The sequence below is a fragment of the Chiloscyllium plagiosum genome, unplaced genomic scaffold (assembly GCF_037043375.1).
Source record: "Chiloscyllium plagiosum isolate Xiang-an unplaced genomic scaffold, Cpla_swu_hap1 HiC_scaffold_35, whole genome shotgun sequence".
Taxonomy (NCBI): Eukaryota; Metazoa; Chordata; class Chondrichthyes; order Orectolobiformes; family Hemiscylliidae; genus Chiloscyllium; species Chiloscyllium plagiosum.
The window spans coordinates 58,060,654-58,349,011 of NW_028270173.1; the positions used below are offsets into that span (position 1 = coordinate 58,060,654).

Sequence of the window (288,358 nt, forward strand, 5' to 3'; positions counted from 1 at the left end):
ATATTCATACTTGGGGACCTATTCTTTGCAAACAGAAAGACTATATTCACACACCATATCTCATTCAATGAAACAAGGAAAATGACAAACATTCTTTGGTTCATTTCTCAAGACAATCTCCTGACCAGAGTCAAGCTTATCTGAGGTGAAATTTAAAATTAAAATTAAACTTGGCAATTAACTGTCAGTCATCGTTACTGGTGCATTCACCATGGCAATGCCTGTACTAATGATTCCATTTGCCAATCAGTCAACACATTCTCCTCTCAGAATACAGATGTTATTTTCGCTTTACTTTGGTATTGATGACAAATTGTCCGGAGGAAGGTGAGACAAAAGGTATTGCCAAAATGCTTACTTTATCAGCAATAATCAATGCAATGTGTGGTGCAAATATTATTTGCCACTTGTCAGCCCAAGGCTGGATATTGTCCAAGACTTGCTGCAAATGAACACAGACTGCTTCCATATCTGAGAAGTCATCTGAACATGTATAATCCTTAGCAAACAATCCCATTTTGTTTTTGTACAAATTAAATGCAGGACTAGGCCACTCAATTCCTCAAGCCAAGTCTGCCAATCAAGAAGATCACAATTGATCTGGTTACTCCACAGTCCTGCCTACCTTTCACCTCCTTATTTATCAAGAATCTAAAAATCTTTGACTTAAAAATAATTGTGAGGCATGACCTACCCTTCACAAAGCCAACTTAAAAATAATCAAAGAAAATGCTTCTACCACCTTTTGATGAAGAGCGTTCCAAAGATTTAAGAAAGTAAAACTTTCTGCTATCTTTGTTTTAAATTGGCAACCTTTTATTTTTAAACAGTGACACTTAGGTCGAGATTTTCCCATAACAGGAAATATTCTGTCCACAATCAATCTCTCAAGACTCCTCAGGATCTTACATGTTTCATTCATGTCACCTCTTATTTTTCTAAACTTCAATGGACACAGGCCTAACCTTTTCATATTTCCTTAGGACAACACACCAATTTCTGTTAGGCTCGTAAACCTTTGCTGCACTACTTCCAACATATTTATACCTTAAATAATGAGACTGATTCTGCGCACAATACTCCAGATGTGATCTCACCAAAGCCCTGTCTAACTGACGCATTATCTCCCTACTTTTATATTCAGAGAACATTACAGCACACTACAGGTCCTTCGGCCCTCAATGTTGCACGACCTGTGGAACCAATCTGAATCCCATCTATCCTACACTATTCCAGTTTCACCCACATGTTTATCCAATGACCATTTAAATGCCCTTAAAGCTGGTGAGTCTACTCCTGTTGCAGGCAGTGCATTCTGCGCCCCTACTACTCCCTGAATAAAGAAACTACTTCTGACATCTGTCCTATATCTATCACCCCCTCAATTTCAAGCTACATCTTCTCATGCTAGCCATCACCATCTGAGGAAAAAGGATCTCACTATCCACCCTGTCTAACTCTCTGATTATCTCATATGTCTCAATTAAGTCACCTCTCAACCTCCCTCCCTCTAACGAAAACAGCCTCAAGACCCTCAGCCTTTCCTCATAAGACCTTCCCTCCAAACCAGGCAACATCCTAGTAAGTCTCCTCTGAACCCTTTCCAGAGTTTCCACATCCTTCCTATAATGCAGTATTCAGAACTGCACACAATACTCCAAGTGCGGCCACACCAGAGTTTTGTACAGCTGCAGCATGATCTTGTGGCTCGAAAACTCAATCCCTCCACCAATAAAAGCTGACACACCGTATGCCTTCTTAACAATCCTAACAACCTGGGTGGCAACTTTCAGGGATCTATGTAGATGTCTCTGCTCATCTACACTATCAAGAATCTTACCATTAGCCCAGTACTCTTTATTCCTGTTGCTCATTCCAAAGTGAATCACCTCCAACTTTTCCGTATTAAACTCCATTTGCTGCCTCGCAGTCCAGCTCTGCAGCTTATCTATGTCCCTCTGTAACCTGCAACATCCTTCTGCACTATCCACAACTCCACCAACCTTAGTGTCATCCGCAAATTTACTAACCCATCCTTCTATACCCTCATCTTTTATAAAAATGACACATTGCAGTTTGTCATAAACAATGGGCAACACAGTGGCTCAGTGGTTAGCACTGCTGCCTCAAAGTACAGGGTCCCAGGTTCAATTCCAGCCTCAGGCGACTGTCTGTGTGGAGTTTGCACATTCTCCCCGTGTCTGCATGGGTTTCCTCTGGGTGCTCCGGTTTCCTCCCACTGTCCAAAGATGTGCAGTTCAAGTGAATTGGCCATGCTAAATTGATTAGATTACATTACAGTGTGGAAACAGGCCCTTCGGCCCAACAAGTCCACACCGACCCGCCAAAGCGCAACCCACCCATACCCCTACATTTACCCCTTACCTAACACTACGGGCAATTTAGCATGGCCAATTGCTCATAGTGTTAGCTGCATTAGTCAGAGGGAAATGGGTTAGTGTGGACTTGTTGGGCCGAAGGGCCTGATTCCACCCTGTAGGGAATCTAACCAGTGGTCCCAAAACATAGCCTTGTGGTACACCACTAACTGAACTCCATCAACCACCACCCTGTCTTCTTTCAGCTCGCCAATTTCTGATCCAAACCTCTAAATCACCCTCAATCCCATGCCTCCATATTTTGTGCAATCGTCTGCCATGTGGAACCTTATCAAACGCTTTCTTGAAATCCATATACACCACATCAACTACTTTACTCTCATCCACCTGTTTGGTCACCATCTCAAAGAACTCAATGAGGTTTGTGAGGCATGACCTACCTTTCACAAAGTCATGTTGACTATCCCTAATCAACTTATTCCTATAAATCCTCTCTCGTATAATCTTTTCCAACACTTTACCCAGAACCGAAGTAAGTCTGACTGGTCTATAATTACCAGGGTGGACTCTACTCCCCTTCTTGAACAAGAGGACAACATTTGCTTCCTCTAGTCTTCTGGCACTATTCCTGTAGACAATGATGACATAATGAACAAAGTCAAAGGCTCTGCAATTCTCATCCCTGGCTTCCCAGAGAATCCTAGGAGAAATAGCATCTGGCCCAGGGGACTTATCTATTTTTACACATTGCACAATTGCTAACACCTCCTCCTTGTGTACCTCAATCCCGTCTAATCTAGTCGACAGTATCTTAATATTCTCCTCAACAACAAAATCTTTTGCCAGTGTGAATACTGACGAAAAATATTCATTTAGTGCTTCCCCTATCTGCTCGGACTCCACGCACATCTTCCCAATACTATTCTTGACTGGCCCTAATCTTTCTCTAGTCATTCTTTTATTCCTGATATACCTAAAGAAATCTTTAAGGTTTTCCTTGATCCTACCTACCAACGTCTTCTCATGTCCCCTCGTGGCTCTTCTGAGCCCTCTCTTTAGGTCTTTCCTGGCTAACTTGTAATTCTCAAGCGCTCTAACTGAGCCTTCACGTTTCATCCTAACACAAGCCTTCTTCTTCTTGACAAGAGATTCAACTTCTTTAGTAAACCACTGATCCCTCTCTCAACCACTTCCTCCCTGGCTGACAGGTACATACTAATCAAAGACATGCAGTAGCTGTTCCTTGAATAAGCTCCACATTTCAATTGTGCCCATACCCTGCAGTTTCCTTCCCCATCCTATGCATCCTAAATCTTGCCTAATTGCATCATAATTGCCTCCCCCCCCCACCCCCCAGCAATAACTCTTGCCCTGCATATACCTATTCCTTTCCATTGCTAAAGTAAACATAACCGAATTGTGGTCTCTATCATCAAAGTGCTCATCTACTTCCAAATCTAACACCTGGCCAGGTTCATAATCCAATGCCAAATCCAATGTGGCTTCACCCCTTGTTGGCTTGTCTACATATTGTGACAGGAAACCATCCTGCACACACTGGACAAAAACTGACCCATCTAAAGTATTGAACTATAGTATTTCCAGGCAATATTTGGAAAATTAAAGATGCCCATAATAACTACCCTGTTACTCTCGCTCCTATCCAGAATTATCTTTGCTATCCTTTCCTCTACATCTTTGGAACTATTCGGAGGCCTATAGAAAACTCCCAACAGGATGACCTCTTCTTTCCTGTTTCTAACCTCAGCCTATACTAACTCAGTAGACGAGTCCTCAAATGTTCTTTCTGCTACCATAATATTGCCCTTGACTAACAATGACACACACACCTTCCCCTCTTTTACCATCTTCTCTGTTCTTACTGAGACATCTAAATCCCAGAATGTGCAACAACCATTCCTGACCCTGCTCTATCCATGTCTTCAAAATGGCCACAACATCAAAGTTCCAGGTCCCAACCAATGCTGCAAGTTCACACATCTTATTCCGGATGCTCCTGCTGTTGAAGTAGACACACTTCAAACAACCTTTGTGCTTGCCGGTGAACTCATGCGACCTTGAAACCATATTTCTGACCTCACTATTCTCAACCTCCTGGACACTGGAGCTACAATTTAGGCTCCCATTTCCCTGCTGAATTAGTTTAAACCCTCCCTAATAGCATTAGTAAATTTCCCCCCAGGATATTGGTACCCCTGTGGTTCAGGTGCAGACCATCCTGTTTGTAGAGATTCGACATACCCCAGAATGAGCCCAGTGTCCGAAACCCTCCCTCATACACCATCCCTACAGCGACATGTTCAACTCCTCTCTCTCCCTATTCCTGGCCTCGCTAGTAAGTGGCACGGGCAACAAACCAGAGATAACAACTCTGGATAAAAGCAAATTACTGCGGATGCTGGAATCTGAAACCAAAAGAGAAAATGCTGGAAAATCTCAGCAGGTCTGGCAGCATCTGTAAGGAGAGAAAAGAGCTGACGTTTCGAGTCTAACTGACCCTTTGTCAAAGCTCTGTTTGTTCTAGCACTAAGTTTCCACCCTAGCTTCCAGATTTTCTGCCTTATATCCTGATCCCTTTTCCTATCTATGTGGACCACAACTTGGGTCTGCTCCCCCTCCCCCTCAAGGATCCCAAAAACACGATCCAAGACATCATGAACCCTGGCACCTGGAAGGCAACAGACCAACCGTGAGTCTCTCTCGTTTCCACAAAGCCTCCTATCTGTCCTGCTAACTATGGAGTCCTGTATGACTAATGCTCTGCACTTCTCCCACCTTCCCTTCTGAGCAACAGGGACAGACTGTGCCAGAGTCATGGCTTACCCCTGGTAAGTCATCCCCTCCCCAACAGCATCCAAAACTGCCGGTTCCTTTTCTGTCCCCTGACTGTAACCCATCTGCCTCTTTCTTGTACCTGAGGTGTGACTACCTCCCTGTAACTCCTCTCAATAACCCCCTCCGCCTCTTGAATGATCCAAACTTCATTCAACTCCAGCTCCAGTTCCCTAACGCGGTTTTCAAGGATCTGGAGTTGGGTACACTCCCCACAGAAGATGTCAGCAGGGACACTGGTGGTGATGTTTACCTCCCACATTCTGCAGGAGGAACATTCAACTGCCCTAACTGCCATTCCTACTGTTCTAAATTCCCAAAGAGACTGTAGAAAAATAAAGAATTTTTTAAAAACTAGTTACCTTACCAATCTGGCACACCTTACTTTTTGATTAGAGGAGGATGGGTGGGAGACATTAGTGAAGTAATGTTTCGGTTAACGCAACCACCCAAATATATTACTTCACTTACTCAGCAGTCCCGTGTCCGCTCCTCTTGCAATAAATGAGACCATTCTATTAGCTTTTCTAAGTACTTGCTGTATCTGCAGAGAAAGTGAGGACCGCAGATGCTGGAGAGTCAGAGTCAAAATGTGTGGTGATGAAATAAAGCACAGCAGGTCAGGCAGTATCCAAGGAGCAGGACAGTTCACGTTTCGGGCATAAGCCCTTCATCAGGCTCATGCCTGAAATATCAACTCTCCTGCTCCTCGGATGCTGCTTGACCTGCTGTGCTTTCCTAGCACTGTACTTCTTGACTGTACTTACATACTAAGGTGAGATATGGTTATTGATGAAATAGTTGAAGTTGGCCGGACCAAGGACATTAACCTGAGGGACTCTTGCAGTTGACTGAATCCAATAACTACAGTCTCTTCCTTTCTAAAAACAGGAAGTTTTGGAGAAGTTCAACAGGTCTGACAGCATCCTTGGATAGGGAAACTGAAATAACATTTTGAATTTAATATCCTTTTCAGTACAGTTCCAAAGAGGAGTCAATATTGGATGTGAAACATCCACTCTGTTTCTTTCTCCACAGATGATACCAGACCAGTTAAGTTTCTCCAGCACTTTCATAGAATCCCCCAGTGTGGAAATAGGCCATTCAGCCAACAAGTCCTCACTGACCCTCTGAAAAGCATCCCACCCTATTCCTGCAATCCTGCACCTTCCATGGCCAATCCACTTAACCTGCACATTTTTGGAATGTGGGAGGAAACCGGAGCACCTGAAGGAAACTCATGCAGATACAGGGAGAATGTGCAAACTCCACACAGACAGTCACCCGAGGCTGGAATTGAACCTAGCTCCCTGGCGATGTGAGGCAGCAGTTCTAAACACTGAGCTATTGTGCCATCCTTTTCACTTTGTATTTCAGATTTCCAGCATCCATAGGATTTTATTCCTACCATTTCCCTTCTGTTAGGTATGACTCCAACAAGTGGAGAATCCTCGCCCAATTTCTATTTACTTCAGTTTTGCTACTGCCATTTTTAATGCTACAGTGTCAAATGTCATTTACAGAGCACCATTCTCAGATCACCACTGGAGTTAAGCTCTTCTATCCATGTTCAGACAAGAAGACTAAAGAGACTATCCCACAGTGAATGCCAGTCTGCTATTCTCCTGACTGTGGAATCAGATCCAGATTCTTCCTTTTTCTTCACTTGACTATTATGCTACCATTCCCCTCCCAACTCGTGAATGAAAACTTCACCATATTCAGCATCACTATGGAAGTAAACTAAGGACAGATCCCAAAACTGGGTGTGAATGAAGTGCAGTGAGCCATCAGCAGCAGCAGGATTGTATTCCATTACAATAGCACAGCCCAGCACAGTACAGCCCTCATCCATGATTATCATCGAGCTTGTATATAAATTGGTCAGGAGCAGCACTGGGAATACTTTAGAGTCAAGGTTTGAACGTAGTATATATCTTACAGGGGGCTACATGCAGAGTAAATACCAGTGGAACAGGTAATAAGCAAAGCTAAACAGCCCCACGACCAGCAATTCGGAGCAAAGCTCCGTCATCCTACCATATCTTATTGTACACCTGTCAAATTAACAGGAGAAGTGGGCAGCCAAAAACATTAAGTGGATGATCAAACCTAGACTCTTCTTGAGGAGTTGGGAAAACTTCTGCCCAGCCCAGTCTAATTCTCCGGACTGTCAAAAAGGCTCAAGTCAGAAGTATGTTGAGTTTGTAAGGTTAGGTTTAAACCAGCTTGGTAATTTAAGCTGAAATAGAATCATCTTTCAAAACCTACTAACTCTGCAATGGAGTCCACAGTTTGGAAGATAACCCCACTGTTTAAGGAGAGGCAACAGAGAAATACAGTCTATTAGTCTGACTTCAGAAGTAGGGATAATACTAGAATCTAATGTAAACGGTGTGACTCTTGGATAATTAGAAAAATAATTGATTTATTGGGCTGAGTCAACATTAATTCACGAAACTGAAATCATGCTTGACAAACCTGATTAAGGTTTTTGAGGATATTACTGGCGGATAACTATCGGGGTAACTCAAAGTTTGGGAGAAGATTTGTAGCTCGGGTGCTCGTTGTTGTGGTTCTGTTCGCCGAACTGGGAATTTGTGTTGCAAACGTTTCGTCCCCTGTCTAGGTGACATCCTCAGTGCTTGGGAGCCTCCTGTGAAACGCTTCTGTGATGTTTCCTCCGGCATTTATAGTGGCCTGTCTCTGCCGCTTCCGGTTGTCAGTTCCAGCTGTCCGCTGTAGTGGCCGGTATATTGGGTCCAGGTCGATGTGCTTGTTGATAGAGTCTGTGGATGAGTGCCATGCCTCTAGGAATTCCCTGGCTGTTCTCTATTTATTATAGGACAAGCCAAACTGAGATGGTCCAGCAGGACTATGGCAACTCTACCTCTTTTTAAAATATATTTACAAAGGTTGAGGATTGATTAACAGCCAGAAAGTAGACAGCAGGAATACATGGATTATTTTCAGCTCAGCATGCTGTGACCGAACTGCGATAATCAATGCTTCGGTCTCAGCTATTCACAATCTATATCAATGATTTAGATGTGGGATCCAAATACAAGTTTGCAAGTTATCCAAAACTTGTTGAAAATATGAGTTGAGAGGGGGATGCAAAGAAACGGAGGAAATTTGCACAGGCTGATTGACTGAGCAAAAGCATGACAGATGGAATATAATGTGAATCAATGTAAGAGAATCTACTCGGAGGAATGGAGGTACAGATTATTTTTTTAAATGACGAGAGATTGGAAAGTATTGATGTCATAAGTCATTGAAAGCTGGCATGTAGGTACACAAGCAATTCAGAAGGCAAGAAAATGCATTCGCTGTTATCAAAAGAGGATTTGAATAAAGGAACAAAGAAGTTTTGCTTCAATTGTATGGAATATTGATGAAACCACATTTGGAGCATTGTGTGTATTTCTGGCCTTCTTGCCTACAGAGGGATATACTTGCCACAGAGGGAATGCAATGGAGGTTCACCAGACTGATACTTATGACAGTGGTATTGTCCTATAAGGAGGATTGAGGAAACTACCCTGTATTCTCTGAAGTTCAGAAGAATGAGAGGCAATCTCAGACAGTTACAAAATTTTAAAGGGTAGACACAGCAGAAAGGATGTTTCCCTTGGTTGTGTGGCTAGAGCTGGGAGACATAGTCTCAGTATAAAATGACAAGCCATTTAGGACAGAGATTATGAGAAACTTCTTCAAGCAAAGGATGGTGAGTGTTTGAAATTCTGTCACAGAGGGCTGTGGAAGCTCCTTAATTGAGAATGTTTAAGACACAGATTGGTAGATTTTTAGTTACTAATAATATTATTGGATGTGGGGGTGGTGCAGACATTTGGAATTGAGGTTAACGATAAGCCATCATCAAAAATGGCAGAGCAGGGGCTGAATGGTCAACTGTTACTCCAGTGTTCCTATGTTCTTAGTCTAGAACATGAGTTGATATGAGTTGTTAAATCTCTGTCTGGCAAATACCCAATGGCCTGGTTACTGTGGCAGTAGGTTGGGACTTGGTGAGCAGAATGCAAAGTTAATAAACCTGAGAACAAGACAAGAGCAGCTGGGTCTGATTGGACAGACTTTCTGTCTCCAAGTTAACAGAAAAAGGGAGAGAAAGAGAGACAGGTTTGAGAGAGAGAGAGAGAGAGAGACACCAAGGACTACAGCCATTAGGGTCAGCAGAGAGGAGAGGATGTCATTTCTGCAGGCTGTCAGGGAGAATATGGGAGGGATCAACAGCCTCCGGTTGAAGAGGCACATCCTGTGATAATGTAAAGACTCCAGAAGATTACCCCGGCAAGGCTAAGGAAGGGATCACTGGACTGAGATTCGGTATTGGCAGTCCATTCAGAACTCTGGAAATTCAGAAAAACAGCTGGATGTAAGTTTGCTCACTGAGCTGGAAGGTCCGTTTTCAGACGTTTGGTCACCATACTCGGTAACATCATCAACGAGCCTCAATGATGATGTTGCCTAGTATGGTGGTGAAACATCTGAAAATTAACCTTCCAGCTCATCAAGCAAACTTGCTGAATCTCAACCTAAGCTACAAATCTTCTCAAATCTCACTATCAGAAAAACAGCTTTTGACAGCCATTCAAAGTAATGACCCAGTAACAGGGAGAAATGAACCCGATGGAAACTGAGGGTATTGAATGGATTCTTGTAAAAACTGTGATTCAGCAGATAGTGGGACATTTGCAATATAACTGCAGCAAGGTGTGTTCTGTCATTTATTTTTTTTTCTCTAGTCAGTATATTAGTTGTCGACGTGTTCAGTCAATATTACTTTTAGTTCATCTGTTAGAGTAAAAGTCTTAACATTTTAAATGTTGTCATGTGATCTTTTAATTTGGTCACTACAAATTTAACAATACTAAAAATTATTTGATTTCATTGCACTTTTGGGGACCTGCTATGTACACATTGGCTATAAAAGTCACAGCTTTAGAAATTCTTAGTTGACTGTAAAGCACTTTGGAACTTCTGCAACTCTTTGCAAATTAAAGGCTGTATATAAATTATGTGTCCTTGTTTTTCAATTGGTGTGTGTGTGTGTGCGTGTTGGGGGACGATTCACAGAGGTAACGTGGAGGGAGTTCTAGGGGAATTTTTCTTTAAAAGCAGGCATGTACAGATCCAAATAAGGGAGACCTGACCATTCACAGTCCACAGAATAGTAACCAGCTCTAAACACACACACAACTCAAAAACAGAAAATCAGTAAAAGTCTTCAGACACTCTGCACCTTCGCATATTCAGGAATGAGCCGTTAATAAAACTTAGCCTGTCACTCAGAAGGGAAATGCTTCCAATAAACACAATATTCAACACAATGTTCGAAACAAGCAGTTCAGCACAAGGCACCGAGTAAACAGCTCTCTCAGCTGGATCTTCTCACACAGTATAAGGGACTTTTCCACCCCTGACTGCCCACAGGATAGTCAGACTGCCTGAAGATTGGTGTGGATATTATGGGATACAATTTGTATAAAAGCTGCTCCTTCACTCACCATCTCCTCACTTGGTTTTCAGTCCCTATAGGAAGTGAACCAGCTCTGGAAGAGGAAGCGGAGACAATGGGCAGAGTGGGTGGGCTCTCTGATTGACGTCTCTCACAGTCAATCCAAATATTTCTGGAGCAACATGAGTTTCCTGAAACTTGGGAAACTGACCGAGGAGTTTGGTGTGCATTTAAATTCTTCTTGGCTTATCTGAATAAGACCTCTATGGCTGATAACTTATTTACTTGATATTTTTAGCATATGAAATCTAAGCAACTGCAGTGTATCTAATTTCCTAGCATAAACCAGAACCTTTCACATCACTACACTTCAGCAATATTTTCCTTAGCATCTGGTACTTTCTGCGCAATGCTTTTGCTTCAAATAATCTGGGTCTAAGGGGAAGACATAAAATCGCCATCAGATTATCATTTCTCCTGAATAAAGTTGGGGGCTCATTTGGTGGAGGAATCATTCCTAATCACTATCCAGTGCCACTGCTGGAAACAAGTGTGCATGACGGTCCAGTGAGGAAAAAGATTCCAATTACAGAATCATACATAAGAGCTAGGAGAAGGAGTAGGACATCTGGCCCTTAGAACCTCCTCCACCATTCAATAAAAGTATGGCTGATCTCTTTACGGACTAAGCTCCTACACCTGCGCTCTCACCATTTCTCTTAATTACTTCATTGTTCAAAAAAAATCTATCTGAGCTTAAAAAGCATCTACTGAAGTAATGTCAACTACTTCACTGGGCAAGGAATTTCATAGATATACAACCTTCTGGGTGAAGATGTTCCTTCTCAATTCAGTCCTAAATCTGCTCTCCCTGATTTTGAAGCTTTGCCTTCTTGTCCTAGTTTCACCTGCCAGTGGAAACATTCTACTTTTATCTATTCTACTCTTCTCTCCAAGGCCCCAAGGGAAACTTCCATATCCGCCACAGATTCACCTGCACCTCCACCCACATCATCTACTGCATCCGCTGCAGCCGGTGTGGCCTCCTCTATATTGGGGAGACAGGCCGCCTACTTGCGGAGCGATTCAGAGAGCACCTCTGGGCCACCCGGACGAACCAACCCAACCAACCTGTGGCACAGCATTTCAACTCCCCCTCCCACTCCACCGAGGATATGCAGGTCATTGGACTCATCCACCGCCAAACCACAACAACCCGACGGTCGGAGGAGGAGCGTCTTATCTTCCGACTGGGAACCCTCCAACCGCAGGGGATGAACTTGGACTTCACCAGTTTCTTCATCCCCCCTCCCCCCACCTTGTCTCAGCCGGATCCTTCCAGCCCGGCACCGCCTTCCTGACCTGCAGTCTTCTTCTTGACCTCTCCGCCTCCATCCTACTCCGACCTATCACCCTCACCTTGACCTCTTTCCACCTATCACATTTCCAACTCCCCTCCTCCAAGTCCCTCCTCCCTACCTTTTATCTTCTCCTGCTGAACACTCTCTGCTCATTCCTGAAGAAGGGCCTGTGCCCGAAACGTCGAATCTCCTGTTCCCTGGATGCTGCCTGACCTGCTGTGCTGTTCCAGCAATAAAGTTTCTACTTTTATCTATTACCTTCATAATTTTATGTGTTTCTATAAGATCCCCCTGATTGTTCCAAATTCCAATGAATATCATCCCGGTCTACCCAGTCACTTCCTCACAGAATCCCGACAGTGAAGAAACAAGCCATTTTGCCGAACATGTCCACACCGACCTTCTGAAGCATAACCGTCCCAGACTCATTCCCCTACACTATTACACTACATTAACCCCTGACTACACCTAACCTACACATCCTTGAACACTATGGGTAATTAGCATAGCCAATTCATCTAACCTGCTTTGTGAGGGGCAGGTCATAAACCTCACAAACCTTATCGAGTTCTTTGAGGATGTGATTAGAAACGTTGATGAGGTTCGAGCTGTAGATGTGGTGTATATGGACTTCAGCAAGGCATTTGATAAGGTTCCCCATGGTAGGCTCATTCAGAAGGTCAGGAGGAATGGGATACAGGGGAACTTAGCTGTCTGGATACAGAATTGGCTGACCAACAGAAGACAGCGAGTGGTAGTAGAAGGAAAATATTCTGCCTGGAAGTCTGTGGTGAGTGGTGTTCCACAGGGCTCTGTTCTTGGGCCTCTACTGTTTGTAATTTTTATCAATAACTTGGATGAGGGGATTGAAGGATGGGTCAGCAAGTTTGCAGACGACACAAAGGTTGGAGGTGTCTTTGACAGTATAGAGGGCTGTTGTAGGCTGCAGCGGGACATTGACAGGATGCAGAGATGGGCTGAGAGGTGGCAGATGGAGTTCAACCTGGATAAATGCGAGGTGATGCATCTTGGAAGGTCGAATTTGAAAGCTGAGTACAGGATTAAGGAGAGGATTTTTGGCAGTGTGGAGGAACAGAGGGATCTTGGTGTGCAGGTACATAGATCCCTTAAAATGGCCACCCAAGTGGACAGTGTTGTTAAGAAAGCATATGGTGTTTTGGCTTTCATTAACGGGGGATTGAGTTTAAGAGTCATGAGATCTTGTTGCAGCTCTATAAAACTTTGGTTAGACGGCACTTGGAATACTGCGTCCAGTTCTGGTCGCCTTATTATAGGAAAGATGTGGATGCTTTGGAGAGGGTTCAGAGGAGGTTTACCAGGATGCTGCCTGAACTGGAGGGCTTATCTTTTGAAGAGAGGTTGACTGAGCTCTGACTGTTTTCATTGGAGAAAAGGAGGAGGAGAGGGGGCCTAATTGAGGTATACAGGATAATGAGAGGCATAGAGTTGATAGCCAGAGACTATTTCCCAGGGCAGAAATGGCTAACACGAGGGGTCATAGTTTTAAGCTGGTTGGAGGAAAGTATAGAGGGAATGTCAGAGGCGGGTTCTTTACACAGAGAGTTGTGAGAACATGGAATGCATTGCCAGCAGCAGTTGTGGAAGCAAGGTCACTGGGGACATTTAAGAGCCTGCTGGACATGCATATGGTCACAGAAATTTGATGGTGCATACATGAAGATCAATGGTCGGCACAACATCGTGGGCTGAAGGGCCTATTGTGTGCTGTACTGTTCTATGTTCTATCTTTGGATTGTGGGAAGAAACTGGAACACGCGGAGGAAACCCACGTGGATACGGGGAGAATGTACAAACTCCATACAGATAGTCACCCGAGGCTGGAATCGAACCCAGGTCCCTGGCGCTGTGAGGCAGCAGTGCTTACCACTGAGCCACCATGCCACCCCAATTAATGGACCACACTGCGGAATAGCAGACTGGCACTCACAGTGGAGCACTCTATAACTGAGGATTCAGCTCCTTCAGATGAGTACAGAGAGTTGGAGGAAATCATGTTTCCTTTTCCTGTTTTACAGAAGGATTGCACCAGACCACACCAGAGAACACCATGAGGATAGACAGTGCAGATAGATCCTGACCATCACCTAAGGACCAACTCCACAACTGTGAGAAGACATCCAGTCCCTTCACAACATTGCTTAACACAGAGAGGGCTGGACCATGCAACTATCATTTGGAAATCAGTTAGGTCATGGGAGCTTTGACATATTGTCAGATCTAAAACTGGCCAGTAATGATGTGGACCCTTCCATCTTTCTGAAGGTTCGGCTGTGAATGATCAGTCAGGGTGATGTTGGAAAGAATTGTGAGTGGCTCCAATCATTGATCGAGCCTCATGAACCACTGATACATTCCAACAGGTGAAAGAGTGTTCAAGTGTGAGGAGGATTGGCTCATTTAAAAGAAAAATTGTGTTTCTCCAATCATCCTGTTCAGGGATGTTATCGCACACTTTTGGAGCAGGTGGGACTTGAACTCGGGCCTCTCTGTCCACTGTGTCGGAGAGGATCCAAGACAGGCACGTAAAATCTCTTGACAGTCTATTTGCACCTGTTGTAATTCAGCTGATTAGTCACATGGAAGAGAAACCATACACGTTTGAGGGATGTGACAGAACCATTGCAAATTCATCAAAGCTCATGAAGCACTAAGGCATTCACACAGGGGAGGAACCATTTGAATGTGAGGTCTGTCAGAAAGGCTTTGCAGAATCATGGGACCTGGGTGAACCACTGACATGTTCACACAGGAGAGAAACTATTCATGTGCGATTTGTGCAACAAAATCATTCTCAGACTCATCTAAACTCCATGCACACCAATGGATTCACACAGAGGAGAAACAGGAGAAACCATTCACTTGTGAAGTTTTTGATAAAGGTTTTGTGACATCTTCGAATCTCCTCATGCACCAGAGGATTCACACTCAAGAGAAACCCTTCAGGTGTGAGGTTTGTGAGAGCATTTTTACCTTCTCCTCTGAACTGGTGACACACCAGAGGGTTCACACACCGGAGAAACCATTCAATTGTGAGCTGTGTGACAAATCATTCACATGTTCATCAGCCCTCCACTCACATCAATCCATTCACACAGGGGAGAAATGGTTCACACGCAGCTCGTGCAACAAATCATTCTCAGACTCATCAAACCTGCACAGGCATCAATGCTTACACACAGAGAAAAGCAGTTTATATAAAGTGTACATCAAATAGTTTTACTCATGAAAACACTTAGAGTCACAGAGATGTACAGCACGGAAACAGACACTTCAGACTAACTCGTCCATGCTGACTAGATATCCCAACCCAATCTAGTCCCATCACTCAGCCCATATCCCTCCAAATCCTTCCTATTCAAATCCCCATCCAGATGCCTTTTAAATGTTGCAATTGTACTAGCTTCCATTGGCAGCTCATTCCATACACATATCACCTCTGCATGAAAATGGTGCCCCCTAGGTCTCTTTTATACCTTTCCCCTCTCCTCCTAAACCTATGCTCTCTAGTTCTGGACTCCCCCGCCATAGGGAAGAGACTTTGTCTATTTATCCGATCCATGCCCCTCATGATTTTATAAACCTCTATGAGGTCACCCCTCAGCCTCCAACGTTCCAGGGAAACAGTCCTAGCCTATTCAATCTCTCCCAAAGTTCAAATCCTCCAACCCTGGCAACATCCTTGTAAATCTTTCCTGAACCCTTTCAAGTTCCACAACATCCTTCCGATAAGAAGGAGACCAGAATTACACTCAATATTCCAAAGTGACATAACCTGTACAGCCACAACATGACCTCCCAACTCCTGTACTCAGTACTATGACCAATAAAGGAAGGTATACCAAACACTTTCTTCACAATCCATTGTACCTGCGACTCTACTTTCAAGGAGCTATGAACTTGCACTACAAGGTTTCTTTATTCAACAACACTCCCTAGGACCTTACCATTAACTGTATAAGTCCTGCTAACATTTGCTTTCCAAAAATGCAGCACTTCACATTTATCTAAATTAAACTCCATCTGCCACTCCTCAGTCCATTGGCCCATCTGATCAAGACCCCGTTCTAATCTGAGGTAACCTTCATCGCTGTCCAGTACACCTCAAATTTTGGTGTAGTCATCTGCAAACTTACTAACTACACTTCTTATGCTCACATCCAAATCATTTGTATAAATGATCAAAGGTATTGGACCCAGCACCGATCTTTGTGCACTCCACTGGTCACAGGCCTCCAGTCTGAAAAACAACCCTCCACCACCACCCTCTGTCTTCTGCCTTTGAGCCAGTTTTGTATCCAACTGACTAGTTCTCCCTGTATTCCATATGATCTAACCTTGCTAACTAGTCTTCCATAGGGAATCTTGTTGAACGCCTTGCTGAAGTCCATATAGATCACATCTACCACTCTGCCCTCATCAATCCTCTTTGTTACTTCTTCAAAAAACTCAATCAAGTTTGTGAGACATGATTTGCCACACCCAAAGCCATGTTGACTATCCCTAATCAGTTCTTGCCTTTCCAAACACTTGTACATCCTGTCCCTCAGGATTCCCTCCAACAACTTGCCCACCACCAACATCAGGCTCATTGGTCTATAGTTCCCTGGCTTGTCCTTACCATCTTTCTGGCACCTCACCTGTGACTATTGACAATACAAATATCTCAGCAAGGGCCCAGCAATCACTTCCCTAGCTTCCCACAGAGTTCTAGGATACACCTGATCAGGTCTAGCGGATTTATCCACTTTTATGCGTTTCAAGACATCCAGCATTTCCTCCTCTGTAATATGGACATTTTTCAAGATGTCACCATCTATTTCCCTACATTCTATACCTTCCATGTCCTTTTTCACAGTAAACACTGATGCAAAATACTTGCTTAGTATCTCCCCCATCTCCTGCAGCTCCACACAAAGGCCACCTTACTGATCTTTTAGGGACCCTACCCTCTCCCTAGTTACCCTTTTGACCTTAATGTATTTGTAAAAATTCTTTGGATTCCCCTTAACTGTATTTGCCAAAAACATGTCCCTGTTTTGCCCTCCTGATTTCCCTCTTCAGTACACTCCTGCTGCCTTTATACATTTCTAAGGATTCACTTGATCTATCCTGTCTATATCTGACATATGCTTCCTTCTTTTTCTTAACCAAACCCTCAACTTCTCAACCCATCCAGGATTCCCTACACTAGATTAGATTAGATTCCCTAGTGTGGAAACAGGCCCTTCGGCCCAAGAAGTCCACACCAACCCTCCGAAATGTAACCCACCCCCGACTAATGCTCCTAACAACTATGGACAATTTAGCATGGCCAATTTACCTGACCTGCACATCTTTGGATTGTGGGAGGAAACCGGAGCACCCGGAGGGAACCCATGCAGACACGGGGAAAATGTGCAATCTCCACACAGACAGTTCACCTGAGGCTGGAATCGAACCTGGGACCCTGGCGCTGTGAGGCAGCAGTGCTAGCCACTGAGCCACTGTGCTACTAGCCTTTCCTTTCACCCTGACAGGAATATACTGTCTCTGGACTCTTCTTATCTCATTTCTGAAGGCTTCCCATTTTCCAGCTATCTCTTTACCTGCGAACATCTGCCCCAATCAGCTTTTGAAAGTTCTTGCCTAATACCATCAAAATTAGCCTTCCTCCAATTTAGAACTTCAACGTTTAGATTTGATCTATCCTTTTCCATCACTATTTTAAAACTAATAGAGTCATGGTCGCTGGCCCCAAAGTGCTTCCCCACTGACACCTTAGTCACTTGCCCTGCCTTATTTCCCAAGAGTAGGTCAAGTTTTGCAACTTCTCCAATCAGTCCATCCACATACTAACTCAGAAAATGTTCTTGTACACACTTAACAAATTCCTCTCCATCTAAACCCTTAACACTATGTCAGTCCGTGTCTATGTTTGGAAAGTTAAAATCTCCTACCATAACCACCCTATTATTCTTACAGAAAACTGAGGTCTCTTTACAAATTTATTTCTCAATTTGCTCTATCAGACAGTTCAACAGAAATAAAGCTTCAAATGTAATATTTGTGACAAAGCTTTCATGTCACCATCAACGTTCCTGGGACAGCAGAGGATTCACACAGGGGAAATACTCTTCAGGTGCAATGTTTTTGAGGCAAGGCATTCACACAGTCAGCACAATTCTTGGTGAATCAACACACTCACCCAAGGGGAAATCCCAGTTGCTGACAATTCTAAACTAAAGCTTTCACACTGATCTTAGACCTCCCAGAACATAAGTGGGCGGCACGGTGGTACAGTGGTTAGCACTGCTGCCTCGCAGCGTCAGAGACCCGGGTTCAATTCCCGCCTCAGGCGACTGACTGTGTGGAGTTTGCACGTTCTCCCCGTGTCTGCGTGGGTTTCCTCCGGGTGCTCCGGTTTCCTCCCACAAGTCCAAAAATGTGCAGGTCAGGTGAATTGGCCATGCTAAATTGCCCGTAGTGTTAGGTAAGGGGTAAATGTAGGGGTATGGGTGGGTTGCGCTTCGGCGGGGCGGTGTGGACTTGTTGGGCCGAAGGGCCTGTTTCCACACTGTAAGTAATCTAATCTAATCTAATCTAATCTAATCTAATAAGTGAACCCACATGGGAGACAAACCTTCCAGTGTGATGTGTGTCAGGTTGTTTCTCCTCCTCCCTCACCAGAAGTTACCACATGGACTTGGAGCCAGGTGATCTGCTTCTATGTCACTCCGATCCGTGTGTGTTGTTTACCCTGCAGTGCTCACACAGGGGAGCTGTTGTTCCCAAGCACTGTCTTGGGAGAGCAGGGTCTGTCTCTTCACTTCTACCATCAGTTTAATTATTTTACGATGGACAATTTAACCTTTGACATAGTCACTGAATACCACCAAATGAAGACATCAATATATATAAAATCTCCTTATCGTGGACAGATGATTCTGTCATTCTGGGAGGATTTCTTTAGCTACAGTAAGTAACTGATTCCGGAGAATGTGTGGTAGGGTTGTCCCTGCTGAGGACAGGTGGGAAATACCTCAATAGTTTCTGCAGCATGATTTATCTCCTTCTTAAAGATAGTTACAATTGTCACATTTCTAAAGTCAGGGAAGTTCTTTTTTTCCTCCTAGATATGTTGAATGAGTACAGTCTTGGTTTGGGCAAAAGTGTTGAAGGTTTCAACTGGAACACCATCAGGAGGCTTTGTTCGATTGCTGGTTGCAGCTCTCCCATCAATGGTACTCACTGCTGGATTTTACTACATGACACTGGAGATAAACTGGAGGGTGTCAGCTGCCCCTGTGGATTCATAATTGAGAAGTTGTTCAAAATATTCTTTACAGTGTTAGTAAATTGAATTGTCATCCTTAATAAATTTAACATTGTTCTATAAACAAAAGAGGATTTATTCACTTGACCTTGACCTATTGCTGACCCTGGTGATTTCAAAAGAACTTAGCTTTATTAGGATTATTGTTAGATCACTGGACTCTCTCTTCTCACCAATCATCCAGATTTGTCTTTGGGTATTAGCCTGACCTTTTAAAATACTGCTTTGTTGTGACCTTGGGTTGTTCATCCCAGCAATAGAGTCTGATCGTTTTTGTTCCAGGAGATCACATATTTGAGTGTCATGTTCACTGAACTAGTCCTGGTGATGTTAATACTCGAACATGTTATGACTCTGATGAAGGAGTGCCCTAGTAACCAAGCCCACTACCACATAAGTCATACCAAATGCGTCAATGTTTTATTTAATTACCAGAATGATCTGCTGTTTTTCAGTACAAGTGAGACTTTCACCAGATTGATTTAATAAACTCAAAAATGTTTAATATAAACAAATATATTCTTTAAACAAGGGGTAACTGATTTTCAATTAAATGGCAGTAAGAATTAAGCCATGTCCTCTTAATCTCAAACATGCGCATTCATACATGGACAAAACATGAAACGTGGCTTTGAAGACAAGTCATGGGTTTGAAAATATGGAAGACAAAGAACAACACCTCTATTGGTCAAGGGTGTGATTCAAAAGATATAATACATTGCTCAGCTCCTTCAGTTTCCTATGGACAATATCAAAGACAGGGCAGTCTCAGAATGATGGGAGATCGTCAAAACAGATTTCAGACTCAGATGAGAATCAGTTAAGAACATGATATTTGAAACTTTATCATAGTTTACAATTGTATTCAGAGAGAAAGAGTTTGTTTTTATTTAGGTTTGTTTATTATTGAGAGAAAGATGCTTTCAGCTACCTGTTTCTCTTTAACAACTCACATCTAGATCTGTGCACTGAAAAAACAGTTAAAAAGCAACTTTAGTTCAAAGTTTACTAGGCAACGAACAGCAGAGGTTCTAAGGTTTTTACAAATCTATTTGTCTAACAATTAAGAATCCCTACAATGTGGAAACAGTCCCTTCGGCCCAACAAGTCCATACTGACCCAGCAAAGAGTAACCCACCCAGACTCATTCCCCTACCCCATAATCCTCCATTTACCACTAATTAATGCACCTAACCTATACATCCCTGAACACAATGGTCAATTCAGCATGACCAATTTACTTAACCTGCACATCTTTCCTCTGTGGGAGGAAACCAGAGCACCCGGAGGAAACCCACGCAGGCACAAGGAGAATGTGCAAACTCCACACAGGCAGTTGCCCGAGGCTGGAATCAAACCCAGGTCCCTGGTGCTGTGACAAAGTCATAACATCCATACCATATCTGCTTAAAAAGCATTATTTGGACCCTCCCAAAATTATTTGCTTTTCCAATACTAGATAGGTCATCCATAATTCTGTTTAACCTTCTGATGATAAATCCTCTTCAACCCAGAAATGTCCAACAGATCCATATTCCATTTGATCACAGTCCACACATATATGTATCTCTAACAACCCAATGGTTTGGACACAGACATTTTATACAGCTGACTATTTGATGCCACTGTTTGGGAACAGAGTTGGATCTATGTTGATTTCTCAGATTAGAGTCAATTTCAACTGGAGTACTCTAATAAAATCTACACCATCAAGTCTAAATTCCCAAACACAACCTCTGCACTTGTGACTGTTGCATATTTGATAAGGAGTTGTATTAAAGAAAGCTTTAATAAAACTAGGTTTGACCGAATGAAGCAACTTTATTTAAGGATGATACATTGTGATCTGATTGGCTTCAATGCAGTGAGTAAACACTGACTGGATCAGCTATGCTCTTATTAAATGGAGTAGGCTTGAGGGCTGAATGATCTATTCCTATTCCTAACTCGTATAGAGTCATAGAGATGTATAGCACAAAACAGACCCTTCAGTCCAACTCGTCCATGCCGACCAGATATCCTAACCTAATCTAGACCCATTTGCCAGCATTTGACCCATATCCCTCTAAACTCTTCCTATTCATATACCCATTGAGATGCAATTACAATTGTATCACCACTTCCTCTGGCAACTCACAATCCATCCACTGCATGAAACAGTTGCCCCTTAGGTCCCTCTTAAATTTTTCTCCTCTCACCCTAAACCTATGCCCTCTAGTTCTGGACTCCTCACCCCAGGGAAATGACTTTGTCTATTTACCCTAGCCATGCCCCTCATGAATTTATAAACCTCTATAAGGTCACCCCTCAGCCTTCAATGCTCCAGGGAAAACAGCCCCAGCCTATTAAGCCTCTCTCTGCAGTTCAAATCCTCCAACCCGAGCAACATTCTTGTAAATCTTTTCTGAAGCCTTTCAAGTTTCACAACATCCTTCCAATAGGAGGGAGACCAGAATTGCACACAATACACTGTATTCCAAAAGTGGCCTGACCAATGACCTCCCAACTCTTATACTCAATACTCTGAAAAATAAAGGAAAGCCTACTAAACACCATTTCACTATACTATCTACCTGCGACTCCACTTTCAAGGAACTATATCCCATTGTACTCTGAGATAACCTTCTTCACTGTCCACTGCACCTCCAATTTTGGTGTCATTTGCAAACTTACTAACTGTACCTCTTATGTTCACATCCAAATCATTTATATAAATGATGAAAAGTCATGGGCCCAGCAGTGATCCTTGTGGCACACTACTGGTCACAGGTCTCCAGTCTGAAAAGTAACCTCCACCACCACCCTCTGTCTTCTACCTACAAGCCAGTTTTGTATCCAAATGAACTGCAACAAAACACTTCCTTTATTCAACCCCTTTGAAATGAATGCCAACATACAATTTGCCTTTCTAAATCAAAAACAGAAATTGCTGGAAAAGCTCATGAGATCTGGCAGCATCTGCAGAGAGAAAGCAGAGTTAACACTTTGGGTCCAATCTCACTTCTTCAAAATGGATGGCAGCTCAGAAAAGGATGATATTTATGCAGAAGATGGAATGGGGGAATGGAGAGGAGTAAACAATAGGTGGAGCTAGGCACAAAGGAGAGAGAAAAACAGCTGAACAAAGGACTGGGTAAAAGTCAGCCTGGATGAATAAATAGCTGCTAACAGGGCTAATAGTAGCTGGGGTTATGTGTAATAGCAGACCATGTGATGACAAGGCCTGGTGTGTGTGAGGTAGTGGGAAAGACATGAGGGAAGGTACTCAAGCTCTAAAACTGTTGAACTCAATATTGAGACCAGAAGGCTGTAGAATTCCTGAGAGGAAAATGAGGTGCTGAACTTCCAGCTTGCACTGAGCTTCACTGCAGAAAGCCTGAGAAAGGGATGTTAGCCAGGGAACAGTCCCTGTGGAAGGCTGACAAAGAAGTGGAGGGGAAGAGAATATGTGTCTGGTTCTAATGATGCCAACTTTGGCAAGGTGACCTCCAAAATGTCCATCTTTTTTCTCAACTAAGGATTTCCTAGCACCATGGATGACAGGACCCTCAGCCACGTCTGACTCATCTCCTGCACTTTGGCCCTCATTCCCTCTCTTCCTTGCCACAATAACCATAGACTCCGCCTTGTCCTCACCTAACATCCCACCAACATGCATATCTATAGGATCATTAGCCACTACTTCTGCCATCTCCAGCAGGATGCCACCACCAAACATGTATTGCCCTCCCCTCCCTTGTCAGCCTAGCTACCACCAATTCTGAAGAAGGATCACTGAACCCAAAACATTTACGCTTGATTTCTCTCCACAGATGCTGCCAGACTTGTTGAATTTTTCCAGAAATCTCAGTTTATGTTTCTGATTTCCAGCATCCTCAATCTTTCAGGCTTTTTTTGCCTTTCTAATTGATTGCTGCACCTGCATGTTACATTTCACAATTCATGGAAAAGGGCACCCAGATTCCTTTGAATACCAACTCTTCACAATCGCTCACTATTTTAAAAATATTCTGTCTTTTGTTTCTCCCAAACTGAATAATTTTGTACCCTTTTCCATCTAAACCCAACTGTCATATTAGCCCATTCAGTTAGCCTGTCCAAGTCCTCTTGAAGCTTGCTTGTAATGTGTTCACAAACTTGTGTCTTCACCCAGTTTGGTGTCATGAGCAAATATATAAATATTACAACGAGGTAATATAAATATTACCTCGAAGCCAGCGGTCTTTTTGCAGCAGAGAGTGGCGGGAGCTGGGTGGCAGTGAAGTCGGAGCGCAGAGGCTGTTGGGAAGGTGGGTGAGTGTTATTTAAGTAGGTGTGTTCTAGGCCCCAGGTCCTACACAGTAGGGCCTCCTCTAACTTAAATTAAAAGTCCACAGACTTGCAATAAAACACAGGGGTCGAGGGAAGTTTCTGTTGAGAAAAGAGCGAGTGTTTGGCTCAGGAGTCTTCAACAAAGAAGTTGAGAGAAGTGATTACGCCACAGTTGAAGAGGGTGAAGACATGCCAAGCTGATTCAGTGTACTGCTTGCATGATGTGGGAGGTCAGGGACTCTGGTGTAGCTGGCTCGTATAACTGTGGAAAGTGTGTACACGTTCAGCTTCTGACAGAGCATATTGCAGCACTGAAAAAAGAACTAGATGACCTCAGGCTCATCCGAGAGAATGAGATCTTTCTGGACAGGACCTTCAGCGTTGTTATTACACCGAGCATTCCAGAAGAGAATAGAAGGGAAAAGACAATGAGGAAGGCAGAGATGAGAAAAGTGCAAGAAACCCCGGGGGAAGTACCTGTCAGGATCAGGTTGAATCTCTTGGAAACCGTAGAGACAGATGTCACTGCCAGTCCGAGAGGCGGTCAGGCCTGCCAATCAGAAATTGGTGTGGAGGCAGAGCTGAGGAGTCAGACATCACACAGAGCTGTGGTAATAGGGGACTCCATAGTGAGAGGGACTGAAAGGGGTTTCTGTGGCAACAGGCGGGATTTGAGGATGATGTGTTACCTTCCTGGTGCCAGGATTAAGGACATCGCAGACAGAGTGCAGGAAATCCTCAAGGGCGAAGGTGAAGTGTCAGAAGTGGTGGTGCATGTCGGCACAAATGACGTCGGGAAGAAGAGGAGGGACATTCTACAGCGGGACTTCAGAGAACTTGGAAGAAGGCTGAAAAGCTGGACATCCAGGGTGGTTATCTCCAGTTTTCTTCCAGTTCCTTGGGCTGGAGAGGACCAGGAACAGGGAGATAATGGACTTGAATGTGTGGCTGGGGAACTGGTGCAGGAAGCAAGGATTTAAATTCTTGGATCACTGGTGTATGTTTCGCAGTAAGGATAAATTATACAAGAGGGACGGGTTGCACCTTAATAGGTGGGGTCCAGCATTTTGGCAGGTAGGTTTGCCACTGCAATACAGCTGCGTTTAAACTAAATAGCGGGGGGGAGGGGACAAACTGGAAGTTTAAGAAGGAAGTTAAAGGGAATGTTAGAACAAGAGAAGTCAAGAAAGACAACGGAATCAATGGAGCAGAAAACTCAAAAAAGGATCATGCCGTAAGGTCAAGTAAAATAGGGATTGATAGGAAGGGTAAGGGGAGTAACAACTTTAAAATATTATATATGAATGCACGAAGCATTAGAAATCAAGTGGATGAGCTTGAGGCTCATTTGGAAATTGATAGTTACGATGTTGTGGGGATAACTGAGACGTGGCTTCAAGTGGACAGGGCCTGGGAAATGAATATTCAAGGCTATGCGTGCTATCGTAAGGACAGACTGACGGGCAGAGGGGGTGGGGTGGCCTTGTTGGTAAGGAATGATATTCAGTCCCTTGTGTGGGGCACCTAGAATAAGGGGATGTAGAGTCAGTATGGATAGAGCTGAGAAATTCTAAGGGTAGAAAGACCCTAATGGGAGTTATCTACAGGCCCCCAAATAGTAGCCTGGATGTAGTGTGTCAGTTGAATAAGGAGCTGAAATTGGCCTGTCGCAAAGATGTTACTACAGTTGTTATGGGGGATTTCAACATGCAGGTAGACTGGGAGAATCAGGATGGTACTGGACCCCAAGGAAGGGAGATTGTGGAGTGCCTCCGAGACGGATTCTTAGAACAGCTGGTGCTGGAGCCTACCAGGGAGAAAGCAATTCTGGATCTGGTGTTGTGCAACGAACCGGATTTGATCAGGGACCTCGAAGTAAAGGAGCCATTAGGAGGTAGTGACCACAATACAATAAGCTTTAATCTGCATTTTGAAAGGGAAAGGGTACAATCGGAAGTGACAATATTTCAGTTGAATAAGGGGACCTATGGAGCTATGAGGGAGGAGCTGGCCAAAGTTCAATGGTGCAATACCCTAGCAGGGATAGCAGTGGAACAACAATGGCAGGTATTTCTGGGTATATTGCAGAACATGCAGGATCAGTTCATTCCAAAAAGGAAGAAAGATCCTAAGGGAGGCAGGGGTGGCCGTGGCTGACGAGGGAAGTTAAGGACCATATAAAGACAAAAGGGAAAAGGTATAAACTCGCAAAGGTGAGTGGGAAATCTGAGGACTGGGAAGCTTTTAAAGAACAGCAGAGGATAACTAAAAAGGAAATACGCAAAGAAAAAATAAGGTATGAAGGTAAACTGGCCAAAAATATAAAGGAGGATAGTAAAGGCTTTTTTAGGTATGTGAAAAGAAAAAAAATGGTTAAGACTAAAATTGGGCCCTTGAAGACAGAAACAGGTAAATGTATTACGGGGTACAAAGAAATGGCAGAAGAGTTGAATTGGTACTTTAGATCTGTCTTCACTGGGGAAGACACGAGCAATCTCCCAGATGTAACAGTGGTTGAAGAACCTGAACTGAAGGGAATTTATATTAGGCAGGAAATGGTGTTGGAGAGACTGTTAGGTCTGAAGGCTGATAAGCCCCTGGGACCTGATGGTCTGCATCCCAGGGTACTGAAGGAGGTGGCTCTAGAAATCGTGGACGCATTGGTGATAATTTTCCAATGTTCTATAGATGCAGGATCAGTTCCTGCGAATTCAAGGGTGGCTAATGTTGTCCCACTTTTTAAGAAAGGAGGGAGAGAGAAAACAGAATTATGGACCAGTTAGTCTGACCTCAGTGGTGGGAAAAATGCTGGAGTCAATTATAAAGGACGAAATTACGACACATCTGGATAGCAGTAACAGGATAGGTCAGAGTCAGTATGGATTTATGAAGGGGAAATCATGCTTGACTAATCTGGAATTTTTTGAGGATGTAAGTCTGAAGATGGACAAGGAAGCTCCAGTGGATATAGTATACCTGGACTTTCAGAAAGCCTTTGATAAAGTCCCACATATGAGGTTAGTGAGCAAAATTAGGGCACATAGTATTAGAGGCAAAATACTGACATGGATTGAAAATTGGTTGGCTAACAGGAAACAAAGAGTAGTGATAAACGGCTCCCTTTCGGAATGGCAGGCGGTGATCAGTGGTGTGCCGCAGGGACCACAGCTTTTTACAATCTACATTAATGATATTGATGATGGTATTAAAAGTAATATTAGCAAATTTGCTGATGACACAAAGCTGAATGGCAGGGTGAAATATGAGGAGGATGTTAGGAGAATACAGAGTGACCTGGCTAGGTGAGTGGATGGATGCATGACAGATGCAGTTTAATGTGGATGAATGTGTGGTTATCCACTTTGGTGGCAAGAACAGGAAGGCAGATTACTACCTAAATGGAGTCAAGTTAGGTAAAGGGGCACTACAATGAGATCTAGGTGTTTTTGTACATCAGGCAATGAAAGCAAGCATGCAGGTACAGCAGGCAGTGAAGAAAGCTAATAGTATGCTGGCCTTCATAACAAGAGGAATTGAGTATAGAAGCAAAGAGGTCCTTCTGCAGCTGTACAGGGCCCTGGTGAGACCGCACCTGGAGTACTGTGTGCAGTCCTGGTCTCCAAATTTGAGGCAAGACATTCTGGCTATTGAGGGAGTGCAGCGTAGGTTCACAAGGTCAATTCCCGGAATGGTGGGACTATTTTACGCTGAAAGATTGGAGCGACTGGGCTTGTATACCCTTGAGTTTAGAAGGCTGAGAGGGGATCTGATTGAGACTTATAAAATTATTAAAGGATTGGACATTCTGGAGGCAGGAAGCATGTTTCCGCTGATGGGTGAGTCCCGAACCAGAGGACACAGTTTAAAAATAAGGGGTAGGCCACTTAGAACAGAGTTGAGGAGAAACTTCTTCACCCAGAGAGTGGTGGGTGTATGGAATGCTCTGCCCCAGGAGGCTGTGGAGGCCAAGTCTCTGGATACTTTCAAGAAAGTGTTGGATAGAGCTCTTAAGGATAGTGGAATCAAGGGTTATGGGGATAAGGCAGGAACAGGATACTGATTGAGGGTGATCAGCCATGATCATAATGAATGGTGATGCTGGCTTGAAAGGCAGAATGGCCTACTCCTGCACCTATTGTCTATTGTCTACAACAAAGATGCCCACTTCCAAATCATTGACATAAATTGTGAACAGTTGTGGACAGAATACTGACCTTTGCTGTACTTCATTCATAACAGCCTGCCATCCTTAGAATCACCTGTTTATTTCCTGCTCTCTGCTTTTTGTCTCTTAACCTATCCATTAATATACTAACATAGTCCCCTCAATGTCACGTTCTTAATTTTATTCACTAATTTCCTAAATGGGGCATTATTAAAAACTTTCTTAAAATCCAAATATACCACCCACTGGTTCTCATTTGTCTTTACAAGTAACATCCTTAAAACTAGTTTATCTAACATTTCCCTTCATAAAATCATGTTGATTTATCCTAATTTTGCTATTCCTTTCTCAATGTCCATGTACAACATTATCTATAATAGATCCTCCATGTTTCCTCCTATAGATGTCAAGTTAACCAGTTAACATTCCATCTGTAATGTGTCCACATACATCCTTCTGGATGTAGGTTTGCTCGCTGAGCTGGAAGGTTCATTTCCAGATGTTTCTTCACCCGAATAGATAACATCTTCAATGGGCCTCAGGCCAAACTACAGCTGATAATTCTGCTTTCTATTTATATGTTTGGGTTTCTTTGGGTTGGTGATGTCATTTCCCATGGTGATGTCATTCCCTGTAGTGAAATCACTTCCTGTTCTTTTTCTCAGGGGGTGGTAGATGGGGTCTAAATCGATGTGTTTGTTGATAGAGTTCCGGTTGGAATACCATGCTTCTATTCATGTACCCATCCAAGTGCCTCTTAAATGTTGCAATTGTACCAGCCTCCACCACATCCTCTGGCAGCTCATTCCATACATGTACCACCCGCTGTGTGGAAAAAGTTGCCCCTGAGGTCTCTTTTATTTCTTTCCCCTCTCACCCTAAACCTATTCCCTCTAGTTCTGGACTCCCAGACCCCGGGAAAAGACTTTGTTTATTTATCCTATCCATGCCCCTCATAATTTTGTAAAACTCTATAAGGTCACCCCTCAGCCTCCGATGCTCCAGGAAAAACAGCCCCAGCCTGTTCAGCCTCTCCCTGTAGCTCAGATCCACCAACCCTGGCAACATCCTTGTAAATCTTTTCCGAACCCTTTCAAGTTTCACAACATCTTTCCAATAGGAAGGAGACCAGAATTGCACACAATATTCCAACAGTGGTCTAACCAATGTCCTGTACAAACGCAACATGACCTCCCAACTCCTGTACTCAATATTCTGACCAATAAAGGAAAGCATACCAAACGCCTTTTTCACTATTCTATCTACCTGCGACTCCACTTTCAAGGAACTGTGAACCTGCACACCAAGGTCTCTTTGTACAGCAACACTCCCTAGGACCTTACCATTAAGTGTAAAAGTCCTGCTAAGAATTGCTTTCCCAAAATGCAGCACCTCGCATTTATCTGAATTAAACTCCATCTGCTACTTCTCAGCCCATTGGCCCATCTGGTCCAGGTCCTGTTGTAATCTGAGGTAACCCTCTTTGCTGTCCACTACACCTCCAATTTTGGTGTCATCTGCAAACTTACTAACTGTGCCACTTATGCTTGCATCCAAATTATTTATGTAAATGACAAAGAGTAGAGGACCCAGCACCGATCCTTGTGGCACTCCACTGGTCACAAGCCTCTAGTCTGAAAAACAACCTTCCACCACCACCATCTGTCTTCTACCTATGAGCTAGTTCTGTATCTAAATGGTTAGCTCTCCCTGTATTCCATGAGATCTAACCTTGCTAATCAGTCTCCCATGGGAAACCTTGTCGAACGCCTTATAGACTACATCTACTGCTCTGCCCTCATCAATCTTCTTTGTTACTTCTTCAAAAAACTCAATCATGTTTGTGAGACATGATTTCCCATGCACAAAACCATGTTCACTATCCTGAATCAGTCCTTGCCTTTCTAAATACATGTACGTCCTGTCCCTCAGGATTCCCTACAACAACTTGCCCACCACCGAGGTCAGGCTCACCGGTCTATAGTTCCCTGGCTTGTCTTTACCACCCTTCTTAAACAATGGCACCACGTTTGCCAACCTCCAGTCTTCCGGCACCTCACCTGTGACTATCAATCGAAGTGGTGTCCTTCCTCATCCGTAGTGGGGGGGGGAGGAATGGGGGGTGGCGGGGGTGGGGGGGGGTTTGGTGAGGTGAATCATGTCTTTTAGTGGCTAGTTGGTGTTCATATATCCTGGTGGCTAGTTTTCTGCCTGTTTGTCCAATGTAGTGTTTGTTACAGTCCTTGCACGGTATTTTGTAAATGACATTAGTCTTTCAAGTTCATTAGCTGCTGTTTTAAGAGCCTATACAGCCAACAAACAAAGCTAATGTCATTTACAAAATACTGTACAAGGACTATGACAAACACTACATTGAACAAACGGGCAGAAAACTAGTCACCAGGATACATGAACACCAACTAGCCACTAAAAGACATAATCCCCCCAACATTATCCTTACATACAGATGAGGAAGGACACTACTTCGACTCGGACAACACATCCATCCTAGGACAAGCCAAACAAAGACTTGCACGAGAATTCCTAGAAGCATGGATTTCCAACTGGAACTCTAACAACAAAAACATTGAGTTAGACCCCATCTGCCACCCACTGAGAAAAAGAACAGGAAGTGACTTCACCACAGGGAATGAAGTCACCACAGGAAATGACATCACCAACCCAAAGAAACCCAAACATGTTAATAGAAAGCAGGAATTATCAGCAGTGCTTCGCCTGAGACCCACTGAAGATGGTCCGGTGAATTGGCCACGCTAAATTGCCTGTAGTGTTCGGTAAGGGGTAAATGTAGGGGTATGGGTGGGTTACGCTTCGGCGGGTCGGTGTGGACTTGTTGGGCCGAAGGGCCTGTTTCCACACTGTAAAGTAAGTTTCTATTAGATCTCCCCTTAACCTTCTAAACTCCAATGAATACAATCCTAGGATCCTTAGCTGTTCCTTGTATGTTAGACCTACCATTCCAGGGAAGTCTAGAACCATAAGACAGAATTTAAAAGTAAGATGCCATTTACTTCCAAGATGAGTGCTTGGAATTCTCTACCACAGAGGGCCGAGTAAGCTTAATCCTTGATTATTTTTAAGATAGAGATTGATAGATTATTGACTACCAATGGTGTGCAGAGTTAAAGGGATAGGATAGGTAAAAAGCATGAAGTGTCCAACTAGCAATGATCGTATTGAAAAGTAAGGCCGGCTCGTTTGGTTGAATGACCTACTCTTCCTTCCTATGTTCCTAAGACTATAGTCTATTGGATAAGAATTTCTACCAATATTTTCTTGGCCTTGTTGCATCTAAGCTCGATGCAAACTGATTCTACATCTTGATCCTTTGACCTAAAACCCTCTGACTAATGTACTGATGTCATCCATTACTATGAATGGTATCCCACATTCTTTTCCATTTTGCCTATTCCTCCTAAATGTAAATTATCCTCGGATATTTAGTTCCCAATCTCAGTCATACCCGCAACCATGTCAGTAATTGCAATTAAGTCATATATATTTACCTCAATTCATGTATTCAAATCATCAACCTCTTTTCAAATGCTACTACATGCATTCAGACAGAAAGCCCTAAATTCAGTCTTTCTCACATTATTTGCCTTTTTGATTTCAATGATGCCATTGCATCATCTGTCTTTCAATTTTGTTTACAGGTCCTTTTCCTTTCACTAGTTTTATTTTCCTTGAGTCTAAGCTCTCCCTCAGCTTCCAATCCCCCTTTTAATCTAAACCCTCTGCAATAACATGAATAAGTCTCCTTGTATGTTAGTACCAAATCTGAAAAGATGGAAACTATCCATCTTGTACACATCCCAACTAAGACATAAAACATAGAAGCAGAAAGTAGGCCATTTAGTCCATCAAGTCTGCTCCACCATTCAATCATGGCTGATAAGTTTCTCAACCCCATTCTCCTGCTTTTTCCCTGTAACCCTGATCTCCTTGATATTCAAGAGGCTATCTATCTCAGTCTTAAATATATTCAATGACCTGGCCTCCTCAGCCTGCAGTGGCAATGAATTCCATAGATTCGCCACTCTCTGGTTGAAGAAGTTTTTCCTTATCTCTGTTCTAAAACATCTTCCCTTTACTCTCGGACTACGTCCTCGTGTCCTAGTATCTCCTACCAATGAAAACATCTTCCCAACATCTACTCTGTCCAGGCCATTCAGTATTCTGTATGTTTCAATTAGATCCTCCCTCATCCTTCTAAACTCCATCAAGGATAAACCCAAAGTCCTCAAACATTCCTCATATGTTAAGCTTTTCATTTCTGCGACCATTCTCGTGAACCTCCCTCAGTACGCTCCAGGGTCAGTACATCCTTCCTGAGATGTGAGGCCAAAACTGCATACAATACTCCAAATCTAGTCTGGCCACAGCCTTGTGGAGCCCCAGAAGTAGATCCCTACTTTTTTTCCCAAGTCCTCTCAAAATAAATGCCATCATTGCATTTGCCTTCCTAACTACCGACTCAACCTGCAAATTTACCTTGAGAATCCTGGATTAGGATTCCCAAGTCTCTTTGCACTTCAGACTTCTGAATTTTCTCCCCATTTCAAAAATAGTCCATGCCTCTATTCTTCCTACCAAAGTACATGACCTCACATTTTTCCACATTATATTCCACCTGCCACTTCTTTGATCATTCTCCTAACCTGTCCAAATCCTTCTGCAATCTCCCTGCCTCCTCAATCTATCTATCCCTCTACTGATCTTTGTATTGTCTGCAAACCTAGCCAGAATGCCCTCAGTTTCTTCATCTAGATAATTAATGTATAAAGTGAAAAGTTGTGGTCCTAATACTGAACCTTATGGAACACCACTTATCACCGGTTGCCATCCTGAGAAGAACCCTTTTATCCCCACTCTCCACTTTCTGCCTGACAGCCAAGCTTCTGTCCATGCCAGCACCTTGTCTCAGTCCGTAAGACAGAGGAGCAGTCAGCTCCACCATTCAATAAGATCATTACTGGTAGCTAAGCTGGATAACAATTTAATTAAGCACAATGCTGAGGTAAAGCTATATGTAACCAAATTGTTTAACTAGGGCTTGGGATGTCATGTTGTGGCTGTACAGGACATTGGTTCAGCCACTTTTAGAATACTGTATTCAATTCTGATTTCCCTGCTATGGGATGTCATGAAACATGAAAGGGTTCAGAAAAGATTTACAAGGACGTTGCTGAGGCTGGGACTATTTTCACTGGAGTGTCAGAGGCGGAAGGGTCACCTTATAGAGGTTTATAAAATCATGAGGGAGATGCATAGGGTGAATATGTCTTCTTCCCAAACTAGGGGGAGTCCAAAACTAGATTGCATAGGTTAAAAGTGAAAGGGGAAAGAGTTAAAAGGGACCGAGTAGGCATCATTTTTGCACAGAGGGTGGTGTGTATGTGTGGAAAGAGCTGCCACAGTTAAGTGGTAGAGGCGGGTATAATTACAACATTTAGAAGACATCTGGATGTGTACGTGAATAGGAAGGATTAAGAGGGAAAAGAGCCGTATACTGGCAAATGGGATTAGATTAATTTAGGTTATTTGAATGAGTTGGACTGAAGAGTGTTTCCATTCTGTATATCTCTATAACTCTATGGCTGACCTAAGTCGAAGAGTATGGTGCTGGAAAAGCACAGCCGGTTAGGCAGCATCCAAGAAGCAGGAGAGTCGATATTTAGAGCATAAGCTCTTCATCAGGAATTTTCTTCATAACCCTTTTCTGATGAAGAGCTTATGCTTGAAACGTCGACTCTCCCACTCCGCAGATGCTGCCTGACTGGCTATGCTTTTCCAGCACCGCACTCTTCAACTCTGATCTCCAGCATCCGCAGTCCTCACTTTCTCCTCTATGGCTGACCTGATAATCCTTCATTCCATTTTTCTGCTCATAACCTTGATTTACATACTGATTAGTAATCCATCTCAGCCTTGAAAATACTTAACAGCCCAGCCTCTAAAGTAGTCTGTGGGGGTTAGTTAGCTCAGTTGGCTGGTTTGTAATGCATTGATGCCAACAGCCCAGGTCAATTCCCACACATGCTGAAGTCACTTTGATGATTTCTTCCTTCTGAATCTTAACTCTCCACTGAGGCATGATGGCCCTCAATTTAAATTCACCACTAGCTGTTTCTAATAAGATAGCAGCTCTCTGGGACTATTGTGACTTTTCTTACTTTACAGCTTTCTGTGGTAAAGAATTCCACACATTCGCTGCCTTCTGCCAGAAGAAATTCCTCACCTCTGCCCTAACTGGGCAAACTCTTTCTCTGAGATTATGCCCTCTGGTCCTAGACACTCCCATAAGGGGAAGCAACTTCTTCAAATCTATCCTGTCAAGCCCCATGAGAATCTTGGATCTCCAATAAGTACAAGCAAAACTTTTTCAATCTCGCATAAGACAGTCCCTCTGCACTCGGGATAAATCAAGTGAACTTTCTCTGGTTTGCTTTCAATGCCATTTTATCTTACAGTCAATAAGGTCACCAAAATATTTCACAGTATTTCATATGTGGTCTGACCAGTGCCTTATATAGTTTAACGAGACTTTCCTATTTTATATTCCATTCCCTTTGAAATAAATGTCAATATTACATTTGTCTTCCCTATTATGTGTTGAACTTGTATGCTTGCTTTTTGTGACTTTTGAATGAGTACTTACAAATCCTGTGTTGTAGTTTTCTGCAGACTTTCTCCACTTAAATAACATTCAGCTTCTTGATTCTTCTGCCAAAGTGTATAACCTCATATTTTCCCACATTACAGCCTGTCAAATGTTTTGCTTATTTGCTTAATCTGTCTATATCTCTTTGCAGACTCTTTGTGTCAATATCATTACTTGTTTTTCAACTTGTCCTGTGCTATCTGCAAAACTGGCAATAGTATAGTCATTTGCCTCATCCACTGATTAATATATGCAGGTAGTCTCTAGGTTGCAAATGCATTCAGTCCTTGAGTTGTTTACAAGTCAGTTTGTATGTAAGTCAAAAAGTGTGGTGCTGGAAAAGCACAGCAAGTCAAGCAGCATCCGAGAAGTAGGAGAGTCGACATTTCAAGCCAAAGCTCTTCATCAGGAATCAGGAGTTTCGGCTCGAAATGTCAACTCTCCTGCTCCTCGGATGCTGCCTGACTGGCTGTGCTTTTCCAGCACTACCCTTTTTGACTCTGATCTCCAGCATTTGCAGTCCTCACTTTTTCCCATTTGTATGATGCATAAGTTACAGGAAATGTTTGTCTGTCAGATCTTTAAAATTACACCCCTGTACTGGATTTCATTTGTGAGAAGAGCAGTCATAAGTCAGATGTTTGTAAATTGGGGACCTCCAGTATTGTAAATAATTGTGGTACCAGACATAATCCCTGCAGTACTTCATTAGTTACAGGTTGCCATCCTGAAATGGCTCCCTTATCTCAAATCTCTTTTATATTAGTTAGTCAATCCTCTGTCTATACTAATGTACCATCTCCAGCACTATGGGCTCTTATCTCAAACACGTAGTACCTTATTAAATGTCTTCAGGAAATCCAAATACATTATATTCATTGCTTCACCTTTACTTATCCTGCTTTTACCTCCTCAAAGAATTATAATAAATTTGTCAGGTACAATCTTTCCTTCATTAAACAATGCTGACTTTGCTTGGTTATACTATATAGATCTAAGTTCTCATCATTTTCCCAATAACAGATATTAAGCTAACTGGCAGGTGATGGTCTTGTGGCATTATCGCTAGACTGCTAATCCAGGGACACAGACAATATTCTGAGGACCTGGCTTTGAATCTTGCCATAGTAGATGGTAGAATTTGAACTAGATGAAAATCTGGAATTAAGAGTATAATGATGATCATGAATTATTGTTGGATAAACCCATTTGGTTCACTGATGTCCTCTTAGGAAGGAAACTGGCCTACATATGACTCCAGACCCACAGCAGATTGTTAGACTCTTAACTGCCCTCTGGTTAATAAATACTCAACTAGTCAGCAATTACCCCATCCTATGAATGAATTAGAAGTTTTATTTTGTTTCATTGCTTTTCTGAATAAAGATGTCACATTTGCAGATCTCGATTCCTCCAGCTGTTTTCCAGAATGTAAGAATTTTTCAAAGCTATTACCAGCTCATCCATCCTATATTAGCTACTTCTTTCAATATTCTACGATGCATCCATTAGGTCCAGAGGTCGTATTGGTCTTTAGTTCCATTAGTTTTGGTAGTATATTTTTCTCTAGTGGTAGTTAGTGCATTTATTTCCTCTCCACCTTTCACCCCTTGATTATTTAGTACTTACAGAATGCTTTCGGTGTTTCCTACTGTGAAGACTGATGGAAAGTATTTATTCAGCTCCTCTGCCAATTCCTGATTCCTATTATTATTTCCACAGTTTCATTCTCTAAGGTGTCGATGTTCACTTTATCTATTTCTTCTTATACACTTAAAGAGGCTTTTAATGTCCCTCTTGATGTTACTTGTAAGTATACCCACAAAATTTATTTTCTTCCTTTTGGCTTGGTTATCTTTGTTGCTTTTTTTTTAGAACTTTCCCAATCCTCTGGCTTACCACTAATATCTGTATGCTTTTCTTTAGATTTTATGCTATCTTTAAATTCCCAGGTTAACCAAAGTTGGCTTCTCCCTTTCCTCGGTTCCTTCTTCTTCTTTGTCGGGAGCCATTAATTATTTTCTTAAAGATCAGTCATTATTCCTCAACTGTCTTTGCTGCTAAACTCCCTTCCCAGTCTACTCCAACTAACTCTGCCCTCATTTCTTTGTTTTTACTTTTAGTTAAGTTTAGCACAGTTGTTTCTGACCCATGTTACTCACTCTCAAACTTCAGAGATGCCGGTGTTGGACTGGTGTGTACAAAGTTAAAAATCACATAACACCAGGTTATAGTCCAACAGGTTTAATTGGAAGCACACTAGCTTTCGGAGCGACGCCCCATCACAATCACCTGATGAAGGAGCGTCGCTCCGAAAGCTAGTGTGCTTCCAATTAAACCTGTTGGACTATAACCTGGTGTTGTGTGATTTTTAACTTTGAACACTCTCAAACTGTATGCTAAATTCTTCCATTTTCTGGTCAATGTTTTCTAGAGAATCTTTTATTCTGAGGTCATTTACCAAACCGGTCTCATAACACATTACCAGATCCAAAACAGCTTGATCACTTGTTAGATCCATAACACATTTTGTAAGCAACTATCCCAAATACACACTATGAATTCTTCCTAGGTGGCTAACTCTGCCAATCTGAATTTCCTAATCTACATGAAGATTAAAGTCACTAATAATTAATGTACTGCCTTTGTTAGATACCTTTGTTATTTGCTAGTTTATTCTCTATCCCATTGTATAGCTACTGTAGCAGCTTATAGATAACCCCTTCCAGTATATTCTTATCCTTATTACTTACCTCCATCCAAATGGATTCTATGTCTTTTGATTCATCGTCATTTCTGGCCTTCTTATTTATTCCATCCGTATTAACAATGCTACCTCTTACAATCTGAATATATAGTTCTGAACTTTGAAATGCTTGTAATGGCTAGAAATTCATATTCATTAACCTCTATTTGTGCATTATGTGTGGGCGGCACAGTGGCAAGCACAGCTGCCTCACAGCACCAGAGGCCCGGGTTCAATTCCTGCCTCAGGCGACTGACTGTGTGGAGTTTGCACATTCTCCCCATGTCTGCGTGGGTTTCCTCTGGGTGCTCTGGTTTCCTCTCACAGTCCAAAGATGTGCAGGTCAGGTGAATTGCCCATAGTGTTAGGTAAAGGGTAAATGTAGGGGTATGGGTGGGTTGCGCTTCGGCGGGTCGGTGTGGACTTGTTGGGCCGAAGGGCCTGTTTCCACACTGTAAGTAATCTAATTAGCTAATTTATAGTTATATCACCCTGGAACAATTATAGGATTGTGATGGAGGTACTTGAACATTAAAATAATTAGACCGCAATCTACTAAGCTTCATGATTTACTGAGACAATTGCTTTGGACAAATCTGTTGTAGAATGGTTAAAACACAGCAGTTACCTAAAAACTGGAGGTATTAATGTATATATGATATCAGTTTAGTCTTCTCACTGAGGCAACCAATGTGAACAATTTTCTGATTGAGATGGTATTAAATACTGACACCATAAAGTCAGTCATACAGCACAGAAACAGACCCTTCAGTCCAACCAGTCCATGCTGAACATAATCCCAAATTAAACTAGTCCCACTCACCTGCTCCTCGCCCATATCCCTCCAAACCTTTCCTGTTCATGTATCAATCCAAACGTCTTTTGAATGTTGTAATTGTACCTGCATCCATCACTTTCTCAGAAAATTCATTCCAGACATGAAACACCCTCTGTATAAAAGATTTACAATTCATATCTCTGGATTTTAAACTTCTCGTTTTTTTTTAAGACACTCCATACCCCATCTCTCCTTCCCTTTAATCTCCTTCAGGCCTTACAAACCTCAGACATATTTACACTTCTCTAATGTTGGATTCTGAGCATCCCAGATTTAAAATTGCTCCATTGAAGTTGCGTCTTCAACTGTCAACACCCAAAAGTTTGGAATTCCTTTCCAAAATTTCTTTGTCTGGTTTTTCCTCTTTGTAGATGCTCCTTAAAACCTACATCTTTGATCAACGTTTGGTCAACTGTTCTAATATCCAGTGCAGGTCGTTCTTCTGTAACGTGCGTTTAGTGAGCACGAGTTGGCTATACCAGAGGGCAGCTGGTTTTTGTGCCTATGAATGCTATTTCAGTCTGGTTCGGGACCATTGCCGTTTAATATAAATCCCAATACGTTATTGTAACTAATAAAACTATACAAAGGATCATTTGGTAATACAGAATCTGAGCATTGCTCATAAAAACTACATTTTGTTGAAGTTTTTCAACCAGCATTAATTAGGACAATTTATAAAAATACTTATGTAAAAAGACAACATCTTATACCGTATAGAGAATGCTGACTAGTTGGCAATTGGATTACGATTGATAGAGTCAATGCAATGGAGAATGCATCAATTATAAATGACTGATAATAAACTGCCAGGCTTTGTTTAAATTCTAAATCATGCTAGTAGCCTCTGATCAGTCAAGGTGTTGCCCTGAGAAATGAACCAGAGAATGCCTGCCATTTATTTTGTTGAGTTTGAAATAAGCATAGTGTATGTACATCCTTTTTTTCTCTCTGCAAAGAACAGGGCTCTGTGTATTAAAACATGTACCTTGTAGTGTGCACAAGTGTGCTATATTACAAGCCTGACTGACAACCTTAAATTGGTTACCAGCTTAATTCTTAACACATTCAAACCTATTTAGCAAATGCTGTCCAATCACAGAATCATGTAAAAGTTCGAACATTATGTTTTGAGTTTTGCAGGCACAGGCTAGTTGAGAACAGGCAATACCTTGCCTACTGCAAACAAATGTGCTGTTTGATGTCATCAGCCAGTCTTTGGGACAGACAGTCAATGCATCAAACATCACACTGTCTTTAGATTGGTATTTGTTGTGAATTGTCCTGATGAGTGCAAGACAGATAGCTTCGAGAAGAGTGTGTCTTTTCACAGCAATATTCAACAGAACTATGCCATAAGATTTCATTTATTAAAAAACAAAACTTTATTGTATACAAAAGAATTATACAACCAAGACACTAAGGCCCACTGTATATTGTCCCACTGGCTTCAAACTAGGCAATAAATATCAAGTCCAATGTAACAGAGCATAGTATGTGGTCAAATATAATGGTCATTCTAACAATATATAAGGAGTATAACATAAAGTAAAGACAACACGGTGGTGCGTGTATGGAATGAGCTGCCAGAGGAAGTGGTGGAGGCTGGTACAATTATAGCATTTAAGAGGTATCTGGATGGCTTTACGAATAGGAAGGGTTTAGAGGGATATGGGCCCAGTGTTGGCAAATGGGACTAGATATCTGGTCGGCATGGACGAGCTGGACCGAAGGATCTGTTTCCATGCTGTATATCTCTATGACTCTAAAACCCTCATGATGAAACGGGTGAGGGGTTATAATTGGGTAGAATCGTCAGTGTTGAAGGGAGGGACACTAATTTCTTTTCTGTCTCGCATGTCCCTGTGATGTGACCTCTCTTGTGCCTGGGCCATGTCCTGCAGCAGATGTCCCTATAGTGGGTTCCTGCTTGCCAGAAGATGCAGCCATGACAATTTGAGCCAGAATTTTCCTCATTTCATTCAAGTCTCATTGCTACGTTGCAGAAGCTGACAAAGTATCTCATTCTGCTGCTGAAATATCTCATTGTTCCTTTGCAGGTGCTGTCTTAAAATCTCATTCTGCTGATGAGATTTTATCATTCTGCTGCTGCAGAAACTCACAGTTTGTTTGCATATGTTGGCTGACATCCGTCTTAAATTCAGTCAACGTTTGCTGAAGCAGGTTAGTTGTGGCCTGATGACTCTTAGTACTTTTAACCTGCTCTTGCTACAAGCTTTCTGGGAGCATTAGATCATCTTCATTTTCTTTTACAGCAGCACGAGCCTGATGTTGTTCATGCATTCACAGCACCTCAGCTCCCGAAGCCACAGGTTCCTCACCTTCAGAAGGTCCTGAGCTTCCTCTTTCTGCTATAGCAGCCATTGCTTCATGGGCCTCCCCATCCTCAAGAACCATAACTTTTAACTTTACCATGGAAGTGTCACCAACACTGCTGTCCACATCAGACATCTCACGGTCCTGACACTCCTCTCCGTCCTCTGCAACTACAATGCCACATTGGTGTGAAGTATTCACCTCCATCCCTTCCTCATGCCCCCTCTCAGGAATCTCAGAGGCAGCTGCCAATTCACCGCCAACGTGCTCTGATATGTCCATGGATTTAGATTTAGATTAGATTACAGTGTGGAAACAGGCCCTTCGGCCCAACAAGTCCACACCGACCCGCCGAAGCGAAACCCACCCCTACCCCTACATTTACCCCTTACCTAACACTACAGGCAATTTAGCATGGCCAATTCACCTGACCCTGCACATCTTTGGATGGTGGGAGGAAACCGGAGCACCTGGAGGAAACCCACGCAGACACGGGGAGAACGTGCAAACTCCACACAGTCAGTCGCCTGAGGCGGGAATTGAACCCGGGTCTCTGGCGCTGTGAGGCAGCAGTGCTAACCACTGTGCCACCGTGCCGCCCATAGACATCTGTTAGAAAAAAAATCATAATTTTTACAACATATACTAAGACCCTGCCATCTATCCAGCAATGTGGAAAATTGTCCAGGTATGTGCTTTTCACAAAAATGCAAGAAAATCCAACCAGGCCAATTACCACCTCATCAATGAATTCTCAGACATCAGTAAAGTGACCGAAAGTGCTATGAACACCACCTGCTCAGTAATAATCTGCTCAGTGCTCATTTACACTTGGCTTCTAGACTCATTACACCTTGGTCCAAACATGGACAAATGTGCCAAATTCCAGGGGTGAGATAAGAGTGACTGCCCTTAACACTAAGGCAGGATTTGACCTCCTGTGACATCAAGGAATCTGAGAAAACCCAAGACAATGGGATTCTGGAGAAGAGCTCTCCACTGGTTGGAGTCATACCTGGCACAAAGGAAGGTTGTTGGAGATCAGGAGCTCCTCAGGTTAGTGTCCAAAGTCCAACCATCTTCAACTGCTTTATCAGTGACCCTCTGTCCATCATAAGGTTGCAACTGGAGATATTCACAAAAGATTGCACATTGTCAGCACCATTTGCAATTTCTCAGATAATAAGCAGTCTATCTCCAAACGTAGCAAGACAACATCCAGGACTGGACTGATGAATGGCAAGTAACATTTGCGCTAAACAAGTATCAGGTAATGACTATCTCCAACAAGAGACAATCCACCCACTACCCCTTGATATTCACTGGCATTACCATCATTGGATCCCCCACTGTCAACATCCTGTGGACTTGCCATTGACCCAGAAACTGAGTTGGACTAGCCATATAAATACTATGACTACAACAGCAGGTCAGTGGATGGAAGTTCAGCTTCAAGAAACTCATCCCACAATTCTACAAAGCTTTCCTAATATTCATGAACACAAGTTGTAAGTGTGGTGGAATATTCTCTACTTGTCTGGAGGAGTGCAGCTCTACCATGACTCAAGATGCTTGACATTATTTAGGATGAAGCAGCTTGCTTGATTAGTGATACATCCACTACCGTCAACATTTCTTTTATAACCAAGAGACAGTTGCAACAGTGTGTACCATCTATGAGATACACTGCAGAAACTCAAATAGGCTCTTTCAATAGTACCCTTGAAACCCATGGCCTTTACCAATCTAGATGGGTTGGCAACAGATACATGAGTACGTCACTATACACAGGGCCACACAGCACCCATATACTGCCATTCCTGTACTGTTGCTTGGTCAAAGTTCTGGAACTCCAATCCTAACAGCATTATGGATATACCTACACCCCAAGGACTGCAGTAGTTCAAGAAAGCAACTCACTATCTTCTCCAGGGGAACTGGCAATGGGCAATAAATTCAGGCTCAGCCAGCAACACACTCATCCCAAAAACAAACAAATAATATAATTACTTTTTGTTTCATAACGTAATTTTCTCTTGATGATTTAAGCACTGAATTGATGACAGCACCGTCATTCATCCCCATATCTGCTGCACCACTGGTATTCATGGCGTCGGAGAGGCCGAGTAGCTGCCGAGTAAATTCCTCCTGTTCTGTCAGCTCCTTGATGTATGGCGCTTCCCATCCACTCAACGAGCGTTCCCGGGTATTATGGGTGAGCTTTACCTAAAGGGAGAAATTACATTTTAAAGCATCATGGTCTTGACTTTACCATGTGACACATTTTATAACTGCTATTTACAGTTTTTTTAATGCCTTCATTTGGAGTGGGCAGTGGATAAATGGCCTGCTGCCTGCCTCCAGGGGGTCTTCTGATTAGAGATAATATTTATGACCAAGACAGAGACACCTTCAAGCCAACTGCATCTTATGAAACATCTTAAATTAGTAAACAAAAACCTCTCATATGACTTTTCAGTGGGGATTTCAACTGTCATGCATCAACTTACACACATGTACCTACCCTGGCAGCGCGCATCAAATCGTGAAGTTTCTTCCTGCATTGGTCCTCTGTCCATCGGACAGTGCTATTCACACTAACCACAGTCGCTACTTCCTTCCAGGCAATGGACTGTACTTTCCTAGGTGGTTTCCTCTTTCCACCGCCAAGGATGCAATTGCGTCTTGCTTCCACTTCGGCGAGAAGAATGTTCATCTCTTCATCTGAAAAATTCTGACTTCTCCTCTTCCCCACAATATGCTGCACTGACATCTACAAGAAAATATAAGTACTTCACAGTTGCTTATACTGAGCCTTATTAAATGCCAACATGTTTGAAATAAAGTTAATTTCAGTGAGAATCACTGCATCATGACATTAAATTGTGTAAAAGAAAGAGAAATTTAAAATGAAATACATGAAAAATAGTGTAGAATCTTTAATCACCTTGTTGCTTAAAATATGTTGGTCCACTCTTTTTTCACTCCCAAAAAGCCCCCACAGCCCTGCAATCGCCGAAAATCCATTTATCTCCTCCCTCCCAGTATCCAAGGGCCAAAACATATCTTCTGGGTGAAGTAGCACTTTACCTGCACTTCTCACAATCTAGTCTACTGCATTCACTGCTCACAATGTGGTCTCCTCCACAGTGGGGAAACAAAACTTAGACTGAGTGACTGCTTCGCAGAAGATCTACGTTCTGCCTGTAAAAAAGAACTGACCTTCCAGTTGTCTGCCACTTTAACACACCACCCTGATCCCTGGCCAACATCTCTGACTCAGGCTTGCTCATTTTCTGCTTGGGGACCCTACAGCCCTCCAGGCTCAATATTGAGTTCAATAATTTTAGGGCCTGAACGCCCCTATGTCCTGGCCCCAACCACACTTACCAGACCTTCTTACCACAGTTTGCCATTACACACTACCTATTGTTAGCCACTAACAGTCTCCATTAACAGCTATTCACACTCCCAGCCAGATCTTTAATGACTCCTTTGTCATTCCAACTGTTCTTCTCTCTCTGGGTTCTATCCCTACCTATTGTTTATTCCTTACCCTCATCACCCCCACCCTACCTACTGCATATAAATCGACATTTTCCTAGCTCTCATCAGTTCTGAGGAAGGGTCACTGGACCTGAAACATTAACTTTGATTTCTGTTCACAGATGCTCCAGACCTGCTGAGCTTTTCCAGCAACTTCTGATTTTGATTTTGAACAATACCTCTACTACAAATCCACAGGGACAGCTGACAACCTCCAGTCTGTCCTCAGTGTCCTATGGTAGAATCCATGGGTGAGAAGAGCTACAGCAAGCAATTAAACAGATGAGAAACAAAAAAGCCTGCGGCCCTAATGGTATTCCAGCTGAGGCCTCCAAAGCTGGTCACAATAAAACTCCTATGGGTTTGGAGCAAAAACAATACAAAGGAAATAAATTATTCAGTATAAATCATCGAAGTATTTCACCTCTATTCAGATCAAGGAATACTGTGCATATTGATGTCTTCATTTGGTGATGTTTGTTGATCTTATCAAATATTAAATTGACCTAATTGAAACATTTGGACTGTTGGAGGGAGGAGTTTGAGACAGATAGTGTTTTGGAACAACAGTTCTCCTATGTGAGCACTGAAGGGTAAACAACACAGACAAATCATAGTGCAACTGAAGCATGTAACCTGGCTCCATGTCTGTGTGAAAACGTTGGTGTCTGGTGAGAGAGGAGATGCAGGAGGTGAAATAATCCTGGCATACATCGCAGTGGAAGGTTTTATCTCCCATGTGCGTTCACTAATGTCACAGGAGGTCAGATAACCATGTGTGAAGATTTTATTACAGAACTCACATCGATGGAATTTCTTTCCTGTGTGAGTGCCTTGACATTTGTGAGGCTTCAATGCTTTCATGCTTTCAAGATTGATTTATTCTATACATTGCATTTGAATGGTTTCTAAATACTTTGGTATGTATGGAGATATAAGAATTGCAAAAACTATTTGTTATAGATCTCGCAGGTGAATAGTTTCTCTCGTGTGAATGTGTTAACATTGAAGGAGGTTGGATGAAAGTAAGAATGATTTTTGCACATTTCATTCATGAATAGTTGTGAACATCTTGATGTTCATGCAGCTTCCACAACATCAAAAAGATTTGTTATTTGCCCCATGGCTGAATAGATTCTACCTGTCAGAATGCCTTGGTGTATGCAAAGAGCATCAGAATGATTTGTTGCACACTTTGCACATGAACAGATTCTTACCGGTGTGCCTGCTTTGAAACATGAGCAGTTCCATTGAACTGAAGAAGCCACAGGGGAACAGTTTCTTCTCTGTTTGAATGCATTGTTATGCTCAGTAGCTTACTGAGACCAAGACTATGAATGGTTTCCCCCACCCCCGCTGTGGCAATCTGCCAGTAATTCATAGTGACAAGTGTGTAAAATTCCTGATATAAACCTCACACAGAAATGGCTTTTCCACAGGGTGCACGATGTTTCACAAAGGTTGACGATAGTGCAAAGGCTCGGGCACACACACCACACCTGAAAGGTTTTTCCTCTGCGTGAATTCTCAGGTGCCTCACAAGATCAGAGGATTGAGTGAAAGCCATCTCACAAACATCACAGAGACAAGGCTTCTCTTCCATGTAGCTGTCCTTGTTTTAACTATCAACAAAAGGTACACCTTGCATGTTGGGAGATCTAATGATCCTGTGGAGGCTTTCTCACACTTGTACAGCCTCCCCCCTTCGGAATAAGTCAGTGGCTCATGAGGCTCGATGAAAACAATTGAAGCTTGCACTACACTTGGGGCCATTCATACTTCTTCCCAGCTTCACCCTGACCGATCACCCACAGCCAAACCTTCAGAAAGGTTGGTTCTGATGGCAGGCTCCACACCACTGACCAGTTTCAGACCTGATGATATGTCAAAGCTCCCCTGACCTGACCAATTTCCAGATGATGGTTTTACTGCTCAATCTTCTCTGTATTGAGCAATGCTGTGAAAGGACTGGATGTGTTCCCACAGTTGTACACTTGTTCCTTGGGTGATGGTCAGGATCGACGATGTCTATCCTCTCTGTGTTCTCTGGTATAGTACGCTGCACTCCTTCTGTAAAACAGGGAAAGAAACATTATAGTATTTCCTCTAACTCCCTCTCCTCTCTTGCTGAAGGGGCTGACTTCTAAGTGAGAGACCATTCCACAATAACTCCTAACATTCCTGATTTGTGCCTTGTAATGGACAGACTCTGGGAAGTCCAGAAGTGAATTAATTACTGCAGGAATCCCCGTCTCTGACCTACACATTTAACCAATAGTATTTGTATTGCTAGTCCAATTCAATTTAAGGTCAATGGTAACCCCTTGTATATTAATAGTGAGGGATTCAGTGATAGCAACATCATTGAATTCCAAAGGGGCAATGGTTAGATTCTCCTTTGTTGGAGACTTTTTAAAAAAATATTCATCCATGGGATGAGGGTGTCATTGGCTAAGCCAGCCTTCTGTTAAAAGACATGGCCTGGCACTTGTGCGGTGTGAACTTGCCATTGGTCAACCAAATCTGAATTTTGTCCAGGACTTGCTGCATTTGGGCATGAGTCAAAAGTGTGGTGCTGGAAAAGCACAGCAAGTCAGGCAGCATCTGACAATCAACAGAATCGACGTTTCGGGCATAAGCCCTTCATCAGGAATCATTTGGGCAGTAATCTAATTGATGAAGCCATTGAAGATATTAGACTTGCAACCAGAACCATCTTCCTTGTGCCAAGTATAGTCTGACCAGCAGAGAGCCTTTTCCCAATGCACACTGATTTCAGTTTTCCGACGACTCTCTGAGAACTTCTCAGCAGCATTTAATCAAGAATTCCAAAGACAGCTAGTTTTCAATATTTTAGAGGGAAGGTGTAGGATAACTGGAGATAAACTGGAATTATAAAGTATGGAAAAAATGAAACTGCAGAAACATATGTATAATTTGTAACTATGGGTGACGTGCCCAGATGACTGGAGAGTGGCTAATGTTGTGCCTTTGTTCAAGAACATATGTCAGGAGAAGCCTGGGAACTGTAGACCTGTGAGTCTAACTTCGGTGGTGGCTCAGGTCCTGGAGGTGATTCTGAAAAGTAGGATTTATAAGAATTTGGAGAGGTGGACATTGTTCACTGGGACTTTAGTAAAGTCTTTGATAAGGTTTCACATGGTAGACTAAATCATAAAGTTAGATCATATGATATTCAGGGTGAGCTTGCTAATTGGATACAAAATTGGCTTAATGGCAGAAGACAGAGAGTAGGCGGTTATTTTTCGGACTGGAGACCTGTTACCAGCAGAGTTCCACAGAGATTGGTGCTGTGCCTACTTCTGTTTGTCATTTACATAAATGGTATAGTTGAGAATACAGAAGACATGGTTAGTAAGTTTATGGATTACACCAAATTGGTGATATAGTGGACAATGAAGAAGGTTATCTAAGATTAGAAAGAGTTCATGATCAATTGGCTCAATGCACTGGAGAGCGGCAGATGGAGTTTAGCGAGTTTTGAGAAGATTTGTAGCTCAGGTTGAGGTTCTGGATGTAAGTTTGCTCGCTGAGTGAGGTTTGTTTTCAGATGTTTTGTAACCATACTAGGTAACATCATCAATGAGCCTCCAGTGAAGCACTGGTGTTAGTGACCCACTTTCTATTTATGTGTTTAGGTTTCCTTGGGTTGGTGATGTCATTTCCTGTGGTGATGTCATTTCCGGTCCTTTTTCTCAGAGGGTGGTAAATGGGGTCCAAGTCGATGTGTTTATTGGTAGATTTCCGGTTGGGATGCCATGCTTCTAGGAATTCCCGTGCGGGTCTCTGTTTGGCTTGTCCTAGGATGGATGTGTTGCCCCAGTTGAAATGAAATCTTCATCTGTATGTAAGGATATTAGTGAGAGTGGGTCATGTCTTTTTGTGACTAGTTGATGTTCATGTATCCTGGTGGCTAGTTTTCTGCCTGTTTGCCCAATGTAGTGTTTATTACAGTTCTTGCAAGGTATTTTGTAAATTACATTAGTTTTTATTGTTGTCTGTATTGGGTCTTTCAAGTTAACTAGCTGCTGTTTTAGTGTGCTACCATGATGCCAAGAGGTCTGAGTATTCTGGCAGTCATTTCTGAGATGTCTTTGATGTAGGGGAGAGTGGTTTCTGGATGCGTTTCTGGACAGAGACATGCACGTGAATTTCTAGAAGCATGGCATTCCAACCGGAACTCTATCAACAAACACATTGACTTGGACCTCACTTATCACTCTCTGACAAAAAGAACAGAAAATGACATTAACACAGCAAATGACATCACCACAAGATATGACATCACCAACCCAAGGAAACAGAAAGTGGGTCACTTACACCAGTGCTTCACTGGAGACTCACTGTATGGTGATGAAACATCTGAAAACGAGCAAACTTACATCCAGATAGAGTTTAATTTGGATAAATGTGAGGTATTGCATTTTGGTAAAACAATGGCAGGGCTTATACAGTTAAAAGTAGGCCTTGCGTGATGTTGTAAAACAGAGAGACCGAGGAGTTCAAGTTCATAATTCTTTGAAATTTGCATCACATGTAGACAAGGTGGTTTAGCTCAGATCTTTGAGTATAGGAGCTAGGAAATCATGTTGAGTTGTACAGGACGTTGATAAGGCTTCTTCTGGAGTACTGTGTCCAGTTCTGGTAGTCCTGTTATAGGAGAAAGTGAGGACTGCAGATGCTGGAGATCAGAGCTGAAAATGTGTTGCTGGAAAAGTGCAGCAGGTCAGGCAGCATCCAAGGAACAGGAGAATCAGGGAATAAGTCTGAAGAAGGGCTTATGCCCGAAACGTCGATTCTCCTGTTCCTTGGATGCTGCCTGACCTGCTGCGCTTTTCCAGCAACACAATTTTAGTCCTGTTATAGGAAAGATATTATTAAGCTGGAGAGGGGTCAGAAAAGATTTACCAGGATGTTGCCGGGAATGGAGGGTTGGAGTTATAAGGAGGCTGGATATACTGGAATGTTTTTCACTGGCATTTAGGAGGTTGAGCGATGATCTTATACAGGTTTACAAATTCACGAGGGGTACAGATAGGGTGAATGGCAGAAGTCGTTTCCACAGGGTGGGGGATTTCAAGACTAGGGAACATATTCTTAGGGTGAGAGGAGAAAGATTTAAACAAAGTCATGACAGGTAACTTTTCTACACAGACAGTGGTTAGCATATGGAAGGAACTTCCAGAGGAAGTAGTGGATGCAGGTACAGTTACAAGGTTTAAAAGACATTTGGATAAGTACTGCACGTGTAGAAGAAATGTTTGGAAGGATATGCCTCACAAATCTTATCATGCCTCACAAATCTTGTTGAATTCTTTGAGGATGTGACAAAACACTTGGATGAAGGTACAGCAGTGGATGTGGTTTACATGGATTTTAGCAAGGCATTTGATAAGGTTCTCCATGGTAGGCTCATTCAGAAAGTAAGGACACATGGGATACAGGGAAATCTGTCTAGACAAAATCGGCTGCCCCACAGAAGACAGAGGGTGGTGGTAGATGGAATATATTCAACCAGGAGCTTGGTGACCCAGGAGTGTTCTGCAGGGATCAGTTCTGGGACCTCTGCTCTTTGTGATTGTTATAAATGACTTGGATGAGGAAGACAAAGGGTGGGTTAGTAAGTTTGCCAATGACACCAAGGTTGGTGGAGTGGTAGATAGTGTGGAGGACTGTTGTAGGTTGCAACGAAACATTGACAGGATGCAGAACTGGGCTGATAAGTGGCAGATGGCGATCAACTTGGAAAAATATGAAGTGATTCACTTTGGAAGGTCAAATTTGAATGCAGGATATAGGGTTTAAGGCAGGATTCTTGGCAGTATGGAGGAACGGCGGGCTCTTGGGGTCCATGTCCATAGATTCCCCCAAAGTTGCCACCTAGTTGATAGGGTTGTTAAGTAGGCGTATGGTGTGTTGGTTTTCATTTGCAGGGGGAATTGAGTTTGAGGTTATGCTGCAGTCTATAGACCCCTGGTTACACCACACTTGGAATATTATGTTCAATTCTGGTCGCCTCATTATAGGAAGGATGTGGATGCTTTAGAGGGTGCAGAGGAGATTTACCAGGATTCTGCCTGGACTGGAGGGTATGTCTTATGAAAAGTTGAAGGAGCTAGGGCTTTTCTCATTGGAGCGAGGAAAGATGAGAGGTGACTTCATAGAGGTGTACAAGATGATGACGGGCGTAGAGTGAATAGCCAGAGACTTTTTCCCAGGGCGGAAATGCCTGTCATGAGGTAATTTTAAGGTGACTGAGGAAGGTTCAGGGGAGATGTCAGAGGTTGGTTCTTTACACAGAGAATGGTGTGTGGTGGAATGCCCTGTCAGCCGTTGTAGTAGAGTTAGATACATTAAGCACATTTAAGCAATTCTTGGATAGGCACATGGAAGACAGTACAATGAAGAGTATGTAGGTTAGTCTGATCTTAGAGTGGGATAAAAGGTCGCCACAACATTGAGGGCTGAAGGGCCTGTCCTGTGCTATACTGTTCTATATTCAATGTGCTAACATGGGTAAAGCGGAGGCAGATGGGACTAGTTTAATTTGGGATTATAGTTGGCATGGACTGGTTGCACTGAAGGGTCTGTTTCCATATTGTATGGCTCTATAACTAGGATCATCATTTAAAAATTAGAACTAGACCATTCAGGAGTGAAATTACAAATAAAATGTAATATACTTCAATACATAGAGTGGGAGAATTTTGTTTAGAACTCAGTGAACAAAGGTCAGTATCAGATACTGATATTAAATCTGTTGTTTTAGTTCACCAAAAATTTGAAGGTATGTGGGGTAAGGGCAGGAATATGCAATTCCATCACAGATACACTGAATAGTGAGGCATATTTGAGACATAGGTATGCTCCTATTCTTCTTTATAAATCCCCCACCTGCAAGGAACACTCCCTCAACACTGCCCCTCTGATAGGGCAATAATCACCCCCCCCCCTCAGGAAATGTATGTCATATGTCCACTCCCAGAAGCTAAAGAAATTTCAAGGCAAGCAAGTTGAGTATCAACCTTATAAATCCTTGCCACCCATGGCAGGTGGCAAGAGCAGGAGACATTTCTAGTTAGCCATGTGATGGAGAGGAACTGAGAGCCTCTGGCATCACAATCCAGAGCTCAAAACTGCAATGTACAGTTAAGAAGGGCACATTGCTGCCTTTGCCATCATAGGAGGCTGGGAGGATTTCATAATTAAATTTTAAAAAAATATGAACAGAAAGTGACAGAGAAATTAGCAATGAGTTGACATTTCAAGACCAATATAGCTCTTCTTTAGAATTGTCTTTAAAATGTTTTGCAAGACTGTTCATAATAATTGAGACTTTGGCATAAAAATTTAAAGAACTATATTTTAAGGAGCAGAGAAGCTCAGGAAAATTGGAGGTGCATAGGAGCTTTAAAGGATTGTACTGATTGACAATAGACCCCTCAAAGGTCAGCAAGGCGGCCTTTGTGTGGAGCCATAGGAGATGGGGAGAGATACTAAATGAGTATTTTGCATCAGTGTTACTATGGAAAAGGACATAGAAGATATAGAATATAGGGAAATAGATGGTGACATCTTGAAAAATGTCCATATTACAGAGGAGGAAGTGCTGGAAGTTTTGAAATGCACAAAAGTGGATAAATCCCCAGGACTTGATCAGATGCATCCTAAAACTCTGTAGGAAGCTCCAGAAGTGATTGCTGGGCCTCTTACTGAGCTATTTGTATCATTGATAGTCACAGGTGAGGTGCCGGAAGACTGGAGGTTGGCTAATGTGGCGCCATTGTTTAAGAAAGCTGATAAGGACAAGCCAGGGAACTACAGACCATTGAGCCTGACATCGGTTGTGGGCATGTTGTTGGAGGGCTCCTGAGGGACAGGATTTACATGTATTTGGAAAGGCAAGGACTGATTAGGGATAGTCAACATGGCTTTGTGCGTGGCACATCATGTCTCACAAACTTGATTGAGTTTTTTGAAGAAGTAACAAAGAACATTGATGAGGGCAGAGCGGTAGAGGTGATCTATATGGACTTCAGTAAAGCATTCAACAAGGGTCCCCATGGGAGATTGATTAGCAAGTTTAGATCTCATGGAATACAGGGAGAACTAGCCATTTGGATACAGAACTGGCTCAAAGTTAGAAGACAGAAAGTGGTATTGGAGGGTTGTTTTTCAGACTGTGACCAGTGGTGTGCCACAAGGATCGGTGCTGGGTCCACTACATTTTATCTGTTATATAAATGATTTGGATGTGAATAAAAGAGGTATAGTTAGTATGTTTGCAGATGACACCAAAATTGGAGGTGTAGTGGACATCGATGAAGGTTTCATCAGATTACATCAGGATTTTGATCAGATGGGCCAATGGGCTGAGAAGTGTCAGATGGAGTTTAATTTAGATAAATGCGAGGTGCTGCATTTTGGGAAAGCAAATCTTAGCAGGACTTATACACTTAATGGTAAGGTCCTCGGGAGTGCAGGTTCACAGCTCCTTGAAAGTGGAGTTGCAGGTAGATAGGATAGTGAAGAAGGCGTTAGGTATGCTTTTCTTTATTGGTCAGAGTACTGAGTACAGGGGTTGGGAGGTTATGTTGCAGCTGTACAGGACATTGGTTCGTCCACTGTTGGAATATTGCGTGCAATTCTGGTCTCCTTTCTATCGGAAAGATGTTGTGAAACTTGAAAGGGTTCAGAAAAGACATACAAGGATGTTGTCAGGGTTGGAGGATTTGAGCTGCAGGGAGAGGCTGAACAGGCTGGGGCTGTTTTCCCTGGAACGTTGGAGGATGAGGTGACCAGAGGTTTATAAAATCATGAGGGGCATTGATAGGATAAATAGACAAAGTCTTTTCCCTGGGATGGGGATGTCCAGAACTAGAGGGCACAGGTTTAGGGTGAGAGGGGAAAGATATAAAAGAGACCTAAGGGGCAACGTTTTCACGCAGAGGGTGGAGTACGTGTATGGAATGAGTTGCCACAGGATGTGGTGGCGGCTAGTACAATTGCAACATTTAAAAGGCATCTGGATGGGTATATGAATAGGAAGGGTTTGGAAAAGTATGGGCTGGGTGCTGGCAGGTGGGACTAGATTGGGCTAGGATATCTGGTCGGCATGGACCGAAGGGTCTGTTTCCATGCTGTACATCTCCATGACTCTATGACAACCTCAGCTCATGAGGTATCATTCTTGTCCCTGGATCAGAAATGCTGCTCTGTCACAACTAACTTTCAGAGGAGATGTTAAACAGAGGCTCCTTCAGCCTTGGTTAAAGTGGGCATAAAGTTCCAATGGCACCGTTTTGAAGCCGAACAGATTTAAAAATCATTCTCATTTGTGGGAGCTTGCTGTGCACACATTGGTTGTCACATTTCCAATGTTACAACAAGTGACCACTTAACAGACAATGAAGTAAATTTGAAAACAGCTTTGGAGCATGTGGTGGTGTTGATAAGCTGGAGAGAAACATAAGCATTTTTCTGAGAAGGTTACAAAGATAGGGTGGTGGGAGATCTTGGACGGATGAAAACATGGGTAACTTTCAGATCCCAACATAGAGAACTGATCATTCCCAGTCGATAAGAACCAACTTCTAACACACACACACATTAACAATAAAACTTAACAATAAAAAATCAGCAAGAATCCTTATAGACTCAGTGCACCTCCCAGATAATGACACCTCACCTTCTCACATTCAGAAATGAACCATCAACAAATTCAGCCTGGAAATCAAAGGGAAATGCTTCCAATAAACACACTCAATATCCAACACACAGCTCCAGTCACACAGTTCAGCACAAAGCACCGAGTAAACAGCTCTCTCAGCTGGATCTTCTCACACAGCATAAGGGACATTTCCACCCCTGACTGCCCACAGGATAGTCAGACTGCCTGAAGATTGGTGTGGATATTATGGGATACAATTTGTATAAAAGCTGCTCCTTCACTCACCATCTCCTCACTTGGTTTTCTGTCCCTATAGGAAGTGAACCAGCTCTGGAAGAGGAAGAGAAGACAATGGGCAGAGTGGGTGGGCTCTCTGATTGACGTCTCTCACAGTCAATCCAAATATTTCTGGAGCAACATGAGTTTCCAGAAACTTGGGAAACTGACCGGGGAAATGGAGGTGACTTTGAGCAGCAGATCAGGTGGGGATTTAAACTTGTCATTGTCCCATCTGAATAAAACCTCACTTATTGCAGCTGCTGTCTCAGTTCCCCTGGTAAATATTTCACAGAGATTTCCAGTGTGGGAATAGCGTTCTTCATTCTCTGAAGCGTTCAAACTGATATCATCAGTGTGGGATGTGTATGCTCGGATGTGTTTGACAAGATCAGAAGTGGAAGACCCATAACAGCCAAGACGGTAATGACGGGCGCTAGTGGGATCAATACATGCGTACAAGAGAGGAATATTATGAGTGAAACGGAGAGAGAGCGAATGGAGATTTAGCTGGTGAATAAGATGTGACTGCTCTTGGGGATTGGCTCTGATTTACTGAGTGAGACTGAAACTTGGCGTGATACCTGGAATTGTCGAGTGAATTTGACTGTTGTGCTCAGACAGTGACACAATGACTGGGGTCTGACTCTGAATTTGTTGGCGCAATTCCTGATGAAGGGCTTTTGCCGGAAACGTCGATTTTCCTGCTCCTCGAATGCTGCCAGACCTGCTGTGCTTTTCCAGCACCACTCTGGTCTAAACTCTATGTTTATTGGAGTGACTGCGATTCCAAGATTGACTGCAGGTTAACACGAAATGAAATAAATGACTCGCCAACATTGGGACACTGGACAACAAAACAGTTGTGACAGCCTGCTGTTGAGGAAACTGAGAAAGTTGGCAATGTTAGTTTGAGCAGTGTACTAATATAGGGAGAAGATGGGTTGTTGCGAGTGAAAGCGAGGATCCGGTTAAAGTAGTGAGGGAGGGACATCCCTCTTAAATCTAATGTAGTTATTGATAAACGTTAATTCCTAGCTGAAACATTAATTCTGTACTTCTCGATAGCTTTTGCCTGATGTGCTGAGGATTTTCAGCAATTTTTTGTCTTCATTCCAAGTTTTAACACAGAGTCAGACCATTAGACCCAACTGCTTTCTGCGGAAACCCACGCAGACATGGGGAGAATGTGCAAACTCCCCACAGACTCATCTTAAACACATCAACTGGTTACCCTCTAATTGCCATTCAAGAGAATGCAAGTTCAGTCAATGTTAGCTGGCCTCATAATTTTACTGTTTTATACCTGGAACATTCTGGTGAATCTAAGTTGCACTCCTGGAAGGCCATTATATTCTTCCTAAGGAGCCGTGCGCAGAACTGAACTTAGTTCTCCTGATAGGGTCGAAACAGAGCTCTGTATAGCTGGAACATAACTTCCATAAAGACTCAGTTGGTTTTAAGGAGGAAAAGTTGTGAATTTTCTTTTCCAGATGGTCCACCACCAGTTGACCCTCTTTAATAACAGAGGAGCCCTATGGTCAAACAAGCCTATATTACCTTTATTATGTATGAGAATGATCTTTTAGACATGTTATTTTTATTCCATTTGACTCAAACTTTGATTTATCTTGTATGATGCATTTTGTATAATCATTTTTGGTCTAATGTTTTATCAATTCTTTATATACTCCCAACATATAACCCATCATAAATTAATTTTTATCTCAGCCAAAACGTTTTGATCTGTCAGCATTGAATGTTCATATCCACTAAAACACCTTAAGATCCTAGAGTAAGACTCAACAGTATTGATTATATTGGTCAAAATCACGGTGGTCAGGTTACTTTCTCTATCAATGGTTTTATCATTTTCTGCTCACAGGAAGGACACTTTTCCAAAAAAGAAAGACTTGTATTTATATATCAACTTTCACAGCTCATAAGATACAATTTTACTGGTTCTTTATGTGTTGTCATGTTACAAACATGGAAGACAATATACATACAAAATGCCACAATATATAATCATAACTCTAAAATGTGATGTTTGTGTGGCATTAACTGTAGGGTCCATATTGGCCAGGACATCAGGAATAGCTCACCTGCTCACCTATGACCAAATGTTGTGGGATCTCTACTTTTGACCTGAGAGGGCAGGCAGTGCTTTGGTTGAACTCATCTGAAAAATGATACCTCTGATAATGTAGAACTCCCTCAGTACTGAACAAGAGTGTTTGCCTCAGTGCTGAAGCCTCTGGAGAGCGTCCTTTCAACTAAGAGTCCCTGAGACATCTCATATGAAAGCAAAATACTGCAGATGATGGAAATCTGAAATAAAGAGAGCATACTGGTGAAAGTAACCAAGTCAGGCATCATCTGTTTCAAGTTAGATATGACTGTTTCAAAGAAGAGTCAGGCTGGATTTGAAACGTTAACCTGTTTCTCTGCATTCCAAATTTTTGGGATTCATGCATGAGGACACCGGCATCCCTCTGCATCTCAGAATTCTGCAATTTCTCATCATTTAAGAAGAATTCCTGCCAAAGTGGACAACTTCACATTTTCCCAAACTACACTTCATTTGGTCACATCTAAGCTCACTCACTTAACCTATTGATATCCTTTTGTCCTCTTTGTGTCATCAGCAAATTTAGCAACCATTTTTTCAATATCTTCATCCAAGTAATTTATATAAATTATAAAATATTATGGCTCCATTACTTACCTTCTGTGGCTATACACTGCCAACCAGAAAATTCCCCATTTACACCCATGTAATTTCCTGTTAGCTTAGTAAATGTTCCACAACACAATATTACCCTCAAATAATACAAAGAACTGTGGATGCTGGAAATCTGAAATACTTTCTAAAACTGCACTTTATGTTTTTATTTCAAAATATATTACTCATCAAACCTCCTCTCCACATCGGCAGGTGGCACAGTGGTTAGCACTGCTGCCTCACAGCGCCAGAGACCTGGGTTCAATTCCCGACTCAGGTGACTGACTGTGTGGAGTTTGCACATTCTCCCCGTGTCTGCGTGGGTTTCCTCCGGGTGCTCCGGTTTCCTCCCACAGTCCAAAGATGTGCACATCAGGTGAATTGGCCATGCTAAATTGCCCGTAGTGTTAGGTAAGGGGTAAATGTAGGGGTATGGGTGGGTTACGCTTCGGCGGGTCGGTGTGGACTTGTTGGGCCGAAGGGCCTGTTTCCACACTGTAAAGTAATCTAATCTAATCTAATCCCCCACGCTTCCCACTCCCAAACATCATTACATTAAACCACAATCCTCAAAGAACTCTAATACATTGGTTAATCAAGATTTTGGTTGAGAAGTCAGGCGGGGTGTTCCATTTTCATGTTGCACTGCAGAAATTCACCAAAGATCCTCAAACAACACCTTCCAAACCCACAACCACTTCCATCTAGAAGGACAAGGGCAGCAGGTATTATGGGAATACCGCCACCTTCAAGTTCCCCTCCAAGCCACTCACCATTCTGGAAATATATCACTGTTCCATCACTGTCACTGGGTCAAAAACCTAGAATTGCCTTCCTTATGGCATTGTGGGGCAACCCACAGCAGGTAGTTTGCAGTGATTCAAGAAGGTGTGTCACCACCACCTTCTCAAGTGCAACTAGGGACAGACAATAAATGCTAGCCAGCCAGAGACACCCACATCCCACAAATGAATAAAGCTTTAAAACAATTTCACAAAACCGTGTAAAGTCTGCTTGATTACCTTGCACTTTTCTCAGTGCCTGTTATGACATTTTTCATAATAACGTCTAACATATTTTCTATGACAGATGTCAATCTAACTGACTTCCTGTCTTCCTCACTTTTTGAATAAAAAGTTACACTGCTGTGGTTCTGTTCGCCGAGCTGGAAGTTTTTGTTGCAAACGTTTCGTCCCCTGTCTAGGTGACATCCTCAGTGCTTGGGAGCCTCCTGTGAAGCACTTCTGTGTTGTTTCCTCCGGCATTTATAGTGGCCTGTCCCTGCCGCTTCCGGTTGTCAGTTTCAGCTGTCCGCTGTAGTGGCCGGTATATTGGGTCCAGGTCTATGTGTTTGTTGATGGAGTTTGTGGATGAGAAAACTTCCAGCTCGGCGAACAGAACCACAGCAACGAGCACCCGAGCTACAAATCTTCTCACAAACTTTGAAAAGGTTACACTATGCTATCTTCCAATCTAAAGGAGCTGATCCCAAATCTTGGGGGTTTTGGAAAATTACAACTGATGTCTAAACTATTTCACTAGCTGCTTATTTTAAGATCCTAGGATTAAGTCTATCAGGATCCAGGGGACATGTCAGTCCACTCTCTGACAACTTTCTCAGTACTACATCCCTAGTGATGGTGATTTCCCTGAATTTTCTCCCATTGATTTCCTAGAGCTAATCCTGGGACCTTACTTGGATCCTCTGTAATAAAGACTAATGCAAAATATCTGTTCTATTTATGTGCTATCTCCTTATTAACCATTATTAACTCCCAAACTCACTGACTCTGAGACTAACATTCACCTTGTTAATGCTTCTTTTTAAAATATATTTATAAAAACTTCAACTCTCCATTTTTATATTTCTAGTTATCTTTCTTTGGTGATCTATCCTTTTTCTCATTAACTTTTTCATAATCATTACATTTTTTTATGTTCTGTTCAATCTTCTGGACTACCATCCATCTTTGCACAATAGTATGCCTTTTCTTTTAATTTGATACAATGTATAACTGTTTTTAGTTTACCTCAGATACTGGTCTTTCCCACAGAAATTTTTCTTTATGTTTAGAATATACTATTTTAACCATTTATATTAAATTTCTGTTATGTTGCTGAACACAGAAATAAACTTTCCGGGATTTAGCACTGCTGTTTGCAATTCCTTCAGTTGTTTTGGAAGCCGTAGAACAGTAATATAGTTTTTTCCCCCATTCCCAAAGCTGCGCTTTCACTCCATTTTTAATCATTTCTGTGATATTGTAAACATTCATCAAATCCTGATCATTGATTTTGACAGGTGTTTCTGGGATAAAACAGATTATCAAAAAAACAAGTTTTTGTATCTGCAATATATTCCTTTTCTATGGGGGCGACACAGTATTTCCTCCCCCTCTCTTTGGCCTATAGTCTGTGTCAGCTTTACGCCAGCTCTGAGAGCTTCCATTGTATGATTGACATGTTTTTGAATAAATCCATATATTGCTCCTGGCACACTGGTTAGCGCTGCTGCCTCACAGTGCCAGGACCCGGGTTCTATTCCAGCCTTAGGTGACAGACTGTGTGGAGTCTGCGTGAGTTTCCTCCAGGTGCTCTGGTTTCTTCCCAGTCCAAAGATGTGCAGGTTAGGTGAATTGGCCATGCTAAATTGCAATATAGTGTTCAGAGATGTGTAGCTTAGGTGCATTAGTCATGGGTAAATATAGGGTAGGGGGAATGGGTCTGGGTGGGTTACTCTTTGGATGCTCGGTGGACCTGTTGGGCCAAAGGACCTGTTTCCACACTGTAGGGATTCTATACATAACACAAGGATAAAATTGAGCTGCTTCTAATGGCATTACAGCCTTTCTTATTAACACATTCATTTGTTTTACATGACTGTCTAATTCACTCTCTATTTCTTCCAGGATTATCTCATCTTCCTGCATTTGAATGACCTGATTGATGTTCTCTTCCCAGAGAATATTTTTATTATGTTTTTAGCTTTTTAATTGCATCATTCAGTGTGGTCAGACCAATGCTCATCACTACTGAAGCTGCAGTATTAAATTCTGTTGCCAAATCAGTTATTAACTCACCTTAGTTCCATGTGTATTTGTATCTGGAATATGAACTCACGAGGAGTGATCTGGTCCTCCATCTTCAATTGGTTTGTCATACATTGATGAAATACATAGGGATGATTGTTAAAACCCTGTGAGACACATGTCCAAGTTCTGTTGACCATTAACACTAAAGACTACTTTGTATCAGTCTTCTCAACATAAAGTTATTGACCAAAATCTGTTTGATATGTCCAGCACAGAAACACCTTTTTTGAGGAGTTCTGACTGTGATCAAGTCTGCCACCTTGCCTAATAAGACATAAGAGGCTCCTGGTCTCAATAACCCGTCCTCTATGGAGGAAACTATTATAGTCTGATCTGCCTTTGCTTTCTGAGGGAAATTATACTTGAGGTCGTGGTGTGCAATCTCTCATTTCTAACCTTAATTTTTGGTGTCAAACAACTACTTTCCTATCTGTGTTATTGTTTCCTGAAACTCAGGAGGCACTGACTCTCATGAGTCAATTAAAGTGTACAACTGTAAACTAGCTTTCTGTCCCTTCTGTTTCTGATTTACTGTGAAAGTAACCTAAATTACCTTCTCCTCTTCTCATCTTTCATTTATCATCTACCTCCTCCTACTTATTCTTAGTTCTGAATTTCAGTTCTGAGGTCGAGCCACATCGGACTCAGAATATGTATTCTGTTTCGCTCTCTCTCCACATATGCTGCCAGAGCTGTTCAGTTTGTCCAGCATCTGTGGACAGAAAACAGAGTTAACATTTTGAGTCCAGTGACCTTCTTCGGAATGTGTGCTTTTAATAACATTGGTTTACACACTATTGCCCCGCCCACATCCAATCTCTACCTCAAAGACTGTATTTATGACTTCTCAATGAGTCAAAACCACACTTCTTTCAGCAATAGCTGATCCCTAAGGTATTTCTCTATAGATTCACCCATGTTAGTCTCTGTGCTCCAAGCTGTTCTTAATGGTGAAGATCTCTGTTAAGTCTCACTTAGGTTCAGAAACTTTAAACATAACAGGGATCAATGACACCCACTAAGTTGTTGAAACAACAACGTTGTGTTATTTTTATGATCACTATTCAATAACAATCATAAAATCAAGTATACATGATTATATGGCAACAGAAGAAAAATAATTAATTGAAAGGGAAGAAAAATCATATCAGAAGGGAATGAAGAAATGCAACTTTATTATAGCACAATAGCAACCCCAAATTATTCAGTTATTGGAGAGCTGGGAACAGCAGCTTTCCTTCCTGCATGGAAAGTATCAGTGTCTTTCCAGCCAAAGATAGAGATAAAGAATCTGAGACAAGTAACCAATTCAGCTTGGAGTCTAGCTTTCCTTCTGGAGGTCAAACAGAAGCTGTTTGAGTGTTAACTGTCTATTTAAACAATTCAAAAAGTTCAGATTTCAGTCATGTGATAAAGACAAGTATTCAGATGCTGAGCACCTATCTTGGTGTCTAATCTGAAGGCTGGTACTTGTTGCTGAGTAGTTAAGGCAATGGATTATAAATCATTGGGGTTTCCCCTGCAGATTTGAATCCTGATGGCTGCATCTGGCTCTATTACTGACTTCAATTATGTTCCTGTAGCTTGATCTCCTCCACCACATTTACCGTGGTGAGGTGATAAGGTAACCAAAAGCATTCATGTACTTTTTAGCATAATGGATTATAATGTCTTTCCTTGTGCAGAGATGGGTGGAAGCTAATGACATGTCTCCAAATTCTTTGAGTCAGCTTTTGCTGGAATGTCTGTACAATGCTGGGGCTTCAGAAGCTCCTGAAATACAATCATGTGATCAGCATTGGCCATTTATGAATCAAGCAAACTTGTCCATTTTTAGAAGAAATATTATTGAAACATGAAAATAAAGGAGAGAATTCATTTTTACTTTGCAATTTCTCTTCATGTCCTCTAACCATGACATGCTTTCATCCTTGATAAAAATAATTCTAGCCCTTTCTTTTTACATATTTGAGAAGAGAAAAAAAATCAAGGAAGCTACAATTATTCTCTCAATCATTCCATAGAAAAGAACAAATAAAGATAACATATACAAAAGAAGCAGAGTAATGACAGTCCTTCTTGTATTTTGTTTTTGAGGCTAAAAGGGTACATGATTAAACTGATTCAATGTATTAGGAAAGCTCTAGGTCCTCTGGACCTCACCTATACTGGAGTTAAAAATATCCTGCTTGATCTGAGTAACCTTGTGGTGGTTCTACTGCCCTCCGGTAACTATCTCTCTACTCCACAGTACTACACTGCAGATTTTTGACTGGGTGAAGCATCTCCCTCGATGTTCTCTTGTCTGTGTGAGGGGCTCCCTGAATCCCTTGTTAACTGAGGAAAACACTTGTGGTCAGTGTGATTCTCTGCTTAGCCAGCAATAGGGGTAAGTTTCTTCACATCTACACCAATCTGCTAGGTTTCTCGTCTCTAGAAAATCCTGGAGAGAACTGACTCTACTAACCCCTTTTGACTAGCTCTCCCTCAATCTCTTGCTGTGTTTGCTTTAGCAACTTGACAGTCTTTTGACTGACTGGGCAAGGCATCCCACCCACCCACTGTATGAGGGTGGGTGGGATGCCTTGCCCTGGCTCTTGTTTACCTTGACTATAGATCTGCCCAGTTAGACTTAAGACTTACTCCCTTAGTGTTTAGTGTTCAGAGAGTCTTCAGTTGTTCTTTCTCAATTTTGTTCAGCCCTTCTGCGTTTTTGTAGAACCTTGTTGTTATAGTTCATTCTGGGCTCCCGCTTTTCTGGAGGTCCGGAGCCACTTTCTGTCCCTTTTTATCTGAGAGTGATAGCTCTTGACAGCAAGGCTGCATTTAACGGAGTGTGGCAATAAGGACCCCTAGTAAAGTTAGAATCAGTGGGTATCAGGGAGCAAATTCTCCACTGGTTGAAGTCACAGCTGGCACAGAGAACGATAGTTATGGTTGTTGGAGATCAGTCATCTCAGCTTCAGGACATCTTTGCATGAGTTCCTCAGGGTAATGTCCTAGGCCCAACCATCTTCAGCTGCTTCAGCAATGACCTTCCCTGCATCATAAGGTCAGAGGGTGGGGGCGTTCATCGATGATTGCACAATGTACAGCACCAGACACTGAAGCAGTCCATGTTCAAATGCAACAAGCTCTGGACAACATTCAGGCTTGGACTGACAAGTGGCAACTAACATTCATGCCACAGAAATGCCAGTCTATGACCATCACCAATAAAAGACAATCTAACCTTCACCGTTTGATATTCAATAGTGAGAACATCACTAAAGTCCCCACGATCAACATCCTTAGAGTTACCATAACAAGAAGCTCACCTAGACATGCCACATAAGAACAGATAAGATGCTACGAAGACTATGGCAAGTGACTCACCTCCTGATTTCCCAAAGCCTGTCTGCAAGGAATATGATGGAATACTCCTACTTGCCTGGATGGGTGCAGCTCCAACAACATGCAAGAAGCTTGACACTACCTATGACAAAGCAGCCCACTTGACTGGCACCACATCCACAAGCATCCACTCCATTCATCATTGATGTTCAGTAGCAGCACACACTGCAGAAATTCACCAAAGATCCTAAGACAGAACCTTCTCAACCCAAGTCCAGTTCTATCTAGAAGGACAAGTGCACCAGATACATGGGAACACCACCCCCTGCAAGTTCCTCTCCAAGCCACTCACCATCCTGACTTGGAAATTTATCACTGTTCCTTCATTGTCACTGGGTCAAAATCTTGGAATTCCATCCCTAAGGGCCTTGTGGACTGCAGTGGTTCAAGAAGACAGTTCACCAAGGGCAACTAAGGATGGTCAATAAATGCTGGCCAGCCAGTGATGCCCACGTCCCACAAGTGAATAAAAAGAAAAAATTCTGTGCACTCTCTCTTTTCACTATTTCCTTTGGGCAGCTCTGATTGGGCCTCCATCAATCCCTACAAAGTCTCCCTTGGGGTGCTTGTCTGGCCTGAGTTGTTGGGAGTTACAACTCAGTTTCCACTCGGGTAATTCCCAAGTGGAATTCCATCCCTGTTTACAGGAGCTCTGGAATGATTCTTACAATAACTGAAACCTCACTGTCAATGGAGAGGTCTCTCACACAGTGCCCTGATCTGGGCTGTCTTTCTGAGAGGGATTCTGGGGCACTGTCCCTGTGAAGACAAAGCTCCGATAGCATTCTTGCACATACACAGGGAAGAATTTCCTGAGTGGCAGGTAAGCCATCCTGTGGGACTCTGCAGTCAGGTCCTTGTTAGTTTTGCTATGTCCCCTGCTGAAACGTCTCTCTCCAGACTGATCTGAGTGGGTTTCCTCCGGGTGCTCCGGTTTCCTCCTACAGTCCAGATGTGCAGGTTAGGTGGACTGGCCATGCTAAATTACCCAAATTGTCCTGGGACATGCAAGATACTGGATTAGCCATGGGAAATGCAGAGTTACAGGGACAGGGTGGGTCTGGGTAGGATGTTGTTTAGAGGATTAGTGTGGACTCAATGGGCCGAATGGCCTACATCCACATTATAAGGATTCTATGATACTATGATCCTGCTAAATCCTACAAGACCCATGGCATATCTTTTAGCTTTGAGCGCTCAAAGTAGTCTATTTTATTGTAATGAGGATACACACTAGCTCTGAGGTGGTCTAGCACAGTGGTCTCCTTGCAAGCTAGAGGAGGGAATAGGATTTTCCCTATCAATCTTACCCTGCTTATCTTTCCAATGCTGATGGGAATGGATGAGAGAGGATCTGCAAGGGTTTACAGGTCTATGGCAGGGAGTTGTAGCTGTATGCTGCAATGACTGAACCCCTAGCTGTGAGGTCTCTCTTCTCCTTCAAAAACATTCTCTGACTGGGCATAGGCAAGTTTTAAATTCCTTCAGTAATATCTGCTCCCATAAATTAACATAGGGGCACACATTCTCTCTCATCATTTATTTTCTTGGTGGATTTCCAAGGTCAGTGAACAACAATGACTTTCCAAAAATGGCAGTTAATGCATTAATACACTGACCATTGTGCACAGACACTTGGAGTGGCTGTCTAACTTAGAGACCCAGTGGTCATCTTTCAAACTCCAGACAGTTGCACGAGTTCCTTTTAAGCATTCATGAATTGCTGACATTGTCTCTTGGTCCAGCTCATATGTAATAAGCACAGTAGCTTCTGTCTGTTCATATTCAGGGGTCACTGCAGGGGTCAACATGGATTGAGCCTTTTGAATTTTTCCAATTAACTTATGTTCTTATTCCACTGCCTTCTAAAGGTGGTGAGAAAGGATTCCACCTCATCCTTTGAAAATTTGGGCACAACTTCACATATTTAAGAGTCTCAAGGTTTAGTTCTGTGAAAGGGAGACTGTTACTGGGGAAGGAGTCAATTTTACCAAGCACTTTCCATCACAATTTCTTTCTGTAGCTGTAATCCCAGTTCCAATGTTTTGGAGCTGGAAAACCTCTCTCTCTCTTTCTTGTCATGAAACTCCAGCTGTATTCTCAGCTTATTCTCACTCTAGGTGGGTAATAAAGCAATGTTCAGTTTGCAGTTCTAACCCTCCACCTAAAGTTCCGATTGTAGATGCTCATCGCATCTATAGTATTTCAGTCCTTTTGACTTACCAGGTAATTTTAACTATTATACCTTTAACTGGTCTACTGTCAGTAAGATAAGTGATTTGAGAATACCTTCACATCACAATTTGCCACTGTCCTAGTGTTAGGTCAAAGCTGGTTTATTGTGGTTCCTGTCCTTGTTTTGTAATTTGAGCCACTGCCTTGTCATTTTTTTTAAAAAGTGCAAGTGATATAGGGTCTTGGGCAGCATGAATAGGACTAGTTCACTGAACTGATAAGACATCTGTGTGGCAAATTGTTACTAAAATACAATTAAATCAGGCTAATTAATTAATTCAGAACTAATGATCAGGCGTTTGGCTCTGCCTGTGAAGTGGTATGAAGGTCCGAACGGAGTTAAACCAGATACTGGTGAAGCCTCTTCATGCTGAAACAATAGATGCCACGGGACGTAAAACTCTGCATGGAGGACAAATAAAGCTTCTCCATGTGGCACAAAAATGTCAGACCAGAGAGAGAGAGAAGACTGCATCATCTATGAGCAAACCCCGATTTAAAGAGCATCAAAAGAGCTGGAAAGTCTGCACATAACGTTTAAGTATAGTTTACTTTTGAATAAACATTCTGGACTTGCTGTCCAAAGATTGTGTTTCTTCAAGCTGATTTTGGTGCAAGAAAAAGGGTTATATCACCATAACAATCCTGCAATTATTTTACGACTTTCATTGTCCTGAGTAGAAAATTTTAAAATTCTGACTGGTATCAAGCAACGCTATGTGATAGCCCCCATTCTATTTATAATCTACGTGATAGTATTCACCTCATCAAAGATCTCTCTTATCTGTACGAAATAGTTTCGAGATGGGACAAATGCAGAATGCTGCAAATGCTGGAAACCTAAATTTCACTAAAAACAGAGGATGCTGTAATCCTCAGCAGGTTGAGCAGTATCTGTGGAATGAAATCGATTTAATGTGCCATGCATTGATGACCTTTGATAAAAAAAAAAGGAACGTAAGAGTTTTTAAGTTCCTGGAAGTGGGCAATAGGGCATGAAGAAAAAGGAGGAGGTCTGTGATTAGTGTGCAGGCTAGGAGATGTTAAGTAACAAATGACTTAAGACCTTAAGAAATTGAAACAAGTGTAGGCTATTTGGCCCTTTGAGCCTGCTTCACAATTCAATAGGATCATGGCTGATCCAACATTCCTTACATCCACTTTTCTGTCCTATTTCTGTCATCCTTGATTCCCCTATTGATCAAGAATCTACCAATTTCAGACTTAAATATACACAAAGACTCTGCCCCTACAGCTGTCTGTAGCAAGGAGTTCCAAAGACTCTCAATCCTCTGAGAGAAAAAATGTCCTCCTCATTTCAGTCTTAAATTGGCATCCCTTTATTCTAAGACTATTTCCTCTGGGCCGAGACTCTCATATGAGGGGAAGCATTCTCTCAGTATTTACCCTGTCAAGTCCCTAAGAATCATATATTGTTTCAATGAGATCACCTCTCATTCTTCTGAACTTAATTGAGTAGAGTTCCAAACTGTTTAGCCTTTCCTAATAAGACAACCTTCCATACTGGGGATCATCCTAGTGAACTTTCTCTGAATTGCCTCCAATGAAATGATACCTTTCCTTAAAATAAGGGGACTAAAACTGCTCACAGCACTCCAGCTGTGGTCTCACCAGCACCAGTTATACTCCAACCCCCTTGAAATAAGGGCCAACATTCCTGATTACTGGCTGTGCCTGGATGCTAGCTTCCTGTGTTTCATGAATAAGTACCTCCAAGTCCCTTTGTGTTGCAGCTTTCTGCAGTTTCTCTCCATTTAAATAATATTGCTATTTTGTTCTCCCTTCCAAAATGAACTTCACATTTTCTCATATTAAATTCCATTTGCCAACATGTTTGCTTGCTTACTTAAACTATCAATAGCTCTCTGTAAACTCTTTTTCAATAATAGCTAATTGACCTCTCTTCCTTTTTTGAAGAATAGATATTTGAATAGGTATTGAATTAATAGTTTTCTAAACTATCTGGTATTTCTCCAGAATCAATGATTTTTGGACAACTGCAACCAATGCATCTACTATCTCTGTGGCTATTTCTTTTAGAATCCTCAGATGACAGCCATCAGGGCCAGGTGATTTATCTGCCTTTAGCCCCATCAGTTTATTGATGGTGATGATAATGGTACTTAATTCCTTCCCTGTAATCTTTCATATGAATGGAATGTTTGAAGTATCTTCCACAGTAGAGACAGATACAAAATATCTGTTTAACGTCTCTGCCATTTCCTTGTTCTCCACAACCACCTGCCTCGCTTCATTTTTTAGTGACTTATGTCCATTTGACCTTTCTTTTTATATATTCAAAGAAGCTCTTATTATCAGTTCTTATATTCCTCACTAGTTTTTCTTTGCAGATTATTTTCTCAGTCTTGATTTCTTTTAGTCTTCCTTTCTTGGGTTCTGAATTTATTCTAGTCTTCAGCACTATCACTGACTTTGGCCTCCTATATACATTTTCTGTTAATTTAATGCTCCCCTTAACTTCCTTGGTTAGTGATGCTTGGTTGATCCCTCTCTCACAGTCTTTCATCATTCCTGGAATTACTTTTGCTGACAGTCATGATTTACCCCCTTAAATGTCTGCCACTGCTTGCTCACAGTCATTCCTGCTAATCTATCCACCCAGTTCACTTTAGCCATCTACATCTTTGTTTCATGTAACTCCATTTATTTAAGTTAAACACAGTTGTTTCTCACTCAGGTTTCTCATTCTCGGACTGACTATTAAAAGATGCAATAAGCACAGAACATAATGATGGGCACAGTAAAGAAACAAAGCTTTTGTGCAGATGATTTGTCTACATTAGCAGCCATTTAACATGAAGGCGAAAAGAAAGAAATGAGACAAGACCAATCCAGCTAAATACAAAGTAACAAAAACACAAATAAGAAAAAGGGTGAGGTTATGATCTAAAGTTGTGGCTGTCAACGTTGAGTGCAAAAGGCTGTCAAATGTTGAGTTAAAAGATGTGATATTGTTCCTCATGCTTGCTGTTAGTGTTGCTGGAACACAGACAGGTCAGCGTATGAGCAAGATGGAGAATGAAAATGACAAACCACTGGACGCTCGAACCTGTCCTTGAATGTTACCAAAACAAACCTCATTTCAATCACCACCTGGCCACCCATACATTCCACCTCTCAAAGTGGAAGATTCTGAAGTACGTTGAACGCTTCCCAGACATTGACAGCCTCCTCCTTCAAAAGCCCACAAGGAGATCCAGCACCAGATCAGTCTTCTACAAATTACAATAGGATGGGTTTGATTGGAAGGGTTCAAAAGTGTCAAGAGCAAACACAGATGAACAACAAATGCTGGCCTTGCCAGCACATCTCACACGTGATGAAAGAATTTAAAGGAAGACTTCTGAAAGTTCACAAAATTCCTGGTGTACAGAGCAGTTATTGCCATCCATTCCTGTACTGCAATGAGACCTAGACTGTGTATCAGAGGCAAAAAGCTGCAGTGCAGAAATACTATCAGCAATACGTCTGCCAAATACACCAGATACAGTGGGAGGAACATCAAACAAATGTTACTGTCCTTCTTGAAGCCAAATCCATGTGTGTTCAAGCAAAACTCCAATAAATCAATGTTGATAGTTGATTTGAAAGTTGAACATATTCCTTGAAGCATTTTGCATTAACCTCAAGACTGGGGAGGATTTGGTTTCGGAGCAGGTATGGGCCATTTGGCTTTTTGAGCCTGTTGCACCACTCAATAAAATCATGGCTGATCTGACTCTGACTTCAGTTCCTCTGTTTCTTCATCATTCATTCAGAATGTATGACATTTTAATGATGTGGCACAAAGGAGGGAGCCAGAAGCAAACCCTAGCCTCTTGAACCCACCAGCCAGTGGCACATCCTGAAGACCTATGGCAGAAATTTGCAAACTTCGGGGTAAAAAGGTGGAATTGAAGAAGGAGGATGTGACTTTGGATGAGAGAGTTAATGAGTATGGAGCATGGAAACTGAAGACACAATCATCAATAAAGTGAAGGAAGTGGTGCAGATGTACTAAACAGGAGGAGATTTCAGAAGGAAATGGGGCTGGAGGTGACAGTCAGGAGAGGGTAAGGCTATGGAGAAATTTATGGGATCTGAGAATTTTAAATTGGGACATTAGGAGACCAGGAACCAGTGTACGTTAGTGAGCACAGGGGTAATAGGTGTGTGAGTCAGGATAGAGAGCACGGAGTTTTAGCTGAGCTGATGTTTATGGAGAAGATAGGAAGCTGTGCAGGAGAGCATTGAATGGTCTGGTCTGGAAACAACAACAGCATGGGTCAGGATTTCAGACTAGTGTTGAATGGGGAGATGTTGGAAATGGTGGATGTTACAGAGGCAGAGTGTCTCTTTGTGAAAGAGAGGGTATGGGGTCAGAAGCTCAGCTGGTGATTGATGAAGATGACACTGACCAATTTTGTTTGGAGATAAGGGTGGAGAGCAATCGAGAGAAATTTAAGGGATGTAGGAACTAGAATAATTCTTTAAACACATTACAGTATTCAACTAGATCATGGTTGATCCATATCCTAACTCTATCTACTTGACTTGACTTGACTTGTTTGTTCTCTCTAATCTGTTCCAATTCTCTATATCCATACACAGCATTGCACAAACAACTTTTAAAGTGTTCAGGTCTTCACCTCCAAGATATATCTCTGCAAGTGAAGTAACATACCTTACAACCACTTTGGAGAGGATGCAAGTGGTTTGAGAAAGATGAGCTGAATTGTCTTGTGATCAGACTGCACCATACTTTCTCTGTCCCAAACAGGTGCCTAAAGTACTCACAATTAAATACAATATCCAGTCTCTCTTTCTCCATTTGTGTATAGTGTTGTTCAGTTTGTGTAAACCCTCTGGATACAAACACAGCGGGTTGTCCTCACTGCCTGGGGGTTACTCCAAGTCCTGTTTCACTGACATCACACTGCAGGGTCACTCCATTGTTACATCATAATCCCTCAGCACTGGTGATGTCATCACTAGTTGTTTGATGGGAGTGAAAGCTGCTTCTTGTTCTGTGTCCCAGTCCCACTGAACATCCTGCACAGTGAGACTGGGTACAGATAAACACTCTGAGGACAGACAGGGCTAGGACTTCGTTGGCAGTTCCTTTGCGACATTACGGATGTTCCAAAAGGTTCAATAACTGTCTGATGGTTTAATTATAGAACTCACATTGATAGGGTTTTTGTCCTGTGTAAGTGCAAAGATGGACCAGGAGGCACACTGAACATATGAAGGTCTTGTCATACATTTCAGATCCAAAATGTTGCTTAGCAGTGTGGAGCTGATTAGGATATTGCTGGACAGTGAGATTAGTGCAGATAGGTGATGGGTTCTTTTTTACTCTTTGGCCACAATAGGCCAAAGGCATCTCTGTACTCAATGAATCTCTTATGAGAATGTGTGACAGCCTTGATGAAAATATTACATCTGAAGAGCTTCTTCCATGTGTGAATTGTCTGGTGTTTCAACGGGCCAAACACATCACGGAAGCTCACATTTGAAGGTTTAATCCCCTCTGTGAAGGCGTTGGTGTCTGCGGAGATGTGATGAGTCTGAGAATGATTTATCACACACCTCACATATGAACGGTTTCTCCCCTGTGTGAATACGTTGATGTACACGAAGGTCTGAAGACCATGTGAATGATTTGTTGCACAAGTTGCACATAAATGATTTCTCCCCTGTGTGAATGCGTTGGTGCCTACGGAGGCTCGATGACTGCAAGAATGATTTGTCACACACCTCACAGGTGAATGGCTTCTCCCCTGTGTGAATACGCTGGTGCTTCAGGAGATCTGAGGATTGGATGAAAGCTGCATCACACATCTCACATCTAAATGGTTTCTCCCTTGTGTGAATCCTCTGATGCATCAAAAGACTGGAAGATGTCACAAGAGCTTTTCCACAAATTTCACACTTGAAGGGTTTATTTTCCATGTATCTGCCCTTGTACTAACAGTGGTTTTAACAGATACCCCTTGTGTGTTAGAAGGTCTTCTGAGCATGTTGGAGGAGCTTATAACCCTGTGGAGTCCCCCTCACAAAACCCACACTTAACTAGCCTCTTACCTGGAGGAATGAATCAGCGGTTCATGAGGCTCACTGAATGATTGAAGCTCTGACTACATTTGGAGCCACTCACATTTCTTCCCAGCCTCACCCTGACCGATCACCCACAGCCAAACCTTCAGATAGGTTGGTTCTGATGGAAGACTGCACACCACTGACCAGTTATAGATCTGATGATATGTCAAAACTCCCCTGACCCAAACAATTTCCAAATGATGGTTTTGCGGCCCAATCTTGTCTGTGTTGAGCAATGCCGTGAAGGGATTGAATATCTTCCCACCGTTGTGCAGTTGTTCTTTGAGTGATAGTCAGGATCAATCTGTGGCATCTATCCTCTGTATTCTCTGGTGTCATATGGTGCAATCCTTCTGTAAAACAGGAAAAGGAAACATGATTTCTTCCAATTCCCTCTCCTCCTTTGCTAAAAGGGCTGAAACCTCAGTTACAGACTGTTCCACAGTGAGTAACTATTCCCCCTACGTAGGGAGGAATCAGATATAAGTCCTTTCTATTCCCTCACTTGACTGTCACACATCCGATTTCCAGCAGGGACACTGAATAGTGACCAGAAGCAGACAATCTGGCTACTTTCTTCCTCCGCACAGATCCCCATCTTCCAGGTGCTGTGAGGGCAATGGAAAAGTCAGGTGGAGTGTAAAACAGGCTGTCAATTCACTATAAGCTTGTGTTATGCTGATGAATACCAGTTGATGCGTAAAGTATGTGTTAAGAATAAAAAACACTCCGAACTGTTATTTTGATGAAGATTTTGAATTAGTAGCTCCTTAAATTTGAAACAGCTCTCCCTGGTTCTAGGAAGAGATGGTTCATAATATAATATTATTTTCACTTGGAATCTTGGGTTCTAATGTGGATAGAACTATGGATAGCTTTAAGTTTCATTTGCAGGTCTATAGTGTGTGTGTTCAGAAAGGAAAAAAGTATAATTCTAGGTTCATTTTAGATTATGAGTTCAGCAAGTGGTGATGGATTGTTTGGAGCTCATTTACTTGTACTTAAGTAAGTTTTAAAAAGAATTCTCTTGGGTGAACAGTCAGTGCTTCGGAAAACAAGGATAGACGCAAGAAGGAAGACATTATCCTCTGACAGAAGCAGACAGTGACAGAAACAAGTTTCATTTTAAAAAGACAGACAGAGCCACCCATAACATCAGTGAATGTACAGGTTCATTTCAGAGAGAGAAGCAGGCCAGTCAGAGAGAATAGTCTCGTACCATCAGCAGTACAGTTTAGCAGTCTCCACAACAATCAGGCACACAAGAAAACATTCTGTGTTTGGTTTATACTTTAGTAAGAGCAAGGTTCCTGAAACATAAGGGTTCAAGACTGTGAATGCGTGAGTTTAAGGAACACATGTTAAGGAGTAAGTGAACGAAGGTAACAACTTGTTTAAGAAAGAAAAGAAGACAGCAGTGAGTGAATGCAGATGCTTGTTGAAAATAAACCAAGTGCAGTTCATTGAACAATGAACTTTTAAAATGGAATTGGCTTGACCCTTCACTGAAGTTTGACTATTTGTTGGAAGATTGCAAGGATAAACAAAGTAAATGTTCCTTTTTGATACCAGTAATAAGACTGTTCCAACTAGTTCTTATGTCGTGTAATATTAATAGAGTTTTCTCCTTTAATGTAATAAACTTTGATGTTCCTTTGATAAAAGTATATTGGCAGCCTCTTGTGACGATGTTCAGTGACTGACCATCATTGTAAACAAAAGGCAAAAAGAAGACAAATGGTTTCTCAGGCTAAATTTCAAACTGGGATTTGACCTGCCATCACCATCACCAGTATTGCCATCAGCTGGGATGATAACATTCACCACACCAAGACCCCTCAAACTTTGATATGCTTTAATCAAGTCACCCTTTGCTCTTCTAAATTCCAGGAGGTACAAGCCTATCCAACCTTTCTTCATCAGACAAGGTTCCTATTCCAGGTATGTGTCAAGTAAATCTTCTCTGAACTACTTCCAATGCATTTACATCCTTCCCTAAATAAGGAGACTAATACTGAATGCAATACTCTAAATGTGGTCACACGAATGCCCTGCATAATTGAAGCACATTTTCCCTACTTTTGAATTCAGTTTCCCTTACAGTAAACAATAACATACAGTATGTCCACTTCTTTATCCTCAGCACATGGAGTGGAACAGGCGAGGTGAAGGCCCTGTAACAAGCAGTCAGCTGGGAGAGGAGTGGGTGGATCAAGTGAAGCTCTTTGCAGAGAAGCAGAAAGAGCAGTGATGAACCTGAGCAAGATTCACAAAATCAGATTTTTCTAGTTTACACTTAAGAAGGAATAAGTGTAAAATAAAAACTCAACTAAACATCCACATGATCTTTAGTTGAATTATGTCTGGGGAGCTCAGGCCCATGGTTTGCACATCCTGCACTATGTGGGAAATCCCAGATACTCCTGGTGGTCTGGATGAACAGGCTGGAGAAATTCAAGCTCTGGGCTTTGGATGTTGAGTCACAGCTGAGGGCCCTACGGTACATTCATAAGGCTAAGAGGTTTGTGGATAGCACATTTCAGATGTGGTTAGCTAGTAGGCAAGCTAATGCAGACAGAGAGGGAATGGGTGGCTGCTAGATGGAAGAAGGGGATCAGGCAGGTAGTGAAGGAATCCCCCAAATGTATCTGACTTGCAGGTTGTATCTCTGCCTTGGAAAATGGTGAGTGTGATGTTTCCTCTGTGGAGGCCAACTAGAGCCAAGTCCAAGACATTGTGGGTAGTCCAGCTGCTCAGGTGTGGGGCTGTAAGGAAGAAGTGTGAAAGAGCAATAATGGTGGGGGGTTAAAAAAAGGGAGTAGACAGGCACTTCTGCAGCTGTAAATCCAACTCAAGGACAATATATTGCCTTTCAGGTGCCATGGTCAACAAATCACAAAACTGCTTCAGGGCATTTTGAAGGGGAAGAGTGAATAGCCAGATGTCATGGTCTATGTTGGGACCAATGAGATAGGAAGAAAGAGAAATGAGGTGCTGCAACCAGACTTAAGGAAGTCAGGAAGGAAATTGAAAAGCAGAACTTTAAAGGCAGTAATCTCCGGATTAGTCCACGTGACACCCAGTAGTGAGTACAGGAATAGGAGAGAGAAGATCAATGCAGCTGTACAGATGGTGTGGGATGAAGGGTTTTAAATTGCTGAGGCATTAGCACCATTTCTGGGAGAGGTGAGACCTATACAATGACTGCCATCAAAAAAGAACAGGACCAACATTCTCATGTTGGAGGTTTGCTAATGCTATTGGGACAGATTTAAACTAGAGGAGTGGAATCCTCAGACCTAAGAGAGCCTGAGATGGAATTAGAAGTTAAAACATGAGTAAGTGAGTCTGGATGGAGGAGGAAACATAAGCTAGATAAGAAGTGAGTTTAGAAAAGGTAAATGGATTATATTTTAATGTAAGGAGCCTAAGGATTAAGGCAGATGAGCTGAGCGCACAGACAGGTATTTGTGATTATGATATCAAAGCCATAACTGAGTCTTGGCTGACAAGTGAGCAGGAGTGGCAGCTCAACTTTCCTGGCGTGGAGGTGCTGGTGTTGAACTGGGGTGGACAAAGTCAAAAGTCCAATGACACCCTGGTTGTAGTCCAACAGTTTTACCTGACGAAGGACCAGCTCGTGATTTAAAATAAGCCTGGTGTCATGTGACTTTCACTAGGTAGTCAGACGAGATATAGAGTGGGACAGATGCTGATGAAGGGTCACAATATTCATCAATGAATCAATTATTGCAATGAAGAGAGATGATATCTTGGAAGGATATCAAATAAAGCCTTATGGGTAGCAGTAAAAATATACTAAAGGGGTGAAACATGTTTTGGGGTGTGTCTAGTGCTACAGGAACTCCAAATAGTCAAGGAGAGTTCGACGATTAAAAACGTAATCAGATTTCAGAGAAGCATAAGAATAGTCAGGCCATAATAATAGAAGGTTTTAAATACCCAATTATTACCTAGGATGGCTTTACTGTGCAAGGTAGTGGGGAACACAATTCTTAAGTTGCTTTCAGGAGAATATTTTTAACCAGTGTGTAAAAAGCTCAGCAAGAAAGGGCAGTGCTGGATCAAATAGTCAGAATGAGCCTGGGAGCAGATAGAAGACATATTGGTGGAGGAATTTTAAGAATAGTGACCATAATTCAATTAGATAGAGAGTAGTTATGGAAAAGGATAATGATGGGCCAGGAAAAAGAGTTCTAAACTTGGTGAGGGCTAATTTTACTAAGATAAAGAATGATTTGGCCCAAGTGGACTGGGTGGAGTGACTTGTGGATAAAATTGTGTCAGAGAAGTAGAAGGTATTCAGGGATAAAATAGTAAGAGGACAGGACAAATATTTTCCCACCAAAGCAAAGATTTTTACCAAGACTGTAGAATTCTGATGACAAAGCACATAAAGGATTAAGAAAAAGTGTAAGATGCATGCAGCGACTGAAAGTTCAATACAGCAAGTACCAAGAGGAGCATAAAATGAAAGAGAGGGGGAAAATAAAAATCGAAATTAGGCAAACAAAGAGTGTGCATGAGAAAGCATTGGTTGAAGGAATAAGGAAAACCCAAAGTGGTGTTTAAAATATATAAAGAACAAAAGAATAGTGCACATGAGGGGCTATAGGTCATCTGTGTATGGACCCAGAAGATATAGGCCACAATTGCGTCAGTTTTCACAACAGAAAAGGACAATGCAGGTAAAGACATCAGGGTAATGTACAGAAAAATAGAAGAAATTACCATGGAGAGAGAGAGAGAGGGAGAGACAGAGAAGATTACTAGAAAATTTAGTAACCTTAAAAGTATATAAATTCACAGGCCCCCAGTAAAATGATTCCAGGCTGTTGAGGGACGCAAGGGAGAAGATATGAGGGTGCTTGGCAGTAATTTTCAAATTTTCTCTGGCCTCAGGTGAAGTGCTGGAGGATTGGGGGACTGCCAATTTTTTAAAAAGTCATCATGGAATGTGGGTGTCACTGGCTCGGCCAGCATTTATTGCGCATCCCTAATTGCCCAGAGGGCAGATGGGTGTCAACCTCCGGAGTCACATGCAGGGCAGACCAGGTGAGGATGACAGTTTCCTTCCCTAAAGAACATTAATGATTCAAATGGGTTTTTCCGACAACCAACAATGGATTCATGGTTATCATTAGTCTCTTAGTTCCAATTTTTTTTTTATTGATTTCAAATTTCACCATCTGCTGTGGCAGAATTTGAACCTAAGACCCCAGAACATTATCTGCATCTTTGGATTAACAGTCTCACGATAATACCACTACACTATTGCATTGCCCTCAATTCGATTATTAAAACAAAGTGGAAAGGATAAACCAAAAAAAAAGGCCTGTCAGTCTAACCTTTAGCGGTGGGGAAGTTATTAGAATTCTGAGGGACAGAGATTTTTCTGCACTTGGTGAGAGACAGAGATTAATCAGGGCCAGTCAGAAAGGATTTGTTAAGGGAAAGTCATGTTTGAAAAATGCTATTTAATCTTTTGAAGTACTAACCAGAAGCGGTGATAAGCATTGGTGTGGTCTGTATTGCCTTTAGCAAGAATTTATTTAAGATCCCTTGTGACAAACTGGTCAAATAAGTAACAGCCCTGTTACGACATGGAAGTTGAACCCCTCTGCTAAGTTAACTAAAACACCTTGAGAAGATCGCCTCGCCTTGCAATGTGTTAAAAATGTGTGAATGAAAGAAGATCCCTGATTTCCACTGCATAAATAAAAAGTAACAATTTATTTATTTAACCCTAACATGAACACTAACCAAAACTATTAACAAACCAAACACTCTTTCCCCTAACTATCCACTATCCCTTAGCTGACCACAAATCTATTAAATATGCTGTTCCAACAACACAATTACTCAACATTACATTAACTTAATTTCTCAAAGTCCATACGTTCTCTTCTGCTGTCTTCCTTCTGATCTTCCGATTCTGCTGTCTTCTCCTTGGGTTGTCTTTTTATTTTTTACTGCTTTCACAGGAAAAGACAATGCCTTCTGAGATTTCTTTGAGAACAAGATGTTGATTTCTTCAGACAGTCTTTGCTCATCGACTCTGTGGCAGTTGTTCTGACCAATTTTCATATTTTAAAGTTCAGAAAACATTTTCTACCTTAACACTCTTTTGACTTCATAATACTCCCTTAAGTAAAATATTAACCATTATAATGAAACAATGGCTGCATTTTGTTTCTAAATCTTAAAGCCATTATTGAATACATATGTCATGAATCTAAATTATCCCTCTCATGTTAATTCTGAACACATTCAAAAAGTAGCCAATTGGCCTTTCAATTCCATCATCATTTTCCTGCATCAATACAGTTCTAACCTGTATATCGCTAGTATTGATTGCAACTATAAAGGCTTTTTAAAAATTTGGTGTAGCTAAAACTGGTGTGGTAGTTACTATATGGATTTTAAATTCTCAAATGCCTCCTGACATTGTTCTGTTCACTGAAATTTCATATGCTTCTTGAGTAAATGCATCAGCAGTGCCACCACCTTGCTGAAGTTTAGTACAATCTTTTGGTGCTCAGTCCCAAAAATCAAAGCACCTCTTTCTTTAAGGATGGTCGTGGAAATTCCTCAATGACCTTTGTCTTCACTTTCCATGTCCGATGTTATACCCCAAGAATGTCACCTCTGCCTTCGCAAATTCTGTCATTTTAAAGTTTATTATCAGTTTTGCTTTTCATAATCATTCAAAGAGCATTATCAATTGTACTAAGTGATCTTTCCATGAATGACTAAAGATCACTACATCATCAAGATAAATGCCACAATTACTTAATCCAGCCACAACTCTGTTCATGAGTCTTTAGAATATGGCTAGTGCATTCTTCATTCCAAAAGGCATTACTCTGGATTGATATAGTCCATTTGGGGTTACAAATGCAGAAACTTATTTCACTTTCTCTGATAAAGGTACCTGCCAATAACCATGCAGTAAGTCCAACTTTGTGATATAAGTGGCTTGTCCATTTTTTTCTATACAGTGCTCCAACCTTCATTGAGCATCGCATCCACTTCCTGCTGGACCTGTGTGGCTTTGAGAAGATGAGGCTTGTAGGGGTATTGTTTTATCGGAACAACATTACCTACTTCCAGCTCATGCACAATAGTATTAGTCCTCCCTGTTCTCTTCCTGCATATCTCTTCATACTGCTGCAACAAACCTTTCAACCCTGTTCTTCGCTCCTGAGACAGATAGCTCACTATCATATCCCACTCTTCAAGGATTTCCTAATTACTTAACATTTTTTGAGGCACATCAAAATTCATGATATCTGAATTTGATTCCTCACTCTGCAGGACAGTAACCAACACCTGTTTCTCCGGTGGCTTTCCTATCCTCTGGCATACTTTACAGGTATAGCAAAATTCAACCACATCCTTACACAGTCCAGGCCAATAGAAGTGCTTTTGTATTTTAGCCTGAGTCTTCCTCACACCTAGATGACCTCCTCCTGTTAATTCACGTGCTACCGATAATACTTCCCATCTGTATGCTACCAGCAATACAATCTGGTACACTTCCACCCATTTCTCCTCTGAACAAACCTGCCATGGTCTCCATCTTTGCCTTAGGATTCTATCCTTAAGATAATAACCCTCGGGAATTTATTCCGATTCCTTTCCGGAGTACACATCATGATATAGATTTTTGTCGTCTCGTCTCTCTGTTCTAAGTCCATTAGCCTTTCAAGAGTAAACACCTCTGCCTGACCCTCTACCTGTTCAGGTTTTTCCTATACCATTATATCAAACAGGGTGTCAGCTAAATGAACCTCAACTCCTTCATCTTTCACTTTAGTTTTCCCTTCTTGCTGTAACTTATGATAGTTGGATCCTGTTACTACACAGTCTGAAAAATTACAGGGTTATTTTCTTTTAACTCTTCAGTTCCCTTGTTTTCCTTTGGCTTCTCCATACAAGGGGCATCACTCCCACCTTGGATCCTGCTAAATTGTTCGCAAGAACAAACTGCATTCCTGGAACTGACACTCTGTCAATCACTCCCACTGTCACTTCCCCAGTCTTGATTTGGCTCTCCAACCTGATCTTACACAGGGGAACGCTAAATTTCTGACCAACTATTCCACAAATTATCACCCTCTCATGTAACATGTCAGAAAGAGTGCAAATACTTTCATCCCTTACTTTTAGAGACTGACCAGATCCTATAGCTCTTAAAATTGTAACTTCTTTCCCTTTTCTGCCTGTTCTACCTGAGTAAACTGTTCCCACAGAGGTGAGGTCTTTATAGAGATCGAGTACTAACTCCATACCCAGCCCCTGCCAATGCTGTACACTCTCCCGCAGCTTCTTGACTCTATTTGGGGTTTCCTTTACTACTTCCACTAATCCCACTGGCTTAGCCTCTTTTACCACATCTTTTCCCTCAATGCCTGTCTTCAACGACCAGCATTGTGACTTTATGTGTTCCACCTTCTGGCAGTGAAAATACCTTTTCACAGTACCTTTCTTAAAACAGCAGCAGTGTAATTTTATGTGTCCCATTTCATTACAGCGAAAACACATGGGGTCTTTCAACTTCTTTCCACCCTCTTGGGTTTCCTTTTTCAGCTGTGGTAAACTATTCCCAATGTGATTTACTCTTTGTTTTATAGTGAAGACTCTCCCTTTCTCCCAATTTCTATCCATCATGAGATGAAATTCCTGTCAGAAGCTAAATTTTGCCTTATGTACCAATGCATATTCATCTACCATCTCTGCAGCCCTTCTCACTTCTTGAATTTTCTGTTCATCCACACAAATTCTTATCATCTCTGGAAGTGAGTTTTTTAACTCCTCCAGCAGAATAATCTCTCAGAGCTCAATGTCTTGTCTACTTTTAGGGCCCGCACTGATCTAACAAAAATACCATGTTTAATTCTTTTGAACTCAACGTAAGTATCCTTCTTTATGTTTCTGAACTGCTGTCTTTATGCTTCTGGTACCAATTCATAGGCACTCAAAATAGCCTGTTTGACATCTGTATAATCTCTTGACCCCATGTCAGACAGCACTGCAGATACCTCACTAGCCCTGCCTACCAGTTTAGTCTGAACTGGTATTACCCAAACGTTCTCTGGCCACTCCATCTGCCTAGCCAATTTTTCAAATGAAATAAACAAGGATTCAACACCTTTCTCATCAAAATGTGGCAATATTTTAACATATTTGTATATATCACTACCATTTCTCTTCATTTTCATCCTGTTAACTTGACTTTCCTGGCTAATTTGCACCTTCTGAAGTTCAATCTCTCTCTCTCTCTCTCTCTCTCTCTCTCCCTTCCCCTTTCTTCTCTGTCTCTTTCTCTCTCTTTTTCATTTTGCTCAGAAAAGAACCTATTCTCCCTTCCTTTATCTTCTAACATGGCTCTTCTTTTCCTCTTTATCTTCTAACTCAGGCTGTTTCATTTGTAATTGAATTTTAGCCATTTCCAAAGATTCTAATTGCCTTTGTGGCATATTTAAATGTTGAGCTATTTGACAATAACCTCATCTTTTTTTTGGAGACTCAGGCAATTCCAGCACCAGCTTGTCGCCAAATGCAGAAGCTTTTCTTTGCTCACCTTTTGTAAAATTCCCAAAGTCACTTCTTCCCCTCAGAAAACATTTTGTAATTGAAAGTGCCATTTCTCTTACTTTTAATCTAACCAACTACAAGTAACTGAAATTAAACAGATTTTTTTCACCTACGCTTTATTTAGAGATCTAGGACATTAATCACCAAGTGTGTTTATATCTGCTGGGTCCTTTCATACCCCAAATCTATTCAAATCTGTACACATCCTTCCAGCTCCTTGACCTAATCTGTCCAGATCAATCTAAACCTGTCCAACCCTGTCCTGAAGAAGGGCTTATGCCCGAAACGTCGATTCTCCTGCTCCTTGGATGCTGCCTGACCTGCTGCGCTTTTCCAGCATCACATTTTTCAACCCTGTCCAAGTCCAAGACAACGAGCTCCCAAACTGTTACAACGCGCAAGTTGAATCTCTCTGCTAATTAAACTAAAACACCTCAAGAAGATTGCCTCACCTCATAATCTGTTAAAAATGTGTGAATGAGAAATGATCCCTGATTCCCACTGCATAAATAAAAAATACAAATTATTTATCTAACCCTAACAGTGAACACTAACCAAAACTATTAACAAACTGAATACATTTTCCCCTAACTAACTACTATCCCTTAGCTTACCACAATTCGAATAATATACTGTTCCAATAACACAATTATTAAACATTACATTATCTTAATTTCTTAAAGTCCATACAGTCTCTTATGCTGTCTTCCTTCTGATCTTCTGATTCTGCCGTCTTCTCCTTGTGTTGTCTTCTTACATTTTACTGCTTTTACAGGAAAAGATAATGCCTTCTGAGATTTCTTTGACAGCCAGATGTTATTTCTTCAGATAGCCTTTGCTCTCCGGTTCTATGGCAGTTGCGCTGACCAGTTTTCAAAATACCCTCCTATTTTGTACCTCCCCCACTACATCGTCCCCTATCATTTGTCCAATGTTGTCAATACAATAAATTCAAACTCAATTGGGATTTGGTATCCTGGGCATAATTTAAATTAATTTGTTAAATTTGAATTGTTGTTAAAACAGCAACCAAAACTCAGGTATCGTTTAACAGCCAACTGTCACGTGTATTTTGGAACTGCCTGCCTCTTAGCTGTTCTGTATATTGGCAGTTATTGCTGAACTTTAAATTCAGAAAAGCATTGCTATCTTAAAGTGACCATACACTTTTTCGACTTTGTAACAGCTCACTGGATCCACGGCAAGTGACATTTGGATCCAAAACTGGTTGAGATGCAAGGAGCAGAAGTTTCTGTGACTGCAAGTCTGTTTCTTGTGGGCTTCTGCAGGCCTCGGAGTCCTCGCTCTTTGTGGTGTGCCTTAGTGATTCTGAAATATATGGTGATATGTTCAAGAAATTAACGGATGATATAAAAATAGGTTAGGTGAGGAGGATAGACATAAACAGCAGGAGGATAGTAACAGACTGGTCAGGTGGGCACAGCAGTGGCAAATGAAATTGAATCCAGAAATGTGCAGGGTAATACACTTGGTGAGGGTTAACAAGGGAAGAGATTACACAATGAATGGTCAGACTCTGGAAAATACTGAAGATCAGAGGGACTTTGATATGCAAATCCACATCCCTGAAGGTAGCAGTGCAGATAGATAACGTGGTTAAAAAAGCATGTGGGATACTTGCTTTTATCAACCAAGGCAGACAATGAAACAACGAGGAGGTTATTCTGAAGCTGTACAAAACCCTGGTTCGGCCACAACTAGAGGACAGTTCTGGTCACCACATTATAAAGATGTTGATTGCAGCAGAGAGGGTGAAGAGGAGATTCACCAGGATGATGCCTGCACTGAAGAAAGATTGAATTAGCTGAGGTTGAGATGATATCAAGGTGTAGAAGATTGAGGGTCATAGATAGGATGGACAGGAGGGCACTTTTTTAGTTAGTAGAGGGGTCGATAATGAAGGAGCATAGATGAAAGGAAGAGATAGAAGCTAAGAGGATAGTTGAGGCAAAGGTGTTTACTTCAGAAGGTAGGCAGACTCTGGAACAACTACTCACCAAATGTTACGAGAGTCAGAAACTCTGAAAACATTTAAGTCGTATTTAAATAGTCACATGCATTGCAGTGGCCTCCAGGGCTATGGGCCAAAAGTTGGAAAATGGGATTTAGTGCAACTATAATTTTGTTGACTAGACATAATAGCCTGCTTCTGTGCTGTAAATGTCTGTGTCCATGTGACTTCCTCTAAGGTCTATAATTCAACATGATTTCTCTTTGACTAAACCACATTAACTCTGCCCAGTTACACCAAACTTTTCTAGGTACCCTTTTATGATACTTTTTCCTGTGACAGATGTTCAGCTAAATTGCCTGTAACTAACTGCTTCCCTTTTTAAGTAGAATGATTTAAGTTCTATTTTACAATCTAATTAAATATTCCCTGAACCTAAGGGATTGTGGAAATTTAAGAATTGACATATCAACTATTACCCAAGTCTCTTCTGAAATAACTACACAGAGGCTGGTATCTGATCACTAAGTCATCCTTTATTTACATGTACACAGTATACTGGCTGTGGCTAGCCAGCTCGGAGTCAGACCTTGAAGTCAAGAGTCTCTGAATCCCCTGTTTATATCAGTCAGCGAAGGCTCCCTGATTGGCCAAGGTAACAACCCAATCAAGGATCTCATAGTCAATAAGATCCACCTGGTTTCAATCACTATACTTCCTTCAAGATCATCAGGATGAAGTCCATTTCGTTAGGTTGGGACCTCCAACAATTTGCTCAGTACCACTTCCCTGGTGATTACAACTTTCTTGAGTTCCTCCCTCCTTTCTATCTCCTAATGTAGATCTACTTCTGAGATGTGACTTCTACTGTCTAAAGTGAAGACCAGTGTAAAACAGCGATAAATTCATCTGCCATCTGCAAATTTTCCATTATTAATTCCAGACTTTGCTTCTGTAGGACCAATGATCACTTTGTCCACACTCTTTCAAATTTTAATAGGAACGTTTACTTTATCCAACTTTCTGAATGGACCTGGATCTTTTCACAATCATCTGTATTTCATTATGTAATTTTCTGTCTTTAACAATTTTAGGTAACTGTGCTTGGAACGTTTCTTTCTCGCTGGAATATATTTATTCTGTGTATTCTGAAATATGCTTTTAAATATCTGCCACTGCATCTCAACTGATCTATGCCTTAAATTAATTTGCCAGTTCTCTTCAGGTAGCTCTGTTGTCATGCCCTCATAATTATTGGCAGCGCTATAAGCTGAGGAAAATGTTGCCTCAGTGTAGCTGATTGAAGGGTTCTGATTTATCTTGGGAAATTAGGTACATTGCAACGTTCTGACTGAATATTCCAAATTCAGCTGTCAGCCACAGCACTGGCAAAGCTATCAAATCTGAGGCCAGGCTTTGGTAAAGGTCAAGGTATTCAGGTGAAATTTGTAAACAAGGCATTAAAATACATTTCAATAAATATGACAGCAGGTGTGGCAGCTACATTTTTATGGTGCTGGATTAACAATCCAAAGATTATCAGTTCAAATCCAAGCATGGTAAATTACACATATAGAATTACAGTGAGAAATAGACCATTCTAACTATTGATCTATGCTGGTGTTTTTGCTTCCCAACGTCCTCCTCTGACCCTCTTCCTCTCACCCTGTCAGCAGATCCTTCTGTTCCTTTCTTTCTCATGAGCTTATCTAGTTTCCTCTTAAAGGCATCTCTACTCTTCATCTCAACCACTCCATGATGTGAAGGTGAATGTAATTAATTTTGGAATTTGTGAAATAAAAACATGAAAATGTTCAGCTTGTCCTAAAAACCCAAATATTGTCCACCAAGGAAGTGAACTTGTTACAACTGCCTGGTCTGGTCTACATGTGACTCCAGTCCCACAGAACATGGCTGACTCTAAACTGCCCTCTGAAATGGCTGAGCAAACAATGATAAACAATCACTACAAAGTCCAATAATAAAAGCAAAACCAGAGAGACGTAGACAATCCTGACATTGTGTCAGAATAAGATGAAGGTGATCTCAGGCCAGGGAAATCTGTAAAGTCCCTCTTACCAAGGTCTGACAACAAGTCCCCAAGTGAGGACAGCTGACCACACACTAGTCAAGTAGCAGTGATACTCACTGAATCGTATCAATCTGGGAACATCCCAGACTCCTCCATCACAGTCCCTGGGTATGTTCCATCCCACTGGCAGGTTGGAAAGTTGTCAATATTGACTCCATGGAGTCAAACAAGTTCAGAAAATTACCATTCCCCTCCCAACTGATGAATGAGTCCTTCATCATGATCAACATCATGAGGGAAGTATACTAAGGACAGACCCCAAAATTGGGTGTCTGTGAGGTGCAGTGAGCCAACAGCAGCAGCAGGATTGTATTCCACCGCAATCTCACAGCCCGGCACAGCCCTCATTCCATGATTATCATCAAACCAGTAGATAGACATGTCAGGAGCAACACTAGGGATATTTCAGAGTCCTGGTTTGAACATAGTGAATGTACAACAGAGAGTTAAATGCATTAAAGACGAAGAGTAACCGGTAATAAACAGAGCTAAAGAGCTTCACAACCAAAAGAAGTCAAAACAACAGCAGATTTAAAAGGGAGAAGGACAGACAAAGGAAGCACATGGTGAGGTCATTGCAGGAGAGAGAGAACTTGCACAGTTTCTGCCTTTGATGTTTGAATTCGTGTATCGCTGGACATCGGAGTGCATCTGGGAAAATGATCAAACAATGAATTTCACAACTGATCTTGGAGGAACTTTTGGGCGAAGTTCACAGCACAGAATCAGATAAGTTAATCGTTGTTTTAAGTGTGGCCTACAGAGAATCTGCAGTAGTGAGTAGAGTAGGTTCTTTCTTGATTATATGTTTTTGGAGATATGTCTCTTGATTAAACTTAAAATATAAGCCATAACTATTAATTTAACCTGGGCAGTGTTTGTAGAGAAAGAAGATGGTGTTATTTTCTGGGTCTGTAGATTGTGAAGAAACAAAAATGGCCTTTAATAGAGTGATATGTACTTCTTGTCAGATGTGGGAGTTTAAAGAGAGTTTAAGGGTTACTGCGGATTATATCTGCCATAAATGCTGCTGGCTGCAAATCTTATCAGATCAAATGGATCAGTTGGAGAGACAGTTAGAAGCAATTAGGAATTTGCAACAGCAACAGTATGTGATAGATGGCAGATATAGGAAGGGGGAAAAGTCTCAGATACAGTCACATAGATGGGTTAACTCCAGGAAGGGAATGAGAGGTAGACAGCTAGTGCAGGAGTCTTTTGTGGATATACCCATTTCAAACAGGTATCCTGTTTTGGAAAATGTAGGGGGTGATGGATTCTCAGGGGAAGGTAGCACGAACAGCCAAGTTTCTGGTATTGAGACTGGCTCTAATGCAACGAGGGGTATGTCGGATTCCAAGAGATCAATTGTGTTAGGGGATTCTGTGGTCAGAGGTACGGACTGACGTTTCTGTGGCCAGCAGTGAAAAATCAGACTGGTGTGTTGTTTCCCTGGTGCCCGGATCAAGGAAGTCTCAGAGAGGGTGCAGAATGTTCTCATGGGGGAGAGGGGCCAGCAGGAGGTCATTGTCCACATTGGAACCAATGACATTGGAAGGGAAAAGGTTGAGATTCTGAAGGGAGATTACAGAGAGTTAGTCAAAAATTTAAAAAGGAGAGTAGTAATATCTGGATTACTCCCAGTGCTACAAGCTAGTGAGGGCAGGAATAGGAGGATAGAGCAGATGAATGCATGCCTGGGGAGCTGGTGTTTAGGCAAGAATTCACATTTTTGGATCATTGGAATCTCTTTTGGGGTAGAAGTGACCTTTACAAGAAGGACGGATGGCACCTAAATTGCAACGGGACTAATATACTGGCAGGGAGATATGCTAGAGGATTTAAACTAGTAAGGTGGGGGGGGACCCAGGGAGATAGTGAGGAAAAAGATCAATCTGAGACGGGTACAGCTGAGAACAGAAGTGAGTCAAACAGTCAGGGCAGGCAGGGACAAGGTAGGACTAATACATTAAACTGCATTTATTTCAATGCAAGGGGCCTAACAGGGAAGGCAGATGAACCCAGGGCATGGTTAGGAACATGGGACTGGGATATCATAGCAATTACAGAAACATGGCTCTGGGATGGGCAGGACTGCACATATGCTACAGGAAGGATAGAAAGGGAAGGAAGAGAGGAGTTGGGTGGTGGCATTTTTTGATAAGGGATAGCATTATAGCCGTGCCTAGGGAGGATATTCCTGGAAATATATCCAGTGAAGTTATTTGGGTGGAACTGAGAAATAAGAAAGGGATGATAACCTTACTGGGATTGTATTATAGACCCCTTAATTGTCAGAGAGAAATTGAGAAACAAACTTGCAAGGAGATCTCAGCTATCTGTAAGAAAAATAGGGTGGTTATGGTAGGAGATTTTAACTTTCCAAACATCGACTGGGACTGCCATAATGTTAAGGGTTTAGATGGAGAGGAATTTGTTAAGTGGGTACAAGACAATTTTCTGATTCAGTATGTGGATGTACCTACTAGAGAAGGTACTTGTCCTACTCTTGGGAAATAAGGCAGGCTAGGTGACTGAGGTGTCAGTGAGGGAGCAATTTGGGGCCAGCGACCATAATTCTATTAGATTTAAAATAATGATGGAAAAGAATAGGCCAGATCTAAAAGTTGAAGTTCTAAATTTGAGTTGGGCCAATTTTGACGGTATTAGGCAAGAACTTTCGAAAGCTGACTGGGGGCAGATGTTCGCAGGTAAAGGGATGGCTGGAAAATGGGAAACCTTCAGAAATGAGATAACGAAAATCCAGAAAAAAATATATTCCTGTTAGGGTGAAAGGAAAGGCTGGTAGGTATAGGGAATGCTGGATGACTAAAGAAATTGAGGGTTTGATTAAGAAAAAGAAGGAAGCATATGTAAGGTATAGACAAGATAAATCGAGTGAATCCTCAGAAGAGTATAAAGGAAGTAGGAGTATACTTAAGAGTGAAATCAGGAGGGCAAAAAGGGGACATGAGATAGCTTTAGCAAATAGAATTAAGGAGAATCCAAAGGGTTTTTACAAATACATTAAGGACAAAAGGGTAACTAGGGAGAGAATAGGGCCCCTCAAGGGTCAGCAAGATGGCCTTTGTGTGGAGCCGCAGAAAATGGGGGAGATACTAAATGAGTTTTTTGCATCAGTATTTACTATGGAAAAGATATGGGAGATATAGACTGTAGGGAAATAAATTGTGACATCTTGCAAAATGTCCATATTACAGAGGAGGAAGTGCTGGATGTCTTGAAACGCATAAAAGTGGATAAATCCCCAGGAACTGATCAGGTGTACCCAAGCACTCTGTGGGAAGCTAGAGGAATGATTGCTGGGCCTCTTGTTGAGATATTTGTATCATCGATAGACACAGGTGAGGTGCCGGAAGACTGGAGGTTGGCAAATGTGGTGTCATTGTATAAGAAGGAAATATATAATTGTTTTGGTATTAGCTAAAATGTGCATACAAGAATGAAATGTGCCTGCAAACAATGGTAGATGTTACAGACAAATAGATAAGGTGCTGTGAGGATGTAGATTAAGCCAGGTATGCTTGTACAAACAGTAGTTATAAGCATCTGTTTCCCACTTCTGCAAAAACAAAAACAAACCCCAATTAAAAGGTCATAAGGATCAATATGGTTGAGGAATGGGAGGAAATGTCACAAGTGGGGGAAATAGATAGCAGTGAAGGAGGATATACCTAACAATGGACCACAGCGGGATGTGGTGAAATGGCCAAAATTTGTACTTTGTTATGCACAAGGCCGAATAAGGCAAGAGATAAACAATAGTAATGGGCACCGGGTTGGGAATCCTATATAAGATATGTACTTGCTAAACTCTGCATGCCTATTTTAGGCAACACGCTTGCAAGCGTGTAATAAACATACTGATTGCTTCAGATCTTGTCTCAGACTGAAATTATTGAAGTGAGTGAGCTTTGTTTCTCACATTAAGCAATATTGATTGCTACAGGAAATACAATAACTATCTCAATCAACACTACATAAAAACAGAATATCTGGTCCTCATCAAACTGCTATTTGTAGTATCAAGCTGTGCACCCATTTGCTGTCAGGTTTCCCACATAACAAACAGTGATCATCTTCAAAACCGCTTCAGTGGCTTTGAAACATCGAGTGGTCATTGTAAGGCTCTACATGAATACATGTCCTTCTTGACAGAAGAGGTCACAGAGATAGTGATAGGAGATCATAACGGGATTTCAAAAGGCAGAAAGCATCCAGATCCGAACATCACAAAGAGAACTAACCATTCACAATCCACAGGATAATAATCAGCTTCCAGCACATAGAAGTCAACAACAGGAAATCAATAAGAATGCTCAGACCCTCTGCATCTCCCAGATAATTAAACCTCACCCTCCCATATTCAGGAATGAGCCATCAACAAAACTCAGCCTGGAAATCAAAGGGAAATGCTTCCAATAAACACACACAATATCCAACACACAGCTCCAGTCACACAGTTCAGCACAAAGCACCGAGTAAACAGCTCTCTCAGCTGGATCTTCTCACACAGCATAAGGGACATTTCCACCCCTGACTGCCCACAGGATAGTCAGACTGCCTGAAGACTGATGTGGATATTATGGGATACAATTTGTATAAAAGCTGCTCCTTCACTCACCATCTCCTCACTTGGTTTTCAGTCCCTATAGGAAGTGAACCAGCTCTGGAAGAGGAAGAGGAGACAATGGGCAGAGTGGGTGGGCTCTCTGATTGACGTCTCTCACAGTCAATCCAAATATTTCTGGAGCAACATGAGTTTCCTGAAACTTGGGAAACTGACCGGGGAAATGGAGGTGACTTTGAGCAGCAGATCAGGTGGGGATTTAAACTTGTCACTGTCCCATCTGAATAAAACCTCACTTATTGCAGCTGCTGTTTGGATTTTTGCTTGATGTGATCTGCTGTCAGTACCTATTCTGTCAACTGTTCCGCACTCCTGAAATCTATCTACTTTTCTCCATCAGTTTCACTTCTCTTGACACCAGGGATTTTGCCACCTTTCAAAGCTTGAGAAATCCAGACAGAAAGACAACACTGACACCTGCAGCTGTAACTAGTTACCACTTTAAATCAAACCAAAACGTTCAGGCTTCAGTTTACAGAGGGGGGGAAAGCATTCTGTGCACAGCCTTGGGATTTCACACATTAGAAACTTAACACCAACAGAAATAACATACGCAATTATCCGCTAAGGCTTAGTTAGCACTTCTGATCTGAGTCAAAAGTTTGGGGATTTAAGTCGCATTCCACAGACTTGAGTACTGAGGCTGGCACTCCATTGTAGCACTGAGGGTGTGCTTTAGTATCAGAAGTACCATCTTTCAGATGAGTTAAACCAAGGCCTACTCTGCTGTCTCAGTTTCCCATTACACTATACATTGTAGAAGCATAGCCAGGCAGGTAGCATCCAAGGAGCAGTACAGTCGACATTTTGAGCATAAGCTCTTCTTCAGGAATGTGGGAGGAGCCCAAGGTGGCTGAGAGATAAATGGAAGGGGCTGGGGCTGGGGGGGGAAGGTAGCTGGGAATGCAATAGCTACCTTTCATTGCCCCCACCTTCATCAACCTAGTGCATTCCCAGCTATGTTTCCCCCCACCCTCACCCCCATCTGCAGTTCTCATTGTAGAAGGCCAGTGGCCAACATCAATCCAACAATCAATGTCACATGAACAGATTATCTGGTCATTACCACAAAGCTGTTTGTGGGAACATTAATTATGTATCAATTGGCTGCCATATTCTCTAATTTTAACAGTGACTATACTTCCAAAGGTACTTAGTTGACTGCATAGTGCATTATGACACCTAGAATTTGCTCAAGTTGATATATAAATGCAAGTCCTGTTTTCGAAAGGAAACATTACACTTTAATTGAACTGAAAATTATGAAGCCTTTGACTGAGAGAGTATCCGAGCCCAAAGTAATATTGACCAATATTATGGTATATAGGACTCACTGTAGGATCCTGAGCATCAAGAGATCAGAAAGTCCAACATCCGAGAAGAAGATGATCAATGTCTCAGCCCAAAACACCAAGACCAAGGACAGCAATTCCAGGAGCTGCTCAAAACCAATCTGTGAAATGTTCACATTTACAACTTAATTCCTGAACAGTGGGATCTATATAAAGTCAGCTGTATTGAACTGAAGAAGGGCTTATGCCTGAAATGTCGATTCTCCTGTTCCCTGGATGCTGCCTGACCTGCTGCGCTTTTCCAGCAACACATTTTCAGCTCTGATCTCCAGCATCTGCAGACCTCACTTTCTCCTGTACTGAACTGTGTCCAGATAATTGAGTTTGCGCATCGCTATTAGCCAGAATGGCTGAGAGAACATTACACTCAAATATGCGACCTGGAACAAAATGATCAGCCTTCATTACTGGGCAGAACAACCCACAAGGTCACAACTTAAGGAGGCAGCACTTCGACAGCTGAAGGCTAATGCCCAAAGACAAATCCGAAAGTCAAAGGACATATAGTGGGAAGAGAGAGTTTCAGAGATTAAACAATGTCTGTGTCGTTTTGCATTGCTAACAAGTAGGTGAAATGATCAGTTAATCCATAAACAGGTGTTGTCACAATGGTATGGAAAGTGATTTCACTGAAGCTAAAAAGGAATGGACAACATAAACTATATGCCAAGATTGACATTGGTACAATATTATGTGTGATGTACTCATGAAACTGGCAAAGTTCTTGCAACTAGTCTAACATACCATGCATTGGCATTATCCATTTTAAATTTCAGTACAGCTCCTCAGAATACACCTGAAATATTTTCATGTCTTGAAACAAATGGACCACCTATCACTGGTCCACCAGTGCACACAGATTTACATATGATCACTGCCCACAAGGTAACCAAGCCATCAGCTGTAACACCAAAGATCCAGACCACAACATTGACCTCATACATTTTGGAAATAGCCAACAGAGCTGATTCAGCAAGCTATGTCAAATAATGACCAACTCCCACAGTCTAAGATGATCATCATCATCAGGTGGCCTAAAAAGATCTCCCAATCGGTCATTCAGACACATAAGACTCTCTTCAAGAATGTCACCTTCAAAGACAAACCATTTGTAATTCCTCAAGCGTCTTATTCAGTAATTTTCATAATTCCTCAGATACTGAAACACTCAATATCCATGTGCAACAAGACCTGGACAACATCCAGACTTGTGCATGTGACTTTTGTAGCACATTAGTACCAGATAATTACCATCTTCAATAAAAGAAAACCTAAGCATCAATCCTTGATCTTCAATGGCATGATTATAGCTGAATCCCCCATTATCACTAATCAGGGACTTATTATTGACCAAACATGGAACTGGATTCACCATATAAAGACAGTGGCTTTGACAGCATGTCAGAGGATAGGAAGCTTATAACGAGTAACTCATCTCCTGTCACCCCAATACCCGTCCACCATCTATAGCGTACACATATCAGGAATGTGATAGAAAACCCTTCACTTGCCTGATTGCATGCAGGTCTAATAACACCCAAGGAACACCATCCAGAACAAATGCTGCTTGATTGGCACTATGGAGAAAGTGAGGACTGCAGATGCTGGACATCAGAGTCAAACAGTGTGATGCTGGAAAAGCTCAGCTGGTCAGGCAGCATCCGAGAAGCATGACAATCTACTTTTTGAGCATAAGCCCTTCATCAGGAATTCCTGATAAAGGGCTAATGCTCAAAAAATAGAGTGTCCTGCTCCTCAGATGTTGATTGGCACTACATCCACCACCTTCAACTTTCATTCTATCCTCCAAAAATGCACAGTGGCAGCAGTGTGTTCCATCTACAAGATGACAGCAGTGACTCATCAAGGCTCCTTGGACAGCACCTTCCTAGCCCATGACCTTTACCACATAGAAAGACAATGGAAAAATCACCACCTGAAAGTTCCCCCCCAAGCCATTCACAATCCTGTCTTGGAAATATATCACCATTCCTTCAGTGTCACTGGGTCAAAATCCTGGAATTCCCTCCCTGATGGCATTGAGGATGTCCTCAACAGTTCACGAAAGCATCTCCAGGGCAATTAAGGATGGCAGTAAATGCTGGTCTAGCCAAAAACTTTCACATCCTATAAACAAAAAAAAGACTTGTAAGACCATATACAAATAAACCATATGGATGTAGTAAAAACTGAGATTGGCATGTGAATAGCCATATATTGTTCTGATATTGATAATGGCATTAGTCAATGAGTCAATTTGTGTAAACTCCATCAATGAGGAGAAAGTGAGGTCTGCAGATGCTGGAGATCAAAGTTGAAACTTTATTGCTGGAACAGCACAGCAGGTCAGGCAGCATCCAGGGAACAGGAGATTCGACGTTTCGGGCACAGGCCCTTCTTCAGGAATGAGCAGAGAGTGTTCAGCAGGAGAAGATAAAAGGTAGGGAGGAGGGACTTGGAGGAGGGGCGTTGGAAATGTGATAGGTGGAAAGAGGTCAAGGTGAGGGTGATAGGTCGGAGTAGGATGGAGGCGGAGAGGTCAAGAAGAAGACTGCAGGTCAGGAAGGCGGTGCCGGGCTGGAGGGATTCGGCTGAGACAAGGTGGGGGGAGGGGGGATGAAGAAACTGGTGAAGTCCAAGTTCATCCCCTGTGGTTGGAGGGTTCCCAGTCGGAAGATAAGACGCTCCTCCTCCGACCGTCGCGTTGTTGTGGTTTGGCGGTGGATGAGTCCAATGACCTGCATATCCACCTATCACATTTCCAACGCCCCTCCTCCAAGTCCCTCCTCCCTACCTTTTATCTTCTCCTGCTGAACACTCTCTGCTCATTCCTGAAGAAGGGCCTGTGCCCGAAACGTCGAATCTCCTGTTCCCTGGATGCTGCCTGACCTGCTGTGCTGTTCCAGCAATAAAGTTTCAACTAAACTCCATCAATCTCAATCATTAAGAGAATCTCTCCCTTCATAAGACACTCCTTTTGAGGCATGGTGCAATAAGATGTTTGATTCTTTCCTTGTCCAAGAACATGATTACATTCTGGTGACTTATATTTCACTGAATTCCTTTTTGTGTGGCAAACTAAAGATACCACTATTGGAATGATTGTCAGCATATTGACTGTAACATTCAACAAGTTGTGTCTGACAACGAACTGCATCTTTCAAGATGTGCAGGAAATGGGCTTAATATATAATCTCTTCACCATCTTCAACTGAAAAGTCTGACTGAATGCACTGTTCATACTGTAAAATCAATGACTGTGAAATATAAAGTGACATACCAAAACTTTCAGATAGCTATGTTATATATACCTGCTCCTCTTTTAGATAACAACTTACTTTCACTGGCAGCTCTCATGTTCAGGAGACCCACAATTCTTGCCTATCACAGTTTCATCAAATGGCTTGATGTGCATTAAAAAAAGGGAGAAATGCTACAAGACCATTCACAATAAGCATGTTCAGTTATCCCAGCATAAACCAGGATAAAACATGTAAGCCAGGATTTCCATATAAACATATGAGCTCATGGAATAACAGTAGTTTATTGTGTCCAGCTTAGTTATATCACATTACAATAAGCAATGGCCCAGTCTGGTGAAGAAAAATGTAACATATCCAAACTGTATGTCTTATGGTCACCACATATTATACAGAATGACAACACCGATACTGAATATATCATACCCCACAACAAATACACATTTGCGAGGGCAGTTAGGACACCACAGAGTGAAGCTACATTGCCAAGTTATGATAACTATACAAGGAGCAGACCTGGTCCTGTTGCACATCCATCAAGATGTTCTTGAATATTGAGACACTATATCTGTTTGCATTCTTGCATGTGTTATTAGAAAAGAGATCCAATTCTTTAAAATTGTGAGAAACAAAATTTCAGTCCGAGTCAAATTCTGAAGCAGCGAATTTTCTTGATACGTACTTGCAAGAACGGGTGCCTAACGAGTAAGCACTTCGATCTGAGGGTTACATTCTGATTTATGCAGTTCAGCTGCGTCTCTCGGTCCTCCCCTTTCACCCCATTGGTTACTTTTGCTGTACTGCGTAACCTATCACAAGCTCTAGCTTCACTTCGCCTTTGTCTAGCTTCTCTCCGCCTCTGTTTACTTCTCCCATTACTCTAAGCCTGGCGCCCCTTACTCTTACTTATCTCATTCCTTATATCCTAGCATAGTTTGCTGTCTTCGTGCGATCATCCTGCCAAACTAAATTCCATCCGTTGGACACATCACTCGGGCACACTATTTTCCTGTTACTGGTACATCCCGCTACACGGTTGCTCTGCCCTATTAGTCATTGATAATTCTACCTGTTTTCGCTTCTCCTATTCTCCTATGCCTGGAACATCCTGCTCCACGATTGCTCTGCCTTATTAGTCATAGATAATTCTCCTTATTTTCGCTTCTCGTTGTTTAGTATTTGCATGTGCAGCCTAATTTTGTAATGCAAGCTTTTGCAGAAGCAACACCTGTTCCCTTATTCTGTACAATTTTAACCCTATACCTTACAATCCCCCCCTTTTCTTTTTGGCTACTAATTGTTGTCTTCTGCATTTGTCTCATATGTCATCTTAGCATCATCCCCGAGACTTCATTTATAGTGGCGAATTCCTTAAGGTCACCCATCCCTTCATTGTTCAAGAGGTAGAGTTCTTCTGCCTGATTACCTTTTAGGGGCATTTGTTTTGCCAAGGCCGTCTCAATTAGCCACTGCGTTAGCCCTCGTACACAAGGTATGATACAACAGCCAATTTCTGCCAGTACCCCTGCTTCCACTATCAGGGAGGTGAGGATGGAGACTACCACGCCTTTCCACTTCCCAAACCATGCTTCCAGCCATCCCGTGAGTGATGTGTCCACTCCTGAATTCTCAGCCAAGTTTTCCACCAAGGTGGTCAATCCTCGCAAGGCACGAGAGATTGACCCATCAGGTGCTGTATTATTTGGAATAAAGGTACAACAGCTACCTCCTAACATCACACATACACCCCCTTTTTCGGCTAGGATCATATCTAAGGCTAGTCTGTTTTCCTAGGCCATTCTTCTGGTTGCATCAAGTTGCTCAGAAATACCCTGGACCGCATCTCTAGTGTAATTGATGAATCTTTGCTGATTATAGAAAATATGGTTTATCCAGTCCACATTCTTGTTGACCGTTACCCACCAAAATAGGGCCGATTCAAAACCTGCTGCAATCTGGTTGCGGGCCTTGAACTCATTGGGGACCCCTCTAGGAACTCCTATAGAGTCGAGACAAATCCTATCATCAAAGGAAGTATCTAATAACGACCTTTTACTCCTCTCATTCTTTGTTACTACCACCTTCTCCTCAAATGCCAAGGTGAATGGGATTGCCAATTGCACATATCTCTCTAAGTCAGGGGGTAGGGTAGGTTGCAATATTCTGCCTCCACAGTACCACCAGAGATCCACCCGGGGAACCAGGAGTGCTGAGTAATTCCCTCCTTTGTCCGTTTCGGTGTCATTCTGAGTTTCTATACATAACCTCAGCTCCCCCAAGTTTCTAGACCGATTTGTACCTTGTTGACTTATACACGATGTGTGATTCCCGACCGTGGTCAAAAACGGGGGGTAGCTTTCAAATCTATCTTCTCCAAGGGAGGGAACATTAGAGGTAGGGATACACAATTCCTATCATTCCATGCAGTCTTATCCTGATACAGGGCTATCATACTTTCCATGCCCTTCCTGTTTCGGTTCCACCCGAGCAGAAAGGGGACTATGTGGGCAACATGCATAGCAATTGCTTTTATTCAGAGTTTTAACGGTGTACTTTACCCATTCAACCCAGGCATTTGCGTCCCCGTATCCTGTTTCTATTTTAATGGTCTGCTTCAAGTCCTTGACCTCTATAATTTTTACCACTTTTGGTCATTGAGAGGGGCAAAAGGATGTATCTTACTATCAAGTTGTTTAGCTTGTTTTCCATTTCCTACAGCTATTCGGAAACAGCAGCCCGAAAAACACTTCCCAGTGGCTTCAATTACTATCTTTAAATCGTTACTAAGGAGTCGAGACCCGTTTTTACGAGGAAAGGAGTCTTCAGAGGAGGTATTTCTAATGGTGAGATATATCCTGTGGCACTTTTTGTCAGGACAGTCTAGGGCTGGGCAAAAGGGAGCTCTATGGATAGTGATGCCAGCTGGCAGTTTTTGTGAACTGTACCTTGTGTCCGGTAGGGTCTTAAGAATGATTTCGGAGGAACTATACTCCTTCTGATACTTTACATCTGCGCATTTTACTATGCTGCAAGCATCGACCTCTATTACTTGCTGATATTCAGACTCAGGGACCATTAATAATAAATATGGAGATGACAGCATCGTTTGACAAAATCCCAATACTAAGAAGGCTAATATGGTAACCCTAAGCATCCCCAGCATCCTACAATAGTATTGAAGGACTGAGAGATTTAACATGCAATACAATATATAGATATCAAAAAGAAACTATCCTGCGTCCGCATAAAAATCAGTTACTCAAAGTCTTTTGAGTCTGAGTTTCAGTGGTTCTTCCGTCGATTCGGCCGTCCAGACTTCTTTCTTAACCTGGGATTCCACCGGTCCCTTAATCCTGGTGTAGTGAGTCCAGCTTTTCTCCGCCGTTCTTATCGCCTTTTCAGTCATCAAGAGCCTGGTACGGTCCCTCCCAATCCGGTTGCAATTTAGTTTCTCTCCATGACTTAATTAGGACCCAATCTCCCGCCGGGATGGGATGAACGGCGAATTCAAGGGGCGGAGTCTGTGCCAATAATCCTTGTCCCCTAAGAAACGACAAAGAGGAGGACAAGCCCAGTATATATACTTCTTTAAGAACAGATCTTTAGTCTCCAGGGTCGGCAGTTCCCCTTTCATTCCCAGATAGGGCAGGCCAAACAATATCTCATAAGGGGACAGCTCCATTTCTTTCTTTGGCGCCGCCCGCACCTGCAAGAGGGCTATAGGTAAACTCCAAGGGAGTCTGGTTTCTATTATTAATTTCGATAACTGCTTCTTGAGTGTCTGGTTCATTCTCTCAACCTTTCCTGATGAGGGTGGGTACCAAGAGGTGTGGAACTCCCAGGAGACTCCTAACCCCTTCATCACTCCCTGGAGTACCCTGGAAGTAAAATGAGTTCCCTGATCTGAATCAATGCATTCCACTATTGCATATCCATTGTGTCTTTTACCTTCAATTACTCTGGAGGACCCATCAATGATCAGCCTGGTCCCTGCATGTAGAGGGATATCTCTAAGGTCCATTCTTACTTTAGTCTGATATTCTATAACATCGAAGCAGTCTGAGGGAGCTTCATCCTCCCCTTTCCAGAGAAAGGCAGCTGGATTCAGATAAATGTCTGTGATCAATGTAAGGTCATCCCTCTCTATTAGAATTGCTTCATATTTTAGAATTCTAGAGTCCTTAAGCCACAGCCCTGTTTTCTGATAAAATATGGTCTGTACCTGATGTGGGATGCTGACTATTTAAGGCTCCCTCAAAAGTAAGTTTCTGACTTTCTTCTACCAATAAGGCTGTTGCTGCCACTGCCTGCACGCACTCTGGCCGGTAATGTAGCTTTCCATTCTTTAATTAACAATGAATTAATGCAGTCACGTTTTAAATTAGCCATGAATCAATATGACAGGTCACTGAGAATGTGTGAAGGAATCCTGCCAATTAATATTGAGTCAGGCTAATACAATTGATATATTATAAATATTAATTATTAATTATATATATTATATAAATAAACTAATTAATCATTATCTGTAATTCAGGTTGGAAATGTAACAAGTGACTCAAACATTTTAAAAACTGTAATTGCGCAGTTCTGTTTGTTTACCAATCACTTGTGACTTCTCATTCTGTTTCTGTAATTGTTTTGCTCGAGCACATTCATTTTTAAGAACCTCAACAGATTCCATAGCACCATTTGCAGTTAATTCAATCCCCAATTTGGTGGCAGTATTTTGTCATGAGCGCAAAACTGATTCTTCGTGCCTCTCATCACAAAACTGTCGCCATAATCCAAATAACTCTTTCGTTCCCACTCCCTTGGGCTTAAATTTTAAGGATGACCTTGCTGCCCCCCGTATCGACTTGGAAAACTACGTCCTCTTTGTAAGGTCCCACCTTTAAATTTATCAAGGGTTCCTGGTGGGTCCCCGGGGGCAGGATCCCCTGACATCCCTATTCTTCATCAAGGTTCATAAACGGCACTGCCTTTACGTCCTTTTTCAGATCTGGACACTCTCTTTTAAAGTGACCCGTCCTTTCACAGTAATTACATCCCGAGTGTGAGGATTTCCGCTTCTCGCTTCACCCCTCTATCTTTTGAATTTTTTTTCTGGATGTCTGGCCATGATTTAGTTACAAAGTGTACCCTCAGTAGCCCTTCAGCCACTAGCCCTTCCAACACGAAGCATAATCTGATCCCTCCTGACTGAAAGGCTGTTTTCTGTTGACATATAAATTCAAATATTTACAAACCCAGTCTTCGTCCGACACGTACTTTGGCCAGAAGACGGCGGGATGAAGAATGGATTCCTTAGTCCGTACAAAGCAACAATATTTAATCATGTTTTTCCCTTGGACAAGTATTATTTTTCCTATTCCACAACATCCTGTCCAACGGACTTTCTGGAGGGATGTTGTCAGGGACCATTTTTTTCCCCGGAGGTTTTTTCCTTACCCTGGGCATAGCCCATATTGAGTTACTTCGTTAGACCCTTATTAACTACTAGAACTCAATCCCAGCCACCAAGGCAGTACTTAAAAGTTAATTTTCCTGCCTTGGTCCATGCATGGAGTTGCCTGGCTCCCTGTGCTTACTTACAACCTTTCACCTGGTTCAGTTAGGCTCTCATTGGATCTCAATCAGTCAAGCAGAAGGGGAAACACACTGCCGAGGAACACGGGACCGTTTTAAAAGGAATGGGACACGTCTTCCCAACCGTCAATGGTGCCTACCCTTCTGGTGATGATGGACACCCCGGACAAGCGCCCAAATTGTGAGAAACAAAACTCACGTATTAATAAATTTCAGTCCAAGTCAAATTCTGAAGCAGCGAATTTTATTGATACGTACTTGCAAGAACGGGTGCCTGACAAGTAAACACCTTGATCTGAGGGTTACATTCTGATTTATGCTGTTCAGCTGCGTCTCTTGGTCCTCCACTTTCACCCCATTGGTTACTTTTGCTGTAGCACGTAACCTATCACAAGCTCTAGTTTCACTTCGCCTTTGTCGAGCTTCTCTCTGTCTCTGTTTACTTCTCCCATTACTCTGATGCCTGTCGCCCCTTACCCTTACTTATCTCATTCCTTATATATGACTATCCTGGCAGAGTTTGCTGTCTTCATGTGATCATCCTGCCAAACTAAATTCCATCCGTTGGCCACATCCCTCCTGCGACTGGCACACTATTCTCCAGTTACTGGTACATCCCACTACACAGTTGCTCTGCCCTATTAGTCATAGATAATTCTACCTGTTTTCGCTTCTCACTGTTTAGTATTTGCATGCGCAGCCTAATTTTGTAATGCAAGCTTTTGCAGAAGCAACACCTGTTCCTTATTCTGTACAATTTTAACCCTATGCCTTACAAAAGGAAAAGGAGTACTGTATTCTGGCTGAAGCTTGGGGCAGCTGCCGCCAAGGCGCGGTGGGGAAAGACCACCGTGTAACATCTGCCTGCCTAAGAAGAACAGGGGGCCCACGCAGTCATTTGGGCTCTGCTGACGCCTCAGCAGAAGTGCTGGATAGTAAATGTACAGACTTGTATATAGGAAAAATAAATTATCGATGTCTGTATGTAAAGCAATGCAATGTGTGCACAAGAACGGCATGACCAATTGTATAGAGATCCAAATAATTTTATGAATAAAGTTTATTCTTGAAAGTAAAAAAAAGGTGGTTTTATTCAGATGGAACAACGACAAGTTTAAATCCCCACCTGATTTGCTGCTCCAAGTCACCTCCATTTCCAAGGTCACTTTCCCAGGTTTCAGAAAACTCATGTTGCTCCAGAAATATTTGTGATTTTTCAATGTATAATTTCAGTTACATCACACTGCAAATTTTTGCTATAAATTCTGTGTTACGATCGAGCCCTCCACAATCACCTGATGAAGGAGCAGCGCTCCGAAAGCTAGTGCTTCCAATTAAACCTGTTGGACTATAACCTGGTGTTGTGTGATTTTTAACAGTAATATTTGGATTGACTGTGAGAGACGTCAATCAGAGAGCCCACCCACTCTGCCCAGTGTCTCCTCTTCCTCTTCCAGAGCTGGTTCACTTCCTATAGGGACTGAAAACCAAGTGAGGAGATGGTGAGTGAAGGAGCAGCTTTTATACAAATTGTATCCCATAATATCCACACCAATCTTCAGGCAGTCTGACTATCCTGTGGGCAGTCAGGGGTGGAAATGTCCCTTATGCTGTGTGAGAAGATCCAGCTGAGAGAGCTGTTTACTCGGTGCTTTGTGCTGAACTGTGTGACTGGAGCTGTGTGTTGGATATTGAGTGTGTTTATTGGAAGCATTTCCCTCGGATTTCCAGGCTGAGTTTTGTTGATGGCTCATTCCTGAAAAAAAGAAGATGAGGTGTCATTATCTGGGAGGTGCAGAGGGTCTGAGGATTCTTACTGATTTCCAGGTGTTGAGTTCTCTGTGTGTGTTGAGAACTGATTATTATCCCGTGGGCTGTAATTGACGCTGTCCCACTGTGAGAATGTGGCCTTGCTGCACAGCCGTGTTCAGGGAATATTGCCTCTGGGAGATTGTACATAGGAATTGGAGTCGATCGTTTAGTGTCTTGAGAGTGCCCCGTGATTCAGTGAAGTTCAGGATGCATCTGTGACTGAATTCCATCCTCCCGTGCTTTCCCTTCAAACCTTCAGTGAACAAAACCTGTCAGTCTCAGATTTTATATTAATAATCGATCCGGAATCAATTTTTAGAAGAGATGTATATTTATTGAAATTCTTTGAATGCTTACCGCCTTGGTCATTTCCTAAAACCTGGGTTTAAATTTGATAATTTTGCCCAGCGCTGTGACTGACAGCTAAATTTGGGATGTGTAATCTGAGTGAGTGCAGTATATCTAATATCCCAGAATAAACCAGAACCTTTTAAACAGCTGCACTAAAGCATTATGTTCCTAAGTTTTTAGCATTTCCAGAGTCGAGAGTGGTGCTGAAAAAGCACAGCAGCTCAGGCAGCACCCGACGATTAGGAGAATCGACGTTTCGGACATAAGCCCTTTGTCTAGCATTTCCAGCCCAGTGAGTTTTCTTCAAATAATTTCAGACACAAAAGCGAGATCTTTCAAAATTTCCAAAACTAAACACGTGCTATAAGGGTAAAACTGGTCTTGATTAACATACTTGAGTTCATAGTGTCAGACAGCCTGTTTTACACTCTGCTTGACTGCCTTTTCCATTGTCCTCAGAACACCTGGAAGATGGGGTGCTGTGCTAAAGAAAGTAAGTAGCCACATTGTCTGCTCCTGCTCACTATCTAGTTTCCCTCACAAAGAGGGTTTGTGACAGTCAAGTTTAATTCCCAGAGCCAAGGGAATAGCAGACTGGCAGTCACTGTGGTACAGTCTGTAACTGAGGAGTCAGCCCTTTCAGCAAAGGAGGAGAGGGAATTGGAGGAAATTATGTTTACTTTTTCTGTTTTACAGAAAGATTGCACCATCTTACATCAGAGAATACAGAGTGGATAGAACTGCAGATAGATCCTGACCATCACCCAAGGAACAACTGCAGAACTGTGAGAAAACATCCAGTCCCTTCACAGCATTGCTGAACACAGAGAAGGCTGGGGAGTGAAACCACCCATCTGGAAATTAGTTGGGTCGGGGAGCTTTGACATATTATCAGATCTGAAACTGGTCAGTGGTATGGAGCCTTCCATCAGAACAACCTTGGTTCGGCTGTGGGTGATCGGTCAGGGTGAGGCTGGGAAGAAGTGTGAGTGGGCTCCAAGTGTGATGAGAGCTTCAATCATTCATCGAGCCTCATGAACTATTGACATATCCTTATGTGTGAGAGCCTAATAGACTGTAAGATGTGTGAGGAGGACTCCACAGGATTGTAAGTTCTCCCAACACGCAGTGTGCACCTTTCTGTAACAACTTCAGTAGAAGAGTTGCATCATGGAACAGAAGCCATTCAAGTGTGAGGTGTGTGAACGAGTCTTCACAAAATCTTCAGCACTTGTGCAACATCAACGAATTCACACAGGAGAGAAACCATTCACATGTGAGGTGTGTGACAAATCATTCTCAAGTTCTTCAAACCTCCGTGTACACAAATGCATTTATAAAGGAGCAAATGTATTCACCTGTAAGGTGTGTAACAAATCATTTTCACAGTCATGGACGCTGCGTGTGCACCTGCGCATTCACACAGGGGAGAAACCTTTCACATGTGATGTGTGCAACAAATCATTCTCACAGCCATCCACCCTCCGTGAGCACCAACGCATTCATACAGGAGAGAAACCATTCACATGTGAAGTGTGTGATAGATCATTCAGGCAGTCATCAAGTTACCGTGCCCACCAACAAATTCACACCGGGGAGAAACCACACAAATGTGAGGTGTGTGGCAAATCCTTCTCTCAGTTAACAAACCTCCGTGCACACCAACGCATTCACACGGGGGAGGAAGCAGTTAAGTGTGAGGTGTGTGACAAAGTCTTCACACAGTTAAGAAGTCTCCTGCTGCATCAGACAACCCACACAGGGGAGAAACCCTTCAAATGTGAGGCTTGTAATAAAGGTTTTGCAACATCCTCAACTCTCCTGATACACCAGAGGATTCACACAGGGGAGAAACCCTTCAAATGTGAAATTTGTGAGATGGCGTTTTCTCAAACATACCATCTATTGAGACACCAGATGACTCACACAGGTGAAAAACCCTTTAAGTGTGAGGTGTGTAACCGAGCCTTCACACAGTCATCATCGCTGATAAAGCACCAACGCATTCACACTGGGGAGAAACCGTTCAAGTGTGAGATGTGTGACAAATCATTCTCAGATTCATCGCACCTCCACAGACACCGAAGGACTCACACTGGAGAGAAACCTTTCACGTGTCAAGTGTGTAACAAATCATTCTTGAGATCATCAAACCTCCGTGCACACCAATGCATTCACACTGGGAAAATGCCATTCAAGTGTGAGGTGTGTGGCAAGGGCTTTGCAGAATCATCAGCCCTGCTGAAACACTGGCACATCCACACAGGGGAGAAACCATTCACGTGTGAGGTGTGTGACAAATCATTCTCACAGCTAGGAAACCTCTGTGTGCACAAATACATTCACAAAGTTGAGAATCTCTCATCATGCTAAGTGTGCAAGAAATCATTCTCTGACTCAACATCCTTCTGTACACACCAACATACCTAGAGAGGAGACGCTGTTCTCCAGTGAGGTGAACAACAATTCTTTTTGAGTTCCTCAGATCCCATATTCCATCAGGGGAATCAACTTCAAGGAGGAAGTCTTCAATTGTGAACTTCATGTGGGAGAAAGCAGTTCTGTAATTGCACAGAAGTATTTTATTGCACTGTGAATATTTAGAGTTTTTTAGATAATTTTTAGTTTCGGGATTAAACTTTTTCGTTCATTGGTTAAAAAGATCAAATATCATTGCAAATGATGGAAAAATGTTTTGCTGCAGTTGTACCTGGCATTGGTGAGGTGGCAATAATATTGGTGGTCTTCCTTTAAAAAAAGGATATACTGTAACTGCATTAGAAGCAGTTCAGAAATGTTTGATTTTACGTGATTCCTGGGATGAATGGGTTATCATGCAAGGAAAAGTTATACAGGTTTGACCTGTATCCATTGGAGTTTTGAAGAATAGGAGGCAAACTGCTTCAAACACACGTGATTTTCAGGGCATCCAACCGGGTGGATGCTGAAAGAATATTTCTCCTGTGGGAAGAGAGCAGAACAAGTTACAAATACAGGGTCGTCAGTCTTTGGAACTCTCTTCCTCAGGCAGCTTTGTTAAATATTTTTAAGCCAGAAAAAGATCCTTTGACTGCTTCCTCAATCAATAATCTATTGGGGAGAGGCAAGAAAGTGGAGTTGAGGGCACAGGCAGAATAACCATGTTCTTATTGAATGTGCAGCAGACTTGATGAAACAAGTGATCTGCTCTTGCTCTGAATTGTTAGGTTTGTATGTATGCTCAGATAAATAGAGAGAGCTTTGAAACAGCATGCAGACTCATTTAGCTGGAGACCCGGTATGTGCATTCCTTGCTGTCACGACAGTCCAGGGAAATGTTTTCTATAGCTATAGCTAAATTAGTTTAAAGATATTTAGTAGCCCTGAAAGGCTGTAAAAACACATTTTCTTTGAAACAACTCCACAGAGGCTGGTATCCTGTTATCACGTCACCCTTTATATGTGAACAGTCCTTGATGATCGTACTTCCTCTTACAGAATCAGGCACCAGAGTGACAGTATCTCTGACACTCCTTTTCCTTGGAGAGCCTACAGGGTTGTTTTAGCTTCAGGACAAATTCCTCTGACTTGGCATTCGACACAGGCATCATGTAATACACAGGAGCTCGTTTTCTTTGTGCCAGGAGCACCTCACTCAGCAGCAAAAGTATTGAGGTAGCTACTTCTCTGATTCTGAAGACTCAACAATGTTTGACAGAGAGGGTGAGTCCAGAGCATTCCCAAATGTTCTGAGAGGTAGGGCACATTTTGTTCCCGGATCATTTGAGAGTACATGGCATTGATATGATTCATATGTTTATTGAGGATTGTCCCACCTACCCGAACATTATATGTCACTAGTCCTGACCTTTTGTCAACCATGCCTCTTACCCATGTGGGGCCATTTGCATGATATTTGCATCAAACTTTGGCTCCTGTATTGAACTGTCTCTCTGAGTGGAGTCTTAGGTGTGGCATTAGAGTTCCTGATGTAGTATCACCATCCCCCCCAGATCCAGGAAGATCAGATTGAACCTAGTGTAGAGTCTTCCACGCATTAGCAACTCTGCCAGTGTAATCCTTGTAGTTGCATGACGGGTAGTCCTATAATCAAACAAGAACTGTGACAGCTTGGTATCGAGTGTTTCTTCAATCCAGCCCTCATAGTTTGGACCATTCTTTCTACCAGGCTATTGGATGATGGGTGGTAAGAATTTGCCCATATATGCCAAATTCCATTTGACTTTAAGAAATAACCAAATTCTCTGCTGGTAAGTAATGGCTCGTTATCTGTGACCAAGACTTCAGGACTGTGTTCATTGCAAAACATGCGTGCAATTTTTCTATTGATGTCCCAGTGTCTGATGAATGGATGCTATGCATGTCTAACCCCTTTGAGTGGGTGTCTACTTGACTAAGAATATTGAACCCACTCAAAGGACCAGCACAGGTGATATGCAGTTGAGTCTAAGGTTTATCTGGCTATTCTCATGACATAGCTCTTACAATAACTCTTGTCAAAATCTTCACTTTGGAGAGTCCTGGATGGCCCTGATGAAGTTCAGCCAGTATTCAACAGTGACCTTTGCTCTCCATAACAATATGGGGTCTCTCTGGATCCAACAAGGTTTCACTTCTACTTGAAACAGCCTTTTGGTTTCCCCCATTAATACCAGTTGTTTCAGTTTGGAAGGGACTGCCTCCTTCAGTGTCTAAGATCTGATATTGTTAGCTGTATCTGGGGCATATCCAGAAAGTTTAATATCATTACAGATGCTTCCACTGTGATTCCACTGGTAATGTACCTGCTAATGGGAGGCGGCTCAATGTACAGAGGAACCTCGATTATCCGAACAACATGGCGGGGAGTATTTTGTTGGGATAATCGAATGCTAGATAACACAGTTTAGCCAAGCATCGGGACCTTGCAATCTTGCCGGATAATCCGAAATTTGAATAATCAAATTCCGGATAATCAAAATTCTACTGTATTCGCTACTCAACTTCCCTGACAGTGTTTTAACTTATTAGAAACACTTAGTGTTAGAGACTGCTGCTGAATGCAGCCTGAAGCTATGGATGGCACAGTCTTGTCCTCTTTTCGTAGACCAAGTAGGGGTTCGTGATTGTGATTAACACAAATTCTCCTCTATAGAAGAATTTCTTGACTCTAAAATATGACTGCCAATACCTTCTTTTTCTATTTGGGCATATTTAAGCTCTGCATTAGCCAGGTCCTGGATGCGTAAGCTAATAGGTGGTCCTCTCCTTGGGCCACCTATCAGCTATTACCATTCCAGTGCTATATGGGGAGGCATTGCACATAATGCTGGATCTTTCTTGGGATCATAGTGTGCCAACACCTCAGATGATGACAGCTGTTTCTTTACTTCACTGAAAGCTAGGGGCTTTCTATCTGACCATTTCCAAGGCTCATCCTTTTTTTTAGCAGTTGATGCAAAGATGCAAGGGTGCATCAGCTTATGTCTGAATTTTGCATAAAAATTTACCAGCCCAAGAAATGACCAAATCTCCTGGATAGACATGGGAGCTGGGGCACTTTTGATCACCCTCACTTTTTCTTCCAACAAGTGTAACCTGGTCTTGTCAAGTCTGTAGCCCAAGTAAGTCACTTGGGGGATTTGGAACACACATTTTTCCCTTCTTAGGTGTAAACCTGCTGTGGAACAATGCCTTAGTAAATGTCCCTTGTCAGATTTCCCTATTATCTAGGTAAATGGTGACCTGAGGATACCTTGCAAAAATGTTCTCCATCATCCACTGAAATTTGAACAGACTGATAATACCCCAAATGGGAATCTTGAATATTGGTTCAAGCTGTTATGTTTATTAATTGGGAATTTTGGTCTAAATGCAATTCAAGTAAATGTGCCTCATGTCCAGCTTCATGAAGGAGACCACCACCCCTCCCAACTGCACCAGCTTTGCGTCTAAATCCTCTAGCTGAGAGGTTGGGTATTTATCCAGCTGTAAGAAAAGGTTTACTGTTTGTTTAAAATACCCACAAAAGCAAATTGAACCATCAGGCTTCAAAATTGGTAAGATTGGTATTGCCCATTCCATGAATTAGAAAAATTTCATGCTTCCTTCGCTTTTCAGTCTTCTGATTCCTGCCTCTACTTTTCGCCATAAGGCAAATGGCACTGGTCAGAATTGTTTCCTGGTCAACATGCAATCCCCAGCTCTTCCTGGAAGGCTTCTGGGTATTTAATTAGGACTTCACTCAGGTAGCAGTTTTCTAATTGAAAAATATTGAGTCAATCAAAGTGAATATCTCTTATCCAATTTTGCCCCACTAAGCTTAGGCCCGAGCCCTTTACTACAATCACTGGTAACTGAGCCAACTACTTTTCATAAGGGACCAGAACTGAAACTGTACCCTTAATCTGTGACAGTTTGCCGGTGTAGGTTCTCAGTCCAGCTGAGTGAAATGATTGTAACAAGGTGAGCCAACTGGACCTTATAGAATAGGAGTACCCTGACTGTGGCTGTTAATCTGGTCCAATCAGGGAGGCCTGCTTGACAGATGAAAAGGGGAGTGTCAGAGATACTAATACTCTGATACCTGACTCTGAAGAGGCAGAACTATAGTCAAAGGCTGTTCATGTGTAAATAAAGGATTACCAGGCGACAGGATACCTGCCTCTGTGGAATTATTTCACTGGAGTCTGGTGCAAAGTTAAGGGCTGGAATCTAGAGTGCATTTTATTAAAAACTGATATGGCTGCGCTGGTATGCACTGGATGACCATATAACCATTTCCCCTTCCCCCACCTCACCCCAGTTCCAAACTTCCAGCTCAGCACTGTTCCCATGACTTGTCCGGACTTGTCCTACCTGCCTATCTCCTTTTCCACCCATCCGCTCCGCCCTCCCCCCTGACCTATCACCTTCATCCCCTCCCCCACTCCCCCATTGTACTCTATGCTACTTTCTCCCCACCCCCACCCTCCTCTCATTTATCTCTCCACGCTTCAGGCTCTCGGCCTGTATTCCTGATGAAGGGCTTTTGCCTGAAATGTCGATTTTACTGCTCCTCGGATGCTGCCTGAATTGCTGTGCTTTTCCAGCACCACTAATCCAGAGCCAGATGTTTATCTTGATTGGTTTTGATTTGGATATTGCTGAACAATTTAACTGTTCCACATCACATGTAAGTGGACTTTCCAGTGTATGAACTCTCCTGGATACTGGCCTATGAACTTAGGTCTTGTGTTTGCATGCCAGCAACAACTATAATGGCTTGCCGGCCAGAACACTGTAAAAACTTTTAACCATTTGGCTGAGGCTTGGTTTTGTTTGGGGCATTGCTGTGGACTGACCTAGAGTCCCTCTAAACAGGATATGTCCTGAGTGAAGCACTGCAACTGCCTGCACTCAAGTGGTGTTCCATAAGCTCTGTCAGACTAACGGGGGTGTCCATTTCCATGGCATACCCTGCAACTTTATGCAATGATAAAGCCTGTAGCACTTGTTTGAAGTCCAGTTTGGCTTCAGCTAGTGGGTGTTTTTGCATGGTTACATAATTAATTTTGTTAATAGTAGTCTGTAAGCATCTCACAAAGGGTTAAACCAAATTCATAGCCCTCTGCCAGTCTTCTTAACCTAGTCAAAGGCCCCAATACAGATTCCCTGGTTTAAATTGCTGAGTAAAAGCGATACCATTTCAGAATTAGAAGAGGGTTGGTATCATAACATTCCTTAACTATGTCAGTCAGTTCTTGAAAGGTTTTAGAGTCTGGAGCCTCTGGGCTAGTTAGCCTCCTAATGACAGAAAAGGCTGTAACTCCACAGGCTGTCAGGAGAATTACTGGTTTTAAAATCTGCTACAATGTCATTTGCCTGGGAAAGTAATGCATTCTTTCCACATACTGGGTCCAGTCCTTAATGGCAAGGTTGAACGAGTCAAGCTTCCCAAACAAAGGCATGACGTAAGAAATGCTTATCCCAACTCAAAGATGACTGTTGTGAGTGAGTTTCTTCAGGGACATGCTTTACTCTCATCGCCACTAAAATAACTCAACAGAGGTCAGTAGCCCATCATCAAGTCACGAACAGTCCTTTATCGAGCGGCAATACCTCTCTACTCATCAGAATATCTCTTGACACACACTTTTTTTATATGTCAGCCAGGGCTCCCTGATTGGAACAGATTAATAGTCCCAATGAGGGAACTCATATTCTATGATGTCCAGCTGACTGACCTCGTTACAATTACTATGTATTTCATCAGATAAGAGAAGAAACTGTGTAAACAGCATTCTTGGAATCACTAAAAGGATTTTGATCAAAGAAGGTTTTAGATGACACAAAAAGAAACTATTTTTAAAATTTCTCAAAAGAGAATTTAAAATGCTTGAGTCTGGAAACTTATTTTGGAAACTAGGGTGCACCTACAACTAAGAAAGGGGGAGATGGTTTAACTCTGGACTTACCTGACAATTTATTTGTGGAGTTAAAACATGAGAAAGCTACAGACTTGGAGGCAATGGAGTTGAAATCACCATAGACTGTTTTACATCCTGAGCTTTAAAATTCACCTACACAGAACAATGAAAGGCTTCTTTCAAGACAAACCTTTGACTTAAAGTATTGTAAGAAACAAACTTACATAAAATATGATAAAAGGTGATATTTTACATCTTTAAGTGGACATGGAATTCAGCAGTGTTGTAATGGTCTTGAGAAGTTGATTGGAGAATGGGGGGGGATTTATTGTGTGTATTGCATGTGTCTGGATCATTATTGAGATATATAACACATTCCATGTGCTATTATTCTGTATTGTGTAAATGAAAACCCATCATATGTGACACATTTTCATTTTCTTCTAGCGGGAAAGTGTTGTGAATACCTCGTCCATTGTTCATGTAGAATGTAACTAGCAGTCTTAGGATTGTAATTTTTAGCTTGTAGGTTAGAATGATTCGAAGTGATAGAACTATAAATCAGGAGGTGAACTTACTTTAGCTGGGTCTGGATGTAAGATTTTGAAAATATATTGTCATGAATCAATATTGGTGAAAAAAACTAATATTTTTGGATTTTATTGAACCATGTTTTGTAAAAGTTCCGTTTGAATTTCTGCTCATTGGATTAGTAAGTCAAAGGCAACCTGAGAACAGGAAAGGGACTGCTTGCTTGATGAACTAAATGAACTTAAACATGTCAGAAAAATGTTCAGCTTCAAGCAATTGTATCTGCCTTAATTACACAATTCAAGGCCTCTTCATCAGTTTTAAAGAAATAAGCTAAAGGTTTGATCTCAGCAGCTTGAACTTAGTATTTGTTGAAGATAAGGTTTTATACTACATATTTTATTAGCACACCCACATGTACGAGACTTCCTTCTACTTCTTCATGATTTGCCTTCCTCCTCATTTGTCTCCATCCTCATTAATATTCTAGTTCCTCCCTTCCCTGTCGGCTCACTCCACCTTCTCATCCATGTTGCAACTTCCTGATCATTGTCTACATCCCTTCCCACATCAATAATGAGTACTCCAGCTCATTATTGTCCTCTCTTTTTCTTTGGGTTCCTCTACCTCGTTTTCAATATCATCTTCCTTCTTCTCATTGTCTCTGTCTTCCTCTTCCTCCTCATTCTACTTCTCAAGGGATTGTTCAACACAGCAGGACTGGAGGAGGTTACTGCGTGTCTGTGTTAATCCTCTGGAGGAGCTGTTCACCTTGTTCCACTCTTTCTTCACCCTTCCCATCACCTTTTCCCCATTGACCAACACATTTTTCCTTTCCAATTTCCTATTGAATGTCTTGATCGAACCTGCCTCCACCACACTGTCAAGGAGTAGCACTTGCTGTGTGAAAATGTTTTTCCTCATGTGACTTTTCATTTTTGACAATGATTTGAAATCTGCGCCTTTTAGTTTTCAATCCTTACACCAATGGGAACAATTTCTACCTGTCTACTCTGTCCAGACTCCTGATGATTTTGAAAATCTCTATCAAGTCTGCTCTCAGCCTTCTCCAAGGAGATCAGCTCCGATTCGTCCAACATTTCTGTATAACTGGTTTCGCATCCCTGGGATTCTGAGATGATCATGAAGCTATTCTGCACTGTCTCTAATGCCTTCACATCCCTCTAAAGTGCAGTGCCTAGTGCTATATGGAATATTCCACTTGCAGCTAAATGAGCATTTTATACTGTATCTATTCTATGAGAATATAACATTTATGGAACATTTTGAGTTCCAAGAGTAGTTATGCATTCTTAGGCATTCAATTCTGCTCTGCTGTAGAGTAGGGGCTTTTTGCAAGGGTTACAATAGGTCACTCAAGACAGTTGAGGAGCGAGCAAAATACAGTTCCAGTTTGTTGGGCAGAAATAGGAGTGGACTCCATGTTACAAGTGCTGATTTTAGCAGACCTTCAGGAAAGACGTCAAGAGCAATTCACCAGCTCTGTGTAGTAAGGACTGGGATGAAACAGAAAAGATACGAAGGTCACTCATGGCACTCAAAATCCTGCAAGTATTAGCACTTCAGTGCAGCAAAGATCAGTGTTTACCTCATATGACTGATCAAGGTTTAAACTCAGGGAATTTCCAGGGATATATCTGGCTTGCTGAAATGCTGCAGTTATGTTTGTGAATCATTACTGGTGTACAGTTTCAGAGTGCACAGAAGCATGGAAAGTGATTGACTATAACAGGATTAGTCAGTGAGGTAGTTTACAACTGGCTGTTGTGAGAGAGGTTCAAGGCTAGTGAAATGTTGTAATCCCTTGAGAAGTTTTGTAGGATTTGGTGACTCATCATGTCATTCACTTCTAGAGAAAGTTGCAGAGACATCTTTGGGATTTGTCTTGGTTTCATTTGGTGTTTGATGTGCACAGTGGGGTGTTCAATCATGGTCTATCAACCATATTTATTACATTGTTAATTATGGATGTTAGATACAAATTGTACATGTATTGCAGGTAGAATGACTGTCTGAAAATTGTACCGTAAAGTTATTGTTTTCACAAAATTGTGGAATCTTGAGGCTTTATTCTTTCAGTAAGTTCCATGGATCTTATCTTTTGAATACTTTAAAATCAAAAGGAGCTTGGCCTCTTACCAGATGGTAACATCATATTGGTGACCAAATTTGAGATCATAACAAACAGATTTAAAATACCTGCCTGCTTTTGTCTGTATGCCCCTATTGATTAAGTTGAGAATGCCTCATGTTTTATTAATCACTTTTTCAATTTGTCTTTCTACCTTCAATGATTTAGGCACCTGATACACACAGGTACCTTTGCGCTTGCACATCTTTTAAAACTGTACCTATATTTTATGTTGGCACTGTCACTGTCTGCTGAGTATACCAACCTGTCTGTGTTCTTTTGACATTCTACTTGTTATGAAGTTGAAGGTGTGTTCTGTACCTTAAAGAGAGAGCCAATGCTGTTCCGAACTGGGAGATAACAAGCACCTGTGTATACAACTGGATGGCAGTCCCAGAGCGTATTGGGAAAATTGAAAATATGTAACATTTGGCTGTGAAATGGAGACCTGAGTTTTGGTTGCTGCTTTGACGAGGAGAGGGACACGATGGAGAGAGGGAGTTGAGAGGGGAAGGGAGTAGAGAGGGAAGAGGCACTGGGGAAAGAGGACTGGGGGGGTAGAGGGACTGGGAAGAGAAAGGATGGAATGGGCAGATGAGAAGGGGGGCGTGGTTGAGAAGGAGTTTGAGGCATGCGGGACATAAGAGAGAGAGGGATAGGAGACAGTGGAAAGATGAGATTGGGAACAGAGAAGAGACGAGAGAGGGGAGAGGACAAACTGAGGGACGGAGTGGGGGAACAATAGCAAGAGGAGATGAGGGGGGAAGAGGGAGGAGACGCGATGAGGAGGAAATGGGTGGAGAGAAACCATGAAGAGAAAGACGGATGGGGAGAGAGGAGAGGTGAGAGAGAGGGAAAGGGGGAATAGTAGCAGGGGTGCAAGGGAGCGAGGAGAAGAGAGACAGGTGAGGAGGAGATCAGTGGCAAGATAAAGGAGGGGATGGGGGAGAGACTGGAAAAAAGGGGGAAGGAGGATCAGGGGAGATAGGGTGGCCTGGATGGAAATGGGGGTAAAGGGAATGGGGAAGGGAGTGAAAGGTGAGGGTTGGCAGAGGAGAGTGGGGAGAGAGAGGGAAGAGGTGTGGGGCTGAGTGGATAAGGAAGCAAAGGAGGGAGAGAAGGAGTATGGATAGACGGTATAGATATAGGGGCTGTTGAGAGAGGGAGGGAGAGACAGGGGGGGATAGGGTAGAGAGGGAGCTGGAGTGAGAGATGGGAATGGAGAGAAAGTAATTGGAGGTGGAGGATAAGGAATAAATAGGGGTTATGGAGGAGTATAGAAAGACATTGAGAGAAGTGAAGAATGAAAGGACTGGATTAAGAGTGAAAAGAGAGAGGAAGAAGAAGAAGAGACAGAAGAGGGAGCAAGATGGAGAAGGAGAGAAAGGCACACAGAGAAAAAGGAGGTAGGAGAGGAAGCGAGAGATAAGAACGAGAGGTAAGACAATTGAGACAATGGTTGGGCCACCTTTGGAATATTGTGTGTGCAGTTCTGGTCTCCCTGCTATCGCAAGGATGTTGTGAAACTTGAAAGGGTTCAGGAAACATTTACAAAGATGTTGCCAGGGTTGGAGGGATTGAGCTAGAGGGAGAGGTTGAATAGGCATGGGGTGTTTTCCCTGGAGCATCAGAAGCTGAGGAGTGACCTTATAGAGGTTTATAAAATCATGAGAGGCATGTATTAAGGTAAATAAACAAGTTTTATTCCCCGGGGTAGGGGAGTCCAGAACTAGAGAGTATAGCTTTAATGTGAAAGGGCATAAGTTTACGTTGAAAGGGGAAAATTTTAAAAGGGACCTAAGGGGCAACGTTTTCACACAGAGGGTGATGCATTGAAGGAAAGAGCTGCCAGAGGATATGGTGGAGACTGGTACAATTACAAAGTGTAAAAGGCATCTGGATGGGTATGTGAATAGGAAGGGTTCAGAGGGGTGTGGACCAAGCGCTGGCAAATGGGGCCAGATTAGTTTTAGATATCTAGTTGGCATAAACAAGTTTGTCCAAAGGGTGTGTTTCCAAGCTGTACATCGTTATCACTTTCGAATTTTCCAAATAGTTTAAATTATGCCTCGGAATACTAAAACCCAGTTGGGTTTGAATTTATTGTTTTGCCAGCATCGAACCAATGAAACAATCTGACGTTGGGGGCATAAGAATGCGGACATTTTGAAAATTAGTTAGAGAGCAGCTGTCATAGAGCCAACAGAACTGCCTTAGGGAGAGAAACTGCCAGAGAACTGACTGCCCATGTAACATCATGCTGTCAAAGAAATCAGAAAAACACTATCAAAGGTACCTTTTCATGTAAACCTATTTGCAGTGAAAAAATGAAGATGACCCAGAGAGATCAACAGCAGGCAAACTAATGTCAGCAGGGAAGACAAAGACAGTGCAATTTTGAGATTAAGTTAATGTAATTTTCTTAAGTGTCTTATTAGAATTGGGGTCAGATAGTAAGTAGTTAAAAAAATGGAGGGTTTAGATTTGTGAATAGTTTTGTTTAATGTTCCCTATTAGAATTAGAAAAATAATTTGATTTTTTTTCTTTAAATAATGGAATTTGGGAGCTCTCTCACTCATATTTTAAGCAATTACGAGGCAAGGCAAGCTTTTCTAGGTGTTTGGTTTAATTAACAGAGGGGTTCTACCTACCGCTTCATAACAGTTAAAATGTGAATGACAGAGAACTCCCAAATTCCACTACTTAAAGAAAAAGTATCAAACGACTGGATGGCAGTCCCAGAGTGTACTGGAAAATTGAAAATATGTAACATCTGGTGAAATGGATACCTGAGTTTTGGTTGACAACAACTCAAATTTAACCAATCAGTTTAAATTATGCCCCAGGATACTAAACCCAATCAAGTTTGAATTTATTGTTTTGCCAACATCAAACCAGTGAGATGATCTGATGTTGGGGGGAGTATAAGAACGTGGGCATTTTGAAAACTGGTCAGATATAAAATCATTGAACACTGTATCCTTGCTGGTCATTAAGTAACTATTTACATTAGTTCCATTTTCTGGTACTCATCATGTAATCTTTATTACAGTGATTTGTATGATCATCAAAACACTTCTTTAAGGTTACATTGGTTACTGCATCTATTGCCATTTTAGGTGCTGCCAGATCTGCTGAGTAACTCCAGCATTTTCTGTTTTCATTTCAGATTTCAATCATTTTACTTATGCATTTGTTCTTAGTCCTTCGGAGGGATCGAAAGGTGTGGGGAGAAAAGAGAAACAGGGTTGAGTTGTAGGTCTATAAAATGCCCCTGTTTCATGCCTGGCTCTCCACCTTTGCTCTCTTTCTGTAGCTTTGTGCAAACACTGACTAGTTATCTTCCTGAAGGACATTTATGAACAAGTTGAATTTTAATGATAATCCAGCAGTTTCCCCAAGTGTTGTCTCCACAAATGACCAGATTAATTTCTCATACTTTCACAACTATGTGTGTGTTCTGCTTTCTCTCTCCAGTTTTATTTTTGAAAGATTGATTAGCAATTAGAGAATTCAAGCGAATTCAAACCACACATCCAGACCTGACATTGATCCTGTTTATCATGACCTAATTATGTCAGGATTTTGAACATTGGAAGAAAAAGGCACCATTCACACTGGGGAGAAGCAGTCTGTGTGTGAAAGAGTCTATTAAGATTCATCTGAAATGTCAAAACACCAGCACAGTGACACTGGCGACAGACTGTGTAAATGTAGGGATTGCAGGAAGGGATTTCTTTACCATCCCAGCCAGAAACTCACCAACACATTTACACTGGGGAGAAGCCATTCACGTGCTCTGATCGTGGGAAGGGATTTACTTTGTCATCCGACCTGCTGATACAGGTCGAGTTCACACAGGGGAGAGACCATTTACCTGTTCTGAATGTGTTTAAAAATCGGCTGGTCTGTGTTCAGGCTTCTGTACCTTCTCCCCAATGGAAGCGGTTGTAGAAAAACATTGCTGGGGTGGGATGGATCTTTGAGAGACCATTAAATTTCTCCATGTGTGGAACAGGATTCATTCACTCATTCAAACTGTTACCACACCAACAAATTCACAAAGAACCACAGCTCTTACTCACACTAAGGAATGAAACATGGTCTTTGGGCTGTTTGTACTGACATTATTAATTAATTGAATTGAATTTATTGTCACGTGTACCAAGGCACAATGAAATGCGAGCAATACAGGCAGATCACAGAGTTAAATAGCATAGATAAGTAAATAATAGGTAAACAGCGGCAAAACAAAAATGCAGGTACAGGCAAATGTTAAGAGTTTGTGAGTCCATTCAGTATTCTAACAACAGTCAGGTAGAAACTGCTTTGAAACCGGCTGGTACATGTGTTCAGGCTTCTGTACCTTCTCCCTGATGGTAGAGGTTATAGATGGATGGGATGGATCTTTGAGAATGCTGGTGGCCTTTCCTTGACAGCGGGCCTGGTAGATGGATTGTATAGATGGGAGGTTGGTCTTTATGATTGTCCGGGCCGAGTTCACCACTCTCTGTAACTGTCTCCGATCTTGAATGGTACAGTTGCCATACCAGGTAGTGACACATCCAGACAAAATGCTCTCGATGGCGCACTTATAAAAGTTGGGTATTCACCGTCATGCCAAATTTCCTCAGCTGCCTGAGGAAGAAGAGACATTGTTGGGCCTTTGTAACCAGTGCATCCACATCAAGAGTCCAAGAAAGCTTGTTGTGGATGACCACGCCCAGGAGCTTGACATTCTCCACTCGTTCCACCTCTGTGCTGTTAATCCCTGGTCAACTAAAGATGTTTATATTATTGATAAAATGTTATTAACAGTTGTATATCTGTTTTGTAGGTTTTGAAAATGATCACATCATGTCTGTATATCAATACATTCACACTGAGTAAAAGCTGTCCACCTAAATACTGTGTTAACATGGATTCCTTGGTTCATCAGGATTGGTTAAGCACTAATACTTTGACATATCCTCAGATTTCAAACTGATTGATTGATTTATTGTTGTCACATGTACCAAGATACAGTGAAAAGTGTTGTTTTGGGTAATATACAGGCAGATCATACCACACAAAGTGCATCAGAGTAGCAGAACAGAGTGCCGTATACACAGTCTCATAGAAGGTGCAGAGAGAGAGATCAGAATTAATGTTTGAGAGGGCCATTCAGAAGTCTGATAACAGCAGGGAAGAAGCTGTTCTTAAATCTATTCGTACATGTATTCAATCTTTTAAATCATCTGCCCGACGGAAGAGGGTGGAAGAGAGTGTCACCAGGATGGGAAGGGCTTTGATTATGTTGGTTGCTTTCCTGAGGCACTGGGGACTATAGATGGAGTCAATGAATAGAAGACTGGTTTGTGTGATGAACTAGGCTGTGTTCATAACTCTGCAATTTCTTGTTGTCTTGGGAACAGCAGTGGCCAAACCACACTGTGATGCATCCAGATAGGATGCTTTCAATGGTGCATCTATAAAAATTGGTAAGAGTCCTTGAGTATATGCCAAATTTCCTTAGTCTCCTGAGGAAGGAGAGTCATTGTGCCTTCTTGACCATCACATCAACTTGAGTGGATCAGGATAGATTGTTGGTGAATATCACTCTGAGGAACTTGATACTCTCACGACCTCCACCTCAGCATCATTGATATAGATAGGGGCATGCTCTTCACTCTCCTTCCTGAACTCAATAACCAGCACCTTCATTTTCCTAATGTTGATGGAGAGTTTGTTCTCTTTACACCATGCCACTAAGCACCCAATCTCTTTCCTGTACTCTGTCCCATCATTACTTGAGATCAATGGTGGTGTCATCAGCAAATGTGTAAATGGAGTTAGGGCAGAATTTGGCCACACAGTTGTGAGTGTGTAAGGAGTGTAGTAGGGCACTGAGTATGAAACTTTTGAGGAGAAAGTGAGGTCTGCAGATGCTGGAGATCAGAGCTGAAAATGTGTTGCTGGAAAAGCGCAGCAGGTCAGGCAACATCCAGGGATTTTAAAGAAACCTCTGTCTGTAGTATTCTGGGAGAGTTTCCCCTGATGTGAGTGTATATGTGTGTTAGTGAAGTGAGCCAGCTCTCAGGGTGGGTATGAGGTAGAATCACAGACCCAGCTTTAGTAGGTGGTTTGAATTATACACAGAATCTCTTTAGGTGATATATATTTGCCTAATACCATGGGAAATATTTATACTCTCCAGTCTGGGAGGACTACTATCCTGAGTATGGTGAGGGGGTGGAAGGTGGTGAGACTTTACAGATTTGACTTACCTCAGCCCTTGATTTAATGTTTGGTTTTATATGCTTCAATGATTCGTGTTTTGAGAAAGAGTTTATGTCATTGTGAAAGGCCTTGTTAATTTTGATTCATTTAAAAGTTTTGTATGGATTTAAGATTGTTTTCTGCTGGTTTATTCGTCTTCTTTATGACCAGCTGCCAGCATTTGTTGTCTATCCCTAGTTGCCCTTGGACTGATTGGCATGCTCGACCATTTCATGGGGCTTTTGAGAGTAAACCATATCACTGTGCATCTGGAGTAGCTATTAGTAAATTAGATTTTTGCTTAACCCAAACTACTTGATTTGTCAGCATGCTGAGAGTTGGGATAAGCGGAGGCATTTTCAGCCTGGCAACCTGTAACTAGTGGAGTGCCACAAGGATCAGTACAGGGGCCACAATTATTTATAATATAAATAACATTTGAAGAAAGTGAAAGTAGTACAACCATGTTTGTGGATTATACAAAATAGGTGAGAAGGCAAGAGGAGAGATGACATAAGGAGTCTTTAGAGATTTGTAGATAGATTAAATGAGTAGGCAAAAACTTAGCAGGTGAAATACAATATAGGAAAATGTAAGGTGATGAACTTTGGCAGGAAGAAAAGAAGATCTGAGTATTATTGAAATGGAAAAAGACTGCAGAAATCCACAGAACAGAGGAATTTGAAAGTCCATGGATAACAAAAAGCTGGCATCCAAGTTCAATGGGGAGTAGGAAAGGGAAATGGAATATTGGCCTTTATTTCAAAGGGAATGGAATATAGAAGTACAGAGGTTTTGCTAAAACTGTACAAGGCACTAGTCACACCACAGCTGGAATGCTGTAAACAATTTTGGGCCCCTTATCTAAGAAAAGATATGCTGACATTGGAGGCAGTCCAAAGAAGGGTCACAAGGCTGGTACCAGATGTGGAGGAACTGTCTTATGGGGAGAGGTTAAGTATATTGGGCCTATGCTCATTGGAAAATAGAAGAACCTTACTGACCCTAATTCTAAGGGAACTTGGCAAGGTAGATGTGGAAAGATCATTTCCTTTTGTGGGAGAGTCCAGGACCAGAGGGCATAATCTCAGAATAAGAGGTTGCCGAGTTAGGGCAGAGATAAAGAATTTCCTCTTTATGAGAGTTGTGAATCTGTGGAATTCTTTATTGCAGAGGGCTGAGATAGACAGATTTTAATCAGTAAGAGAATCAAGGGTTATGTGGTTAAAAACAGAATTGTGGAGGTGAAAGTTAGCAGATCAGCCATGATCTCATTGAACAGCAGAGCAGCCTGAATGGGCTGAATGGCGTACTTCAGCTCCTGTCTTATGGTATGTTGATATTTACTGAAACACTGGTGGCTGCAGTAGGAGAATTGTTCTTGTATACAATATGACTGTTCCTGTGGGTTCGGATCCTATTTCCATCAATGGGTTTATAATTTCAAGTTCGCAGGAAGTACTGGCTGGACAGACAGCTTGTGATGCCAATGGAGTGAACTCTCATGAAGGACACTCCTGCTCAACCTCTCCCTTTGCCTGAGGTGTGGTGGCCCTCAGGTTAAATCACTACCAGTGGTCTCTCTCTCTCTCTCTCTGAGAGACCAGCTGCGGGGTCCGTTAAGTGACGAGAGTGACTTCCTTAAGAAAGGAAGAGTTATATTTTTATGTATATGGTTCAAAAAGGACCATTTTAGAGAATGAAGCCAAACATGTGTTGAAGGTGACAGTGGAGAAGCATTTGGCAATCACAATAACATACATTTTACATTTTTATGGAAAAGCAGAAATATGGTCTGCAAAAAATAATTTTGGGTTGGAGTAAGGCAGATTTTATTAAAATAAGGCAGGATCTGAGTGAAATTGACTATGTATAGATACCTGCATGTAAATCTACAGCAGAACAGTGCGAGGTATTCAAAAAGATCTTGGAGGAGTATAGGCCCAACATGTTCCCTTTAGAGTGAAATGTAGGAGCAACAAGCCCAAAGAACCCTGGATGTCAAGGAATGTTCAGAACTGGATAAAAAATAAGAGAGACATATGACAGGTACAAAGGGAGCAAAACAGTGGAGGCCCGAGAGGAGTACAGAAAGTAAATCAAGAGAAAGAGAATAGCTGGGGAAGAAAATAACCAGGGAAAGAGAAGGGTCTATTAGTGATCAAGAGGGCAATCTATGCATTGAGCCAGAGGACAATTGTTGGAACGTTAAATAAGTACTTCACATCTTCTTTACACAGGAGAAGGAGGATGCAAGTACAGAATTCAAGAAGATGGACTATGGAGTTCTTCAGCAGGTTGACATAAGAAGTGAGGAGCTATTGGAGGTTTTGGCAGACTTAAAAGTGGATTGTATCCCAGCCTATTGTAAGGGGGGGCAAGAGAAGAAATTCTAAGGGCTCTCACCCAAATATTCTAATTGTCTCTATCTACAGGAGAGTTATTAGCGGATTTGAGAATAGTTAGTATGATTCCACTTCACAGGAAGAGTGATAGCATTAGTCCAGAGGACTATAGACCAGTGAGTCTAACATCAGTGGTAGGCAAACTACTGGAGAAACTAATCTTCATTTAGAGAGGAAAGATTGGATCAGGAATAGTCAGCGTACCTTTGTCAGATGGAAGTCATGCCGATCAAATCTTGTGGAATTTTTTTAAGGAGGTGACTAAAGTTTTGGAAAAGGGTAGCGCAGTTGATGTAGTTCATATGGATTTCAGCAAGACATAGAACATAGAACATAGAAGAATACAGCGCAGTACAGGCCCTTTGGCCCTCGATGTTGCGCCGATCCAAGCCCACCTAACCTACACTAGCCCACTATCCTCCATATACCTATCCAATGCCCGCTTAAATGCCCATAAAGAGGGAGAGTCCACCACTGCTACTGGCAGGGCATTCCATGAACTTACGACTCGCTGAGTGAAGAACCTACCCCTAACTTCAGTCCTATATCTACCCCCCCTTAATTTAAAGCTATGCCCCCTTGTAATACCCGACTCCATACGCGGGAAAAGGTTCACACTGTCAACCCTATCTAACCCCCTAATCATCTTGTACACCTCAATCAAGTCACCCCTAAACCTTCTTTTCTCTAATGAAAACAGCCCCAAGTGTCTCAGTCTTTCCTCATACGATCTTCCTTCCATACCAGGCAACATCCTGGTAAACCTCCTCTGCACCCGTTCCAGTGCCTCCACATCCTTCCTATAGTATGGCGACCAAAACTGCACACAATATTCCAGATGCGGCCGCACCAGAGTCTTATACAACTGCATCATGACCTCAGGACTCCGGAACTCAATTCCTCTACCAATAAAAGCCAGTACGCCATATGCCTTCCTCACCGCACTATTTACCTGGGTGGCAACTTTCAGAGATCTGTGTACATGGACACCAAGATCCCTCTGCTCATCCACACTACCAACTATCCGACCATTAGCCCAGTACCCCATCTTTTTGTTATTCTTCCCAAAGTGAATCACCTCACACTTAGCTACATTGAATTCCATTTGCCACCTTTCTGCCCAGCTCTGCAGCTTCTCTATATCCTGCTGTAACCTGCCACATCCTTCCTCACTGTCAACAACTCCTCCGACTTTTGTATCATCCGCAAACTTGCTCACCCAACCTTCTAACCCCTCTTCCAGGTCATTCATAAAAATGACAAACAGCAATGGTCCCAAAACAGATCCTTGCGGAACACCGCTAGTGACGGCACTCCATGAAGAAACTTTGCCATCAACGACTACCCTCTGTCTTCTTCCATCCAGCCAATTCCTAATCCAAACCTCCAACTCACCCTCAATGCCATATCTCCGTATTTTCTGCAGTAGCCTACCATGGGGAACCTTATCAAACGCCTTACTAAAATCCATATATACCACATCTACTGCTTTCCCCTCATCAACCTCCTTCGTCACCTTTTCAAAGAATTCAATAAGGTTTGTGAGGCACGACCTGCCCTTCACAAAACCATGCTGACTATCCTTGATCACATTATTCCTATCCAGATGTGCATAAATCCTATCCCTTACAATTCTCTCTAAGACTTTGCCCACAACAGAAGTGAGACTCACCGGCCTATAGTTACTAGGGTTATCCCTACTCCCCTTTTTGAACAAGGGAACCACATTTGCTATCCTCCAGTCTTCTGGCACTACTCCTGTAGACAAAGAGGACATAAAAATCAAGGCCAATGGCTCTGCAATCTCCTCCCTTGCTTCCCAGAGAATCCTAGGATAAATGCCATCAGGCCCAGGGGACTTATCTATTTTCACCTTTTCCAGGATTTCCAACACCTCTTCTCTACATACCTCAAAGCCATCCATTCTACTTATTTGTGACTCAGTATTCACATCGACGACAATGCCCTGTTCCTGAGTAAATACTGAAGAAAAGTATTCATTCAGTGTCTCCCCAATCTCTTCCGCCTCCACACGCAACTTCCCACTACTATCCTTGACTGGACCTATTCCTACCCTAGTCATTCTTTTATTCCTAACATACCTATAGAAAGCCTTAGGGTTTTCCCTAATCCTACCGATTAAGGACCTTTCATGTCCCCTCCTTGCTGCTCTTAGCTCTCTCTTCAGGTCCTTCCTGGCTACCCTATAACTCTCAATCGCCCCAATTGAACCTTCACGTCTCATCTTGAGATAGGCCGCCCTCTTCCATTTAACAAGGGATTCCAATTCCTTATTAAACCACGGCTCTCTCGCACGACCCTTTCCTCCCTGTCTGACAGGTACGTAATTATCAAGGACACTCAATAGTTGCTCCTTGAACAAGCTCCACATATCATTTACACTCTTGCCTTTGAGTCTACTTTTCCAAGCCACACATTCTAAGTCATGCCTCACCGCATCATAATTTCCCTGACCCCAGCTATAACTCTTGCCCTGTAGTACACACTTATCCCTCTCCATCACGAGAGTAAAAATCACCGAATTATGGTCACTATCCCCAAAGTGCTCACCTACCTCTAATTCTAACACCTGGCCTGGTTCGTTACCCAGAACCAAATCCAGTATGGCCTCACCTCTTGTTGGCCTGTCTACATATTGTGTCAGGAAACTCTCCTGCACACATTGAACAAACACTGACCCATCTAACGAACTGGAGCTATAGCTTTCCCAATCAATATCAGGAAAGTTAAAGTCCCCCATAACAACCACCCTATTACTGTCACTCATCTCCTGAATCACCTTCCCTATCCTTTCTTCAATGATTCTAGGACTATTAGGAGGCCTGTAAAAGACTCCTAACAGGGTGACCTCACCTTTCCTATTCCTAACCTCAGCCCAAACTACCTCAGATGGCAAGTCCTCATCCATCGTCCTTTCCACCACTGTAATACTATCTTTGACAAGCAATGCCACACCTCCCCCTCTTTTACCCCCACCTCTGACCCTACTAAAACATTTAAATCCTGGAACCTGCAACAGCCAATCCTGTCCCTGTTCTAGCCATGTCTCCGTAATAGCCACAACATCGAAGTCCCAGGTACCAACCCACGCTGCAAGTTCACCTACCTTATTTCGTATACTTCTTGCATTGAAGTATACACACTTCAAGCCACTTTCCTGTTTACAGACACCCTCCTTGGAAATTGATGCCATGTTCCTAACCTCCCTACACTCCAGGCCCTGCACCCTGAAGCTACAATCTGGGTTCCCATGCCCCTGCAGAGTTAGTTTAAACCCCCCCCCAAGAGCACTAGCAAACCTCCCCCCAAGGATACTGGTGCCCCTCAGGTTCAGGTGTAGACCATCCTGTTTATAGAGGTCCCACCGTCCCCAGAAAGAACCCCAGTTATCCAAAAACCGGAATCCCTCCCTACTGCACCATCCCTGTAGCCATGCATTTAAGTGTTCTCTTTCCCTATTCCTCGAATCTCTATCACGTGGCACGGGTAACAAACCAGAGACAACAACTCTGTTCGTTCTAACTCTGAGCTTCCAACCTAGCTCCCTGAAAGCCTGTCTAACATCCTCGGCACTCCTCCTACCTATGTCGTTGGTGCCAATGTGGACCACGACTTCGGGCTGCTCCCCCTCCCCCTCCAGGACCCGGAAAACACGATCAGAGACATCACGTACCCTTGCACCTCTCCTTCGCGCTTTTAAAGGGGGAAAAAACCAACCCAGGTAAGCTTACACTAACTGCTTCCGGGTCTCGGCTGCCCCTCTGGTCGTCGTCACTTCCCCCTGGTGCTCCCGCTCTTTCTGTGAAGAGAGAGTGAAAGAGAAAAAAAAACACCGCTGCCCGCTACCGGTAAGCACTTTTAAAACCAAACGGTCTTACCTTCGCTGCTTATCAAGACCTTTGATAAGGTTCCACACAGGAAACTAATAAAGTAAAAGTTCATGGTATCCTGGGTAGTTTATCAAGTTTGATCCAAAATTGGCTGAGTGACAGGAGATAGAAGATGGCGGTACAAGACTGATTGTGTGACTGGAGCCCAGTGTGCTGTTCCACAGGGATCAGTGTTTGGTCCCTTATTGTTTGTGATATTCATAAGTGATGTAGTTGAGAATGGGGAATGATAAGTAAGTTTGCAGGTGACACAAAGAGTAACTGTGTGATTGATAGTGAGGAAGAAGGTGTTAGGCTACAGGAGTATATAAATGGATTGGTCAAATGAGCAGATCAGTGGCAGTTGGAACCTAACCCTGATAAATGTGAGATGATGTACTTTGGAAGAAGAAACAAGCAAAGGAGTATTCAATGAATGACAAGAGACGAGGATGCCAAGAGGAAGACAGGAATCTTGGAGTGCTTGACAACAGATCCCTGTGAAGGTGGCAGGAGGATTAAAAGGATAGTTAAGAATATATGGGACACTTGCCTTTTTGATTGTGACATAGATTATCAGAGCAGGGAGGTCATCTTGGAGCTGTACAGAACTTTGGGTAGTGTGTGACTCTGGTCACCACAGGGAAGGTGTGATTGCTCTGGAGGGGTTTGCAGAGGAGATTCACCAGGATGGAGCATATCAATTATGAACAGAAGTTGGATAAGCTCAGGTTGTTTTCTTTGGAGCAGAGAGGTTGAGGGAGGATCTGATAGAGGAGTTTAAGATTGAGAGGCATGGATAGGATGAACAGAAAGCAGCTTTTCCCCTTAGTCAAAGGGTCAATACTAAGGGACATAATTTTAAAGTAAAAAGCAGGAGGTTTAGAGAAGATTTGAGGAAAATGTTTTTCACCCAGAGGAAAATATTCTTCACCCAGTGGTTTTCTCAAACACACTGACTATGAACCTCAAAATCTTTAAGAAATACTTGGATGAGCACTTGAAGTTCAAAACATTCAAGCCTCTGGGCCTTGTACGGGAATGTGGGACTATTGTAGGTAGTAGCACATTTTTAGCAGTGGAGAGCAATGGGCCAAAGGACCTCTCTGGACTGTATAACTCTATGATTCTATCAACTTTCACAAACAGAGGATGTTGGCTGCAAATTGTTTTTGAACTGTAGTCAGTTTTGTAATGCAAGAATTATGGCAGACATTTTGCAGGGTTATAATCCTACTGAAGGACCATTACTTTAAAAAGAAATTCCATGACTGACCAACAGAACTACACCATAACACTTCACATTATTAAACAAACTAAACTTTATTTTATGGAACATAAAGAAACAGAGCAAGCACTAATGATACTATAGACTATAATTACTTATTATTATAAATTCAGTTCTACTTCTTATTCATACTATGCCTCCCCCAGGTGTTCCCTTTACATTATGAGACTCTTCGTTCACTTCTACAGGGGCCATCACAAAGTTGTCCAGAATCAATGTTCATTCTCCTCCACATAGCAGCTACTCTTCGAGATAAGACTTGTATAGAAATCCTTCAAATAGTATTTTGGCTAAGCATTCCTTCAAGTTTTCTTAATATCTCGGGTTTTGTGAATGCCTCAGCTCCTTGTTGCTGCTAAATTGAGTCATAGAGATGTACAGCACAGTAACAGACCCTTTGGTCCAACTTGTCCATACTGACCAAATATATTAAATTAATCGAGTCCCACTTGCCAGCACTTGACCCATATGGCTCTAAACCCTTCCTATGCAGGTACCCATACATTGTACCAGCCTCCACCATTTCCTCTGGCAGCTCATTCAATATATGCGCCACCCTCTACATGAAAAAGTTGCCCCTTAGGTCCCTTCCAAGCAAACTTTGCTGACTGCTTTCTGCATAAAGCTCTATGAGAACCATTGTAGATTTCTTCCCTCTAGTTTCAAACTAGACAGATCTTCTCTCCTGAAATTCCAACTGAGCTTGAGATTTACCATTCAGAGCCGTAAATAATAAAGGAGGTTGAGTGAAGTGATTACACCACAGTTGAAGAGGGTGAAGACATGACTGCCCAGCTAGTTCAGTGCGCTACGTGCTTGATGTGGGAGGTCAACGACTCTGGTGTGTCTGGCTCGTATATGTGTGGAAAGTGTGTGCACATTCAGCTATTGACCGAGCATATTGCAGCACTGATGAAAGAACTCGAGGACCTTAGGCTCATCCGAGAGAACGAGATCTTTCTGGACAAGACCTTCAGCGAGGTTATTACACCAATCATGTCAGAAGAGAGCAGAAGAGAGCAGATGATGAGGAAGGCAGAGAGGAGACAGGTGCAAGAGACCCCAGGTAAGTACCTGCCAGGAACAAGTTGAAGCTTTTGGAAACAGTAGAGACTGATGACACTGCCAGTTCGCAAGGCGGCCAGGTCTGTCAATCAAATTTTGGCGCAAAGGCAGAGCGGAAGAGTCGGACATCGCACAGAGCCGTGGTAATAGGGGACTCCATCGTGAGAGGAACTGACCGGGGTTTTTGTGGCAGCAGACGGGATTTAAGGTTGGTGTGTTGCCTTCCTGGTGCCAGGGTTAAAGACATCGTGGACAGAGTGCAGGAAATCCTCAAGGACGAGGGTGAAGAACCAGAGGTGGTGGTACATGTCGGCACAAATGATGTCGGGAAGAAGAGGAGGAACATACTCCAGCGGGACTTCGGAGAACTAGGAAAAAGGCTGAAAAGCAGGACGTCCAAGGTGGTTATCTCCGGTTTGCTTCCAGTTCCTCGGGCTGGTGTGGCCAGAAACAGGGAGATAATGGACTTGAACGTGTGGTTGGGGAACTGGTGCAGGAAACAAGGATTTAAGTTCTTGGATCACTGGGGTATATTTTGTGGTAAACATAAACTCTACAAAAGAGATGGTTTGCACCTTAATAGGTTAGGGACTAGCATTCTGGCAGGCAGGTTTTCTACTGCAACATTGCTACATTTAAACTAAGTAGCGGGGGGTGAGGGGACAAGCTGGATGTTTAAAAAGGAAATAGAAGGGAAAGTTAGAACGAGAGAAGTCAAGAAAGACAACTGTATCAATGAGGCAGAAAACTCGGAAAGGGATCATGCTGTAAAGTTGAGTGAAATAGGGGTTGATGGGAAGGGTGAGAGCAGTAACAAATTAAAAATACTATACATGAATGCACGAAGCATTAGCCGTAAGATGGATGAGCTTGAGGCTCTTTTGGAAATTGGCAGATACGATATTGTGGGGCTAACTGAGACGTGGCTTCAAGTGGACAGGGCTTGGGAAATGAATATTCAGGCTACACATGCTATCGTAAGGACAGACTGACGGGCAGAGGGGGTGGGGTGGCCTTGTTGGTAAGGGAGGATATTCAGTCCCTTGCGCGGGGAGACCTAGAGTTAGGGGATGTAGAGTCAGTATGGATAGAGCTGCGAAATACTAAGGGTAAAAGGACCCTCTTGGGAGTCATCTACAGGCCCCCAAACAGTAGTCTAGATGTCAGATGTAAGTTGAATCAGGAGCTGAAATTGGCCTGTCGCAAAGATGTTATTATAGTTGTTATGGGGGATTTTAACATGCAGGTAGACTGGGAGGATCAGGATGGTATTGGACCTCAAGAAATAGACTTTGTGGAGTGCCTCAGAGATGGATTCTTAGAGCAGTGGTGCTGGAGCCGACCAGGGAGAAGGCAATTCTGGATCTGGTATTGTGTAACGAACCAGAATTGGTCAGAGACCTCGAAGTGAAGGAGCCATTGGGAAGTAGTGACCATAATACATTAAGCTTCAATCTGCAATTTGAGAGGGAGCGGGTACAGTCGGAAGTGACAGTACTTCTGTTGAATAAAGATAACTATGGAGCTATGAGGGAGGAGCTGGCCAAAGTTCAATGGTGCAATACCTTAGCAGGGATGACCGTGGAGGAACAATGGCGGATATTTCTGTGTATAATGCAGAAGTTGCAGGATCAGTTCATTCCTAAAAGGAAGAAAGATCCCAGGAGGAGGCATGGGCGGCCGTGGCTGACGAGGGAAGTTAAGAAACATATAAAGTTTAAAGAGAAAAAGTATAACATAGCAAAGATAAGTGGGAAAACTGAGGACTGGGAAGCTTTTAAAGAGCAACTAAGGATTACTAAGAAGGAAATACACAGAGGAAAAATGAGGTACGAAGGTAAATTGGCCAATAATATAAAGGAGGATAGTAAAAGCTTTTTTAGGTATGTGCAAGGCAAAAAAATGGTTAGGACTAAAATTGGGCCCTTGAAGACAGAAACAGGGGAATATATTATGGGGAACAAAGAAATGGGCACAAGAATTAAATGGGTACTTCAGATCCGTGTTCATTGGGGAAGACACAAGCAATTTCCCTGAGGTAACAGTGGCTGAAGGACCTGAACTTAAGGGAATTTATATTTGCCAGGATTTGGTGTTGGAGGGACTGTTAGGTCTGAAGGTTGATAAGTCTCTGGAGCCTGATGGTCTACATCCCAGGGTACTGAAGGAGGTGGCTTGGGAAATCGTGGATGCGTTGGTGATTATTTCCCAGAGATCGATAGATTCAGGGTCGGTTCCTGAGGATTGGAGGGTGGCTAATGTTATACCACTTTTTAAGAAAGGTGGGAGAGAGAAAACAGGAAATTATAGACCAGTTAGTCTGACCTCAGTGGTGGGAAAGATGCTGGAGTCTATTATAAAGGATGAAGTTACGGCACATCTGGATAGTAGTAACATGATAGGACAGAGTCAGCATGGATTTATGAAGGGGAAATCATGCTTGACTAATCTCCTTGAATTTTTTGAGGATGTAACTCTGAAGATGGACGAGGGAGATACAGTAGATGTAGTGTACCTGGACTTTTGGAAAGCTTTTGATAAACTTCCACATAGGAGATTAGTGAGCAAAATTAGGGCGCATGGTATTGGGGGCAAAGTACTAGATTGGATTGAAAATTGGTTGGCTGATAGGAAACAAAGGCTAGTGATAAACGGCTCCATTTTGAAATGGCAGGCAGTGACCAGTGGGGTACCGCAGGGATCCGTGCTGGGACCGCAGCTTTTTACAATATATGTTAATGATATAGAAGATGGTATCAGCAATAACATTAGCAAATTTGCTGATGATACTAAGCTGGGTGGCAGGGTGAAATGTGATGAGGATGTTAGGAGATTACAGGGTGACCTGGACAGATGCATGGCAGATGCAGTTTAATGTGGATAAATGTATGGTTATCCACTTTGGTGGCAAGAACAGGAAGGCAGATTACTACCTAAATGGAGTCACGTTAGGTAAAGGGGCAGTACAGAGAGATCTGGGTGTTCTTGTACACCAGTCAATGAAGGTAAGCATGCAGGTACAGCAGGTAGTGAAGAAGGCTAATAGCATGCTGGCCTTCATAACAAGAGGAATTGAGTATAGAAGCAAAGAGGTGCTTCTGCAGCTGTACAGGGCCCTGGTGAGACCACACCTGGAGTATTGTGTGCAGTTCTGGTCTCCAAATTTGAGGAAAGACATTCTGGCTATTGAGGGAGTGCAGCGTAGGTTCATGAGGTCAATTCCTGGAATGGCGGGATTACCTTACACTGAAAGACTGAAGCGACTGGGCTTGTATACCCTTGAGTTTAGAAGACTGAGAGGGGATCTGATTGAGACATATAAGATTATGAAACGTTTGGACACTGGCAGCAGGAAACATGTTTCCGCTGATGGGTGAGTGCCGAACCAGAGGTCACAGCTTAAAAATACGGGGTAGACCATTTAGGACAGAGATGAGGAGAAACGTCTTCACCCAGAGAGTGGTGGCTGTGTGGAATGCTCTGCCCCAGAGGGCAGTGGAGGCCCAGTCTCTGGATTCAGTTAAGAAAGAGTTGGATAGAGCTCTCAAGGATAGTGGAATCAAGGGTTATGGAGATAAGGCAGGAACAGGATACTGATTAAGGATGATCAGCCATGATCATATTGAATGGCGGTGCAGGCTCGAAGGGCAGAATGGCCTACTCCTGCACCTATTACCTATTGTCTATTGTCTATTAGTACTTTCTCTGTTTTAAACTCTCTTAATTCAGTGGGATGGAGAAGATGCCAGAGCAAACCTGCAACTGTCTTTTGTGTGCAAACACCCAGCTAAATAAAACAAAATAAACTTCTATCTTACATTTTTGATTCCATAACTGCTGTCTCGCACTCTCTCCAAAATACCTGTGTCCATGATGGAACCCCCATGTTTAAAAATATCCTCTCAGCTTTTCTCCTCAAAGCTATATATGCAATTTAAATCTTTTACTGAAGGAAGGATAGACCTCTTGCTCTGTAACAAACTGAAAGGTGACCCCCCTGACTTATTAATTTCACACCTCTATCCCTGAGCTTTAAACAAACATTGGCTCGTTCACTTCCATCATAAAAGCAGGAAGTGCTGAAGCAACTCAGCAGGTCCGGCAGCCTGTTGTTGTGTGATTTTTAACTTTGTCCACCCCAGTCCAACACTGGCACCTCCACAGCATGTGTAAAGACAGAAGCAGCATTAACATTGAAGTTGAAAAGAATCAAACTGGACACAAATCATGAACTGTGAAACAGGAAACATCAATCCACAAATGCTACCAAAACTGCTGAGTTTCAACAGCAGCTCTTGTTTTTATTTCAGAGTTCCAGCATCCACAGAATTTTTGCTTTTATTTATAATTTTGCTTTTTACTGTCACGAAACTTCACATCAGAGTTACAACCAGTTTCTCAAATAGTTTACCCCATTTATCTAGTTAACACCAATTCATAAAATAAAGTTATATCCAAAACAAATACACATTTATATGTTTCCTTAAACGAGGAAAGAAACTGCATACACTATTTGAGATGTGGTCTCACCAATGTCCTGTATAACTGAAGCATAACAATCTTACCTTCATATTCAATTCCCCTCATAATACAAGTTAATATCCCATAAACCTTCTAGATTATGTGCTGTACCTGCAAACTAATATTTTGTGAATCATGCGCTAGACTTAAATTAAATCCCTCTTCAACTCAGAATTCTGCGTTTGTTGACATTTAAGTAATGCACTACAGTTTTATTCTTCCTGCCAAAGTGAACAACTTCATATTTTCCCTCATTATACTCCATCTACCAGATTTTTTTCACTTAATATATTTATATTTCTTTATAATTTCCTGACATCTTTTACACAAAATACTTTAGTGCCCATCTTGGTGTTAACTGTGAATTCAGCTACCATGGCTTTATGTCTGAGTTCCTGAAGCTGTGAAAGGTGATAAAGTCCCTGGTGCTGGCTGGAATGGACATTGAGTCATAGAGATGTACAGCACAGTAACAGACCCTTTAGTCCAACTCGTCCATACCGACCAAATATATTAAATTAATCTAGTCCCATTTGCCAACACTTGACCCATATGGCTCTAAACCCTTCCTATTCAGGTATCCATACATCGTACCAGCTTCCACCACTTACTCTGGCAGCTCATTCTATATATACACCACCCTCTACATGAAAAAAGTTGCCCCTTAGGTCCCTTATAGATCTTTCCCCTCTCACTCTAAACCCTTCATGGTTCTGGACTACCCCACCAACCCCAGGGAAAAGACCTTGTTTATTAACCTTATCCATGATTTTAGAAACCTCTATACGGTCACCCCTCAGCCTCCAACGTGACAGGGAAAACAGCAGCAGCCTTTTCAGCCTCTCCCTATAAACCTCCAAACCCGGCAATATCCGTCGAAATCTTTTCTGAACTTTTCAAGTTTCACAATATCCTTGCTAAAGGAGGGAGACCAGAATTGCATGCAATATTCCAAACGTGGCTTGATCACTGTCCTGTACAGCCACAACATGACCTCCCAACTCCTACTCAATGCTCTGACCAGTAAAGGCAAGTTTACCAAACGCCTTCTTCAGTATCCTATCTACCTGAGACTCCACTTTCCGCGGACCTCCAAGGTCCCTTTGTTCAGTAACACTCCCTAGGACCTTACCATTAAGTGTATGAGTCCTGCCCTGATTTGCCTTTCCAAAGTGCAGGACCTCACATTTATCTAAATTAAACTCCATCTGCCATTCCTCAGCCCATTGGCCCATCTGATCAAGATCCCATTGCACTCTACGGTACTCTTCTTCACTGTCCACTACATCTCCAATTTTGGTGTTACCTACAAACGTACTAACTATACCTCCCATGTTCATATCTAAATCATTTATATAAATGACAAAAAGCAGTGGACCCAGCACCAATTCTTGTGGCACACCACTGATCACAAGCCTCCAGTCTGAAAAGTAACCCTCCACCACCAGCCTCTGTCTTCTCCCTGTATTCCATGCTTTTTAACTTTGATAACCAGTCTACCATGAGGACCTTATCAAAGGCCTTGCTGAAGTCCATATAGATTACATCCACCACCTCTTCCCTCATCAATTCTCTTTGTTACTTCTTCAAAAAAGCTCCATCATGTTAGTGAGCCATGATTTCCCAAGCACAAAGAGAAAGTGAGGACTGGAGATGCTGGAGAGTCAGAATTGAAGAGAGTAACACTGGAAAAGCACAACAGGTCAGGCAGCATCTGAGTAACAAAAGGGTCAACGTTTAGAGCAAAAGCCCTTCAACATTCTTGATGAAAAGCTTATACCCAAACGTCGACTCTCCTGCTCCTCGGATGCTGCCTGACCTGCTGTGTTTTTCCAGCATAACCCTTTTTGACTGTTTTCAAATACATGTAAATCCTGTCCCTCAGGATTGCCTCCAACAACTTGCCCACCACCAATGTCAGGCTCATCGGTCTATGGTTTCCTGGCCTTTCCTTACCACCTTTCTTATATAGTGGCACCATGTTAGCCAACTTCCAATCTTCCGGCACCGAACCTGTGACTATCGATGATACAAATATTTCAGCAAAAGCCCCAGCAATCACTTCCCAAGCTTCCCACAATTTTCTAGGGTACAACTGATCAGGTCTTGGGCCTTTATATGTTTTAAGACATCCAGCTCCTCCGCCTCCTCTGTAAAATGGACATTTCTTAAGGGATTATCCTCAATCTGTATTTCTGATTAAGCATTCTGCTTTCATTCATTCAGACAAGTTCAATTGTTTAGACACATTTCTGACAGTGCATCAGAAATAAAAATGACGGAATAACCCACTGTTCCCAGGAGAGCTCAGTGTTAGCTTTTGTGAGGTTTTTGAGCTTTCAAACCCCTCCACGGCCTCGTCCTTCTGGGCTCCTTTTCAAACATCCCTCTCCTTGTTGTAAAATGAATGAAGAAAATATCCTGTAGATTTCTACACACTGCACTAATCATGAAGCCAATGTTCCATCCTGAAATAAAACTGCTTCCATTGAGCACGCCATCTTTTTCTAAACGATTGCTTAACTAAAACTCTGAAAAATATGCAATGTACAATCATAAGCACAAGCACGTCAGTTGTGGCAATTAGTTTATGCTTAAGACACCAATAACTGATCCTCTCCAGTCTTCCTCCTTATGCCTGTGGACTGGAGGATCTAAGCTGTGAAGAAAGATCAGATAGACAGGGGTTATTTTCCTTCGAGTAGTGAAGATTGAAACAGCACCTGGTACAGCTGTATTAAAGATTATGAGGGTCATAGATAGGAAGGTGCTTTTTCTATAAGTAGAGGGACAAATAAACAGAGGGCACACAGTATTAAGGTATGAGGTAGAAGGCGAAGAAAAAAGTTAAGGAGAAATGTTTATCTCTCAAAGGGTAGTGAGAGTCTGGAACTCACAACTGGAAGTGGTGGTTGAATTGGAAACTCTTGTAAAATTAAAGCAGTATTTAGATATTCACTTGTGTTGCAAAAAGTGTAGTGCTGGAAAAGAACTTAGTGAACCAGGTGGGTTTTTCTGACAATTGACAATGGATTCATGGTCATCATTAGATTCTTAATTCCAGATTTTTATTGAACTCAAATTCTACCACCTCCTATGGTGGGATTGGAACCCAGGTCCTCAGAATATTACCTGCATTTCTGGATTAACAGGCCATCACATCCCCATCACTTCACAAATGTGTGCAAGGGCTGGATGACTGACAAACATTTGTAGCACTGAAAGAAGATTTTAGGAGCCTGTGGAGCCCTTCTCACACAACTCAGACCTGAGCAGTAGGAATGAGTCAGTGGTTCATGAGGCTCGATGAATGATTGAAGCTCTCATCACACTTGGAGCCACTCACATTTCTTCCCAGCCTCACCGTAACTGATCACTCACAGCCAAATTTTCAAAAAGTTTGGTTCTGATGCTCCATACCACTGATCAGTTTCAGACCTGATGATATGTCAAAGCTCCCCTGACCTGACCGATTTCCAGATGATGGTTTCACTGCCCAACCTGCTCTCCACCCATACTGCCCAAACTACTGAGATTTTCCCACAATTTCTGTTTTTGTTTCTGATTTCCAGCATTTGCAGTTCTTTCAGTTTATTTGTTTAGAGGTAGGGTGGGTACGGGGCCTAAGAACTGAGGCTGAAGGGACATCTCTGCACCTGAATACAAACATTTCTATGCTGCCAATTCGAGTTTATTACTCCATCACACCTTACAATCAGTCAATCCCCTCACTAGGAGACTACTTCAGAGTGAAGGTCAGTGGATGGTGAATCATGAGGGGAATCACACTGCTCTGACTGATTACCTGGTCACCTTTCTGGCCTTTCACATGACAACAATAAACAATAATTTATCTTTATATAACATTATTCCATGATGCTTCACAAGAGTATTGACAAATATTGGGTTCATGCTCTGGAAACACTGACTGCCACACCTCCTACATTGGTAGCATACGTCAAAATAATATAATAGGCTACAAATTTAGTGGTCATGAAAGACTCTACATCAATGCACGTCTTGCTTTTTCCTTTATTCTATAGATACACAGCTCCAGTCAAACAGTTCAGCAGGATCTCTCAGCTGGATCTTCTCACACAGCATAAGGGACATTTCCACCCCTGACTGCCCACAGGATAGTCAGACTGCCTGAAGATTGGTGTGGATATTATGGGATACAATTTGTATAAAAGCTGCTCCTTCACTCACCATCTCCTCACTTGGTTTTCAGTCCCTATAGGAAGTGAACCAGCTCTGGAAGAGGAAGAGGAGACAATGAGCAGAGTGGGTGAGCTCTCTGAATGACATCTTTCACTTCCGTTTCCCCGGCCCCCAACGCCTCATCTTCACCATGGATATCCAATCCCTCTACACCTCCATCCTCCATGACCAGGGCCTCCAAGCCCTCCGTTTTTTCCTCTCCAGACGTTCCCAACAGTACCCTTCCACCGACACTCTCATTCGTTTGGCCGAACTGGTCCTCACCCTTAACAGTTTCTCCTTTGAATCCTCCAACTTCCTCCAGACCAAAGGGGTAGCCATGGGCACGCGTATGGGCCCCAGCTATGCCTGTCTCTTTGTTGGCTACGTAGAACAGTTGATCTTCCGTAATTACACCGGCACCACTCCCCATCTCTTCCTCCGCTACATTGATGACTGCATTGGTGCCACCTCGTGCTCCTGCGAGGAGGTTGAGCAATTCATCAACTTCACCAACACATTCCACCCTGACCTTAAATTTACCTGGACCATCTCTGACACCTCCCTCCCCTTCCTGACCTCTCCATCTCCATCAGTGACGACCGACTTGACACTGACATTTTCTACAAACCCACCGACTCCCACAGCTACCTGGATTACACCTCTTCCCACCCTATCTCTTGCAAAAATGCCATCCCGTATTCCCAATTCCTCCGCCTCCGCCGTATCTGCTCCCAGGAGGACCAGTTCCACCATAGAACACACCAGATGGCCTCCTTCTTTAGAAACCGCAATTTCCCTTCCCACGTGGTTAAAGATGCCCTCCAACGCATCTCGTCCACATCCCGCACCTCCGCCCTCAGACCCAACCCCTCCAACCGCAACAAGGACAGAACGCCCCTGGTGCTCACCTTCCACCCTACCAACCTTCGCATAAACCAAATCATCCGCCGACATTTCCACCACCTCCAAAAAGACCCCACCACCAGGGATATATTTCCCTCCCCACCCCCTCCGCCTTCCGCAAAGACCGCTCCCTCCATGACTACCTGGTCAGGTCCACGCCCCCCTATGACCCACCCTCCCATCCCCTGCCACCGCAGGAACTGTAAAACCTGTGCCCACACCTCCTCCTTCACCTCTATCCAAGGCCCTAAAGGAGCCTTCCACATCCATCAAAGTTTTACCTGCACATCCACTAATATCATTTATTGTATCCGTTGCTCCCAATGCGGTCTCTTCTACATCGGGGAGACTGGGCACCTCCTAGCAGAGCGCTTCAGGGAACATCTCCAAGACACCCGCACCAATCAACCAAACCGCCCCGTGGCCCAACATTTCAACTCCCCCTCCCACTCTGCCGAGGACATGGAGGTGCTGGACCTCCTCCACCGCCGCTCCCTCACCACCAGACGCATGGAAGAAGAACGTCTCATCCTCCCCCTTGGAACACTTCAACCCCAGGGCATCAATGTGGACTTTAACAGCTTCCTCATTTCCCCTTCCCACACCTCACCCTAGTTTCTAACCTCCAGCTCAGCACTGTCTCCTTGACTTGTCCGACCTGCCTAGCTCCTTTTCCACTTATCCATTCCACCCTCTCCTCCCTGACCTATCACCTTCATCTCCTCCCCCACTGATCTATTGTACTCTATGCTACTCTCTCCCCACCCCCACCCTCCTCTGGCTTATCTCTCCACGCTTCAGGCTCTCTGCCTTTATTCCTGATGAAGGGCTTTTGCCCGAAACGTCGATTTTGCCAGTCCTCGGATTCCGCCTGTCCTCGGATGCTGCCTGAACTGCTGTGCTCTTCCAGCACCACTGATCCAGAATCTTTCACAGTCAATCGAGGACAGGATTATTTGATCCGAAAGAGCTGTAGATGCTGTAAATCAGAAACAAAAACAGAGATTGATGGAAAAGCTCAGCAGGTCTGGCAGCATTTGAGAAGAGAAATCAGAGTTAATGCTTCAGATCCAGTGACTCTTCCTCAGAACTAGGAAAATGTTAGTTATTTTTCAGAAGATATGGTGGGTGGAGGGGGTGAAGGAGTAAATGATAGGTGAGGATAGAGCCCAAAGAGAGAGAATACAATTGGACAGACGATGGAGTGGTTAATGATCTGGCTAGGAGGATGAATAATTGTGTATGGAGACTGTTAGTGACTAACAATGGGTTGTGTGTAATAGCAGACTATGAAGGCCTAGATTGTGTTTGGGAGCTAGGACGTAGGAAAGTTCAAGCCTTAAAAAATTGCTAAAATGTTGCAGGGTCCCCAAGCTATCTGTGGTGGAGTTTGCACATTCTCCCCATGACTGCGTGAGTTTCCTCCGGGTGCTGCTGTTTCCTCCCAGATGAATTAGCTATACTAAGTTGCCTATAGTGTTCAGGGATGTGTAGGTTAGGTGCATTAGTCAGGGGTAAATGTAGAGTAATAGGGTAGTGTAGTGGCTTGGGTGGGATGTTCTTCGGAGGATCAGTGTGGACTTGTGGACAGTGTGGACTAAATGGGTAGGCGTTACACCTTTGGTGTTTGCAGGAGAAGGTGCTGTGGGGGCTATGGTTTCGGGAGTGAAGGAAGAGTGGACCAGGGTGCCCAGGAGGGAACAGTCTGCGGAAAGTTGACAAGGGAAGGGAGAGAAATGGCGGCTGCTGATCCTCTGGATGTGAACACTGGTGGGATAAGAACAAACAAAGAACAAAAAAAATTTACAGACCAGGAACAGGCCCTTCGGCCCTCCAAGCCCATGCTGATCCAAATCCACTGTCTGAACCTATCACCCAATTCCGAAGGATCTGTATCCCTCTTCTCCCCACCTACTCATGCAACTGTCCCGACGCACCTTAAATTAATTAACTGCTTACCTCTACTACCTCTGCTGGCAACACGTTCCAGGTATTTACCACCCTCTGTGTAAAGTACTTTCTGTGTGTATTCCTCCTTAAACTTTTCTCCTCTCACCTTGAACGCATGACATCTTGTTATTGAATCCTTCACCGTGGGAAAAAGCTTATCTCTATCCACCCTGTCTATACCCTTCATAATTTGTAGACCTCAGTCAGGTCCCCCCTCAATCTCCTTTTTTCTAATTAAAACAATTCTAATCTACTCAACCTCTCTTCACAGCTAGCACCTTCCATACCAGGCAACATCCTTGTAAACCTTCTCCTCACCCTCTCCAAATCGTCCACATCCTTTTGGAAATGTGGTGACCAGAACTGTACACAGTATTCCAAATGCGGCCGAACCAAAGTTCTGTACAATTTTAAATAGACCTGCCAGCTCTTATACTCAATACCCCGTCCAATGAAGGCAAGCACACTATATGCCTTCTTGACTACCCTATCCACCTGTGCAGCAACATTCAGGGTACAATGGACGTGAACTCCCAGATCTCTCTGCTCATTGACTTTTTCCAAGGCTCTTCCGTTTACAGTATAGTTCGTTCGAGAATTAGACATCCCAAAATGCATCACCTTGTATTTGCTTGTATTGAACTCCATCTGCCGGAGATCCAAGATGGTGGGGACTCAGCAAGTCTGAGTCTATAGTGCTCCTCCCAAGACCTAGGCAAAGTGGGCCACCCTCCTCCACCACACTCACCAAATCAATTAAAAATAGTTTTTGCTTAATGTAATTAGTGGTTTAGTACTAAATTTAAACAGTTCAGTCTCCTGTAAAAAATGACTAGGGGGAAAGGAGCCCGTAGTTCTCAGCAGGCAGGAGCCCCTTCCCCAACCTTCCAAGCTGCAGCAGAGGCATCCGCAGCCGCCCCGGGGGACTTACCTACAGTGGGGAACCTCACGGAAATAATCTCCAAATTCGATGCAAAGATTGATGCTTTCATTGAAGAGTCCCGAAGTTGATATAATTCATTCTCGGCCGCGCTACAAAAGCACAGCCGAGACAGCGAAGAAATTGAGCTAAAGACCGCAACCTCCGAGGCCATTGCAGAAATGGCCGTGAATCGGGTCCGGACTCTCGAGCAGCAAGTCCAGACCTCAGAACTCCATCTGCCACTTCTCTGACCAACTCTTAAATCTATCTATATTCTCCTGTATTCTTTTGACAGCCCCTTGTGCTTTCTGCTACTCCACCGAAATTTGTGTCATCTGCAAACTTACTGATCAGACCACCAATGCCTTCTTCCAGATCATATATGTATATCACAAACAGCAGTGGCCCCAGCACTGATCCCTTCAGAACACCATTGGTCACCTTTCTCCAGTTTGAGAAACTTCCTTCCAACTACTACTGTCTGTCTCCTGTTACTCAACCAGTTCTTTATCTACCTAGCTCGAACACCCTGCACACCATGTGACTTCACTTTCTCCATTAGTTTACCATGGGGAACCTTATCAAATGCCTTACTGAAGTCCATGTATATGACATTTACAGCCCTTCCTTCGTCTATCAACTTGGTCACTTCCTCAAAGAACTCTATTAAGGTGGTAAGGCAGTAAGATAGTAGGTCAGGGAAGGAGAACCCTATTGTTGTTGCAGGAGGAAAGAAACAGTGAGTGCCCAAGTGTGGGAGATGGGTCAGACTTGGCTGAAGGTCCTTTAACAATGGTGCAGGGGAATCCTCAGTTGAGGAAGAAGGTGGACATTTCAGAGGCTCCCTTTTCTAATTTATCAACTGATTTCTGTTCACAGATGATGCCAGACTTGCTGAGTTTTTCCAGCAATTTGTTTTTTTCTTAATTTTGCTTTTCTTTATTTTATCCAGGCACCAGGTCACCCTTTTATTTGCATGTGTATAGTACTTGACACTGATCCAGCTCTCACAGTGAACAGGACCTCTGATATTCCTGTTTATATTGTTTTCAACCCTCAGAGTATGAGAATGTCTGACACTCCTGTTTTTATTTTTTGTGTGTGCAGGTGTTAGATACAGTCAAAAACAACACTTGCATAAACCTTTATTCATTTTCCACCACCAGGAAGAAAGGAAACACCCGATTGACCAGTGACACGCAGTGCCCTTGTGTGATCAGAAAGTGAAAGGGGAGGGCAGGGACTAAATTAAAATAGAGTCAGAGGGGGAAATAAAACACTCCATATGGTGCGGTACCCAGCTCTCCCTGAAAACCTCGACGGTGTTGGTAGACACCGCATGCTCCTTCTCTTGGGTCACCTGGGCACGAATGGAATCATGGAGGTGGGGTATGCAATCAGCCATATAATAAACCCCTCCAATGCCCACTGCCTGGACCTGTTTAGGGGCAGGCCCATGAGGAGATCCTCTGACCTGCCCTCGGCTGGTAATTTTTGTTTTGGTGTGTGCAGGATTATTTAATCCCATCAACAATAAAGATGTCAATCAGTGAGTTGACCAATCAGAAAGGGATCATTGATTCAGCCCTGTCTCAAATACATATCTGTAAAAAAAATGAGCCAGAAGTCATACCACTCCAGGTTATAGTCCAACAGATTTATTTAAAATCACAAGTTTGCAGGGCGCTTCTCCTTCGTCATGTGCCTGCATCTACTCCAGAGAATGCTGGAGAAACTCAGCAGGTCTGCCCTGAACGTTCATCCCGCGCTCGAAACAATCACTCTTGTTTTTTCCCCCCTTACCCCAGAGTGGGCCAGAGCCTGTGGCTTTCCCCCAGCACTCCGCATTGGCTGCACGTGCTCAGAGACAGCAGAATGGAATCGCGGACATGGCGCCTGACGGCAGTTGTAGTCCTGCCGCGCGCTGCACCAGTTTGAATCCGAGGACGCGCGAGCCCGAGCCCGAGCGGCCGTTAGGTGGCGCCGCCAGATTTGGAGGTGCGCACCTGTAAATGGCAGCCGCTTCACCCTCTTCAATGTCGTGCATTCTGTAGCCTCCAGTGCACGTTTTCTGTCATACTTGTCTACTGTGAGAAAGACTGATCCAGTTCGTTTGACACCATCGCTAAAATAAGTTCTGCTTCTGAGAGATGAGCCTCAGGTAAGTTGTCCTCTCAGACAAAACTACAGAAAGAAACGTTTTTGAATCACAGAAATCTAACTTTAATGAACGCATTCAAAATGTTGCAGTGTAATTAGTCAGTTCGCTCTGAGGACACACTCTCTTCCACACATCCCGAGTTTCCTGTTAAACATTCCCGTGGGGAAAATGCACGAATGAGTCCAGGAGTCAATTTGCAATACATTTGGGAAATTGTATCTAATGTTAATACTGACGCTATTGGTGATCCTCATAGTACACTTTTGTCAAAATTCTTCGAAAGCAAATTTCACCAAGATGTAATAGTTTCTGTGGTCTAAAAGAATCTGGCTTTGCTCATAGCCACACCAGGCAAGGATATCCAAACAACACAACTCAACTACAGCTACACAAGAGTTTAATAACTTACAAAATAAAAATACATCATATTCTGGGGTAGTATAGCTACGTCTGTCCTTGGCAACATCCATTGTGCAATGTTCCCTCCATTTAAAGTTTTTCATTCACTTTAACACATGTAGCAATTAACTATTTAATGTAGTCATTTAATTTAGAGGTGCCGGTGTTGGACTGGAATGAACAAAGTTAAAAATCACACCACCAGGTTATAGCCCAACCACCTGATGAAGGAGCAGCGCTCCAAAAGCTAGTGCTTCCAAATAAACTTGTTGGACTATAACCTGGTGTTATGTGATTTTTAACTATTTAATAAACATCCTGAATCATCATCAGCAACAATATTATAAATTGCTTTAACCTAAAGGCTACAACCATGTTTTATTATCTTGCTTTCATTAAGCTTGAGGGAATTGTTATCATACCATTTCATTAAACAGAGTTCCTGCCGTTATTCCTGAGACAGACCATGTGTTCCATGTTAGCTTCAAGATCATTATGACTCTTACTCTGACTAGCAATCATTCATGTTGAGGATGAAAAGTAAAAGTGACAGTACAAGGCCCTGAGATCTAATGTTCATCATCAGAAGCTCCAAGTAATCTGATGTTGATAGGTAAATAGTGAATGGAATATAATATATAGTTATTGAGTGTTTCTTCATGGATTTTAACAATATTAGAACAACTGGTCAGTAATCATTCAGCTCAGCGCAATGCAGACTTCTGGAATTCATTCATAGGACGTGGATGTCACTGGCTGGACCAGCATTTATTAGCCACTAAATAAAAGCCAAAAGAACTGTGGATCCTATAAATCAGAAACAAAAACAGAAGTTGCTGGAAAAACTTAGGAGGTTTGGCAGAAAGGGTGGGACTGAAACATTAACTTTGAATTTCTCTTCATAAATGCTGCCAAACCTGCTGAACTTTTCCAACAACTTCTGTTTTTGTTATTTATTAGCCACCCCTCATTATGCTTGAGAGGGTGGTGGTGAACTGCCTCTTGAACCACTGCTGATCCATCAGAATGTTCTTGAATTCAGCTTGAATTTCCTCGATTGTAGAAAATTAAAAGATAATCTATTGAAGTATTTAAGTTGATTAATTAATTGTTACAGTAATTAGAGAAACCATTCTATCACAAAGATCACCTACTTTCTCCTCTGTAGCATCCCCATTTCCAATATGCCTGTGTCCTCAGCCACCTATACTCCATGAATTTTCTCCTTAAACCTCTCTGCATCTTTAGCTCTCTCATTTGACATCACACCCTTAAATTCCATCTCTTTAACTATGCTTTATGTCATCCTTTCCAAATATTTCTTTCTCTGTCTTCATGTTATCTCATCATGTCTCTATGAAACACTTTTGGGTATTTTACAACCCTAAAGGTGCTGTTGTTGTTGTTGTAGTTGATGGCCTCTTTTTCCCTGTCACATTCCTTCCAGTCCTCAAGGACTGACCTGGAGTACAAACTATGGACATTGATTGACTTTTAGTGCTCTGTTGAAATGGCCATTCAGCATGTGGAAACCCAGACAGTGAATGTTGTATGACAATAGAGACTCACAGCTGAGACATGTCCTATGTTGTAGATGCAGTGATTGTATGAAAGCTTTGTCATGCATCTCACAAATTAAGTGTGTCTTTGTGTGAGTCCCCAACAGTCCCAGGAAGGTTGATGATACCACAAAAGCTTCAATACAAATCTCACACTACTTTAACAGTAACACTGCTGATGGGGCAAGAGTTTTAATTATTGTCAATGATTTTCTGCACACTCTGTCTCCTGTTTGAATGAGTTAGCTATGTAGAGGCTTTTTTGAAAGTGACAATGATTTGGGCACAGCTCACTGATGAGTCATACACCTTGCACAATGATTTCTCACTAGTGTAAATGCTTTGGTGCTCCACCAGGTCTGATGGTTGTGCAGAGTCCATATAACATCCGAAGCACCTCTAGTCAGTGTGGACTGTCTGATGTCGCAGGAGGCTTGCTAACTGTGCAAAGGATTTGTCACACACTTCACATGTAAATGGTTTCTCCCCTGTGTGAATGCGTTGGTGTGCACGGAGGTTTGATGACTGTGAGAATGATTTGTTACACACCTCACATGTAAATGGTTTCTCCCCCGTGTGAATGCGCTGATGTTCAAGGAGGGCATTTGACCAAGAAAATGATTTGTCGCATACCTGACATGAGAATGGTTTCTCCCCCGTGTGAATGCGTCTATGTACACGGAGATGCGTTGACCATGAGAATGATTTGTTGCACACCTTACATGTGAATGGCTTCTCACCAGTGTGAATGTATTGGTGGTCCTGGAGGGTGGATAACTGAGTGAAAGATTTATCACACCTTTCACAATTGAAAGGCTTTTCTCCAGTGTGAGTGCGTCGGTGCTTCACAAGTGTTGATGACTGTGTGAAGGCTCGGTCACACACCTCACACCTAAAGGGTTTCTCTCCAGTGTGAACAGTCTGGTGCTTCAGGAGCCTTGTAGATGTTGCAAAAGCTTTATTGCAAACATTACACTTAAAGGGCTTCTCCCCTGTGTGTGTTGTCTGATGGAGCAGGAGGTTTGATGACCGCTTAAAAGTTTTGTTACAAATGTCACAAGAGAATGGCTTCTCCTGTGTGTGAACACGTTGGTGTGTGTGGAGATTTGTTAACTGTGAAAATGATTTGTTGCACACCCTACATGCGAATGGTTTCTCTCCTGTGTGAATCCGTTGATGTCTGTGGAGGTTTGTTAACTGTGAAAATGACTTGTTGCACACCTTGCATGTGAAAGGTTTCTCCCCTGTGTGAATCCGTTGGTGTTTCACAAGGGCTGATGATCTTGTGAAGATTTGGTCACACACCTCACACTTGAATGATTTCTCTTCCATGTGGCTGCTGAACAGATGCAGTCAGCATTATAGATCTCATACAGCCCCTCCTCATACTTAAACAGCCTCTCAACTGTTGGAATGAGTCAGTGGTTCATGAGGCTCAATGAATGAATGATTAAATTCTCATCACACTTCGAGTCCAATCATACCTCTTCCCAGCCTCATTGTAACCAATCACCAATAGCCAAACGCTTGGAAAAGCTGGTTCTGATGGAAGGCTCCATACTATTGCAGACCTGGTGATATGTCAGAGTTCCCCTGATCCGATCGATTTTCCAGAGGATGGTTTCACTTCCCAATCTTTTGTGAGCAATGCCTTGAAGGGATATCTTCCCATAGTTGTGCAGTTGGATGATGGTCAGGATCTGTTTGCAAATCTATACCATCTATATTCTTAGATGTCATCATCTGTCTGTAAAACAGGAAAAGGAGACATGATTTCCTCTAATTCTCTCTCATCCTTTCCTAAAGAGGCTGGCATCTCAGAGACTGTTCCATGTTGAGTGCCAGTCTGCAACTCCCCTGTGTGTGAAGTGGGGGTCAGAGAAAAATCAGATACAAGCCCTTTATTTTTCCTCACTTGGCTGTCACACACCCTTTGTTTGCAGCACAATACTGGACAATGATCAGGAGGCTAGGAGTGACTAGGAGAACATCAGAAACATCATAATCCTGATGAAGGGCGTATGCTTGAAACTTCAACTCTTTGGATGCTGCCTGACCTGCTGTGCTTTTTCAGCACTAGGTATTTCAACTCTGAGTCTCCAGTATCTGCATTTCTTACCTCTCTTAGTGACTGAAAGAAGACAATGTGGCAATTTTGTCCCACCAAGTGCCCCTTGCTCAAAACAAATCTTCCCAGGCTCCATGACGACAATGGAAAAGACAGCATGGAGAGTGTTTAAGAGCTAATTGATTAACCACAAGTATGAGCCAAGCTAATGGACACAGTTTTCACTTTGAGTATGTGTTTAACAGTTTTAACAAAAAAGGAGAAATATTAATTCAATGGTAATTTTGGAATTTCTTCAGTTTGTGTTCAGGAATTATTTAAAGGAATTAAACTACATAGAAAGTGCTCAAAACGAAGAGAAATATTGCTTCAATGTACGCCTGAATATACAAATTAGGAGCAGAAATAGGCCATTTGGCCTGCTCAAGCTGAATTGCCATTCAGTAAAATCATGACTGATTTGGCTGTGACCTCAATGCTACATTCTCCTCGTCCAACCTCTTCTCATAAGAAAACCTCTCCATATCAGATACCAGGAGAAAGTGAGGACTGCAGATGCTGGAGACCAGAGTTGAAAAATGTGGTGCTGAAGAAACACAGCAGGCCAGGCAGCATCCGAGGAGCAGGAGAATCGATGTTTCAGGCGTAAAACACTGACTCTCAGAAGAATAACCCATCCAGAGCCATTTCCCCACATTTACCCCTGATTAATGCAGTCAAGTGACCCTTTTTCACCCAGAGGGAGGTGGTGGTGGGGACTGGAATTCATTGCCCCGGAGGAAAGCTGAGACAAGAAACTTCTCAAACTTTAAAAAAGTACTAAGGTGAACACTTGACATGTCATACAATTCAAGGGTATAGACCTGGTGCAGTAAAGTGGGACTAGTGTAGGTAGAAGTGTATTTTTGGTGGTATAGTCAAATGGTTCTATGTTTTTCTGAACTACTTCTAAAGTATTTATATTCTTTTGAAAATAGTGAGATAAAAGCTGTTTGCAATACTTTCAAGGTAGTCTCACTGACTTCCTGTAAAAGTGAAGTGAAACACCCTATTTTTAATTCTGTATCCTTGTCAATAAACAATTTCGTTTATCTCCGTAATAACTTGCGAGAACTCTATACAAACTTTTTATCACTTTTATACCAAGATCCAGATTCCACTGTACGTCAGAGTTCTACAATCTCTGTTTAAAGAACATAATTTTTTATTCTTCCTTGTATCTCTACAAATGTAGTCACCATACATTCAGTTGCAAATGTAAGTCTTTCAGATGAACTGTAAAGAGTTGAGGCCAAGATCTGATCCCTATGGAACTACATTTGCTACATCTTGTATTCTCTGTTTCCTGTTGGCTAAGCAGTCCTCAAACCATGCTAATATATACCTCCTACACCATAAACTCTTAATTTACATTTATACTTGCTTTCTCAAATCTGAGTATAGTACATTCCTTTATCCAAATTGCTTGTCACTTCCTCAAAGGACTTCAATAAATTACTCAAACGTGATTTCCCTTTCACAAAACCATGCCTGCTGAAACCTTCTTACTAATAGATTCCAGCATTTTCACCAAGAGTAGAAATGCCCCCAACCTACAGTTCAGTGCTACTGCATCTTATGGAGAATTATAAACAATAAATGAAGTAACAGGGAAATGTGGCCCATTAACACTTCCATTCTCAACCATGTTGGGGAGTCCAGCACATGACAGTGAGACAAAATGTTAGTGTCTTCAAGAACAAAGCACTGAGCACATTATCAAACTTGGCTTCCTACTGAGGTGCTGCTGGGAGTATTCCCCTCCAGACCACTCCAATGTCCCCATTGTTCATAATATGAAGTCTGTAAGATCATCATGTTGGAAACTTTCTTGGTTTTTGAAAGCAAAGTAGAATATCCTGGGTGGATAAAGAATAGAGCTGGAAAAAGCACAGAAGGTCAAGGAGCATTGTTGTTTCAGGTCAGTACCTTTCATCAGGACTGGGGCGGGGAAAGGGCTGTAAGATAAATGGAGGGAGGGTTGTGAGGCTGGGGGATGGACGGGTGGGATAGTGATAGGAGGTGGCTATGATTATAAGGGTGGAGCGGATAGGTGGGAACAAAGGTTGAGGCGGAGGGGTGCACAGGGAGGGCTGGGCCTGAGATGTGGGATGGGGAGATTTGGAAACCGGTGAATTCTATGTTAAGTTCATATGGTTGTAAGCTCCCGAGGCAGAAGAGGAGATGTTCTTCCTCCAGTTCGCAATTTGCCTTGTGTTATGGTAAAGGGTGCCCAGGATGGACGTGTCGTTGGGGGAATGGGAGGGGGAGTTGAAATGGATGACACCTGGAAGGTGGGGTTGATTGGAACGAACGGACCATAAATGCTCCCTGAACTGGTTCCTACGTTTGCGCTCAGTCTCTCCAATATAGGGAAGACCACATCGGGAGCAACGGATGCAATAAATCAGGTTGGAGGAAATGCATGTGAATCTCTGCAGGACTTGGAATGATTCTTTAGGATCTTGGACGGAGGTGAGGGTACAAAAGTGTGGGAGCAGGTTTTGCACCTCCCGCAGCCATTGGGAAGATTCCAGGTGTGAAGGAGGAGTTGGTGGAGTATGTGGACCAAACAAGGGAGTCACGGTGGGAATGGTCCCTGCTAAAAATGGCTAGGGATGGGGAGAGAAATATAATTTTGCTGGCATCTGACTGCAGATGGCGAAAGGTGGAGATGATGCGCTGGACTTGGAGATTGGCCAGATGGAATGTGAGGACTCTAGATCCTTGTTGTGGTTTGGAGGGGTTTGTTTGAGGGTAGAGGTGCAGGAAATGGAGGAGATGTGATTGAGAGCATTGTTGATGATGGGAGAGGAGAAATTGCAGTCCTTGAAGTAGGAGAACATCTGGGGTGTCGTGGAGTGCAATTGCTCATTCTGGGAGCATATAAGGCGGAGGCAGAGGAATTAGGAGTACGGGATTGCATTTTGGAGGTTTGGGGGTTGGAAAGAGGTGTGATAAGACCAGAAGATTTGGGGCAGAAATTAGTCCATTCAGCACATCGAGTCTGTGGCACAATACAATCATGACTGATAAGTTTCTCAAGCTCATTTTCCCACTTTCTCCTTATAACCCTCGATACTCAAGAAGCTATCCATCTCAGTCGTAAATATACTCCACAGCCTTATGTGGCAATGAAGTCCAGATTCACCAATCTCTGTCTGAAGAAGTTTCTCCTTATCTCTCCTCTAAAAATCTTCCCTTTATTCTAAGACTATGCCATTGGGTCCCAGTCTGTCCTACCAATGGAAACATCTTCCCAACATAGAGTCAGAGAGATGTACAGCACGATAACAGACCCTTTGGTCCAACTCATCCATACTGACCAGATATCCTGACATAATCGAGTCCCATTTGTCGGCACTTGCCCATATACCTCTAAACCCTTCTGATTTATATATCCATCCGGATGCCTTTTAAATGCTATAATTGTACCAGCCTCCACCACTTCCTCTGGCAGCTCATTCCATACACTCACCACCCTCTGCATGAAACAGTTGCCCCTTAGGTCCCTTTTATTTGGGGTGGCACAGTGGCTCAGTGGTTAGCACTGCTGCCTCGCAGCACCAGGGTCCCAAGTTTGATTCCAGCTTCTGGCAACTGTCTGTGTGGAGTTTGCACATTTTCCCGTGTCTGCGTGGGTTTCTTCCGGGTGCTCCAGTTTCCTCCCACAGTCCAAAGATGTGCATATCAGGTGAATTGGCCATGCTAAATTGCCCATAGTGTTAGGTGCATTAGTCAGAAGGAAGTGGGTCTGGGTGGGTTACTCTTCGGAGGGTCGGTGTGGAGTTGTTGGGCCGAAGGGCCTGTTTCCACACTGTAGGGAATCTAATCTAATCTATATCTTTCCCGTCTGACACTAAACCTATGCCCTCTAGTTCTGGACTCCCCGACCCCAGGGAAAAGACTTTTGTCTCTTTACCCTATCCATGCCCCTCATTATTTTATAAACCTCTATAAACTCACCCCTCAGCATCCGACGCTCCAGGGAAAACAGCCCCAGCCTGTTCAGCCTTTCCCTATAGCTCAAATCCTCCAACCCTGGCAACATCCTTGTAAATTTTTTCTGAACTTTTTCAAGTTTCACAACATCTTTCCGATCGGTAGGAGACCAGAATTGCACACAATATTCCAACTGTGACCTAACCAATGTGCTGTACAGCCGCAACATGACCTCCCAACTCCTGTACTCTATACTCTGATCAATAAAGGAAAGCATACCAAACTCCGCCTTCACTATCCTATCTACCTGCAACTCCACTTTCAAGAAGCTATGAACCTGCACTCCAAGGTCACTTTGTTCAGCAACACTCCCTAGGACCTTACCATTAAGTGTATAAGTCCTGGGGGATTCAAGATGGCGGCGACCCAGTAAGACTGAGTCTATAGTGCTCCTCCCAAGACTTGGGCACAGTGGGTCACCTACCCCCTACCAAGCTCACCAAATCATTTATAAATTATTTATAATAGTTTAGTAACTCAATTAGTTGTGTAATATTACATTTAAGCAACTTAATCCTAAATTAAAATGACTAAAGGGAAGGGAGCCCGCAGCTCTCAGCAAGCAGGAACCCCTCCCCCACACTCTCCAGCTGCAGCAGAGGCGTCCACAGCCGCCCCGGGGGACCTACCAACAGTAGCAAGCCTTGCAGAAATGCTTTCCAAGCTTGTCTCGAAGATCGATGCCTTTATCGTCGAATCCAGAAACCGTTGGGAGTCGCTGTCGGCCGCGCTGCAGAAGCACGACCGTGAAATTGAAGAAATTCAACGCCGAGTCGGAGGGGCGGAGCTAAAGGCCGCGACCTCCGAGACAACCGCTCAATCGGCCGTGGATCAGGTCCGGACTCTCGAGCAGCGAGTCCGGACCTTGGAAAATCATATTGACGACCTCGATAATCGAGGTCGCCGAAAAAATATTCGTTTGCTGGGCCTTCCCGAACGGGAAGAGGAAGGCCAGCTTACAGCATTCCTGGAGCAGTGGCTGCCACAACTTTTAAATCTGCAAGCTGGATCAGGCCAGGTAAGGGTGGAATGGGCCTACCGGGTCCCAATACGCGGGCCCGGCTCGAACCAGCGCCCGCGCCCGCGCCCGGTCCTGTTCCGGCTGCAGAGCTACAGGGAGAGGCAGATACTCCTAGAAGCCTCTAGAAATCTCAGAAAAGACCCCCAAGCTATGATCTACAAAGGATCCAAGATCATGCTATTTCAGGACTTTTCCCCGGCTCTGGTTCGAAAGAGGAAGGCATTCGACGAGGCGAAGAAGCGTTTAAGGGACTTAAATGTTCAGTACTCCTTACGCTACCCAGCGATGTTACGCTTTAACCATGAAGGATCCGTATATAACTTTGGATCACCAGAAAAGGCTAAGGAATTCTTGGACTCTCTTAGATAAACTGTAGGACATAATGGATGTTGGTCTGCCTTCCCCCCCCGCTTTGGTTTATATCCCCTCCCTTTATTTTCTTACCTTATTGCTTAATATTATTATGGGGGGTGGGGAGAGGGATTTGATTTTCTCCCCCCCCCCCTTGGAGTTGTTTTTTGTTATTATTTTATGTATATATGAGGGATGTATGTATATGGGTGTGTATGTATGTGTGTATATATGTATATATAAGCTGGGGGATTTGGTTAATGTTGGTGGGGGGAGGTGGTTACCTTATTCGATTTTACTTCTGTCTTTAGGAGCGGGGTTGTTTTTCCCTTCATTATTTTGTATTATCATATTTAATTATTATTTGTTTAACTGGTAATTTTATAGTTATATGTTTATATATGGTATTAACATTACCAAATATACCCAGGTGTTGGTAGGGGTGGGGGTGGGGTGCTCACTGTTAACTCTAGCTTTGTATTATATTTGAATTTTCCTCATTTTATTGAGGAGTGCCTGGGTCAAGGGTGGGGCATTGGTTGGGAGAGGATATGAGGGATTTTTGGAGAGGAAGTGACGCCCCCTGGGAACAAGGGGGAAAGTCTCCACTTAGATACGTTTTATATTTTTTTTATTTAGAAATAGTTTTTTACTGTATTGTTGTGGGTGTATTAAAGAGGCTTTATTTTTGTAAATTTTACATGTTCCATGCTCGGGATGTTCTGGATAGGGTTCCCCCTCCCGAGGGGTCTCGGATTGGCCCAGAGGATTATGGTTGATCAGTCGGTTAAGTGGTGCACCTGGAATGTCAAGGGGAGTAATTCGCCACTTAAAAGGAAGAAAATATTATCAAATCTTAAGAAGGAAAGAGTTGATATAGCTCTCCTACAGGAGACACACCTGTCAGATAAAGAACACTTGAAATTACGAAGGGCGGATTTGATCAGGCCTTTTTTTCTTCTTTTAGCTCAAAAAGCAGGGGAGTTGTTATTCTTGTTCGGAAGAATTTCCCTTTCAAAATCCTAAAGCAGATAAAAGACGAATCTGGACGATATATCTTGATTAAAGCCCTCATAAATGGAGAGGAATATGGGATTTTAAATTTGTACTGCCCCCCGGCACACCCCTTTAAATTTATAACGGAAGCCTTTTCAAAATTGATGGCTTTTGATGCCCGTCATATAATTATAGGGGGAGACTTTAATTGTATTATGGATCCGGAAATAGACAGGATTCCCAAGAGTACTGCAGGAGTATCTCCCAGATCTAGACAATTGATGGATCTGAACAAAGAATTAGGATTAGTAGATGTATGGAGATGTCTTCATCCACAGGGTAGAGATTTTTCTTTCTACTCTAATCCACATAAATGTCATACCAGAATTGATATGTTTTTTGCCCCCTCGATTTTTTTAAATTCCATATCATCCTGTAAAATAGGTAATATAGCAATTTCTGACCACGCTGCTGTATATATGGAAACTAAGGCGAGGAACAGTGGGACATCCCCTCGGCATTGGCGTATGGACCCCTTCTTAATGAAAGATAGTAAATTTGTAAAGTACTTCTCTCAAGAATTTAAAACTTTTTTAGAAATTAATTCAGGTACAGCTAGCAACCCGTCAATGATGTGGGAGACCATCAAAGCTTACACGCGAGGCTTGATCATCTCCTACTCAGCGACCCAGAAGAAATTAAAGGGAGAACAACAGCGTCTGCTTGAAGCCCGCTTAAAAGCGGCTGAAACAGCATACACTGATAGACCTTCTATTATTAAATTGCAAAGGATTACAGCTCTTAGGACAGCTCTAAATACTACACTTACTCAAACGGCTAAGACGGAAATATTATTTGCAAAGCAAAGGTTATATGAATATGGCGACAAACCGGGTAGATACTTAGCATTTCTTGCAAAGAAAAAAAAGGCCCCTCAGACTATTATGTCTATCAAGGAAAGTACGGGTATTTTGACTCATGATCATAAAAAGATTAATGCGACCTTTAGAGAATTCTATTCTGAGTTATATAAATCACAGGATTGTGAAGATAGGACGAAGAGGATGCAGTCATTTTTAAAAAATTTGACTTTTCCAGACCTAACTCCGGAACAAGTATCGGTCCTAAATGCTCCTCTTACACCCCAAGAAATAGTTGATGCAATTAGGCACCTTCAAAATGGTAAGGCGCCGGGCCCAGATGGCTTTCAAGCTGAATTCTATAAAGAATTTACAGAAATACTGGTTGGTCCACTTATGGACATGTATAACTATGCATATAGTCAGGGCTGTCTCCCGCCTTCGCTGAAAGAGGCAAATATTTCTCTTATCCTTAAAAAAGGAAAGGACCCAGAAGATTGTACATCATACAGACCAATATCCTTGCTAAATGTAGATTTTAAAATCCTCTCTAAAACGTTAGCACTGAGATTAGAAAGGATACTGCCACATATTATAAAGGAGGATCAGACAGGGTTTATTAAGGGCCGTAGATCATCCAATAATGTTAGAAGGGCTCTGAATATGATTCAAGCTTGTCATCAGGGAAAGATACCAGGAGTAGTGGTTTCATTAGACGCGGAAAAGGCATTTGATAGGGTCGAATGGTCATATTTGTTTTACACATTGGAGAGGTTTGGTGTTGGACAGGTGTTTACCAAATGGATCTCAACATTGTATAGTGATCCCAAAGCAGTTGTGGTTACCAATGGATTAGGCTCGGATAGCTTCAGTTTGGGTAGGGGCTGCCGTCAGGGATGTCCCCTCTCGCCATTGTTATTCACGCTAATAATTGAACCACTAGCAGAAGCTATACGAGCTGATCCTAATATAGTGGCCCCAAGGATTGGTACAGGTAAACACAAAATTACCCTTTATGCAGATGATGTTCTTCTATTCCTCAGTAACCCTTTGATGTCCAATCCTCGCTTAATCCAAGTTATTAATACATTTAGTGCATTCTCAGGCTATAAAATTAATTTTTCAAAATCGGAGGCTATGCCAATGGGTGGCCTTGCTGTGATACCCCGCTTAGCGGAAGGTTCCCTTTTTCCCTTTCGCTGGTCCCTGGAGGGTTTCTTATATTTAGGCATTTTTATCACTCCAGTATTTGGTCAGTTGTATAAGGCTAATTTTGTGTATTTATTGGAAAGGATAAGGCAGGACCTCCAGCGATGGGGAGACCTGCCAATTTCCTGGTTGGGTAGAATAGCATTAATCAAAATGAATATCCTGCCCCGTCTCCTATATCCTATGAGAATGCTTCCGGTGATGCTGCCGAGGACGGCTTTATGTAAATTATATGGCTGGCTGAGTTCCTTTATCTGGAATCATAGGCGGCCCCTCATTAAGCTGAAGAAGCTACAGCTTCCACAGGCAAGGGGTGGATTGGACTTCCCAGATTTTAGGAAATATCAATTAAGTTCCCTATTAAGTTACATAGCTGATTGGGTCTTGTCTGATCCACAATCAATCTGGTTGGACATCGAGGCTTCTCAAGTAAAATACCCACTTATTAACCTTTTATTCTCAGACAAGAGGAAAATCATTACAGATCACTGTAAAAACCCTATAATACTGAATACAATCAAGGCTTGGAATATAATGCGGCAAAATGAGGGTAATTCACATAAAACATCCCCTATGCACCGATAGTGGGAGCATGGGGATTCCAACCGGGGTTAACAGATGCCACTTTTAAACTCTGGAGATCCAGGGGTATCTCATGTCTCGGGGATTTATTTAAAGATGGGGTCCTGATGTCTTTCGAACAGCTGCGTCAGAAATTCGGATTACCCAATGGAGACCTCTTTCGATACTTCCAAATTCGAGATTTTATACAGAAGAAGACTACGTTATTAGATAGTCTTTATAAATCCGATAGAGAATGTAGTGTCCTACGACCAGTGGGGGTATCTTCCGTCAGTAATATTTATCATTTGCTACATGATGAAGTATCGGGAGATATGGATAATCTGCTTAAAACATGGGATAAGGATCTGGGACTAGAAATCTCCACAGAAACGTGGAATGATATCTGGGAAAATGCTAGAAGAATTACTATTTGTAACAGAACCCAGGCTATCCAGCTGAAGATACTTCATAGGGCCCATATAGCACCGGTTCGATTGGCAAAATTTAAGGCAGGAGCATCTCCAATGTGTCCTAAATGCAAAATAGAGGTGGGCACTCTTGTACATTGCTTATGGACCTGTCATAAGATCCGTAGATATTGGACTAAAGTAGCAAGTACCCTGACAGAAATTTTAGGAACGGAAATAAAAGTGGACCCCGTATCTCTCCTCTTGGGCTTTTCGAACTTTCCCTCCCTGGACATGTACGGGAAGAGACTATTTTCTATTCTTTCTTTCTGTGCAAGGAAAAATATTTTGATGAACTGGGTGGCGGAGGGCCCCCCTGGACTTTCAAATTGGCACAGACTAATTATGGAATGTATTCCCCTTGACTTCCTTACAAATATGGTGCACCGAAAGACCGAATTATTTTATAAAATATGGCAGCCCTTTTTGAATTACATAAATACAGATATTTTGGCTATCCTAACAAGGGCTTTTATTTAATTGAGATTACAGACCTGGCTGGTCCGCGGCCCCTCGGGGGAGGAATCCCGCACGAATACGGGTTTTATCATATCTGATGCTAACACATCCCGAGCATGTAAGAGACTTAAATATACACCCTGGTTAGTTGTAGGTTAGATTAGTAGATAGTTGAGTTTTGTTTGTTTGTTTGTTTCTTTTTCTTTTCGGGGTTTTCTTTTTGTTGTTTTGTTTTTTTTTTGTTAAATTTTGGCTATTGTATATTTGAGCTAATTGTATATCAATGTTTATATCTGAGAGTTTTGTTTATTTTTGTAAACTTGTAAAAATGTTAAATTTCTAATAAAAATATCTATATAAAAAAAAAGTGTATAAGTCCTGCTAAGATTTGCTTTCCCAAAATGCAGCACCTCGCATTTATCTGAATTAAACTCCATCTGCCACTCCTCAGCCCATTGGCCCATCTGGTCAAAATTCTGTTGTAGTCTGAGGTAACTGTCTTCGCTACCCCTCCAATTTTGGAGTCATCTGCAAACTTACTAACTATACCTCTTATGCATCTGTCTAAAACTCTTTATGCCTTCTTCGTAATATACCTTCCTATTAATCTTGATGTCATCTCTGAATTTCGTTCCTATGCCTCAAGTCCCATTACCTAATTCATTGATGTAAATTATAAAAGGTCAACGTGGCTTTGTGCTTGGGAAAATCATGTCTCACAAACTTGATTGAGGTTTTTGAAGAAGTAACAATGATGATTAATGAGAGCAGAGTGGTAGATGTGATCTATTTGACCTTCAGACTTACTAGTTATACCTCCTATGTTCACATCAAATCATTTATATAAATAACTAAAAGTAATGGACCCAGCGCCGATCTTTGTGGCACTCCATTGGTCACAGGCCTCCAGTATGAAAAACAACCCTACACCATCACCCTCTGTCTTCTACCTTTGAGCCAGTTCTGTATCCAAATGGCTGGTTCTCCCTGTATTCCATGAGATCTAACCTTGCTAATCAGTCTCCCATGGGGAACCTTGTCAAACACCTTACCAACGACCATATAGATCAAGTTCACCCTCATCAATCCTCTTTGTTACTTCCTCAGAAAACTCAATCAAGTTTGTGAGACATGATTTCCCACACAGATATACCCTGTCCAGGCCATTCAGTACTCTATTCAATTAGGTCCGCCCTCATCCTTCTAATTTCCATTGAGGATAAAACCAGAGTCCTCATATGCAAAGCTTTTCATCCCGGGGACCATTCTCGTGAATCTCCCCTGAACATTCACCAGTACATCCTTCCTGAGATATTGGGCCCAAAACTGTGCACTCCAAATGTGGACTGACCAGAGACCTCTTGCACTTCAGAAGTACATCGCTGCATTTATAGTCTAGTCATAATAATGCCATCATTGCATTTGCCTTCCTAACTACTGACTCAAACTGCAAGTTTACCTTGAGAGAATTCTGAACTCGAACTCCCAAGTCTCTCTACACTTCAGACTTCTGAATTTTCTCTCCATTTAGAAAGTAGTCCATGCCTCTATTCTTCCTATCGAAGTGCATGACCTCACACTCTCCCATGTTGTGCTCCATCTGCCACATCTTTGCCCACTTTCCTAATCAGTCCAAATCCTTCTGCAGCCTCTCCACCTCCTCAATGCTATCTGTCCCTTTACCTAACTTTGTATTGTCTGCAAACTTAGCCAGAATGCCCTCAGTTCTCAATCATTAATGTATAAGTGAAAAGTTGTGGTCCCAACACTGAGCCTTACGGAACATCACTTGTCACTGCGCTACCATCCCCCCCACTCTCTGCTTTCCGCCTGACAGCCAAGCTTCTATCCATGCTGGCACGTTGCCTTTGACACCATGGGCCCTTATCTTACTCAATCATGGCACCTTGTCAAAGGCCTTCTTGAAGTGCAGTAGATAACATCCATTAGCTCTCCTTGGCCTAACCTTCTTATTACTTCCTCAAAGAATTCTAACATTGTCAGGCATGACATCCCCTTGATGAAACCAGTCTGATGTTGCCCTGTTTTACCATACACTTTCAGGTATTCAGAAATCTCATCCTTCACAATGGATTCCATGATCTTGCGTATGACTGAGGTTAGGCTAATCAGTCTGTAATTTTCCATCCTTTTCCTTATTCCCTTTTTAACCAGGGGTGTCCAATCCAGGGGTGTCTGGAGCCCTCCCTGATTCTAGCGATTCCTGAAAGATCACCACTAATGCCTCCACCATCTCTTCAGCTATCTTCTTTTCAAACTCCGGGGTGTTGTCCATCTGGTCCAGGTGATTTATCCACTTTCGGGCCATTCCTTTTTTTTTCCTTGTACCTCCTCCTTGGTGATGGCCACCACACTCAGCTTTGCCCCCTCACTCTTTTAAATTTTTGGGATATTACTTCAGTCTTCGACTGTGAAGACTGATCGAGGTAGCTGTGGGAGGTAATGGGTTTGTAATAGATGTCGGTGCTGAGTCATTGCCGGAAATGGAGATTGGGGAGTCCAGGAAGGGGAGGGCGGTGTCTGAGATGGTCCAGGTGAATTTGAGGTCACGCTGGAAGGTGATGTGGATGAACTATTCAGGCTCCTTGTAGGAGCATGAGACAGCGCTGATACAGTCATTGATTTGGAGGAAAAGGTGCCAGTGTAGCTGAGGAAGAGAGACTGTTTCATGGACCCTACAACGAGGCAGGCACAGCCTGGACCCTTGCACCGACCCATGGCCACCCCTCTGGTTTGTAGGAAGTGGGAGGATTGAAAGGAAAAGTTGTTAAGGTGAGGACCAGTTCTACAGGGCGGATGAGAGGGTTGATGGAGGAGAAATGATTGGGTCTGTGGACGAGGAAGAGATGGAGGGCGTTGAGGCCCTCATGGGGGTGATACAAGTTTAGAAAGAGTGGATGTCCATGGTGAAGATGAGGTATTGGGGGCCAGGGAACTGAAAGTCATGGAGCATATGTATGGCATAGGTGGTATCTTGGGTGGGGAATTCCTGGACCAAAGGGTACAGGTTAGAGTCAAGATAAGAGGACATGAGTTCACTGGAGCAGGAACAGGCAGATATGAGCTGTCGACTGGGGCAGTCAGGTTTATGAATTTTATGGAGAAGATAAAAACAGGTAGTGTGGGGTTGGGGAACTACGAGGTGAAGGCTGTGAATGGGAGATCTCCCGAGGCGATGAAACTGTGGATGGTCTTGGAGATGATGATTTGGTGATGGGAGGCCAGGTTATGATCAAAGGAGTGATAGAAGTTGGTGTGTGGCTTCAGCAAGGTAGAGTTTGTTGCGTCAAACTACCACTGTGCCTCCTTTACCAGCTGGTTTGATGGTGAGGTTGGGGTTGGAGTGGAGGGAGCAAAGGGCAGTGCGTTCTGATGGGAAAAGGTTGAAGGTGTAGAGAGACTGGATGTCCCTGGTGAAGATGAGGTGTTGGGGTACCGGGGAACTGAAAGTCTTGGAGAAGGTGCATGGCATGGGTTGGTGTCCCAAATGTGGGTGGGGAATTCCTGGCCCAAAGAGCGAAGATAGAAACAGGCAATGTGGGGTTGGGGGACTATGAGGTGTAGGCTGCGAAATGGAGGTCTCCCGAGGCGATGAAATTGTGGATGGTCTTGGAGATGATGGTTTGGTGATGGGAGGTCAAGTCGTGATCAAGGGGGCAGTAGGAGGAGGTGTCAGTGAGTTGGCATGTGGCTTCGGCAAGATAGAGGTTGGAAAATGGGGTTGCCCCAGAAGTTGTAAAACTTTGCCTGGCAACAGTCTAGGTAGTTTGATTACTAAGAGGACAGTTTAGCAAGAGCTAAATGTCCAAAGCCACCTGAAAGCAAAGGAAAGTGGAGATGAGGCTGACTGCATAGACTTTCTGAAACAGAATCTCCAAGCTAGGAATCAGGAAAATTTCCAGCTTGGCTGACCCATCTCAGCAATCATTTTTCACAAAGGTGCAATGTTTGTGACAGGCAGGCAAGGTGGAGCTGGGCTAGTCAATGCAGGGTGCCAAGACAACCTGTTTAGAAGACCTGCCTCTGTGCTTTGGGAATTCATTCCAGCTTTAAGAAATAAACAAAGAAAATTTCTCTGGCCCTCACACCTTGACTCCCCACAGACTCCCTTTGCCCCAATAATGACATGACCCACCCCCATACCCCAAGGTCTCCATGTCCCACATGATAGGCTGTGGCACTTTCATGCCCAATAATCCGTTATAGAATGTATAGAAGCAGCAAACCCATTAATGAGAGGTTTATGGACAAAAAATACTTTAAGTAATTCATCAACACATTTCTAGATTCATTAAATCACCTTCAGCTACATAACGATGAAGTGGAACTTTTAAGTTTCTGATGTTGATGGCAGCTCAGTGGTTAGCTCTGCTGCCTCAGAGAACCAGGGATTCAGGTTCAATTCCATCCTTGGGCACTATTTGTGTGGAGTTTGCTCATTCTCCTTGTGTCTGGATGGGTTTCCTTCTGGTGCTCCTGTTTCTCTCTCAGTCCAGAGATGTGCAGATAGGTGGATTAGCCATGGGAAAAATACAGGTTACAGAGATTTGGGGGGTGATGAGGACTCTATATGTTGAATGAAGTGTTTCCACTCTAGGATTCTATGTTCAGTCATGTTAAAAGTTTAAAGATTAGATATCTTTTCAGTAGATCAGTGTATTAGTTGCCTATTAGCTATTCTTTACTCAGTTTGTTAGAGTAGATGTCTTAAATGCAAATGGGTCCCAGGTGATTTCTTTAAGATGTTGACTGGGAATTTGAAATACTTATAAAATTTCTGAGGCTCCACAGAGATTGTAACAATATCTCGAACAACATCATTCTAAAATATATTATCTGCTGCTGTTTGTGAGGTTTTGTTGTGTGCATATTGGCCACACATTTCCTACATTATAACCGAGCTTTGGGGCATCTGGTGGTTGTGAAATAATTTATATAAAATACAAGTCTGTTTATCATTCTGAGGAGGTAACAGTAATTATGATTAGATTAGATTCCCCACAGTATGGAAAAGGCCCTTCAGCCCAACAAGTCCACTCTGACCTCCAAAGAGTAACCCACCCAGACCAATTCCCTGATCCTACATTTATCCCTGACGATTGCACCTAACACTATGGGCAATTTAGCATGGCCAATTCACCTGGCCTGTACAGCTTTAGACTGCGGAAGGAAACTGGAGCACCAGGAGGAAACCCACACAGTCACGGGAGAATGTGCAAACTCCACACAGTCAGCCAGCCGAGGCTGGAATCAAACCCGAGTCCCTGGCGCTGTGAGGCAGCAGTGTTAACCACTGATCCACCGATCCGCCCCTGTGGAGATAAACACCCAGATCTCCACATAGAACTAACCATGCACAGTCCATAAAATAATAACCAGTTCCTGAAGAAGGGCTCATGCCCGAAACGTCGATTCTCCTGCTCCTTGGATGCTGCCTGACCTGCTGCGCTTTTCCAGCTCCCAACACACAGCCAAGAACTCAACAATTGGAAATCAAGAAGAACCTTCAGACATTCTACACCTTCCAGATAATTATACCTCACCCTCTCATTCAGAAATGAGCCATCAACAAAACTCAGCCTGTAAATCAGAGGGAAATTGGAAATACTTCTAATTAACATTCCATAGACAACACACAGCTCCACTAAAACAGTTCAGCACCAAGAAAACAACTCTCTCAGCTGGATCTTCTCACAGTATAAGGGACTTTTCCACCCCTGATTGCCCACAGGATAGTCAGACTGCCTGAAGATTGGTGTGGATATTATGGGATACAATTTGTATAAAAGCTGCCCCTTCACTCACCATCTCCTCACTTGGTTTTCAGTCCCTATAGGAAGTGAACCAGCTCTGGAAGAGGAAGAGGAGACAATGGGCAGAGTGGGTGGGCTCTCTGATTGACGTCTCTCACAGTCAATCCAAATATTTCTGGAGCAACATGAGTTTCCTGAAATTTGGGAAACGGAGATGACTTTGAACAGCAGATGAGGTGGGGGTTTAAACTTGTCACTGTCCCATCTGAATAAAACCTCACTTATTACAGCTGCTGTCTCAGTTCCCCTGGTAAATGTTTGACAGCAGGACCAAGGAAATATGAGACGTGGTCACCGCCAGCAGGGACACAGAAGAGATGAGATGAATGAACTACTTGGGACATAAAATGTGCCTACTGAATGCTGTGACTCAATACTGAGTTCTCCAATTTCAAATAATTTCCGTTCCCAGCTCTCTCCGCCCACCCCCCTTCCTTTATTTCTATCAGGCACCTATCGGATTAATCCCTCCCGTGACCAAGCATCTACCCCCACCTCACTACCCTGCCGCTCCCAACCCCCTTTACTTGTAGCTCCCCTTGCATCTATCCCCAATCCCGAAAAAGGGTTACACACAAAACGTCGATTTCTCCACCTCCTTGCTCGCTGTGTTCTCCGTTGGTTTTCCTGCTCCTCAGATGCTGCCTGACTTGCTGTGCTTTACCAGCTCCACACTAATCTAGACTCTTTCTCCCAGCCTCCTGCTTGTCTACCACAGAGACATGGCTGCAGGATAACATAAACTGGGATCCGAATATTTTTGTTTTTTTTCACTTCAGGGCATATGTCACTGGCTAGGCCAGCATTCATTGTCCATCCCTAATTACCCTGGAGGAGATGTGATTAGTTGCCTTCTCAAACCAGTTCTTAGGATGCAGGGAAACTCAGCGCAACCGAAAAGGGACTTGCAGGATTTTGACCCAGTTACACTGAATGAAAAGCAATACATTCCAAGTCAGGGTGTTGTGTGGCTTTGAAAGGCAGTGGTGTTCCTCTGTATTTGCTGTCTTCACCATCTAGGTAACATAAATCATAGATTTGGAAGGCTGTTAAGAATATTGTAGTGAGTTATTGTAAAGTGTCTTGTAGATGGTAAACACTGCTGTCACTGTACATCAGTAATGAAGGGATCAAATGTTGAAGGTGGTGGATGGAGGGCCACTCAATGCTTTGTCCTGGATGGTGTCAAACTTCTTGAGTGCTGTTTGAGCTGCACTCCACCAGACAAGTGGGGAGTATTCCATCATAATCCTGAGTTGTGTCTTGTAGATGGTAACCAGGCTTTGGGGAGTCAGAAGCAGAGTTACACCACTGCTGAATTCCTAGCCTCTGTCTTGCTCTTGTCTTTTACATGGCTAGTTCAGTTTTGGGTCAATGGTGAGGGCCAGGATGTTGATAGTGGGATAATGATGATAATGACATTGACTGTCACAGGATGACGGTTAGATTCTCCCTTGTTCAAGATGGTCATTTCCTGGCACTTGTGTAGTACTAATGTTACATGTCACTTAACAACTCAAGCTTGAATGTTGTGCAGGTCTTGATGCACCTGAGGTTTCATGAATGGTTCTGAACATTCTGCAATCATCAGCAAATATTCCCACCTCTGATATTATGATGAAAGGAGGGTAATTGGTGAAGCAGCTAAGGATGCTTGGAGTTAGGACACTACCCTGGAGCATCGGAGGCTGAGGGGTGACCTACAGAGATTTATAAAATCACGAGGGGCATGGGTAGGATAAACAAACAAGGTTTTTTCTTTGAGATGGGGGAGTCCAGAGGGCATAGGCTTAGAGTGAGAGTGGAAAGATATCAAAGGGACCCAAAGGGCAACTTTTTCACGCAGAGGAATGGAATGAGCTGCCAGAGGAAGTGGTGGAGGCTGGTACAATTACAGCATTTAAAAGGCTGGGTATATGAATAGGAAGGATTTAGAGGGATATGGACCAAGTGCTGGCAAATGGGACTAGATTAGGTTAGGATATCTGGTCAGCATGGACGAGTTGGACTGAAGGGTCTGTTTCCATGCTGTACATCTCTATTACTGATCTCCAATAACTACAACTACCTTCCTTTTCCACTAGATATGTCTCTAACTAGTGGAGAGGTTTCCCATTGACTCTGGTTTTGCTACAGCTTCTTGATGCTCCACTTGATCAATTGCTGCCTTAATGTCAAGGACAGACACCCCCACTTTATCGCTGGAATTCAGCTATGTCATCCACATTTGGACCAAGCCCAATAAGGTCAGCAGTAAAATGGCGATACATGAACACAAACAGCATCAGTGAACAGGTTATTGCTTTGTAAATGCTGCTTTATAGTAATGTTAACAACCCTTTCCATCAGTTTGTAGCTGATTGTGAGTAGACTGGTGGGAGTGGTAATCGACTGGTTTGTATTTCTCAAAAGGCAATGTTGTAGTTTATTAGTACAACTTCACTGGGAATGCAAAACTATGCAAAAAAACAGCACAGATCCTGCTGAATGGAAAATGAATGAAGGCGAACATCGGACCGCAAAGCAGGTTAGGAGCTACAGATAGGGATTATAAAGGAACTTGCCAGTGACATCAAAATCAATAAAAAGAAACATTATAATTACATAAAGGGAAAGTGGGTGGTCAGGAGCAATGTTGGCCCACCAAAGACTGAAAGTGGGAATACTATCCATGACTATCCGGAAATGGCAGATATGTTGAATAATTCATTTGCCTCAGTATTTACAGTACAGGAGGTTGCTTTCCAGAAGTGCTGAGGAAATAAATAGTGGATTGGAAACAGGGACTGAATAAAATTACTGGGTGCTCTGGCGTCTTCCCACAGTCTAAAGATGTGCAGGCTAGGTGGATTGGCCATGTGAAATTACCCATAGTGTCAAGGGATATGCAAGTTAGAGGCATTAGCTGTAGGTAATGTGTTACTGGGATAGATTAAGGGCTGTGTCTGAGTGGGATGCTCTTCAGAGTGTTGGTGTGGACTCTATATGCCAAATAGCCTCTTTCACACTATAGGAATTCTGAGAAAAATTAATGTAAGTAAAATTTCAGTAATGAGGAAATTGTGGAATTAAAGTTATGAATGCCAGAACTAGACTGTTTCCATCCAAGCATGCGAAAATATGTAGGGGAGCACAGTGTATACACCCTAACTATAATCTTTTAGAGTTCCCCAGATACAGGAGTCAACCTTGCACATGTCACTCTGCAAAAGAGGAAAATCAAAGCAATTACAGACCAGTTAGTCTATCATTTGGGGTCTTTAATCAGAGATGGAGTGTCTGAACACATTTTCATTTATTCATGGAGAGCTGGCATGGTTGCAATAATGGGTAAGGTCATGCCTGACAAACATTGTTGAATTGTTTGTAAAGGTGACTACAGTGGAGAATGTCAATGGTTGTTGTTTCTATGGACTTCCAGAAGGTATTTGATAAAGTCACAGTTAGCAGTCTCTTCATAAGGTTGAAACCCACAGAATTGAGGGCAAATTACTGATAGAGCTGGGAAATTGCTTGAGTGGCAGGTGACAAAGTAGGGATAATGGATAGGTACACAAAATGGCAGGTACACAAACCAGCGTGTCCCACCAAGATCTATGTCGGGGCCTCAACTATTCACATTATTTATTTAAGACTTGGATAATGACATAAAAAATCATACATCCAAATTTGTTGATGACACAAAGTTAGGTGACATTGTAGACAGTGTAGATAATGACATAAAATTATCAAGGGATATTGACAGACTAAGTGAATGGGCAAAACTATGGCAGATGGAGTTCAATGTAACCAAATGTGAGGTTATCCACTTTAGAACAAAAAAGGATAAATCAGGCTACTTTCTAAGTGGTATGAAGTTAAATGCAGCGGATGTCTAGAGACTTGGTTCAGGCACATAGATCTTTAAAATGTCACAACTGGCACAGAAAGTAACCAAGAAGGCTGATGGAATTCTGGCCTTTATACCTACCGGATTGGAGTACAAGGATGCAGAAATTATGCTGCAGCTATACAAAACCCCAGATAGACCTTACTTGGAGTACTGTGAGCACATCTGGGTGCAATATCTTAGGAAGGATATATCATTCTTGGAGGGAGCACAATAGAAGCTTGCATGAAATGTACTTAAACTTCAGGGGTTAAGTTATGAGGACAGAACATAGAACAGTACAGCACAGTACAGACCCTTCAGCCCTTTATGTAGTACTAGCCTTTTATCCTACTCTAAAATCAGACTAACTTAGATACCCTTCATTGTACTAACTTCCATGTGCCGATCCAAGAGTTGCTTTAATGCCACTAATGTATCTGACTCTACTATCACTGCTGGCAGTACATTCTCCGTACCCGTGACCTCTGTCATCTCCCCAAAATCTTCCTTTAATCATCTTAAAATTATGCCTCCTCATGATAGATATTTGTGCCACGGGAAAAAGTCTCTGATTATCTATGCCTCTCCATATATTGTACACCTCTATCAAGTCACCTCTCATCTTGCTTCACTCCAATGAGAAAATCCCGAGCTCCCTCAATCTTTATTCATAAGACATGCTCTCCAGTCCAGACACTATCCTGGTAAATATCTTCTGCACCCTCTCTAAAGCTTCCACATCTTTCATATAATGAGGTGACCAGAACTGAACACAAATTTCCAGGTGTGATCTAACCAGGATTCTAGAGAAGTCTAGAATAACTCTCAGCTCTTGAACTCAATTCCCCTGCTAATGAAAGCCAACGCACCATATGCCTTCTTAACAACCCTATCCTTGAGGGATCTATGGACATGGACTCCACTGTTCCTTCACACTGCCAAGAATCCTGCCTTTAAACCTGTATTCTGCATTCAAATTCGACCTTCCAAAGTGAATAAATTTACACCTTTCCAGGTTGAACTCCATTTGCCACTTATCAGCCCAGTTCTGCATCCTGTCAATGTCTTGTTGCAACTTACAACAGCCCTCCACACTATCCACAAGCTTTCAGGTCATTGGCAAACTTACTACCTCACCCTTCCACTTCTTCATCCAGGTCATTTATAAAAATCACAAAGAGCAGAGGTCCCCTGTGGAACACCACTGGTCATCGAGCTTCAGGCTGAATGCTTTCCATCTACAACCAGCCTCTGTCTTCTATGGGCCAGCCAATTCTGTATCCAGACAGACAGGTTTTCCTGTATCCCATACCTCCTTACATTCTGAATGAGCCTACCATGGGGAATCTTATCAAACGCCTTGCTAAAATTCATGTACACCACATTCACTGCTGCAGCTTCATCAATGTGTTTGTCACATCTTCAAAGAATTGAATAAGGTTTGTGAGGCATGACCAGCCCTTCACAAAGCCATGCTGACTATCTCTAATCAAACTAATATTTTCCAAGTAATCATAAATCCTGTCTCTCAAAATCCCCTCCAATACTTTGCCCACCACTGACGTAAGACTGACTCTTGTAATTCCTAGAATTATCCCTATTTCCTTTCTTGAACAAGGAAATAACATTTGCCACCTTCCAATCATCTGCACTACTCCAGTGGACAGTGAGGACGCAAAGATTATCACCAAAGGTGCAGCAATCTCTTCCCTTGCTTCCTTGGGTATGGCCCAGGGGATTTCATGTTTGTCAAAGTTTTCAGCATTTCCTCCTTCCTAACATAAACCTGTTTAGATTAGATTAGATTACCTACAGTGTGGAAACAGGCCCTTTGGCCCAACCAGTCCACACCGACCCTCCAAAGACTAACCCATCCAGATCCATTTCCCTCTGACTAATGCACCTAACACTATGGGCAATTTAGCATGACCGATTCACCCGACACATCTTTGGACTGTGGGAGGAAACCAGAGCACCTGGATGAAACACATGCAGACACTGGGAGAATGTGCAAGCTCCACACAGACAGTTGCCCGAGGGTGGAATCGAACCTGAGACCCTGGTGCTGTGAGGCAGCAGTGCTAACCACTGAGCCACCTTGCCATTATAGCATATGTCTGATTCAAGCTGTCCTTAGAAACGTCAGGGTCCCTCTCAGTAGTGAATAATGAAGCAAAATATTCATTGAGATCCTCCCCTACTTCCTCCGATTCCAGGTGCAAATTTCTTCCACTCTCCTTGATTGGCCCTACCCTCACTCTGGCCATCCACTTGTTCCTCATGTAAGTGTAGAAAGCCTAAGGGTTTTTGCAATCCTACCCACTAAAACTTTTTCATGCCCTGTTCTAGCTCTCCTAAGTCTATTCTTCAGTTCTTTTCTGGCTACCTTGTAACTCTCTAAAGCCCTATCCAATCCTTGCCACCTCAAACTGAAGTAAACTTCCTCCTTCCTCTTGACGAGATGTTCTACATCCCTTGTCACCCAAGGTTCTTTCAACCTATCATCCCTTCCTTACCTCAGTGGGACAAACCGTTCAGCACTATCAGCAAGTGCTTCCTAAACAACCTCCACACTTCTGTTGTGCATTTCCCTGAGAACATCTGTTCCCAGTTTTGGCACCCCATTTCCTGCCCAATAGCACTGTAATTCCCTCTTTCCTCAATTAAATACTTTCCCATACTGTCTGCTCCTATCTCTCTCTCTCTCCATGAGTATCGTAAAGCTGATGACTATCATTGAAATCCTCTCCCACCGAGAGATTTTACACCTGACATGGTACGTTGCAAAGCACCAAATCTAATATGCCTCCCTGCTGGTTGGCCTATCTATATATTGTAGGTAAAAACACTGACTGCAGATGCTAGAAACCAGATTCTGGACTAGTGGTGCTGGAAGAGCACAGCAGTTCAGGCAGCATCCGAGGGGCAGTAAAATCGATGTTTCGAGCAAAAGCCCTTCATCAGGAATAAATGCAGAGAGCCTGAAGCGTGGAGAGATACGCTAGAGGAGGGTGGGGGTGAGGAGAAAGTAGCATGGAGTACAATAGGTGAGTGGGGGAGGGGATGAAGGTGATAGGTCAGGGAGGAGGGTGGAGTGGATAGGTGCAAAAGAAGATAGGCAGGTAGGACAAGTCATGGGGACAGTGCTGAGCTGGAAGTTTGGAACTAAGGTGAGGTGGGGGAAGGGGAAATGAGGAAACTGTTGAAGTCCACATTGATATATATTGTCTCAGGAAACCTTCCTGGACACACCTGACAAAAACTGCTCCATCCAAACTATTTGAATCAACATTAGGGAAGTTAAAGTCACCCATGACAATAACCCTGTTACTTCTACACATTTCCAAAATTTACCTCCCAATCTGCTCCTGTCTCTGAGATTATTCAAATTAGACTGGTTTTTCTGTAGAATTGAGAAATAATCTGATCAAAGTCTTCAAGTTATTAACAAGAAAAGCCAGGGTAGATAAACTGTTTTCGCTGGTTGGGGATTCTAGAACTAGGGGACATAATCTGAGCATAATTGCCAAATAGTCCAAGATGCACTTTTACACACACGCTGGGTGGTAGGTATTTGGAGCTCTGTTCCCCAAACAGTAGTGGATGCTGGATCAGTTGTTAATTTTAAATCTATGTAGATAAATTTATATTGTAAGGGATACAGGTCAAATGTAGATATATGGAGCCTACCTCCAGAATCATGAAATCCCTATAGTACAGAAAGAGGCCATTTGGCCATGTAGTACCTCCAATGGGCATCTTACCCAGCCTCCCCTACACCCTCACCCTGTCCCCGTAACCCTACATTTCCCATGGTTAATCCACCTAACCTGCACATCGCTGGCCACTACAGGACAATTTAGCATGGCCAATCCACCTGATCGGCACATCTTTGGATTGAGGGAGGAAACTGGAGCTCCCCGAAGAAACCACGCAGACGCAGGGAAAATATGCAAATTCCATATAGACAGTCATCCTGGCTGGATTTGAACCTGGATTCCTAGTGCTGTGAAGCAGCAATGCTAACTACTGAGCCACCGTGCCAACCTAAACTGAAGGCAAGCAAACAAAGCTCATCTGAGAGCTGATATGATTCCTGGATCTATCTTCCAATGGACATGGTGGGTTCTCAAGCACAAGTTGTCAACACTATTGCCAGAATTTTGAAGGGCATGTAACATTTAGAACGGTTGGTAAGGTTGGTGGAGTGCCTCCGATAATGAATTATAGTATTAGCACAATCGAGAGTGATGACCTAAGTTCTGGAAGAAGCCAGGGTATAAAAGCAATGTGAGATGGAAATGTGTTGCTGGAAAAGCGCAGCAGGTCAGGCAGCATCTAGGGAACAGGAGAATCGACGTTTCGGGCATTAGCCAAGGGCTAATGCCCGAAACGTCGATTCTCTTGTTCCCTAGATGCTGCCTGACCTGCTGCGCTTTTCCAGCAACACATTTCCATCTCTGATCTCCAGCATCTGCAGACCTCACTTTCTCCTATAAAAGCAATGTGGTACAACCATAAAAGACTATGATAGGAAGAGGAGTAGGCTGTAGGCCCCTCAAGCCTCTTGTGGCTGATTTGATATATGTCAACTTTCCTGCCTTCTTCCTGTAATCCTTGATTCTCCTTCTGATCAAGAATCTGTCTCAGCCCTAAATATATACAAGGATTCGGCCTCCTCACAGCACTGCAAAGACTGTCAACTGTCAGAGATGAAATTCCTCCTCATCTTCAATTGAGACTTTATTCTGAGACGATGCCTGCTGGTCCTAGATACTCCCTTGAGGGTAAGCATTATCTCAGCATTTAACCTTTAAAACCCTTTAAGACTCCTTATGTTTCAATGAGATCACCTCTCATTCAACTAAACGCCAATGTGTAGAGTTCCCACCTGTTTCACCTTAGCTCATAAGATTGTCCATACCCTTCATATCAGGGGTTATCTGAGTGAACTGCCTCCAATTAAATGATAACTTGTCTTAAATGAGTGGACCAAAACTACTCTCAGTACTTCAAATGTGGTCTTACTAGCACCTTGTACAGGTGTAGTAAGACTTGCTGAGTTTAATACTCCAACATTCCATTAGTCTTCCTGACTGTATGCTGCACCTGCGTGCTAGCTTTCTGTGTTCCGTGAATAAATAGCCCCAGGTCTGTTTTTAGTGCAGATTTCTACAGTTTTTCTCCATTTTAAATAATGCTGTTTTTTTTTCATTCTTCTTCCTAAATGGAAAACTTCACATTTCCACAGATGAGATATGATAAAAGCAAAATGTTAATTATGGAAGTGATGCAGAAGTCCCCTAACAGTGACCATATGGTAGGGTAAAAATATGAAAGAAGACAGAATGGGTGCTTGTCAGAAAGGTACAGTGATAATAATGGGATTAGATAGATTTCCTTGTATGTACAGACTGAGACAATCAGACAGGTAAAGATAGCTTAGACGATGAATTCATTGAATATTTGAGATAATTTCTCAGAACAGCGTGATCTGAAGCCAACCAGAGAAGAGGCTAAAGCAGCAGGCTATATACTGTGCAATGTGATAGGACTGAGTAATGTCTGAGAGAAGGCACTGAGTGGTGGCATTGATCGTAATATGTTCGAGTTTTGCATTCAATTGAAGGAGACAAAAGTTGGGTCCAAGACTAGGATATTAATCCAAATGAGGGCATGAAAGCATAGTTAGCTAAAGTGAATGGGCAAATTAGATTAAGGGATGGGTCATTAGAGATGATTTAGCAGACATTTAAGGAACATTACAGAATACACAGAATAAATACATTTCAACAAAAATGAAAATTCCAAGTGGAAAACCTACTATTGATGGTTAACCAAAAAAGGTAAAATCTTACTAAACTAAAAGAAAAAACACATTGCACAAATATTTGGGGGCAGTTCAGTAGATTGGACAGAATATAAAATCAGATATGACTAGAACAAGGAGGGAAAAATTACAATATGAGAGAAAAGTACCTAGAAATATAAAACATAGTAAGTTTCTATAGATGTCTTTAAAAAGTACAATTAACAAAGTGAACGTTGACCCACAGAAAAATGGATCTGGGGCATTAATAGAGGAAAGTAAAGAAGTAACAGATAAATTGAATAGTTATTTTGTATCAGCCTTCACTATAACATCCCCAAAATACCTTCAAATCAAGAAAATCAAAGGGATAGAGGAGCTCAAGAAAATTACAATCACCTATGAGGTTGTACTGAGCAAATTGTTGAAACAACAGGTTGACAAGTCCTGATGGACTGCATGCTAGGGTCCTAAAAGAAGTAGCCAGTGAAATAATTGATGAATTAATTTTACTTGACTGGGTGATAGCAGGAGCAATCAGACCAGAGAAGGTAACCATAGTATATTTATAACAATAATGATAACATTGGTGAGTGATTGTGTGCAACTTGCCTGCAGTGCTACCACACTTGACTATAACACTGCAGGAATATTTCAACACCAGTCCCAAGGATGGGCTGCATGCCAAAATGGCTTCCCCCTCAGGGGAGGTGATGGCTGAGTGGTATTATCACTGGACTGTTAATCCAGAGACCCAATAATGTTCAGGGAGAACTGGGTTTGAATCCCACATGGCAAAAAGTAGAATTTGAATTCAATAAATATCTGAAACTAAGAATCTAATGACTACTATAAGTCCATTGCTAATTGTTGGAAAAACCCATGTGGTTCACTAATGTCCTTTAGGGAAGGAAACTGCCAACCTTATCTGGTCTGGCCTACATGTGATTCTGGACCCACAACAAAGTGGTTGACTCACAACTGCTCTCTCGGCAATTAGGGATTGGCAATAAATGCTGCCTAGGCAGCCATGCCCTCATCCCGTTAAAGAATAAAGAAAAAAAAAGTCATGAGGTTAGCAAAACTGGAAATGTTGACTTTGATTTGATTAGAGAGTGGTGGGTGTACCCAGAGCAATAAGCTCCTATTGCAACCATAGCAACAAATGCACATGATTTGAAGATGCCAGTGTTGGACTGGGGTGTACAAAGTTAAAAGTCACACAACAGCAGGTTATAGTCCAACAGGTTTTATTGGAAGCGCAGTAGCTTTCGGAGCGATGCTCCTTCATCAGGTGATCACACTAGCTCCAAAAGCTAGTGTGCTTCCAATTAAACCTGTTGGACTATAACCTGGTGTTGTGTGACTTTTAACAAATGCACACATCAACTACAATGCAGCAAGTGCAATTAACTGACTAACTTTGTTAGGCACTAAATCCAGGACCAGAAGATGGACTGGTGTTGGTAAAGGATGATAAAATTTTAGATGGTAGTTTATATTATAAGCCACTAACCTTCATTGTAAACACCTCCGATACTAACTTGCCTTAATGATGTTTGTTTCAGACCTGAATGTTGCATACCCTTGGCTTCGTCTAACGGTGGACAGTAGCCATTGACTACCATCTAAAACTCTGCCAGTTCAAGGAAATATTTGACTGAAACACAGCCTGGTCAATGATGTTGCCACCAGAGTATTTAACACAGGAACTTCTGAAGTAAATTCAGCTGATTTGGCAACCATGGGTCAATAGATTTGCAGTTTAAGTTCTAAACTTAAGAAAATTCTGAAAAAGGAACAAGAGATCGAAAACGGACTGCTCAATATGGACCAAGACCTAATAAAGGTAATTCAGAGCTTGGCCACTGTACTCAATTGACATGTATCGATCATTAATAGATTGATAAATATGCAGAAAAATCTCTCCGACAATGCAGTCAAAAATAATGTGTACAGCAGCTATAGATTATGATTGCTGAGTCAGACAAGGGAAAAGCTGAAACAAATTCATGAGTGAGGTGTCCCTGAGAATAACACTTACACACTTGTTTAACCTGTCACAGCACAGGGAGCATGACCTGATAGGCTGCCAGCTCAATGGGTTAATATATGTAGGAAACTGATGTGAAATGTGTTTATGCATAATAATGTTAATTAAAGAATATTAGAGTAATAGGATGCATTGTTATGTAATTTTGAATAAAATACCACTAAAAGCAGTCGAGGTCGATGCAGTGTAGAACCATTCTCAATATAATGTCCTAATCTGATATGAGGTAAAAGAAGTAAGGTGTGGGTTTGATGCAACTGCTAATTTGGAAAGTCAAATAAAGGTAGGAGTTTCATGCTGAATGGCAGGGCCTTAAAGAGTGGAATGGAACAGAGGCACCTTTGAGTTCAGGCTCACAGTTCTCTGAAAGTGGAGTCACAGGTCGACTGGGCAGTGGGGAAAGCTTTTGGCACATTGGCCTTCATCAGTTGGGGCACTGAGTATAGAAGTTGGGAAGTTATGTTGCTGTTATACAGGACGTTGGTGAGGCCGCACTTGGTTTGTTTTGGTCACCTTGTTATTAAATTGTAAAGAGTGCAGAAGAAATTTAAAAGGATGTTCCCTAGACTCAATGGTCAGAGTTGTAGGGAGAGCTCTCTTTAGAGACATTTTTCTTTAGAGCAGATACATTGAGGGAGACCTTGTCAAGGTGTATTAGATCATGAGAGGCATGGATAGAGTGAATGCATTCAGTCTTTTTCCCACTGTTGGGCAATAGAGGACTAGAGGGCATCAGTTTAAGGTTAGAGGAGAATGAATAAAAGGGAACCGAAGGGCAACATTTTTATCCAAGGGTGGTACACATATGGAATGAGCTGCCAGCTGAAGTGGTTTAGGTGGGTACATTACCAACATTTAAAAAGTACTTGGACAAATAGACGGATAGGAAAGGATTAGAAGGATATGGGCTAAGTGCAGGGAAATGGGGTTAGCATGGGTGGACATTTTGGTCAGCATGGACCAGTCTGGGCCAAAGGGCCTATTTCCTTGCTGTAGGAAGAACTCTATGATTGTATGATTTGGTGGGAGGGCCTGTGGAATTGGGATTGAATGTATTTTTATACCAATGGATTAGAATGATCCCCCATGTTTTGTTTCTTACCCAGTTGACATTGATTCTATACTTAAATCTACTTGATTCACTGCACCAGAAAGATGGCAGGAGTACGGAATTCAGACAATGTAGTGCCAAAATACATGAGGCAAGAACTCATGTTACCCAGCACCACTAATCCAACTCGTGTTACTGCGCCAACCTATTCAAGTAGTATAAACAAGTACCTTTAGATCCCCAAACTCCATGCCTGGCCAGAATATATAGATGACCAAGCAAAAGGAAAAGGACAGTACCACTAAGTTGGCTACTTTGGGCCAACCAATGGTTAAAAGGGGAGAATCAGAAATTGTTCCAGTTGAAAGGGTTAAATAGTTTTAATCAAAATTGTTCTTAGTAAAACAAATTTAAGCAGAACAGAAATTAGGTGTACTTCAGGCAAGTTAAGGAATGAGCCGAGGGCAAATGGCGAGGCAGGTGAGTGATTAAAACAAGAACACAGCGTGAACTGTACAATCAGCAGGGTAAAAGGGGGCCTTGGGTGGACACGAATAATGCCTGAGGGAAATCAGTGATATCTGGTGAACATATAGGTGCACATTCATCAGATTAGAAACTGAGTTCGTGACCTAAGATGAATAAGAGGTGAAAACTTGTGCGTTTTTGCCAGAGTTGAGTCTTAAGACTGACTCCAATTGTGTAAGTGAATAAATGAGTTGAATCAGTACTTGAGTCTCTAGTTGGTTTGTCAAGTTCAACCACAACATAGTGAAGCTATTACAAGGTGTTGTTAAAGATATTATGGTGAAGTTTTGGAAAGGTTGTGAAAGGGAACTCGTGTTTATCCAACATTTTAGACTTCATTGAAGCAATGTGTGCTGTTAATAAAAGGAAACTGATGGAAATACTGCACTTAATTTTCAGAAGGTATTTGATCAGGTGCTACATCAAAATGAAATTGCCAAAAATGAAAACCCGTGATTTAGGGAGTAATATATTTGGCATAATTGTAATTTGGCTGGCTAACAGGAAGAAAGTAGGCACAAAGTAGGCACATTTTCTGGTTGACAAAAGGTAACAAGTTGTGTGCCACAAGAATCAGTGCATGGAGCATCAACTTATAATTTACACGGACTTGGAAGGAGAAATCAAAGGTACGGGTTGCCGCATTTCCTGATGACTCAAAGAAAATACTTTGTGAGGAGGACATAATGAGGCAGCAAAAAGAGAAAGATCAGTTATATGTGGGGGTGAAGATCTCTTAAATGGAGTATAATGTGGGAAAATGTAAAATTGTCTATTTTTGTCACAAAGAATTTTTAAAAAGCATAAAATCTCTGGTGAAAGGCAGAGAAATCTAGGTGTCCTTATGCATAAATCACAAAATGTTAGTATGCAGGTACAGCAAGTAATGAGAAAAGCCAACAGAATGTTATTGTTGATTGTGAAGGAAATTCAGTACAAATAAGGGAGAGGTATGTCTCAGTTATGCAAAGCATTGGTGAAACAATATCTGGAGTATTGTGTACAATATTGTTCATCATATTTAAAGTATGTAAATGTGCTGGAAGCAATTTGGAAGTATACTTGACTAATGCCTGCAATTGGCATGTTGTCTGATGAGGAAATGTTGGACATGAGGTTTGTATCTCCTGGAGTTTACAAGTGTAAAAGATGACTTGATTAAAACAGAAGATTCTGAGGGCTATTGACAGGATGGATGAGGAAAATAATTTTCCTTTTCTGCTGTTTAACAATGAAAGGTCAGTAATTAAAGACAGGCAAGAACTGTTTGCCCTCAAAAGGTGGTGAAAGCTATCTTTAAATATTTTTAAAGCAAGGGTAAATAGAATTTTGAGAAGCAGGGGATTAAAGGTTTTCGGGGTAGGCAAGAATATGGAATAATCAGGTGGCATGATTTATTTAATGATGGAGCAGATTCAAGGGGCCGAATAGTTTGCTCCTGTTCCTAATACAGATATTCTTATGTTTGTGGGAAGCTAGGACTTATGTGGTTTTGGCGCCACCCTTTTGGCACCGATCATTTAGCCCTGCCGTTTTGGCTCCAAACTGTTTTGGCGCTCATTACTTTGGCGTTGAGCTGTTTGGCGCCAATTCAGAATAAAAAAAAGTCTTGTTTGGTTAAAGAAGAGAGGATGACTAATGACTTGATGTAATTTTCTCAACTAGCAAAAGTTGACAGTCAAGGCTGTAATGACCCGCTGTAGATTCAAATCTCGTTTTGTAATCATTTTCTCACTTAACAATTGTTAATAGTCATCTACTGCCTTGATGATGCTTAAGCCCTTCTTGTAGAGCCCATACCAGAAATGGTTGAAAACATTTTAAGCAAGAGAGACAAACCAAAATTTTCACACAATGGTTATCTATATGTATTGGCGCCAAAGTAATGAGTGCCAAAACAGTTTAGAGCCAAAACGGCGGGACCAAATGATTGGCACCAAAAGGGCGGTGCCAAATAGTCCCATTCCGTCACTAAGGAATTGATGAGCTAGCTGTATTTTCGCTAGGCTTAATCCAGCGATCCAGGTAATGTTCTGGGAATTCAGTTTAAATCCTGTGACAGCAGATACTAAATTTGAATTCTAAAAGAAAATAAAATTGGAATTTAGAATCTAACAAATACGATGAAGCTACTATTGATTGTTGGGGGGAGAAAAACCATCTGGCTCACTAAGAGGATCTGTCTATATTCACATCACGAATTAAAGCAAAGGCTAACACAAGCCCACATCCACTCTGACAGTTGGCTCATTTCACAAATACTTAGGGATACGGTTTTAAAATTTGGAGGTAAGCTGCTCAGCGTGATGCTATCAAGAAGGCAGGTTATGTAGGAATCCCCTCGCGTGTCTCATTCCATCAAGCATTGAGTTCTGAATACTGATGAAAGTAATGGTTAACTGGGAAAATGCAATCAGTTTGTGATGCTAAAACTGGCTCAGCTGTACAGTAAGGTAAATAGAAGTCTGGAAAAGCAACAGAGATAGGAGAATCGATAGTTCTGGGAGCAATAGGGTATTTCTGCAGCCACAGTTGTGAATCCAAGATGGTATGTTACCTCCCTGATTCAAGGAGCAAGGCTGACACCATATGGTTGCAATTTTCAAATAGGGGACATTTATTATTGTAACATAAGGATTAAGTTGGCAATGCAAAAGAAACGATCCAGAGTAAGAATAGTTAACTAAGGGAAGGCCAAATTCAATGAGAAAAATGGATCTGACCCAAATAAGTTAGAATCAAATGTTGGCAGACAAAATAGTTACTGAACAATGGTGTCCTTTTAAAGAGATATTTCATGTGCAGTCAAAATAAAGTGTACATCACGTAGACACTGGGACTGGCCATAACTTTTCAAACTTCCTTCATTTCCTCTAACTCCAACTTTTTTGAAAAGTCATATTGACATTGAATCATTGACCCTGTTTCTTCCTCCACAGATAATGCCAGATGTGAGTTTCTCCAGCACATTTTTTATTGCATGAAGGCCTTGTCACACATCTGAATGGTTTCTTCCCACTGTGGATCCACTAGTGTTTTAGAAGATCAGAAGAGTGAGTGAAAGTGTAGATCTGAATAGTTTCACCAAGTGAATCTTCTGCTCTCCTAGGAAAGTCAGAGTTCAGAATAGTTACTTTGCTTTGTATATCTTCTGATGACCAGCAGATTTGATGTGTTAACAAAGAATTATTGCACGTCATACTTGATCCTCAGACAGCACCTTCTAAACCTATGACATTTTCATAGAATCCCTACAGTGTGGAAACAGGCTCTTCTGCCCAACAAGTCCACACTGACCTTCCAAAGAGTAATTCCCCAACCCTATATCTACTCCTAATGAATGAACCTATCCTCGAACACTATGGGCAATTTAGCACAGCCAATTCACCTAACCTTTGGATTTTGGGAGGAAACCCACGCAGACACATGGAGAATGTGCAAACTCCACACAGAAAGTTGCCCGAGGCTGGGATCAAACCCAGGTCCCTAGCACTGTGAGGGAGAAGTGCTAACCACTGAGCCACCGTGCTGCCCCACATCTAGAAGGACAGCAGATCCATGGGAGCACCACCACCTTCAAGTTCCCCTCTAAGCCACTCACTATCCTCACTTGGAAATATATCACAATTCCTTTACTGTTGCTGGATCAAAATTTTGGAATTCCCTCCCTAATGGCATTGTGGGTTAACCCACGGCTGCAGCGGTTCAAGAAGGCAGCTCATCACCACCTTCTGAAGGGCAACTAGGGACAGGCAATAAATGCTGCCCAGCCACTGATGCTCACGTCCCACATCTGTATAAATAAAAAAAAAGTCTTCCCACAGTTGTGCAATTGTTTCATCAGTCAGGATCTATCTGCAGTGTCTATCCTCCATGTATTCTCTAGTGTCGTATAGTCATTCCATCTGTAAGACAGGAAAAGGAAACATGATTTTCTCCAAATCTGACCTCTCCTCCTTTGCTGAATGGGCTGAGTAATCAGTTAGAGACTGTACCACAGTGAGTGCCAGTCTATATCCGTGTGGAGGATTAGAATACTAGTTCTTTCTTCTTACACACTTGACTGTAATATACTCTTTGTTTATAGCAGGGACACTTGATAGTGACCCAGAGCAAAAATATCAAATACAACCTCAGACTTTTGGGAAAGGTAGGGGCGTTCAAAGATATTTCAATAAATGTGTTTTCATGTATTGCAGCAGAACTGCTAAGGAACTAAATTAACAATCCAGAGACTGAGAATTCAAATCTAACCACAAAGTTACAAACTGAATTACAGAGAGAAACAGGCCTTTCAGCTCAATTGGTCCATTCCAATGTACTGTTTCATTTGAGTCTTTTCTCACTGTATCACAACATCCTTCTGATCCATTCTCCCTCATAGAATCATAGCGTCATACAGATATACAGCACAGAAACAGACCCTTTGGTCCAACCTGTCCATGCCAATCAGATATCCTAAATTAATCTAGTTCCATTTGCCATCCCTCTGAACCCTTCCTATTCAAATACCCATCCAATGCCTTTTAAATGTTGTAACTGTACCAGCCTCCATCACTTCCTCTGGCAGCTCATTCCATACACGCACCACCCTCTGTGTGCCCCTTAGGTCCCTTTTAAATCTTTCCCCTCTCACTCTAAACCTATGCCCTCTAGTTTTGGACTCACCCACCCCAGGGAAAATACTTTGTTTATTTACCCTACCAATGCCACTCATAATTTTATAAACCTCTATAAAGGATTCTGGGTAATCCAAGATGGAGGATGGGAAAAGTTTCTGGTTGTAAGAATTGCTCCTTTTTGTTTTGAGGTATTTTAGGTGTTGGAGGTGATTTCCTCGAATTCCAGGAGCATCAATTACAGTAATTGCATTGTTTTTGAACTTTGAGAGAAAAAAAAGTCAAAACAACAGCAGTTTTAAAAGGGAGAAGAGCAGATGTGAATCTTATCAGATCAAATGGATCGGTTGGAGAGACAGATAGAAGCGATGAGGAATTTGCAACAGCAACAGTATGTGATGGATGGCAGATATAGGAAGGGGGAAAGTCTCAGATACAGTTACAGAGATGGGTTAACTCCAGGAAGGGTAAGAGAAGTAGACAGCTAGTGCAGGAGTATTTTGTGGATATACCCATTTCAAACAGGTATCCTGTTTTGGAAAATGTAGGGGGTGATGGATTCTCAGGGAAGGTAGCACGAACAGCCAAGTTTCTGGTATTGAGACTGGCTCTAATGCAATGAGGGGTACGTCGGCTTCCAAGAGATCAATTGTGTTAGGGGATTCTGTAGTCCGAGGTACAGACAGACGTTTCTGTGGCCAACAGAGAAAAAGCAGAAAGGTGTGTTGTTTCCCTGGTGCCCGGATCAAGGATATCTCAGAGAGGGTGCAGAATGTTCTCATGGGGGAGAGGGGCCAGCAGGAGGTCATTATCCACATTGGAACCAAAGACTTGGAAGGGAAAAGGTTGAGATCCTGAAGGGAGATTACAGAGAGTTAGGCAAAAATTTAAAAAGGAGGTCCTCAAGGGTAGTAATATCTGGATTACTCCCAGTGCTACGAGCTAGTGAGGGCAGAAATAGGAGAATAGAGCAAATTAATGCATGGCTGAGGAGCTGGTGTGTGGGAGAAGGATTCACATTTTTGGATCATTGGAATCTCTTTTGGGGTAGAAGTGACCTGTACAAGAAGGACGGATTGCACCTAAATTGCAACGGGACTAATATACTGGCAGGGAAATATGCTAGAGGATTTAAACTAGTAAGGTCGGGGGGGACCCAGGGAGATAGTGAGGAAAAAGATCAATCTGAGACAGGTACAGCTGAGAACAGAAGTGAGTCAAACAGTCAGGGCAGGCAGGGACAAGGTAGGACTAATAAATTAAACTGCATTTATTTCAATGCAAGGGGCCTAACAGGGAAGGCAGATGAACTCAGGGCATGGTTAGGAACATGGGACTGGGATATCATAGCAATTACTGAAACTTGGCTCAGGGATGGGCAGGACTGGCAGCTTAATGTTCCAGGATACAAATGCTACAAGAAGGATAGAAAGGGAAGCAAGAGAGGAGGGGGAGTGGCATTTTTGATAAGGGATAGCATTACAGCTGTGCTAAGGGAGGATATTCCCAAAAATACATCCAGGGAGGTTATTTGGGTGGAACTGAGAAACAAAGGCATGATCACCTTATTGAGATTGTATTATCGAGCTCCCAATAGTCAGAGGGAAATTGAGAAACAAACTTGTAAGGAGATCTCAGCTATCTGTAAGAATAATAGGATAGTTATGGTCGTGGATTTTAACTTTCCAAACGTTGACTGGGACTGCCATAGTGTTAAAGGTTTAGATGGAGAGGAATTTCTTAAGTGCGTACAAGACAATTTTCTGATTCAGTATGTGGATGTACCTACTAGAGAAGGTGCAAAACTTGACCTACTGTTGGGAAATAAGGCAGGGCAGGTGACTGAGGTGTCAGTGGGGGAGCACTTTGGGGCCAGCGACCATAATTCTATTCGTTTTAAAATAGTGATGGAAAAGGATAGACCAGATCTAAAAGTTGAAGTTCTAAATTGGAGAAAGGCCAATTTTGACCGTATTAGGCAAGAACTTTCGAAAGCTGATTGGAGGCAGATGTTCGCAGGTAAAGGGACGGCTGGAAAATGGGAAGCCTTCAGAAATGAGATAACAAGAATCCAGAGAAAGTATATTCCTGTCAGGGTGAAAGGGAAGGCTGGTAGGTATAGGGAATGCTGGATGACTAAAGAAATTGAGGGTTTGATTCAGAAAAAGAAGGAAGCCTATGTCAGGTATAGACAGGATAGATCAAGTGAATCCTTAGAGTATAAAAGAAGTAGGAATATACTTAAGAGGGAAATCAGGAGGGCAAAACAGGGACATGAGGTAGCTTTGGCAAATAGAATTTAGGAGAATCCAAAGGGGTTTACAAATATATTAAGGACAAAAGGGTAACTAGGGGAGAGAATAGGGCCCCTCAAAGATCAGCAAGGCGATCTTTGTGTGGAGCCACAGAAAATGGGGGAGATATTAAATGAATATTTTGCATCAGTATTTACTGAGGAGAAGGACATGGAAGATATAGAATGTGGGGAAATAGATGGTGACATCTTGCAAAATGTCCAGATTACACAGGAGGAAGTGCTGGATGTCTTGAAACTGTTAAAGGTGGATAAATACCCAGGACCTGATCAGGTGTACCCGAGAATTCTGTGGGAAGCTAGAGAAGTGATTGCTGGGCCTCTTGCTGAGATATTTGTATCATCGATAGTCACAGGTAAGGTGCCGGAAGACTGGAGGTTGGCAAACGTGGTGCCACTGTTTAAGAAGGGTAGTAAAGACAAGCCAGGGAACTATAGACCGGTGAGCCTGACCTCAGTGGTGGGCAAGTTGTTGGAGGGAATCCGGAGGGAAAGGATGTACATGTATTTGGAAGGGCAAGGACTGATTAGGGATTGTCAACATGGCTTTGTGCATGGGAAATCATGTCTCACAAACTTGATTGTGTTTTTTGAAGAAGTAACAAAGAAGATTGATGAGGGCAGAGCTGTAGATGTGATCTATATAGACTACAGTAAGGCGTTTGACAAGGTTCCCCATGGGAGACCAATTAACAAGGTTAGATCTCATGGAATACAGGGAGAACTAGCCATTTGGATACAGACCTGACTCAAAGGTCTGTATCCAAATGGTGATGATGGAGGGTTATTTTTCAGACTGGAGACCTGTGACCAGTGAAGTGCCACAAGGATTGGTGCTGGGTCCTCAACTTTTTGTCATTTACATAAATGATTTGGATGCGAGCATAAGAGATACAGTTAGTAAGTTTTCAGATGACACCAAAATTGGAGGTGTAGTGGTCAGCGAAGAGGGTTACCTCCGATTACAACAGGATCTGGACTAGATGGGCCAATGGGCAGAGAAGTGGCAGATGGAGTTTAATTCAGATAAATGCGAGGTGCTGCATTTTGGGAAAGCAAATCTTAGCAGGACTTATACACTTAATGGTAAGGTCCTTGGGAGTGTTGCTGAACAAAGGGACCTTGGAGTGCAGGTTCATAGCTCCTTGAAAGTGGAGTCGCAGGTAGATAGGATAGTGAAGAAGGAATTTGGTATGCTTTCCTGTATTGGTCAGAGTATTGAGTACAGGGGTTGGGAGTTCATGTTGCGGCTGTACAGGACATTGATTTTTTTAGATTACTTACAGTGTGGAAACAGGCCCTTCGGCCCAACAAGTCCACACCGACCCGCCGAAACGCACCCACCCAGACCCATTCCCCTACGTTTACCCTGCACCTAACATTAGCAGGCAATTTAGCAAGGCCAATTCACCTAACCTGCACATTTTTGGACTGTGGGAGGAAACCAGAGCACCCGGAGGAAACCCACGCAGACACGGGGAGAATGTGCAAACTCCACACAGTCAGTCGCCTGAGGCAGGAATTGAACCTGGGTCTCTGGCGCTGTGAGGCAGCAGTGCTAACCACTGTGCCACCGTGCCGCCCACACGGTGGCCACTGTTGGAATATTGCATGCAATTCTGGTCTCCTTCCTATCGGAAAGATGTTGTGAAACATTTAAGAGGCATTTGGATGTGTATATGAATAGGGAGGGTTTGGAGGGATATGGGCCGGGTGCTGGCAGGTGGGACTAGATTGGGTTGGGATATCTGGTGGGCATGGACAGATTGGACCAAAGGGTCTGTTTCCATGCTATACATCTCTATGACTCTAAGATCACCCCTCAGCCTCCGACGTTCCAGGGAAAACAGCCCCAGCCTGTTCAGCCTCTCCCTGTAGCTTAAATCCTCCAATCCTGGCAACACCCTTGTAAATCTTTTCTGAACCCTTTCAAATTTCACGATATCCTTCCTATAGGAGGGATCAACATCTATTTATCTCCTTATCTAGTTTCCTCTGAAAGGCTTTTCTCCTCTTCACCTCAACCACTTCATGTTGTGAAGGTGAATTAAAATAATGTTGGTATTTATCGAATATAATCAAATTAATAACTTTAAAACTTTGGGTTATCATAAAAACTAAAATATTGTCTTTCAGGAAAGGGATAACTGGTATAATTGCCTGGTCTGGTCTACACATGACTCCAGTCCCTTGCAACATGGTTAACGCTGAACTGCCCTCTGAAGTGGCCGAGAAAACAATGATAAACAATCACTTCAAGAAAGTCCGAGAGATCTGGTGCATCCTTTCTTTGTGTCTAAATGAGACAAAGATGACCTCAGTACTGTAAAATCTGGAAAGTCTCTCTTGGTCAAGTCTCCAAGTGAGGAGAGCTGTTCCACAGACTGGTCATGTAGCAGTGATACTCACTGAATCATATCAATCAGGAACTATTACAGACTCCTTCTTAACCTCCCTGGGAATGTTCCATCTCATTGGCTGGTGGAGACATCATTAATATCGACTCCATGGAGTCACATGGCTTCAGGCCAAACAAGTTCAAGGAATACTGCTACTGGCCTCCCAAATGATGAATGAATCATTCACCATGTTCCTCATCATGAAGGAAGTAGACTAAGGACAGATCCCCAAACTGGGTGTCCATGAGGTGCAGTGAGCCATCGGCAGCAGCAGGATTGTATTCCACCACAGTCTCGCAGCATAGAACAGCCCTCATTCCAAGATTATCATCAAACCAGTAGATAGGTAGGTCAGGAGCAGCACTGGGGATACTTAAGAGTCCATGTCTGAACGTAGTACAGGTTACTATTGAATTGATTCCCACCATCCGATCTGACAATGTGTTCCAAATCAAAGCCACATTATATGAAAACACTTTTCTCCTCAATTTGTTACTTATTCTTCTGTCATCATGTTTTTATTTGAAACTTCTCTTTCGCAATTGATGTGCGATTGCAAACAGTTTCCCTTTATTCACTCTGTCTAAACCTTTCACGACTTAAAACATTTTGAACATACCACCTCTTTTTTTAAACTCTAAGGAAAACAGTTCTCACTTCTCCGATCTCACCATATCATCATTTTCCCACAATCCAGGTACCATTCCAATAAACCTTTTCTATATGCTCTCAACATTCTATATTAAACATTCTCCAGGCTAACTCAGCCTCTCTCCAACAGACTGACTGACTATACAGGATTCAGTCTACAGACCGACAAACTGTTTTCAGTCCCACAAAATAGCTGAATGATTAGGAAACAGGTCAATATAGTGTATTGACATTTCTCTGCATCAAATCAGACCCGCTCAACTTCTCCCGACACACCAAATTCAAAGTAGAAACTCATTTCTGAGCACTGATTCAGCTCTTTAGCTGGTCACAGTGACCACCACCATTAACTTCTGGAGCAACTGCTGCAAAACCTGGAGTGAGGACAGTTGAGTTAAAAGCTCAATATAATCCTGAATCAGGGACCTGGTCATCGTGCTGTCCAGGAACAGCAACAATTTGTATTTTTATAGCACCTATAACATTGTGAAAAATCTCAAAAGGCTTAAAGGTACAGTAGCAGACAAAACTTGGCCATGAGCCAAATGATGGGATATTAGGAGAGACGAGCTACCACTTGAACAATGAGATAGGTTTGAAGATGTATCTTAAAGAAAGGCAGAGTGGCAGAGGGGTTTAGTGAGAGATTAAAGCACAGGAAACTGAAGGCAATAGTAGTGGGACAATCAAAATCACAAACATTCCAGCGACCAAGAATTGGAGGGGCATATACATTTTAGAGTATATAGTTCTAACACCTCAATGAAAAGATTGTGGATTCACATCATGCTTGAAGACTTAAGCACTGAGGATGACACTCCAGTGCAGTAGTGAGTCATATGGCACGTGAAGATCTGGACCCCGGGGTGGGGGGGGGGGTCTATCTCTGTTCTGCAATCGGTCAATAAACACTAGCAATTCGGTCTGGTTTTGTAAGATTTCACACTTTATTCAATCTTGGCCGGACACAGGTTGTCCAGTAACACAGAGGTTAAACACCTCTGCGCACATGGCTTAAGACAAAGACATTTTTTATACCTTTTTTTGAGAGAAGTACAGGCCATCATTACAGAGCACGTTCAAACAATTACCAATCAATTTTAATGAAGTGACTTTATTGACAGCAACTTAGCCCAATGATATTTCCTGGGATCCAACCTTGTTTTCCAACATACATGTGCTCCTATCTCGCGAACCTAGTCTCTGCACCTGCACTTGCATGGTCAGTTAGGATGGCTAGTAATGTCTTATCTAGTCCAGTTATTTCTGTGCTGAAAAGGAAGCATTGTCTGCTAATCTTTGTTGAGACAGACTATGGTTAGTTCAGCTTTTGGTAGGGTTAAAAGCCATTTTATGCAGCTTTAAGCAGAATTGTCAGTTTGCAGTCTAGAAAACATTTTGTCATATTATTTGCATTAAGAAGTCATTTTATTGCTGCCTATGTTATTAAGAGCATATATTAAATGGTTGTTCCTGACTACAACTTGTTACTTAAGCCTGTATTCAGATTTCAGATCCTCACACGGCAACAGAATCTTCAGCTCAACTCATCCATGCTTGCCAGGTTTCCTGAACTAAACTAGTTCTATTTGCCTGCGTTTGGCCCATATTCCTCTAAACATTTTCTATCCATTTACCTATATAAATGTCTTTTAAATGTTGTAAATGTACTCGCTTCTTACACTGTCTCTGGCAGCTTGTTCCACATACGCACCACCCTTTGTGTGAAAACGTTGCTCCTGGGGTCCCTTTTAAATCTTTCCCCTCTGCCTTAAAGCTTTGCCCTCTAGTTTCCCTACTCTGGGGAAAAGATGCCAGCTATTCACCTTATATATGTCCCTCATGATTTTTATAAACCGCTTTATTGTCACCTCTTAGCCTCCTATGCTCCAGGGGAAAAAAAAGCCCCAGCCTTTCCTTAACTCAAACTCTGCAATCTCAGTAACATTGTGTTGTCAGCAATGCCATTTTTAGGTGCAATGTTAATTCAATCCCTCACTATCAACATCTTTGAGGTTACCATTGATCAGAAACTCAACAGGACTCACTTCATAAACACAGCTACAAAAGCAGGCCACTAACTCACCTCCTGACTCCCCAAAGCCTATCTATCAACTACAAGAAACAAGGCAGGAGAGTGATGGAATACTCCCCACTCGCTTGGATGGGTACAGCTCCAATAACACTCAAGAAGTTTGATACCGTCCAGGACAAAGCAGCCTGCATGATTGGCATATTGGCCACAAACACTGATGCTCAGTAGTAGCAGTGTATACGAGCTACAAGTTGCACTGCTGAAATTTGCCAATGACCCTTAGACAGCACCTTCCACACCTGCAACTACTTCCATTGAGAAGGACAGCAAATATACAGGAACACCACCACATGCAAATAACCTCCAAGCGATTCACCATTCAGACTTGGAAATTTATCGCAGTTCCTTCACTGTCAAAATCTTGGAATTCCCTAATAGCATTGTGGGTCAACCCATAGCACGTGGACTGCAATGGTTCAAAAATACAGCACACCATTACCTTCTCAAAGACAACTAAGGAAGGGCAATAAATGCTGGTTAGCCAGCAGCGCTCACGAAAGAATTTTTAAAAACTGCAATTGTCAAGAGCATGTAGAGAGCTTTAGGACATCTGTTGGTTGTGAATATCTCTATAAATACAAGACTTGCTTTGTTTCTTTTCCAGAGATAGGGTTTTGGGAGATTTGTGAGAGGTTTAGAAAGTCATGCAGTACCCAGATTCCAACACACAGACAGAACAGATTGATAGTCCACAGGATAACAACCAGTTCCCAACACACAGTTCAACAATAGGAAATCAGTAGGAATATCAGGGGAGTGGTGGGTCATGATCCCAGCAGATAGTACAACTGGACAAAATCAGATCCTAGAAGGAAACCTGACTTGATTTTTATTTTAAGTTCATTAATGTGTTAATCAGTCACATATTCACACAAGGCTATAGATTTTCTTTAGTAACTCATCAAAAGTGTATACAAAAGCTATGACAGCACAGTCGATTACTGCCTTGTTAGTCTACTCTTGACCATTGGCAAAGTGATGAATGATGTGGTCATTAGTGGTGTCAGGTGATATTTACTCAACAATAGCTTGTCATTGGCGCTCAGTATGTTTGGCCAGGCCCATATGTGTGTGTGTGCCAAGACAACATGAACTGCAGCAGTTCAAAAAGGCAGCTCGTTTTCACATTGCGTTGCACAATAAATGCTAGTCGAGCCATAGACGTATGTAAGCAGTGAACGAATAAAACAATCCTCAATCTATTCCGCCAAGATAATGACACCTCACCTTCTCATATTCAGGAATGAGCCATCAACAAAACTCAGTCTGGAAGTCAAAGGGAAATGCTTCCAATAAACACACTCAATATCCAACACACAGCTCCAGTCACACAGTTCAGCACAAAGCACCGAGTAAACAGCTCTCTCAGCTGGATCTTCTCACACAGCATAAGGGACATTTCCACCCCTGATTACCCACAGGATAGTCAGACTGCCTGAAGATTGGTGTGGATATTATGGGATACAATTTGTATAAAAGCTGCTCCTTCACTCACCATCTCCTCACTTGGTTTTCAGTCCCTATAGGAAGTGAACCAGCTCTGGAAGAGGAAACAATGGGCAGAGTGGGTGGGCTCTCTGATTGACGTCTCTCACAGTCAATCCAAATATTTCTGGAGCAACATGAGTTTCCCGAAACTTGGGAAACTGACCGGGGAAATGGAGGTGACTTTGAGCAGCAGATCAGGTGGGGATTTAAACTTGTCACTGTCCCATCTGAATAAAACCTCACTTATTGCAGCTGCTGTCTCAGTTCCCCTGGTAAATGTTTGACAGAGATTTCTAGTGTGGGAGTAGCGTTCTTCATCGGAGACTTTCAAACTGACAACATCAGTGTGGGATGTGTATCCTGGTATGTATTTGACGGCAGATCAGAAGAGGAAGACCTAAAGGTAGAGAAGATGTACAATGGTGGGATCCGAATGTGCACAGGACGAACGGATCACAAGTAAAAGGAACGCCCGAGAGGGGCACGAAACGCTGGGACAAGGATGGGCGGAACAGAAGAGAGAGCGTAAGGGAGTAAGTTTGTATTCTGAGAGTGACAGTGGAGTTGTTCGCTCACCAGTTCGCTTTGTTTATCCCTCAGTAGAAAAGAATTAAAGACGTGACAAAACATGAGTGAGAGGTGCCTTGTATAAATAGCAGCATAGACTAATTTGTCAAATAGTTTGTTTTTCACTGTAATTCGATGTATGTAATTTTCTATGGTTCTCAGTCACCGGATAATTAATCCAGCATTACTGTAATTCGGTTGCACTACCAAAACGCATTTATTAAAATGTATTTTAATGCCTTCTTTTAAAATTTTACCTGAAAGCTTCAACTATTCCCAAAAGTCTGGATTTGGATTTGATAGTATTGCCCAGTGCTACGGATGATAGCTGAATTTGGGTGTGCTGCCTGAGTGAGTGCAGTGTATCTAATTTCCCAGGATTAACTAAAATCCCTTAATCAGCTACACTGAAGCAATATTTTCCTCAGCTTCTAGCAGTTCCTGGGTATTGGGCTTTCCTTAAATAATTTTGGAAAAGAGAAAGTCAATCTCTGCTGAATTTTTAATACTGTTCATGAGTTTGTTTTTAATATTAAGTGCACTCCAAGGATAAACTGGTGTTTGGCATTTAGTCTGAAAGGATGCTGCCTGAATTGCTGTGCTCTTCCAGCACCACTGATTCAGAATCTGGTTTCCAGCATCTACAATCATTGTTTTTACCACAGTGAATTAACAGTCTGCTGTACACTCTATCTGGTTGTCTTTTCCATTGCATCATGGTGCCTGGGATGTTGGGAGGGTGCAAAGCATAAAAAAAAGATAGCCCAGTTGTGTGCTCCTGCTCCTGATCACAGAGTCCTGTTGGAAATATAGGATGTGTGACAGTCAAGTGAGGAAAAATAATGGATTAGCATCTGTTTTCCCCCCCTACACACACACACACACACAAGAATAACAGACTGGCACTCACTGTGGAACAGTCTCTAAATGAGGAGTCAGCTCATTCAGCAAAGGAGGAGAAGGAGTTGGAGGAAATCATGTTTCCTTTTCTTGTTTTACAGAAGGATTGCACCATACTACACCAGAGAATACAGAGAGGATAGACAGTGCCGGGAACAACTGCAAAACTGTGGGAAACCATCCAGTTCTTTCACAGCATTGCTCAATACAGAGAAGGTTGGGCAGTGAAACCATCATCTGGAAATCAGTTGGGTCAGGGGAGTTTTGACATATCATCAGATCTGAAACTGGTCAGAGGTATGGAGCCTTCCATTAGAATCAACCCTTCTGAAAATCCGGCTGTGGGTGATCAGTCAGTGTGAAGCTGGGACGAAGTGTGAGTACAGTTCAAATGTGGTGAAAGTTTCACTCAATCACCAAGTCTCTTGGACCAATGACTCAATCCTGCAGGTGAAAGGCTGTGTGAGGAGCAGCTCCACAGCTTCTTGGAATCTCTTAACACAAAATATGCATGTCTTGTACCTTTACAGTGGTGAGATGTCATTTAAGTGTGAGATGTGTAACAAGTGCTTTGCAGAATCATCAGGCCTGGTGACACACTGGCGCATTCACACGGGGAAGAAACCATTCACATGTGAGGTGTGTGACAAGTCATTCATGAAGTCTGCAAACCTCAAAACACACCAACGCATTCACACAGGGGAGAAACCAGTCAGGTGTGAGGTGTGCAACAAGTCATTCTCTGACTCATCGTCCCTCAGTGCACACAAACAAATTCATAAAGGAGAGTACCCCTTCAGGCGCGAAGTTTGTGAGATGGCTTTCACCTGGTCCTCAGATCTCCTGAGGCATCGACGTATCCATACTGGAGAGAAACCATTCAAGTGTGAAGAATGTGACCAAGATTTCACACGGTCATCAACACTTGTTGAACTTCGGCGCATTCACACTGGGGAAAAACCGTTTGAATGTGAGGTGTGTAACAAGGGTTTAGCAAGATCATTAGTCCTTTTAAAATACCATCGCACTCACACTGGCGATAAACCATTCAGGTGCATGGTGTGCGACAAATCCTTTAGGCGGTCATCAGACCGCTGGCAACACCAACAAATTCATACAAGGGAGAAGCCATTCAAATGTGAACTGTGTGACAAATCATTCTCACATTCATCGAAACTCCTGCTTCATCAAAGGATCCACACAAAGGAGTAACCCTTGAAGTGTGTAGTTTGCAATAAAGCTTCAATCATGCCTTCAAAAAATAGAGACATCACACGATTCAAGTGGGAGAAACTGCTGAGTTGCAATGGTTGTAAAAGACCTTCATCCACTTCCCCGATTTCCCTAAACAGGAGCAGAAGTACATTAGTGAGGTATGTGTCAACATATCTCCTGGTTCACAAACACATTCACACAGGGATAAAACCCTGTCAGTGTGAGGTGTATAATAAAACTTTGAAACGTTGTCTTACCTCCATGATCACTAGTGAACCCACATGGGAGACAGGCCCTTCCAGTGTGATGTGCGTCAGGATTATTTCACCTAATTCTCTTTCACCAGACATCTTCATATGGACTTGAAACCATGTCACCTGCTTCTGTTTACCCTCTAGTGCTCACACATGGGAGCTGTCATTCCAAAGCACTAGCTGTCTCAAACCTCTCCCACCAACAATCCAGATTTTTTAAGAGGCCAGTTATATGTTAACCAGATTGTTAAATATAACCATTTGAAGTATGTATAAAAGCTCCTGTTTATGCACAAATGCCACTGTTTTTCTGGAACAATCTTTTAGTTACAGGAGGTAGGCAACTTAGGAGAATGTATGTCACAATTTTCCTTGCTATGGGCAATAGGGAAATATATGTGTGAAATCTGAAGCGTGATTTAATCTCTCTATATAAAGATAGTTACAATTCTCATGTTAGTGAAGCTAGGGGAGTTCCTTTTCCTCCAAATCCATAAGACGGGTTCTTGATTCTTGATCTGTACTAATGTTTGCCAGCTTTGAAGCCCTTGGCTGGTATATCATCAAAGTTGCAGGCTTTGTTGATTGCTTGTTACAGTTGTCCCATTTGTGGTGACGCACTCCTGTACTCTACAACAAGGCGTGGAGGATAGACTACAGGGTATCAGCTGTCCCGTAGATTCATGGTTGAGGATATTGAAAATGATTTTTCCAGGATTAATGGATGGAATTGTCATCCTTGAGAAGATTAACACTATCCTGTGAATGAAGGGGATTTTGCACATTTCTCTTCAGTCTTTCAATCCTTCTGTTGATTTCAGAAAAGATTTTCATGACCATATTGTTGGATGTCTTGGACCTTCTCTTCCCAGCATGTCCTTTACAGTCTGGATTTGTCTTTGGGGATGAGCCTTCAGCTGTCCCCATTTGGTTAGAGTGGTGCAGACATAAGGTACAAAATTGACATGGATTTCAACCTTCCAGATGAACCCCCAACTTGTTATTTGAAGTTCAACAAATCCAAGAAAATTGTTGAGAGCAACACCAGAAATTCTTCTTTACATATATTGATGTGATAAAATAATTGACTCAGTAATTTGCGAGGACCTATGGATTATGCTCCAATGATTTGAAGGTCCCAGAAACAACATCACAATCCTGCAACTGATTCATGGTGATATGACTGTAATTGTCTTGAGTGGGAGATCTGAAACAGAAACCTTCGAAATCCAGACTGGTGTTAAACAAGGCCATGTGATAGTCACCATTCTATTTACGATCTGACAATGACCATTCACCTCATCGAAGATCAACACATTTGACTTGATTTGATTTATGATTGTCAAGTACTGAAATACAGTGAAATAAATATTGTTTTATGTGCTAATTAGACAAATCATACCTTACATAAGTACATCAGGGTAGTAGAACAGAATGCAGAATACAGAATACAGTATAGTGTTACATCTACACAGAAGGTGCAGAGAAAGATCAACTCTAATACATGAGAGGTCCATTGATGCGTCTGATAACAGTGGGAAAGAAGGTGACCTTAAATCTGTTGGTATGTATTTCCAAACTTGTGTATCTTCTGCCCAATGGTAGAGGGTGGAAGAGAGTATAATTGGGGTGGGAGGGGCCTTTAATTATATTGGCTGCTTTTCTGAGGCAGCAGGAAATGTAGACAGAGTCAATGGAAGGAAAGCTGGTTTTCATGATGGACTGGGCTGCATTCACAATGCTCTGTAATTTCTTGTGGTCTTGGGCCGAGCTGTGATGCATTTGGATTGGATGCTTTCTATGGTGCATTTATAAAAATCAGTAAAGAGTCATTGTGGACATGTTTAATTTCCTTAGCCTTCTGAATTGAATTTGAATCTGAATTCAAATAAAAATATTTACTAGGAAACATTACCTATTTGAACTTAAAGCTCTCAACCACCTTCTTTGCACCATTGATACAGACAGGAGTGACCAGCTCTTTGTTTTGCTAACATTGAGGGAGAGATTGTTGCCTTTACACCATCCCACTAAGCTGTCTCTCTCTCTCTCTCCTTCCTGTACTCTGTTGTTGTTGTTTGAGATCCGACCCACTACGATGGTGTCATCAGCAAATTTATAAATAGACTTAGAGCTGAATTTGGTCACACAGTCATAAGTGTACAAGGAGTACAGTAAGGGGCTGAGTACGCATCTTGCGGGGCACCAGTGTTGAGGATTATTGTGGAGTAGGTTTATCCTTACTGATTATGGTCTGCGGGTCAGAAAGTCGAGGATTCAGTTGCAGGGGAGGGAGTAGAATCTTCGGTCTTGGAGTTTGGAGATGAGTTTTGTTGGAATTATGGTGTTGAAGATGAAGCTAAAATCAATAAATAGGAGTCTGGTTTAGGTGTTCTTGTTATCCAGACGTTCTGGGGATGAATGTAGGACCAGGGAGATGGTATCTGCTGTGAATGCCCTCTGAGGTCAGTGTTAAACACTATCTCAATGAGAAATCTCTCTGCCAAAATTAACTCATAGATATTATATATAGTTTGTAAATCTGTTGCAGACTGGATGATGACATTGCAAACTATTCTCAATATCTTCAATTCTCCATACAAGAAACTCACCATGTCCTTGAATATTGTCAGAACAAAACTCACATTGATACATACCTGATCAGCCAAATATTCCACTTCTCATTGTGTGAAGATAGAGACCCTGGAATATATGAGCACTTCCAAGACCCCTTGGTAGCCTCGTCTCTCAAAAGGTCACCATTGATGAGGTGATTTAACCCTGGATCAACTGTGACAGTTCAACCTTTTACAGAATACAGCAATGAGGATTTGTCTGCATCAAATGCTGCCTTTGATCAGAATGGAAACAAGGGTTATATCGGGAGTGAAGGTGCTTAAACCATGTTAGGAATTAGAAAGTCATTTCACCTAGGGGAAGAGTATCTTCCAGGAATGGGAACTGATAAGTTTATGGACCATGTGATCAGTCTGACCAATTCAATCCAATACCCTCACAATGACTTCCACAACAAGACCTGACTTATCCCATCATTTGGCCAGCCACTAACCTGACAGGACAACCTTCCAACCTGCAACTAAGCATTCCAGCCATCTGCCCACTCTTCTCACCTGTCACATTGTTCACCTACCAGTCTAGCACCATACATCACTCACTTAACCACATATAGTTGTTGGAAATTAGGTTCTCGTTTAAAACTCTATGCTTATTGTACTCCAAATTTAGTATTTCTGTGTAGCATGAGACCTCGTTTAACTATGTTACAGTAGGAACTGGCCTACTAGCTTAATCAAAAAATGTATTGTGCACCACGCTACACTATTATGAGTATTATGCATTAAAAAGATAAAAAGGATTTGTCCTTAGAAGGAATGAAAACTTTCAAATGAAGGTGACAAGGAGATAATGGTCTTCTGAAATCATGAGGAACTGTTCCATAGTCATTAGTAAAAAGGATTCAGACAATTGACTAACTAGTTACCTGCCCCTAGAAATAGGGTGTATTGACAAGTGCACAGGGTCAGAGGGGTTCCTCATCAGGCACTCATCATCAGTCAGACTTCTGTAGACAGCAATCCTAATCGTATGGTCCACACTGAGGGGTACTCATCAGGCAGATCTTGTAAACTGCAGTTCTAATTGGGTGTCCTCATCAAGCAGTCCTCAGAGAGCTTTTTCCTGAAATGAACCAGAAGAAGAGGAGGAAGATAGAAGGAAGAGTTCCTGAACACTTCAGCTAGAGAGCAGGATACTAGCACATTCCACACCAACAGCTTTGTTTGTTCTTTAGTATCAATGAACCATCCCCAGTTGTATTAGCTGTATAATTTCTTTATCTAATTAACCAATGTATCATATCTAAACTGCTGTTTTTGAACAACTGTCAGAAAATTGCTTACAAATTGTTGACTGCCCATATGAAGTAACTGTGATTACCAAATTAAGACAACTCATTCATTCATCCATACTGACCCATTCACACTGAACAATTAAGTTTATCCCATGGCAGTTAGTACTATTTAGTGCTGTCTCCTGTGCTGATGCTGTTTGTTACTTTCTATACGGATTCCTGGTGGGAATTCTGTTGATCGAAGTCTGGCCTTTTTCAACATGTCCAGTTATGGTAGTTTTCTACTGTTCTACCAAATACAGCTGATTGGAGGATTGCAGCCATATTTCCTAAGGTGTCCCTGTGCAGCTGGAACATAACTTTCACAAGGACACAGTTGGTTTTCTGGAGGTGAAATTGTATTCAGTCTCTTGTGTTCAGGATGGCCATGGAGTAATTGGTCATGGAGTTTTGGCAGAGGATAGTAGGACCACGGGAACTTGATGTGGTCCGGTCAGATCAAGTGATAGATGAATAAACCAATTGGTATACCAGAGAGGCTCAAGTCTTCAACTTGAGCTTGAGAAACAATGAAATTATCCCAGAAGGACTAGGGTGAAGGTAAATTTATGTACAAAAGTTAAATGATGGATATGAAAGTTAAATCAGATTGAAAGCTATAGGAGCATTGTGGTGAATGGAGGGCAAAAGAGCAGAGAGTTGGGAATCACAAAGCACTATCCAACTCACCTGCAGGAGTAAGGTCTTCCAGGAATGGAAACTGATTGGTCCATGAATCCACAGGATCACTGAATCTCTGTTACCATTGGTGGGTTTGAATGATGGAAATAAGTTCCATCCTATAACACTAAAATTTGGTGTCATGTCTGACCATTGGAATTGGGAGTCAGACTAAAGCAGAGAGAATTTAAAGAAACCTCTGTCGGTAATATTCTGAGAGAGTTTCCTCTGATGTGAGTGTGTTTGTTAGTAAAGTGAGCCAGCTCTCAGGAGTGATTTTGGGGTTGAATTGGACTGTGCTTTAATTAGGGATGGGAATTATAGACAGAACCTCCTAAGGTGATGGGTGTTTGAGTAATACCATGGGGAATGTTTAAACCCTCCTGTCTGGGAGGACTGCTATCCTAAGTGTGGTGAGGGAGTAGACTGAGTCTGTATAGACTCTGAGTTCCCTCAGACTATCACACCTCCAAGTAATAACATTGTAAAATATTCTGGTTAAGGAAAAGGAGACATGTCAAGTATAGACAGCTGAGATCGAGTAAATCCCTGGAGGAGTATAAGGGCAGGAGGAGTACTCTCAAGAGGGAAATCAGGAGGGCAAAAAGGGGATTTGAATATCTTTGGCAAATAGGGCTAAGGCCAAAGAAATTCTGCAAATACTTTAAGGACAGAACAGTAACTATGGAGAGAATAGGGCCCCTTAAAGATCAACAAAGCAGTCTATGTGTGGAACTGCAGAAGGTGGGTGAGATACTAAATGGGTAGTTTGGATCAGTTTTACTTTGAACCAGGTTATGAAAGCTAGAGTATTTGGAGAAATAAATAGTGATATCTTGAAAAGTGTCCGTACTACAGAGGAACAGGTGCTGAATATCTTAAATTGATAAAGGTGGATAGATTCCTGGGACCTGATCAGGTGAATCCCAGAGGTTTGTGTGAAGCTAGGGAGGAGTTTGCTGAGATATTTGTATCATCGATAGCCATGAGTGAGATGTCGGAAGACTGGAGATGTCGGAAGACTCTAGACCAGTGAGCATAATGTCAGTGATGGGCAGGTTGTTGGAAGGGATTCTCAGGTACAGGATTTACATGTATTTGTACAGGCAAGGAATGATTAACGATAGACAACATGGCTTTGTGTGTGGGAAATCGTGTCTCACTAACTTGACTTGAGTTTTTTGAAGAACTGACAAAGAGGATTGATGAAGGCAGAGGAGTGGATATCGTCTATAAGACTTCAGCAAGACATTCAACAAGATTCCAGAAGGTAGTTAGCAAGGTCAGATCACTTGGGAGAGGTAGCCATTTGGATACAAATTAGCTTGAAAGACGGAGAGTGGTGGTGCAGGGTTGCTTTTCAGACTGGAGGCCTGTGACCAGCAATGTACTGCAAGAATCAGTGCTGGGTCCACTGCTTTTTGTCATTTATGTAAATGATTTGAATGTGAATACAAGGAGGTATGGTTAGTAAGTTGACACCAAAATTGGTGGTGTAGTGGACAGCGAAGGTGGTTATCCCAGAGCACAATGGATCCTTGATCAGATGGACCAGTGGGCTGAGAAGTGGCATATGACGTTTAATTTAGATAAATGGGAGGTGCTGCATTTCAGTAAGGAAAATCAGGGCAGGACTTATACACTTAATGGTAAGATCCTGGGGAGAGTTGTCAAACAAAGGGACCTTGGGGGTGCAGATGCGTAATTCCTTGAAAGTGGAATACAAGTGGACAGTGAAGAAGGCATTTGGTTCATTTGCCTTTATTGATCAGTGCACTGAGTATAGGAATTCGGAGGTCGTGTTATGGCTGTACAGAATATTGGTTTGGCAAATTTTGGAATACTGCATACAATTCTGGTTTCCCTGCTATAGGAAAGATGTTGTGAAACTGGAATGGGTTCAGGAAAAATTTACTAGGCTGTTCCCACGGTTGGAGGGTTTGAGCAATAGGGAGTGGGTGAATAGGCTGTGGCTATTTTCCCTGGAGCATTGGAGGCTGAGGGGTGACCTTATAGAGGGGCATGGATAGGATGAATAACCAAGGGAAGGGAGTCCAAAGCTAGAAGGCAAGAGGGGAAAGATTCAAAAGGTACCTAAGTGGCAACTTTTTCTTGCAAAGGGCAGTGCATGTATGGAATGAGCTGCCAGAGGAAGTGGTGAAGGCTGGTACAATTACTACATTTAAGAGGCATTTGATGGGTACATGAATAGGGAAGATTTAGAGGGATATTGGCCAAATGCTGGCAAATGGGACTAAGATTAGGATATCTGGTTAGCTTAGACAAGTTGGACCAAAGGGACTGTCTCCATGCTGTACATCTCTCTGACTCTAAGATCTATTCTACATTTATTTGGAAACATAAGCAAGTCTAATTTACCTGAATGTTAGTAACTCTGAAAGCATATTGGAGTGTCAGCCTGAGTTCTCTAGTCTCTGGTGTGATAACTAAAACTAGTACATTCTAACTCAGAGATGAGCATGTGAACTATATCACTGCTGATCATTTTTCCCATTCCCATAAACAGGCAGCCTGAAATTTGATTTGAAGTGGTAAATAGTTAGAACTGTAGTTATCAGTGTTGCCTTTGTGTCTGGGTTCCTGAAGCTGTGAAAGATGGTAAAATCTCTGGTATCAGCTGGAATGACCATTTGAAGGGATGGTCTTCAGTCAGTCCTGCTAATGGACCACTCTGCTTTCATTCACTCAGGAAAGTTCTATTGTTTGAATACTATCAGAAATAAAACTTGATGAATAACCTATTCTTCCAAGGAAAGCTCCCTGTTAGTTTGAGTGAGGATTTTGAGCATGTTTTCATTCCCTTTCTGACCTTGCCCAATCTATGTCATCTCTTTCAATTCATAACCCATAACCCTCTGATGCAGGCTCAAGCCCCTCTACTTCTGTTATCCAATTTGATTCTCTCTCCTGTACATGTGCTGATCCCATCAATGCATGTTATCACTACCTTGTTACTGTGGGTCTGCCTTTTTCTGATCTGCTGTCAAAGCCTACACATTTCACACTGATGATATCAGTTTGAAAACTTCCAAGGATGAAATATACAATTACCACACGCGAAATCTGTCAAACATTTACCAGGAGAACTGAGATAGCAGCTGAAGTAAGTGAGATTTTATTCAGATGGACTATGACAAGTTTAAATTCCAACTTGATCTGTTGCCCAAAGTTGCCTCTGTATCACTGATCAATTACCCAAGTTTCGGGAAACATTTTTATACACATGGAGCAATATGAATCTTGAACAATGTTCCAAGTTGTGTGTAAAATGGCTACTGCACACAAACTTTTATTTCTATGCCTTGACATTACAGTGATATGGCAAGCAACAATGTACAACATTTTGAAGGAAAAAGTATCCCCTTTATGTCACTCCACTATGTGTACAAAGAAAATTATGACGTGAATAAAAAATTGTTCCTTTTAAACTGTTCTTACACCATACAGTGCAGGGCAGATTGTGACTCAGTGGTTAGCACTGTCGCCTCATACCGCTGGGGGTGTGGGTTTGATTCCACCCTTGGGCATCTGACTGTGTAGTGTTTGCACATTCTCCCAATGTCTGTACGGGTTTCCTCTGGGTGCTTTGGTTTCCAAATATGTTAGGTAGATTACCGTGCAGTATCCAGGGATGTGTAGGCTAGGTGGATTAGCTATGAGAAATGCAGCATTACGGGTATAGGAGTGTATCTGGGGGGATGCTCTTCTGAGGGTTGATGTGGGCTGCATGGCCTGTTTCCACACAGTAGGGACTTTATGATTATGCAGCTTTCCATGCATAATCTTTAGAGTATTAAGGTCTTCTTACAGTGCATTGGTTGGCTGTCCATCCATTGACTAATGTTTACTTTGTTGATTTTACCTCTGTGTAAAATGCTGTTGTTGTAGTGTTTTTTAATCTTGTTCATAGGATGATGTTGCTTCGGGCTAGGCTAGCAGCTGATGCAGAATCCCCAGTTGCCCTAGAAAAGATGGTGAGTTGCTTTCTTCAACCACTTCAGTCTATTCGGGTATATGTTCATTCATGATGCTGCTAGGAATTTTTTTTTTGCCTGTGGTAATTGTTGCTAACCTACCGCATTTGTTAGGGAATTGTTGACTTTTGGGACTGAGTTCAATTCCTTACTTAGTTGGTGATGTCAGATCTGCCTGATCAGCCCTCAGCATACATAGATACTTGGGTTAGTGAAAATCGTTCAATTTCACCATGAATGATTTGAGGTGACAATCTTCCTACGTAGGTCCTGTTGAACTCTGACTGGCTCTCCACCTCTCAACACTGGCAATAATTTGGAAGATTCATTCAAGTGGTATTTGGTTTTCGGTCTTTTCACAATGATCTGCTCACTCACTCCTATTACAATTTCTGGCCTGAATAGTACTTAAGCTCATGATTTAGTCTTGGTGTGTCATGACATTATCTGACAACTTTCCATGCCTTCAGTATCTTTGTTTCTCTAGTCTATGATCACCCTGTACATATCTTTGCTGGATCTAGTCAATATTTTAATGATCTATTTGCTAATTTTCACTCCTATTTAAGTCTTTCAATTTGACTGGGATATTGTGGAGATGATGTGTGGTGTTGAATTTCCCAATCATTCAGCAAGTGTCTGAATTCTTCTTTTGTGAATTGAGGTCACTGTCACTGATCACATTGTCAGGAATGTCATGACTGAAGTGTGCTTTCAGGCAAACTGCAATCTCACTGAGACTCATTGATGTCAGCTGCTTTAACTCCCCATCATCTAATTAGTAGCCAAGATAATCATTTCCAGTGAGATTCAAGAGGTTCTGGATGTAGGTTTGCTCGCTGAGCTAGAAGGTTCATTCTCAGACGTTTTGTCAGCATACTAGGTAACATCTTCAGTGAGTCTCCGGACGAAGCATTGCCCATGATTCCTGCTTTCTACTTATATGTTTGAGTTTCTTTGGATTGGTGATGTCATTTCCTATGGTGATGTCGTTTCCTGTTCTTTTTCTCAGGGGTAAATCAGGTCTAAGACAACATGTTTGTTGACAGAGATCCGATTGGAATGCCATGCTTCTAGGAATTCTTGTGTGTGTCTCTGTTTGGCTTGTCCTAGGATGGATGTGTTGTCCCAGTCGAAGTGGTGTCCTTCCTCATCTCTATGTAAGGATATTAGTGAGAGAGGGTCAAGTCGTTTTGTGGTTAGTTGATGTTCATGTATCCTGGTCGCTAGTTTTCTGCCTGTTTGTCCAATGTAGTGTTTGTTACAGTCCTTGCACAGTATTTTGTAAATGACATTAGTTTTGCTTGTTGTCTGTGTGGGGTCTTTCAAGTTCATTAGCTGCTGTTTTAGTGTGTTGATGGGTTTTTGGGCTACTACTCAGACCCCTTGGACAAACAAGCAGAAAACTAGCCACCAGGATATATGAACATCCACTGGATTCAAGAGGTCTGCTCCAAGCTTCATCCATGGATTGTTTGGGATGTGAACAGTCGTGAACAGCTCTTTATTTTGTTTAGTCTGTTCATTACAAGCACTGCATTAGTCCTTCATCTCATTGTACATGTTTGGCCAGTAGAGCACTCCTCTTACTTTCCTCAGACTAGACTCTATTCCCTGATGGTATATGTAGCATGTGTTTCAGCATTTTCCTCATCTCTTTAGGGATAATGACTCTACTTCCTTTATTCAAGGCAATCATGATGGATGAAGTAAGTTGGTAGGATGGCAAGACTAATAAATGGATAGGATGGTAGCTAGGGGAGAAAGGTGAACAGTCGGGAGGATAATTGGGTCAATAGTGTTGCCAGGTCAGGGAAGGTCAGGTCAGTTTAGTTTGGTGATTTTAGGTGAGTGCACTAGACAGGGAGAGTTTTGAAGGTTTAATTATTTACTTATTCAAGAGTTAAACTGTTCCTGTCTAACAGTACTCAGATAAGCATGTCATAACTATCTGGAGTCTCAAACTAACCAAAGGTGGAAACTTTTTCAGCGGTCCTGGGAATACAGGAAAGTTATCTGTCAGAAGTTCAAATTCTCTGGAAAATTCCCACAGAGTTGAGTATGTTGGAACTTGTGCAGGATACCAATGCATATCTTGGGTTCCACATCCAGTTTTCGATTATCAAAGATGGTGGGAGATCTTGCGTATTGTCTCTGCTGGTTGATGACTTCTAGAGCATTTCGTGCTGCATTGTCTTGTTGAATCTGGAATATTTCACACTGTGTACTCGCATCACCTTTCTTCAGTAGCTGTCAATGGCATATCATGATGTATATCTGCTTCCCTTGTTTGTACTCCACCTCCCAGTGATAGCTCTACAAATAAAGTAACATAATGTGTAAATGTTTTGGAACAGGTGGTAGTGGTTTGAGAAAGATGATCTGAATTGGCTTGTGGTCAGACTCCGCCATCACTTTCTCTCTCAATAGGTGTTATTGGAAAGTTCACAAGTAAAGACAATATCCAGTCTCTCTTTCTCAATCTGTGTAGTGTTGTTCAGTTTGTGTAAACCCTCTGGATACAAACACAACGGGTTGTCCTCACTGCCTGGGGGTTACTCCAAGTCCTGTTTCACTGACATCACACTGCAGGGTGACTCCATTGTTACATCATAATCCCTCAGCACTGGTGATGTCATCACTAGTTGCTTGGTGGGAGTGAAAACAGCTTCTTGTTCAATATCCCAATACCATTTGCAAAGAGATTCAAACTTTAAGAACAAATTGAGCAAAAATTTGTTTAGTTAGTTCCTGTGTGGTTTATATGTTATGACGTGAACAAAAAATTACTGTGAACATCCTACACAGTGCAACTGGGTAAGGTTTCTACTTGGATAACAGATTAGGTCAAAATGTAGCTAGGTAGTACCTTTGTCAGTTCACCAACGTGTTGAAAGGTAAAACAACTGTGTCAAAGCTTTATTTCAGAACTTACACTGATAGGATTTCTCCCCTGTGAGAGTACATCAATGGACCAGAGGCAACTTGTGAAAGCCCAGTCATAAACATTTCACCTGAACAGTTTCTCCCCTGTGTGAATCCTGTGGTGTCCCAGATGGTCCTCATAAAAGGTTAATCTCAAACCTCATACTTCAAGGGTTACTCCCCCGTGTGGATCTTCTGATGGAGTAGAAGGTTCCAGGACCTTGAGAATGATTTATCACACACCTCACATGTAAACAGTTTTGAACCGGTGTGAATGCGTTGGTGTCTGCGGAGCGCTGACAAATATGAGAATGATTTGACACACACATCACACATGAATGGTTTCTCTCTTGTGTGAATGCGTTGGTGAGTGCGGAGATTTCCTAACTGTGAGAAGGATTTGTCACACACCTCACATCTGAATGGTTTCTCCCCTGTATGAACACGTTGGTGCATGAGGAGGGTCGATGACTGAGAGAATGATTTGTTGCATACTACACAAACAAACGGTTTCTCCCCTGTGTGAACAGGGCGATGATTCACTAAACCGGATAACTGTGCAAAACTTCTATTACATACTTCACATTTGAACGGCTTTTCTCCAGTATGAATACGTCGATGATTCACAAGTGTTGACATCTGTGCAAAAGCTCGGTCACACACTTCACATTTGAATGGTTTCCCTTCCATTTAGCTGCCTCTGTGTTAACGATTGCACAATATCTTGTATGTTAGATGTTCTTATGACCTTGTGCAGCTCTCCTCAAATACATTATACTTCAACACTTCCTTCATCAGTCAGTGGTTCATGAGGGGTCAATGATTGATAAGCTCTCACCACACTTGGAGACACTCCCACTCTTCCCAGACTCACCCTAATTGAACCCTCAGAAAGGTTGGTTCTGATAGCAGGCTCCACACCACTGACCAGTTGCAGATCTGGTGATATGTCAAAGTTTCCCAGACCTAACCAATTTCCAGATGATGGTTTCACTGCCCAACCTTCTCTGTGCTGAGCAATGCTGTTAAGGGACTGGATGTCTTCCCTCAGCTGTTCCTTCGCACTGGTCAAGATCTCTCTGTGGTAACAGTCTGCTCTGTAAAACGGGAAAAGGAAACATAATTTTCTCCAACTTGCCCTCTGGCCTTGGTGAAAGTGCTAACTTGCAATTTAAACAAAACTTTATACTTCCACAGATGTGGGTGATATTGGCTGGACCAGCATTTGCTGTTTATCCTTAACTGCTCTGAAGGTGGTGGTGGCAAGGCTGCCTTCTTGAACCACTGTAGAACTTTGGATATAAGAATACCACAATGCTGTTGGGGTGGATGTCCAGGATTTTGACTCAGCAACACTGAAGGAATAGGAATATACTTCTAAGTCAGGATGTTGTGTTACTTGGTGGGGACCTGAAAGAGGTGGTGTTCCTATTCACCAGGTCCTTTGTCCTTTTAGATGATACAGGTTACGGCATTAGAACATGCCGTCATAACTGGCTTGGTGAGTTACTGCCATGCATCTTGTAGATGCTACACATTGCTGCTACTGTATGTTACTGGTGAAAGGACTGAATGGGACCCAGGACTTTGGCACAGAGCCTGTCCCTGTTGCACAAAAGGGAAGGAGGGAAAGGAGCAGAGTGTTAGTCATTGGGGACTCAATAGTTAGAGGCTCAGATAGAAGGTTTGTTGGGAACAAATGAGACTCGTAATTGGTGTTTTGCCTCCCAGGTGCAAGGGTCCATGACGTCTCGGACCGTGTCTTTGGGGTCCTGAATGGAGAAGGTGACGAGCCTCAAGTCGTGGTCCATGTAGGTACCAACGACATAGGTAGAAAGAGGGATAGGGATGTAAGGCAGGATTTCAGGGAGCTACGGTGGGAGCTGAGAGCTAGAACAAACAGAGTTATTACCTCTGGTTTGTTACCCGTGCCACGTGATAGTGAGGCAAGGAATAGGAGAGATATCAGCCGAACACGTGGCTGCAAGGATGATGCAGGAGGGAGGGTTTCAGGTACTTGGATAGTTGGAGCTCATTTTGGGAGGATGGGACTTGTACAAACAGGACGGTCTTCACTTGAACCAGAGGGGTACGAATATCCTGGGTGGGAAATTTGCTGGTGCTATTCGGGTGGGTTTAAACTAGCTCAGCAGGGGGATGGGAACCTAAGGTATAGTTGCAGTGCACAGGAGGATGAGAGTAGGAAGGACAGGGACAGGATTTCAGGGTCACAGGAATGTGCTGGCAGACAGCAAACTGGTTTGAAGTGTGTCTACTTCACGCCAGAAGTGTCCAAAATAAGGTAGGTGAGCTTGCAGCATGGACAGGTATCTGGAACTTTGATGTTGTGGCCATTTTGGAGACATGGATAGAGCAGGGTGAGGAATGGATGTTGCAAGTTCCAGGGTTTAGATCTTTCATTAACAGGCAAGAAGGTAAAATAGGGGGAAGCGTGGCTGTGTTAGTCAAGGATAGTATAACAGTGGCTGAGAGAACTTTTGATGAGGACTTGTCTACTGAACTAGTGGGGGCTGAGGTTAGAAACAGGAGAGGAGAGGTCACACTGCTTGGAGTTTTTTATAGGCCTCCACAGAGTTCCAAGGAGGTGGAAGAGAGGATTAGCAAAATTATTCTGGGTCGGAGTGAAAAGAACAGGGTGGTCACTATGGGGGACTTTAACTTCCCCAACATTGACTGGAAATGCTGTAACTCTAGTACATCGGATGGATCAGTTTTTGTCCAATGTGTACAGGAGTGTTTTCTGACACAGTATGTCGAAGGGTCAACAAGAGGGGAGGCCACACTGGATATGGTGCTTGTTAACGAATCATGCCAAGTGTTTGACTTAGTTGTAGGTGAGCACTTTGGAGAGAGTGTCCATAATTCAGTTACATTTAGCCTAGCGATGGAAAAGGATAGGTACATGCCACAGGTCAAGAGTTATCGACGGGGCAAGGGGAATTATAATGCGATTAGGCAAGAATTAGGATGCATAGAATGGGGTAGCAAAATGGAGGGGATGCAGACTATGGAAATGTGGTTTAAGGAACAGATATTGCGTGTCCTTGATAGGTCTGTCCCTCTCAGGCAAGGAGGAAGTGATAAGGTAAGGGAACCGTGGTTTACTAAAGAAATTGCATCTCTTGTTAAGCGGAAGAAAGAGGCTTATGTGACATTGAGATGAGATGGTTCAGATGAGGCGATGGAGAGTTAAAGATTAGCGAGGAAGGATTTAAAGAGAGAGTTAAGAAGAACAAAGAGAGGACGCGAGTAGTCTTTAGCAAATAGAATAAAGGAGAACCCTAAAGCTTTCTATAGGTATGTGAGGAATAAAAGGATGATTAGGGTAGGAATAGGGCCAGTCAAAGACAGAAGTGGGAAATTGAATGTGGACCCTGTGGAGATCGGAGAGGTGCTAAATGAACATTTCTCATCGGTTTTCACTCAGGAAAAGGAGAATATTGGAGAGGAGAAGAATGAGGTACGAGATATTAGACTAGAAAGGATTGAGGTTAGTTATGAATAGGTGTTATCAGTTCTAGAAGGAGTAAAAGTAGACAAGTCCCCTGGGCTGGATGGGATTTATTCAAGGATTCTCTGGGAAACTAGGGAGGAGATGGAAGAGCCTTTGACTTTGATATTTGAGTCGTCACTGTCTACAGGTTTAGTACCAGACGACTGGAGGATTGCAAATGTGCCATTGTTCAAGAAGGACAGTAGAGATGAGCCAGGTAATTATAGACCAGTCAACCTTACTTATGTTGTAGAAAAGGTTTTGGAAAGGATTATAAGAGATAAGATTTATAATCATCTAGCAAGCAGCAATTTGATTTCAGATAGTCAACATAGTTTCATCAAGGGCAGGTCGTGTCTCACAAACCTCATTGAGTTTTTTGAGAAGGTGACCAAGCATGTAAATGAGGGTAGGCCAGTTGACCTGGGATACATGGACTTCAGTAAAGCCTTTGATAAGATTCCACATGGTAGGCTGTTGGAGAAAATGCAGAGGCATGGACTTGAGGGTGATTTAGCAGTTTGGATTGGAAACTGGCTTTCTGAAAGAAGGCAGTGAGTGGTGGTTGATGGAAAATATTCAGCCTGGAGTCCAGTTACTAATAGTGTGTTACAAGGATCTGTTTTGGGACCACTGCTGTTTGTCATTTTTATAAATGACTTAGACGCAGGCTTAGGTGGATGGATTAGTAAATTTGCAGACAACACTAAAGTCAGTGGAGTAGTGGACAGTTTGGAAGAATGTTTACAGGTTGCAGGAAGACTTGGATAAACTGCAGATTTGGGCTGAGAGGTGGCAAATGGAGTTCAATGCAACTAAATGTGAGGTGATGCACTTTGGAAAGAATAACAGGAAGGCAGAATACTGGGTCAATGGAAAGATTCTTGGTAGTGTGGATGTGCAGAGGGATCTTGTAGTCCATGTACAAAGATCCCTGAAAGTTGCCACTCAGGTGGATAGTGCTGTTAAGAAGGCATTCAGTGTGTTAGGTTTCATTCGTAGAAGGATTGAGTTCCGGAGCCACAATATCATGCTGCAACTATACAAAACCCATATTTCAGGAAGGATGTGGAAGCATTGAAAAAGGTGCAGAGGAGATTTACCAGGATTTTGCCTGGTCTGGAGGGAAGGTCTTGTGAGGAAAGGCTGAGAGACTTGAGTCTGTTCTCATTGGAAAGAAGAAGGCTAAGAGGGGATTTGATAGAGACATACAAGATGATCAGAGGATTAGATCGGGTAGACAGTGAAAGTCTTTTTCCTAGGATGATGACGTCAGCGTGTACGAGGGGGCATAACTACAAATTGAGGGGTAATTGATTTAAGACAGATGTCAGAGGCAGGTTCTTTATGCAGAGAATGGTGAGGGTGTGAAATGCCCTACCTGCTAATGTAGTCAACTCAGCCACATTACGGAGATTTAAACAATCCTTAGATAAGCACATGGATGATGATGGGATAGTGTAGGAGGACGAGCTAAGAATACTTCACAGGTCGGCGCAACATTGAGGGCCGAAGGGCCTGTTTTGCGCTGTATTGTTCTAAGTTCTATGTGAAGGTCATGCACGGAGTGCTAGTCAAGCAGACTGCCTTGTCCTAGACAGTGCTGATTTTCTCGAGTGTTACTGCAGCTACAGTCACCCAGACAAGTAGAGAGAATACCATCACACTCCAGACTGTTAGCTTGGTTTAAAGGCTTTAGAGAGACAGCAGGTAAGTTACTAGTCTCAGAATTCCCAGCCTCTGACTTGCAATTTTTAACCATCATATTTATATAGCTCATCAAGGTGTGATTTTGATCAATGCTAACTCCCACAATCAAGCTCAAATTATAGAGGCATTGGTGAATTTGCTCCCAAATGTCTGCAATACGCCCTGCAAAAATCAATCACAAAGACAGCCAATCTAAAAACAGTCCCCCCAGTAAATCGAATGGACAGAACCTGTGAGGAGTCACTCCTTAGTCATGGGCAGGTTCTTTGTCATATTTGCTGCTGAGAGATTTGTTATGAACTTGTGAACGGGAAAGGCGGGAGAGGCAAATTGTTGGAGGGAATCCTGAAGAACAGGATTTACATGTATTTGGATAGGCAAGGACTATTAGGAATAGTTAACATGGCTTGGTGCGTGGGAAATCATGTCTCACTAACTTGATTGTGTTTCTGGAAGAGGTAACAAAGAGAACTGGTGAAGGCAGAGCAATGAACGTGATCTATATGGATTTCAGTAAGGTGTTCAATAAGGTTCCTCATGATAGACTGGTTAGCAAGGTTAGATAGTTTGGAATACAGGAAGGACTAGCCATTTGGATACAGAACTGGCTCAAAGGTAGAAGACAGAAGGTGGTGGTGGAAGGCCACTTTTCAGACTGGAGGCCTGTGACCAGCAGAGTGCTACAAGGATCGGTGCTGGGTCCACTGCTTTTCGTCATGTATATAAAGGATTTGGAAGTGAACATAAGAGGTATAGTTACTAAGTTTGCAGATTACACCAAAATTAGAAATGTAGTGGACTGCAAAGGAGGTTACCTCATAGTGCAACAGGATCTTGATCAGATGGGCCAAGGAGTGGCAAATGGAGTTTAATTTAGATAAATGTGAGGTGCTGCATTTTGGAAAGGCAAATCAGGGCAGGTTTTATATACTTAATGGAAAGGTCCTGGAGAGTGTTGCTGAACAAAGAAACCTTGGAGTGTAGGTTCATATTTCCTTGAAAGTAGAGTCTGGGGTAGATAGGATAGTGAAGAAGACATTTAGTATGCTTTCCTTTATTGATCAGAGCATTGAGTATAGGAGTTGGGAGGTCATGTTATGGCTGTACAGGACATTGGGTTAGGCCACTTTTGGAATACTGTGTGCAATTCTGGTCTCCTTTCTGTCGAAAGGATGTTGTGAAACGTGAAAGGGTTCAGAAAAGATTTACAAGGATATTGCCAGGGTTGGATGGTTAGAGCTATAGGGAGAGGCTGAATAGGCTGGGGCTATTTCCCTGGAGCACCAAAGACTGAGGGGTGACCTTATATAGGTGTATAAAATCATGAGGGGTACGGATTGTGCAAAAGGACAAGGTCTTTTCCCTGGGCTGGAAGATATAAGTTTAGGGTGAGAGGGGAAAGATATAAAAGGGACCTCGGGCAACATTTTCACACAGGTTGGTGTGTGTATGTAATGAGATGTCAGAGGAAATGGTGGAGGCTGGTACAATTACAGCATTTAAAAGGCATCTGGATGGGTAGATGAATAGGAAGGGTTTAGAGGATTATGGGCCAAGTGCTGGCAAATGGGACTAGATTTGGTTAGGATATCCGGTCGGCATGGACATGTGCAGTACATCTCAATGCCTATATGGACTTCAGTAAGGCATTCGACAAGGTTCCCCATGGGAGACTAATTAGCAAGGTTAGATCTCATGGAATAAAGGGAGAACTAGCCATTTGGATACAGAACTGGCTCAAAGGTAGAAGACAGAGGGTGATGGTGGAGGGTTGTTTTTCAGACCAGAGGCCTGTGACCAGTGGAGTGCCACAAGGATCGGTGCTGGGTCCACTACTTTTTATCATTTACATAAATGATTTGGATGTGAGCATAAGAGGTACTGTTAGTAAGTTTGCAGATGACACCAAAATTGGAGGTGTAGTGGACAGTGAAGAGGATGACCTCAGATTACAACAGGATCTGGACCAGATGGGCCAATGAGCTAAGAAGTGGTAGATGGAGTTTAATTCGGATAAATGCAAGGTGCTGTATTTTGGGAAAGCAAATCTTAGCAGGACCTATACACTTAATGGTAAGGTCCTAGGGAGTGTGGCTGAACAAAGAGACCTTGGAGTGCAGGTTCATAGCTCCTTGAAAGTGGAGTCGCAGGTAGATAGGATAGTGAAGAAGGCGTTTGGTAGGCTTTCCTTTATTGGTCAGAGTATTAGGTACAGTAGTTGGGAGGTCATGCTGCGGCTGTACAGGACATTGGTTAGGCCACTGTTGGAATATTATGTGCAATTCTGGTCTCCTTCCTTTTGGAAAGATGTTGTGAAACTTGAAAGAATTCAGAAAAGATTTACAAGGATGTTGCCAGGGTTGGAGGATTTGAGCTATAGGGAGAGGCTGAACAGGCTGGGGCTGTTTTCCCTGGAGCACCTTATAGAGGTTTACAAAATTATGAGGGACATGGATAGGATAAATAGACAAAGTCTTTCCCGTGGGATCGGGAAGACCAGAACTAGAGGGAATAGGTTTAGGGTGAGAGGGGAAAGATATAAAAGAGACCTAGGGGCAACTTTTTCACGCAGAGGGTGGTATGTGTATGGAATGAGCTGCCAGAGGAAGTGGTGGAGGCTGGTACAATTGCAACATTTAAGAGGCATTTGGATGGGTATACGAATAGGAGGGGTTTGGAGGGATATGGGCCGGGTGCTGGCAGGTGGGTCTAGATTGGGTTGGGATATCTGGTCGACCTGGACAGGTTGGACCGAAGGGTCTATTTCCATGCTGTACATCGCTATGACTCTGTGACTCTATGACTCTAAATGAGTTTGTTGGGGAAGGAGCACTTGGAGACAATGGGTATTTGAGCTTGTGGATCTTGGGAAGCAGGTAGAACCAGGCAGTGAGGGTCTGGGGGACTAGGCGGTGGAGGTTAGATCACCAGAGGCAATGAGGTCACAGACTGTGTGGGATTTGTTGGCCTGAAGGGGCAAGATGGGGTCATAGCCAAGGCAGAGATAGGACATGGTGGCGAAGAGCAGACATCAAAGTCTGTCCTCCAGACTACCACTGCCCATCTTTGTCAGCGGGTTTGATAGTGAAACGGGCATTGGTGCGGAGAGAGTGGAGCATTAAACGTTTGGAGGGGGTGAGGTTGGAGCGTGTGAAGGGGATGGAGAAATTGAAGCGGCTGATGTCGTGTCGGCAGTCAGGGACAAAGAGGTCTAGGGTGGGTAAGGGCTAGGAGGGTGTGTCCAAGAAGAAGAGGTCCAAGAAGAAGAGGAAGGTTGGAGGTGGGAGAAAGGGTCCTCAGAAGGTGATTGGGAGTCTTTATCAAATGTTCCTTTAGCTTGGGAATTTAATGAAGTCGTGGATCTGAAGATTTACGGCAAGGATAGGAATATTTATTGACTACATTATGAGCAACAGTTATGGTGACTAGGTCCAGTATTTCAACAAGGACAGACAAACGATAAGCAGATAAAATAATTGAAAAGTGTGTCATCACAGGCCTTAGATCACATAAAACATAGACATTGCATACTGCTGCAGCAAGTGCATGTAATAATTTATAAGATCTTGCATTCAATATTCACGGATCAGCTGAATTGTAAGTTGCAAATGACAGTGGCAAGATAATGCATTCCCTGTAGATGAGTGGGGGGGTACAGCCCATGTCAGTGTCCAGCCAGAAACCAAATTGCCTTCAATATCGCTTCATTTTTTCAGTAGCAGCGAGAGAATGAGGACCAGGGGGCTGCTGGGTGGGTAAATTTCCTCCTTAAAAGTACTTACCTCAGGCATCAGCGGCCTTCATTTGCAGCAGTGGCAGGAGCAGTGAGAGCGAGGAGCTGAGAGGGAGTGGTCGAAATGCACTCTTGGAAATTGAGTGATCCGATATATGTGGGCAGTGGCTGAACCCAAGACACTATGTAGTGTCTCCCATCCACTCTCCTCCTTTAACCAAAAGAAAAGGACTCTGCGGTGTGTTGATAGGTTAAGGATATTTCTATTTCTTTTTTTTTTTAAACCAATCGTGTGATTAATCTTACCAATCGTAAGATTAAAAATGGCAGGAGGTCTCAAACCCGTATTATGCTCCTCTTGCTCAATGTGGGAGCTCAGGAACACAGTTGATTTCCCTGACTCCTTCACGTGCAGGAAATCTGTCCAGCTGCAGCTCTTGTTAGACTGCATGATAGCTTTAGAGCTGCGGATGGACTCACTTTAGAGCCTACGTAATGCTGAGGGGGATAGCATGTTTAGTGAATTGGTCACACTGCAGATTAGGACTGCTGAGGGAGAAAGGGAATGGGTGACCAAAAGGCAGAGAAAGAGCAGGAAGGCAGTAGAGGTGTCCCCTGCGGTCAAATGCCTCCAAAACAGGTATACTTTTTTGGATACTATTGGGGGAGCTGGCTCACCAGTGGAAGGCATCAGTAGCCAGGTTCACGGCACTGTGGCTTACTCTGCTGTCAAGAGTCAAGAGCCAAGTTAAAAAGTAGGACCTCAGAGATAGTAATCTTAGGATTGTTACCAATGCCACGTGCTAGTCAGCGCAGAAATGAAAGAATAGGCAAGATGAATGCATGACTTGAGAGATGGTGCAGGAGGGAAGGTTCAGATTTTTGGGACATTGGGGCCAGTTCTGGGGGAGGTGGGACTATTACAAATTGAACAGTCTACACCTGGGCCAGACTGGAACCAATGTCCTTGGGAATGCTTCTTGTTGGGGAGGGTTTAAACTAATGTATGGGAACCAAATGACAATAAAGTCAGCGTGACTAAGGGGAAGAGTAGGCAAGGAGCAGATGATGAATGCAAAGGGACTGATGGTCTGAGGTGCATTTGTTTTCATGCAAGAAGTATAGTTGGTAAGGCAGATGAATCTAGGGCTTGGATTAGTACCTGGGAGTATAATGTCATTGCTATTACTTAGTTGAGGGAAGGGCATGATTGGCAACTAAATATCCCAAGATATCGATGCTTTAGGCAGGACAGAGAGGGGGATAAAAGGGGTGGAGGAGTTGCAATACTGCTCAGACAGGATATGACAGCTGTGCTGAAGGAAAGCAGTGAGGCAATATAGGCAGAGCTCAGGAACAGAAATGGTGTAGTAGCAATGTTGGGCTATACTACAGGCCTCCCAACAGCGAGTGTGAGGTAGAGGTACAAATATGTGAACAGATTATGAGAAGCAACAGGGTGATGGTGATAGATTTTAATTTTCCCAACATTGACCGGGATTCTCTTATGGTTAGAGGTCTAGATGGAGCAAAATTTGTAAGGAGCATCCCAGAGGATTTTCTAGAGCAATATATAAATAGTCCAACTCAGGAAGGGGCCATACTGGACCTGGTTTTGGGGAATGAGTCTGGCCCGGTGGTTGAAGTCTCAGTAGGGGATTACTTTGGGAATAGTGATCACAATTCTGTAAGTTTTAGAATACTCATGGACAAAAATCGAGAGTGGTCCTAAAGGAAGAGTGCTAAACTGGGTGGGGGGGGGGGGGAGGTGAACTACACCAAAATTTGGCAGGAGCTGGGGAATGTAGATTGGGAGCAGCTGTTTGAAGGTAAATCCACATTTGATATGTGGGAGGCTTTTAAAGAGAGGTTGATTAGAGTGCGGGAGAGGTATGTTCCTGTGAAAATGCGGGATAGAAAAGGCAAGATTAGGAAACCATGGATGACAGGTGAAGAGAGACTAGCTAAGAGGAAAAAGGAAGCATGCATAAGGTCTAGGCGATTGAAGACAGATGAAGCTTTGGAAGAATCTCGGGAATGTAGAACCAATCTGAAATGAGGAAAAGGGGTCATGAAATACTTTTCGGAAATAGGGTTAAGGAAAATCCCAGACTTTTATTCATATATAAGGAGCAAGAGGGTAACTAGAGAAAGGGTTGGCCCACTCAAGGACAAAGGAGGAAAGTTATGCGTGGAGTCAGAGAAAATGGGTCAGATGGGTGGTCTGATTAGCAAGTTTGCAAATGACACTAAGATTGATGAAGCAACAGATAGTGAAGGGGACTGTAGAGAATACAGCAGAATATAGATAGGTTGGAGAGTTGGATGGAGAAACGGCAGATGGAGTTCAATCTGGGCAAATGCAAGGCGATGCATTTTGGAAGATCCAGTTCAAGAGCGAATTATGCAGTAAGTGGAAAAGTCCCAGGAAAAATTGATATATAGAGATCTGGGTGTTCAGGTCTATTGTACCCTGAAGGTGGTAATGCAGGTCAATGGAGTGGTCAATAAGGCATACGGCATGCTTTCCTTCATTGGATGGAGTATTGAGTACAAGAGTTGGCAGGTCATATTACAGTTGTCTAAGACTTTGGTTTGGCCATATTTAGAATACAGTGTACGGTTCTGGTCACCATATTGCCAAAAGGGTGTGGATGCTTTGGAGAAAATGTAGAGGATGTTCACCAGGATGGGCAAATGCAAGGCGATGCAAGAGGGCACTAGCAATGAAGAGAGGTCGAGTAGATTTTGGGTGGCACAGTGGTTAGCACTGCTGCCTCACAGTGCCAGAGACCGGGTTCAATTCCCGGGTTCATGCGACTGTCGATGTGGAGTTTGCACATTCTCCCCGTGTCTGCGTGGGTTTCCTCTGGGTGCTCCGGTTTCCTCCCACAGTCCAAAAATGTGCAGGTTAGGTGAATTGGCCATGCTAAATTGCCCATAGTGTTAGGTGAAGGGGTAAATGTAGGGAAATGGGTCTGGGTGGGTTGCTCTTCGGAGAGTCGGTGTGGAGTTGTTGGGCCAAAGGGCCTGTTTCCACACTGTAAGTAATCTAATCTAATCTAATCATTGGAAAACTTAACAGCAATCTAGGTTTGTTCAATATATCATTTCAGTTGCATGATCTTTTGCTATAAATTCTGTGTCTTAGGATCCTGTTCCACAGCTACCTGATGAAGGAGCAGCGCTCTGAAAGCTAGTGTGCTTCCAAATAAACCTGTTGAACTATAACCTGGTGTTGTGTGATTTTTAACTTTGTACACCCCATTCCAACACCAGCAGCTCCACGTCATGGCTACAATGTGTAGTCAGAAGGCAGAATTTGAGAGCTCAAGAAATACTGGTACAAGTACTGGTCATGAACGACATGAAAAACTAATTTCCTGAAAGGCTGCCAGGCAGTGTTCCAGCCTGAAGAGTGAAGATGACTGGAGGTATTTGTAGGCAAGTCCATGGACACGCAAAATCCAGCCAAGTGTCAAAGAAGTGATATTGTCAGCAGATAGTACAAAAGTGGAGAACTAAACGTGACTCAAATGTTATTACTGAATTGGAAGATACATTCTTGGAGGAAAAGGTCACTTGCGTTAGAGAGAATTTCCACAGACAACTATGAAAGGAATAGTTCAGAGAGATCTCAACAACAGAAAAGAGGCTGCAACCATTTATGGTGACAGTGCAGCACGATAATGGCGACCTTTCTCATGCAAAAGGATAAAAGTAGTTATCTCCATGATCCCAAGGCATTATTGCCTATTAACAAAATTGAAGACAATAAAAGAAAAACCAGCAGTCACAAAACCATAAAGATTTTATGGTACCTCAAGCATCTCCAGTAGAGGTTGTGGCACAGTCAGGAGGGATTTGCCCTGGGAGTCCTCAACATCTGGACCTCATAAAATCTCATGGCATAAAGTTAAACATGGGTAAGGAAACCTGCTCATTATCCATACCATCCTCCATGTTGAACAAAATTCAGAGGAAGCACTGAAGATGGCAAGGGCACAAAATGTACTCAAGGTGAGGGATTTCAATGTCCACCACCACATGTCTTGGCAGCAGTACAACTGATCAAGCCGGTCAGGTCCGAAAAGACATAGCTGCTAGACTACATCTGTGGCAAGAGGTGAGGAAACTAACAAGGAAAAGCATACTTGACCTTATCCTTACCAATCTGTCAATTGCAGGTGCATCTGTCCATGTCAATATTGGAAACAGTGATCATTGTACAGTCCTTGTGGAGACAAAGTCCCGTGTTTACATTGAGAATAACCTTTATTGTGTTATATTGCACTATCACCGTCCTAAATGAGACAAACTTCAAACAGATCCAGCATCTTAAGACTGGGCATCCATGAGGCACGGTGGGTCATCAACAGTAGTAGAATTGTGCTCCAGCATAATCTGTAACCTCCTGGCTTGCATATCCCCAAATTGACCATTACTATCAAGCTAGGGGAGTAACCATGGTTCAAAGGAGAGTGAAGGAGGCATGCCAGGAGCAGCACCAGGCATTCCTGAAGATAAGGTGTCAACTTGGTAAATCCACCAAACAGGGCTACTCGCATGCCAAACAGCAAGTGACAGACAGAGCTAAGCGATCTCACAACAAACAGACTAGATCTAAACTCTATAGTCCTGCCACATTTAGTCGTGAATAGTGGTGAACAATTAAACAACTCACTGGAGGAGGAGGCTTCCACAAATATCCCTATCTCAATGATAGAAGAGCCCAGCATGTCAGTGCAAAAGATAAGGCTTTTGCAGCAGTCTTCAGCAAGAAATGGATGATCCATCTTGGCCTCCTCCAGTGGTCCAGAGCATTACAGATACCAGTCTCCAGCCAATTTCATCCACTCCATGTGACAAGAAGAAACGGTTGAAGACACAAGATACTGCAAACACTATGGGCCCTGACAATTTCTGGCAATAGTACTGAAGGATTGTGTTCCTGAACTGCTGCTCCCCTAGCCAAGCTGTTCCAGTACAGTTACAACAATTGTGATGATGCTGCCCCTTTAACAAGGTTATTTTGTCCTTGGTTTTTAATCAAGAGGAGTCATAAAGATACAGGTGCTGATAATAGCTACTCTATTAACTGAGTTACTGAAGAAAAGCGGGAAGCTTCAATGGACGGCAGACTGTCAAAATATATTTGACAGCCTGAAAGTTGTGTTAAGCACTGCTCCAGTATTAACCAAACCTAATTACACTTCCTGAAGAAGGGCTAATGCCCGAAACGTCGATTCTCCTGTTCCCTAGATGCTGCCTGACCTGCTGCGCTTTTCCAGCAACATATTTCCATCTCTGATCTCCAGCATCTGCAGACCTCACTTTCTCCTCTAATTACACCAAACCTAATTTAAGGTGGCTATCAATGCGAGTGTTGTGGATTTTGGTGCTGCACTCTTACAAAAAGACGACAAGAAGACAAAAAGGCCTATTGGGTATTTCTCCAGGAAACTGAGCGTTTATCAAAACAAATATTTGACAATTGAGAAGGAGACTTTGAGCTTGGTGTTTGCATTACAACATTTCAATATTTATGTCAGTAATGTGTCTGAGACAATTATATATACTGATCATTTCCAATTCAAGTTTTTGGAAAAACATAAGGACAAAATTCCAGACTGTTTAGATGGAGCTTATTATTGCAGCCATTCAATTTGAAAGTTGTACATGTGGCAGGGTGGGAAAACATGATCGCCGATGCATTGTTGAAACTTGGATGAGAAATGGAGGTGTTCAGTGGCAAGAGTAAACAGACTGAAATAGAATAAAGTTGTATGGTTATAGTTAATGTATATGTATTGCAGTGTACTAACAAGGTAAGACGAAAAGATTTCAAGATGAAGCCATCTTTGTATATTGATGCTTAATTCTTTTTTTAAGCAGGGGGTTGAGGGGAGGAAGGTGTGACAATGTTGCCCTGTTAACAAGGTTATTTTGTACTTTTTTTTCAAGAGGGATCATAGAGGCAGAGGTGCTGATATATCTGGAAGTGGCTACTTTAAACAATGGCAGGTGAGTGTCCGGTTTTCCAGGTTCAGGTTTTTCTTTCTAGCTTGGTTTGTTTTAGTAGACAGTCAGAAACTGCTGGTAGCAGAAAAACTGTTAACATGAAAGAAAAAGTTCCATCTTTCAACAGATGTTTCTTGCCTCAGTCTTCTCTCTTGCCTGTAAAAAACTGAGTTTGAATTTACCATTTGCCAAGGGGTGTTGAGAGTATTGGAACAGCTCCTTTGTTAAGTTGTGATTTCAAGTTGCTTGGGTTTCCAATTAGTTAAGTTATTCTAAATGCTGTTTTCTTTTGTTTGTGTTTCAACTGTAGTAAGTAAATAAATTCTATTTTGCTTAAAGCTGAGTGGTTTGACTAGCTGCATTCACTCTTGGAATATCCACTTTACATCTGCCTTTAAAATAAGAAAAAGTTAGGATCTGAGCTACCTTCTTAAAGTGTTTTGAAGGGGTCTGGTCCATAACACTATGGCATCTACCTGTCAATGTGGAAAATTACCCGGTATGTCCTGTATATAAAAAGCAGGGACAAATCTAACATGGCCAATTCCCACCCCATCAGTCTACTGTTGATCATCAGTAAAGTGATAGAATGTGTCATCAATAGTGCTGTCAAACAGCACCTATTCAGCAATAATCTGGCCAGTGATATCCAGCTTGGATTTCGCCAGGGGCACTCAGCTCCTGACCTCATGACAGCCCTGGTTCAAACTTGAACCAAAGAGCTGAATTCCAGAGGTGAGGTGACAGTAACAGCCCTCAACATCTGGGCTACATTCAACTGAGTGTGGCATCAAGACGCCCTAGCAAAACTGAAATCAATGGGTATTGGGGGCAAACTATCCATTGGTTGGAGCTATACCTGTCACATAGGAAGATGGTTGTGATTGTTGGAGATTAGTTGTGTCATCTCCAGGATATTACTGTAGGAGTTCCTCAGTGTAGTGTCCAACCAGCTTTAGCTGCTTCATCAATGACCATCCCTCCATGGTAAGGTCAGAGTGGGGATGTTCGCTGATGATTGGATAATGTTCAGCACCATTTGTGCCTCCTCAAATACTGAGGCAGTCCATGTACAAATTCAACAAGATCTGAACAATATCCATGCTTGGGCTGACAAGTGGCAAGTAACATTCATGCCACACAAATGCCAGGTTGTGACCATCTCCAATAAGAGACAATCTGACCACTGACCCTTGACATTAATGGTGTTACCATCACTAAATCCCCCACTTTTAACATCCTTGGGGTTATCATTGATCAGAAACTCAACTGGACTCTCCACATAAACAGAAGTGGCTACAAGAGCAAGTCAGAGGCTGGGAATACGGCTGCGAGTAACTTACCTCCTGAATCCCCGCCATCCATAATGCATAAGCAGGTGTGTGATGGAATACTCCCCACTTGCCTGGAACATTGTAGCTCCAACAATATTCAAGAAGCTGGATACCATCCAGGACAAACTAGCCCGCTTGATTGGCACTAAATCCACAAGCATCCATTTTCTCCACCACCGACACTCAATCACAACTTGTGTATTATGTACAAGATGCACTGCAGAAATTCACCAAAGGTCCTCAGACATCACCTTCCAAACCCATAACAACTTCCATCTATAAGGACAAGGGTAGCAGGATCACCACCACCTTCAAGCCTCCCTCCAAGGCACTCACTATCCTTACTTGGAAATATAATCACTTATTCTGGGCCAGAATCCTGAAATTCCAGCCCTAATGCCATTGTGAGTCAACCTTCAGCAGGTGGACTGCAGTGGTTCAAGAAGGCAGCTCACCACCACCTCCTGAAATGCAACTCGGGATTGGCAATAAATGCTGGCCAGCCAGCAATGCTCACATCCCACAAATGAATAAAATAAAACTGACATTGGAGGTCAACCTATACTGTCACACAGATGGATCTGTATGGAAAAGGTCTTACCAGATAGGATTTATAAGGTCAAGGCTAGGTTTATATCTGGAGGTCTTGAGGAATGGCTTGTGGGAAAAATAAATTAGGAAATAAGAGTCTCCTACAAATGGAAAGTACTTATGAAGGTGTTTCATCGGGCATTCCAAGTGAGTTTTACTTGGAAAAAGTCAATCCTATTGCAATTGATCAGACAAGATCTAGATGGAAACGTGGCTGTTACCAAAAATGACATGGAACAGCTTAGTAATCTCAGCAGTCAGCTCATATGGCAAGACACAAAAAATAGACCAAACGCCAGCTTTCTTGTGCTGGAACTTAAGACTTATCATGAAAACAAAACATGTTTTGGAGGACATCTATTCTGCGAGACAGCTCTCCTAATTTTGGCACAATGCCTTAGATATTTGTCAGGGAGATTTTTGCATAGTTAACTGGGTTGACTATGCCTTTGTCTTTTCTGCAAGATTTTAGCTCCTTTCTGCAAACTGTTGATACAACTGAGGTTTAATCGACTATTTCTGGGGATAGTTAAGAAATACATTGTTGTGAGCCTGAGGCTAGGTGACCAGATCAAGTAAGTACGGCAGATCTCCTTCCTTAAAGGAATGTTTAAAAACTTAATTGAAATATTCGCAATGGGATTTAAACTCATATCTGAAGAAGTGACATTACCACAATACCACCACATCAAATTCCCAGGTAATTACACCTCATCTTCTCATATTCAGGAATGAGCCATCAACAAATCTCAGCGCGGAAATCAGAGGAAAATGCTTCCAATAAACACTCAATATCCAACACACAGCTCCAGTCACACAGTTCAGCACAAAGCACCGAGTAAACAGCTCTCTCAGCTGGATCTTCTCACACAGCATAAGGGACATTTCCACCCCTGACTGCCCACAGGATAGTCAGACTGCCTGAAGATTGGTGTGGATATTATGGGATACAATTTGTATAAAAGCTGCTCCTTCACTCACCATCTCCTCACTTGGTGTTCAGTCCCTATAGGAAGTGAACCAGCTCTGGAAGAGGAAGAGGAGACAATGGGCAGAGTGGGTGGGCTCTCTGATTGACACACATCCCCCTATCCAATCAGAAGCATGCGTACGTTACAGTCGCGCTCGCAGATGTCTCCTCAGATTGTCACAGCCGTAGGTGAGATGCTGATAAATGTAAAGCTACATTATCCGTGCTGGTGTGTTCACAGCGAGGGACAGCAGTGGAGAGCTCGCCCGCAGAATTTGACATGGAGATGCCGGTTTTGGACTGGGGTGTACAAAGTTAAAAATCACACCACACCAGGTTATAGTCCAACAGGTTATTTGGAAGCACTAGCTTTCGGAGCACTGCTCCTTCATCTGGTGATGAAGGAAAGCTCCGAAAGCTAGTGTGTTTCCAATGAAACCTGTTGGACTATAACCTGGTGTGGTGTGACATTTAGCAGAATGTGACGGTAGGGAGTGTCCTGCCGCATGCTGCAACCATTGGGGGGTGTTTGATTGTGAGAGCGCGCGAGCCCGAGCGGCCAGGGATGCACGTGGGAGGTGCGCACCGGCGGATGATTGAGATCGCAGCCGCTTCATCCCATTCCCCTCCAAGAGTCCACCGACAAGTTGGTCCTCTTTCTTTTCCCTGTTAAAAATCACCTGATGAAGGAGCAGCGCTCCGAAAGCTAATGTGCTTCCAATTAAACCTGTTGGACTATAACCTGGTGTTGTGTGATTTTTAACTTTGTACACCCCAGTCCAACACCGGCATCTCCGAATCATTTCTTTTCCCTCGTTTCCATCTCCCGAAGCAGCTGAACTTGCTGCAGCTCTGAAAGCAAGTTGAATTTCCCTCAAATCTCACAATATCCTTGTTCAATAGCTATTTGCAGGAAGGTTGGGCTCCATATCGTCTGTAGATAGTTTTACACAACGTGATCAGATATAAGGCATATTTTGATCGGGTAGGACTTGAACCCCAGCCTTATTCAGGTACAGATTATTTGTGTTTCAAGTGAAATAATTGACATTTCACATTGCTTTCCAGAATCGGCAGATCCCAGCTACAATGGTCGAGTACTTTGATTTCGTGGTTGCCGTTTTCCATGATTTACTTCTTTTTGTATTTTGATGGTGTCAGTTGCAGGTCTCAGCACTAGGAAATAAAACACTGCCAAATTGTCTGTATCCCCGAGAAAGAAGCTTCACTTTGACCTGGTTCAACCAGTTCCACAATACAAAACCATTTGACATTTTAATTCTACGACTCTGCCGGCTCTTGTTTCTGCTGCTGTAACTTCCATTCCAAAGCATGTTTTCTCCATATCCCTTCAATGTGGCCGTGTAATTTCCTGCAACATTAAGAATTAATATAATATATGAAATTAGGTATACCTGTCTCCTTTTAACTCCGTTGATTCTATCCAAATTCCAGATCTGAAAAGTCAGCTAGTGCCACTTACCTCACAAGATTTTGTAATTTACAGTACTATATTGATATTCTGTAAAGTATACATTTTGATATTGTAAAACCTTATTTCCATCCAAGGATTTGTGGTACAGTCAATAGTGCCTCTGCCTCTGAGCCAGAAGATTCTGGTCAAACTTGATGGCCACAAAAAATGTCATAATACAGCCAAATCGTTGAAGTGTCAACTTGGAAATCCTTTCAACATACCTTCCAATGGCAGCTGGTAAGAGCAGGAGAGACTCCTAGTATGCTAAATAATGGAAAGATATAGCAACTCTGACTCCTTCTAACTTATTCACTTAGAGTCATAGAGATGTACAGCATGGAAACAGACCCCTCAGTCCAACTTGTCCATGTCAACCAGATATCCTAACCTAATCTAGTCCCACCTGCCAGCACTTGGCCCATATCCCTCTAAACCCTTCCTATTCATATACCCATCCAGATGTCTTTTAAATGTTGCAATTGTATCAGCCTCCACCACTTCCTCTGGTAGCTCATTGCGTCCACGCAGCACCCCTCTGTGTGAAATAGTTGCCCCTTAGTTCCCTTTTATATCTTACCTCCTCACCCTGGACTCCCCACCCCAGGGAAAAGACCTTGTCTTCATTCTATCCATGCCCCTCATGACTTTATAAACCTCTATAATCCTCAGCCTCTGACACTCCAGGGAAAAAAGCCCCAGCCTATTCAGCTTCTTCTGTAGCTCAAATCCTCCAACCCTAGCAACATCCTTGTAAATCTTTTCTGAACCCTTTCAAGTTTCACAACATCCTTAGAACATAGAAGAATACAGCGCAGTACAGGCCCTTTGGCCCTCGATGTTGCGCCAATCCAAGCCCACCTAACCTACACTAGCCCACTATCCTCCATATGCCTATCCAATGCCCGCTTAAATGCCCATAATGAGGGAGAGTCCACCATTGCTACTGGCAGGGCATTCCATGAACTCACGACTCGCTGAGTAAAGAACCTACCCCTAACATCTGTCCTATACCTACCCCCCTTAATTTAAAGCTATGCCCCCTCGTAATAGCTGACTCCATACGTGGAAAAAGGTTCTCACGGTCAACCCTATCTAAACCCCTAATCATCTTGTACACCTCTATCAAGTCACCCCTAAACCTTCTTTTCTCCAATGAAAACAACCCCAAGTGGCTCAGCCTTTCCTCATACGATCTTCCTACCATACCAGGCAACATCCTGGTAAACCTCCTCTGCACCCGTTCCAGTGCCTCCACATCCTTCCTATAGTATGGCAACCAAAACTGCACATAATACTCCAGATGTGGCTGCACCAGAGTCTTATACAACTGCAACATGACCTCAGGACTCCGGAACTCAATTCCTCTACCAATAAAAGCCAGTACGCCATATGCCTTCTTCACCGCACTATTTACCTGGATGGCAACTTTCTGATAGGAAGGAGACCAGAATTACACGCAATATTCCAAAAGTGGCATTACCAATGTCCTGTACAGCCACACCATGACTTCCCAACTCCCATACTCAATGCTCTTCACTGCATGGCTTTTGTGGATCAGACTGGTGGCAACATCATGGGCTCCAATCGGTACTCTGACTGGGTAGATTTCAGACCTATGTTGTTCTCCTACCCATGTGAAAATCATGCAACTATAGATTGGATCTTCCTTCGAGGATGAAAACAAGAAGTAGAAAGATCTGTAACTTCTTTTTTTCTGATTTCAGCCAGACGAGTTGTCTTTCCAAACCAATAAATTACACAAATAACAAAAAAGTAATTTCCTGTATATTTTTTAGGGAGTAATATAGTTTGCATAATCCTGAGAATTCAGTCCAATACCACTACAACACATAATGAAATCATGCAAGTTTGTTTAAAAGTTTTTCTGCATCTGTACCTTGGTGCGTAAGAACTTTTCAAACTTTAAATTTGCTTGTGAATTAATTCCTTTTTCAATATAATTTTATCAAACGATTGTTTCTTAATTTCCTGTTTAATTAGTTCAGATCTGTTGCATACATTCCCAAGTATACCTCAAATGCAAATTCCACCTTTCCTGCTTGAACAAAGGACTAGCATTTCAAACCTCAAATATTGTCTTGTTAGGTCTTATTGCATTTAGGACACTTTGTGGATTCACTAATTCAGGCATCTTTCATCATGATTTGGCAGTAATAATACATGGGCTTTGAAACCACCACTACAGTCCTAGCTGAATATGTTACATGGCTGTTAATAAAATGGTCCTAATTCCAGATACTTTATTCTGTGTGACTCAGAATTCTACAGGTGAATCTGTGACAAATATGTTTCACTCCCACTTAATGGATGCTGTGAGGGAGTTAGTTACGGAAATACAAAAAATGGTAGTATTTTCAATTGTCTATAATGTTGTCAAGACCTGCATTCAATTAAAGTTTATAACTTCTCATGCAGATGTTGCACAGAAATGAATGCACTGATCTTGACATCCTGTGATAAATACCAAGTTGCAGCATTAACATTATTTTGCTGTTGTGTTGGAAGAACTGAATGTGTACACTTTATAGAGTGCATACAGACCTTTGGGTGAAATGATGGAGATTAATTTGTGTTTATGTGGACAAATTATTTCATTGGATAGGTTAGGGAGGACCAAAGATTGTCCTTACAAGTTACTTACAAGAGCAAAACTACAGATTCATCAATCGCTAAAAAGGCAAGATTTGAACCCTGTACAGAGTAAGAAAATTACTGTTGAAGAATAACTTTATTGGCAAGAAAGAACAGTTACTAATTCAGCATAAGGGAGCTAAGGGTTATGGGGGAAAAGGCAGGAAAGTGCAATTGAAGATTATCAGATCAGCCATAACCTCACTGAATAGTAGTGCAGACTCAATGGGCTTACTTCTGCTCCTGGGCCTTATGGTATAAAATGCGAATTCAAGCCCTTTCAATAGCCTCTTCCAAACCCGCATCCACCACCTTCTAGAAGGACAAGGGCAGCAGATGAATGGGAATACTGCTACCTGCATATTCCCTTCCAAGAGAAACACCATCTTAATATAGATATATATTGCTGTTCCTTCACTGTCATTACATCTAAATTCTGAACTCACTCTCCAACAACATTGAAAGTCTACCTGTAGCACATGGTCTTCAGCTGTTCAAGAAGCACTTCACCATCATTTTCTGATGTACAATTAGGGATGGGCGATAATAAGTGTTGGCCCAGCCAGTGACATCCACATGAATAAAAAAAATACTAACAAGGCTTATTACACATCACTTAAAACTTGATATTCACCTGTCAATGTGTGGCATGTTACACAAGTTCAGTAGGGTCCATTTTCTCCGTGACTCCCTTGTTAGGTGCATGCTCCCCAACAACCCCCTCCTCACACCTGGCATCCTCCCCTGCTGCCACATCTGTGTCCACACCTCCCCCCTCACCTCTGTCCAAGGCTCCAAAGGATTCATTTCAAATCTGGCAGTGATTTACCTGCATATCCTTATTTACTGTATCCGTTGCTCTAAACGTGGTCTCCTCTACATCTGAGATACTGAGTGCAAACTTGCAGAATGATTCAGGGAACACCTCTGGTAGTACACACCTACCAACCACACCATCCGGTGGGCATTTATTTCAAATCCCCTTACCATTCCCCCGATGACATGTCCACTCTGGGCCTCCTCACAAGGCCACCCACAAACTGGAGGAAGAAAACCTCATCTTCCACCTCGCAACCTTCGACCATACAGCCTCAACACTGAATTCACCAGCTTCCAAATATCCCCAATCCCCAATCCCATTCCAGATTAAACCCTCCAACTCAGACCGCCCCCCTAACCTGACCTAACCTAACCTGTCCGTCTTGCTTCCCACTTATCCGCTCCACCCTTCTCACTGACCTATCACCTTCACCCCTTACCTGCATCCACCTATTACCATCCCACCTACCTTTACACCACCCCTATTTGTTTCTCAGCTATCTTCATCCTCACCACACCTGATGAAGGGTCCTCCTCCTCCTCCTCCTCCTCAGATGCTAACTGACCTGCTGTGCTTTTTTCAGCGCCACACTTTATTGACACAAGTCCACTGAGATATGGTCTGACTTTCCTATATATCCTGCAACTTCTGGGTTGCTTGAACCTGATTCTCAACATTCTTTGACATTTTAGTTTCGTCAACACAATTTAAACATCTATATATATATAAAACACTTGGAGCTTTAGAACTTCATCTTTAATGTCACAGTCTATTTTAACTGCAAAAATCCACCTTTCTGAAACTCTCTCTTCTCCCCCCTCTCCCTTTCCTCCTCCTGAGAGCAGCTTCCTGACCGAGACTATTACCATTAGCCTTATAATGGATTCTAATGCTTATACCTATACTGTAGGCTCTGATTTCCTATTACTCATACCTATGAACAAGAGCCCAGAGTACCAATGGTTAAGATCCAATATTCACCCGCACATACATTGTACTTTCTTGTGTTCTGACTTGTATACAAATCAACTGACAAACATAATCAGGAATTGAACCCACTTGTAAACCACAGATTGCCTTTACTGGATTCATAAAATCACAACTGGAGAAAAATTAACACAAAGGTAGAGAATAAGACATTAGGAGGGGTTCACCAAAAATATGGTTGAAATGCTGGGATTTAAGAAGGGTCCTAAAGGAGAGAGAGAAAAAAAGATATTTGGATGTGTTTAAAGTGGTAATTGTAAAGTATGGAGTCTTGTTGGCATGACTGTCAATGCCTTCATGAGGGAATGGGGGGAAAGGGAGGTACTAAAGGCCAAAACTGGAACACTGCAAGGGAAAAATCACTAGAGCTAACAAAGGTAGAAGATGTGACTGGATAGGAGAACATTGGAATGGTGTAGTCTTATCTAGAAGCAACAACATGCATGAGGATTTCAACAGCAGATAGACTAATTTGGGCTTTTGAAAATGGGGAATGTTACAGAGGGGGATGTTAATGTCTTTCTGATGAGGGTATGGGGTACAATAAGAAGGTTGTAGATTTTTCTTAAAAACCTGTTCAGACAGATTATGACACCTCTAGAACAGGTATGTCTTGAACCTAGAGCTTCTGACCTAAAGGTAAGGACACAACAAATAACCTCAGCTGGAGGTTGTAGAAAATAACACTGACCAGTTGTTGAAAATGAGAGTGAAGTGATTAATCATACGGAATTTAAGGAATGTAGGAACTGGAATCATCCTTTGAGCCTGTTACATCATTCATGAGATCATGGTTGATCTGTATCGAAACTGTTATCAACATGCAGAGTCCAGAATAAGAGGCAGAGCATTAAAATTAGAATGAGGCTGTTCAGAGTTGATGTCAGCAAACACTTAAAAAAAAAATGGGAGTGGAAATCTGGAACTCTCTCAGCACAAAAATATGTTGAAGCTAGAGATCAGTTGAACATTTCAAAGGGAGATTGATAAGTTAGAGTCATAGAGATGTACAGCATGAAAACAGACCTATTGGTCCAACGCGTCCATGCTGACCAGATATTCTAAATAAATAAATAAATTTGCTAGCATTTGGCCCATATCCCTCTAAACCCTTCCTATATCCACTCAGATGCCTTTTAAATGTTGTAATTGTACTTGGCTGTATCCCTTCTTCGAGCAGTTCATTCCACATATACACCACCCTCTATGTGAAAAAACTGCCCCTCAAGTCCCTTTTAAACCTATCCCTTCTCATCTTAAACCTATGCTGTTTAGAATTGGACTCCCCTACCACAGGAAAAAGACCTTGACTATTTCCCTGATGAATGCCCCTCGTGATTTAATAAACCTATATAAGGTCACCCCTAAGCCTCCTGTGCTCCAGGGAAAAAAGTCTCAGGCTCTGTTTATAACTGAAACTCTCAGTCTTAATAACATCATTATAAATCTTTACTGCACTCTTTCCAGTTTAATAACATCCTTCATTTTTAAGGTGAGAGGAGAGAGAGATTTAAAAAAGATATGAGGGACAAATGTTTTACAGTGGGTGGTTTGCATGTGGAATTAACTTGCTGAGGAAGTGGTGAATGTGGGCATAGTAACAATGTTTAAAAGACACTTCAATACAGGAATAGGAGGTTTGGAGGGATATGGGCTAGGAGCAGGCAGGTAGGGCTAGTTTAGTTTGGGATTATGTTCAGCATGGGCGGGTTGGACCGAAGGGTCTGTTTCCATGCAGTATGACTCTGACTCCTATAGTTGGGCAACCAGAATTATACACTGTACTCCAAATGTGTCCTTTCCAATGTCTTGTGCATATCATGACATTCTAACTCCTGTACTCAGTACTCTAACAGATGAAGGCATGTGTGCCAAACTGATGCAAGATTTCCTCTGAATCCCACACGTCCTGACTTGGAACTACAATGCTCTTCCCTCACTGTTATCTAGTCAGAATTCTTGAACTCCCTTCTGAACAGCAGTGTTGTACCCATCCATGTGGACTATACTGATTGAAAACAGAAGCTCACCCACCACCTTCCCAAGAGCAGTTAGAGATGGAGAACAAATGCAGGCCTAGTCAGCACCTCATCAAAAAAAAATTTAAAAACATTACTTTAGGTGAGTCACATTTATCCGGATTTTCTTATTTAAAGAGTATATTGAGCCAGAAGATTTTTATGGCTACAGAAACATTGTGGTGAATGGAGGGCTGAAGAATAGAGTTGAGAATTAGAAATTGCTGTTCAATTCACCTGGAGGAGAGGTTCCTCTAGGAATGGAAGTTGATTGATTCATGACCCACATGATCACTGGATCTCTGTAACCGGTGGTGTGTTTGTATAATGGAATCTAGCTCCATCTTTTGTCACTGAAGTTTGGTGTCATTTCTAACTATTGGAATTGGGAGTCAGACTAAAGCAAGAGTATTTTAAATAAACCTCTGTCAGTAGAATTCTGAGAAAGTTTCCCCTGATGTGTGTTTGTGTGTATGTGTATTAGTAAAGTGAACCAGCTCCCAGAAGTGGATATTGGGTAGAATCGGACCCTGCTTTAACTGGTAATGTGAATTATAGACAGATCCTCTACAGGTGATGAATGTTTGACTAATGTCATGGGGAATGTTAGAAAGGCTTGCTATCCTGGGTATGAAGAGGGAATGGGGTGAGTCTCTACAAACCTAAGTTCCCTTAGCACATCATAGTACAATGTAATAATGGTGTGATATGTTCACTTTTTTGCTCCTCCAAGATTAATTTCATGATCTGGGAATTAGCTTGATTTATTTTTAAGAATTTTTTTTGGTTGATTCAAAGTTTGGTGAAAACTGAATATTGTGTTGCTTGTCTGATCAATCTCCTCTATAGATTTGTAACACACAATAAATTTGTATTTTAGCTGAACTGAAACTATCTGTTCTGTTATTATGGTGTACTTCACTTCACTGAAAAACTCAGGATCCTACAGTAACACCTCCTCCCACCCTGCCCCCTGTAAAAACGCCATCCCATATTCCTAATTCCTTCGTCTCCGCCGTATCTGCTCCCAGGAGGACCAGTTCCAATACCATACAACCCAGATGGCCTCTTTCTTCAAAGACCGCAATTTCCCCCCAGACGTGATCGACGATGCTCTCCACCGCATCTCCTCCACTTCCCGCTCCTCCGCCCTTGAGCCCCGCCCCTCCAATCGCCACCAGGACAGAACCCCCCTGGTCCTCACCTACCACCCCACCAACCTCCATATACAGCGTATCATCCGTCGTCATTTCCGCCACCTCGAAACTGACCCCATAACCAGGGATATATTTCCCTCCCCTCCCCTATCAGCGTTCCGAAAAGACTCCCTCCCTCTGTGACTCCCTCGACAGGTCCACACCCCCCACCAACCCAACCTCCACTCCCAGCACCTTCCCCTGCAACCGCAAGAAATGCAAAACTTGCGCTCACACCTTCCCCCTTACTTCCCTCCAAGGTCCCAAGGGATCCTTCCATATCCACCACAAATTCACCTGCACCTCCACACACATCATTTACTGAATCCGCTGCACCCGATGTGGCCTCCTCTATATTGGGGAGACAGGCCGCCTACTTGCGGAACGTTTCAGAGAACACCTCTGGGACACCCGGACCAACCAACCCAACCACCCCGTGGCTCAACACTTCAACTCCCCCTCCCACTCCACCAAGGACATGCAGGTCCTTGGACTCCTCCATCGCCAGACCATAGCAACACGACGGTTGGAGGAAGAGCGCCTCATCTTCCGCCTAGGAACCCTCCAACCACAAGGGATGAACTCAGATTTCTCCAGTTTCCTCATTTCCCCTCCCCCCACCTTGTCTCAGTCAAATCCCTCGAACTCAGCACCGCCTTCCTAACCTGCAATCTTCTTCCTAACCTCTCCGCCCCCACCCCCACCCCCACTCCCACTCCGGCCTATCACCCTCACCGTGACCTCCTTCCACCTATCGTATTTCCAACACTCCTCCCCCAAGTCCCTCCTCCCTATCTTTTATCTTAGCCTGCTGGACACACTTTCCTCATTCATGAAGAAGGGCTCATCCCCGAAACGTCGATTCTCCTGCTCCTTGGATGCTGCCTGACCTGCTGTGCTTTTCCAGCAACACATTTTCAGCATCCTACAGAAACAGTCTTGTACATAATATATTGGTTAAGGTTACTGAGGGCTGGGATACTTTCCACACCAATGGCTGTATAATTTTATTTTTCTTTATAACTTTTATGTATAATTTATTAATTCTAGTTCACAGCAAATATAATGTTTCCTCAGGAAAGAAAGACTTGTATTTATATATCACTTTTCAAAAGCTAAGGGCATCCAAAAAAAATTTTGCAGCCAACGAAGTGTAGTTTGAAGTGTAATCTTTGTTATGATGTAGTAAACATGGCAGCCAATTACGTACAGCAAGCTGCCACACACACAGCAATGATAATGAACACTTATTCTTACTGACACCGATTGCAAGATCCATATTCACAAAGTCACCTGATTGTACCTTCCAAACGCACAGCCACTTATAATTAGAAGGACAAGGACAGCAGATACATTAGGACAACACTATCTGCAAACTGCCTTCCAGCCACTCACCATCCTAACTTGAAAATGTGTTGCTGTTCCTTCACTGTATCGGGTTCAAAATCCTGGAATTCCCTCCCTAAAACAGCATCATGGATCAATTCACATTAAATGGACTACAGCAGTTTAAGAACACAACTCACCATCATCTTCTCAGGCAGTTAAGGATGGACAACAAATGGTGCCCATCGCAGCAATGCCCACATCCCCTCGATGTATTAAAAAAATGTTAGCCCTAAATTGTTGCGCCATTGTCCTGTGGCCGCCCTATGACCAGTGGAAACAGTCTCTCAGTTTCCACCTTATCAAGCCCCTTAAGAATCCTGCCTGTTTCAATGAGATTGTCTTTCATTCTTCTAAACCCCAGTGAATACAGGTCCAATTTATTCAGCCTTTTATCACAGGTAACCCCATCATCCCAGTGACCAGTTTAGTAAATGTGGTATGATGCTGCGTGCAGTGCTGAATTTCATAACCATGCATGGTGTCTGACTTTTCCATTCATGAATTAAGGGTCATTGTTACTCATCTAAGAATCACAGAATGTTTATGGCACAGAAGAAGATTGTTCGACCCAATGTGACTGCATTGACTCTTTAAACAAGTATCATTACCAAGTGCCAATCTTCTGCTATTTCCCATAACCTTGCATGCTATTTCTAACTAAATAATCATCTAATACCCTCTCACTGGAACTGATTATCTTGTCACAATCGAATACTATTCAGACGACAAGGAATGATAGTAGTCAACAACTCCCAAACATTCTACAGTCTTTTTGGGAGTTGTTGACCACTATCATTCCTTGTCGTCTGAATAGTATTCAATTGTGACAAGATAATCAGTTCAAGTGAGAGTAAAGCTTCATCATCGTCATTCTGGGAAGACGTGTCATGAGCAGCTCTTATCTTGCTAGCTTGATGTTCAGAACAGGCATTGCTTTTGTTTGGCATGTACAGCATTCCTCTTATCTTCCTCAGACTAGATGTGATTCCTTAATGGTTTGTGTAGGATGTGTTTCAACATTACTTTTCTCATCTCTTTAGGGATAATGACCCTGCTCCCTTTGTACAAGATGACATCTTAGGCAATCACTCCATCTCTGTTTGTCCAATTTTCTGTTTCAGCAAACTGTGTCCCTTTGATCGTTTCAGGTCATCCTTTCAACCCAACTCCTGTAATATTTGAAGAGTTGCACCTCATTTTGTAGTTTGCTTGATCTGAGCAAGTCTGTTAGATACAATGCCTCTGCTGGACTGATGACTTCCAGAGCACATTGTGCTGTTGCTTCTCATTGAATCTGAAATATTTTACACTCAGTATTAGCTTCAACTTCCTTCAGAGAGTGCTTCCCTTCCTAGCTCTGCAAGAAGTAATATCTTTTTATAAAAGTTTGGAGTAAATAGAAACAATTTGAGAAAGATGCTTAGAATTGGCTTGTGATCAGACTTTATATCACTTCCTCTCTGCCAAACGGCTACTAATTAAAAAGTTCACAAGTGGAGACAATAACCAGACTATTTTTTTCAATGATAGAATTTTAAGAGTGTAGAAGGATGTTCTTTGGCCCTGCATCATTCAGTTTGTGTAAATCCTCTGTATACAAACACAACAGGCTGTCCTCACTGCATGGGGGTTACTCCAAGTTCTGTTTCACTGACATTACACTGCATCACTAGTTGTTTGATGGGAGTGAAAGCTGCTTCTTGTTTTATGTCTCTGTCCCACTGAACATCCTGTAGTGAGATTGTGTACAGATTCACACTCTGAGGACAAACTGGCTACAGCTTGACCAGGCATGCTCATGTGAGTCTACTGACACTTCAAGAGGTCAAACAATTTTGTGAAAGCTTTATTACAGAACTTAGAGACAAGATTTCTCTGCATTGATGGACCAGCAGAAACTCTCACGGTGCAAAAGCCTCACGCCTGAATGGGTGACTAATTGAGTGCATCATCAGGTGCTTTAGTGGATGAAAGACTTGTCACACTGAATGGTTTCTCACCTGTGTGAATCCTGTCATGTGCCAGGAGGGTCAAAGATGTTGGAAAAGCTGAATTGCAAAGCTCACCCTTGAAGGATTCTTCCTCTGTGAGTTATCTTAATGGACCAAGAGATTCAATGACCTCAATTACAATTTTTGCAATTTTTATACCAGAATGGTTTCTCCCCTGTGGGAGCACAAAGATGTGACGACATCAAGAATGTTTCTTTACACACCTCTCATGTGAACCATTTCCCCACTGTGTAAACATGTTGATATCTGCAGGGGTGTGATGAGATTGAATATAATTTTTCACACATCTCAAACATGAATGACTACTCTCCTGTGTGAAATCTTTGGTGTGTGTAGAGATTTGATAAGTGCAAGAATGAGTTGACACACAAGTCACAAATAAATGGTTTCTCCCCTCTATGAATGCATTGATGTTTGCAGGGTAGTTGGATCTGAGAATAATTTGTCATACATTTCACATGTAAATGACCCATCTGAATGCTTTGGTACCTGCAGAGACTCAATAAACCTGAGAAGGAGTTGCCACATGCTTTGTTTATGAATGGTTTCTCCCCGTTTGAAGAACAACTTGTGACATACCTCGTACACAAATGGTTTCTCCCCTGTGTGAATGTATTGGTGTTTACGAATGTTAGATAACTCTGAGAACGACTTGTGACATACCTCAACTGGCTTCTCCCATGTTACTGACCTGTATGAATTTCCTGGTGTCTCACGAGATGGGACTGATGGTTGAATGTTTTCTGACAAGCCTCACACCTGAATGGTTTGTCCCTTGTGAATCATCTGGTGTGTCAGGAGCCTCTTAGATGTTATAAAAGCTTTATCACATAGCTCACATTTGAATGCTTTCTCTTCTGCAGATGGCTATCCTTATGTTAGCAATTACAGAGGAACCTCAATTATCTGAAGAACCCAGGGAGGAGGGGGGAGTATTTTGTTTGGTTAATCAAATGCCAGATAATCAATGCCAGATAACACTCATCGGGACCTTGCTATCTTTTTCAGATGATCCAAAGTTCGGTTAATCGAATGCAAGATAATCGAGGTTCCTCTGTATACAAAATGTGTATCTTGCGTGTTAGGGGATTTTATGGGTCTGTGAGGCCCTCCTCAGACATGTCACACCTGAGCCATCAGTCAAAGGTTCACGAAGCTCAATGAATGATTGAAGCTCTCACCACACTTGGAGCCACTCACACATCTTCCCAGTCTAACCCTCACCAATCACCCAAAGCTGAACCTTCAGAAAGATTAGATCTGATGGAAGACTCCACACTACTGACCAGTTTCAAATCTGATGATACATTAAAGCTCCCCTGACTGACTGACTGATTTCCAGGTGATGGTTTTACTTTCCAATTTTCTCTGTGTTGAGCATTGTTGGAATGGGATTGAATATCTTTCCATAGTTGTTGAATCATTTAATTATTGTCATAGTATTTAATATAAAATACAGTGAAAAGTGTGTACCATCACTGTGCATATAGGTACCATTCTCATTAACTTAAAAAATAAACCGTTCCTTCTTTAATGCAACAGTCCTGCTCCAGGCTTCGCCAGCCCAAGCCCTGCCACTGCCAGAGTTCCACTCTGGCTTCACCAGCCCACACCATGCCTTCATCAGAGTCCCACTCCAGGCTACACCAGCCCAGGCCATGCAGAAGTGAGAGTCCCACTCCAGGTTCAAATGCCAGCTGACTCTGTAGCTATACTGCCTCTGAAGATGTTGCCACTGCTCCGGAACCCATCAAAGCAGCCTTCCTACCGAACAGCTCTCTTTATATAGTAAGTTGGAGAGAAAACTAAATAAACTGAGAAAAGAAGAAGGGGAGAAAAGAGAAAAAAGAGAAAGCTGAAGAAGACGACAAGCTCAAGCATAGGAGCTCAGATGCTGCCTACTCTGCTGTGCCATATTACTGCAGTTGTTCCTTGGTTCATGATCAGGATGTATCTTTGTTGTCTATCCTCTCTGTACTCTGCAGTGTCATATGGTGTAATCCTTCTATAATACATGAAAAGGAAACATGATTTCTTCCAGCTCCCTCTACTCCTTTGCTGAATGGGCTGACTCCACAGTTAGAGACTGTTCCAATGAGTGCAGTTTGCTATTCCCCTATGTGAGGAAACAGATGAAAGTCCTTTCTTTTTCCTCATTTAACTGTCTCTCTCTCTCTCTCTCTCTCTCTGTTTCCTGCAAGGAGACTGGAGAGTGAGCAGATGTTTACAATGTAACTACTTTCTACAATCTTAAATATTGCCCTTCAGGGAAGAGGTAAATCAGAAAGATATGGACAATCTGACGTTGTGTCAGAATAAGAGAAAGGTGATCTCAGGCCAGTGAAATCTGTGAAGTCTCTCTTACCAAGTTTTGAGGACAAGTCCTCAAGTGAGGAGAGCTGCTCCACAGACTAATTAAGTAACAGTGATACTCACTGAATCGTATCAATCTGAAAACATCCTAGACACCTCCATCACCACTGGGTATGTCCCATCCACTGGCTGGTGGCAAAGTCCTCAGTATTGACTCTATCAAGTCTCATCATTTCAATCAAACACGTTCAAGGAAAACTATCACTTCCCTCCAACTGATGAATGAATCCTTCACCATGTTCATCATTACAAGGGAAGTAGACTAAGGACAGATCCCAAAACTAGGTGTCTACGAGGTGCAGTGAGCAATCAGCAGCTGCAGGATTGTATTTCGCCACAATCTCACAGCCTGGAACAGCCCTCATTCCATGATTATCATCAAACCAGTATAGCTCAGGAACAGCATTGGGGATATTTTAGAATCCAGGTTTGAACTGACTGAATGTACTACAGAGGGCTACATGCAGGTAAACACAGGTAATAAACAGAGCTAAATAGCACCAAATTATACAGGTCAGAGCAAGGGCTCTGTTACCTTTGGATATCTTGTGGAGAATGTGGACAATTAGTCAAATAACACTTCCATTCACAACCGTGTTGGAGCCCAGCACATGAGAGTGAGACACAATATTGGAGTGGCATTAGTTAAAAATGTTGTTGAGTGGATCAAATGTGGCCTCCTCTTGAGGGAGTATGCCCATTCATTCTACTCCAGACGCAAGTCAGGAATGTGTTATAAATTCAAACATTTAAAGGTTTTCATGTCTTATACCACCTTTGCAATTTAAGGTGAAAACAGAGCATCCAAGAAAAATAGAACTGCGGATGCTGGGAATCAGAAACAAAACTAGAAATTGCTGGAAAAACCCAGCAAATCTGGAACCGTCTATGGAGGGAATGAGTTAACATTTTGGATCCATTCACCCTTCTTCAGAACTCTTTCTCTTCTGAAGAAGGGTCACTGGTCCTGAAATGCTAACTCTGCTTTCTCTCCACAGATGCCAGACCTGCTGAGTTTTTCCAGCAATTTCTGTTTTCTATGCTGCAAAGATTGTTTGAGAGGAGTTTTGCAAGTCTGTGAGTTTGTTTGACATGGAGGCAGGATGGAACTTGCTGAGCAAGATGCAAAATTCTCCCAACTGAAAGCAGAGACAACAGCAGCTGGGCTGACTGATTTTATACATTCAGATTTGGACAGATGAGATTTAGGCAGAAAGAAAAATTATGTCTGACAGAGAGACCAAGAATTGCAGCCAGTATAGTGACCTTTCTGTGGGCTGCCAGGCAGAATATGGGAGCAAACATGGTCTCTGGCTGTAGATTCACATCCTGTGACAATTTAAAGACTCCTGAAAATTCATCCTGGCATGCCTGGGGAAGGAATTGCTGGAAAGAACCTCTGTTTTGGCAGTCAATTCAGAACTGCTCTGGAAACTCAGAAAAACAGCAATTGTCAGTCACACAATATTAACTTCAGGAAAATAAGGAGAAGTGAACTTGTTTAAAGCTGAGTTGTATTGCACAGATTCCTGTTAAAACTGATTATACAGATAAAGGGATGCAAAGTATAACTGTGGCATGGGGTATTTCAATAATGTTCAAAAATAAAGATGGATGCTCTAGTTTCTAAGATTCAGTGCAATATTCCTGCTCATTTTTGTTCATTTACATAGACCTCCAATGTCTATGTGCACTATCAATTCTGGAATCAGACTTTATGCTGTTAACGGTGTTGTCTTAGAGCAGCTGCATGCATATGCAAGCATGCAACTCAGAGAGAAGATTGGTTCGGTGATTTAAATGCCAACTCAGTGTTGTTTCATCAATGTTGCTTTAAATGGGTATTGAAGTACGGTAATGCCTTATATTTGAAATCTTATCGTGAAATTGTTTAATGTTACTGGGAATTCAATCATTTAAAAGTTGTCAGTCTGTATAGAGATTGTAAGAGTACTTCAATGAACATCATTAATGTTAAACAAAAAACTGGTCTATATCACATTGCTGTTTGTAAGACCTGACTGTGCAGACATTTTCTACATTACAATAATGCTTTGGAACACCTGTTGATTATCAAGGTTCTATACATATGCAAGCTTTTCTTTTGCTTTGGAGGAGCTAGCAGAGGTTGGTAGGAGGACTTGGGATTTGAAAATAGAGGAACTCCCAAAACACACAGAACTCAAAAATAGGAAATCAATAATATATCCTCAGACATTTGCACCCCTGACTGCCCACAGGATAGTCAGATTGCCTGAAGATTGGTGTGGATATTATGGGATACAATTTGTATAAAAGCTGCTCCTTCACTCACCATCTCCTCACTTGGTTTTCAGTCCCTATAGGAAGTGAACCAGCTCTGGAAGAGGAAGAGGAGACAATGGGCAGAGTGGGTGGGCTCTCTGATTGACGTCTCTCACAGTCAATCCAAATATTTCTGGAGCAACATGAGTTTTCTGAAGTTCAAAATGTTCAATCTCGAATGCAATTACATCCTTTCTATAAGTTGGTAAACAACCTGTACTCCAATTGTGGCCAACTAATATGTGATACAATTGTGACGCTATTGTGACTTTAAGAAATGGATTTTTGTCCTGGACTTTTTTGGAGAGGTTTTAAAACAGACGCGCCAAACTGTCTATTCGAAGCCAATAAAGTAAACAGCTTGTAAGTTAGAATAATGGAAGTAGCATGAATAGTTGGAGTCAGGCTCCCACAGAAACAGGGTTTTTAGTATATTTTTCAACAGTTGTTGGGAGTTTGAAGCTGCCAGACATCTCTGCTATAGAAAAATGCTCGAGTTCTTTATTTCTCTCCGCCAGAATTTTCTCTTTATGCTCTTTCTTCCTGGGTTGGAGAAACACTGCATGTGAGACAATCTAGTTTACTGAGTTTGCCTTTGCCAAAGGTATGTTAATGAGATATTACTATATTGGAACAGATGTTGTTTAGTAGTTAAATAATCCATTATTTTGTTAATTTTTCCAATAGAGTTAAAATTGTACCAATTCTTCTTTCTTTTGTTTGAATTTTAACTGTAGGTTAAGAATGAAGTGTTTTTTGCTGAAGGCCGAGTAATAAAACCAATCAAATTACATCTGGAACACTTTGCCTCAAATTTGCCTTTAAAAAAAAATGGTAGAGTCTAGGTCATTTCCTTCATATATTTTAAGGGGTTTTGGTCTGGTCCATAACAAACTGTTGGGATCAAAATCTCTAATTCCAGGTTGGGTTTAGGATTATTGGACACAGAGAGTGGTGAATGTTGGGATTTTTTCCAGGTGTTGCATTCGGTTGCTTTTATGGCAATGCTGTCACTTTAAAAAAGTGACTTTATCCTGGGTTTTTTTAAGAGAGGTTGTAAAGGCAGAGGTGCCGAAGTGGCTATGAGAATGACATAAGTCAACAATCAGAGGAGCCCTTTAGGTTTTTCTTTTAAAATAGTTGTAACAATGGAAGGGCAGTGGCCAGTTCTGACAGATCAAGCTTTCTAGTGCTTTAGCTGTAGCAGTCAGAAGCAGGTTGGGTCCCAGAAGAGTAAAATGATTCCTAGCTGCTACATTCACTGAAATCTCTCTTGACATTGTTTCCTTCTGGACTGGAGAGTTGTCTGAAAAAAATCTGTGTCTGAATTTACCTTTTTGTCAAGGTGTGAGTTTATGAGATTTCACTGTATTGGAACAGTTAATTAGTAATGGGTATTGTATTCATTATTCAGTTAAGTTATTCTGAATTCTTCTCTTTTTTTGTTTGTATTTTAACTAGAGTCTTTAAATAAATTGTGTTTTGCTTAACATTGAGTGATTTGACCAGTTGCATCTTATCTGGAACATGCACTTCACTTTGACCCCTCAATTTAAAATAAGGAAAAGTTAGGGTCTACGTTACCTTCTTAAACTATTGGAGGGGGCCTGGTCTGGTCCATAATACATTGGTGTCTTTTGTCAGGATCTAGATCTATAGTTCCAATTTGGGTTTAGGGTAGTTGGACTGAAAGTCAGCGAGTGATAGGTGTGTCTTTTATTTCGGGTGTTGAATTGGATTAGTATAAACAGGCATGCTTTGTGTAATAATGGCTCTTTCAGTCACAAAGAGTTTCCTGGAGGTAGAAGAGGTGACTTCTGGAGTTTTAAAAAGTGAGCAAGACAAAGCTGTTGGAATTAGCAGACAAGCTGGAGTTGGGGTTGCCTTTGTCTGTGAGAAAAAGGGAAGTAATTACAGTAATAGCTTAGCATTTAAGTTTGCTGGAAATGCCATCAGAATCTTTGGAAATAGATAGAATTCAATTGCAGATGAAGCAGTTTGAACATGAAAAGTTTGAATTATGATTAAAAGCAAAGGAAAGAGAAAAGGAAAGAATAGCCCTGGCAGAACAATTAGAAAAGGAAAGGATGGCCCTAGCAGTAGAAAGAAAGAAAGAGAGAGTTTGAACTTCAGAAATTAGCGGTTGGACAGGAAAGTCGACTTAAAAGGATGGAGGTGAAGGTAGGGTTAGTGAGGAGGATAGCGATGACGAGCAAATCCATTATAGCCAAAGGGCTGGTGGAGCCCTATTTAAATATAGAACATAGAATGCAACAGCACAGTAAAGGCCCTTTGGCCCTCGATGTTGTGCCGACCTGCGAAATAAATCTGATGCCCATCAAACCTACATTCCATTATTATCCTTATGTATGTTCAATGCCCATTTAAATGCCCTTAATGTCAACGAGTCTACTACTGTTGCAGACAGGCCATTCCACACCCCTGCTACTCTCTGAGTAAAGAAACTACCCCTGATATCTGTCCTAAATCTGTCACCCCTCAATTTAAAGCTATGTCCCCTCATGTTAGCCTTCACCATCCAAGGAAAAAGGCTCTCACTGTCCACCCTATCTGTTGGACTATAACCTGGTGTTGTGTGATTTTTAGCAATTGATCCTGGAAGCCAAATTTTGACCTACTTTGATTGTCTGTTGAGTCTTTCATCTGTTCGAATACCATGATACCATGAAAGACTCAACAGACAATCAAGGTGTTTTTCAATGTATAATTTCAGTTACATCACACTATAAAATTTTGCTATAAATTCTGTGTTTTATGATTGAGCCCTGCACTATCACGTGATGGAGTGGTGCTCCAAAAGCTAGTGTGCTTCCAATTAAACCTGTTGGACTATAACCTGGTGTTGTGTGATTTTTAACTTTGTACACCCCAGTCCAACACCGGCATCTTCAAATCAGGATCAATTGCAATCTGTAAGGGATAGAAATTAGGAAAAGAGAAATCCTCAGGTTGTAAGGGAAAGGTAGATCTCATTAAAGTTAATAAAAATAGTTTCCCACAGTATAAAAAGGAAAACCCGTAAAGGGGAAAGAGAAGTTAAAAAGCTCAGGTGTTTTCATTGCAATAAAGTAGGCTACATGAAGTCACAGCATTGAAAAAGCAATGGGAAGATGGATGTGGGAAAACAGAGTAAGCCAATGAATTTTGTTAAAGTGGTAAAGGAAATTACAGTGGAGGCTAAAAAGCTGCACTAGAATGTACAACCTGGTCAGAGGTTGGTTGAGAAGGAAGGGCCCGATCTTCTTAAACCACTTACTTGCAAGGGTAAGATTTACTCACATAGGCCAGGAGCAGCAGGTAAAGAAATTCAACATTTTAAGAGATACAGAAGCAAGTCAATCTTCGATGGTGAGAGATGAGGAGATCAGTACTTCAGGAGGTAAGGAGTATTGCCAGACAAGGTGGTAATTTGTGGAATTCATGGTGAGAAGAGTCGTGTTCCATTTATAAAGTGAGGTGGAGAGTCCGGTGAAAAGTGGTGAAGTTGTAGGAGTATTAGAGAAATTCTCTGTTGCAGAGATCCTTGGGAATAAAATAGCGACATCACAGGCAGGAGTGATTCACCCACCTACTGTGGTTGAAAAGCCAGTTGAAAATCAGACAACAGGAAATATATTCTGGGATTTTTCCTGACTGTGTGATAACAATGTCGCAAAGCCACAGGTTGAAACAGGAGGAGAAATCAAAAATAAAGATAAGAAAGATGAAGTTCAATAATCAGAAACTGTTTGATCAAATGGTTGAGAAAAAGAAATATGAATAGGTGGAGGACAAAGTGGATATTTTTAGTTCAGATGGATTTGTTGAATTACAACTTAAAGATGAAATAGTAAAGCAGTTGAATCAAAAAACATACACAGAAGCAGAATCTGAATGTATCCCAGAATGTTACATTTTAAAAATGAAGTCTTAAAGAGGAAATAGAGACCATAATGTATTCAGGCAAATGAAAAATGGGGCGAAGTTCATCAGGTTGTATTACCAGTGGGTTATAGAAAGGAGTTGTTGCAAACAGCACATGAAGTACTGGTAAGAGGTTATTTGGGAGTAAGGAGAACTCAAGCCAAATTTTTTTTTAAATTTCACTGGACTGGCTTAGAGGTGTTGTTGAATATTGCCAGACATACCATACATGTAAGGTAATAGGAAAACCTCAGGTAGTGATAAAACCAGCACCCTTCAGCCTCTTCCAGCATTTGAGGAACATTTTACAAGACTCTTAATTGATTGCAGAGGACCCCTCCCTGAAACAAAAAGTGAAAATAATATTTGTTGACTATAGTGGATGTGTCCACTAGTTTTCCAGAGGCCATTCTATTACGCATATCATAGCTAAAAGGATTATAGAGGAGTTACTCAATTTTTTTTACAAGTACAGACTACCAACAGAAATAACCCAGATCAAAGGTCAAACTTTACAGCAAAATTATTCAAGGAAATAATGCATAGTTTAGGAATAAAACAGTTTAAATTAATTGTGTACCAGCCAGAATCACAAGGAGCATTTGAAGGGTGACATCAGGCTTTAAAGACCATGCTGTAGTCAAAACTAAAAGAGGATAGGGATAAAGGAATTCCATTTGTACTTTTTGCAATTAGGTTTGTATTTCATGACTTAACTAAATTGAATTCACTTGAATTAGTTTTCAGACTTGAGGTGAGAGAATCACTGAAATTAATTAAGGAAAAATTGGTAAGTCATGGTCCATAATGCAAATCCAGCAAAATATTCCTATCCTCATATTCTATGCCTTGGCTAATAATGTGTAGTATCCAATACATTTTAATCACCACCTTATCTACTTGCTCTGTTATCTTCATGAATCTGTGGATATGTATATCAAGGTCCCTCTTCAAGGATCCTACCATTCATTGTGTAACCTCTTGGCTTGTTGATCTTCTCCATGTGCATTACCTCACACCTCTTTTATTAACACGTAAAAATCATTTGCCACTGTTCCACACACCTGACCAATACACAACTATTCTTCTGTAGTTTATGTCTATCTGCCTCACAATTTACCGTACCATCAATTTTCACATCATTCATGAACTACTTGATCATGCACCCCACCCCCACCCCCCTTTTTGAGTCCAAATCATTAATGTACATCCCAAAAAACAAATTCCACTGTGTGAATGGACGCAGCCCTAATGAATACATGATATCAGTCTTCATGTTGGGAAAGGATGATGCAGGTATAAGCAACAGTGTGAAGGACTGAAATATCAGAACAAATTAACTTAGAGACTGAACAGATATACTTGTAGGTTTAGCAGTCTCAAGCGTGTAAATTCCTAGGCCAAGAAAAGATGTATTTCGAGCATTGAGGGAAGCAAAATTCATGGTTGCTACAGCAACGGCTCCTTTCTTCATCAAGATTTCTAGCCAAGCTGTCAGGTCCTCATTTTATTAAATTAGTGCTGATAAATCTCCCTACAACCCTTCCTTCACATGCACTGGCAGTAATTTTCATGGCCATAGGTGACATGCAAGACTCGATGACTGAAATATTTATCCCAATATTAATAACGGGAGGAATGAATGTTAGGGAATTACAGGAAAATCAGTCTAACCTGAATTATGGGGAAGTTAATAGAAAAAACTGAGGGACAGAATATATCTGCACTTGGAGAGACAGGTATTAATCAGGAATAGTCAGCAAGGAATTGTTAAGGGAAGATTGTGTTTTATAAATCTGATTGAATCTTTTAAGGAGGTAACCAGGAATAGTGATAAGGGTAATGCATTTGATGTAGTCTGCAGTAAGGTGTTTGATTTGGGCAGATTGGTCAACTGATTAAGAGCCCAAGGATATATGGAAAAGTGACATTGTCACGAACCATGCCAGACCCCTCAAAACATTTCAAGTAGGTAACCCGGACCCTAACTTTACTAGTTGTTTTAAGCAGGTGTAGAGCGGACATTCCAGGAGTGATGCAGCTGGCCCATCCACTTATGACCGAAGGAAATGCAAACAAAAGAGAACAGAATATAGAATAAATTAACCTATCTGAAAACCCAATAGACTATCCCAATTTAATAATGCTGTTCCAAAGTCCATCAACAATCTCCATAAACATCCCTGTGCAGAAAATGGAAAAATCAAACACAGGTTCTTACCGGAGAGATGTCAGAGAGATGGCAGAGAGATTCAGCATGGAACACCTTCTTTTACGCAGCTGTTTCTTTGACCAGCAGCTTCAAAACTGACTGACTTGCTGAAACCAAACCAAACCAGAGAAAAGCTGAGCTGGGAGAACTGGCCACTCCCCTTTCATTGTACAAGTGTTTTTTTTCTAAACTTAAAAGCCTTTTGCTATGAATTTTCCCTAATCCTTCCCACCAAGGCTTTTTCGTGCCCCTCCTAACTCTCCTCAGCCCATTTTTGAGTTCTTTCCTAGTGCTGAAAGCTAACTAAAAATCCTTAATCTCTGAGAACTTGACCACACCCACTCAAGCTGCTTCTATTATTCTAACCTTTAAAAAAACACTAAGGCCTCAACAAGTTGTTTATCTTTTCATAGACTGCTCATCGCATGTCCCCCAGTCTCTATCTAAAAGAGACCAAGACAAAACATACCTCTTAAAGCCACAGCATTGTCACAATCCCAATCTCTCTCTTGACCTTCAAGGTTCTCCAGTCTTGGTCACACTCTTTGTCTTTGTGGAAACTTATTTGCTCTGCACAATCACTCTATCTTCCTTGAGCTTCGCACTGCTCTGTCACAGTTTTATCTGCAAGTGGCTGCTCCAAGTTATATTTTATCTTAGTCTTTCACCAGTTTATGACTTATATTCAGAGTACGTCCTTATCCTTTCTGTAACTATCCTGAATCTAATTGAGTTATGGTCACTAAAGCAGCACGTTACTTCACTTCACTCAATCTAGTCTACTGTATTCGCTGCACACAATGTGGTCTCTATATGTTGAGGAAACAAAGCGCAGACCAGGTGACTGTTTTGCTGAGCACCTAAGTTCTGTCCTCAAGACGAACCATGAGCTTCCAGTTACTTACCCGTTTAACACACCACCGTGTTCTCTGGCCAACATCTCTGTCTCAGGCTTGCTGCAGTGCTGCTGCAATGTTCAGCTCAAGCTAGAAGAACAGCACCTTATTTTTCACTTGAGAACCTGATAGCCTTCTGGACTTAATATCAAGTTCAACAATTTAAGGGCTCGAGTACCTTTCCCCATGTTTCCCCCTAACCCCACACACCAGGCCTTATTACACAGGCTGCTACCACACACTACACATTGTCAGCCACTAGCTGTTCTCATTAACAGCTATTCATTCCTCCAAACTGACATTTAATCACTCCTTTGCCTGTCCAACTGTTTTTCTGTTTCTTTGGTGTCTGTCTCGACCTATTGTTTGCTCTATCCCCTTACCCCATCCTCTGTGTAAAAACCTTTTCCTAGCTGCCATCAGTTCTGAACAAGGGTCACTAGACCCAAAACATGACCTCTGATTTTTCTCCACGGATCCTGCCAGACTTGCTGAGACTTTCCAGCATTTTCTGTTTATGTTCCAGTTAATGTTTTGGCAGTTGAAATCCTGACTATATTTCTGTTTTTGCACATGGGACATGTGCATCACTGGCTGTCCATCATTTATTGTCCATCCCTAGTTGTTCTTGGGGCGATGATGCTGATCTGACCTTTTGAATTGTTGCAGTCCATGTGCTGTTTGTTGACCAACAATGCTGCTAGGGAGGGAATTCCAGGATTTTGACCCAGCAACAGTGAAGGAACGGTGATATATTTCCAAGCCAAGATAGTGTCCTGGAGTCAGACCTACAGCTGCAAAATTGCCTGTCTACTCCCTTCTCTGAACTCCCTCTATTATTGCTCTTTCACACTTCTTTGCCACAGCCCCACACCTGAGCAGCTGGACTACCCACAATGCCTTGGACTTGGCTCTAGCTTGCCTCCACAGAGGAAACATCACTCTCACCATTTTCCAAGGCAGAAATACAACCTGCAAGTGAGATACATTTGGGGGATTCCTTCACTACCTGCCTGATCCCCTTCTTCCATCTAGCAGCCACCCATTCCCTCTCTGTCTGCACGAGCTTGTTTCCGAGCTAACCACATCCTGAAATGTGCTATCCATAAACCTCTTAGCCTATGAATATACTGTAGGGCCCTCAGCTGTGAGTCAATCTCCAAATCTCTGAGCTTGAATTTCTCCAGCCTGTTCATCCAGACTGCCAGGAGCATCTCGGATTTCCACATAGTGCAGGATGTGCAAATCATTGGTCTGAGCTTCCCAGACATAGCTCAATACACATTATATGGATCTTTGCTTTTATTTTACCCTAATTTTTCTTGAATGTGGACTAGAAAAATCTCAGTCTTGTTTATGTCAGACAAACAACTGGAACCCTTAACTCGATCAAGATTTTACTTCAAAATGTTGAGGGGAGCACATGCTTTCTTGGTCAGAAGTGAGCTTTGTTATTTGTGGTTGATACATACATTTTTAGAAAACTAATGATCTTTATATTGTAGTGATACTTGTAATGTCCATTTACCCTTGGGGTATAGCCCATCTGAACCAACTGTACATTTTAACTTTGTTCTTCAATTATTGAGTTTTGTCAGATAAGTTAGTGCTACTCACCCCATACCAAGCTTGAATTGATTCGGGTATTATAAGCTTTGTCATATCTGGTTCAGATGGAGGGATAGAGTCATACAGGATAGGAACAGACCCTTTGGTCTAACTCATCCATGTTGACCACGTTTCCCAAATTAAACTAATCCCATTTGCCTGCATTTGGCCCATCTCCAAGGAGAAAGTGAGGACTGCAGATGCTGGAGATCAGAGCTGAAAATGTGTTGCTGGAAAAGCGAAGCAGGTCAGGCAGCATCCAAGGAGCAGGAGAATCGACGTTTCGGGCATGAGACCTTCTTCAGCCCTTCCTGAAGAACGGCTCATGCCCGAAACGTCGATTCTCCTGCTCCTTGGATGCTGCCTGACCTGCTGCGCTTTTCCAGCAACACATTTTCAGCTTTGGCTCATATCCCTCTAAATCTTTCCTATTCATATACCTGTCCAAATGCCTTTTAAAGATTGTCACTGTATCTGTACCTGCTTTAGTTAGGTCTCTTACTTCTCCTTGGAATGCCTGCATTGTTTAGTCAAAAGAAAGCATTTTACATTCTAATCTTAGAATCTCGGAAGTCAGGAATTTCTTCCAATGATGATTGATGTACTGTATTGAAACCTTTGCTCAGACTTACTTTTAGTGTTTGAAAATGTTTCAGATTTCTACACATCTTTTGGAAATATCCCAACATTCTTGTGATAAAGTTGGACAAACAAACATACTTGTTAGGAGCAGAAATTAGCTATTTGGCTCCTTGAACCTATACATCATGGTTAATTTGCTCATGTTATAAGCTCCTTGTTCGCAGTTAACCTTATAACCAATAATGTTTTATTCTCTTGCCTATCAAGAATTGATCTATCTCTGCCTTAACAACATTCAACGACCCCGCCTGTACTGTCTTGTGGCATAGGGGATCCAAAGTCGCCCCTAGTTCTGTACTCACCAACAAGAGTAAACAATCTTCCCAATTTATCAAACTGTTCAGGGTCTTATACACTACAACCAAGTCTCCTCCCTCTTTTCTACACCCCTGTGTAAGCAAGCTCTACATGTCCAACCTATCCTCGTAAGACAACCTGTCCATTCCAGGTATCAATCTAGCAAACCTACTCGGAACTGTCTCTAATGCATTTGCATAATTTCTTGAAGGAAGAGACCAAAACTGCGCATATTGTTCTATATATGGTCTTGCCAATGCCCTGTATAACTGGAGCACAATAACATTCTTACTTTTGTGTTCAATTTCTCTTGTAATACAGGATATCATTCCAATAACCATCTTAATTACCTGCTGTCCCTACATACTAATGTTTTTATGACTCATTCACTCGAACACCTAGAAATTCTGCAATTATAGAGAGTCATGGAGTCATATAGCATGGAAGCAGACCCTTTGATCCAACTGGTCCACGCCGGCCAGACATCCCAATCTGACCTAGCCCCATTTGCCAGGCTTTGACCCATATCTCTCTAAAACCTTCCACTACATATACCCATCCAGATGCTTTTTAAATGTTGTAATTGTACCTGCTTCCACCACTTCCTCTGGCAGCTCGTTCCATGAATGCATTTGAAAAAGTTACCCCTCAGATCCTTTTTGAATTTTTCTCTTCTCCCCTTAAACCTATATCCTCTAGATCTAGACTCCCTCACTCTACGAAAAAGACCTTGACTATTCACCCTATTCATGCCCGTCATGATCTTATAAACCTCTATAAGGGCAGCCCTCAACCTCCTACACTCCAGGTGAAAAAGCTCCCTATAACCCAAGCCCTCCAGTCGTGGCAACATCTTTGTAAATCTTTTCTGCACCTTCTCAAATTCAACAGCATCCTGTTTATAGAAGGCTGACCAGAAGTGTATGCAGTGTTCCAAAACTGGCCTCACCTGTGTCCACTGTTGATTCTTTTGCCATTCACTTTAGCTTCTGGTTCACAATCCTCCACCAATGAGAACAATTTCTCCCTGTTCACACCCATCATGATTTTGATTACTATTATCAAATCTTCTCTCAACCTTCTCTTCACTTAAGAGATCAGGGCCTGGAAAATCCAGTGTTTCCTTTTTTAATGGTCGTTCCTCCCTCCCAGATGAGTTAGTTGGCTGGCACCACAGGTTTAAGGGTCTGAAAGGCCTACTCCTTGTTTCTTATGTTAAGAGATCGGCGCACAAAGGCCTCTGATTTTTAACGTGACCCAGCTGAGTGGAAATGGCGAGTGCAGAAACACAACTTATCCTCCTTTAGATTCGGTTGTCCACTGATGAGGGATCTCTCCTCTGAACAGTGACAACTAAAGCATCACGGACAGGACTAGAAGAGGGGCAACTGTGGGGTCTACATTGGGTTAGGGGTAGTGTGCAAAAGACCTCCTGTAGATCTGTGGACCTCAAGGTCTTCTTTATCCCATTATATATGGTAGAGATTCCCCCCATCTGTATTTCACTATGGACATCACATCACAGTGTAGATGTTGGGAGGTTGTTCTCCCCTCCTGGCTGGGGAACCTAGAGAACAGTCTCAGACTAAAGGGCAATTCCTTGGGACTGAAATCCCTCATCAAAAATGCCACTCCCCCTCCTCTCTTGCCTCCATTTCTATCCTTCCTATAGCATTTGTATCCTGGAACATTAAGCTGCCAGTCCTATCAATCCCTGAGCTATGTTCCTTTAATTGCTGTGATATCCCAGTCCCATGTTCCTAAGCATGCCCTGAGTTCATCGGCCTTCTCTGTTAGGCCTTTTCCTTGTTGCTTCTTAGCTTGTCTGACAAGCTGGTGTCTTTCCACTACTGGCTCACTCCAAGGACACTTTTAGGATTACTTCATTATTATTCCTGCGAATAATGATTTTCACCTTATGTCATCCCTTGGACCTGATCTGGTTTGAGCCAGGGCTGGGGCTCAGGTCACTTCAGTTCACAAGCTTGCTGTTTTTTATGTGCAAGCCACCCCTGGCTTGAACCAAAGCTGTAATGAGGTCAGGAGCTGAGTAGGTCAGGGCATCAGTGAACCAGATATTGCTGAGCAAGTGTTGCTTGACTGCACTGTTGACCACACCTTCCAATGCTTTACTGATGATCAATAGTAGACTAATGGGGCAGTAATTGACTGGGTTGGATTTGACCTGCTTTTAATGTAGAGGACAAACCTGGGCAATGTTCCACATTGTTCAGTCATGCCAGTATTTTACCTATATTAAAAACATTTGGCTAGCAGTGTTAAATTCTTTTTTCTTGAGATCCTTACACACTTGATGTAACTGCAATAAACCAACTTCTGTGAACAACAATCAAATTTTATTAAGCAAATACAGTACAAACTGTGGAGAAACTCTTAACACTCTTTGCCATGCTTGCAAAGCATGTCGAGAGGTCTCTTTGAGCAAAGGAAGCAATTCTTCCTTTACACAAATTCTTTACATCACAGTCAGTAATGCCCACGAGACAACCCCCAGCCACTCCCTCACAGTCACAGGCCACTCAAGACCACATCATCTCCAGAAACAATGTCATGCAAATCATCGCTTAATGGCCAGATCTGCTGTGAATTGTATTTTTTTGTAACTACAGGTAGTAGTCAAATTACAACCATAATGTTCTTATTGATTTCTGAACAGGAAATGATGACAATGTAAATGGCTCTGAATGGCAAGGAAATAGCCATTTAAATGGCTCTGAATAATGGGAGATGATAATGTACATCTCTTACAATCTACCTGTAAGTCAGAGGCATCCCACCCTAGCCTCAGGACATCCAATTTCCTGCAGGCCAGCAGAGCAAATTAACTCTTTAATATCACATTCCCTCCTTTATTATTCCATGATAACCAGCTAGATGGCACTATCATCCACAGTCCTTAATGACCACTCCACTCCCTCCAAGTTGAGTCGAAACGAGCCAGTTATCCAAAGTCTCCTTCGAGGTAAAAACAATGACTGCAGATGCTGGAAACCAGATTCTGGATTAGTGGTGCTGGAAGAGCACAGCAGTTCAGGCAGCATCCAAGGAGCTTCGAACTGCTGCGCTCTTCCAGCACCACTAATCCAGAACAAAGTCTCCTTCAGTAAATTCCAACCTGAAAACAAAATTCAGTCTGTCCTTGGACATCACTCCTTGGAGAAATCTGAATTCTTAGATAAGGGCAGTTAAATACTTAACAAAGCTGATGAGACTTCCATCCTTGCGGAGATGCTTCAGATGGAGGATACCAGCGCATCTGAGCATGAAGTGGAGCAGCTGCAGCAGAAGGGTAGGCGAATGCAGCATTCTTTGCTGCTTCAGCTCCCACTCTGCTGTCAAATGTAACAAAATCATCTGGCTGTTTTGATGTTAGCTTGATCAGTGAACCTTCATATCCCTTAAATGATGGAAAAAGGTAAAGTTCATGTGGTTTCATATCCATAGGAAGGCCACTGACAAAAAGCATATGGACCTCCTCTTCACCATTGTTAGCTTCTTCACTTTCCGTGCTCGTGACTGGGGAGCTGATTGAATCCATTGGATCAGGTTGTAGAGGGGTGGGCAGTGGTCCGAAGGTGTGCTTTACCTGTGAATGGAGAAACTCTAGAGATGATGATAGCTCCTGAAAGTATCTTTGCATTTCCTCTTTCATTCCTTCTTTGCCAAGATGGGTATCAGTATGGAGACAGTCACACATTTAACCACACTAAATTGTGTCTGCATATTTCAACATTCTCAGTTGTCTTGAAGTCTGTTACTCTGTTCGCTGTTTATGACATTATCAAGTTTTATACAATCCATAAACTTCTTAATTGTACTGCCTAAACAATTCAGTCATTCATAAGCAACAATCAATGGTCCTAGAAACAAACCCTCGGGGGACCTCATTCAGGTTATTCAAAAATTATTTTCCTTTAACAAATGAATACTTGGCTAATGTACAAGCTGTCAGGAAAAGTATTACAAAATTCCAGAGCAGCAAGAGAACAACAAAATGTTTCCTGTGTTTTAACCATTGAAGAGGCAGTTTCAGTTCAGATTTAAATCTCAAATATTTGTGGGAAACAAATGCAGAATATATTAAAATATGTTCTCCAAATGAAACTTCCCAAATAAGACAGTCAGAATTACAGAGGTTACAGACCAGGAACTGTGTGACTTTGGTAGAGATCAACATTGTTTGAATTTGCAATATGAAGGGGGGCAATGAAGTCTTAACAATAATGGACAGAACTGACACAGCTCAGCCTCAAGTTCTAATATTCTCTAAAATCTTAACAAAACATCAAAATTAAATTGCACTCTTTGTGAACATTCTGCATTAAAATAACAGCAAAGGTATTTTAATACAATAGTCTGGTCTGGCTAAAGCATGACCACTGATACAACTGTGTTTTTCTACACAGGCACTGTAGAATTTCAAACAAATCAGGGGCTCCAGGTCCTCAATCAATTTGTTTTAAGGTTACATGTTTGATGATTTTAAAAGGACCTAATGTTGTATAATTTTAATGTAAAAACAAAATCTGCTCTATTACATAGCCCACAAACCACATTGAATTGAGATCCTGATTGAATAATACAAAACAGTTCACTTAAAAGGATTTTCTGAACCAGTATTTTAACAAGCCAAAATATTTGAATAGCAAACACTTGCAGTAAGGCATAATTTATATTGAAACTTCCTTTTTTGACGCAAGTATTAGTACAACCTTGATTTCAGTGTTCCTCGTTTTTTTTCAAGAGCGTCTTGATGAAATTACATTTATAAAAAGAGAAATCCCTCGCAGCAGACCACATGGCTCCGCAGCCCAGCCACCCCCCCCCCCTCCCTCCCTCCCCCAGAAGAAAGACTCGCCGAGATCGAGTGCACAGCTCAGAAACTGAGACTCCCACAACAAAAAATCAGACAAAGCTTCCCTAGCAGTCAATGGCACTTCACTGTCAGGATCAAGCGGACCGGCTCCACTTCCTTCCCATTTTCCCAGTGACACTATGTTGAACGAAAGGTACTTCTAAGGGGAGATGTGGGGAATAAAGGCGATAACTTTAAGAAGTACCAAATTTTGTTTAGATGTTTTTCTTTGAAGTACCTGATTTCTAACTTTTTTTAATGCTCCGCAACCTCAAACCTCGTGTCTGTAGTCTCCACACCCACTTCAGGGTCCTGACCTTCGCGTGGGGGATCTCCCATCTTCACAACCGGTCTAAGGCAGGGTGATACAGCTGTTTTTTAAAATCTTACACTCTATGTTCCGGGGCCTCAAACCGCGTCCAGTGTCTGTAATCTCCACACCCACTTCAGGATCCTGATCTTCATGTAGGGGATCTCCCCTCTTAACAACCAGTCTGAGACAGGGTGATAGTGCAAAAATAAACTATTGTGTCTTTTTCTATGTTCCGGAGCCTCAAACCTCACCACTAGAGGACCCGAACCTCCTTTTTCCAGGGGACTTTAACCCCCTTTTCCCAGGAGACTTTAACTCCACCCTTTTTCCCAGAGGACTTTAACCTCGAAAAGCCCAGTAATTTATGATTCTGAAAGCGAGCTCGATGGCATGCAAATGCATAAGTTACCTCAGAGATTCCATCACTACAGAGTCCTTGGGGACTAGAGGTCAACTGAGTGGTAGGTTAAGGAGAGAGAGCAAGGTAAATCTTACCCATCTGTCTCACATAAATGGCACTCAGACAATCACTTATTCAGAGTCTAGATTAGAGTGGTGCTGGAAAAGCATAGCAGGTCAGGCAGCATACGAGGAGCAGAAAAAAATTAACCCCCACCCAACTATCCACCCTCCCCTCCTGGCACATACTCCTGCCACCGTAGAAATTGCAAAACCTGCACCCACACCTCTCCCCTCACCTCCATCCAAGACCCCAAAGGAGCCTTCCACATCCATCAAAGTTTCACCTGCACTTCCACACATCATTTATTGTATCCACTGCTCCCGATGCGGTCTCCTTTACATTGGACAGACTGGACGCCATCACGCAGAACACTTTAGGGAACATCTCTGGGACGCCCGCACCAATCAACACCACCGCCCCTTGGCTGAACATTTCAACTCCACCTCCCACTCTGCCAAGGTCATGCAGGTCCTGGGTCTCCTCCATCTCCAATCCCTCACCACCCGACGTCTGGAGGAAGAATGCCTCACCTTCCGCCTTGGAACACTTCAACCCCAGGGCATCAATGTGGACTTCACCAGTTTCCACATCCCCCCCCCAACCCCACCACCTTACCCCAGTTCCAACCTGCCAGCTCAGCACCATCCTCATGACCTGTCCTACCTGCCAATCTTCCTTCCCACCTATCCTCTCTGACCTATCACCTTCATACCACCCCCTTCCATCCACCTATTGTACTCTTAGCTACCTTCTCCCCAGCCCACCTCCCTCCCATTTATCTCTCCACCCCGGAGGCTCCCTGCCTCATTCCTGATGAAGGGCTTTTGCCCGAAACATCGATTTTCCTGTTCCTGGCATCTGCCTGACCTGCTGTGCTTTTCCAGCACCACTCTAATCTAGACTCTGATCTTCAGCATCTGCAGTTCTCACTTTCACCTACTCAATCACTTATTCAGTCCACCTAGAAGCTTTGTGTATGTTGGAATCCCACCATAACCACCAAACGTTAGGTTCTTTTTTGAGATCCTTGATGCAATGGCAACACACCAACTTCTGTGAACAACAACCAAATTTTATTAAGCAAATACACTCCAAGCTTTGGAGAAACCCTGAACACTTTTTGCCATGCTTGCAAAGCATGTCCAGGGAAGTTCCGTGAACAAAGGAAACAGTCCTTCCTTTGAACAAAATCTGTACATCACAGTCAGTAATGCTCAGAAGACAACTCCCAGTCACTCCCTTAGTCATATGCCACTCAAGACACAATGCAGTGACCACATCATCTCCAGAAACAATGTAATGAAAATCATCCCTTAATTGCCAGATCTGATGTGAGTTGTATTTTTTTTTTGTAACTACAGGGAGTAGTCAAATTCCAACAGTAATGTTCTTATTGATTTTTGAATAGGAGATGATGACAATGTAAATGGCTCTGAATGACAAGGAAATGGCCATTTAAGTGGCTCTGAATAATGGGAGATGATAATGTAAATTTCTTACAATCTATCTCTAAGTCAGAGGCATTCCATCCTATCCTCAGGACATCCAATTTCCTGCAGGTTAGCAGAGCAAATTAACTCGTTAATACCACAGCAGGACAACAAGTTCTGGAGAGCAGGTCTTCAGTAGTATTCTTACAAGTAGTTGGAAATCATAGTTTCTGCAGCATTCAGTGCCTCTAACCATTTCTAATGTCCCTTGATGTGAATCAAATTGGCTGAAGACTGGCATCTGTGATGTTGAGGATTTATAGATGAAGCCAAGATCGAACATCCAATTGGCATTTCTGACTGACAGTTATTGTGAATGCATCAGCCTTATCCAATACATCAATGTGCTGGGCTCCCCAATCACTAAGGATAGAAATAGTTGTGGAGCTTCCTCCTCCAGTGAGCTTGTTTAATTGTCCACCATCATATAAGACTGGATGTGGAGGACTATAGAGTTTAGATTTGATTTGTTGGTTGTGAAATCACTTATTTCACTTGCTGTTAATGCTTTTTGGCACACAAGTAATCCTATTTTGGAGCTTCACCATGTTGTCACCACCTTTTTAGCTACGTTTGGTGCTGCTCCTGGTATGTCCTCCTGCACTCGTCATTGAACCCCTAGCTTTATAGAATGGTAGTGGGGGTATACTATGCCAATTGTGTTGGAGTATGATAATGCTGCTGCTGATGGCCCACCACACCTCATGGATGCCCAGTCTTGAGTTGCTACAACTGTTTGATACTTGTCCCATTTAGCATGGTGATAGTACCACATAACATAATGTATTCTGATTCTGAACATGGGACTTTATCTTCACAAGAACTGTGCAGTGTTTACTGACATGGACAGATTGGTGATGATGAGGCCAAGGTGATTTTCCTTTGGTTCCCTCACCAACTGCTGTGGACCCAGTCTCGCAGCTATGTCCTTTAGGATCCCATCAGCTTCATCAGTAGTACTGCTGCCAAGCCACTCTTGGTGGTGGACTAGGTATATTGTGCACCCTTGATCTTCCGGTTTTATAATCTTCCCAGTCACAGTGCATCTCCTGGTGTGAGGTTGTACTCCTGATCGATTTCACTGACAAAGACCAGGAATTTTTAGGCAGTTGATGGTTTGTCTGGAATGTGGTTTTACTTTTTACTTTTACTTCACTCAGTAGGATGTATTTTTTTTGTTTGATATGGGAACAGGATTCAAAATATACAAAGAACAGCAGTGAATTTGCCTTTGGAGTGTCACGAAAAGGTATCAGAAAGCAATGATGTAGGTGAAGGTTTCAAGAAAGCATTCACGTGCATCTGTGATAGGTTAAGCAGGAGCAGTAAAGGTTGGAGACACAGAGTCAATGGTTGAGGAACCTGAGTCGATAAAATGTATAGCTGGAAAAAACACAGCAGATCAAACAGCATCAGGACTGATGAAAGGTCCTGCTTGAAATATTGATTCTCTTGCTCCTCTGACGCTGCTTCACCTGCTGTGCTTTTTCCAGCTACACATTTTATCGAATCTGACTTTCCAGTCCTGGCTATCTCGAAGTTGAGGAACCTGGACCAGTTAATGCAGGAATAACAGAGTTTATGATTGGAGGAACAGCAGGGGAGGAGAGGCCGAGCCTGTCATTGGAGGTTTAATGACTTTCAGAAAACAAGTTAAAAATCATTCAACACTAGTTTATAGTCCAACAGATTTATTTGAAAGTACTAGCTTTTGCAGTGCTGTTCCTTCATCAGGTAGCTGTGGAACTTTTTAACTTTGTCCACCCCAGTCCAACACCGGCACCTCCACATTCAGAAAATAAACATTTGAAAGTCTTCAAAGATAAATGAAAGGACGACGTTAGAAATCTCGTCAAAAGTTTACTAGCGCAACTGAGACAGGAGCTGTAATAACTGAGGTTTTATTTGGATGAACAATAACAAGTTTAAATCCCCACCTGATCTGCTGCTCAGAGTCACCTCCGTTTCCCCGGTCAGTTTCCCAAGTTTCAGGAAACTCATGTTGCTCCAGAGATATTTGACAACCACCTGATGAAGGAGCAGCGCTCCGAAAGCTAGTCTGCTTCCAAATAAACCTGTTGGACTATAACCTGGTGTTATGTGATTTTTAACTTTGTCCACCCCAGTCCAACACCGGCATCTCCAAGTCACAGGAATACAGTATTTGGATTGACTGTGAGAGACGTCAATCAGAGAGCCCACCCACTCTGCCCATTGTCTCCTCTTCCTCTTCCAGAGCTGGTTCACTTCCTATAGGGACTGAAAACCAAGTGAGGAGATGGTGAGTGAAGGAGCAGCTTTTATACAAATTGTATCCCATAATATCCACACCAATCTTCAGGCAGTCTGACTATCCTGTGGGTAATCAGGGGTGGAAATGTCCCTTGTGCTGTGTGAGAAGATCCAGCTGAGAGAGCTGTTTACTCGGTGCTTTGTGCTGAACTGTGTGACTGGAGCTGTGTGTTGGATATTGTGTGTGTTTATTGGAAGCATTTCCCTCTGATTTCCAGGCTGAGTTTTGTTGATGACTGATTCCTGAGTATGAGAATGTGAACTATAGTTATCTGGGAGATGCAGAGTGTCTGAGGATTCTTACTTATTTCCTGGTGTTGATTTCTGTGTTTTGGGTGCTGGTTACTCCTGTGGAATGTGAAAGGTCAGTTATTATAAAAATGATTTGGATGTGAACATAGGAGGTATACTGTAGTTAGTAAGTTTATAGATGACACCAAAATTGGAGATGCAGTGGACAGCATAGAAGGTTACCTCAGATTACAACGGGATCTTGATCAGATGGGCCAATGGATTGAGCAGTGGCAGATGGAGTTTAATTTAGATAAATATGAGGTGCTACATTTTGGAAAGGCACATCAGGGCAGGACTTAACACATTAATGGTAAGTTCCTAGGGAACAAAGAGACCTTGGAATGAAGGTTCAAATTTCCTTGAAAGTAGAGTCGCAGGTAGATAGGATAGTGAACAAGGCATTTGGTACGCTTTCCTTTATTGGTCAGAGTATTGAGTACAGGGTGTTGGTTAGGCCGCTTTTGGAATATTGCAATTCTGGTCTCCTTCCTATCGGAAGGATGTTGTGAATCTTTCAGAAACGACTAACAAGAATGTTGCCAGGGTTCGAGGATTTGAGCAATAGAGAGAGGCTGATCGATAGGGGAGGTGATCTGATCGAAGTTCTCAAGATATTAACCAGAAAATACAATGTAGATGCAGTATTTCCACTGGTCTGTTCTCCCTGAAGCTTCTCCCTATATATACCCTCTATAAGGCTGAGGGGTAACCTTATAGAGGTTTATAAAATCAGTAGGAGCATGGATAGGGTAAATAGACAAAGTCTTTCCCCTGGGGTGGGGGAGTCCAGAACTAGAGGACATAGGTTTAGGGTGAGAGGGGAAAGATAGAAAAGGGACCTAAGGAGCAACATTTTCACACAGAGGGTGGTACGTGTATGGAATGAGCTGCCAGAGGAAGTGATGGAGACTGGTACAATTCCAGCATTTAAAAGGCATCTGGATGGGTATATGAATAGGAAAGGTTTAGAGGGATATGGGTCAAGTGCTGGTAAATGGGACTAGATTAGGTTGGGATACTTGGACAGCATGGACAAGTTGGGTCTGTTTCAGTGCTCTTAATCTAGTCCTATATGCCAGCAATTGTACCAGCCTCCACCACTTCCACTGGCAGCTCATCCCATACACATAACTAGTTACTATCTTAGGGAATGCACCACCCTCTGCATGAAAAGGTTGCCCTTTAGGTCCCTTTTATATGCTTCCCCTCTCACCCTGAACCTATGCCCTCTAGTTCTGGACCTCTCGAGGGAAAACAACTTGTAAATATCCTATTCATGCCCTGATTTTATAAACCTCTATAAGATCATCCCTCAGCCTCCAATGCTCCAGGGAAAACAGCCCCAGCCTATTGAGCCTCTCCCTCTAGTTCAAATCCTCCAACCCTGGCAACATCCTTGTAAATCTTTTCCGAACCCTTTCACGTTTCACAACATCCTTCCTTTTGGTGGGAAACTAGAATTGCACACTTTATTCCAAAAGTGGCCTAACCAATGTCCTGTACAGCCGCAACATGACCTCCCAACTCCTCTAATCAATTCTGTAGACTATCAGACATAGGAGCAGAAGTTAGGCCATTTAGCCCATTAAGTCTGCTCCACCATTCAATCATGGCTGATAAGTTCCTCAGATGGAAATGTGTTGCTGGAAAAGCGCAGCAGGTCAGGCAGCATCTAGGGAACAGGAGAATCGACGTTTCGGGCATTAGCCCTTCTTCAGGAATGAGGAAAGTTGGTCCAGCAGGCTAAGATAAAAGATAGGGAGGAGGGACTTGGGGGAGGGGCGTCGGAAATGTGATAGGTGGAAAGAGGTCAAGGTGAGGGTGATAGGTCAGACTGGGGTGGGGGCGGAGAGGTCGGGAAGAAGATTGCAGGTTAGGAAGACGGTGCTGAATTTGATGGATTTGACTGAGACAGGCTGGGGGGAGGGGAAATGAGGAAACTGGTGAAATCCGAGTTCATCCCTTGTGGTTGGAGGGTTCCTAGCCGGAAGATGAGGCGTTCTTCCTCCAACCGTCGTTTCGCTGTGGTCTGACGATGGAGGAGTCCAAAGACCTGCATATCCTTGGTGGAGTGGGAGGGGGAATTGAAATGTTGAGCTACAGGGTGGTTGGGTTGGTTGGTCCGGGTGTCCCAGAGGTGTTCCCTGAAACGCTCCGCAAGTAGGCGGCCTGTCTCCCCAATATAGAGGAGGCCACATCGGGTGCAAAGGATGCAATAGATGATATGTGTGGAGGTACAGGTGAATCTGTGGCGGATATGGAAGTTTCCTTTGGGGCCTTGGAGGGAGGTGAGGGGGGAGGTGTGGGCGCAAGTCTTGCACCTCCTGCGGTTGCAGGGGAAGGTGCCGGGAGTGGAGGTTGGGTTGGTGGGGGGTGTGGATCTGACGAGGGAGTCACGGAGAGAGTGGTCTTTACGGAATGCTGATAGGGGAGGGGAGGGAAATATATCCTTGGTGGTGGGGTCCGTTTGGAGGTGGCGGAAATGGCGGCGGATGATGCGCTGTACATGGAGGTTAGTGGGGTGGTAGGTGAGGACCAGTGGGGTTCTGTCCTGGTGGCGGTTGGAGGGGCGAGGTTCAAGGGCGGAGGATCGGGAAGTGGAAGAGATGCGGTGGAGGGCATCGTCGACCACGTCGGGGGGGAAATTGCGGTCCTTGAAGAAGGAGGCCATCTGGGATGTGCGTTTTGGAACTGGTCCTCCTGGGAGCAGATGCGGCGGAGTCGAAGGAATTGGGAGAATGGGATGGCGTTTTTCCAGGGGGCAGGATGGGAGGAGGTGTAGTCCAGGTAGCTGTGGGAGTCGGTTGGTTTGTAGTAGATGTCCGTGTTGATTCGGTCGCCTGAGATAGAAATAGAAAGGTCGAGGAAGGGGAGGGAGGAATCTGAGACTGTCCAGGTGAATTTGAGGTCGGGGTGGAAGGTGTTGGTGAAGTGGATGAACTGTTCAACCTCCTCGTGGCAGCACGAGGCGGCGCCGATACAGTCATCGATGTAGCAGAGGAAAAGGTGGGGTGTGGGGCCAGTGTAGTTGCGGAAGATGGATTGTTCCACATATCCTATGAAGAGGGAGTAGGATATGTGGAACAATCCATCTTCTGCAACTACACTGGCCCCACCCCCCACCTTTTCCTCCGCTACATCGATGACTGAATCGGCGCCGCCTCGTGCTCCCACGAGGAGGTTGAACAGTTCATCCACTTCACCAACACCTTCCACCCCGACCTCAAATTCACCTGGACAGTCTCAGATTCCTCCCTCCCCTTCCTCGACCTTTCTATTTCTATCTCAGGCGACCGAATCAACACGGACATCTACTACAAACCAACCGACTCCCACAGCTACCTGGACTACACCTCCTCCCATCCTGCCCCCTGTAAAAACGCCATCCCATTCTCCCAATTCCTTCGACTCCGCCGCATCTGCTCCCAGGAGGACCAGTTCCAAAAACGCACATCCCAGATGGCCTCCTTCTTCAAGGACCGCAATTTCCCCCCCCGACGTGGTCGACGATGCCCTCCGCCGCATCTCTTCCACTTCCCGATCCTCTGCCCTTGAACCCCGCCCCTCCAACCGCCACCAGGACAGAACCCCACTGGTCCTCACCTACCACCCCACCAATCTCCATGTACAGCGCATCATCCGCCGTCACTTCCGCCACCTCCAAACGGACCCCACCACCAAGGATATATTTCCCTCCCCTCCCCTATCAGCATTCCGTAAAGACCACTCCCTCCGTGACTCCCTCGTCAGATCCACACCCCCCACCAACCCAACCTCCACTCCCGGCACCTTCCCCTGCAACCGCAGGAGGTGCAAGACTTGCGCCCACACCTCCCCCCTCACCTCCCTCCAAGGCCCCAAAGGAAACTTCCATATCCGCCACAGATTCACCTGTACCTCCACACATATCATCTATTGCATCCTTTGCACCCGATGTGGCCTCCTCTATATTGGGGAGACGGGCCGCCTACTTGCGGAGCGTTTCAGGGAACACCTCTGGGACACCCGGACCAACCAACCCAACCACCCTGTAGCTCAACATTTCAATTCCCCCTCCCACTCCACCAAGGATATGCAGGTCTTTGGACTCCTCCATCGTTAGACCACAGCGAAACGACGGTTGGAGGAAGAACGCCTCATCTTCCGGCTAGGAACCCTCCAACCACAAGGGATGAACTCGGATTTCACCAGTTTCCTCATTCCCCCTCCCCCCAGCCTGTCTCAGTCAAATCCATCAAATTCAGCACCGCCTTCCTAACCTGCAATCTTCTTCCCGACCTCTCCGCCCCCACCCCAGTCTGACCTATCACCCTCACCTTGACCTCTTTCCACCTATCACATTTCCGACGCCCCTCCCCCAAGTCCCTCCTCCCTATCTTTTATCTTAGCCTGCTGGACCAACTTTCCTCATTCCTGAAGAAGGGCTAATGCCCGAAACGTCGATTCTCCTGTTCCCTAGATGCTGCCTGACCTGCTGCGCTTTTCCAGCAACACATTTCCATCTCTGATCTCCAGCATCTGCAGACCTCACTTTCTCCTGATAAGTTCCTCAGCCCTGTTTTCCTGCTTTCTTCCTGTAACCCTTGATACCCTTGACACTCAAGACCCTATCTATCTATGTCTTAAATATACTCAATGACCTGGCCTCCACAACCTTCTGTGGCAATGAATTCCATAGATTCACCACTGTCAGGCTGAAGACGTTTCTCCTTACCTCCATTCTGAAAGATATTCCCTTTACACTAAGGCTGTGCCCTTGGGTCCTTGTCTCACCTGTCATGGATAGGTATACTAGTCCTAACCACTCATTTTTAAAACACACATTCAGCTTGTGGCAGCGACAAATCGAGTTCTCCCAGCTGCTACCAGTATTTTGTATGCAGCCAACAGACTTAGGTAACCTATACCCCGATTTTCTGTGTGTGCCAGATACTGGGGATATTATTGTCAACCAGTGCCCAATGCCTGATTTTGGGTAAAATTATACAACTTCCCATCAACGCCCATTCCAAGTGAAAGATAATGATCAAGACACTTGACATTTATTGCACACTTCTCAATGGTGGGGAAGATCGGGGTGGTCAGGATTCTCTGTTACTTGACTGGTTTTCCACAATTATCAATATGTTGTGGTAGGGCTACAGAATTGTGTTCTGATTTGTCAGTTATGGGATGAAGGCCCTAACTGGAGTAGGGCCTTAATCCCCTCAAGCCCGTTCCACCATTTAGTGAGATCATGGCTGATCTATTGCTTAACTCCATATACTGCCTTTGGCCCATATCCCTGAATACCTTTGCTTAGCAAAAATGTATCTTTCTCAAATTAACAACGGATCCAGCACACTGTTTGTGAAAGAGAGATCCAAACATCTGCCACTTTTTGTGTATAGAAGTGCTTCCTTATACCTCTCCTGAATGTCTGGCCCTAATTCTTAGATTATGCCCCTGAGTTCTTGAATCTCCAACCAGTGGAAATACTGCATCTACACTGTATTTTCTGGTTAATAAATTTCGATCAGATCACCCCTTAACCTTCTAAATTCTACAATGAAAAGAAGCCTCATTTCTACAATCTGACCTCATAACTCCTGAAGTCCAGGTATCATTCTTGTAAACCTGCATTGTACTCCCTCCAAGATGATTATTTCCTTTCTAAGGTGTGGTCTGCTTACAGTACTGCAAGTGGGTTCTAATTATGGGTTTATAACTGTAGCATAACTTCTGCATCTGTAAGTTCAGCAACTTATACTCCGTTCTCTAGATATAAAGGTTAGTTTTCTTGATTATTTTGTGGACCTGTTTGTGACATTTTAAAGATCTATGCATCTGAACCCCCAAATCTGTGGACATCCACTGTATTCAATTTCATACCATCAAGAAATGATCTAGCCTTTTTTGTTTCAAAATGGATAATCTCACACTTACTTAGATTGAATTTGCCTAGTGAAGTAGTTAACACTACTTCAGTAAATGTTTTTAAAGATTAAAGGAATTAAGGGATATGGTGAGCGGGCAGGTAAGTGGATCTGAGGCCATGAGAAGATCAGCCATGATCTTATTGAATGGTGGAGCAGGCTCAAAGGGCCAGACAGCCTACTCCTGCTCCTAGTTCTTATGTTCTTAGTAACTGCCACAGTTTTACCCATTCACTTAGTCTATCAATATCACTTGTAATTATATGCCACCATGTACACTGTTTATAATGTGTTTAATTTTGTGTCATCAACAAATTTGGATATGTGACTTTCTATGCCATTATCCAAGTAGTTAATAAATAATGTGAATAATTTAGGCACCAACACAGAGCTATGTGGGACAGCTGGTCCTATCCTGCCAATTTGAGTACCGACCCATTATCTCTACTTTGTCAGCTGCCACTCAAGCAATTTTCCAGCTCTATCAGTAATTTGCTCTCAGTTCTGTAGGCTTTGACCTTAGTTAACACTCTCTTATGTGGGACTTTATCAAATGCCTTCTCGAAGTCAATATAAACAACATCCATAGACACTAATCACCTTTCCAAAAACTTCAAGGAGGTTTGTCAGGCATGAACTACCTGTCACTACATCCATGCTGGCTCTCCCTGAAACTTTTCAAGGTGTGCAGTTGACCTATCCTTAATTATAGACTCCAACAATTTCTCCACCACAGATATTAGGCTAACTGGTCTAAACTTTCCTGGCTTTCCTCTTTCTCCCTTCTTAAAGAGCGGAGCAACGTGTACAATTTTTCAATCTAAAGGGTTGACTTCTGTATCTAGCGAACTCTGAAAGCTCCTCTACTTCCTTTAACATCCTTGGATGGAAACCGTCAGGTCCCGAGATTTGTCACTCTTTAATTCCATTAATTTCCTAATTCCGAATGCTTTATATAATGTAAATTTTTATTCAATCTGTGTTCCCAATCTACTATTAACTTCCAACAAGCTTTTCTCCTTTACTGCTGTAAATGGTTTACTTTCTTCTATTGAGGCAAAGTAATTATTCAACATATCTGCCATTTCCTGATAGTCATTGACATTATCCCCACTTCCAGTCGTTAGTGGGCCAATATTGCTCCTGACCATTTCCTTTATGTCGTTATAACACTTAAGAGTCATAGAGATGTACAGCATGGAAACAGACCCTTCGGTCCAACCCGTCCATGCCGACCAGATATCCCAACCCAATCTAGTTTCACCTGCCACCACCCGGCCCATATCCCTCCAAACCCTTCCTATTCATATACCCATCCAAATGCCTCTTAAATGTTGCAATTGTACCAATCTCCACCACATCCTCTGGCAGCTCATTCCATACACGTACCACCCTCTGCGTGAAAAAGTTGCCCCTTAGGTCTCTTTTATATCTTTCCCCTCTCACCCTAAACCTATGCCCTCTAGTTCTGGACTCTCCAACCCCAGGGGACTTTGCCTATTTATCCTATCCATGTCCCTCATAATTTTGTAAACCTCTATAAGGTCACCCCCCAGCCTCCGACGCTCCAGGGAAAACAGCGAAAATGAGGACTGGAGATTAGAGTCGAAGAGTGTGGTGCTGGAAAAGCACAGCCGGTCAGGCAGCATCCAAGGAGCAAGAGAATCAACATTTCAGGCATAAGCCCTTCATCAGGAATGAGGCTTGTGGGCCAAGGATGCTGAGAGATAAATGGGAGGAGGTGTGGGGCTGGGGGGAAAGTAGCTGGGAATGTGATAGGTAGATGAAGGTGGGAGTGAAAGTGATAGGTCAGAGAGGATGGTGGAGCAGATGGTTGGGAAGGAAGATGGAAAGGTAGGATGTCCAACAGGGCAGTGCGAGTTGGAAGGTTGGGACTGGAATAAGGTGGGGGGAGGAGAAATGGAGAAACTGGTGAAATCCATATTAATCCCATGTGGCTGGAGGGTGCCAAGGCGGAAGATGAGACACTCATCCTCCAGGCATCAGGTGGTTAGGGTTTGGTGATGGAGGAGGCCCAGGACCTACATGTCCTTGGCGGATAGGGAGGGGGTTTAAAGTGTTCAGCCACAGGGTGGTGGGGTTGGTTAGTGCTGGTGTCCCAGAGATGTTCTCTGAAACAATCCACAAATTGGCGTCCTGTCTCCCCAATGTAGAGGAGAACATATCGGGTGCAACAGACGTAATAGATGACGTGTGTGGAAGTACAAGTAAATCTCTGTTGGATGTGGAAGGATCCTGTGGATGGAGGTAAGGGTGGAGGTGTGGGCACAGGTTTTGCTTCTTGCGATGACAGGGGAAAATGCCAGAAGGGAACAGTGGGTTGGTGTGGGACGTGGACCTGACAAGGGAGTCACAGAGGGAATGGTATCTCCGAAACTCAGAGGGATGGGGAGGGAAATATATCACTGGTGGTGGGGTATATTTGTAGGTGGTGAAAATGGCGGAGGATGGTGTGGTGTCCAGAGGTAGGTGGGGTGGAAGATGAGGACTAGTGGGGTTCTCTCCTTGTTGCAATTGGAGGGCTGGAATGCAAGAGCTTAGGTGTGGGAAGTGGAGGAGATGTGCTGGAGGGCATCATCGACCGTGTGGGAGGAAAAATTGCGGTCTTTGAAGAAGGAGGCCATCTGGGATATTCTATTGTGGAACTGGTCCTCCTGGGAGCAGATGCGGTGGAGGCGGAGGAATTGGGAATAAGGGATGGCATTTTTACAGGAGGCAGAGTGGGAGTCAGTGGGTTTGTAGTGGACCTCAGTGTTGAGTTGGTCATCAGAAATGGAGATGGAGAGGTCCAGGAAGGGGAGGAAGGTGTCTGAGATCGTCCAGGTGAACAGGAGGTCGGGGTGGAAAGGTGTTTGTGAAGTTGATGAACTGTTCAACCTCCTCATGGGAGCACGAAGTGGCACCGGTACAGTCATTAATGTCACAGGGAATGTAGTGTAGCTGCAGTAATTTCCTTTAATAATCCTTTACATTAGTTCCTATAAACTGCTTTGTGCTCTTTTGGTGGTCTTTGTATCTTTGCCATTCAGCAGAATCTGTACCTTTTTTTCATTTTTGTAAGTCCTTTATTTTAGTTTTAATTCTTGGATTTCTTTTCTGTGTAGTGTAACCTTTTGCTCTTAGGGTTATAAACTGATCATGTATTATTTTGCATGTTTTTTAAAACATTTTCAACTGTGTTCCAGTTGTTTTACCAATTAGCAGATTTCCCCAGTTTACTGTGGATAATCTGTTTGATTTCGCTACAGTTGGCCTTATCGAATTGAATACGATCAGTGTTATGATGACTGTTTGATAAATGTTCACACACAATTAGAAACTAAATCTGGCTCATTACTCATTTCTAAATCTAATGTTGCTTATCTCGGACCTGCCTAATATTACTTGCTACTCTTTGTCTTAAGCCTGCATGTAGCCTTCTGTTGTAAATTTTGTGCGTTTAAGTCTATTACAGGTGCTGTCTATCCACTGTTTTGATGATAATTATTGAATGAGGGCTGTGCCAAGCTGAGAGATTGTGGTGGAATCCTGCTGCTACTGCTAATGGCTCACTGCACCCCATGGACAGCCAGTTTTGGGATCTCGCCTGAGTCTACTTCCCCTGTGATGATGAACATGGTGAAGGGCTCATTCATCATTTGGGAGGGATGTGGTCATTTTCCTTGAACATATTTGACCTGACACCATGAGATTCTCATGGCATGGCATGGTGACTCAGTGGTTAGTACTACTGCCTTACAGCGCCAAGGACCCAGGTTCAATTCCCACCTTGAGCGATTGTCTGTGTGGAGTTTGCACATTCTCCCTGTCTCTGCATGGATTTCCTCCAGGTGCTCCAGTTTCCTCCCACACTCCAAAGATGTGCAGGTTAGGTGAGCTGGCCATGCTAAATTGCCCAGAGGGTTCAAGGATGTGTCAGTTAGGTACATTAGTCAGGGGTAAATGTAGAGTAGTAGGTTCAGGGAACAGATCTGGGTGGGTTACTTTTCGGAGGATCATTGTGGACTTGTTGGGTCTATTGGCCTGTCCCCACACTGTAGGGATTCCACGTTTTTACACAGTCAGTGTTAAGGACTTTCCCACCTGCCTGTGGAATTGGCCATACCCAAGACTGATGACAGAGAAATCTAGGGTGTTTCCAGATAGATTCATTCAGTAATCAGAGCTCATAGCAAATTGAGATCCCATATTACACACTGCCTGACTGAATTTCCGTTGTCTGCTCCTGGTCACTATCCAATGAGCCTGCTGGAAACAGAGGGTGTGCAGCAGGAAAAAGAGAACTTGTATCTGTTTCCCCCCACAGGGTAAAGCAGACTAACCGATCATTATGGAACGGCCTATAACTGAGGAATCAACCCCTTCATCAAGGCAGGAGAAGGAGTTGGAGGAAATAATGTTTCTTTTTCCTGTTTTACAGTTGGATTGCACCCTACTACACCAGAGAACACAGAGGATAGACTACAAAGATAGATCTTGACCATTACCCAAGGAACAACTGCACAACTGTGGGATGACATCTAGTCCCTTCACAGCATTGCTCAACAAAGTGAAGGTTGGGCAGTGAAACCATCGTCTGGAAATCTGTCAGTAAGGGGAACTTTCACATATTATCACATCTGAAACTGGTCAGTGGTGAAGAGCCTTCATCAGAACCAAACTTTCTGAAGGTTCAGCTATGGATGATCAGTCAGGATTGAAGCTGGGAAGAAGTGTGAGGGCTGCAAATGCAGAGAAAGTTTCAATCATTCTTCGAACCTCATGAACCACTGACTCATGCCTCTGGAGAAAGGCTGCTCAAGTGTAAGGTGTGAGAAGAAGACTGCACAGGCTCATATGGTCTCTTAACAACTGGTAACACAAGAGCTGCTTCATGGAAGAGAAACTCTTCAAGTGTGAGCTGTGTGATCAAGCCTTCAATCACAAATTGATGCTTGTGACTCACCAGAAAATTCACACTCAGAAGAATGCATTCAAATGTGAGGATTGTAACAAGACATTTGTACAGTTATCAGGCCTAGTGATTCATCAGCGCATTCATACTGGCGAGAAACCATTTAGATGTGAAGTTTGCAATAAAGTGTTCACAGATCCATCAAACCTCCACACACACCAACGTATTCACACTGGGGAAAAGCCGTTTAAGTGTGAGGTGTGTAACAGGGGCTTTGCACACTCATCAGGCCTGGTGTGTCACCGGCGTATTCACACAGGTGAGAAACCATTTACTTGCGATGTATGTGACAAATCATTCTCAAGGTCATCACTCTTACTTATGCACCAACGCATTCACACAGGAGAAAAACCATACACATGTAATGTCTGTATCAAATCATTTTCATCACGCTCAACCCTCCGTGTACATCAACGAATCCACACAGGGGAGAAACCATTCATATGTGAGGTGTGTGACAAATCATTTTTAGACTCATCCACTCTCCGTAAACATCAACGTATTCACACAGGAGAGAAACCATTCACATGTGATGTGTGTGACAAATCATTTTCAGATTCGTCGACCCTCCATAAACATCAACGTATTCACACAGGGGAGAAACCCTTCACTTGCGAGGTGTGTAAAAAATCATTCTCAAGGTCACCGAACCTCCTGCTACATCAGAGGATTCATACGGGGGAGAAACCATTTGTGTGTGAGGTGTGTGATAAATCATTCTCAAGGACATCAGACCTCCTGCTCCATCAAAGAACTCACACAGGAGAGAAACCTTTCACATGTGAGGTGTGCAACAAAGCATTTTCAAGGTCATCGATCTTGCTGGTCCATAAAAGGATTCACACAGGAGAGAAACCATTCACATGTGAAATGTGCAACAAATCATTCACAAGTTCATCAAACCTCCTGCTCCATCAAAGAATTCATACAGGGGAGAAACCATTCACATGTGAGGTATGCAGCAAATCTTTCTCAAGGTCATCAATCCTTCTGGTCCACCAGCGGATTCACACGGGGGAGAAACCATTCAAATGTGACGTGTGTGACAAGTCATTCACTCAGTCGTCTACCCTCCTTGTGCATCAACACATTCACACAGGGGAGAAACCATTCATGTGTAAGATATGTGAGAAGGCTTTCTCCACATCATCAGATCTCCGCAAACACCAACGAATTCATACTGGGAAAAAAACATTTACGTGTCAGATGTGTCACAAATCCATCTGTCTATCATCACACTTTAGTGCACACCAACACGTCCACACAGGGGAGAAGCCATTTTGGTGTGACATTTGTTACACGACTTTCACCAGGTCAGCACATCTGCTGGTCCATCAATGCACTCTCACAAGAGGAAAACCTTATCGATGTGAGTTTTGCAGTAAAGATTTCACACAGTTATTGGATTTCCTGAAACATCAGCAAACTCATATGGGATGATCGAATGAGGCTCTTGTTCATTTTATACACAGCATGTGAACCTATACCCAGTCTCAATGTGCAGGATGTTCAGTGGGACTGGGACACAGAACAAGAAGCAGCTTTCACTCCCATCAAACAACTAGTGATGACATCACCAGTGCTGAGGGATTATGATGTAACAATGGAGTGACCCTGCAGTGTGATGTCAGTGAAACAGGACTTGGACTAACCCCCAGGCAGTGAGGACAACCCGTTGTGTTCGTATCCAGAGTGTGAACACAAATTGAACAACACTTGATTGAGAAAGACAGCTGGACTTGTGAACTTTTGAGAAAAATTGATGGTGAAGGCTTGGCAGAAGCTACTTTGAAGCATGTTTCTCAAACCACCCATATCTATCCCAAAATGTTTGAAAATGATGTTACTTTGTTTGAGAGATATCACTTGGAAGTGAAATAGAAGCAAGGGAAGCAGGTGTACATCACTGACATGCTGTCAAGAGCATGATAATTCTAGTATAGAGCATGAAATCTTCCAAATTCAACAGCATGACATGTTCTGAAAGCCATCAATCCAGTAGAGGTACTGACCTGACAGATAAGCGTTTTACTCACATCAAGCAAACTACATAATGACATGCACTCTTCAAATGCTCTGGGAAATTGTGATGACAGGGTGGCTCGAATCCATCGTGGACACTTCTGTTACTGTAAAAGATTGGACAGAGGTGACGTCATCACCCAAGATGGCAACTTGTATAAAAGGAACAGGGTCATTATTCCAAAAGAGACTCTGAAACACATCCACATAAACCTTCAAGGAATCGGATCTACTGAGGAAGATAGGAGCCATACTCTACAGCCCAAACATAAGCAATGAGATGAAGGACCACTGAGTTCTTGTAATGAACATCAAAATAAACAAGATAAAGAGTTGCTCATTACTCATGCCATCCCAAACTGCACATGGATGAAGCTTGGAGTAGAGCCCTTCACTCTGACTAGAACTGATTATCTCATCACAATCAATGACTAGTCAGACGGCGGGGAGTTAGAGCAGCTGACATCACCGACTTCCAGTGATATTGTAGAATGTCTGAAAGCACACTTCTGATCAGATGTCATGACAGCTAACAATTAGGTAGATCTGACTTCTTCAGTTGTTTAAGGAATTGAATGATCACCAGTCTAAGGAGGTCAACAATTCCCCAACTTTGCAAACAATTGCAGCAAAAATTACCAGAGTAATAACACTCGCCACAAGAACAACATTTCCCAGGGACACAATGTCATTTCTGGAACCAATGGATTGAATGACCAAATCACATACGTAGCATGGGAAGACCTCGACAATTTAAAGATTGTGAGCAATGCTGTGTAGAAACAGGCATAATTAAAAGTGACTGAAAGAAATACAATTTAAACTTTGTGAGTGATAATTTGCATTATGGAGTATCAATGTGAAGTTACTTGTAAATGAGAGTTACTTGTAAATGCGGTTATATTCATATCTTGGGGTGAGCTGAAAATGTGTTGCTCATGCCCGAAACGTCGATTCTCCTGTTCCTTGGATGCTGCCTGACCTGCGCTTTTCCAGCAACACATTTTCAGCTCTGATCTCCAGCATCTGCAGTCCTCACTTTCTCCTAGAAGATATCTTGGGGTGATGCTTGGTTGATAATCTTTGAACACTGGCTTTGTTACATAAACAAATTCCAGCACTGATGTAAATAAATATTTCTGGATGATACCTGTGCTTTGTCTGTGAGTCCAATTCACTTTAGGCAGTTTCTGTATTCTGGGAGCAGGATCTAGTTCAGATGGGTGATTCCTGTGCTTTGTCAAGTTCAGAACAGGGAATTCCTCAGTTTTAGGTCCAGTTCTAACTGGAAGAGGGAGCAGGTTGTTGAATGTGGAAGAGTTTTGCGGGGAAGTTCAAAAGACAGATGACTGAAGTTAAATGCAAAAATAATTTCTTCTCGAAGGTGTTTGTTTGGAGCTGAGGGAATAAGTTTAAGGGTATCACGTTGTGAAAACAAGAGTGTTTGATTGTTCACAGCCGAGAAAATCTCTCACGCGTGAATATTCAAGAAAACAAAAGCATCTAACCTATAGATTTAACAGGGAAGGGAAATTTATTTGGATTTTTATTAACTGTAAAGTGATGGCATTAGGGAGTAGATGGGATTTTGGTTTGCTGGACATTTGAAATATTATCAATTATATACAGCTTGGTTTGTTTTACCTTTTCTTTCTTTTGTGTAATACACCTCTTTTTGATTGTTAAAACCAAATCTACAGCCTGGTATGCTTATATGAAAGTGAAAGACCACCATGTTTAATTAAACAAAGAAAAATATGATCTATTTTGCCAGATTTCATTCTGGTATCTGACTTGTCTGATAGTAATAGGAGCTGAAATTATAACACCATTGAATGTTGAAGTTTGCAAATCATGAGTAGTTTAAGTTGAAGGGAAATTAAAAACTGGAGAAACTGGGGGTTCTCCTTGGATCAGAGAGGTTTAATACTGGGGAGGTTTAATTAAAACATTCAAAAGCATGAGGGTTTAAATTAATTAGGTCAGGAGAAACTATTTCACTGGTAGCCAGAAAACACATTTACAATAGTTGGCAAGAACAGAAGAGGACAAGTGGAAGAGAAATGCTTTTATTTGATGAGATATGATCTAGGAGAAAGTGAGGAATGCAGATCCTGGAGAACAGAGTCAAAACATGTGGTGATGGAAAAGCACAGCCAGGTAGGCAACATCCCAGGAGTAGGAGAGTCGATATTTCGAACACAAGTTCTTCATCAGGAATGTGGGGGTCCCAAGAAGGTTGACAGATGGATGGGAGGGGTCTGGGAGGTGGGGGAGAATGTAGTTAGAAATGTGATAGGTAGCTGAAGGCAGGGGGGGTGATAGTGATAGGTCGGAGCAGAGAGTGGAATGGATAGGTGGAAATGAAGATAGACAGGTAGGACAGGACAAGAGGGTAGTGCTGAGTTGGAGGGTTGGATCTGTGTGTGTGTGTGTGTGTCAGTGGAGGGGAGATGAGGAAACTGGTGAAATCAACATTGATTCCATGTGGTTGGAGAGTCCCAAGGCGAAAGATGAGGTGTTCTGCAATGCATGGAGGACAAGGGTGACAGAAGAATTCCTGAGTAACTTGTTAAAATATTGGAATAATATTTTGGAAAATAACTGCAGGACTTGGTGAGAGTTGGGGAACAATAATAACAAGCTGATAAAGGTAGCATGAGCCCCATATGGTCTCCGTTTTACCATTCAATAAAATCTATGTAATCTGGAGGATACAATCATTCATAGATTCATAGAATCCCCACAGTGTGGAAATAGGCCATTTAGCCCAACAAGTCCACTCTGACCCTCCGAAAAGTAACCCACCCAGACCTGTTCCTTCACCCTATTACTCTATATTTACCCCTGGCTAACGCACCTAACCTACACATCTCTGAACATTATGGGCAATTTAGCATGGCCAATTCACCTAACCTGCACATCTTTAGATTGTGGGAGGAAACTGGAGCACCGAGCAGAAACCCACGCAGACACAGGGAGAATGTGCAAACTCCACACAGACAGGCGCCCAAGGTGGGAGTCGAACCCGGGTCCCTGGCGCTGTGAGACAGCAATGCTAACCACGGAGCCACTGTGCTGATTTTATGGACTGCCTCACAGATCAGGTACCCCCAGACACAGGAAGCTTAACACAACTGGCAGCAATATGAGTGGGTGCCAGCTAAATGTAAACTGGGTGATGTTTAGTGGAAAGACTAATGGCCCAGGAAAGGGGGAAGATTCAATTCCTCTGGATGTCTCAGGTACTGGGAGCAGGGTTGACTGGCTGAGGGCTGGGCTGTCACTCAGTGTTAGCATAGATGGATAGGATAGGGCAGAGATCCCTAGACCGCAGAAAATGTAAAAGAAACTCAGTTGGTCTGGCGGCATCTGTGGAGAGAGAAACCAAGTTAATGTTTCAGAACTGAGGAGAATAGATAATGTGAAGGACCAGTCTAAAAGAGGAATAGAGATGTAAAGTAGATGCTATTTAAGGTGTGAAAGGGAGAAAATGGGTCCTTTCTACTGAGAGCAAAGTAAACAGGAGACACACAAGATGAGGCTGTTGTCAGGGTGGGAGGTTTTTTTGGATTCAAGGGTGCAAACCAGCTGTGGTTCCAGCTGGCACTGCTTGGAGCTGCAGTTTACAGTTAAGCACCGCCAATTCCAGCTACCACCCAAATGACGGCCAACTGGGCTCGTGTGCTCAGATTTGAACTCACTCAACTAGAACATGTAGAACTGGGATATATATTGAATCAGAAAGTCTGACCTGTTTCCCACACTTCTGCCCTCACTCCTTCTCCTCCCTCCCACAATACCACAGCTCAGCGCAAGCAGGAAGAACAGCATCTCATTTTCCACTTGGGTGCCGGCAGCCTTCAGGATTCAATGTTGAGTTCAATCATTTTAGAACCTTCTTCTATGTCTTTTATCCACACCAACACGCCAGGCCTTGTCATATTTTCAGCAAAGCCAACCCATTTTAACTATGGCCCATTATTGCTCTTTTCTTTCTCCCTGGAATACCATCATCCATCCTTTTGTCTCCCAAACTGTCACTCTCTCTGTCTCTCAGGGCTCCATCTTTGTCTATCACTTGCTCCCTCTGTCTTCAGCATACATACTACCTTTTCCTGGCTGCTATCAGCTCTGAAGAAGAGTTGTTGGCCTTGAAACATTACCTCTGCTTTCTCTCCAGCAATGTCATGTTTTCAGATTTTCAGCTTCTGCAGTTCCTTGCTTTATCTTAATGATTAACTCCCTGCTACATCTCTTCCATGTATGCCCCACCATGCTCCTCTCTCTCTGATGGGATTTCCATTCTGATCATTCTTCTTGTTCATCATCATGTGTTTGACAAGATATTTGCTAAAACCTGCTTCCACAGCCACATCTAATTTCTCAGTGACTGCCTGCAACTAAGCCTCACATTGTGTGGATTCCAACTGAAGGTTCATCCTTCACCTTTCAAATCCACTCAGGATCACAGGTGTCTCTGGGAGGTACAGTGCTCCTCAAATAGCTCTTCTCACTGAAAACTGACAGCCACACTCAGTGCCATGTGCTACCACATGCTCACTCTCGACCTCTCCATAAGTATCATCTCATGCTATCTCAGAGCAGTCCTGCTTCCAAGTTCCACTCCATTCTCTAGCTTGTCAATGTTCTAACAAGAAACGTTTTGTCTTCCATTCAGGCTTAAGGAATACAAACTTCAGAAACTCAGGTGCCCACATCCCTCTGGAACCTTCCCCCTGTCTTCTTCCCTCTGACTGCCTTCTCTTAACCATACCTCTTGTCATGTATTTACTATCTCCTCCTACCCTCTGTTGTGTGATGTAAACATTCTGCACTCAGCAAAGGTCCTAGTTTTATCCCTCTGCCGTTTTCCCCAACACCACCACACCCTCCCCCCCCACCACCAGGAATTTTAGGCACAACATGACTTTGAACTCTTTTTCCTGTCACCTCCACCTCCGTGCCCATTTCTTTGCAAAGCATTCTCCTCCATACCCTTTCAACTGCCTCCAACATTCGTCCACCACATGCACCCTGTCCTCTGGCCTTTTACCTACGCTCAACTGGTTCATTGAGAATGATTGAGGTGAAATTGGTTACCTTAATTGCTTTGCATACATGCGCCATTCCCATCCCACTCACCTATTCAAACCAATGTCTCTCTGAATTGACTGCAAACCATGCTCTGAGATCCAAGCCTGCTGACAAGAGTGGGTTGTTGGCTGGAGTACTGACTGCTACATTGCAGAGGCTGAGTGCCAACTCTCGGACATTGCCTCCTATCTCCCCTGGACAATGACCGTCAGCATTCATCATCATTCTATTGTCCAAAACGGTCACTAATTTCATTATATGTCCCCGCCAACAGCCTCCCAAGCTCATAGTCTCGTAATTCTGCACAGCCTGTTTACCTTCTTCGCAAAATCCACAAACAGAACTGCTGGGCATATCCATTGTTTCTGCCTGTTCCTGCCCCACAGGATCTCTTATCTTCCTTGACTTGATTTTTTCCGCCCCCCCGTGTCCAGTTCCTTCCCATTTGCATCCACGAATCTTCTAATGCTTTACGTAAGTTTCAGAATTTCCAGTTCATGGCCACTGGCCGTCACCTCTTCACCATAGGCATGCAATCCCTTTACACATCCATCCCCCACTATATTGTCTCCCCTTCCAATCTTACTCAGGTTCCTCCCCACAACTCTTTCTCCAGTATACCAATAACATCATTAGTACTACTTCCCTCTCATATTCGGAATTGGAAAAATGTATAATTTTGCTTCCAATTTCCATCTTGCTTTTACCTACACTGGCCCATCTCTGAATCCTTCCCTTCATCGACATCTCTGTTCCCATTTCAAGGGACAGGCTGTCAACCAATATCCATTATAAACCCACTGACTCCCACAATACATTCTCACACCCTGCTTCCTGTAAAGGACTCAGAATTCCAAAGACTATGGTTGACATGACCCAGGGCCACGTCTGATCAATTTCCTGTACTTGGGCTCTCAACCCTTCTCTTCCATCCCACAGCACTGATAGGTTCTCCTCCCCAATATCCACATCTAAAGAAGCTTAATCTACCATTACCGCAACCTCCAGCATGTTATGGACTAGGCCAGACCATTCAAAACATTCTTCAGCAGGCAGCCCAGACCATAAGGTTGCTATTTGTTTTGGTAGGTGTACAGTGAAAATTACCCAGAGTAAGTTAGCTAGTTGAATACCAGGTTTTAAAACTGACAAAAATGTATTCACAAAATTATGGAATGAAACACAAAGAACAGAATACAGAGTACCACAGAACTCAGTCTATCCAAACTCGACTTATTATACTGTTCTGAAAATATACAACAATCCCAATGAACTAACCACTTAAACGAAGAGTAAAAATGAAATAGAGGCTTACAAGTCGAGATTAGAAGGGCAAAAGGAGAGAGAGAGAGGTTTCTAGCCTTCTTCCACATAGCCTCTGCTGTAACCCTCACATCTCAAGTTCTGAACTGCACAGCTAGAGAAATGGCCACAGCTCCTGTCTTTATGCAGGTTACTTCTAAAACATAAAAGCTTTGCCCTAAAATCTTATCTGTTTACTTATAAACAAAAAGGTCTCCCAATACCCTTTTCATCTCTGTACCGCTTCAGCTGATTCGGAGCCTGGGCTGTTTTATGACCCCTCTGAAAAAAAAACCAAGGTCACAGTTTCCTTGAGATAAGGAACAGCTTTTTATTTAAAAAAAGGACCAGCTTTGTGACAAGCGGTATACCTCCATCAGACACACACATCCCCTCCCATCCCTCATTTTGCAGTGGTGATTCCTCCTCCACTCCACATATCTCCAGAAACCCCACAGCACCTTCCTGAACAAGCGCAGAAGATGCAATACCTGCCCGTTTACTTCCTTACTCCTCACTATCCAAGGCTCCAGATACGCCTACCAAGTGAAGCAGTGATTTACCTGTACTTCCCTCAAACTAGTCTACATATTCGCTGCTCACAATGTGGTTCCCTTCTATATTGGGGCGATCAAATGCAGACTGGACAGCCCTTTGTGGAACACCTACATTCTGCATACAAAAATTACTTAGAGCTTTTCACTTGTCTGCACATTCTCAAGCAAAACGCAGTGCAATATGGAGGAACAGCATCTCACTTCCCACTTAGGGATCCTGCAGCATTCAAGACTCAATATCAAGTTCAATAATTTTAGAACCTGAACACCCTCCATATGTCCTCAATCTATTCACACACCACTGGCCCTGTCACAACCAACCCATTTTTACCTGCTTAACAGCTTTTCATTCTCCCTGGCATACCATCACCCATCCCTTTATCTGCCTATTGTTCTCTTTTTCTGGGCACCATTTCAGCTTATTCGCTCACTCCTTCCCTCTCCTTTCTTGTCTTCAGCATATATGCCAGGTAAAAACAATGACTGCAGATGCTGGAAACCAGAGTCTAGATTAGAGTGGTGCTGGAAAAGCACAGCAGGTCAGGCAGCATCCGAGGAGCAGGAAAATCGATGTTTCGGGCAAAAGCCCTTCATCAGTAATCCTGAAGGGCTTTTGCCTGAAACGTCGATTTTCCTGCTCCACGGATGCTGCCTGACCTGCTGTGCTTTTCCAGTACTACTCTGATCTAGACTTCACCATATGCCATCTTTTCCAACTAGTATCTGTTCTAAAGAAGGGTCACTGGAATCGAAATGTTAACTCTGCTTTCAGAACTCTACTGCCAGACTTGCTGCGGTTCTCGAGCAACTTCGGTTTCTTTTCCTGAAAGTCTTGATCAATCTTAAGTAATATGATAAGCAGTGATTGGCACATTGTATGGGCAGGGTCGTAAGCCACTCCTGTCTCTGATTGATTGACATTGATCACGACCAGTGTACAAAAGCCGTCTTTCCCTTCCTCTTCCAGAGCTGGTTCACTTCCTATGAAAACCAAGTGAGGAGATGGTGAGTGAAGGAGCAGCTTTTGTATCCCATAATATCCCCACCAATCTTCAGGCAGTCTGACTATCCTGTCCCTTATGCTGTGTGAGAAGACCCAGCTGAGGGAGCTGTTTACTCGGTGCTTTGTGCTGAACTGTTTGACTGGAGCTGTGTGTTGGATATTGAGTGTGTTTATTGGAAGCATTTCCCTCTGATTTCCAGGCTGAGTTTTGTTGATGGTTCATTCCTGAATATGAGGTGAGGTGTCATTATCTGGAAGGTGCAGTGTCTGAGGATCCTTATCGATTTCCTGTTGTTGAGTTCAGTGTGTGTTTGTCTGTGTTTTGGGACTGTGAATGGTCAGTTCTTTCTGTTTTGGGATCTGGATGTTTCCTGTTTTTTTTTTCAAATCCCATTAAAACCACCCACTGCCCGATCTCTGTAACCTATTCAGAGATTCTTTATAAAGCCTCCCATAACCCAGATGTCCCAAGCAATTTACAGGTGATGAAAAGTACATTTGAAACATGGTCACTGTTGTAACTTTGGAAACAGCAGCCAGAGTATATACAGTAAACTCTAATTGTTCTTGAACCAAATGAAACAGCCTGGAAAACCAGAGGACTCTTCAGAGTCTTCTCTATTAATATGGATATTGAGTCCATGTAAGCTGGTTTGGACAAGCATCACAAATTTTGTTCTCTAAAGGACATTAGATGTAATTTATAACAATTGATAGTTTCATACTTACCATTACTGAAGCTAGCTTCATATTTCAGATTGTATTTAAGGAATACAAATTCCATCAGTTACCATGCATAGGATATGAATTTAAGATTCTAAAATATTAGCCTGGGTGACTGAATTAGCAGTCCAGTGCCTCCATTCCCAGCTTTGCTTACATTAAAGGGCTCTCAACTCTTACTGTGAGGCAGCCTCCCACTGAAAATACAGATTGTTTGTGGAGGGACACAGGGTTATAATGTTACAGAGAAGACAGAGGGATAGTGTTAATATCACTGGATTGTAATCCAGAACTCTAAGCTTATGTTTCTTGGATTCGGGTTTGAATCCCACCATAGTGGTGAAATTTGAATTCTTTAAAACCTGCATTTTTGCTGTTCTGGACTATGTGATTCAAGACATAGAGCAATGTGGTGAACTGTCTTTTGAAATAGCCTAGTGAGCCACTCAGTTGTATTAACCGACTGATGAGTCTAATCAACTGGATAGATCACTTGACCTGCCACTAGAAACAACAAAGATAGGCACAAAACAAAATACAAAGATATACGAATTCTGGACATCTGAATCAAAAAAACAGAAGTAGCTGGAGAACCTCAAATCTGACAGCATCTGTGGAGAGAAAACAGTTAATGTTTAGCTTCTTCAGAACTGATTATCGCTTAAAAAAGGTGATCTATATGCTAAAGATAAGGGTGGGGAGTGAGAAGGAATAAATGATAGGTGGCGATGGAGCCTAGAGGGAGATGACAGCAGTTGAGCAGACAGAATAAATAATAGTGATGTGGGGGGAAAGAAAGGTTGCTCATGGGGATCAGTAGTTGTTGAAAATGGGTTGTGCCTGGTGAAAGCAGCCCATGTAATGACAAGGCTGGGTGTTTAGTGGTGAAGGAAGGGCATGGAAAGTGTTCAGGCCCTAAAAGTATTAATCTCAATATTGAGTCCTGAAGATTGCAGGTTCCCCAAGCTATTCTTCCAGCTTGCACTGAGATTTGTTGGAGCACTGCAGAAGGCCCAAAACAGAAATGTTGGCCAGAGAATGCGGTGATGTGGTTGAAATGGCAGGGAATAGGAAGCCCAAGGTCATTTTTACAGATAGAACATTGATGTGCTGCAAAATGGTTGCCCAGTCTGCATTTAGCCTCCCCAATGTAGAGGAGGCACATTGTGAGCACATTCCCAAAAGCCTGAGCTTGCATTTGATATTTTGTCTAGTGCGGTCTAAGCAAGCGCAATGTATCTAATTTCCTAGGATAACAGTCCATTCAATCAGCTACACTGAAGCAATATTTTTCTTGGCTTTCTGCACAATATATAAAGTACTTATTCCTCAAATAATTTTGTAAAAGAAAGCAAGAAATTTCAAAATTCACCAATGATTAACATTTCTCTTGTTGTTCTAAATACATACTCCTAAGGATAAAATTGTTCCTTACAAGTTCCTTTTACTAAAAATGAGCAGTATGCCCCTTCAGCAAAGGAGAATGAAGAGTTTGAGGAAATTGTTTTATTTTCCTATTTTACAGAAAGATTGCACCATACTACACCAGAAAATGCAGAAAGGATAGATAGTTTTGACTACTACCAAGGAACAACTACACAGCTGTGGGAAGACATCCAGTCCCTTCACAGCGTTGCTCAATACAGAAAGTTGGGCCGTGAAACCATCCTCTGGAAATCAGTCAGGTCATGGGAGCTTTGACACATCATCAGATCTGAAACTAGTCAGTGATGTGGAGCCTTCCATCAGAAGCAAACTTTCTGAAGGTTTGGCTGTGGGTGATCGGTCAGGGTGAGGCTGGGAAGAAGTGTGAGTGGCTTCAAGTGTGATGAGAGCTTCAACCATCATTGACCCTCATGAACTACTGACTCATTCAATCAGAGATTGTGAGGAGGGGCTTCACAGGTTCATTGAATCTCCAAATACTTAAGGTGCATTTGTTGTTTAATTGTTAACACAAAGTCAGCTACATGGAACAAAAGCCTTTCAAATGTGAGGTGTGTGGTAAAGCTTTTGTGGCCTCTTCAAGCCTCCTGAGACATCAGAGGAATCACACAGGAAAGAAACCCTTCAGGTGTGAGATTTGTAAATTGGCTTTTACCCAATCTTCTGATCTGCTGAAGCACCAGAGAATTCATACTGGGGAGAAACCATTCACATGTAAGGTGTGTGACAAATCATTCTCACGATCTGAGAACCTCCAGACACACCAACGCATCCACACAGGGGAGAAACCATTCACATGTGAGGTATGTGACAAATCATTTTCATCATCATCCGAACTCTGTGTACACCAACGCATTCACACAGGAGAGAAGCCATTTATGTGCAAGGTGTGCAACAAATCATTCTCACAATCATCGAACCTTCGTGCACACCAACATGTTCACACAGGAAAGAAACCCTTCATGTGCAAGGTGTGTGACAAATCATTCTCAGACTTAGCAGGGCTCTGCATACACCAACGCATTCACACTGGGGAGAAGCCATTTACATGCGGGCAGTGTGACAAGTCATTTTCACAGTCATCAAATCTCCGCACACACCAGCACATTCACACACAAGAGAAACCGTTCAAGTGTGAGGTTTGCAAGAAATCATTCTCAAGATCATCACACCTCCTACTCCATCAGAGGGTTCACACAGGGGAGTAACCATTCAAATGTGAGGTTTACGATTAAAGTTTAGTAATGTCTTTGCTCCTGGAATGCGTGCACATTTGCATGGGAGAAACTTTTCAGGGGTGAAGTGTGTGACAAGGCTTTCACACAGTGTTTATTCAGCTCCATCAAAAGCTGAGAGAAACCCTATCAGTCGTTCAATCTCCTAGAACATCAGGAAACGCACAAAAGGACAACCAGTAGATAAAAAGTTGTATCGATAAACTGTTAGATTTGTGAACTGTCTAGCCAAGTCCTATCCCATCCTGTACACAATCTCACTACAGGATGTTCAGGGGGACTGGGACACAGAACAAGAAGCAGCTTTCACTCCCATCAAACAACTAGTGATGACATCACCAGTGCTGAGGGATTATGATGTAACAATGGAGTGACCCTGCAGTGTGATGTCAGTGAAACAGGACTTGGAGTAACCCCCAGGCAGTGAGGACAACCCGCTGTGTTTGTATCCAGAGGGTTTACTCAAACTGAACAACACTGTGCACAGATTGAAAGAGAGCATGCCTGGCTATTGTCTTTACTTGTGAGCTTTTGGAGAGAGAGAGAAAAAAATGATGGTTGCATCTGAGCACAAGCCAAATCAAAGCATTTTCTCCAATCACTTTTATCTGGTTCACAGTGTTTTCAAAGGATGTTATTTTATTTGCAGAGATATTACTTGGAAGTGAAGTTCAACCAAGGAAGGCAAATGTATGTAACTGACATGCACTCAAAACCTACACACTCTGAAGGAAGTTAATGCTGATACAAATGGTGATATTTTCCAGATTCAAGAAGAAACAACAGCATCACATGCTCTAAAAACATATGGTCTCCTCTACATTAGACAGACCAAGTGCAAACTGGCAGAATGGTTAAGGGAACATCTCTAGTCCACACACAACAACCAACCCCACTTTCCAGTAGCCATCCATTCCAACTCCCCCTCCCACTCCCATTCGCCTGATGACATGTCCATTCTGGGCCTCCATCCTCACCTCAAGGCCACCCGCAAACTGGAGGAAAAACACTTCATCTTAGCACCTTAGCAGCCTTCAACCACACAGCCTCAACTTTGAATTCACCAGTTTCCAAACCTCCCTACACTCCACCCCATCCAAAATCCAACCCTCCAACTCAGCACCGCCCCCTTAACCTGAGCTAACCTGTCCATTTTCCTTCCTACTTATCTACTCCACCCATCCCACTGACCAATCACTATCTTCTCCTACCTGCATCCACCTAGCACCATCCCACCTATCTTTGCCCCAGCCCCACCCTACCTTCCCCTATTTATTTTTTAGCCCCGTTCCTCCTCCCCGGTCCTGATGAAGGGTCCTGCCTGAAAGGTCAACTCTCCTCCTCCTCAGCTGCTGCCTGACCTGCTGTGCTTTTACCAGCGCCACACTTTATCAACTCTAAAAATCATCAACCTATCAGATATTTAATCTGACAGACAAGAATCTTGCTCAGGTGAGACCAACTCCACAACAAAGTACAACTCTTTAAAAACATCAAGTTAAACAAGATAAAGAGCTGCTCGTGGGCAGCTCACGGATGAAGCTTGGAGTACAGCTCTTCACTGTCACTGGAACTGATTATCTTCTCACAGTTGACTACAATGCGGAGTTGGAGCAGCTGATGAATGTCTGACAACACACTTCAGGCATCATGACATTTTTGACAGTGTGATCAGTGACAATGACCTCAGACACTTCATGAGTGATCGAGAAATTCAGCACCACACATTATCTCCACACTACCCCAGTGAAAATTGCCAAAAAAATCATTAAGAAATCAGCCAATTCTGGCAACGATATGTAGGAGATTATATTTCTCCACACCAATATTACTAATGTCACTGCATCCAGACTATTGTTCTAAATGCTAAAAAAAAACTGAGGTAAAAATAGGAATGAGTTACAAGACCAAAGTGAACCAACAACCAAATTTCACTTTGATGAAGCTGCCGAATCATTTCCAGGGCTAATAGTTGGGAAGCCAGTCAGAATGCAACCATTCAATGCACTTCACAAGAATCAGCTCACTTGGCAACTGGGACCCATGGATAGAAGGTGTCACCCCAGTTTTAATGCAGCTCAACTGAAAATTCAGATCCATCATCAGGGGAGGCAATGGCCTAGTGGTATTATTGCTGGACCCAGTTAATGTTCGGGGGACCTGTGTTCAAATCCCACCACAGCAGATGATGGAATTTGAGTTCAATTTTTAAAAATCTGGAATTAAGAGTCTAAATGATGACCATGAATCTATTGCCAATTGTTGGGAAAATCCATCTGGTTCACTAATGTCCTTCAGGGAAGGAAACTGCCATCCTTACCTGGTCTGGCCTACATGTGACGCCAGACCCACAACAATATGGTTGACTCCTAACTGTCATTCAGATTAGAGATGGACAACAAATGCTGATTAGCCAGTGATGTCCACATCATGTGAATGAATATAAAAAAATGCTGTCATCTATGTGCATTTGAGAATGCAGACAAGAGTCTTGCTCAGGTGAAACCAACTAGACAAGGTGCATCTCTGCAAAAACATCAAGAAGACATTCATCAGCTGCTCTAACTCCGCATTGTAATCAACTGTGAGAAAATAAAGAGCTGCTCATGACATTCCATGGATGAAGCTTAGAATACAGCTCTTCACTCTCACTGGAACTGATTATCTTGTCACAGTTAACTACTATTCATAACAAGTAGCTAATGAAACAGTGCAATGACTGAGCATGAAACTGAATGATCATCATGGAGGTCAACTGTCACCCAGCAAATCAGCAGGGACTGTTACACAGCAACATTCCCAAGAGAATCACCAGCAGACACCAGATGAACAGTCAACTTCTATGCACTCCATAAGATTTACAAGAACAAGGATTTTTTTTTTATTAATGCAGGATAATTTTTTATGGAATTTGTATGTGAATACTTACAAGCAAGTGCATGCACTTCTTATTAAATGAACAGAGGAATATTTGAATAAATATCATTTTACACTCTTGATTTGATTTATTGTAGTCACATGTACTTAACTTTTCACTGCACTTTTGTGAGCAGTACAGGCAGATCTCAGCAAACAAGGAGATACAGATCATAGGCTTAGACAGAGCCAGGCATACAAGGTTACAAGTTCACAGGAAGTGCACAAAAGCAAGATCAACATTAGATTTGAAATTAGAAAGGTCAATTTTGCGGTCGAAAACAGCAGGGAAAAGGCTGTTCTTTTACCTGTTGATGTATGTGCGTTCAAGCTTCTACCTGCCAGAAGAGGTTGGAAGAGAGTATGACTGGAGTGGGAGGGGTCTATGATGATGTTGGCACCCTCTCCATGGCAATGAGAAGAGTAGGTGGAGTCCATGGTTAGGAGGTTGACTTCCATGATGGTCTGGGCTATGCACACAACTTTCTGTAATTTCTTGCAGACCAGCTGCTGTAACAAGCTGTTATGTGCCCAGATAGAATGCTTTCTATGGTGCATCTGTAAAAGTTGGTGCTAACCACTAGGCCACTGTGCCACCCTTTGTTCCATCTATGGGTAGTCTCAAACCATCGGCCTTTTGGTTAACAACTGACTGCGCTGACCAATTGTGCTACAGAGACTGGCACCATGACTCCAAGCAATCTTACCTTCTTTCCCATATTAATGAGTTTGAGGTAATTACAAAAGATAAAGGTTTGAGCGCAGTAACCATCTTACACAACACATGGAACATTATTTAATGTTGATCAGGTTGGCCAAACTATTTCTGGAGTAACATGAGATTCCTGAAACTTGGGAAACTGACCGGGGAAACGGAGGTGACTTTGAGCAGCAGATCAGGTGGGGATTTAAACTTGTCACTGTCCCATTTGAATAAAACCTCAATTACTGCAGCTGCTGTCTCAGTTCGAGCAGCAGCAGAGTTTAAAGGAACCCGGAAGGCTACAGCTAAGGTGAGACAGTTTGTTATAAAACTACTTACCGGTAGCAGGCAGCGGTGTTTTTTTTCTCTTCACAGAAAGAGCGGGAGCAGCAGGGGGAAGTGACGAAGACCAGAGGGGCAGCCGGGACCCGGAAGCAGGTATAGGGTAAGCTTACCTGGGTAGGTTTTTTCCCTATAAAAGTGCGCAGGAGAAGCAGCCCGAAGTCGTGGTCCACATTGGCACCAATGACATAGGTAAGAGGAGGGCTGAGGATATTAGGCAGGCTTTCAGGGAACTAGGTTGGAAGCTCAGAGTTAGAACGAACAGAGTTGTTGTCTCTGGTTTGTTACCCGTGCCACGTGATAGAGAGTCGAGGAATAGGGAGAGAGAACAGTTAAATGCGTGGCTACAGGGATGGTGCAGGAGGGAGGGATTCTGGTATTTGGATAACTGGGGTTCTTTCTGGGGAAGGTGGGACCTCTATAAACAGGATGGGGGCACCAGTATCCTTGGCGGGAGGTTTGCTAGTGCTCTTGGGGGGGGTTTAAACTAACTCTGCAGGGGCATGGGAACCTAGACTGTAGCTTTAGGGTGCGGGACCTGGAGTGTAGGGAGGTTAGAAACATGGCATCAATCTCAAAGGAGGGTGCCTGTAAACAGGAAAGTGGCTTGAAGTGTGAATACTTCAATGCAAGAAGTATACGAAATAAGGTAGGTGAACTTGCAGCGTGGGTTGGTACCTGGGACTTCAATGTTGTGGCTATTACGGAGACATGGGTAGAACAGGGACAGGATTGGCTGTTGCAGGTTCCAGGGTTTAAATGTTTTAGTAGGGTCAGAGGTGGGGGTGAAAGAGGGGGAGGTGTGGCATTGCTTGTCAAAGATTGTATTACAGCGGTGGAAAGGACGATGGATGAAGACTCGCCATCTGAGGTAGTTTGGGCTGAGGTTAGGAATGGGAAAGGTGAGGTCACCCTGTTAGGAGTTTTTTTACAGGCCTCCTAATAGTCCTAGAAATGTAGAAGAAAGGATTGCGAGGATGATTCAGGAGAAGAGTGAAAGTAATAGGGTGGTTGTTATGGGGGACTTTAACTTTCCTGATATTGATTGGGAAAGCTATAGCTCTAGTTCGTTAGATGGGTCGGTGTTGTCCAATGTGTGCAGGAGGGTTTCCTGACACAATATGCAGATAGGCCAACAAGAGGTGAGGCCATACTGGATTTGGTTCTGGGTAACAAACCAGGCCAGGTGTTAGAATTAGAGGTAGGTGAGCACTTTGGGAACAGTGACCACAATTCGGTGACTTTTACTCTAGTGAAGGAGAGGGATAAGTGTGCACTGCAGGGCAAGAGGAGGAGGCAGGGAAATTATGATGCAGTGAGGCATGACTTAGGATGCGTGGCTTGGAAAAGTAGGCTTCAAGGGAAGGGCGTAATTGATATGTGGAGCTTGTTCAAGGAGCAACTATTGAGTGTCCTTGATAAGTATGTACCTGTCAGGCAGGGAGGAAAGGGTCATGTGAGGGAGCCGTGGTTTAATAAGGAATTGGAATCCCTTGTTAAATGGAAGAGGGCGGCCTATGTAAAGATGAGGTGTGAAGGTTCACTTGGGGCGATTGAGAGTTATAAGGTAGCCAGGAAGGACCTGAAGAGAGAGCTAAGAGCAGCAAGGAGGGGACATGAAAGGTCCTTAGTTGGTAGGATTAGGGAAAACCCTAAGGCTTTCTATAGGTAT

The 288,358-nt window shown here is 42.7% G+C and overlaps 3 protein-coding genes and 1 pseudogene across 5 annotated transcripts; 2 read left to right on the plus strand and 2 right to left on the minus strand.

Annotated features, from left to right (window-relative positions):
• Window positions 1–39,146: 39,146 nt before the first annotated feature.
• LOC122541193 (uncharacterized) lies at window positions 39,147–239,250 on the minus strand (annotated as a pseudogene). The gene is made up of 6 exons (XR_015752930.1): window positions 239,154–239,250; window positions 196,034–196,230; window positions 145,245–146,594; window positions 71,043–71,316; window positions 42,544–42,697; window positions 39,147–40,770 (listed from the first exon to the last, which is right to left on the minus strand). The product of XR_015752930.1 is annotated as an uncharacterized LOC122541193 (transcript).
• On the plus strand, window positions 102,633–194,282 carry LOC122541601 (uncharacterized). Its single transcript, XM_087978801.1, has 3 exons — window positions 102,633–102,745; window positions 102,949–104,541; window positions 191,618–194,282. Exons 2-3 carry the CDS (start codon window positions 103,423–103,425, stop codon window positions 192,272–192,274), a joined length of 1,776 nt encoding a protein of 591 aa, XP_087834927.1. The 5' UTR covers window positions 102,633–102,745; window positions 102,949–103,422; the 3' UTR covers window positions 192,275–194,282.
• LOC148140966 (uncharacterized) lies at window positions 200,243–223,302 on the minus strand. The gene is made up of 2 exons (XM_087978798.1): window positions 220,364–223,302; window positions 200,243–205,139 (listed from the first exon to the last, which is right to left on the minus strand). Exon 2 carries the CDS (start codon window positions 204,730–204,732, stop codon window positions 204,217–204,219), a length of 516 nt encoding a protein of 171 aa, XP_087834924.1. The 5' UTR covers window positions 204,733–205,139; window positions 220,364–223,302; the 3' UTR covers window positions 200,243–204,216.
• Window positions 239,251–266,542: 27,292 nt separating the features above from the next.
• Window positions 266,543–285,724, plus strand: LOC148140967 (uncharacterized). Of its 2 annotated transcripts, XM_087978788.1 has the most exons (3): window positions 266,543–266,633; window positions 268,807–270,539; window positions 282,011–285,724. In XM_087978788.1, exons 2-3 carry the CDS (start codon window positions 269,260–269,262, stop codon window positions 282,696–282,698), a joined length of 1,968 nt encoding a protein of 655 aa, XP_087834914.1. In that variant the 5' UTR covers window positions 266,543–266,633; window positions 268,807–269,259; the 3' UTR covers window positions 282,699–285,724. The 2 variants fall into 2 exon arrangements, with proteins under 2 accessions (XP_087834914.1, XP_087834913.1); XM_087978787.1 differs by lacking the exons at window positions 266,543–266,633; window positions 268,807–270,539 and adding an exon at window positions 279,378–279,557 and having other exon boundaries at window positions 281,570–285,724.
• Window positions 285,725–288,358: the final 2,634 nt, after the last annotated feature.

Excerpts from the sequence above, each read along its gene's own strand:
- LOC122541601 (XM_087978801.1), top strand. The coding sequence starts at position 103,423 with ATGGAACAGAAGCCATTCAAGTGTGAGGTGTGTGAACGAGTCTTCACA. Across the intron at positions 104,542-191,617 it reads AGAAACCATTCACGTGTGAG|ATGTGTAACAAGTGCTTTGC; the intron begins GTGTGTGACAAA and ends TTTAAGTGTGAG.
- LOC148140967 (XM_087978788.1), top strand. The coding sequence starts at position 269,260 with ATGGAAGAGAAACTCTTCAAGTGTGAGCTGTGTGATCAAGCCTTCAAT. Across the intron at positions 270,540-282,010 it reads ACTGGGAAAAAAACATTTAC|CTACATGGAACAAAAGCCTT; the intron begins GTGTCAGATGTG and ends ACACAAAGTCAG.
- LOC148140966 (XM_087978798.1), bottom strand. The coding sequence starts at position 204,732 with ATGGAAGGGAAACCATTCAAATGTGAAGTGTGTGACCGAGCTTTTGCA.